This window comes from Sturnira hondurensis, unplaced genomic scaffold, assembly GCF_014824575.4.
Source record: "Sturnira hondurensis isolate 20B ecotype Veracruz unplaced genomic scaffold, ASM1482457v3 Scaffold0014384, whole genome shotgun sequence".
Lineage (NCBI taxonomy): Eukaryota > Metazoa > Chordata > Mammalia > Chiroptera > Phyllostomidae > Sturnira > Sturnira hondurensis.
Window position 1 is genome coordinate 3,868,533 of NW_028087015.1, and position 288,358 is coordinate 4,156,890.

The window sequence follows — 288,358 nt, forward strand, 5'->3', positions numbered from 1 at the left end:
AATCCCATTTCCTTAGTGAATATGGGAAATAAATAACATTTATTGCCAGACTTAAAGTAAGATAGATGAGTTAAAATAAAAACTGGCTTTTCAGTATCATAGTGTATCCAAGACGTTTAAACCCTAACAGAATTGGGGAGGGAATTAGGTTGGGAGAGCGTCTCTCAACTCCAGGCAGCTGGGCAACGAGGCAGCAGGGGCAGGATGGAGGTTTCCACATCAGACCAGGACGCAGTCCTGCCCCTTTGTTCTGGCTCATTCTGCCCCGTCTCTGTTTCTGTGGAAGTTGGAAGGACTTCGACGATGTCTCTGTTCTGGTAGTCTGGCAGGAGGAGAGGGCATCTGACTTCCACCTTGGCAACAAATGCAGCCGCAGTCCTTGATTTTTCAAAACTGCCAGCGCTGGGTCCATCACCAGCTCTGCGGGTTCATTGCATGACCATGGCTACAATGTGGCCACCGCCCTCTTTACAGTGACCCTTCCATCCTGGAAGAGTCATATCAAGTCACCTTTCAGGTTCTTTTTTCTTTTCTGGCAAAAAATAGTTTAGTCCCTTCATCCTTCCCTCAAAAATAGGCATAATCATTTTTGTTATTTCAAGATAATTAAAACTAAACTCTAAAATAAGGTTCCTAATAATAACTTGACTAAAGTCAGAGCAACTTTATTATACTTTCATATTGTACCTACATAATTTGCTGGGGCTCTAACTACTACTTGTAAAATTAAATGACTGCTTTAATAATCTGTGCTGACTCTGTGGACCAAATGACAGATACAAGATAATTCTTACTTTATAAGATGACAATAGTCAGAGAGAGGGGGGACAATAGGCCTTTAGACCATGTCAGAAAGACACATAAAATAGATAAGACATAAATAAAGGTTAATTTATCCAGAAATTTCAAAAGGAAAGGACTTTATTATTACTTGATTATTTTTGCATATGAAAAAGAACTATTAATTTTCTTCTTTTTATAAATCCAATTTTTCTTGGTAGTGTACAGTTATAATTGCAATAAAAAGTTTTGGAAAGCCCTTAGGTAAGTACACGGAGAGCTCCCCACATCCAGAGGAGGTACTTGAATCTGGCACGATCCGGGGGTGTAGTAAGGAATAAGAAACTTACAGTGAGTGGTCGGTGGGTAGTTCTGCACTACAAGACTGAAAGACAATGGAGCATTTCAGGTTTATGCAGTAAACCCACAACAAAACTTTATTGAGTGTCTGATGTTTTCAGAGCACTAGGCCATGCGATAGGAGCCCAAGAAATCAGATGACAACTTTCACTCTCAGAGCCATCCAAACAGATGTCCGTGTGAGACAGCAAATGCTAGATGTCCTGACTCATTCCTGACTGTGAGGCATTCTGGGAAGTCAGTGGTAGGAGCTGACAAGGAAGGAGAGTCTGGGCAAGACTCAAACAGCGAGAACTGCTCCTTGATGGGGAACTAACCGTGCATTTTACCATGCCCAAAGAGGCAGGACAAAAGGGGAGGGTCTCATATTAGCTCAAATATTCATGGAGATCTCATTTAACTAAAGATTTTTTCTGGAGGGGGAGGTTCAAAACAACATGACTGAGACCTACTCTGGGCTAGTCACCGAGGATACAAAGTCGAATAAGGCAAATCCCTTATGGTACTTGCAGTAACATAAAGAGACAAGGGGAGCTATGTAAATGGTGACAGTAATCTCTGTGAGTCAGGTCTGTTCGGAGTGAGTCTCCCAGCAGACAAGAGCTAAGCAAGATTCTGAGGTCATGGAGAAGTGGGTTGAGGTACAGAGCTGGGCTCCACTTTCCAAAAAAAGTGGAGAGCTGAGGAAAAAATGCGAAGCAGAAGTTCAGTGAAAAATGCTAGCACTCTTGGGGGGAGAGAATAGCTGCAATTCAGTGCCCACGCTGGTACACAAGCTTGCCCTCACCAGGCATCTGGCCTTCGGTAACAAGACGGATTTTAGATCTGGAGATTTCTAGTGTGTTACCTGGCTTAGAGAGTGCTGTCCTGGGATCTGGGATTATTGCTGAGCAGGCCTGTGGCACACAGTGGCTCATCTGACCACAGAGGGGAGGGCTCCCATTTTGTTACTAAACAACTAGTAGCGAGGATGCCCGTAGAGGAGGAGCCAGTGCATGGCTGAGGTGGTAAAGAAAGGTTCAGGGAGAAGTGAGATTTGAGGTGGATCACAAAGAAAAGAGGTGGGGCTTCATTTCTCAGAGGTGGGACACTGAGAAAAAAATGAGGAAAGCATTTAAGGGACTCAGTGTAAACAAAGCACAAGAGGAGAGTTCAGATGGACACAGTATTTATGGGGAATTTTAGGACATCGGCTTGTCTGGATGGTGGGGTTTGTATAAGCAAATAATAATCAAATAGATTGGAAAAGTGGGTTGGAGCCAGATTATAATAGATATTAAAATATCAGGCTAAGTATTGGACTGTATCTTATGAATTATAAAGAAAATTGATTTTGTGTTTAATTTTGGAAGTGCAAGTCGAACAATATTTTGAGAAGATTAATCTGATATCAGTGTATAGTTGGATAAGGTAGAAGTTAGAATGAGTGTGGCCATTACTGTAAGAGCCTGGACATCAGAAGCCGCAGCAGGAAAGCAAAGGACATGTTGGGAAGACATTGCAGAAGACACTCGATAGGAGGAGCTGAGAACGTCTCCAGAGTTTTATGTTTAGGAGGCTGGAAAATGATGGAATCATTGCCCAAAATAAAATCCTGAGGAGAAGCTGGTCAGGTGGGAAAATGATTAGCTTGGATTTAGACGTGTTAAACCAAGGTGATAATGCAACTTCTCAGGGAAGTCGTCCAACAGATAGTGATGAGTGCCGGGTCTGACATTCGGTGGAGGGATTAGCGCTCAAGATGTAGGTCTGAGAATCCTCCTGGTGGAAGGGAAGCATTAAGCCCTAAGAACAGTTGCTTCTCCAGGAGACTGTAGATCAGGACTCTCCATCCAGGCCATGTGTTAAAACCACTGTTCAGGGGTGGCTGTGAGTGGCCTCTCTTCTTGACCACTGGATTCTGGTGGCCAGAGAGAGGGACCTACAATGATGGGGTCCCACTTCCCATACCATAAAGGCTGGCCTGCTAGCCCAGTCTGGGCAACCAAAGCTCGCATGCCCTAGATAGAGTGACTGGTCCAAAGTAGGGATGGGACTCAGCATTCTTTTAGTATTTAGTCTGGAGACTGAGGTAAAGAGGGCCTAGCTCTTTCTCTAGAATGGACTCTCTGCAGATGGTGGGAACCAGAAGCTCCCTGTAGCCCTCTTTTCTACCACATAAAGAAACCCTACCTGACAATGAAGCCACCATAGTGGGGAGCAGAGACAGAGTGCTACTGACATCATCTGGACCCCTAGAGCCAAACCTTCCTGAACATAGTCCTAGCACATCTGGGAACATGACCCCTTCCTGTCTAAGCCATCTCGCCGCACTGGGGGGAGCGTGGGAGAGGGCTGACAGAGGCTGCCTGACTTCAGCTGGCTAAGTCATCTCGCACATTTGTCTGTTTAGATCTTTGTGATGATGCAACAGTTCTGTATTTTGATGGCAGTGGTAGTGACACAAAAGTACACATGTGATAAAGTGACACAGAGCTACACATGCATTGGATCAGTGTCAGTCTCCTGGTTTTGCTGGTTTCTCGGGTTACGTAAGATGGAGCTCCTGGGTGAAGCTGGGGGAGGGTCCAGAGAACCTCTCTGTAATGTCTTGTCAACGTCCTGTAAGTCTGTAATTATTTTAAAATTCAAGGCTTAAAAATAGTTATACATAAGAAACACACTTAAATATAAAGATACAAAAAAGTGGAAAGTAAAGGATAAGGAAATAAACTCCATGCAAATGATCAAAATTAACTTAGCTTTATTAGTATCGGGAAAATAGACTTCAAAGTGAGAGACATTAATGTGAGATGAGAGCCACTTCATGGAGGTAAAACCTTTAATTTACTGTGAAGCTATCTGGCAGCATAAACTCAAAATACATAAAATGAAAATTAATGAAAAAAAACAAACTCACAATCATAATGGGAGACTTTAAATACCTTTCTCAATAATTAACAGATCAAACTGTTAAAAATCTAATAATAACGTACATTGGTATAGGATAATAAGTTGCCCAGGATTCTGCAACTATAGGATCTATAAATTTGGGAAATCAACTCCATGCTAGGCCATAAAGCAAGTTTCAACAATTTTCAAAGGGCTAGAAATGTTCTGACTCTATTCCTTGATTACAGTATATGGTTAGAAATCACAGACAACAGGTAATTAGAAAATTCCATGTTTGGAAATTGATAAAAGGCATATTGCTAATTGCTAATGTGTCAAATAACTCATACTGTAAATTTTAAAATATTTATATTGGGTAATATAAAAGCAATTCTGTATCTAAAGTTGTTTGATGAATCTAAAGTATTATCTAGAGGGCAAATTTGAGCTTTAATTATTTACATAAGGACTAAATCAATGAGCTAAGTATCCAAATCAGGATGTTAGAGAAAGAATCACAAATATAAAAACCTCAAAGAAAATGTAGGAAGAAAATAATAAAGATAAGAATAGTGATTAATGAAATGGCAAACAAATTTACAATAGAAAGGACTGAGAAGACTAAAGCTGGATTTTTGGGAGATTAATAAATTTCACAAACCTTTAGCAAACTTTTGGCTATTAGGAACAACTTTATGCCAGTATACTCTACATAGATGACATAAAAAATTCTTAGAAAAACTTATGTTAAGAAACTAAGATAAAATTCTTTCACAGAGAAAAAATACCAACTCCAGATGGCTTTGAGGCAAGTTTTACTGAACATTAAAAAAAACCTCTAATTGTAAGCAAGTTATTCCTGAATATAGATAAGGAGGGGAATATTCCTGATTTAACTTACGACACTAGCATAATTTTGACAAGGATGGTACAAGAAAGAAAAATTGTAGGGCAGTCTCGTTTATTAGCACACCTGCAAAACCCTAGAACATTAGCAATCAAAATTTAATTATGCAGGACTCTCTCCTTGTAGTAACCACATGGGGAAAGGCACAGGAGTGAAGGGCTCGCCACTTTTATTTAAGAAACACAACAGATTTTGTTACTGACCCAAATGACCATTATGGTTGGTATCCAACTGTAAAATAATATTTGAAAAGAATTTATTTGAATTCAAATTAGGAACATTTCCAATAACATTATGGTATCTATCATCTTTTCAAATGAGTCAGTTGCTCTATAGAATATGCAATGAACACAACCTACATGCCTTTCACAAAATCTAACTATGGGGTAAAATGTTGCTATATTATTACCAAGTTGGGTTTGTCACTTCTATGAAAGGTTGAGTTAAGAAAACCAGTCAATGTAATTTTTCATATCATCTGCTTAAGAAAAATTATGTTTTTTTAACAGATAAAACTATAGATACAATTTGACAGCTATTTAATATAAACAGTGTATAAGCAATTTAGGGAATAAAGGGAAAATTACTGAAGCCCTGAAAACAGATCCTTTAAGATCAGAAAAACTACAAAAGTGCCTGCCATCACTGTTTGCATTCAACATTGAATTAGAGATCCTAGCCAACATGATAATACAAGAAGAAATGAAAAGAATAAGGCTTGGAAAGGAATTATTTCATCTACAGAGAAAACCTAAAATAATCCACAATTAAATTGTTATAATTAAAAGAAGTTAAACATGCTCATACTAAAAAAATAGATGATATAAAAGAAAAAGAAAATTATTATCTATAATCTTAATGCCCAGAAAAAACCAGAGGCAGCATTTTGGTGTATTTTCCTTCAATCTTTTATCTATGCCATTAAAATATTTTATTTTTTACACACTTAACATTGTAGTACATTTATAGAGTTTTGTAGTTTTGCTTTTCATTTTAGCCTTGCATTTTTCCTTGGCTTTAAAATTTATGTAAAAATCATTTTATTGACTTATAATATGCTGTTATATGGATCATGATTACTTAATCTTTTCCCCAAATGTTTAGGGAATTTCCAAATGTTTCATTGTAAGTAACTTTGTGGTAAAGATCTTTGTCTTCATTTCACAATGTGTCCTTATGAAACATTCTCAGAAATGTAGCCTACTTTGATTACCACAATATACTAACGGCATTTGTCCATTGTAGTCCTTTAAGACCACACATGTACTAATGACCCTTCATAAATATTACCAAATTGCTTTCCAAACAGTGTCAGTCTAATTAAACCGACACCAGGTGTGTTTTCAACTTATGAAACCGAACAATCATTTAATATTATCATTTGTATTTAACTTGAATATCATGTATCTTTGACAATAGAGATTTGTTAAGGGACGTTATTGTTAAAAGCAGTTTTAGATATAGAGCAAAATTGAGAGGAAGACAGATTTCAGATGTGCCCCCAGCCCCCACACATGCACAGCCTCCCCATTACCAAATATTTATCACCAGAGAGCTACATTTGTTACAACTAATGAACCTACATGACAGAAATTTATGTCTTCTTTTATTTGGTATTACCTTGCTTACTTGTGAGGTTGAATATTTTTCATGTTTCTGATCCACTTGTATTTTTCAGCATTTTATATTTTCTTTTTCCAATTTATATATGGTACATTCAAGTACCCAATATATATATGGTAGTTAAAGCATCTTTAAATTATAGTAAGAATATCATTTTTCTGTACTTGTAAATTGTTTTCCAGTTTTAATTTTTACTTTCTACCCACAAATAATTTTTATTTTCTTTCTGATTATGTAAGATGTATGGTAAGGAAAGTTGATTATTATTGTATTTAGTCTGCATTTCTGTGAAGGAAATTCCTATTTATAACATTTTTATGGTTGCTCCTTCAGTTTTCTGTCACTATTCCTTCTTATTAGGATCGTTATCTGAAACTTGTGAAATGATCAAAACCAATATGATAACCAAGTAAGCTAGGGCTTCCTTAAACACTGGCCAAGGATTCACCTCCATTTCCATTTCCTATCTCAACTTATGATCAGTAGTATTTTCTAACTAATACAACAAGGATATCACCAGGTAACCATGCAGTGCCAAGAACAAAACTAGTAATAGAAATTTCCTGAAATTTAAAAATTAAAAATAGGAATTCCTCTTCTATTATCAGATTCCCTTCGGGAAACTTAAGCTCCCCTCCAACTAAATTTCCCCTTCTAGTTCTTATTCTGACAATTACATTTTAGTAGCTTCTAATTAGTACCACCTTAAACCAATCCCAAATCTCTCTCTCTGTATATAGCTTGAGAAAACTTATTGCATTCCAGATAAAGATAAACTGCAAGAGTCCTATACCAACACATGCTTGCAAGATATTTCAAATATTAGGATAACGTTTTTTGCCAGAACAAAGGTCAGAAAATAGGATGATTACAAAGTAACAAAAATCAGGCTGACCTGATTTTTTATTTTTGCAGCATTAAATACCAGAGGATAATCAGGAAGTTCTGTAAAGTCATAAATGAGAAAGAATTTTAGCTTCCAAATTTTATACTGAACTAAGCTATATAATTTTTGTAGAAGAGTAAAAGGAAAACATTTTTAGATGTAACAACATAGTTTTCCTGACACTATTTTTGATAGATGAAGCAGAGTTAAAAGCTAGAGTGGGAAAGTTTAATCAACAATTGAATCTAAAAAACAACTAAGCAAACAAGCAGAACAGAAACGGAATCACAGATTTGGAGATCATTTGGAGAGTTATCAGTGGGGAGGGGGAAGGGGAAGAATGGGAACAAAGGTGCAGAGACTGAGAAGCATGACTTGGTAGGTACAGAGTAGACAGGGGGAGGTTAAGAACAGTATAGGAAATGGAGAAGCCAAAGAACTTGTCTGCATGGACCATGGACGAGACTAAGGGGGGAGATTGCCAGAGGGAGTGGGATGGGGACCAGATAGAGAGGGGCAAAGGGGGAAAAACTGGGACAACTGTAATAGCATAATCAATGAAATTTATTTTTTAAACGGGAAAGTATAGAAAATAAAGCGATGGGATTGTCACGATTGATATGGTTATGCAACTAACTTCTTTTAATTCCATAGTTGTAGGAGTTTCACTCAGCTGGATTTCAGGCAGTTCTGAATGATGGCTGTTCCGTAGTTTAGGTGTAATTTTGATGTTTGTGGGAGGAGGAGAGGGCCATGCTTACATATGCCACCATCTTGACTGGAAGTCCAACTAAGCCTGAAAGAGGCAATTTCCTTCCTTCCTTCCTTCCTTCCTTCCTTCCTTCCTTCCTTCCTTCCTCCCTCCTTCTCTCCCTCCCTTCCTTCCCTCCCCCTCCCTCCCTCCCTCCCTTCCTTCCCTCCCCCTCCCTCTCTCCCTCTCTTCCTTCCTTCCCTCCTACTTCCCTCCCTCCCTCCCTTTTAAAAACAGTTTGCCAGTACCTCTGATAACCTGTTAACCAGTAGTGGTGATAGAGGTCAGTCTCATTTTATTTCTAATTTTGTAGGGAACATATTTAAAGTTAGTTTACTATGTGAAATTATGCTGTTGGTTCGCCAAACTGTGTAAGGTCCCTTTATTTCTTAAACTTTTATGAATTTTAAATAAATACTACTTACCTTTTTCAAAAACTTTTCTGCATCATTTACCACAATTATCTCAGTTTTATATACCAATGTATTAATAGGGTAGATTTATATATCAACGAATTAAACGGATAGATTTTTTTGATGCTAAACCATACTTACATTCTTGGGATAAACTCTATAAAGTGTAATTTTGAAATGTACTATTGAATTTAGGTATTTTTAAAGGTTTTATACCCAAATTCATAAGTAAAATGAGTATATACTTTTTTCTTTTTCTACTGTTATTATCTGATTTTTAAAAAGATTTATTTATTTTTAGAGAGAGGGGAAGGGAGGGAAAAAGAGAGGGAGAGAAACATCAATGTGTGAGAGACACATCAATCGGTTGCTTCTCTCACATTTCCAACCAGGGACCTGGCCCTCAACCACGGCAGGCACTCAGTCCACTGAGCCACACCAGCCAGGGCTAGCGCGTGGTTTTGGAATCATGATTACTCTAGCCACATGCAATATGCTGCTGATCAGCTTTGCACAGCTCATCTGTTAAACATTCTCGGCCTATAGCTTTTTGGAAGGAGAAATCTTTGGCCACCATTTCAGTTTCTTTAATGTTCACTTATTTGTTTGAGTTTTGTTTTTCTTATTTTATCAAATTGTTATTTTGTACTCTCTTAAATGAATCTATTTAATCCAGGATGAATCGAGCAAATTACCAAGTGGATGCATTCCAAGAGGTTGCAGTACTATGGGATACCTTAGTGATTAACTGGTATTCCATCATTCACAGGAACTAGTGTAAAATGTAACTGTATATCAGCATTAGTTTCTCCCTTACTCTGTCCTCACAAGCAATATCAGAGGCCATACCACGCAGAATTTAGCACTTCAGCATGTTGAACTGAAAAATAAAAGTTTGTTATTTCACCAACAAAAATGGGTTTATTCCAGAACAGTAAAGAATTGCAGGTTGGAAGAAATAAGCTATGGAAAGTAGTAGGCAAGGCAAGCAAAGGAGAGAAAGTTATTTTATGGAGAAAAAGGAGGAAGTTGGCAGGGGTTGTTTAGAGCGAAACTCCATTGGAATTAGGTGAGTTTGGGAAGATGATGGTTTCTCACTGGCTGAGTTGCTGCGGTAGTTGACTTTTTTAGGGTCTGTGTCTGTTGGGGGCCGTAATGAATGATTCTTCTTTCCTCTTGACAACTCTTATTGGGGTTTGCAAGTGACAGTGTTTCCTGTCCTTGACAGGGAGTGGTACTGTCTGAGAGCTCCCCCTTCTGGCCTCCCCAGTCCATTTTAATGAGGTTTCCGTTTATTTTCACTAGTTTCATAATGTTATATATGACAGAGAACTACAACTGAAGAATCATGTGGTAAATCAGAAAAAAATGTAAAGTGCCTAGATTCTAAGTAAAAGTAAAAGGAAAGGCACACTTAGAATTACAGCGGAGGCAGAAAAAAGACTCCAGGATTGAGGTGAAGACCAGAAAGCCCGGGACCAGGATGAAGCAAAGGCATCGGTGGTCTCCCTCAGGGCCAAGGCTGTGTTATCCTGCTCTTTCTATCCCCAGGTCCAGGCTCAAGTGGCTGGGGCTGGGGCAGAGGTCGGAGGGGGGATGTTAACTTTGAGTTAATGGATAAATTGAAGGATCCTTCAGAGAGGGAGAGAGGAGCTGAAACAACAAAAGTGGGCACAGAGTAAGTTTTGTGTGAACAATTCTTCATTAATGAATATCCCATTTTTCTATAAAGAGGACAAATCTTAGAGAGGCATGAGGTTCATTGACTAAAGTGTTTGCCCAGCAAGATTTAAAAGCAATGAGCTTTGACTACACTCCCTGAACCATGAGCTCTGCTGGTCTGAGGTCTGCTTCTTGCTCCCTAAGAAGTTTAGACCTTAGGGGCACCAGGGTTAACATCAGATCCTTGAGGACCTGCAGCCTGGGCCTGATCTGGGGCACCTGGAGGGGGCCTGACCGCAGGCCAGCTGGAAGCAACTCCCACGGCAGGTCCCAGGAGCTACATGCCATGCCCGTCCCCGAGGCTTTCCTGGGGAATAGCCCCAGGAACTTTCCGGAGGTGGCGGGGGCGGCCTCAACCCTCAGAGCTGAAGACTGAGCCCTCTCTGAGGACCTGTGGGGACAGGTCAGGAGACATTGGGCTCTATGACTTGATCATCTTTCTTTCAAAGATGTTTATGATGTGGACCCAAGGCCGGAGGGGCTGGCAGGAGGTGCCTCTAGGTGTGGGCTGCCAGCTTTCAGTCCCTGAGCAGATACAGGGGTGAGGACTCTAAGAGCTTCTCCCACCTAGCCCCTGGGCCTCTGCTGCCGCCCCCTGCAGGTCCTAGTTACTAAGAGCAATGGTTTTGGAGTCCAGGCATTAGAGGCAGGGCTTACTGAGGGGAAAACCTTGAACTGGTGTGGCAATGTCAGCATATATGTTTCCTGCTACCGACACGACTCCCACCCCACTTTAAATTTTTCTTTATCTTCGATGTTCAACAGGTTGATTGTGGTGTGCCAGGTTTGTGTGTGTGTGTGTGTGTGTGTGTGTGTGTATTTATTCTTCATGTGGTTTATGGATCCTTGATATGTGAGTGGATATCTTTAATCATCTTTGGGAAATTATTGATCATATCTGTTTAAATCTTATTTCTGATCCATTTTCTTTCTCCTTTTTTGGGGATTCCAATTACTTGCATGTTAGACTTTTTCTTAATTTTTTTCTATCATGCTCATGGTTGAAGGAATGAGCTATATAGATGAGTGGTCGACAGGTGCTCAGGGAGGACGTATAAGAAATACGAGGTCGAGATGGATATACAACTGGAGAATTCTACTTATTTCATTTTTTCCATAGGGAAGGTCATTTGAGAATGACAAGGGCAGAGATCATGGTATTTGGAGAGTATAGTAAATTTATTGATCCATAAAACCTTTATTGATAGCCAGTTACTATTCTAAAAAGTGGGATACACAAATGAGTAAGAAAGTTACTTCAAGGGGTTCACAGAGGGATGAGAGGGAGGGTATTTGATACAACATGTGATTATAAATATGGAAGGTGACAGATATGACTTTGATGTTATGTGAGCATGGCAGAGAAACCTCAAATCTGGAATCAAATCATTGCCTGGAGTGATGGTAGAATTACTGCTTTAAAAGAAGTAAACCTTTAGCTAAATTTTAGTAGAAGAGTAGGAGTTGGGGAAGAAGTATAAATGGAATTCTTAGCAGATGGCCTCTGTAAGAGTAAACATTTGGAAGCCTGAGACAACAGAATGCTGAGAGAAATACTAAGGCACAGAATGAAAGATGGGGTTAGAGAAACAAGTGCCCAGGAAGACAGCGCCAGCTGAACTGAACAGAGGAGGTGAACAATCCTGTTTTACCAGCTTGTAGGCACTGAGAGAGCATTTGGGAGCTGACACTCAGGATTGTTCAAGGAAACTGGAAAATTTTGATCAGACCTACATTTGGATACGTGTGGTAAGACTTTTATTGGTGCCCGAAATGAGAAGCATTTTCAGAGGTGGTTAAGATCTCGGACTTTGAGTTAGCTGGACTTGAATCTGAGTCCTGGTTCCACAGTCCCCCGGTTAAGTGCTTGAAAAACAGCACTAATCTGTTAAAGCTTCAGTTTTATCAGAGTTAAAATAAGGAAAATAATGGTACCTACTTCACAAGATATTTGTAAGGACTGAACAAGATAAATACATAAAATGAAACATATACTAGTAAGCATTCAATTACATTTTGGCTGTTTTTATTAAGATGAATAGCTAGCAGGCAAAGAAGAAAAGGGTATGTGAACTATGTGTAAAATGTGTAGGATTTCCGTGAGAAGATAAGGGTCTGGCATTATTTGCCCGTACTGAAATCATCACGGAATTTAGGTAGAGGATGACATTGATGGAGATCTGTATCTGTCCATCCATCCCACCTTAGGACCTATGCAGGGCTGGGCAAAGTAAGTTTACCATTGTGAGTATGCAAAACAGAGTTCATTCCTATATTGTTATTTATTAATTATTGTATTTTCCATATGAACATATATGATATATATTACATATAGGAGTTAATAGTGATTATAGGTGGATGGTACAGAAGGTTTTTACTTTTTTCTGTGAACCTTTCTAAATTTTATGCAATAAACTACTGGAATCATTGAGTTTCATTGTTTTGTGATTGCTTCCCACAGGTTCATCATACTATATTTTCACTAAAAAAAAAACTCTACATTTTGAGCATTTTTCCATGTTATGAAATAATCTTTTTTTATTGTAAAATATACATAACATAAAGTTTATAATTTTAATTATCTACAAATATACAGTTCAGTGGTATTAAGTATACTCACACTCTAGTGCATGAAACACTTTTAATGGTTGCATAGTATTCCATTCAATGAATGATGTCTTATTATTTAACAAATCTATTCTTAGATATTTACATTGTTTCTGATTTTTTTTTGTTATTTCAGTAAAGCTGGACAATGAAAGGGGCTTGAAGAGGCTGATCTGGGGAACAAACGGAATTTGAAATATTTTAGCCAAGTATGATGGAATGTCTATTGTAAGAGTAGGCAAGATGGCAAAGCCAAATAGTTAAAGAAGGGAATGATTACATATAATGCTACCATCTGTTCCATCCTCCTTCCCAACTCCAAATGATGACAGAGAAGATAATGAATGAAAGGAAAGAGGCAACAATTAGTTACAGGATTTAACTGCCTCTTTCCATCTTTACCTACTTGCTGCATTCTTTGTTTTGTCTGCCACAAAGCTCTGAACACATTACCATTAGAATTTAGAATCTAGAGATGTTCCACATTTAAATCCAGCATATATTCGGTTTCTATTTTTAATCAAACATTGAGTGGGGCCACATGTGCTGATTTTGTTCTACTCACCTGTATTCTGGAGGAAGGGTGCCGCGACCACCGCGCACTCCAGGTGCCAGCAGCCCAGTCCGAGCTCTTTCCCCTTTGACTCCCCTTTGTGAGGAATGTATAGATTTGCGCTAGGTGGTGTTAGTGTCAGTTTGTTTGACATTCTAGTTATATCATCAATCTATATTTGATTGATTCAATTTTCTTTTTAGAGGCCTTTTGGGGGTGGGTTCTGTCATGTTTTCAAGTGTCATCTTGAATTGTAGCATGTATCAGTACTTTATTTCCTTTTATTGCTGATTAATATTCCATTGTATGGATAACACTAATACATATATTAATTTGCAAGTTGATGGACATTTGGGTTATTTTCACTTTTGGGCTATTATAAATACTGCTGATATGAAAATGCATATACTGGTGTTCGTGTGGGCATATGTTTTCATTCTTCTTGGGTTTAAATTTAGGCATAAGGTTGCTGGATTAGATGATTATTCTACTTAAAGTTTTTGAGAAACTTAAGTGACTCATATCACTATATTCCCATGTGGAGTGTTTGAGGGTTTTGATTCCACTTCTTGCAACACTTACTGATTTTTTATTAATAGCCATCCTAGTGCACATGAAGTGATGTTTTATTGTGGTTTCTATTTGCATTTCCTGAATGATTAATCGTGCCGAGCATCTTAGCATGTATTCATTCACCATTTCTATTTCTCCTTTGGAGAAATGTCTAATTATATCCTCTGTCCTTTGAAAAACTGGGTTATATGTCTTTTGGGGGGGTATTTGATTTTAATATATATTTTTAATTTTATAATTTTTTAAAATTTAATTCTCATTCAAGTACACCTTTGTCTTATATTCCCAACCCTGCCCGCCCCCCGCCCTGTGCTCCCCACCTCCCTCCCATTTCCACCCCCCACCCTTAGTTATTGTCCATGCGTCCTTTATACTTGTTCATGTGAGTCCATTCCCTTTTCCCCTATGATTCTCTCCCCTCTCCCCTCTGGACCCTGTCAGCCTGTTCCATATTTGAGTGTCATTGGTCATATTTTGCTTGCTTGTTTGTTTTGTTGTTTAGATTCCTGTTAACGGTGATATGATATGGTATTTGTCTTTCACAGCCTGGCTTATTTCGCTCAGCATAATGCTTTCCAGTTCCATCCATGATGTTGCAAAGGGTAGTAGTGCCTTCTTCCTTTCTGCAGCATAGAATTCCATTGTGTAAATGTACCATAGCTTTTTGATCCAGTCATTTACCGATGGGCATCTAGGTTGCTTCCAACTCTTGGCTATTGTAAATTGTGCTGCTATGAACATCGGGGTGCATAGGTTCTTTTGGATTGGTGTTTCAGGGTTCTTAGGATATACTCCCAAGAGTGGAATTGCTGGGTCAAAAGGTACGTTCATTTTTAGTTTTCTTAGAAAATTCCATACTGTTTTCCATAGTGGTTGTACCAGTCTGCAATCCCACCAACAGTGAACTAGAGTCCCCTTTTCCCCACAACCTCTCCAGCACTTGTTGTTTGTTTCTTTGTTTATGATAGCCAATCTGACTGGTGTTAAGTGGTATCTCATTGCGGTTTTAATTTGCATCTCTCTGATAGCTAGTGATATCGAGCATCTTTTCATGTGTCTCTGGATTCTCTGTATGTCCTCCTTGGAGAAATGTCTGTTCAAGTCCTCTGCCCATTTTTTGATTGGGTTGCTTGTCTTCTTTGAGTGGAGCCGAATGAGTTCTTTGTATATTTTGGAGATTAAACCCTTATCTGAGGTATCATTGGCAAATATGTTTTCCCAAGCTGTTGCTTCTCTTTGTATCTTGATACTGTTTTCCTTAGCCATGCAGAAGCTTTTAATTTTGATGAGATCCCATTTGTTTATTCTTTCCTTTATGTTCCTTGCTCTAGGGGACGTATCAGTAAAAATATTGCTGCGTGGAATATCTGAGATTTTCTTGCCAAGGCTCTCCTCTAGGGTTTTAATGGTTTCACGGCTTATATTTAAGTCTTTTATCCACCTTGAATTTATTTTGGTGTATGGTGTAAGTTGGTGCTCAAGTTTCATTTTTTTGCATGTAGCTGTCCAGTTCTCCCAACACCATTTGTTGAAAAGGCTGTCTTTACTCCATTTTATGTTATTGCCCCCTTTGTCGAATATTAATTGACTGTAGAGAGTTGGGTTTATTTCTGGGCTCTCTGTTCTATTCCATTGGTCTATGTGCCTGTTTTTGTGCCAGTACCAGGCTGTTTTGATTACAGTGGCCTTGTAATACAGTTTGATATCAGGTATTGTGATCCCTCCTACTTTGTTCTTCTTTCTCAAAATTGCAGCAGCTATTCGGGGTCTTTTCTGGTTCCATATAAATTTTTGAAGTGTTTGTTCTATGTCTGTGAAATACGCCATTGGTACTTTAATAGGTATTGCATTGAATCTGTAAATTGCTTTGGGTAGTATGGACATTTTGATGATGTTAATTCTTCCAATCCATGAACACGGTATATGTTTCCATTTATTTGTGTCTTCCTTGATTTCTTTCTTCAGTGTTGTGTAGTTTTCTGCATACAGGTCTTTTACCTCCTTGGTTAGGTTTATTCCCAGATATTTTATTTTTCTTTTTGCTATATCGAATGGGATTTTTTTCCTGATTTCTGCTTCTGCTGCTTCATTGTTGGTATACAAAAATGCCTTTGATTTCTGGATATTAACTTTGTATCCCGCTGTTATGCCAAATTCATTTATTAGTTCCAGCAGTTTTTTGGTAGAGGCTATAGGGTTTTCCATGTACACTATCATGTCATCTGCAAACAATGCCAGTTTTGTTTCCTCCTTTCCGATTTGGATGCCTTTTATTTCCTTTTCTTGTCTGATCGCTGCAGCTAGAACTTCTAATACTATATTGAATAGAAGTGGTGAAAGTGGGCAACCTTGTCTTGTACCTGATCTTAGTGGAAAAGCTTTTAGTTTTTGCCCATTGAGTATGATGTTGGCTGTAGGTCTTTCATATATGGCCTTTATTATATTGAGGAATGTTCCCTCTATTCCCACCTTGCTGAGTACCTTTATCATAAATGGGTGTTGTACCTTATCAAAAGCTTTTTCCGCATCTATTGATATGACCATGTGGTTTTTGTCTTTGCTTTTGTTTATTTCGTGTATTACATTTATTGATTTGCGTATATTGAACCATCCTTGCATCCCCGGGATGAATCCCACTTGGTCATGGTGTATGATCTTTTTGATGTATTGTTGGATGCGATTTGCCAATATTTTGTTGAGGATTTTAGCATCTATGTTCATCAGTGATATTGGTCTGTAATTTTCTTTCTTTGTTGTGTCTCTATCTGGCTTTGGGATTAGGGTGATGCTGGCTTCATAGAAAGAGTTGGGGAGTTTTCCCTCCTTTTGGATTTTTTGGAATAGTCTGTGAAGAATAGGGGTTAGCTCTTCCTTAAAAGCTTTGTAGAATTCTCCTGTGAAACCATCTGGCCCAGGGCTTTTGTGTGATGGGAGTTTTTTGATTACTTCTTCAATTTCATTTGCTGTTATTGGCCTGTTCAGGTTTTCTGCTTCTTTTTCATTGAGTTTTGGAAGATTATATTTTTCTAGAAATTTGTCCATTTCACCCAGGTTTTCAAATTTCTTGGCATACAGTTCCGCATAGTAATTTCTTACAATCCTTTCTATTTCTGTGGTATCAGTTGTAATCTCTCCTCTTTCATTTCTGATTGTGTTTATTTGTGTCCTCTCTCTTCTTTTCTTAATGAGCCTACTTAAAGGTTTGTCTATTTTGTTTATCTTTTCAAAAAACCAACTCCTGGATTCATTGATCTTTAGAATTGTGCTTTTAGTCTCTATGTCATTTAATTCTGCTTTGATCTTGGTTATTTCCTTCCTTCTACTTGCTCTGGGCTGTCTTTGTTGTTGTTCCTCGAGTTCTTGCAGGCGTTGGGTTAGGTTGTTTGTTTGAAATGTTTCTATCCTCTTTAGGTGAGCCTGTATCGCTATGAACTTCCCTCTCAGGACTGCCTTCACTGTGTCCCATAAATTTTGGGTTGTGGTGAGTTCATTTTCATTTGTTTCAAGGAGCTTTTTGATTTCTTCCCTAATTTCAATCTTGACCCATTCATTGTTTAATAGCCTACCATTCAGTCTCCATGATTTTGGGTGTTTTGGGTTTTTTCCTGTGGGGTTGGTTTCCAATTTCAGTCCCTTGTGATCAGAGAAGATGCTTGGTATGATTTCTATTTTCCTGAAGTTGTTGAGACTGGTTTTGTGTCCTATCATGTGATCTATCTTTGAAAATGTTCCATGTGCGTTTGAAAAGAAAGTGTATTTAGTTTCTTTGGGATGGATGGCTCTATATATATCAATTAGGTCCATTTCTTCTAGAGTGTCGTTTAATGCTGCTATATCTTTGTTGATATTTTGTTTGGAAGATCTGTCCATTTTTGACAGTGGGGTGTTAAAATCCCCTACTATAATTGTGTTGCTGTCAATATCTTTCTTGAGGTCCTCTAGGATTTTCTTTATATATTTGGGTGCTCCTGTGTTGGGTGCATATATATTTATGATGTTAATGTCTTCTTGGTGGATTCTTCCCTTGAGTATTATGAAGTGACCTTCTGGGTCTCTCTTTATGGCCCTTTTTTTGAAGTCTATTTTGTCTGATATTAGAATTGCTACCCCGGCTTTTTTTTCTTGTCCATTTGCTTGGAAAATTTGTTTCCATCCTTTCACTTTTAGTCTGTGGTGGTCTTTTGACCTGAGGTGGGTCTCTTGTAGGCAGCATATGTGTGGGTCATGCTTTCTTATCCATTCAGCTATTCTATGTCTTTTAATTGGTGCATTTAATCCATTTACGTTTAAGGTTATTATTGAAAGGTACTTATTCATTGCCATTTATGTACCTGTGTTCCTCTCTGTCTCTCTCTTTTCCTTCCTTTCCTTAAAGCAGCCCTTTTAGTAATTCTTGTAGAGCTGGTTTGGTGGAGGCGTATTCTTTTAGACTTCTTTTGTCTTGGAAGCTCTTTATTTGGCCTTCTATCTTGATTGAGAGCCTTGCTGGGTACAGTAGCCTTGGTTGTAGGCCTCTGTTTCTCATTACTTGGAATATTTCTTGCCATTCTCTTCTTGCTTGGAATGTTTCCATTGAGAAGTCAGTAGCCAACCTTATTGGGACCCCCTTGTATGTTACTTCCTTTTTCTCCCTTGCTGCCTTTAGGATTTTCTCTTTGTCTTGGAGTTTTGCCATTTTAATGATGATGTGTCTTGCAGTAGGCCTCTTTGGGTTCCACCTGATTGGGACTCTCTGTGATTCCTGGATCCGTGTGACTTTATCTCTCCTCAACTTAGAAAAATTTTCTGTTATTAGACTTTCAAGTAGGTTTTCTATCCCTTGTTCTTCTTCCTCTCCTTCTGGTATTCCTAATATTCAGATATTATTACGTTTCTTGTTGTCTTGCATTTCTCTTAAATTCTCCTCATTTTTTCTGATTCTCTTTTCCATTACTTGGTCCGTCTGGGAGATTCTTTCTATCCTGTCTTCTATCTCACTTATGCAATGTTCTGCCATATCGATTCTATTCTTCATACCTTCTACTGTGTTCTTCAGTTCAGAAATTGTATTCTTCGTTTCCTCTTGGCCTTTACTAATGGTTTCTGTTTCCTTTCTCATGTTGGTATAGTTTGCAGAGAGTTAATTGTAGCTCCCCTGTAGTTTCTGGTAGCTCGTTGTAAGCTCTTTGAATTTCCTGATAACCAGTGTTTTGAATTCAATATCTGATAGTTGGCTTGCCTCTATTACATTTAACCTTCTTTCTGAGACTTCCTCCTTTTCTTTCATTTGGGGATTGTTTCTTTGTCTTCCCATTGTTTGCATTGCTCTTCTTGTTGGCCTCAGCTTCTTAAAGTGATCTGTTCTGGTTCCCTGGATTTATGGTGTGAACTTCTGTAGTAGGATGCCTGTGAAATTCAGTGGTGCAGTCTCCTGCAGGTATCTTGGTGTTCTCCACTTCCACCTACTCCTCTTGTTGGTTTCCAGCTGGTCAAACCTTTTCTTCTGGTCTCTCTAGCTGCAGCAGCCTGAGGGGCTATAAGTGTGGCCTTTCTCTCGTCTTGGTGAACTTAGCTGGTCTCGCCAGTGCCCTCCCAAGATCCAGACTGGCGCCGCTCTCCAGCACCCCACTGAGAGCAGGTTTTTCTGCAGGCTTCCCAACCCTGGCCTAGTGAGAGGGCACACGCTCCCAGCCAGGCTTTCCTGGTCTTGCAGGCTTGGGCATGGACCTTTCCCAGTGCTGTGGCTGCACACACAGGGAGACTCACAATTTTTCCAAGCTGGTAGCCACAGCCTGACTCCTGGTGCTTCTCAGTCTGTGCCTGGCTGGGTAGGGAGGGAGCTGGTGACTGGTGCTCTTCCAGGGCCCCTGCCAGTATCCCGAAGCTCCCTGAGACTGTGGGAGTGCCGGCTCAGGCTACTGGGAAAGCAGGGGCGGCTCAGTTCCCCAAGCCAGCAACCACGGCCTGACTCTATGGGTTATCAGAGCTCTCTGGTTTGCTTCCCAATGCCCACTCCTCTCTCTGCCACTACAGGCAAACCGACCTCTCCTGGTGTTTTCCAATCTGTGCCCTGCTGGTTAGAGAGGGTGCCGGTGACTAGTTCTTTCCCCGGGTTGTTGTTGCCTGCCCTCGGCTCTCAGAGACCAGGGCGACTCGGCCAGGGCCCTGGCACGGCCCGGTGGAGGGTCTGCAGTCTCTGCGCTGTTCCCTTGTTGATCTGCGGTCATCTCCTCTCCTCAGCCTCTGGTCATTCAGTGTTCACTACACTTTCTGGGGTCCTGCCTTCCTATATGCTGGGTCCCTGTTGAGTGTTCGCTGTGCTCCTCTGCAGATCAGCCCGGTTTTTCTCCGGCGCGTTGAGGGAAGTGAAATCCTTTGTCCTACTCTGCTGCCATCTTCCCCCTTCTTTGGTTATATGACTTTTTATTATTGAGTTATTTGCTTCTTTTAGATTGAAGTCTTTTTATCAGATATGTGATTGGCATGTTTTCTTGCATTTTGTAACTTGCCCCTTTGCTTTCTTTATGGTGTTGTTTGAAACACAAAAGTTCTTCATTTTTAAGAAGTCCAGCTTTTTAATATGGTTTTGTTTTTGTTGTTATTGTTATATCTAAGAAGTCAGTATAATGCAGAATTACAAAGAGTTGTGTTTATGCTTCTTCCAAGAGCCTTTTCAGCAGATGTAGCTCCTACCGTTGGGCCTTTGATCCACATCGAGTTATTTTTTGCATATGTATGGTGTAACATAGGGGTCTAACTTTATTCTCTTGTCATGGACATCGGTTATTCTAGAACCATTGTTGAAAAGACAATTTTCCCCCATTAAATTGCCCTGTCACCATTGTCTGATATCAATTTATCATAAGTCTAAAGGCTTATTTCTAGATTCTCAGTTGTGCTTCCTCGATTTGGAAGTCTGCCCTTCCTGGCAATACCACACTGTCTTGATTACTGTGGTTTTGTAGTAACCTTCAAACTCAAGAAATGTGATTTTTCCAACTTAGTCCTTATCTTTCCATTTTTTTTTGTTATTCTGGGTCCTCTGTATTTCTATATGAATTTTAGAATTGGCTTGTCAATTTTTAAATAAGCAGCCGGGATTTTGGTATGGATTTTGTTGACAGTTCCAGTCCTGTTGGATATGCAGGATCATGTGGCCCAATGACAGTGCAGTTTTCATGTGAGCCTGTTAAAGAACCTTTTCTCGTTCTGGTGCCACTTGATACTGACAGCTTTTGGGGTCACTTTGTGAGTGGGTCAGAGCAGCACACCCAAATAATGCAGTGTTGTCACCTCCAACATTTGAAGAGGACCCATGAGATTGTGCCTCTTTCTCAGCGGTAGGTGGCTCAGATACAACATCTTATTCTTCACCTTGGAAGAGATGTCTACGTCCTGACTTGCTGCAGACCACTGGACCCCTAGAAGTTTTCTGAGGAGGAATGTTCCTGAATTTCTGTTTAATTCTGTTTGTGTTAGAGAAGTCCCTAAATTAGAAACTAGACTTCTTAGAAGGTTCAGTAGAAGGAATACAGCCTTGAGAACTAGACGTATCTGGGTGTGACTCCCGGCTGTAACACTCGGTTAGGAAAGTTACCTAACCTCCATGAACTCAAATTTTCTTGCCTATAAAATGGGTGTGGTAGTAGAAGTCTTTTAGGGTTGTTGTGAAAAGAAGATACTCAGTTGCAAAGCATCTTGTCTCTGTCATATACAGGGTGGGGCAAAGTATATTTACAGTTGTCTATATAGAAAACAGTACAATAATTAATAAATCATACAAGAATAAACTGGGTTTCCCATACTCACGACTGTAAACCTACTTTTGCCCTACCCTGTACTTAGCATTGAACGTGGTAAGTTCCTCCTTCATCTATTTAGACTCACCCCCACAAATGTATGGGTAGAAGGTGATTTTCTGTCTGCAGCTGCCTGCTGCTGCCTAATGCTCAGAGCAGGTCGACTGTGGTGCTTTTACACTATGTCAGCTTGGCTAAACTGGAACTAGGTTCTCAGAACCCTTTTCTTTTTCTTTATTTTTTAAATTTATTATTATTATTTTATTTAATTATTGTTCAAGTACAGTTTTCTGTCTTTTACACCCATCCCAGCCCTGCCCCCCCCGTCCCACCTCAGAACCCTTTTCTTATGTGGCCCCATCGTAGTGGTTTTGTACCGTGCCCATTTTGCTAAGGTGGAAATATTTTCCCAGAATTTCCTTTCCTGTATGGTGTCACACAGAGTTGGGCAAAAGGTAAGTCTGCATGAGATTTGAAGGGCAGAAGTGAACAATTGCCATTACACTCTCAAAGTCTGCGTGGTTAGAGGCAGGAAGCAGCTGACCGAGAGCGGCCAGCAGGCGCCCCTGTGTTCTTGTTCTTGCCTGATCCGCATTCAGCTCTTCTTCTTGACTGCGGGTCCTCTGACCTAGAACATCTGCTGGCCCCCACCCACCCTTTGGCTGTGGGTTCACAGAAACAGCTGCATGGAATCATTACAGAACCCAGCTCTTCTTTGTGACCCCATGTTAATGGCTGGATGTGCTCTGCTCCCACACTTCCCTGAAGCTTCCCTGTTCTAATATTTTAGGAGGATTTCTCTCTAGGACCTTTAATTCCCCAGCTCTTCCCAGACTCGTGTAATGTCTCATTCCTACAGTGAATTCCTTACTCCACAATGCAGCACTCACGGCATTTTCTGTCTCTGCTTGAACGCTGACCGATAGATACACTGACAGAAGGCTTTGCTCTCCCCGACAGCGGCCAGTGCTTAGCTGCCTGTGCCTACCCAGCACTCAAAACAGGGCTTGTGTACATTGAGATATGCTGTGTGGAACAAATACAAGATTTTCAGGACAATACAAAATAGATTGTAAATATCTCATTAATTCTAAAATAATTCTATGTTGATTATATGTTAAATGATAACATTTAAAATGTATTGGGTTAAAAGCATTATTAAAATTAATGTTTCTTTTAATATTTATTTATTTTAGTAGAATCTCTTTTATTCAGAAAATAAAACAAAACAAGAAATAAAAATGTTTCCAAGCACGGGGAGGTGTCCGTCCACCTGCCTTGGCCTCCTGCTTTTAAAATTTTGGCAGCAATAGGGGTGTATGGCCCCCCAAATACAAATGGTGTATGTGTGTATGGGAAGGAGAGGGGTGCAGAAGCAGCAGGGAGTGGTGGAGGAAGGGACAGACATGGTAAGTACTGGCACGCAGTAGGTGGGAGATCATTTCGTAACATTTCCCTGTGGTCCTGCCATGGTGGACACCTTCCATGCCCATCAGCGGTACTAGCGTCCTGGTAGTCATGGTGACAGTGATGTTGAAGGTGGAAGCTCCCCTGCGATGCTGTTGGTACGATGGTCCACGGTAAATTCCCATCCTGAAACAGTGACTCGAGGACAAGAGATCATTTCCCGCCCCCAAGGGGTAGCCTGTTCGTGAACCAATTTTGCCAGCCAGGACACCAACCTCAGCTGGCATGATGTTGACTAAGGTTTTCCTAGGATGCAGCCCAGACAGAAAGCGAGCCCTTACAGCCCACAAGGGCCATGTCCTGGCAGGTCCCATGTGCCATGAGTTTGTCGATGTCAGTGGGCCACCAGGCTATGGCGCTGTTATGGGGCTGCGGTGTCTGCCTCGGGCAGGCAGGAGATGGAGCTGGAGGGCTCCTGCTGTGGCAGGACCACAGCTCTGCTAGCTGTTTCTTTTTACTTCAGATGCGGCTATTAGAATATTTAAAATTACATATGTGGCCCACACTACACATGTCTTTGACAGTGCTAATCTAACCTTTCTGTTTTGCCATGTATAATGTGCACCCATGTTGTTGGCTCAGACTTCCAGGAAAAAAAATCTTTCATTTTAGTTTTTCAATTCAATTTATTTATTAGAAACAAAACTGATTATCATATTCCATGGCATTATTTTGCATACAGATATTGTTATTGTTTCTAGAGCTACACTTTCATCACATCAGCATAAATAGAACAATTAAAAACATGTATATAGATACTAGCCATGTATAATGTGTGTCCTCATTTTTCCTTCAAAAACTTAGGCTTTATGCACATCATAGACGGAAAAATATTTAAATGTGATTTTGATGTGCTGGTGGCTATAAGGAGGGTCTTCCTCTCTTCATCCACCACCTTATTGCATCTGAGGTAGGTGCTGCTGCTGAATGAGACAGATGGACCCCAGGTCCCCAGAGCTCCGAGGAAAACTCATTCCAGGTAGTCGTTAGGTGAGGTTGCGAAGCTGCGTTAGTGCTATGCTTACCCATGTGTTTATATGGAGTTTGGTGGACTATTCTAGAATCCAAATAATTCTTCTTTTTTTCTGTGAGAAAATATATTCAAATGTAGAAGAAAAATAAACTTGGAAGATTTTGTAAAAACAACTTGTTCTTAGTTGAAGACTTACTATATTAGGGAATAAAAAGCTCTTTAGAATTTGCTGTAAAATGCTTGAGTGCTGGTAAAATGTAAGCACTCATGTATTTTGACATGACTTCAAAAAATTTAAAAAAGTAAAAGAAATTATTATTTTATTCAATTATAGTTGAAAATTTTACCATTAATTGTTAAGACCCTCACTGTCTTACATACAAGTTAGACATTTTTTGAAATACATCTAGTGTGAGCCGTTTGATAAGCTAATTTTGGCATGATAATCTGAGGATCAGGACCAGAGAGAGCGCTCAGCAATGCGCTCTGAGTAAACGCTGTGCCCCGCTGACCAGATCACTGCCTTTGCCGCGCTGTGGTGCAAAGCCGAGACTGCAATTCAGTGCTGCACCGAAAAGCGCAAGTGCAAACAGTTACTTAGAGTGTTATTTTATGATTGGATTTGTGGTAATAAAGTACTTTTGTAAAACACTGCAAAAAATAACACTGTGACTCAAATTTTGTAAGTAGGTATCATCAACATAATTTTAAATGTTGAGAAAATAAGTACCAAAATTGGTAACAAATATTTATTTCATGGAACAAAAACTTCTGAATAACATCAAAATTAGGTTATCATACTCCTGAGCCTTCTGAGTGAATTTTGTAAATTTAGTATAATGTATATGTCTTAATTTCTCAGTAGAATGCCTTTTTTTTTTTTTTGGCATGGCCATGTGCCACAAGGCTACTAAATCTATGTAAAATGAAGTAAGACCCTTGAAAGAGCCTTGAAGAATCAGAAGCCTTTCACTCTATTGGCTAGATAACTTGACTTATAATCCAATTTTGGCTAATGGCCCAGTTAATGACTCGATCCTTTGCTACATTATTGCTGTCGGCTGAAGGAAATATAAGCTTTAGTTGGTAGTAATCAATTCTTATTGTACACAGATAATAATTGGGTATTTGTACCTTATTAACATATTTTGAAAAAATAAGATTTTTTTCTATAGCTCTTTCAAAAGTAAGTTTTCAAATAAAGAGAAGGAAAAGAGTAACACAATTATTGTTTATTTTTATTAGCATTATCTTTTAATTCACAATACTGCTTTTATTTTACCTTTTAATAAATGAAGAAACCCAACATTAGAGGGGTTAAATAATTTGTCCATTGTCAAATAATGGAATTTGTAAATATTGTATCATCTTTGCACAAACTGTTTCTTAAATTTTAAGTGTTCTGTAATGTTCTTTGTGAACTGAGTTGCACCCCAGCAGTATCCTATGAAGGTCTGTTTCATAATGCATAATTTTCCAGGTGAGGAAAATGACCTGCTTGATAGCCTGGTGGAGCCCAGGATCTACTGCAGGACTCTGTCAGCCAGTGAGGTCACTGGGTCTCTGCCTGAAGGAGAGGAATCCTGAAGCCCCTTAATGCTTTTCCACTGAAAGGTCTGAGGGAGGACTAATTGGGGAACTAACTCCCACCACCCCTTGGGGTTTAGCTGATACTCTCATCGCTGAGCCCCTTTTTCCTTTCTGTGGACCGTGGCCTTTGTTGGGGGATAGATTTGTGCAGAACTAGGTCAGCCTGTAGTGGGACTAACGGTAAGGCAGCCCTTTTCACAGCAGTATTGGCTAGGTTATTTCTTTTAATAATATCTGTGTTTCCCTTTTGGTGTCCTTTATAGTGAATTATAGCTACCTCTACACGACCTATTACTGCTTGGAGAAGGGTGAGAAGTTCCTGGTGATGTTTGGATAGGAGAGTTCTTTGCTGTTGAGGGTTCCCACTCTTTGCACAGTGCATGTAAAAAGAGCAAGGCATATTTAGGATCCGTGCAAATATGAACTCTTCATCCCTTCCCTAACTGAAGGGCTCTAGCAAGGGCAGTGAGCTCAGGCTTCTGGGCCGAGGTGAGGAGGCAATGCCCAGGCTTCAATGACCAGATTAAGGCCTACTACTGCACATCTGGATTTCTTTAGTTCCTTTCTTTACAAGACTATTAACATTGGTGAGCCACATTTTATCTGGATTGTCTGGTTTGCTGGTCTTTTAGATCAAGACTACTTGAATAATGTGAAATTCCTTCTCTTTCCTCCTCAGACAGGAGGGTGGGTAAGAATTTGGCATACTTTGAGAGACTAGGATTAAGGCCCCATATCTAGTGATGTGCACCCCCTTAACCATTGAGGACCCTTGATTTCTAAGACCCTCTGAACCTGGTGTGGGGTCAGGACCTCAAATGACTGTCCNTAACTGAAGGGCTCTAGCAAGGGCAGTGAGCTCAGGCTTCTGGGCCAAGGTGAGGAGGCAATGCCCAGGCTTCAATGACCAGATTAAGGCCTACTACTGCACATCTGGATTTCTTTAGATCCTTTCTTTACAAGACTATTAACATTGGTGAGCCACATTTTATCTGGATTGTCTGGTTTGCTTGTCTTTTAGATCAAGACTACTTGAATAATGTGACTATTGATAATGTGACTAATAATAATAACTATTATTATTATTGAATAATAATAACTTCTCTTTCCTCCTCAGACAGGAGGGTGGGTAAGAATTTGGCATACTTTGAGAGACTAGGATTAAGGCCCCATATCTAGTGATGTGCACCCCCTTAACCATTGAGGACCCTTGATTTCTAAGACCCTCTGAACCTGGTGTGGGGTCAGGACCTCAAATGACTGTCCCCGTGTTAATATTGTGGAGAACTCTTGGCCTCCTCCACTGAGAGGCTGCAACCTGGCCGTCCTGTTGCCACTGAGTCTAATTGTTTGGAAAAGGAACCCGCTGGTTGTGCTACTGGCCCCAACTTCTGGGTGAGAACTCCTAGGGCTATTCCTTGTTTCCTGGCCACATACGTGGTCAATGATTTCTCGTGATTTGGGCTCTCAAGTCCTGGGGCTATGTCCTGAAAGAGATTCAAATTGGTTGCGTGAATTTAGATTGGCCTGGGATGCCCCTGTCCCAAACCTGGGAGTCTACTGGGTTCCATATCTCAGGGGGCACTGCGTGAGGTTGAGGTTCTTCAGGGGGATGTAGACCAACCAGACATAAGCCATGGACTTCTGTTGGCTTAAAGTAGTTCCTGATACAGTTTAAAAATCTCTTCCCAGTAATGGGTGAGGATGTTCAGGCATAGTTAAAATTCATGAGTTACTAGAGAGTCTCCGCAAACTCAGGGAGAGGCGCGTAAAGTGTTCGGTGTTTGGATGGGACCTTTCCATCTCCTTCCCCACCCCCTGCACAGTGACACAGGTTTCAGAAGATGAAGGACCAGAATAGGAATTTGAGAGGGTAAGCAGTTCCTGTGTCCATCAGAAATGGAACAGGCTTATCTGCCACGTCAAGGAATACCCATGTTTCTCCCTGTGACCTGAATGTGTCTTTTGGGAGCCCCTGAGTACCCCAGGCCTCTTCGGTCCTCTAACACTATTTGCAGAGAGGGGTTTCCCCCCTCCCCTTTGGAGCAGGGGGCAGTCACAGTTCCAGTGCCCCCTTTTCTTACAGAGGAGCAAGGTGTCTTAAGTGGTTATGGGCCATCATGTTGGTGGCCCCTCCTAGGGCACTTTTGGCCCCAACAGTCTGGGATCCCACAGAAGTAACAAGCTCCCTCCCCTGACAGTCTCTGGGGAGGGCGACTGGTGGGCCACCCCTGAAGAGGATCTGTCCCTTGTAAGGCGGCTGCCAAAAGTTCGGTGTGCCTTTTTCCCTTGTTCTCGTCAACCTGACCTTGATTGTAAAAGACAGAGAAAGCCACACCTGCTAATTCGTGTAGTGGGGTCTGAGGGCCTAGTGCTAGCCTTCGTAGTTTCCTCCAAATGCTGGGGACAGATTGATCAACAAAGTGGCTACTACTATTTCTCCTCCGGGCTTGGCTGGGTCTACATGGGACTATTTGCAAATGGCTTTTGTCAAATGAGAGTGGAATCGAGATGGGTTCTCATCTGGGCACTGGATAAGCTCTTACTTTGGCATAATTGACAGCCTCGAGGCTACTTCTTTGCATGCCTTCTAAGAGGCAGAAGACCATGCCGTCCCTGTAAGCAAGCTCACCTTGCCCCAGTTGGTTAAAAAAAATTAGGCTCAGTCTTGGGAACAGCTGTCATCGGTAGGGGTATCTGTTTGTCTGGGCTGCCTGAAAAAAATCTGCCTCTTGCTAGGCTGCTTCCCAAATTCAGAGCTTTTCTCTGGGTTGGCAGCATTGGGAGAAAAGGACATTTAAGTCTTTCCAGGTTAAATTGTAGGTTTGGGTTAAAGCTTGCAGTTCCTCTGTGAATCTTGTAGGGTCTGTGAGAATCCACCCAACTGTGCGTTGTGGTCTCCTGAGTTTGACACTGAGAAGGACACATGAACTCCGGTGACCCCAGAGCCTTCCTGCACCTCTTGTAGGGGGCAGAGCAGGTCTAGTTCCAGAGACTTGCCAGGTACTGAGGGACAGAGGGGTCCATAAGCAGGTAAGGATGTTGGTATCAGGGTTGCTGGGTCTGAATTTTCAAGAATGGAGTCAAGAATGAAGGTGGTATTGCCCATTGTCTTCGGAGACAGAAATTTCCTTCCCTGGAAAAGAGGAAGTAATTGGGCAGCTGAGGGCAACAGGGGCTTCCCCACTGTTCTCTAGTTCCATCAGGTGACCAGAACCTAGGATGGTGCATGACTCCCTTGCCAGCTTTTGTGTCCCAAGGCCTGTGCCCTGCCCCTACTCTGACGGGGGCACGGATCCTTCCAAACACTACAGTGTAGTTTACGTTTGGGTGTGGAGTGTCACCCCGTCATCTGAGGGCAGTTGAGGTGGTGATCAGGATGGATTTTACTCCACTGGGTCAGGTGGCCTGCACTCCACACGGATGATACTTATGGCCCATTCCAAGTGAGCTGTCCCAGCTAGATGGCCTCTGGCCTTAGCTAGTGTTACTGCAGCCTCCACCCCATCCCCCAACCCCACCGCCCACCCTGTGTCTCGTACAAGGGGTTCCCGGAAACTCTGGCACCCCAGGGGAGAAACTCATCCTATAATTCTGGTTTTGAGCAGTCAGGCTAGTGACCTGTCGGGTCCTTAGTAGTTTGGCCTTTCCTGTTCCCAGCAGCCCTGGTCCTTTAAGAGGCCTGGTGGGCAGAAGGGATAGGGGGGTCCCTGTTAAGCCATCCCTGAGACTCTCATGAAAAAGGTGTTTAAAAAGACAGGGAGTCTGGGAGGGACCAGAGACCCCCAGCAACCGATGTATATTAGCCTGCCGGCCAGCCAGCCAGAGAGAGCGCCCTGGGCCCTGGGGGCAAATCCTGTCAGCTTTCTCTAGGAAGGTCATAAATTGCTGAGTACCCCTGGGTATGAGAATTGTGGGAAAAATTAACAATCAATCGGTCATTCTTAAGATTAGTTTCCTCTTGTGGTGGTTCTTTTAAAAGTATTTTCACAATTGGTTCAATATAAATCTTCCCATTTCTGTAAGTATTTGCAAGTAAAGGCTATTTATCATGTACCTTCTAGAGTATTGATGGGGGCTGGGGCCTGAGAGTTTTCAGCCTTGGAGGTACAATTTTCCACATGAATTTTAATTTCATTTTGAGATCTGCAGGAGGAGGCTGGAGGAAGGGAGGAGGAAGGTATCAGCTTGGGCGACTTCAGCCACTCAGGTTGAAAAGTGGCACTTTTTCCTTCAATTACCTCAGCCTCATTTACATTCCTAATTACCCAGCAGGAAGACCTGTTGAGACTCTCAGTGAAAGCTTTAAAGGCCATGAATAAGTGGTGGAGACAGAGTGTCTCAGCTCCAAGTCAAAGAATTATGTAGAACGTATCAGTATCCCATGTGTTACAGGATGGCCAGGTTAAACTGTGCTCCCTCCGTTCCCTCCGGGGCAGGCGACCAAGACCTCATGAAAGGTCTGGTTGGAAGGCCTCACTAGTGTTTCAACCTTGCCAGATTACCAGATTGGGTGAGGAAAAGGACAGACGCGGGCAGGCAGACAGGGAAAGGCTTAGAAGAGTGAGGCATGCGGGACACTGGGACACGGGAGCTTCTCAGAGGCTGCCAGAGTGGAGGTAGCAGCGCATCTGGGAAGTGCAGTCCAAGTGTGGTCCTGTGGGGGGGGGCGCAGCTAAGGAGTAGGAGCAGAGAGAAGCCTCTGGGGGAAGGCGGAGCTGAAGGGAGTGTAGGATCTGGAGCTGGAAAGGGCAGGCAATGGGGAGGGGGCAGCAGTGGAGTGGCGGGGGGGTGAGCTGGAGAGCATACACAGGTGGCAGCAGAGGCTAAGTGAGGAGTACGAGAGGCCATTCAAGGGCAGTTACAGCCCTCAGTGTGTCTGATTAATCCTATTAGGCAACTGCCCCGGGGTACGGATACCTGTTTCACCAGGTAGTGAGTATGCCTCCGTGGACTTCACGTGTGCTGGGCAGCCTATCGCATCTGGCCCAGGTCATCACCGGGTTATCCTATCTTGGGAGACTGGTTTACTTTAGTGGCAGGTGCCCTAGAGGCTCTTTAATGCCAGACCCAAGCCTACCATTAAGTGTTGCTGGAACACCAGACAGAAGGCAGAATAGGAGAAAAAAGAGAAGAGACAAGGGGACCTACTGGCTTAAAGGCAGGGAGGGTTCTGGTTTCTTACTACCAGCTACTCCTACTGGTGGTTTTGTGGTTGCCAAAAACTGTTGCTGGAGGAAACAGGTTCTTCTGCAGTGTTGCAGGAAAAGAATTTCAGGGACATTCACGTGGAAGGAGTTTTAAGTGACAGTGGCAAGGTTTAGTAAAGGGAAGTGACAGTACATTCTTGGAGAAGAAGAGAGACAAAAGGCAAGAGGGCAGCGGCTGCCCCAAGGTCTTTGTTAAACTTCCTTGTATTTCCTTGGGTTTGGGAAAAAGCAGGCTTTCTTTCTAACTAGCTAGTTTCTTTCTGGGGTTTTCTGGGGCTCGTGCCCTTCCCCTTTTGTGGTTGCCATTTTGGCTTCTGTGCACAAGTTTAGTAAAAAAATTCCCTTGCCATTTCCTGTTGGCTGAGTGGACTCCTTGGGGTGACCGACGGGCTGTCCTTCCTGCCTAGTGGATGTTGTGCTTGGTTTGGCAGGACGATTTCAGTTATTCCCTGGGGTAGCTGTAAAGCTGGGTTTTCCCTAGTTAATCAGATGTCTGGTTCCATTTGCTGCTACCTCTCTTGTTAATGTCTAAGTAACTTCCTACTCCAACATTCTGAGCAATAGAGATGATATATATCCATTCTTATTTGTTACAACATTAGTTACATGTCCCTAGACTGCAAGTATAATTTATATATTTTATTATGCTATGTGAGCAAAAATTGAACTGTCTCTGCATTTTACTTAGTTTGTTGCTTTGTGAATTTTATAAGGTCTACTACACACAACTGTCTTCCTTCACACATATCATTTGAAACACAGTAAGAGCAGTCTTAGAATAAAAATCCTTACTAACCTTCCACATTTCTTAGACCATAACATACCATCACTTAAGTGCTTTTATTCAAACGCAGTCAATAGTAATTAGGCCAAATTTGGACTTTTCATAGAATGAAGTACTGAGGCCGGATCCATCCCAATTTGTTTGGATGATGGCAGTATTTTTAGCCCATTGACAGATTCATGTACCTTCTGTGCATATTGTATTACCAGATATACGATATTATAGTATAGAAATGTTGAATTAACAATTTTTAAAAGCATATTTTATTGATTACGCTATTTCAGTTGTCCCATTTTTTCCTTCCCTTTATTCCCCTCCACCCTGCACTGCCCTCCCACCAGCATTTCCCCTCCACCTTAGTTCATGTCCGTAAGTTGTACATACAAGTTCTTGGGCTTCTCCATTTCCTATACTATTCTTAACCTCCCCCTGTCTATTTTGTACCTACCAGTTATGCTTCTTATTCTCTGTACCTTTTCCCCCATTCTCCCCACTCCTCCTCCCCACTGATAAACCTCCATGTGATCTCCATTTCTGTGATTCTGTTCCTGTTCTAGTTGTTTGCTTAGATTGTTTTTGTTTTTATTTCTTAATAAAAACTTTTGTCCTAGGTTACACAAAGACCACCTGAGTAACTGAGATAAATAAGCTTACTTCTCTTTGCTTTAATTTCCACACTTTTAAAATTGGAATACCTGCCCAAATTGCTTACCACACTGGGATAATCTAGATCTCCTATTGATTTTTTTAGTAAGGAAAAAACTAATTCCAAGGGTTACTATAACAATAAATTAAAATAAATGTCATATTTTCTTTCTATAAATCCATGTATATTTCCAAAACTTCCAGACATTAATTATTCCAGACATTAAATCACATACCAAAAATAAAAATTTAAAAGCACTCTTTATTGCACATTTACAATATATTTGACAACCTTATGGTTTAATGAATCACTAAATTAATTACATTTTGGACATGCATTGCTATTTTAGACTATTCAAATTCAGTCAATAAATTTTTTATTTCTTCAGGTGAATAAATCCTGCAATTCAAAAAGTGTTAATATTTAGCTTCTTTTTTAAATATTTACTATTCTCTTGTAATAATGAAAACTGTTGCACTAAAGCTACTGTTAGGTCTGTAAAAAAGGGGCAGTCAGCTTTCTTGGTAATAGAAAGAGACATTTTGGGGGATGGCTAGAAACCCAAACTGAATATACCCTGTTAGATTAGTTCCAGAGAATATGGTTTATCTTTAATGCATACATTTGCCTGAGAATAAGTGGTGACTAAATATTTTCTGGTATCTACCCATATTATTTCAGTGTGTCTCTTTACTATTTTTAAGTGGAGGAAAACCTCCGTCTTTATAATGAAGGTAAGTGTAAAAGAGACATTGTAAAATTAGAGCCCACAAATCCTACATGAAGAACTGTGAAAGTAATGGTCCACTGTTGCTAAGAACTAGACAGATATATAAAGTTTAGTTTGTTACATGAAAAACATCAATAAGTTACTTATATTCAGACTTTCTATGAGCACCCACATTTTATATAACACAATATTATAAAAATTTCAAAGCACACTTAAAAATGTTTAAGTAATTATTATCTACATCATTTGTGATTGTTCAACTGTAGTAAGGAGTGAAAATTCCTAAAACGGAAAGAAAAAGTAGCAGAGGAAGCAGAAAACAACGAACCCGATGACCCAGTTCACTGAATAAATATAGATGATCACCATATCCATGTCAAACCACCAGCCACGGCTGTCGTCCTCAAAGTGCAGGTAGTCCATCCTGTGCGCGCCATGCGGGAACTGCCTCCTCGTCACCGGAGCTGTGTGTCTGTGGAAACCTGGAAGACGTGTGGACGTGTTACTTTAGTCCATCGTATCCGGTACATGTGCCCAGAAAGGACAGTGCATTAGGCACACAGGTGCCATGAACTGGCCATACCTTTATTCTCACGACATGGTTTGTTGTATTCCTAATGGTTCTTTTCAATGGCAAGCAATGGTCAGATGTCTCGTTTAGTCAAGGGTTTCAATGGTAGGGATGGTAAAATTGGCAAAGCTAAGTTAGCTAATTAAAATTAGCAAAACTAAAGTAAAATTAGCTTTCATTTTTATCAATTTCAAACTATATGTCTACTTAAATGATTGGCTGGTACATAAAGAGTCAATCTCAAAAGTAAATATAATAGTCTAAATCATACGACTGAATGACATTTCTGAGAAATAGTGCATCTCCCTGTAAAATACCGTCTTTTTTTCTTTGCGACATTTACATGTGAATTATTCAGAGCTTGAGTGTACACTTGCTCAATGGCAACCTGGTTTTGCTGGGTGACTGCTATGTAATTTCAAAAGTCTCTAAAAAATAAAATTCAATTTTCTAAAGACTGATAATCTGATTATTAATCTTTGCTTTTTACTACCTACTGCCTACTTTATTTCTGTACTTAAATGTGTTAGTAAGTGAAGACAATACAATAAACTGAAAAGATTAATTTTAGAATTTAATAGTAACTCTAGTGATAAAGGCTCTGTGATGCTCAAGCTGAAAGCAGACTCTAGCTCATCCATTGTAACAACTGAGCAATATTAAATGTATACGCTGCTTCTTCTGATCACGAGGCTTCATTCGCCTGGGTATTAGTATGGTTATTTAAAGTCAAACTTCTTTGATCAATAATGGTCCTAAATTACTGTTTATATATGTTTTACTTCTCAAACAAAAATCATATATATTTAGGGTACAAAACATGATTTGACATAATTGTATGGTGAAATGGCTACTATAGCCAAGCTAATTAACACATCTGTTTCTTGAAATAATTATTTTTTTGTGGTTGTGAGAGCACCTAAAGTCTATCGTGTCAGCAAATTTTCAGTGTCTCATATATATGTAGTTTGAAATATTTTCTCCCAATCCGTAGGCCATCTTTTTTATTGTCTCCTTTGCCATGCAGAAGTGTTTCAGTTTGATGTGGTCTCACTTGTTTACTTTTGCTTCTGTTGTCAGATCCAAAAAAATCATCGTCAAGAAGCTTACTCTCTATGTTTTCTTGCAGGGTTTTACAGTTTCAGGCCTTACATTGGGGTCTTCAATATATTTTGAGCTACTTTTTGTATATGGTGCAGGCTAGGGTTCAATTTCATTCTTTTGCATGTGGCAGTCAAGTCTTCCCAGCACCATTTATTGAAAAATCTGTTTTGTTGAAGAGATTATCCTTTCCCCATTTTGTACTCTTGGCACCCCCACTCAAATTAGTTGAACTTACATGAGTGGGTTATTTCTGGGCTTTCTGTTGTGTTCCATTGGTCTAAGTATCTGTTTTTATGCCAGTACCATACTATTTTGATTAGAGCTTTGCAATATAATTTGAAATCAGGAAGCATGATACCTTGCATTCTGTTCTCAAAATTGGTCTGGCTGTTCAGAGTCTTTTGTGGTTTCATACAAATTTTATGATTGTTCTTTCTATTTCTGTGAAGTACACCACTGGTATTTTGATAGGGATTGGACTAACTCTTATACTGCTTTGAGTAGTGTGGACGTTGTAACAGTATGAATTCTTCCAATCAATGAACATGAAATAGCTTTCCATTGAATTGTATCTTCTTTAATTTCTTTCATCAATGACTGAATTAGGTTGGTGTGTCAGCTCCTCTGTTTTTTGTTGGCCTTATTAGTATTATCTTTAATCTGATTTCTTTATAGGATTCTGTTTCATTAAGTCTCTTGGCCACTTTGTGCTGGCAGTAGAGCTAAAACTAGATAATATAATAAAAAATCCATTTACCTGGGCACATGTAAACTTCAATATATTGCAACTCACAAAAAGACAAACTAATGGAATGAGTACTTCTGGCCAAGATGAAGGCATAGGTAGATATACTTTGCTTCCTCACACAACCAAAACAAAAGACAACCAGAACTGCCAGAAAATCAAACTGTATGGGAAGTTCGACAACCAAGGATTTAAAGAAGAAACATTCATCCAGAGGGGTGGAGGGGTGGAGACAGGCAGCCAAGGAACTCCTACAAAGGAGTTCCCATCAGACTATCAGCTGATTTCTCAAAAGAAACCTTGCAGTCAAGAACGGGCTGGAAAGAAGTATTCCAAGTCACGAAAGGCAAGGACTTACATCCAAGGACTGGCAGCAAGGCAGTAGACTGGGCAGGTGAGGCAGCAGCTGGCAGACTGGGCAGTCCCACATTTGTGTGCAGATAAGCCAGGAGGAACAACTGGGAAGAGAGACCACACAACCCAAGGTTCCCACCCAGGAAACTAAAGCCTTAAAACCTCTGGCTGTAAAATTCTGTGGGTGTTGCAGCAGTGGGAGGAACTCCCAGCCTCATGGTAAAGTTCATTGGAGAGACCCACAGGGTCTTAGAATGTACACAAACCCACCCACCCACCCAGGAATGAGCACCAGAAGGGCCCAATTTGCTTGTGGGTAGCAGGGGAAGTGGCTGAAAGCGGGTGAGAACCAAACAAGCGACACTGTTCCCTCCTTGACTCCTCCCCTGCATATACAGTGCCACAACACAGTGACTGGGTTGCTCCACCCTGGTAAATACCTAAGGCACCACCCCTTAGAATGTAATAGGTGTGCCATGACCAAGAACTATGGCCCAAATTAAAGAACAGATCAAAACTCCAGAAAAAGATCTAAGTGACAAGGAGATAGCTAACCCATCAGATGCAAAGTTCAAAACACTGTAATCCAGATGCTCACAGAAATGACTGTGTACATATGTGAAATAGAGGAAGAAGCAAAGGCAATGCAAAGTGATATAAAGGAAAATATACAAGGGAACTGACAGTGAAGGGAAGGAAACTGGGACTCAAACCAACAATTTGGAACAGAAGGAAAAAATAAACATTCAACCAGAACAGAATGGAGAAAGCAGAATTTTTAAAAATGAGGAGAGGCTTAGGAACCTCAGGGTCAACATGAAACATTCCAACATCCAAATCATAAGGCTGCCAGAAGGAGAAGAGGAAGAGTAAGAAACGGAAAACTTATTTGAACAAACAATGAAGGAAAACTTCCTTATTCTGTCAAAGGAAACAGACTTCCAGGAAGCTCAGAGAGTCCCAAAGAAACTGGCACACCAACGCACATCATAGTTAAGTTACCCAAGATTAAAGATAATAAGAGAATCTTAAAAGCAGCAAAAGGAAAGGAGAGAGTTACTTACAAGGGAGTGCCCATAAAACTATCAACTGATTTCTCAGTAGAAATCTTACAGGCAAGAAGGGGCTGGAAAGAAGTATTTGAAGTCATGAAAGGCAAGGACCTATACTCAATATTACTCTATCCAACAAAGCTATCATTTAGAGTGGAAGGCCAGATAAAATGCTTCCCAGATAAGGTCAAGTTAAATGAGTTTATCACCATCAAGCCCTTATTATATGAAATGTTAAAGGGACTTATCTAAGAAAAAGAAGATCAAAACTATGAACAGTAAAATGGCAACAAACTCATAAGTATCAACAACTTAACCTAAAACAAAAACCAACTAAACAAACAACTAAAACAGGAACAGGATCACAGAAATGGAGATCACATGGAGGGTTATCAGCAGGGAGGAGGGGGGGGAGAGTGGGAGAAAAGGTACAGGGAACAAGTAGCATAAATGGTAGGTACAAAATAGATGGGGAGATTAAGAACAGGATAGGAAATGGAGGAGCCAAAGAACGTATATGTGTGACCCATGGACATGAACTACAAGGGGAAGAATGCTGGTGGGAGGGAGGGTGCAGGGCGGAGAGGGATAAAGGAGAGAAAAAAATGGGAGAACAAAAAAGAAAATGAGAAAAATGAACGAATGAAGTCAGCCTTTCTGTGTTGTCACAGTTCCCGTTTTCCTCAGCTAACATGACACACCATCATAACATGTAAGTGAATATGGCAGGGTAAGTCCTGACAAAACATTAGCAAAGATTCTTTTTTCTGTGTAGATAAACATAATATAAACTTGAATGTTACCTTCCTACATTCCAATGAACTGCCTTGCACCCAACCTCTGGGTATTCTGTTTTGGTGATATATACAAGCTATTTCAATCCTGACAGCTTTTTAAAGCTATCTAACTACTGTTCTCTAAACTATAGTCACTATTTGAAGAGGAAAAGGGCCTTTCTGTTTGTGTAAGAGAGAGGGCAAGTAGGAATAGTTTTTCTCCCATTCAAATATTATCCCAACACATAAACACAAACATTCCTAAAGTAGTTTATACACCTAAAAACCTCTTCACAAATTTAGGCTGGAAAGTGGGTAACACTGTCATTGGAAATTATTACTGTTATTTTTATGTAAAAATATGTGATTTAGCTACCCCTGAAGTCTATTTAGAACCCTTAGATTCTTCGGGTGCAAAAGGCCCAGTTGCTTGTGTAAAGGGGTCACGGCATTGACCGCAGAGTTGCAGAGAGCAGCAGAGCTGAGAACAGATGTGGCACAAAAGATGGGGCAGCATGAGGAGGGGGACCACCCGTGCTGGTTCTTCCCAGGACAGTCTCAGTCTGGTCGTGTTGTCCCGGGATAATTATTAAGAGTGCCCCTCACTCTAAAAGTGTCCTCATGAATGCTAATTTCCTTTCTGGTGGAAGGCGGGAGAAAGAAAGTGTAGGAAGTGTAGGAAGACACTAGGCTACGACATTTCCAGCTCTGAACGCGGAGAGGCGGTGGCAGCTCAGGTCAGGATGGCTCAGGCAATGAGCTTTCTTCAGCAGGCTGGGTAATGATCACTAAGCTGGATAATGACTGTTGCTTGCTTATTGTTAACTTCTTCAAAAGTTTTTTTAAAGTAAAGGGGCAGTGGGTGTTTTCAATAATTTTGGAATTTCTAAAGCTGTAAATTAGAAGGGATGAATGCAATTTCTAAGTCAAAATCAGACTACAAGAAAATATCCTCACAGACATTGTTGCTGGATAAGTATTAGATTGACTGACATTAGAAATCAGAACTGACTAGTTGTGGGAATACTAATCACCGTGATTAATTGCAGATTCCACTGTAAGGTGAGAAGAGTGAAAATGTCTAGTTCATCGAGCTGTTTAGAGGATTAGATGAATTAGTACATGTAAAGCATAGGACTGGCCCACAGCAAAGGTCCAATGTTAGATTCTTACACTATTGCTGCTGCTGCTGCAACTACTTTCTTGTTTTCATTTTTTCTACTACTTTTAATATGAGGAAGAAGCTGCCTTTTTTGCCAGTACTTGCTCTTCATATTATGTCTACCTTTTCTGAATAAACCAGTAAACTTCTCATTGTTTGTTCAAGCAAATGGCTGAGGCACAGTGTTTTTTAAGTATGAATTGAGTTCTCTAAGGCATTTCCTTATTTTAAATAGACTTTCAGAATATCAGATACTGAAAATATGGAGTTAGTTAAACATTTATGGAGACTATAAGTGCTACATGTTAATGGCTAATGATTTAAAGATATTTTAAGACACGGTTCCTGTCTTAAGAAACTATTGGTCTGGAACAGTGTTTCTCAATCTTTTTTTTATCACCCATGTTAAGAGAAAAAATAAGTTAAATTTATAGTTATTTTAAATTAAGTATTCTAATCAATAAATTAAATGTAATTTCTTCCTAATGAAAGCAATTAAAAAGTAAGGAGTAAGATTTTGTCAGGTAGAGCTGAGCCTCTGAGGGCCTTAAACGACCGTGCTAACTATGCTTTCCTGTTCCCCAGGACCAAGTTTTTGCCAATCTTGGGGCCATACCACCCCCATTTAAAATGAAAGTCTAGGTGATAATACACTAAAAACCATTATGATAACAGTTAACACATATATTTTAATATATCATTCCAAAAATAAATCTGTTTTGAAGTTAATGGGGTAAGATACTTCTGAACTAGGAATTCACTTTTATACAAACTGAACCACAACCTACTATTGGTGATAAAACTGATAATAATTAGTTTGGTATTAAGTCATGGTTAATGAATATCCAGTATTAGTAGTACATTTTAACTATTTAAAGTAAAGAACATAGTAAAGGCATGTACTTCATACTTATTTTCCTACATGAAGGAAAAAGAAGCTCTTGGAGAAATTCACTGTGTGACATCAAAGAGAAAGAAAGAACCGCAGAGGAAAATCTTGAAGTCACTATGGGTGTAGAATGAATATAAACAAGAATCAGCATTCCAGAAGCTCAAACAGGTACTTCTGCCTCTTCATAAATTCTATTTTGTGAAAACAATTTGTCTCACAATTTCTCTCATTTCCAAGAAAAATCAAAGCTATGACTTATTGTCCCCACAGAATATGGTCCAAATTAGTATTTGCCATCAAAAACCATAAAGCAAACTCCACTGTTTTGAAGATTGTTTTTCAGAGACAGAAAGACCGTTAGTTATCTTGAGATACTTATTTTTGCAATTGTAGCTCTTGCCAAGTGCTCATAGTGGGTCTTGAATAGACATTTGTTGAGTGGGTAAGCGAGTGCCTGTATATGAAAGGATATACTTAAGACTATAGAATGAATAATTAGTGTATTATCTGAGACTATCCTAAATCAAGTCTCTCAAATGCATTTTCAGTAGGATTTAATGTTATTATCAAGAAATACATTCTTTAGAGGTTAATTCAGAGCCCTAAAATCAGTATTAAAAAGGAAATATGTCCTACCCTTCCTGTGATGGGACAAAGGTTGAAACACACTATTTCACAGCTCTGTATTCTTCATATTACATAAGAATTTTGTTTTGTCAAAAGTTGATTGATATAAGTAGGTCTTAGCAGAGGTGGATTGATATTTTTATAGTCACAAGTAAGTATAGAGTTCCTCAGTTAATATACTCAAAAACTTAATGCAAAATGGATTTTAAATTTTCTTATCTATAGCTTTAGCATAGTCAAGTGTATTAATCCTGCAAAATTAAATTTTAATATTAAGTTAAAATATGTTGCAAATTATTTATAATTTTATTGCACTTGCTTAATTTTGAGTACAGTTTACAAGTTATCAGATGAAATTGTATCAACTTTTTTCTTATCCTCAACCAAGGACATGCTTATTGATCTTAGAGAGAGGGGCAGGCGGGGAAAGAGAGAAGGAGAGAAACACTGATGTGAAAGAGAAACACCAATTGGCTGCCTCTTGCATGCACCCCAACTGAGGAATGAACCCATAACCCAGGCATGTTCAAATGGGAACATCAAATGGGAATCAAGCCAGCGCTAAATCCACTGAGTCACAGCAGCCAGGCCTAAAGGTTGTGGACAACTTGATCTCTCCTTTTTTTTTTTTTAAGATTTTATTTGTTTATTTTTAGAGAGAGGGAAAGGGAGGGAGAAGGAGTGGGAGAGAAATACCAATGTGTGGTTGCCTCTCACCTGCCTCCTACTGGAGACCTGGCCTGCAACCCAGGCATGTGCCCTGATTGGGGATCAAACCAGTGACCCTTCGGTTCTCCGGCCAGCACTCAATCCACTGAGCCACACCAGCTGGGGCTCTTTTTTTTGTAATTGGAGAATTTAATTCATTTGTTTAAATTAGTTATTGGCAGTTTAAGATATACTGTTAACATTTTGTTGTTTCTGGGTGTTTTATAGATCCATTGTTCCTTGTTTCTTATCCTGCTCTCTTTTTTCATGTTCTGATGGCCTTTGTATCAGTTTGCTTTGACTTCTTTATTATGTACTTTTGTACAATTGCTAAGGGTTTTTTTCCTTGTGGTTACCAGGAGGCTTACATAAAATACCTTAAAATTCTAACATGTTATTTTTACATTGATAACAACTTAACTTCAATAGAATTCCTAAACTTTTACTTCTACTTCCTCTCACATTTTAGGTTATTGTTTTACAATTTACATATTTTTATACTGAGTTACAAATAATAGATTATTTTAGTTATGGTTATTTTTACATTAATTTTTAACTTTTAAGCTGGAGTTGTAAGTAAATTATGTACCACAATTAGCATATTATAGAATCTAACTTTGACTATATATTTACCAGTGAGTTTTGCACTGCCTTTTTATGTTTACATGCTATTAATTAGTGTCCTTTTATTTCCACTCAAAGAACTCCCTTTAATATTTCTTATAAGCAGATCTGGTCAGTGAACTCACTCAGCTTTTGTTTGTATGGGGAAGTCTTTATCTCTTTTCTATTTCTGAAGGACAGCTTCACTGGGTATTGAATTTTAAGCGGGCAGTTTTTTTCCTTCAATATTTTTCATTTGTCATTCCATTCTCTCCTGGTCTGAAGTTTCTGCTGAGAAACCCGCTGATAGTTTTAGGGGGGTTCTCTTGTAAGAAACCTCTCTTTACTCTCACTGCTTTGAAAAATCTCTTTTGTCTTTGATTTTTGACAGATTCATTATAATGTATCTCAGTGTAGACCCATTTGGGATATTTTGGGTCTCACAGATTTAGATGTTCATTTCTCACCCCAGGTTTGGAAAATTTTTAGCTATTATTGCTTTAAACATACTTTGTGGTCCTCCCTCTTTCTCTCCTGCTGGAATTTCCGTAAACACAAATATTTTTCTTTTCATTTTATCCCACTGATCCTGGAGACTTTCTTCACTATCTAGCCATCTATTTAGTTACTTGTTTAGTTAGTTAGTTTCTCCAACTGGACAATTTGAAATGTCCTCTCCCCTGTGTCTCTGATTCCTTCTTCTGCATGGTTGAGTCTGCTTTAGGGACTATTGCGCTCTTCAGATCAATGACATTGTTCAATTCTACAATTTCTGTTTTTTTTTATGGTTTCTATTTCTTTGTCAAAATTCTTGTTTTGTTCAAGCGCTATTTTCCTAATTTTGTTTCGCTAGCTGTGTGTTCATGTAGTTAGCTAGATTTCCCTAAGAGATTTATTTTGAGTTCCTGACATAGATCTCCAATTCTTCAGGGTCAGTTATTAGAACTTTACTAGTTTCCTTTGGTGGTGCCATATTTACCTTATTTTGCATTATCCTCGATTCCTTACATTGGTATCTGCACACTGAGCAACTGGGCTTTTCTTACACATTTCATAGGTTTCCTTAGGCAGACAGACCTTTACCAGTCCACTCATTTTGGGTTTCTGGGTGTGTCTACCGGTAATAACCTTAGGGAGGAGGGGCCTGCCATTATGGTCTGTTTTGGGGTGAGGCAACCGACCTAGCTCTGAGATTGGGGGTTGAGGGTGGTGTGCCACTGACTGAGAAGTTGGATAGGGCTCCTGGCTTTGATCCCTGTCCAAGTAAAGCTGTAGGATAGGGAACTGTTACACAGGATGGTGTAAAAGTAGGTTTCTAGTTGTGAGTATTGTTGTATTATTATTTATTTATTGTTGTATTTTCCGTACAAACAACCGTAAACTGACTTTTGATCCCAACCTGTAGTACATGGGACTCTGAATTAGCTTCCCTGGACTGGCTGTGTAGCAGTGTGGTATTTAGCGCTGTGCGGCTCACTGTTTGCGGACCCCACTCAAGCAAGTGTGTGCACTTAACTCTCTGGTCAGGTGAGGCCTCCAGTTTTGCTCTGCCCACAGGGAAAGCCATGAGCTGTGCTTCTGTTCAAGTGTTACCTCAGCAGGGTGCTGGGTGGGCTCTGTAGCTTCCTGTGTGCTCTGTTTAGGTTCCCTGGTTGGGCCGGAACCCCCATAAGATTATAGCCAGATTTTCAGCAGAAACCTCCAGGCAGAAAGTAGTAAGATGATATATTCAAAGTATTACAATAGGAAAACAAAATAGCCAACCAAACATACTCTGCCTGGTGGTAAGCTTGTCCCTCAGAATTAAAGGAGAAAGAAAGACTTTCCCAGACAGACAAAAGCTGAAGTAGCTCATTACTAATAAGCCAACTTTTCAGAACTGTTAAAAGATATTTTTCAAGTTAAAAGAAAAAGGCACTAATTAGTAACAGGACATCATAAAGAATTAAAAATAAGCATAATAATAAGTTATTAATGGATACACAATATAAAAAGATGTAAATTGTGACATCAGAAACATAACATGCAGGTGAAAGAAACTTTACTATGCATCTGAAGATAAGTTACTATCAGCTTAAAAATACACCTGCAAATACAAGATGTTTCATGTAAGCCTCACAGCAGATCCACAAAACACAAAGACAAGGGGGTGAAAGCACACCGCTACAGAAGGCATCAAATTACAGAGGGAGGAAGCAAGAGAATAATAAAGGAACGAGGGAAAAGAAACACAAAACCATTACCAAGTAGCAATAAGTGCACACCTACTGATATTTCTTTAAATATAGATGAACTGAAGCCCTGGCTGGTGTAGCTCAGTGGATTGAGCACAGGCCTGCGAACCACACGATCGCGGTTTGATTCCCAGTCAGGGCACATGCCTGGGTTGCAGGCCAGTTTCCCCGAAGGCCAACTCCCAGCAGGGGACGCACAAAAGGCAACCATACATTGATGTTTCTCTCCCCCTCTCCTTCCCCTCTAAAGGTAAATAAATAAATAAAATCTTAAAAAAATAAATAAAAATAAATAAATGGTCATTTAAATATAGATGGACTGAGTTCTCTAATCAACAACAAAGTGTGGCTGAATAGATTAAAAAAAACAAGATCCAGCCCTGACCAGTGTGGCTCAGTTGGTTGGCTGTCCGACAAAGCAAAACGTCACTGCTTTGATTCCCAGTAAGGGAACATGCCTAGGTTACGGGTTCCTTCGAGGTAATCGATCAATGTGATCGATCAATGTGTCACCCACACATTGATGTTTCCCTCCTTCTATATCTTCCTTTTTCCTTGCTCTAATAAATTAATAAATAACAAAGAACAAGATCCAACTACATGGTATCTACAAGGAACTCACTTCAGCTTTAACCCGTAGGGAGAAAGGGAAGGAATGGAGAAAGATATTCCATGCAAATAAAAAAAAATGAAAGAAAGCAGGGGTAGCTATACTAAGAATGTATCAAGAGACAAAGAAGGTCATTATATAATGATAAGGGGCTCAGCTCATCAAAAGGATATAACATTAATATATATTTATGCACTAACACAGGGACACCTAAATATATAAAGCAAATATTTAACAGATCTGAAGGGAGAAACAGACAGCAATGCAAAAGTAGTAGAGAACTTCAATATTCCACTTTCAAAAAATAATACTTGCAGCAGAAAATTAATAAGGAAACATTAGACTTAAACTATACATTGGATCATATGATCAAAGATACACAGAGAGAACACTCCATCCAAAATCAGCAACATACATACTCTCAAATGCACTGAAATAATTTTCAGGACAGATCATATATTAGGTCACAAAAAATCTCAGTGAATTAAAAAAGACTGAAATCATATTACATATCTTTTCCAACTACAATGGTATGAATGCAGAAATTAATTATGAGAAGAAAACTGAAAAATTCACAAATACATGGAGACCAACAACATGGTCCTCAACAACCAATGGTTCATAGAAAAAAAATGGAAGAGAAATCAGAAGTTATCCTGACAGAAACTGAAATGGACACACAACATGTTAAAACTTACTGGGGTGCAGCAAAGGCAGCTCTAAGAGGGAAGTTCATAGTGATAAACACTCACACTAAGAAAAAAAGAGATCTCAAAGAACAGACTAAGCCAAAGTTAGTAGAAGGAAGGACAAAAATAGCAGAGTGGAAAATAAAGACTAAAACCACAACAGAAAAGATAATGAAACTAAGCAGATTTTAAAACAGGAGACATGAAACAGACAAACCTTTAGCTAGCCTTATGAAGAAGAAAGAGAGAAATCAAAAAGTGAAACTATGAATGAAAGAGGAGACATTACAACTGATACCAGACACATACAAATGATTATAAAAGACTACTATGATCAGTTATATACCAACAAATTGAACAAATTATATAAAATGTATAAATTCTTAGACACATACCAAGACTGAATCATGAGAGAACAGAAAGTGTGTGTGAGTGAATTACTATTAAGAAGACTGAATCAGCAATCAAAAACCTCTCATCACTTACTGTTTGTTGATTTATTGATGTAATTATTCTGGCAGGTGTGAGGTGATATCTAACTGTCATTTTAATTTGCATTTCTCTGATAATTAGTGACATTGAACATCCTTTGATATGTCTAATGGCCCTCTGTATGTCTTCTTTGGAGAAGTGTCTATTCAGGTCCTCTGCCCATTTTTTGAATTGAATTTTTTTGGTGATGAGTTTTATAAATTCTTTATGAATTTTGGATATTAAACTTTAATCAGATATATTGACAATATGTTCTCCCATTCAGTAGGTTGTCTTTTCATTTGATCGATGGTTTCCTTTGCTGTGCAAAAACTCTTTAGTTTGATGTAGTCCCATTTGTTTATTTTTTCTTTTCCTTGCTCAAAGTGATATCAGAAAACTATTACTAAGAGCAATGTCTGAGATTTTACTGCCTATGCTGGCAAGGCTATGGAAAAATGGGAACCCTTCTGCACGGTTGGTGGGAATGCAGACTGGTGCAGCCACTGTGGAAAGCAGGATGGAGATACCTCAAAAAACTAAAAATGGAAATGCCTTATGATCCAGCAACTCCACTTTTGAGAGTTTATCTGAAAAAACCCGAAACACTAATTTAAAAGAACACATGCTCCCCTATGTTCATTGCAGTGTTATTTACAATGGCCAAGATTTGGAAGCAGCCCAGGTGTCCATCAGTAGATGAGTGGATAAAACAGCTATAGTACATTTACAAATAGTATACTACTTGGCAGTAAAAAGAAAATTTTAGTCTATGCTATAGCATGATGGACCTGGAGAACATTATGCTAGATAAAATAAGCCAGTTAGAGAAAGACAAATACTATATGATTTTACTCATATGTGGGACCTAATGAACAAACTGAACTAACATGCAAAACAGAGACAGACTCATAGAGAGCAGGCTGACATAGAACAAAAAATCTGAAAAAATGTATGGAACCACAGAAGACCCCAGATAGCTACAGCAATCTTGAGAAAGAACAAAGATTGAGGCATCACACTCCCTACTGCAGATACACTACAAAGCTACAGTAATCACCCTGGTCTTGGCAACGATTTTTTTAGGGTTGACACCAAAAGCACAGACAACAATAGCAGAAAGAAACAACCATGACTACAACATACTAAAAAGCTGTTGCTCATCAAAGAAAACCACCAATGAAATAAAAAGGCAATCTATGAATTGGGAGAAAACCCTGGCAAACCATGTATCTAATAAAGGCATTAATATCCAAAATATACAAAAAACTCATACAACTCCACAGAATAGAAACAAATAACTAGCCTGACCACTATGGTTCAGTTGCTTGAGTGTTGCCCTGCAAAGCAAAAGGTCACTGGTTCTATTCCTGGTCAGGGCACATGCCTAGGTTGTGGGTTCTGTCCCAGGCTGGGGCGTGTACAAGAGTCAGTTGATTCATGTTTCTCTCTCACACTGATGTTTCTCTCCCTCTCTTTCACCCTCCCTCCCTTCCCCTCGCTCTAAAATAAATAAATAATACCTCACAAAATGGGCAGAGGACCAAAATAGAAATTTTTCCAAAGAGTATGTACAAATGGCTCACAGATACATGAAAAATTGCTCAACATCACTAAGTATTGGGAAAATGCATTCAAAATCACAATACAATATCACCTCACACCTGTTTAGAATGGCTACCATTGAAAAAATGAATACACACTTCTCCAGGAGGACATACAGAGGGCCCACAGACATATGAAAAAATGTTCAACATCACTTCCTATAAGAGAGATGCAAATTAAAACCATAATATCACCTCACATCTGTTAGAATGTTGACCATTAATAAATCAACAAATGAATTCTGACAAGGATATGGAGAAAGTGAACTCTAGTGCACTTTTGGTGAAAATGCAGACTGGTTCAGCTACTGTGGCAGACAGTATGGAATTTCCTCAAAATTAAAAATGGACTGTCTTAGGATTCTGCTGCTGGGAATATATCCTAAGAATCCTGAGTCACCAATTCAAAAGAAGTTATGCAACCCTATGTTCATAGCAGCACCATTTACAATAGCCAAGTGTTAGAAACAGCCCACGTGCACATCAGTAAATGAGTGGATTAAAAAACTCTGGTACATTTACACAATGAAATACCACACAGCAGAAAGAAAGGAGTCCTACCTTTTGCGACAGCATGGATGGAACTGGAGAGATTATTATGCTAAGTGAAACAAGCCAGTTGGCGAAAGATAAATACCTTGCAACCTCACTTCTGACTGGAGTTTAATGAACAAAATAAACAAGAAAAACAGAACCAGAGACATGGAAACATGGAACAGACTGATAGCTGTAGGAGGGGAGGAGGGCGGGGGGTGGGGGAATGGTGGAAGGAAGGGGAAGGGATGCATCGAAAAATATGCATGAATGACACATGGACATGGACAAAGGAGAGGGGACCGACTGTGGGCTAGAGAGGTGGGCTGGGTGGAGGAGGGTGGAAGGGAAAAAAATTGGGACTGCTGTAATAAAGAATTTTAAAAAATTCAGAGAAAAAAAAGAAGTGTTGCCTGAATTGAAATGAAGGGGAAAAAAAGGCACATTACCTTGTGGAGATTAAAGCAATTGTATGGGTCAAAAAAATACAGAAATAACAAATGCTGGTGAGGATGTGGAGAAAAGAAAACCTGTATATACTTCTGGTGGGAATGTAAACTGGTACAACCACCATGGACAGTGGTATGCAGGTTCCTCAAGAAATTAGCAGTAGAACTACCATATGATTGACCAAGCCTACTTCTGAGTATACAAAGGAAACAAAATCATTATCTTGAAGAGTTATCTGTCATTTCCATGTTCATGCAACATTATTTACAATAACCAAAGAATGGAAACACCTAAGTGTTCATTGATGGATAAATAGATACCGAAAAGGTGGTGTCTGTGTGTGTGTGTACAGCCTGTTCAGAAAGTATCCAGTCATGTAATGTGAAAAATCGAGACATTCATTGAAGAAGATACAAAATACAAGAAATGTACATAGGGCAATGACGCCCCAGTCCCCTTCAAAGTAGGTACCTGGGAACCTCACACAGTTCTCCTAGTCACCACCAGGTGCCCTGTCATATTTTCCTGAATCTCCTCGATGGTCTGAAATCCCTTCTCTTTCAAAGGTTATTTTAGTTTTGAGAAAAGCTAGAAGTTGCAAGGCACCAAATCACCCTGCATGGGACGTGATGCGTGAGTGGATGTGCTGTCCTGATGAAGCTGCCAATCACCAGCTGCTCATAGCTGCGGCCTTCTGAATCATCTGAATAGTTTCTATGGAGCAATGTTCAAGCTTAGCGCAAACTCTAATGCAGATTTTTTCCTCTACTTGCTCATTTTGAATGCAATGGCAAGCTCACTCAACGAGGTGTCTACCACCCCCAGTGACTAGTACAGTGAAGCTGTCATTGTTCATGTGTGGGAATCCAGTCCACTCTCCTTGGCTGCCAGGCTATACTGATGTCACACAAACCATTCTCATCGTATTAACAATGGCTGGACTTTTTCCAGACAGACCTTGTATATCTTCAGATTATACTACAAAATCTGGAATTTATATATAACCTTGCATTAATTGTAAACTACCTATAAAGTATTTCAGAAATGAAGTAGTGATTTTCAGTGATAATGCAATATAGTAGGCACCTCTATTGGAGTACCAATATAACAGAATTCTTCACAAAACAGTAGCATCTAAAATCTCAACAAAACCTGAATTACTACAATACAATTTTAAAGAAGTGAAACATCTATGTAGAGTAGGATTTTGTTAATAAAAACCATTTCATTGCTAGCATGGTTGAAAAGTTTGTTCTAAATATATTAAACAGCTTTGATAATTATAACACAAGCCTGATACTGCTGTTGTAGGTCAAGATCAGGAATTTCCACATGTCCAACTGTTTGCAAATTTTCAATAGCAAATTATAAATCTAGAAACATTAAGACATTCTCAGCCCTGGCTGGTGTAGCTCAGTGGATTGAGGGCGGGCCTGCCAACCAAAGGACTGTGTTTCGATTCCCAGTCGGGGCACATGCCTGGGTTGCAGGCCAGATTCCAGCAGGGGACACATGAGAGTCAACCTTATATTGATATTCCTCTCCCTCTCTCCTTCCTTTCCTCTCTAAAGATAAATAAATTTAAAAATCTTTATAACAAAAAACCCCACAAAAACATTTTTATACTATCATATTAATTTTAGTGACCCAATACTCTAATAAAGGTTGAAGTATGTGGTCATACATCTGATTTAATATTCACCTGTTTTAAGCAATAATAAATAAGCCCGCCTCATGTACACTAACGATGGAAGACGTGCAAACCACAGCCGCAGCACCAGCTGGCCAAAAGGCCTGGACTCCCAAGCACATCTTCGTATCACGAGTGTACTCCTCAGGCCCCCAAAGGAAAGAAGCAGGAACCAACTCTTCCTTCTTCACCAGAGACTTGCCTTTTTTTTGGAACTTCTTTTCCTCTCTCGAGACTACTTGATAACCATTTTAACCCACTTTCCTCATTTATCAGACGTTTATCAGGGTGATTTTTTTTAAACAAATGATGAAACAATCGAACAGAGTTAGTGCTTTAGATAGAATATTGAAGTACTGAATACTGTGGTCTCCCAAATCTCACGACATTTCCCTTGGGGAGGTGTTGTTTTCATCCTACTGACTAAACTCTGATTTGTGCAATTACATGTAGATTTCTTAAATCTGCATTATAGTTTCCATTAAATCTGTATTTGCTATCCAAACCAAATGGGTAATTGCCATGCACTATTAAACCATCACTGTACTGCCGGAGTTAATGTCATTCCAGCGTAATACAACCACTCATGTCCTTTGTTTATAACCCTGTACTCCATCTGATTAACCCATTCTTCATAATCATTTAGATCTGTCACTGCCTGGAGTCATAGGATAAATAAAAGACCTTTTCAAGGCACCTTGACATTGTGACTCCACAATTCTATTTTGTTACTTAGCCATAAATCCTGCCCACTTCTCATCTCAATATCGGCACTTTGGCTGCACACTTGAACCTCCTGAGGGGCTTTAAATACTGCTGATATTTGAGACCCATCTCCCAGATCCCCAATGAACTGAGTCGGGCATGACAAGGGCACCGGGATTCACTCAAGGTCCTAAGTGTGAAAAAACAGAAACTAACAGAATGTTTTAGCTTAAAAAATAAAAACAGAAAAAACCCCAAACCTTTAGCTCTTCTCTCTCGTGAAAAATAGATTTTTTGGGGTCAAAGTTAGTTGAGGACTGTAGAATTTTCCAAGATGAGATTTAAAATTCTGTTTCATAATAATGGTCTTATTTGGTAGTTGCTCTATTTTAGGAAGCCCACCTCCTAGAAATTCTAGTTTAAGATTATGAATGTTGATGGTTATCTCTTATGCAATTTTTTAATTTGTTTATTAATATCATCAAACTAAATGCTCACTTGACTGAAATGAAATTGAGTAGCTTACATTTTACTTTCCTTAAGGAATAAACGATGCAAACTGCAATTCCCTAGAAGCTGCTTATTTTGTTATTTTGAAAAATATTTTAAACATGACTATACCTATAATCATATTCTATAAACAAAGTAAACATTCCTTCCATAACTTAAGGATGTTTTGAGTAAAATAAAATTTGTAAGATTTATGTAAACTTTAAATAATGACTTCTGGACAATGGAGGGCTTCTGGTCCAGTATGAGTGATGTTGGGTAATTATCCAGTCTTTTGTACCAGGGAAAGCAAATTGTTTAGAATTTGTTCCTTTTTGCACCAGTCATAACAGGTGTTATAAGTGTTTTTATAGTTGGAAGCAACCCAGGCTTTATAGAGATGTTCCAGTTTTCAGTCATTTATGTCTGAATGTTTAGGGACATTTCATTAAGAAACTGCAGAGACTACTGACTGCATCTCTTCATCCATCTGCAAATAACACATTTTAAACTCACTTTATTTAATGAGCACTTCCTTGTTACTTTATTTTTCTTTTGTATAAATGTTGGGCTTATTATGGTGCCCTCTGATTAAATTATGCATATGCTTCCTTCATTTCCTTTCTAGTCTTTCTTAATCAAAGGTTTAAAAAATCCAGTGTCCAGTAGCAGAGTCGTCTTATTACAGATTTTAGTAAAACTTCTTATCCTAGTATGTGTGTGTGTACAGATACATTTAAATTTTGTGTCATATATTCTGCAGTGTAGTTAGAAAAAGTATTACTATTTGGAAAAGCACACTATTAAAACTGGGCTCAGGGACCGGTCAGGTGCAGCCACCCTCTCCCACCATAAGGATTTGTTTCTCATGCTGACTTCAGAGGTCCTCTGGTCAGTAGGTGGGCTTTAACTGAATGTGCACATGTATGCATCTACCTTACAAGTGCGAGTGTTTTTAATGGACTGGAAGGATCAATATTGTCAAAATGTCCAAACTATCAAAAGCAATCTACAGATTTAATGCAACCCCGACCAAAATGTCAATGGCATGTTTTACAGCACTAGAACAAATATTCCAAAAATTTACATGAAACCACAAAAGACCCTGAACTGCCAAAGCTATCTTGAGAAAGAACAAAGTTGGAGGTACACACTCCCTGATTTCAAACTCTATTACAAAGCTATCATAATCAAAACAGCATGTTATTGGCACAAAAACAGACACACAGATTAATAATGAACAGATTAGAGAGTCCAAAAATAAACTGACCCTTATATAGGCAATTAGTTAACTAATCTATGCCATGGGAGAAAAGAATGTACAAGGGAGAAATGACAGTCTCTTCAATAAATGGCGTTGGAAAATTAAATACATGGAAAAAAATGAATCTGAATCACTTTCTTATACCATATGCAAAACAAAACAAAAAGTGGATAAAAGACTTGAATGTAAGACCGGAAACCATAAAACTCCTAAAAGAAACATAGGCAGTAAACTCTTTGGCATTACGCTTATAATATATATATTTTTGGATATGTCTCCTTGGGCAAAGGAACCAAAAGAAAAAACAAACAAATGGCACCACATCAAACTAAAAAGCTTTTTGCCCAGTGAAGCAAACCGACAACAAAATGAAAAGACAGCCTACTGATTGGGAGAAGATACTTGCAAATGACATATTCAATAAGGGGCTAATTATCCAAAATATATAAAGAACTCACACATCTCTACATCGAAAAACAAACAAACAATCCAATTAAAAATGAGCAGAGGTCCTGAACAGACATTTCTTGAAAGAGGAAATAGGGCCAACAGACACATGAAGAGTTGCTCAACATCATTAATCATCGGGAAATGCCAGTTACAACGACCATGAGAGGTCACCTCACACCAGCAAGGCAGGGTATTACCAAATTCAATAAATAAGTGTTGGTGAGAGTGTGGAGAAACGCAAGCCCCCATGCACCGCTGCTGGGACTGGAAGTCAGTACAGCCACCACGGAAAACACTATGGAGGTTCCTCAAAAACTTAAAAATACAATTACCATACAGCCAGCCTAGCAATTCCGCTTCTGGGCATTTGTCTGAAGAAAATGAAAACACTAATTTGAAAAGATATATGCCCCTATATTCTTTGCAGCATTGTTTACAAAAGCCAGTTTTAGAAGTAACCTAAGTATCCATTGATAAATGATTGGATAAGGAAGATGTGGTATAAATATATAATGGAATATTATTCAACATTAAAAAGAATGAAATCTTGCCATTTGCATCATGAATAGACCTAGATGATATTAGGTGAATTAAGTCAGACAGAGAAAGACAAATGTTTTATGATTTCACTTACATGTGGAATCTAACAAACAAAGTAAGTGATAAAACAAAGCAAACAGATTCACAGATACAGAAAACAAACTGAAGGCTGCCATAAAAGAGGAGGGCGAAGGGATGGGTAAAAAGGTCAAGGAGAATAAGAGGTAAAAACTTCCAGTTGTAAAACAAGTAAGCCCTGGGGGCACAATGGACAGCACAGGCAATACGGTCAAGAACAACTTGGTGCAGTGACTAGACTTCCTGTGGTGATCACATTGCAAAGTACATAAATGTAGAATCACTATGTCATACACCTGAAACTAGTGTTGTATGTCAATTATACTTTAATAAAACTATTTTCATTAGTATTTCCTACCAACATCCAACTTTCTATGAAATTAAAAAGCAACCTCTAATATGAGAAACAATGAAAGGGATGCATTTGGTTTTTGTGTGTATGTGTGAGAGTGTGTGAGAGAGAAAGGGGGAGGGGGAAGGTGAAAGAAAGAGAAGGAGAGAACAAAACTGTTAGTAATTTTTAAAATAACAGTTATGAAATGGTGATATTTGGATAAAATACATAATTTGTCTAATTTACTTGGATCATGAACTGAATATAGAAGTAAAAATGTTAATGTTTTAATTTGTGTCCATGGCTCAGTTGAACTATTTAGCCTTAGAAAACAACCATGGATGCAGTGACCCAGCACTAGAATAACATTTGAGAAGAAAGGGAACGGCCTAGGCTCTTTAGAATCCCTGAAGCAGGCAACCAGGACCTAGGCAGAAACCGCATTCCAGAACAGTCGAAGGAAAGTGGATTACTGTGTGTGTGGAATAAAGATTTGCAGAGAACATCAAATGTGTCCATATAGTCAAAGAACAGTCACAGGGAGGAAGATTAAAACAGACCTGAACCAATAAAAGGAAACTGTGAGAAGATAGCTATTCAACATAAAATTTTGTCTGATGGAGCTGTAAAGATGGACAAGTTCCCTGTCATTTGCATTTTACATGTTGGGAAAATTGCATGTATCTCTTGTTTTTAAAGCAGTTTATGATAAGGCTTGTTACTGGGTTGGCTTCTCAAATAAATTTTAAACTCATAAGTAAAACCTAGAGCAAAAACAGGGCCTGATTCTGCCACTGGAAAATAAATAGAAAGGAAAAGATACTTTGAAACTCGCAGGCCCTTTCAAAAAATTATCTGTGAACAAAATTGTTCCAGTTTCAGAGGAGACAGATGTAGAGGTTAATGCCCTTTCTGCTAAATGCAGCACACCAAGTCTAGGGCACATTTTAAAACCTCTCTGGCTTACCTCTAACTTTTGGGAAGGCATGTTTCTAGGTTATATTCAAACTCCTGCTGTCTGAGCATTCACTGTTTCGTCTTCTTTTCCATGTGGATATTCCTTCATTTATACTGAGCATGTTTAAAGTTGCAGAATCAAGCTAAAACCTTCAGGAAAACTAACGATTAAATAAAACAATTCTCCAGTCTTTTACAAAAAATGCATGGGTTTGTCATAAACATATCTCAGATACTGGCATTTCAGCTGTATGTTTCTGAAAGCCAGAAAAACGAGGGCATGGAATATTAAATGACTTTTTAAATTTCTTTGACTTGAGTATATTTAGGAAAAAAAAGTCAACAATGTGGAACTTTTTTTTGGCAAAAAGATATTAGTAAGATATGTTAGCTTGTATGCTTTTTATATATTGTTTTAATATTATAGGTATACTTACTTATGTAATTTTTTTTTAGGGAACCAGCTAATATGGCTGGAAATGCATCAACTCAATACTGACAACTGAGATGCTATGTCTGGAAACAGTAGGTACTTCAGAGGAAAGAACTTAGATCGCTTAACAGAGCCATTGGCACAACCAGCACCTGATATGAGATGTAAAGTGCTAGCTCACATTTACCTAGAATATTTCCATTCCTTTTCACATTACCCACTTATGCATAAGTACGTGTGTATTTTTAAGAAGAAAAAATAAAATGTGTCTGTTTACTCAACAATATCTGTAAGATACTATTTGGAAGGTTGAAAAGGAATGGGTCTAATTTAGGGTAAGTATGAGCTACTTCAATGGCTGAATGAATTCCAAAAGAGTTTATAGGAGCTTCATTGGCTAGAAAATCTAAAACTATGTTAAAATTTTTTGGTTTTTTGTGGAAAGAACACTAATTTTGTGGAGCAAAAGGCATCTATGGGGACGTCTGTTCCTTCCTGTATGATAAGCCCAACCACTTGACTTCCTTTCAGCAACCTTAACAACAAGGCTGAAAATAAGCAAGCTTTTCTTAGGGAAGCAATGAACATGGAATGAATGGTAAGATATGTTGAGTAAATGCGGATTAACTATGCAAATCATGGTGCCAGTTTTCAAATATGTTCTTAACTTTGTACCATTTTATTTTTAATCAAGATGATTCAATCAGCCCTGGCTGGTGTAGCTCAGTGGATTGAGCGCGGGCCTGTGACTCAGACGATCTCGGTTCGATTCTCAGTCAGGGCACATGCCTGGATTGCAGACCAGTTCCCTGCAGGCCAACTCCCAGCAGGGGACGCATGAAAGGCAACCGTACATTGATGTTTCTCTCCCTCTCTCCTTCCCTTCCCCTCTAAAGATAAATAAATAAAACCTTAAAAAAAAAAAGATGATTCAATCAATGTCTAATTACCTGAGGTTTATTTCTTTAAAAAAATAATTAGAAATGAAGAGTAACAAAAATACTACATGTAATGTATAAGATTACTGAGGGGAAAATACATAGCTTTAGATAATAATTTTTAAAAAGGAAAAGGAAAAAACAATAACCTTGAAAGCCACCTTAATATGGTATTAAAAAGGACAGAATTGACAGAGAATAGCAGTAAGGATTTAATGAAGAGCAGAAATTAATGAAACAGAAGATAAAGATATTATAGAGTTAATTTAAAAAACTGACTATTTAAAATAATAAAATTGATGAATATCTAGCAAGAGCTGGGACAAAAAAGAGCATGAGCAAATAATATTAAGAATACAAAGAGAATATAACTATAGATACAGGAGACATTAAAAGAGACAAAAAAACTTTTATCAACAAACTTTAAACAAAAAATGAACAAATTCCTAGCAAAAAGATAAATTACATACACTGATCCAAGGAGACGTTAACAAAATAGACTGTGAAAAAGAGAGCATAGATGCAATCTTACTAATGAATACAGATGTAAAAATCTCAAAACAAACTACTAGCAAACCAAATCTAGCAGTTATAAGAATGATCAAGTTAAGTTTATTCCAGAAATATAACACTGTAACATTCGGAAAATGATTACAATCTATTAATGTCATTCAGTCCATTAACGGATTGATAATGGAAAGTCACTGTGATCATGTCAAGAAAGGCTGAAAAATTTTCACAAAATTAAAAAGTCATTCAAGAAAAACTATTAGCAAATTGGGAACAAACGGAGCCCACTTAAAGTCTGTTACAGGGTATCTACCAAACAGAGAGTAACAGTTCTACTGAATGATATAATATTAAAAGCCGTCCTTTTAAAATAAGAGCTGCTGCTCCCACTGTTTCTATTGAAAATCGGAGAGAAGTCTGAGACAGGGCTCCCCTCTTTGCACAAGCACATCAAAATTACAACAGAATTATATAATAACCATCACTCAGAACCACTAGAAATCAAGTCCAATGGAAAGCTAACAACTACAGAATTAAAGAAACCACATCCATCCAGACTGGTAGGAGGGGTGCAGACATAGAATGGGCTGGTCCCACACCCACACGTGGCAGATAAAAATTTGGGAGAGGCGAGTCGTCGCAGCCCCACACTGAGCCCCCCAACTCAGAGTTCCAGTACCAGTAAGTAAAGTCCCCAGAACTCTGACTGCAAAAACCAGTGGGGACTGAGTCGGTGGATGACACTGCTGAAGCCCCAAGCAGTTCCTCTTAAAGAACCCACACTAAGACTTACTCAGACTCACTCCCTCTGACCTCCAGCATCAGGGTAGCAGCTTGAAAGTCACCAGCGGCACACAGGGAGAAACTGCAGTGTCTGGCATCAAGGCGAGCAAAGGCCACTGTCCCTTTTCTAAACTTCCCCCCTACAAAGCCACAGAGCTGGCAAGCTGGTGCCATATCTGAGACTCCATCAACCTGGCTAACGCTGTTTGACCTGCCTTGGAGATTCCCTGAGACTCCACCCTACCCAAATTACAGGCCCATTCAAGCTACTTTTCCAAATGAATGGCTCCTGCTTCACAATTTCCTAAATTCTCTCAAATAAGAAACAGCTGGTCTCAGTGAGCCCCAGGCCCAGCAATAGCAGCAGCCAGCATATATTCACAGGTTGTCTTTGCCTGGGAATCTCCAAGCCCGGCATGGAGTAGTAGCCAGGTCAGATTGCTTAATAGCTCAGGCAGGGTGCCCCAGGCTAAACACACGTGGGGGGTCACCTTGGCCTGCACTGCCCAGGAAACCCTAGGGCCAGCGCACCCAGTGGACAGCTACAGACAACATAGGAGCAGCACCACACTGTCCCTGCACAGCTGATCCTCCACAGTGGGTGGAGGTTGGTGGTCAGTGGTCACAGCCAATCCTTGCAGCTGACTGGCCTGGGTAAATCCCTCCCATTGATCTGCCAACAGCAACCAAGGCTCAGCTACAAGAGGAGGGTGTACTCACCTCACACGAAGGGTGCACCTCAAGCAAACAGCTTGGGTGATAGGGCAGGGAGTGCCACTGGACCCTATAGGACACCTACTACATTAGGCCACACTACCAAGATAGGGAGTCACAGCAGCTCAACCTAATCATAGAAACAAACACAGGAAAGGGGCCAAAATGAAGAGACAAAGAAACATGGCCCAAATGAAACAACAGATCAAAACTTCAGAAAAAGAACTAAACGAAATGGAGATATGCAATCTATATGATGATGCAGAGTTCAAAACACTGGCTATAAGGATACTCAAGGAACTTAGTGAGGACCTCGGCAGCACAAAAAGATCTAGTCAGAAACAAAGGATATACTAAATTGAAATAAAGAACAATTTACAGGGAAACAACAGTTAAGTGGATAAAGCTGAGAATCAAATCAATGATCTGGAACATAAGGAAGCAAAAAACAACCAATCAGAACAACAAAAAGAATCCAAAAAATGAGGGACAATTTCAAGAGGTCCAACATTCTTCTCATAGGGGTGCCAGAAGGAGAGAAAGAGGAAGAAATTGGAAATCTATTTGCGAACAAAATTTCTCTAATTTCTCGACATGCAAGTTCAGGAAACACAGAGGGTCCCAAACAAGATGGATGCAAAGAGGCCCACTCCAAGACACATGGTAATTAAAATGCCAAAGGTTAAAGATAGAGAATCTTAAAAGAAGCAGGAGAAAGAAGTTAGTAACCTACAGGGGAGTACTCATAAGACTGTCCACTGATTTCTCAAAAGAAACTTTGTAGGCTAGAAGGGATTTGGCAAGAAACATTTAAAGTTTTGAAAAGCAGGGACCTATAGCCAAAATTGCTCTACCCAGCAAAGCTATTATTTAGAATTGAAGGAAAGATAAAGAGTTTCCTAGAGAAGAAAAAACTAGAGGAGTTCATCATCACCAAACCATTATTATATAAAATGTTAAAGGGACTTATTTAAGAAAAAAGATCAAAACTATGAACAATAAAATGGCAAAAATTCATATGTATCAATAATTGAATCTAAAATACCAACTAAGCAAATAGGAACAGAGACAGAGTCATGGATACGGAGAAGATTTTGATGGCTGCCAGATGGAAGAGGGGTGTGGAGGAATTGGTGAGAAGGTGAGGGTATTAAGAAGTACAAATAGGTAGTTACAGAATAGCTGTGGGGATGTAAAGCACAGTGTAGGAAATGGAGTAGCCAAAGTAATCATAGGGGAAAAGGGGATGGACTCACATGAACAAGTATAAAGGACACATGGACAATAACTAAGGTGAGGAGCACTGGGGGGGGGGGGAAGGGCTGGGAATATAAGACAGAAAACTGTACCTGAACAAGAATTGAATTAAAATTAAAATTAAAAAAAAAGAACTTATAAGCATGACTCATGGACATGAACAATGGTTGGGGGGGGGTTGCCTGAGGTAGTTGGGGTGCTGGGTGGAGGGAAGCAAAGGGGGGGAAATCAGGACAACTGTAATAGCATAATCAATAAAATATAATTAAAAATAGAGAATTCCTAGTTCAGAAAATACAGCAAGAAAAGAAAATGTATATGTATTAGATTGAAAGGTATAAAACTGTCTTTATTTATAGGTAAGATAGATGGCTGTCTTTGTTGAAAGTACCCCAAACTCTATAAATAGACAACATCACTAATAGCGAGGGAATGCAAATCAAAACCACAATGACACACCAGCTCACACTAGTCAGAATGGCTATTACAAAAAAATAGACAAATAACATGAGCTGGAGAGGAGGTGAGGACATGGGACCCCTTGCACACTGCCAGTGAACTATTAACCAGCATGACTCCTATGGAGAACAGTATGGAGAGTCCTCAAAACACTGGAAATAGATATTTGACAGGACCCAGCAGTTCCACATCTAGGTACTTATCAAAAGGAAATGAGAACACTAATTTGAAAAGACAAACACCATATGATTTCACTCATATGTGGAATCTAATGAGCCAACTGAACTAACAAGCAAAACAGAGTTAGACTCATAGATGGAGAGCAGATGACAGCTATTCAGCAGGGAGGTTAGGGGAGGGAGGGACTGAGCAAAAAGTTATGGGTACAATTTCTAGTCAGGGCCCATACCTAGGCTGCGGATTTGAACACCTGTTGGGTCACATGTACAGGAGGCAACCAATCGATGTTCCTCTGACATAGATGTTTCTCTCCCTTCTTCTCTCTCTAAACTCAAGAAACATATCCTCGGGTGAACTTTAAAAAAAAAAGACAGACATGAGCCCTCTGCAGCACAACACAAGTGGTGAAGTCTGGATACAGACTGAAATGAAAATGGTAAAACTGAAAAATTAATATAAAGAAATCTAATGGGGGAAAACTTCTTGAGCAAAACTTCAAAGTTAAGGATTTATTTCAATGAAAAACACCACAGGCAAATTTAATATACAAATTGTAAATTAGGATAAAAATCTGTAATGTGTAAAGCTGACAAGGGATTAATATGTAGACTATACAAGAAATTCTGGACAATTGATGAAGGCAGAAACCCCCAGAAAAAATGAGGAAAGCAGTTACAGAAGAGGCATCCAAAACGCTAACACGCATTCGAAGGATTCTGAAACTATTAGAGATAAATTCCAAAGACTTTTAAGTCCGTTTGAAAAATACACAGGAAAATACCTCTATGACCCTGGGCAGATAAGGAAGAATTTCTTGAGGCAGATAATGCTCACCAGAGAGATGACGGAGCAAATGAGGACTATAATTCATTAAAAGACACCATAAAGTGACAAGACCACAGCAACGATTCATGTAATTAACAGAAAAAGGAGTCACCAAAAATATTCTTAAAACTCTCAAAAATCAACAAGAAAAATACAATCAATAGAAAAATGGACAAAATTAATAAATGAATGTCACAGTTGAAGAAAGTCACCCAGCACATGTATAAAGCTACGTTAAATTCCCATTAGTAATTAGAGAAATTGAAATAAAAACCCTGATATTACTTTATACTTTTCAGGCTGGCAAAATCTAAAGTTGCAAATCCCATATTTGTAGATAAAGCTGAGGGTAAATCAATACAGTCATTTAGGAAAATGGCTTGGTTTAGGTAATCAAGTAAAGACGTGCTTTTCTTCTGAACCAGCAGTTTTCTAATGGAATTCACTCTAGAGGAACTCATGCTCCAGGAGACACGAAAAATGTTTATAACAGCATTTTTTATAATAACCCAAGCCTGGACAACTCAGGTGCTTGTCACCAGGAGCGTGGACAGACTGTGCCATGGCAGACGACGGCACAGCAGTGAAGAGAAATGAGGGTAGCTGCACCACTGAGTGCCGTGACCCAGGAGACGTAATGCTGAGTGATAAAGCGCACAGAGACGAGTATATACGTTGTTACCACTGCAAATGTTCAAAGACAACCAGACTTGAATAATGTTGATTATGTATATGTATATAAAGAAATACTAAATACAAAATTCAGGGGACAGAAACCAAACAACAGTACAGAAGGTACTTCAGTAATGCTGGTAATTGAGGAGTCCAGTTCATGAATGGAGACTGATATCGCCACTATGGAAAACAGTACGCGGTTCCTCAGAAAGTTAAACACAGAGCTACCATATGATCCAGCAATCCCTCTCCTGGGTATCTACCCCCAAGACTTGAAAACATGTACTTGCAAAGATCTATGCACCCCTATGTTCACTGCAGCATTACTCACAGTAGCTAAGGGATGGAGACAACCCAAGTGTCCTTCAATAGAGAACTGGATACAGAACCCGTGGTACAAATGTACGACGGAATACTACTCAGCCATAAGAAAAGATGAAATACTGCCATTTGTGACAACATGGATGGACCTCGAGAATATTATGCTAAATGAAATAAGTCAGAAAAAGCTAAAAACTATCATGATTTCACTCATATGTGGCATACAAAACTGAAACCCTCAGACACAGACAGCAGTGTGGTGACTGCTCAAGGAAAGGGGTGAGGGAGTGGGGAGGGTCAGAAGGTGACATAAGGGGACTGCAGGTGGTGTGACTGCAGGCGGTGGCACACAGTGCAGTATACAAACCTAGATCGGAAGTGTACACTTAAAACCTGTGTGATCCTATTAACCAGTGTCACCCCAATAAATTTAATAAAGGTAAAATAAAACACATTTTAGAAAACATAGAATTCAGAAAATATAGCTAATGTTTGTGACAATTACAGAGCCTTTAATGAAAACATAGAATTCAGAAAATATAGCTAATGTTTGTGACAATTACAGGCCACCCTCCTGGGTGGCCTTGGGGAGAAAGGTGCCCACACCTGTCTTGGTGTCCAGCCCGTGACTGTCATCTGTGAAGGAGCTGCACTCAAGGTCTCACGCCCCTGGCGAGTGACACTCTTTCACACACTGACATTCCCAGTCCCAGCACTTGCACCCCTACCGTGGTCCTTATCAGAGGCCTCGGGCAGAGGGCTTCTTCAGGCGCCTCTGCTGAGACCTTTTCGAAACCCTGAAGACTCTTTCTGACTCTGAATTAGCTCTTACTTTTCTCCTCCTAGCCCTTCTAATTTGCCCTCCCTCCCCCCACAAACACCTCTCACAAGCCTCAGGGCCCGTGAAACTGCCAGTGCTTTTCGGTCAGAACACCCTCAGCAGTGAGATGACCCTCACCTCCTGCAGACCCAGTGTGTCGTTCCACAGAGGAAAACAGAACGGGTGGGAGGAGTGGGCATGTCCTTCGGCTGTAGATTCTTGCCTATACATTGCACCAAGTGATTAAAGGCTTAACTCTTTCGGTTTCCTTTTGGCTGAGCCTGACAGCTTGGCTCTTGCTCAGCTCAACTAAGCTCCCAACGGTAACATATTATGTTTCTTAAGGTAGGTTGTGTAATAAAGCTACTTTGAATCTCCTCCTTAAAAACTTATAAAAAGTTAAGTTCTGTAGAATTCCTACGTAGAGGACAAATAAGATGAAATTGCAAAGAAGCAACTGTTTAAATTATAGCTTCAGTTCCAGAATGCAAAAAGATGAAGGGAATCACAGGGTTATCAGAAAGGCGCTTTATTCTTTTAAAAATTTGAGTGTATGGGTAGAAGGCAAGACACAATGGAATCTGTTAAAATACAGAACTTATATTACAAATTTTTCTTCTTTGGTATGAAATCCCTTAAGACAGACTGATTTTCTTGTATTTGATTTCATAGTATATTTTGGGCCAAATTTGAAACATTTTAAATGTTTTTTTTAATACCAACTCATTTTAATAGTGAGTTTCTACAGTTACTAACCATTTAAAAACAGTAGTATGTACTTATATAATGTCCTTAAGCTACTGTCTTCATTCAAAGCATGTATAAAGTTATATTTGTCCTTAAACAACTTTCTTCAAACCCTAGGGAGTTTGTAAATCAATTATTTTTTTTACCTCAACCATCAGGCTCTGTTTCTTTCTCCTTTCGGCCGACATCCTTGCTGTGCTGGTATTATTACCCATCTTCCTGCACAGAAGTGCCTCCTGTTCCCCGAGGACCATGGTTCCCCATGTCTCTGATCCAAACCTTTCCATCCAGACCCCATAATATCATAAGGGGCAAATACTAAAAATGCACAGTAGTTCATGCTTTGATATACCATGAGTTTATAAAAGTTAAATTATATTTTATGTCCACATTGTACAGGAACAAATTCTCAAAGGTGAAAGAGGTCTTATAAGTTGTCTTGCCCTTATTTTGACAATTCCTTATATCTATATAGTATAATTAGTTATAATTTAAAATGTACTTCCACATTTGCTGACTGGATTCTTACAACAACTCTGTTAATTAGGTGGAGCAGATATAATTACTCTCATTTTACAGATTAGAAGACAGAAACAAAAGATTTTAAAAAATGAAACTAGATGAGCAGCTTATACCATACACAAAAATAAACTAAAAAATGGTAAAAGACTTAAATATAGGTTGTTAGACCATAAAAATCCTAGAAGAAAAGACAAGGAGTAAAATATCAGATATACAATGTAGAAATATTTTTTGCCAATATATCTCCTAAGGCACCAGAAACAAAGCATAAAATAAACAAATGAGACTACATCAAATTACAAAGCTTCTGTACAGCTAAAGAAACCATCAGCGAGACAAATAGAGAACCGACTGTGTAAGAGAACATTTTTGGCAATGATATATCTGACAAGGATTTAATCTCTAAAATATACAAAGAACTAATACAACTCAACACCAGGAAGTCAAACAACCTAAAAAATGAACAAAAGACCTGAATAGACACTTCTCCAAAGAAGATATACAGAGCTCCTGTACACATGAGAAAATGCTCAACACCATTAATCATTGGAGAGAATAAAATTAAAACCTCAATGAACTATCACCTTATTATACCTGTCAGACTGGCTGTCACCAATAAATCAACAAACAACAAGTGTTGGTAGGGTTTGGAGGAAAATGGAACCCCAGTGTGCTGTTGGTGGGAATGCAGATTAGTACAGCCACTATAGAAAAGAGTATGGAGTATCCTTTAAAAATTAAAACTGGAACTGCCTTTTGACCCAGCGATTCCACTCCTGGGATTGTACCCCAAGGATCCTGAAACACCAATACAAGAGAAAATATATATGCACCCCTATGTTTATAGCAGCACTATTAACAATAGTGTAAAGATTTGGAAACAGCGTGCCCATCAGCAGATGAGTGGATAAAAACAAGCCGTGGTACGTTCACACAATGGAATCCTATATAGCAGTAAAAAAGGAGAAACTCTTATGTTTTGCAACAATATGGATGAGCCTGGAGAAAATTGTGCTAAGTGACTTAAGCCAGTTAGTGAAAGAAAAATAACATGATCTCACTTATATGTGGAATCTAATGAACACAGTAAGGCAAGGAACAAAATAGTAACAGAAGCTTAGATACATGAAACAGACTGACAGTTGCTGGAAAAGGGCGGGAAATGGGGTGAATGAGGGAGAAGGGATTAACCAAAGAACATTTATGTACAACCAACCCAAGGGCAACAGTGTGGAGAGTAGTTTAGGGTGAAGAGATGGTGGGGCTGGGTGGAAGTGGAGAAAGGGAGAGAAAGTAGGAGCAATTGTAGCAGCATAAACAATAAAAATAAAACTAAAAAAAGCACACAGAAAAAAAACAGGTTTTGATGACATCCCTGAAGTCAAATGCTAGTTAGACCTGCCTGAACACAGATAGCAGTATTCTCAGTCCACTGTGTGTCTCTGAGACACTCTCTAAACCAGGCTCAGCCACTGTCTTCTTGTCCTAATCTTGTGGGATGACTGTAAAACATTAAAACTAAACAGACAGCTTATGATGATCAATTATTCAGAACCTTTATAAAGAATACCAGTGCTTTTGTCAAATGTAGCATTCCACGAGTCTGTTACTTTTGAGATGAATTCCGTTATCCACACATTAAACATTAATGACAAAAAGGCAAAGTCAATTTTGCTTTTACTGCATAGTCTCTGTTTTCTTCACATGCACACCTGTAGTGTTCAGCAACATCCTTACTAACAACTGATCAATTCACAAATATGTTTCTACTAATATTTCTAAGGCAGGAAGAAAACAGCTTTAAAAAGAGAGCTTGGACAAAGTTGGCAGACTTTTTTTTGTCGAGGAGAGGGGTTAGTTTCCTTACCTCCAAAAAGACGGAATGCTCTTTTCCTGCAGCTTGGTAGAGGCCATTTTGCAGAGCTGGATTTCTGAAAGCTTTGTTTTATTTTCAAATATTCTTTAGTGAAGAATGTTTTTGTGGCATTGTTCAATTCTAGAATAAAGTGAAAGAAAATAGCATTTGTAATATAACAATTCTACTCAACCCATTTTACTCAAATGGTGAGAATATAAAAAAGTAATTGTTATATTATTTTGATAATATATTCAGATCTCTTTAAGATGGTGAAGACAAAAGTGCAGTCAATTTTCTTTTTAAGTCAAGCAAACATAATTCATATCTGAGGCCACTCTGATGTGCCTACACACAGAATATGCTTCTACTGTGTCGCCCCTATGTCAGATACACGCCAGATGGGGAGGACGCAGTGACGAATCATAAGGCACGGTTCCTGCCCTCAAGAAAACTGATGATATGAGGGGAGGGTTGAGGGTGGGAGGTGCGGGTGGATAGGGCAGGGGAAGGTGGTGGTAGGAAAATGGAGACAACTGTATTCCAATATTAATAAAAGTGATAAAAAAGAAGACTGCAAGTCCTGGCTGGTTGTAGCTGAGTGGATTGAGCACAGGCCTGCGAACCACACGATCGCAGTTTGATTCCCAGTCAGGGCACATGCCTGGGTTGCAGGCCAGTTCCCAGCAGGGGACTCACAAGAGGCAACTATACATTGATATTTCTCTCCTTCCTTTCCCCTCTAAAGATAAATAAAATCTTAAAAAAAAGAAGACTGCAGATAAAAGATGGAAATAATAGGCACACAGCAAAGGGGAGTGATGTGTTCGGGGTGTAGTAATAGAATAGCTATGGTCCAATATGTGAGGCTCAGGAATGATAAGAGAAAGGAAATATCCTTTTAAAACTTTCCACTTCATCGTCTATTTCATTCTACACCTGATGGGTTGAATATTTACTGAGTCTAATGCTGCTGATTAAAGGAAGTTGGGAAAAATGAAAAAATTCTCAACCTTTCAGAAGCTTGCTAAGGAGCTAGAAAAAGAAAATATTCATTTCAGGTAAACACAGACCACAGGACACGCATGATGTACTCACTTCAAGGAGTGGAAAGTCTTTATACTGAGCCATGGAGAGCAAGGTACGCTCTGAATAGCACAGCTTAATGGCAAAGTTCTTCTTGGAGAGGCCAGTACACAGTTGGTCACTAACTATATTAACTACAGCCTTTCCATCAATGGTGCCTCTTACTTTCATCTCACAATTATTATCTACAGCATTTCCTTAGTTTCCATCCTGTTCATGCTTGTGAGCTTTTCTGCTCATACCAATTCCATTAATTTTTCTCTATTATTTCCTAATTATGCTCTTGGATTGATTCTTACCTAATTCACAGAAAAAAATGGATCCACAATTTATACTTAATACCAAAAGAAACAATTTAAAAAACAGATGACTCTGGGCAAGTGAGGGTACATATTAAAACCACTACACTCATTAACTTCCCTTCCCCATTCCACACCCAAGGCCTAGTAATTCAACCACACAAGTTAGAGAAAAAGTATCTCCACAATTTGTATACTCATTAGGTATGCTAGGGGTTGTTATGGCTAGTAAGTTTACCTTTTATGTGCTTAATAGTTCAATCATCTCAAGGTGGATATGCTCACAGTGTTTTCTGCAGCAGTGCACTGCTGTTGGGTTAAACTTCACCTTGCCCACTGCCTGTGAACAGCCACTTTAGTTATAAGAATATATGATACCATTTTGTGGCTCAGTTCAAAGCACTCATCAATGTCATTCATACTGATGAGGGAATGGGAGAAGTTATGAAATGACTTACCTCATTTTGCTGTGTATAATGTGCATGTTTGCTCAAAATTTTGAGGGAAAAATAAGAATATGCATTATATGTGGGTAGTACACCCGAAATACTTTGTATCTCTTGTGTTTCGTAAGTATTTGTTACATAAAATTTCTTGTACCATAATGTGTTCAAAAAATAAATGCTAAAATCCCTTCATAATACAAAACAAGGATCTAAATATAAATAAATAAATAAATAAATAAATAAATAAATAAATAAAAATGAAAGATGCTTTTCCTGAAAGTCTGGGCCAAAAATGTGGGTGCGCAGTACACACAGGAGTACATTATACACGGCAAGATATGGTATAACATACTCACTTACGGTAACAACTATCTTCTTGCAGGACTTCTCCTTCCATAGCAATGAACTGTAACTCATGGTATTTTCTGACAAAGTAAAAATCCCTTGAGATAAGTGGTATTATGAACTCTTGGGCAAACTGCCTTACAACTTTTTAAATGCCCTTAAATGAGACAAGTGTGATGGGTGATTAAAGATTTCATGTGGGAGATAATATAAACCAAGTTGAAGAGTTTGCAACTCAAAAATTTTTTATTGTTTTTCAAGTACACTTGTCTCCATTTTCTCCATACTACTCTCCCCAGCCCCACCCACCCCTACCTCCCACCCTTAATCCTACTCCCCTTTGGCTTTGTCCGTGGGTGCTTTATACATGTTCCTTGATGACCCTTCCCAAGATTCTTATTCCCTCCATTTCATTCTCCTCTTCCTCACCCCCTCCTCCTTCTAGAGAACTTGTAGCCATGTTCTAAAATGCTGATGCAACAACCAGAGGATGCCACTGCACTCCCTTTGTTTATACTGAAGACTGATTTGGAAGTTAGCTGAATTCTATCTACTACACCTGATCAAAAGGCCATTCCTTTCAGAGTCATCCAGTAACTGTGGTTATGATAACTTTCCACAAACCAAACTTTTTCTAGAGGGTAGATGAGAGAAGTAAAGTAATAATGATGTCTGTGATATTTCTGTTCCCTGGTTTCAAGAAACTAATTACACAACGCATTTTTAACCAAAATTTAACAAACCCATATGATTAGTGTACCAAACCAGGAAACGGCTCATTCATATATATAATACCTAACAAAATTATTGTCAGAGAAATTGCTACAACGTACAAAGTGAGATGGCAGTTGCACCTACATTTTGTTGAACTTATACACCTGTGTCCATAACACACACTTATGAGACCAGCGATTTTGGAAGCTTTTACTATATTTAATCTGAAGAACCTTTGCAGAAAAAGAGGATCCAGAAGCCCTCTGCCCACCATTGCTGTGCCAAATAAGAACTGGGTTCTAATGCCTCTTAACTGCAGAATCTTCACAAGTTGTAGAATTTCTCTTTGTATTTGCTTTTGGCCCAATCTTCTGCAAACATTTATTTTGTACCTGTTATGTGCTTGGCACTTTGCTGGCCCAGCTAGGAATATAAAAATGAACTAAATGTAATTCTTGTCTGCAAGGCATTATACTAGACCAGTGATTCCAAAATGCCTGTCTGCAGCCTGGCTATGGATCAAATCATAAAAACACAAATTCTGGGCCCTTGCCCAGATATACTGAAGTAGAATTTCTATAGATGTGACTTAGGAGTCTCTGCTTTCTACAATACAAGCTCCTTGGGTCATTCTGATGCAGTGTCAGATTTGACAACCACTGGATAAAATGATTTCAGATTCTTTACTGTTGTAAAATTATTTTAATTTATTTAAATATGTTAAACTTTCTCTCACTTTGGTATAAACTCCATAGACCTTACCCAAGGATGCTGTTCTTGCTATAGAACTGTGTTGTTCTAATCTAGAGGCATTTTTAACTTAAAAATGAAGGATTTGGCTCCAAAAAATATTCAATACTATATTTCTCAGAATTATTTGGAAGAAGCACTAAAAAAAATTTAAAGACAGACCAAGAAATAGGGCTTGAAATAAAAGGTGACAATCACATTTATCCCCACCTTCACCAATCCTACTCATTAGGATGTAGGTGCTTTTTATTATAATATATATTATAATGTATTGGATAGAATCAATAATTCATATTGTTGAGTATTAGAAAAAGGCAAAAACCTGAATGTCCTAAAAAGATTCTAAAGTCCACCTGAATCATACGTTTAGTTAAATGTGGTAGCAGTACCAGGGGAAACAGCAGCATCTTTGTGTGACACTGTCATAAAAATAGTATATGGTTGTTAAAATAAAAGAATTCACATCTTCTGGATTTGGTGGAATATAGGCGTCAATGACCAGCTACATCAGAACATAACTCTCATTATTATAGGTGGTCCTACCATGAGTTTCACTGTATTACATCACAAACAATAAAATTAGACAATCACATACCTGGGATAATTTTGGACTACAGGCACTGCCAATGGGGTGGCAAACGCTGATTTCAGCTTCACGAGTAAATGTTGGTAGTTTTATATTTCAGCTCATTATAATTAAGCAAGTATCTGTTAACAAAAGTTTATGGCAGCCTGCTCAGTGCAGGAGTTAAAATTGTGAAAGAGGTAAAGTACCTGCATTACATCCTACCTAATAAAAAGGTAATCATAGAGTTATTTTTATAAATAAAAATAAAATGAGGTAAACTGATATGATAGGATTAATTCAGGCCGTAGAGTTTTATTAGGGAGGGGAAATACGGTAAGAGTGTTATTATAAATATATGGTACAGTCACTTAGGCGAATCCAGTAGTGGTACACTCCAATTGAAAATGCTAGGGTGTGTGTTTTCAGCCATCGCATTCAGATCATTGAAGGCCTTGTTTGCCCATTTAAAGTCACTTCTTGTTCTTATGAAAACTTTTCCCCTCACAATTCCCTTCATTCTGTGTTGTTTGATATATAACATTTTATTTCTTAATGATACAATTTGCAAGAATAATCTGACATAGAGGAAATTTGCAGCATGTTATAATAACAATTTAAAAAGACTATTTTCTCCAAGACTTCTGAACTACAGTTGACCCTTGAACTATATGGGGGTCATGGCCCCTTGTGTAGTCAAAAATCTGCATGGAACTTTTGACTTCCCCCAAATGTATCTACAGTTTTCTCTGGGTATCTACGGGGGATTGTTTTTAGGACCCCCTACAGGTACCAAAATCTGTGGATACTCAAGTAGCTTTATATAAAACTACACGGAATGATGCATGCAAGTGGCCTTTTGCATCTGTGATTCCCAGCTAAGGGTCAACAACACTGTTTTTGATCCATGGTTGGTTGAATCTGTGGATGTGAAAGCTGGGGATACAGAGGGCTGACTGTATATTTATTTTTAAAAGATACATGTATAAGTGGGCCTGCTCAGTTCCAACCTGTGCTGCTCAAGGGTCAAATGTACACACACAGTGTGGGCCTGGACTTGGAGTGGAGATCCAGCTCTCCCTCATTTTAGCAGGTGCTGTGCATGCTTGTTCACAGGCATTATTTGGTTCTAGGAGATTAATTTACAATAACGTACATTTGCAAGGAATAGACAAGATCGGGAATCAGTCTTGGTCAGTGGGCACTTGGATAAAAAAGGACACTTCTAAGAAAATAATCTTTATCAGCTAATGCTAAACCCTCATTTCTTAACATAGAAGGTTTCTGTTTAGTAATCTCTTGTGGGATGATCTTAAAAACTTTTAGATTGTCTCACCTCACTCTTATCCTTGAATATGTTGATTTTACTATTTTTTTTATATTAAACAGCTTTCTTCGTAGTCTTGGGCAGCAGCAAGAGTAAAGTTGAATTAGGATGCTGTGTCAAGGACATATGAGATATTTCCGTCACACAGGAATGGAGAAGGGTTAATATATTTGGCATTTGAGCTCACTTTACCATTATCAGTGAAAATCCACAAACTACCTACAAGGCTTCAAGGACAATGCTTACTTTGCAAGCCTGTCAGAGGAGCAGGAAAGTCCTACTTGCAAAGAATCCCAATCTCCTAGTGAAATTCCTTTTCTTTTTTAACCCATGTGAGGACCCAGAAATTCACCTATAAGGGAACATCACAAGTTAGATGGAAACTTGAGTCTGCTTTTACAGCTTGCATTCAACAGAGCGTGACTGGTTTGACTCAAAGTAATACAGATAATATAAGTGTAGACCTAGCTCTTCACCTGTGGCAGGTTCGTGCCCTGGAGTGGTTGCAAGGTCTCCCACCACTGCTAACTGCACGCCCCTTGGGATTTGGGGCCTAAGGGAGGTCTGCATGCCGGGAAAAGAGAGGACAACCGGGACAACCTCACTGTAGCCTCTGAAAATAACAATGAACCTAATTTTCATACCATTTCCTAGTAAATTGTTCCAAGTTAAAATTCAATTTAGAAGTCCTATCATCCAGCTAAATATGTACAGACTGATGAAAAAGGCATATAACACAGAGACTAAACAAACCAAAACAAATATTTAGTTCATCAAAATCAAGTTATAGGTTTCAAAATATTTGACTTATTATGGAATGTAATTTATACTTAACCGATGTTAATATTTAGGAGTTTCTGTTTTATTAGCTAGATAAGTTATTCATAAATCTTATCCATTTTAATATGTAATACTTAATATAATAATTTTATTCAGAATTTGATATTTATGTTGAGAGAGTTGAATACCTGAATAAAACTCATGTTTATGTTAGGAAGAAAAAAAAGATGTAATATATAGTATTTAGCAACTAATATCACTTACTACATTTTTTTGGTTTCTCTATTAACTTTCAACAGTATATCTTGACCTCCATTAAGAAATAAATATTAATGCCTTGTACCATTTCTTCTACATAACCTTTTCCACTTCAACTTCTCAACTTTAAGTGGTAAGTATTTTATAAAGATTGCGTTCAACAGCCCTAAGTAATTTAAACAAGATCACATAACTAATGAATGTTCTAGTTCAGGTTTAAAACCCTTATTTTGCTAAAGCACATGCTATGGAAAAAATTACAACTAATCCCTTATTCATTGGCCAACTATCTTGAGATCCTTTAGCAAATGACAAGCTTTCCCCGTTTCTCACTGTGACCATCACTGCTCCCTGGTTTGCACACAAATGAATGCTGACTCCATGCACGTGAGCTGATCGGTTCATTTACTTAGTAACTCCCAGGGGTCCGTAAGGATAACAGAATCGTCTACGATTTAAAAATAACTTTCTCAAAGTAGCAATCAAACATCTGAATCCAGAAGAATACAACTAAAGAATACAACAACAAAAGAATAAAGCTAATAAAAATTGTGCTTAAGGAGGAAATTACAGACATTTGTTGAGAGGCTATTATACCACAGTAACAATTACTCAATATTATAACAGTGTCAACTAGAAATGTGAATTATCCTCAGATAACTTATAAGTTTAATTTACTTGTGAGTTATTAAAACATGCAAGCTAGAATAATTATAAGAATGAAGTAATGTTATAAAACAAGACAGAAATATGACTGGAACAGAATGACTTTCAAAAATGCACATACATTTTTGAACTATTATAATTACTTTGTAAAGAAAAGCAATTCAATCAGCATAGGAAAAATGTATTGTTGAGAAAACATTATTGGGATGATGTCTTAGGAAATGGAAGAAAGGTACTCTATTCCTAACCAATCCATGCATCATAATAACTGGACTGGAGTTAAATGTGGGGAAATGAGAACAAAATGAAAGCATAAAATAAACATAAGCAAAGAGAATGTTTATATAATTCTGTGGTGGAAAAGGCCTTTTCATACCTAACTTTGAAATTAAAAATAATAAAGAAAATGTTGCTATATGAGACTATATAAAAATAGTTCTAAACATTCATAAAATACAATAAGCCCAATTAAAATATAAAACAGGGACAAGATTTGCACATAGGACAAAAGCTGACACTGCTTACAAAAATTCTCTTGCTAATAAACAAGAAAAAGATGAAGAGACCAAAAGAAAAATCAGCAAAGAGCATGGTAAGAGATTTAAAATGGAAAAGAGATAGCTCAGAGTACAGAAAAAAATAAGGCCTGTATACAGCTGCTTGCAATAATTTTGGAGCATAATTTTGCAACATATACACAGCCTTCAAATACGCATAGACTTTAACTGCCAATTCTACTTCTGGGAATACATCTCAAGGAAATACTCAGAGATGTGTGCAAATATTCATTCACATATATCAGCAAATAAATAAACGATAAACAAGTAAATGTGCCATGACTGTAGATAACTTAAGCAGAAAATGACATGATCACAAAAATTTGAAGTAAATCAAAGAGGGTTAAACACCTTATACACAGTATAATCTTTTTGGTAAAAAATGATTAAGTATGTATAAAATACACTAAATTGATACTACTAAATGCGGTCTTTAAATAGTGGGACTATGGAGGATTTTGAGCTGTTAATTTTATCTGTATGTTCTGATTTCATTATAATGAATTATATCACTTACACCCTTTTAAGAGTTATTCTATAAGAAAACAAGACCACATTTTGCTTTTCCTAGTTTGTATATTCTGATGTTCCCTCGGATGTTATCGACACCATGAAACACAATGCTAGGAAACCTGATGATGCAGTTGAGGATTTTTTGAGGGCACTGCCTACTCCACTTTCCAATATACCCTACAGGAGAAATCACGTGAAAAATTCCTTTTAAAGTGCCAGAAAAATCTTTGCTTACTCTTAGAAAATGCTGTTTCTTTTCACAAATCATTTAATTGTACACTTTTATTTTTCCTTAGGCAGCCAGAATATTTAAAACCAAGTACTTCATCTAGTTATAGTTACAATGTGGGGCCACATGGCTTATTTATCAGCCCATCCACCCTCACCTGGTCTTTATATTCCATTTCAATGAATAAACTCCCTTGTCCTGCTTTTTCATTGACTTTATCTTTTAAAACACCTCAAAATCCTTTTGAGGTAGGGTACAAATAACTCGGTAGATATTCCCATTATTATTGTCAGCCCCTAGATTACATTACACAATGAAATACTTATTCCAGTGGAATATGTACTCCCAATATGATTTACTTTAGAATAAAGATAAAGGAAAGTATGGCATTATGGTTTTGATAAACAAATCAAGAGACACTTGAATCATTATTGTTCTGAGACGTTAGGGAAAGAAATTGTAAAATAACTATCACTTATTAAGTTAGGTCATGTGAGGCAGGGACATTTGTCTAAATCGCTATGTTCACAGTCCAGATGCTTCCTATTAAAATAGGCTCTTAGTAAACACTCTCTTGCATAGATAGAGATAACTATCTATTGAAAAAGAGGTGTCATGGGTGCCTCTACTTTTTTTCACTCCAGAGAACGCAGCAAGGGATCTGGTATTAGAAAAGAACCCCCTTTCCCCTCTATATGCCAGAAATGAGGAACCTCCTGTAAGCTCATGGCCTCTCATGGGACTGCTTCCTTCCCTCTCTCCATCCCTTAGTTGTTCTTCACAGCGGAAGGAAGAGTAATCTGCCTGGTGAGATTGATGTCAGCTTGACGTCCCTGACCACATTTCTTTACTGGGTAGAGTCACTATGCTTGACATGTCCTTTTGTTTCCAGGTCTAAGGTCAATTCAGTGATTTTGTGCTCCAGGCTGCATGTATTAGGCAGAACAAAGAGGCATATCTTTACTTTCTCTTCATTATTTGATTTTGAGCCTTTCTCTTCATTATTTGATCTTGAGCCTAAATTTGCAAGTCTTCATGCAGCTGTTGGGGTTAGGATACTCGCAGCTTATCTTTGAAATTCTATTCTCCCTTTAAGGTGGGTCCTTGGATTTTCTTTTAGGCAAGATAAATGTGCCATGTGTTTTCTTTAGTTTACTACATTTTAAAAAAATTTTATACCTCTTATACCCTCTTCCACCTCCATCCTCCCTTCCCCCTGCAATCAACCATACCTGTTGTCCATGTCCATGAGTCCTTTTTCTTTTTTGCTCAATCCCTTCACCCTCCACAGCCCAATATGCCCAGAGCTGTCAGCCTGCTCTCTATCCATGAGTCTGTCTTTATTTTGCTGGTTACTTCAGTTTGTTCACTAGATTCTAAATATGAGTGAAATTACATACTATTTGTCTTTCTCTGACTGGCTTATTTCACTTAGCATAATGTTCTCTAGATCCACTCATGCTGTTGCAAAGAGTAAAAATTTCTTCTTTCTTACAGCCATTTCACATTCCATTGTGTAAACGTACTTTAGTTGTTTCATCCACTCATCTACTGATGGACATTTGGGCTGCTTCCAAATCTTGGCCATTGTAAAGAATGCTGCAATGAACATAGGGGTGCTTATATTCTTGTGAATTAGTGTTTGGGGTTCCTTTGGATATATTCCCACAAACTCTGGTGCCCGTTAGATTTTCTGTGGTTGAGGCGACAGTGTGGAGACAGAAGTTTTCCCCCTTAAGATGCAGCACACTGCAGTCTACTCAACAAATACTAGCTCTGTTCACCTCTATCATCTTCCTTTTTTCTTAGCAGTTCTTTATGTTCCACATTCATTAACTTTTCTTCTCTTCATGAATATGTTTTAAATACTGTGTTATAGTCCATCTTTGCATGATAATTAGATAAACAAATCCTTGCTCCAGTTTTACTTCCTTCTCACTCAAGAAGAAAGACCTTAAGGACAATAGGAAGGTTGAGAAGACTAGGAGTGTGGGGGAGGCATAATAGTTTCCCTCCGATATTTACAGATGTATTCTCTGAGACTCCAGAAAAAATAACAAGGGTCAAAGAATGAACAGTAGAAGGCAGATATGAGGAATAAACAATCAACAGGGCAGCTTTAAATTTTAAGGGAATATTCTTGATACTGGAGAAGTACAAGTAAAGACTGAACAACTACTTACGATGTTTTTAGAAAACACCTTAGCAAAGAGTGAGAGATATGAGAAGCTTTTCTTACCTATGGTTTTATGATCTTAATACATTTCTGAGCTGGGCAAGCATTGTTTTATAAACTAGAGAGTAACAAATTATGTGGTATATGATTTTCAATAACTTTCCCATAATAATTTATGAAATAACTTTAGACCTGTAACAAAGAGGTAGTCAGAATAATCAGGCAATCATGTTAACAAAAGGCAACAGTTACCTGTCTGGAAAAAGACTCTGGAAATAATTGTCCGACACAACGGGCAGGGAGTGCTTGCAGGATTGTCTTTGGCAAGAGTCCGTAAGCAGGGCTCACAGAAGATGTGGTGGCAAGGGTAGCACATGTATGGGTTGAAGTAGACATCCAGACACACTGCACAGATATAGCTCTCCTTTTCTTCTACATATTCATTTTCATCATCTGTACTCATATCATTGGTCAAAGTCTGCAACACATAAGCAAAACCAATTGTTCTTAGTTCAGTATGAGATTAGTTTCCTTGATAAAGAGAGACTGACTTTATAATTTTGTTTAAATGAATGAAAATATTTATGAAAATCACAGAATATTCTACATGACATATTCTAACTTATAGAAATACTACCTTACAAAATGAGGAGAAACTGATAACATACATGGAAAAACTCAGAAATCTTAATTACTCTTTATATATAATGCTAAATGCTAAAATATACCTAACACATTAAGCATACCTGTATCTCTATTTCACCAGTACTTGTTAATGGTAGGTATACCAGTCCCAGGATGACAGATTCCCCATCCATCCCCTTCCCACCACAGCAAAATAAACTGTCACGAGGTTACGAAGCCTTAAATGGGCATCCACACTTGGTGAAGAGTGAAGACAAGAGGCTATCATACTTCACCTTTATATTGTGCACGGAGCATTCTCTGTTTTGTCCTTTGCACCTTCCTGGATCTCAAAGGCAAGAAAAGACCAAAGCCTAAAGGATGTCAGTAAGTAGACAAGGCAAAGAAACTTGCAGTAATTCTGGGATCAGCCATGCATCTGGGAAATCTGTTTATGCCTCACCCCTTGCCCCCATGGGATAGTTAGAGAGAGGCAATTAAGAGGCAGTTATGAAAGAAGTAGCTCAGAGGTTAAGAGCACAAGGTCTGGTAGCAGAATTCCTGTTAATTAATCTCACAATTTCCTCATCTGTAAATAAGTTGTGAGGCAATGTACTGAAAGTGTTTAGCACAGTACCTGGCACATAGTAAATATTCAATAAACATCAGGCTCCTCTTTCCTCTCCCACCCCCCTTGCCCTCTCCATCTTTACGGGCCCTGTAGTTTTCAGTAGAAACTTGAGAAACATCTCCCCTAACCAATCCTGGATACAATCTCCTGAGGCATAGGAATCGACACTTTGATGTTTGGGACAAATGGAGATCAATTATTGACACCTGAGTGGGCCTTGGGTTTAATGAATATTTGTTAAGTTTCACAAAATATAAAAGTTATGAAAATGAGGCCACTAGAGCCTTGAAAATACAGAAAAATCTTTCTACTGGATACACTATTATTTGATTTACCCAGATGGCTTTGCTTCCTCTTGGCCAATCTCTTTCTGCCACTTGATAATTTCTTTCAATAAAGAACATAGTCAAAGTTTTAGCCCATTTATTCTTAATCAGGTTGTCTAATTTTTGTCATAGACTTGTAGACTTAGACTTATTTTTACCATAGTTATTTTTTTATGGGTTAGATATGTTAAAAATACTTTTTCCTTTTTTTCGGGTTTGCGTTTTAACTCATTTCATGGGGTCTCTTGATGAAATAATGTTCTTAGTTTTGAAGAACATTTTCCCTTATGGTTAGCTCTTTCTGTGGCTTATTTAAGAACTCTTACCCTTTCCCAAGGTCATTAAAATAGCATTATTTTGCACTTCATAATATTTCATAACCCTGTATTCTACCAGCAATTGATTTTCATCACGTATGCTGTGCTTTAGGGGAAATTTCCTTTTGATACTTTATGTAACTGGTACAGCCCAATTACTGCAATGACTTTCTTTTCTTCCCTTGCTCCGAAGTGCCATGTTACTAATGAAAAGGCCAAACATGCAGGGGTCAGCTTGTAAGGCTTTATTTTATTCTATTGGCTTACTGTCTATTCCTATGCCATAATAAGAATCTCTTACTGAGCTTAATAATAAGCCTCAATATCTGATAAAGTTCCTTCTTTCATATTATTGTTATTCTTTGAGGGTGTCTTTGCTATTCTTGGCCTTTTCCATGACCATATAAAATTTAGAGTTACCTTATCAAGTTCTTTTTTTAAAAGTCAGAATTTTTATTGAAACTACATTGAATTTGTAGATAAATGTAGGAAGAGTTAGAAATCTTTAAAAATAGACCTGAAGTAACCAAAGCAACCTTGAAAATTAAGAACAAAGTTGGAGAACTCATACATTCTGATTTTAAACATACGCCAAAGTTTTATAATAAAAAAGACTACATGCTACGGGCCCGAGGACCGACATACACACGTCAAAGAAATGGAACTGAGAGTCCGGAAAGAAATCCTTGTATTTATGTTCCACTGACTTCCCTTGAGGATGCCAAGACCATTCAAATAGGCAAAGGAATCTTTTTAGAGTTAATGCAAACATTCTAAAATTGTGAGGATGGCTGAATAACTCTATAACATTACTAAAAATCACTGAATTGTACACTTCAAATGTTGGTGAATATTTTGTGTTTTTTTTTTTAAGATTTTATTTATTTATTTATTTTTAGAGGGGAAGGAGAGAGGGAGAGAAACATCAATGTATGGTTGCCTTTTTGTGCATCCCCTGCTGGTAGTTACCCTGCAAGGAACCAGTTTGCAACCCAGGCATGTGCCCTGACTGGGAATCGAACCGCAATCATCTGGTTCGCAGGCCCGCGCTCAATCCACTGATCTATGCCAGCCAGGGCCAAATGTTGGTGAATATTTTGGTATGCACATTTTCCTCAATAGATATGTTTAATAATCAACTGAATAACTTAAAAAATACTTAAAAATATAGTTTTAAAATACATGACCTTAGCTTCTCTCTCCATTTATTAAAAAAATTTCAAAAATTATCTTGGTAGAATTCTGTTTATATTTGAATGAATATTTTGTCCCAACCTTATTAATTCCTATTAATATACATGACATACTCTAATATCTTTCTCATCAAAACAGAAACAAAAACAAAAATCCCTCAAACCTCTTCAGTTCACACTATATCCCTCAATTCTCTTTCATGACAAAACTTCACAAGAGACCTGATCACAGCCCATGTGATTTCTGCTTTCTCACCTCCTATCTACTTACTCTAATCGGGCTTCTGCTCTCAACATTCCGCTGAAACTGGTCTTGCACAAGTCACTAACAATCGCTGCACAGCCAAGTCCAGGACGCTCTTCTGACCCACCTTCCCCAACCTTCGGTAGCGTTTCCTAAGTAGGCCAGGACCTCTTTCTTGCTACATACTCAGTGCCTTTGTCTTATGTTTGGAACACATAAATTAAATTTATTTATTTTAATTTATTTGGTATCCTGTGACTTCTAGCTTATCCCATAACTAAAATCACCTTTCATAGGGAAGAGATTTCAGACACTGGATGACATTCAGGAAAATATGATGGGGCAGCTGATGGAGATTTGGGAGAACTGTTTGAGGTCTCAAGGTGTCTGCTTTGAAGGGGACTGAGGGGTCATTGTCCTGTGCACAATGTTTGTTGTATTTTATATCTTCATCAATAAATTTTTCTATTTTTCATATCATATGGCTGGATACCTTCTGGACAGACCTCATATATTCGGTTGTAATTTTAACACTCCTGAAATTGGTACATAATTTTAACCAAATACGTGTCTTTCATTTGAGAATCTTTCCATCTCTTTCCAAAGGCTTTACTGATTAAACTGACTGTCAATCCATGGTGTCTTAAAAATTCAGGAAATATGGCAAATTTTCCTGTAAGTTAAAAGAATGAATGGCTAGGAATATGCAACAACATTTATTTAGTACTTTCTTTGTGCTAGGCATAGTGCTAAAAGCTTTTTTTATAGAATGTCAAATTTCATTCTTATAACTACTATTATATTCCATGTTTGTGCCCCCCTCAAAAAATGGTATGTTGAAGCCCTAAACCTTGATGTGATGGTATTCAGAGGTGGAGGTCTTTGGGAGGTTGTTAAGTTTAGATGAGTCATGACTGTGGGACCACCATGAAGGGATGTGTACCCTCAGGAAGACTGAGATATGTTCTCTCTCTCGGCACAACTGAGGAAATGCCACATGAGCACGCAGCAAGAAGGGGCTGTGTACAAGCAAGGAAGTGAAACATCACCAGGAACCAAATCTGCTGGCACCTTGATCTTGGACCTCCTAGCTGCCAGAATTGTGGGAAATATATGTCTGACATGTCTGTTGTTTAAGCCACCCACTCTATGTACAGGATTTTTTTATAGCAGCCCACACAGACTAAGACAATCATACACATTTGGAAATTGAGGATCAGAGTGATTGAGTAAGGCTAAGGTCACAATAACTTTCTTAAGCCACAGCTCTGTTTGATTTCAAAGCCAAATTCTGAACCACTTCTCTACTGTATCCATGAAATTTAATACTGTGCTTTCAATCACAAATTTATCAGCTCTTTCTATATTTTTTACATCATACACATGCATCCTTCTGGTCAAAGGCACACTCTTCTGCCTAGATTCCTGCCACAGCCTCCTAACAGGTCTCTTGCATATACATTCTCTTTTTCTCCCTCTCATCTGTCTTTCGCTCAGAAACTAATGAGATCATTTTACAATACAACATGTCCTAAGACTTCTAAAATCTACATGGCTCACAAAACCACCTGGAGTAAAAACTGTAGTTTACAATGGCCTACAGGTCCTGCGTAATCCTTCCCAGCCAAGCTCACTTCTCTGACTTCACCTCCTATGACTAACTCTTTCTTATCTGCTCCAGACACACTGCTCTTCCTGCTGGACCCACTCTCCCCTCAGGTCCACACTCTTGTTTTGTGACTTTCACGTATACTGTGTTCTTTGTCTGTAATGCGTTTTGCAGATAGATTTCTCACTTCCTTTAAGTTTGATCAATTCCTAGTTCTCAGTAAGATCTACCTTAAGTATTCCTATTTTAATACCTCAATCTACTTCCCCCATGTTCTGACACTTCTACTTTGCTCTACTTTTTCCACGACACCTATCAACTTTTAATATATACATAATTTTACTTACTTATTATGTTTATTGTTTGACCTTTCTGCTAGTGTTTAATCCATGAAGGCCAGAATCTTTGCCTGCTTTACTTAATGGATGTAACCTCAAGTGCCAAGGACAGTGCCTAACATGTAGTAGGCAAATAAATATTAGTTGACTAAATGAACTTTAGAAAATAGATTACTTGTCACTGGAAGACAGAGAATATTTTAGGTCAGCTATTGGGAACAGAGGGATCCAGCCAACTCCTCATCAACTCACCAAAAGAATACAGACAGATCTAAACAGTCTCAAATATATTCAAGGTAAATATTTTAAATATAATAAAATACAAAGTAAAAATGAAAGTCATCCATTAGCCAGAATCACTAATGCCATTTATATATACAAGAGGTAGAGACCCCCCCAAAACCAGAATTATCTTGTGTAGGTGGGCCCCTTGTTGTACAGACTTCCCCTGATAGATCAGTGATCTAGGAACCTGTCTGTGTCAGTGGGCCAGCTGGTGTTGTTGTGAGAGGCTGCTTTTGGCTTCAGTAAACTTTTCTTTAAGACTCTTTCAATGTATTTACCCATTTTACGGTGGGAGATTCATGAGCACACCTGCCCACACCACGCTGAGTGTCCAGCAGCTTCTGACCAAGAATGGCGTGATCCCCATGCCTGACCCTCCCTCTTCACCTGACCTCACCCTGAGTGACTTCTGTTTGCCCAGATGAAACAAGTCTTCAAAGAGAAACATTTTGCTGAGGTGGAAGAGGTGAAACTAAAAAGGCAGAAGCACCAAAACGCATCAAAATCGATGAGTTCAAAAACTGTTTTGGGCAGTAGAAAAAATGTCTTGATAGGTGTACTGTAGCAAATGGAGAGTACTTTGAAGGTGACTGAAGTTTAAACATATAAGAATAAATACACAATTTTTATAAATAAATTCTGTTTTGGGGGGGTCCCCTCTTTGTGTATACAAATGTGTGTGTATTTTTAGTGTTTTTCCTAGTGTTTGTCCTGTGTATAAACTATCTTTAACTTTTTTAACAAACAAAATTAATAGACCAAACTAAAAAGTTTCTGCACAACAAAAGAAATCAATAAAATGAAAAGACAACGTAATAAAGGGGAGAAAATATTTGCAAGTCATATATGTGATAAAAGGCATGTATCTTTTAAAAATATTTTATTGATTGTGCTATTAAAAGTCGTCCAAAGTTGTCCCTTTTGTCTCCCTCCACCCAGCACCCCTGACTCCCTCAGGAAAGCCCCCTAGCTCTGTTCACGTCCATGGGTCATGCGTACCAGTTCTTTAGCTACTCCATTTCCTATACTGTGCTTCACATCCCCATGGCTATTCTGTAACTACCTGTTTGTCCTTTTTAATCTCCTCACCTCTTCATCCATTCTCTCACGCTCCCCTGCCATCTGGCAGTCATCTCTGTACCTTTGATTCTGTCTCTGTTCTTCTCATTTGTTTAGTTTGTTTTTTTATATTTAATTGTTGATAGGTATGTCTTTATTGCCATTTTATTATTCACAGTTTTGATCTTCTTCTTTTTCTTAAATAAGTCCCTTTAACATTTAGTTTAACAAAACAATGGTTTGGTGATGATGAACTCCTTTTATTTTTCTTATATGGGAAGCTCTTTATCTTCCCTTCAATTCTAAATGATAGCTTTGCTGGGTAGAGCAATCTTGGCTGTAGGTCCCTGCTTTTCATGACTTTGAATATTTCTTGCCAATCTCTTCTAGTCTGCAAAGTTTCTTTTGAGAAATCAGCTGACAGCCTTATGGGAACTCCCGTATAGGTAATTTATTGCTCTTTCTTGCTGCCTTTAAGATTCTCTTTTTCTCTTTAACCTTCAGCATTTTGAGGTTAAGGTTAAGGATCCAGTGGAGGATCAGCTGTGCTGGGTGGGGCAGGGTGGTGGTGCTCTGACGAGGGTGTAGCTATTCACTCGGTGCATAGGCTCTGGGGTTTCCCAGGTACTGCGGGTCAGGGTCAGCCACCACCTGCGTTCTGCCTGAGGCCACCCAGCGTGAGCTACAAAGTGCTCCGCAGAAGGCTGCTATTTGTGCTGGGCTTGGAGGTTCCCAGGCAAAACAAAACTGTGATCCGAATCTGGCCGCTGCTAGTGTCAGGCCTTGGGCCGCTTAGCCAGAGGTACGGGGATGGGTGCGGGTCACCAGTTGGGTCAGATGGAACCTCAGTTAAACACCAGGGCAGGGCAAAGTGTGTAAGCCAGGTTGATGGAGTCTCAGATAGGCTCCTGCCTGCCGCCTGCCGGTTCTGTTGGCCTGTGGGAAAGGCTCAAAAAAGACATGATGGCTTCTGCCTGCCTTTCTGTTTGGGCAACAGTGGTCCCCCAGCTCTGCCCTGATGCCAGACACTTCAGTTCCTCCCTGTATGTGACTGGTGCCTTTCAAGCTGCTACCCCAGTGGTGTTACAGCTCAGAGAGAGTGCATCTGAGCGAGTTTGGCTCTGGTCTTTGAAGAGGAGCTGCTAAGGTGTCCAGCAGTTTTGTTCACCAGCTCCAATCCAGCCGGTTTTTATAGCTGGAAGTTACGGGGTCCTCTCTTTCCGGCCCCTCTGGGCTGGCGGGCCTGCTATGGGGCTGGGAGCCCCCCACTCCAGAAATATCCCTCCCGAATTTTTATGCACCACGCATCAGTGTGGGACCAGCCTGTTCTGCATGTCTCTGCCTCTCCTACCAGTCTGGATGGATGTGGTTTCTTTAGTTCCGTAGTTGTTGGATTTCCATTCAACTCAATTTCTGATGGTTCTGAGTGATGGTGGTTCTGCAGTTTGATTGTAATTTTGATGATGTTGTGCAAAGAGGCCAGCTGTGTTTACCTATGTCTCTCTCTATCTTGACTGGAAGCCCTACTGAAAGAGTTTGTATCTTTAGAAAATACGAAGAACTCATACAAACCAAGAGCAAAAGCCAAAACCAATAAATCCGATTTTAAAATGGGCAGATGATCTAAACAGACATTTTTGAAAGAAGATATACAGATAGCTAGCAGGTGCATGAAAAGATGCTCAACATCACTAATCATCGGCGAAATGCAAATCCAAAAGATACCACTATAAGATATTACATCATACCTGTTAGAATAGCTACTACCAAAAATAGATTAAAAAAACAACAAATGTTAGTGAGGATATAAAGAAATGAGAACCCTCATGCACTTTTGGTGGGATTATATATTGGCACAGCCACTATGGAAGACAGCATGGAGTTTCCTCAAAAAATTAGAAATTATCTCAACATATGCACAAATATCAAATCACTACATTGTATACCTGAAACTAATATAATCATATATGTCAATTATACCTCAATATAAGAAAATACAAAATTAAGATTAGCCTCTCTCTTGGCATATATACAGATGTCTTTTATTAATAACAACAGAAAAACTTCTCCTTGGATACTACAGTTCCATTATAAGTTCTTTCCTCTTCAGAATTGAGTTCTTGGAAGAAAAAAAGAATATCATTTCTGTATATTCTTTCCTACTACCCATTTTAAATAAAACTGCCATTGCCTGAAGTCATCTGTGACCTATATGCCTGATCCAACAGACTATTTTTACCTCTTGCTATATTCAACAATGCTACAGCATTTAATATTGTTGGCTAATTTCTTTTCTTAAAATTGTCCTTTTCAAGAATGCCACTTGAATAGAGTTTCCTTTTCATTTCTAACCCTGTTTCTTTTTCTGGCTTCTTTTCCTTTGGCTGCCCACTAAATGCTGGAGTTCTGTAGTGCCCAGGCGTGGCTGGGCCTTTGCCCTTCTAACAGCTCCTGTTCTCCTTCAGCAGACTCACCTTGAACTCCTCTGTAGTTGTAGGCACTATCTGTTATACTGATGAATGGGCAGTCTCCAGCACTAGCCCACAGCACTCTCCCGAATCCCAAATCCATCAGTCTCGGGGTAGCCACTGATCCGTTAGAGCTCCCCCTCTCTGTAGATTTGCTGCCCGGGGATATGGAAACGCAGTATGTTCAAAGGTAAGTTAACTTTTCCCTTAAACCTGCTTCTCGTCAAAGACCTTAGTCATTGTTACCACAACCTAATCGTTATTCCCCCGAAGAGGAAATTTATCAGTCATTTGAGAGTTTTCCTTTATCTTCACTTTCTACATCTCATCCCGATCAGTGATACAGATTCCACTTGCTGTAAAGCTCTGCATTCCCCTCCCCTTTGTTCTCCCATTGTTTCTGCCTCAGTTCAGCCCCATCTTCTGCTGTGTGAACTTAAGAGCCCCCTCCTCTTTAACTATCCCTACAGTTCACACTCTGTACCGCCGCCAGACGGATCTTTCTAAAGGGAATTTGGAATACATCACCATATGTGTGTCTCTTACAGGAAGAGGAAAATTTTACCCTTTTTCTTTCAGTCCAGAGAACCTCCATCCAGGCTCAGGTGAAGGATTTACAATTTAGATAGACCAGTTCGCAGGTCACTGACCAAACGTTACTAACCAGTAGATGAGGTCATGATGTTAAAAACGCGGCCCTGCCACCATCTTTTCCTCTCCTTTTTCCAGACTATAATGCTCAGAAATCTGACACTTTCAGGCTGAGAGGACAGCTGGTTGGCAAGTAACAAGTATGAATTTGGAGCTCTATTTTTTAACTAAAAAAGCAACACATGCTTATGGTAACAAATGAAACAATACAATATAATAACACACAGGCAAAGCAAATTGTGGCAGACACTATTGGCTGGATAACCCAATATTTTTCTCGACCTCATTTTCTTTATGAGAACTATTACCTGTTATGTAACCCAGAAAACCTAAATGGTTATTTACCTAGGCTTCCTTATAGCTAGAGTCAACCCATTTTTGGCCAATGAGACATAAAGAAAGTATGCTGACAGTTCCTGGAAAGCTCTGAATTCCACTACCACCCCCCCCCCCCAAAGAAAAAGTTTACATTATCCCTTTTCTTTCTTTGAATACAATGATCCTGATATTTGGATCTGTGTCAGCCATCTTGCAGCATGAGGCAATGGGCATGAGAACAGAAGGAAAGTGGAGACAGAGTTAGAGTCTGCCTCCTTGATTGCAGAAATTATCTCTAGTCTTACTGCACGAGAAAAATAAATGCTGCTCCTGCCAGTCAAGTTTCTTTTATTTACAGCTAAAATTGCAATAACCATCTCCACTCCACCTGCCAACTTCCTCCCTTCCACAAGCAACCATCCCTGGGCCAACATTGGTGAATTTTTTCATACTTTCTGTAGGCTCACCCAAAATATAAAAGTACATGTGCTCATAAACACACTGTTGCTACTTTTTTCACTTACCAATGCATCATGAATATCTATGTAAGTTAGTATATGATCTATCTTTTCCTCTTATTTTTAAGCCTATATACACACATATTTTGCATGAATAAAATGATCTCATATCTTTTTATATTTCTGCTTTTCTTTTTTGCTTGCCTTTGTGGACTTACTCCTCCTCCCAGTCTCCTGTCTCATTCCTTGCACTGTTCCATCTTGCACCTTATCCCTTCTTCTCTGAAGCCTGATCACTCTCCTTTTGTTATTCTCCCCTCTGTAAAAATGTTTCACCCCTCTTTTATGTCCCTACTAGTCTTTCTATACTTCCACAATGCCTATGTTAATTGTCTACACATGTTCTCCTCTATGACAGTTACATGACCCTTGTGGGCATGGACTATGCTTTATGTATTTTTTCTTAACTCCTGAACCTGGAGGTGAAAACAGAAATTGGAATCAAGGGTAGAAGTGCAAAGGAAATTTCAGGTAAGGGGGCAGCATGGGGAAACCATGGAGTGTGTGGATGAGGCACTTGTTAGTGCAACAAGAGCTTTTTTCAGTAAGAGATAGGAAACATTCCTTGGAGATAAAAGCTGTTGATCAGGAATGGGCCATCTATAGACTACGGGCCAAATACAACCTGCTGCTCGTTTCTGTAAACCTCACTGGGACACAGACATGCTCATTTGCTTCTGCACAGTGGACGGCTGCTTCTGTGCTACCATGGCAGAACTAGTGCTAGGGACGGAGACTGTGCGATCAGCAAAGCAAAGCCCAAGAAGTTTCATTATGTTCCTGAATGTAGCAGTGCTTATTTCCACCACAGTCAACAAATATTTACTGAGTGAGGTAATGAGCATTATTTCAGGCCTTCTTAGTCTGCTTGGGCTGCAATAACAAAGTACCATAGACTGGGTAGCTTGAACAACAGACATTTATTTTTGTCTTGAAGCTGGGAATCCAAGATCAGGGTGCCATATATGGTTGTGTTCCGATGACGAATCTCTTCCTGGCTTGCAGACGGCCACCTTCTCTCTGTGTGCTCATGTGGCTTTTCCTCCGTGCATGCGGAAAGAGGTATTTCTCTCTTCCTTTTCTTACAAGGCCAGCAATCCTATGTGATCACCCCTCCCCTGCACCTATATGACCTCATTTAACCTTAATTACCTCCTAATAACACTATCTCCAAATACAGTCATGGAGGCAGGAGCTTAAACATAGGGACACGATTCACTCCCCAGCAGGGATAAACGAGGCCCTAGGAACACTGCAGTGAACATACCAAGCAAGTGGGGCCTATTAACTAGTTCTTTAAAAAGGAAGAAAAATGTGAAGGTGTTTACAAGAATGTGAGTGTTAAGCAGCAGAAAGAGGCAGTTACTAAGAAATGGGGTACCATGGGTCTGAGCCAGAGTGGTTGCCTTGGGAATTTAAAACATTTTGCAACCAAAATCAGCAGGAGCTAATTTTCATTTGGGTGGAGGAGGACACATTGACTTTATAATGAATAATTTTGAATTTTTTTCTTCATAAGTCTTAAAATAATCATATCTATTGAGTTCACATTTTCATTTTAATTTTCATTCCTCTACTACTTTTGACCTTGTTTTTGACCTCCAGGCAGGTGAGAGCAGTCCCACAGGGCTACCATGGAGAGCGAACACAGGACTGTAACAGAAGTCATTTTTCTGTGTCAAGTGCCAATCCTTACAGCTGTTGGTCAGCTCCAGATCCACGACATTCAGCTACTCAAAACCACAGCCTGTCACTCAGAGAGCAGAGTTCATTTAGTGTTCTCTCTTTCTTCCTGAACCACTCGGGCCTCTTTTCCTGCCTTATTCCTTACTTCTTTATTTTCTTTGGAGGAAAAAACCGTTTATATATTAACCAATACATTTTTTGTTCAAGATTCTTGTTATCTATGACCTTCCTTCTTCAGTTGGGGGAAACAGGTACTGTTTTACTGCATCAGGGAACGGATGGCATGGCAGTATGTAAATAACAAAGAAATTATTAAAGTTTCAGCATTTGATTTTCAAATGACTAGGATTCTGAGTATAAATGATAGATTTGAAGGGCCTTTTTCCTGTTCCTCCTAGCCCCACTCCCTCATGCTCAACATATGTTAGATAAAGAGTCTATGGAGCTGGGCAGGAACCCGGTGGATTGCCGAGAAAGCAGTCTGCAACATGTTCATCTCACCTTAAACCAGTGGGAGGACGATGGACAGAACGGGAAATTCCATCGGATTTGGCTTTTACTGGTAGGGCCACGGCCTCCAATCTCTAGCATATAGTCTAAGAAGGAAGCAAAGTCTCGGAATTCACGCTTAGCACAGTAAGGGAGCAGCAAAAGATGGCACTGATGTAGCACCGAGGGGACAGTTCTTTAACTGTCAATCAATCAGTAAATATAGGGAAGAAAGTAAAGTGACCATGCAGACAGCTCAGTGGGTGTCAACCAGGCCAAAGAGTCATTCTACTTGACAACATGCTGACACTTGGAAGGCCCTAGAAACCGAAGAGACATACCTGGGGGAAAGGAGAGGAGAAAGTCCTGTATTGATTAAATGATTAAGACTTAGTTTCTAGCCTCCAATAGAAAGAGGGCTCAAAATAAAAATTAAATTCACTCAATGATGCATTCATTCATTCAGCAAATGTCCATTACATATTTATTACGTACAAATAACTTTTAATTACAAATAATAAAAATTACATTTCCCAAATACCTGACTTTGTGGAGGATGATTAATTCTTAGAACAAATTCTTCCCCCTGCTGTCTTTTCATTGTATCTTTTAACCTTTTCACATAAACTGGAAGTTTGGCTACATTTCTCTGTATCTTGTTTTATTGCATTTTTCCTATGTTTTACACAAAGTCCACACTAGTAATGGAAAAAGTTTAGATATTAAGGTTATAAGAAAATTGCAGTGATTAAGAAGCAGTATATTTGAAATTACTGTAATTACTGTTGCAGAATTATTTTGATTGTTAAAAATGCAAATTTTTATAAATGTCATTGTGTTATAAAAATCTGTATTTCTAGTCTCAAAATATGACTTAAATTTGCATAAATGCATATTCTAAATTCAACAGTTTGGGATTTCTAACATATGCTAGCTTCCAAATCAGTCATTAAAAACATATTTTAGGAAACAATTGGAAGAGTTTTTTGCAAAAAGCCACTTTTGGTCATTACTGGAAAATAAACCAATGTAGTGAGCCTTCCTCAAGTGCTAATTAAGCAAAGGTGCTACATAAAGTGTTCAAAACCCTACTATATATATTGAAGGCATAGGTTTGAAGTTATGACTCTCTATATAGCAGCGAACTAGAAAGGCTATTTGGCCTGAGGAATGTGGTACAGAAGCCAGCTACCCTGGACAGAGCCAGCAGAAGAATACCAGCTTTCCAAACCTGCAGCCACTTGTTGGGGTGAGGTCTGAGCCCACACTTCCCTAGAGTCTGGGAAACCCCGCATAGAAAGAATAACATTAAAATAATTCCTATACTAACAAAAGCCATAGAACCACAGTACAGTCAAACACAAAACTGGTCCCAATTCCCCCAAACTCAGTTCCCCTGAGAGTTACACAAAAGCAATTTTCACTGAAGATAAGCACACAGTGAAAACTTTTAAAGTATCCCAGAAACCAGACTGGCAATGGAGACTATGAGTAGATGTGCGAATGGAAAAACTCACTTTTGAAAAACTACAGATAACTAACAATATACTAAAAATTCAAGTAAGTGTGTCAAGAGAATTTAAAAGAGGAATACAGTCAGTAAGGCAAGAAGAGGATATAATAAAAATATAATAAAAAGCAAAAAGTGAATTTGAAAAAGAACCCTAATGGAGACTGTAAATATAAAAAAGGCAGTTAAAGAAGACAGATTCAGTGAAGTGGAGAACATTGCTAATGGAAATAATCTTTAAGATTCTCAGCTTATTTTAGAGAGACATGGTAGAGACTTCCTTGAGACATTCTAAGCATAGATTAAGGGTACAAGGAATTTTTAAAAATCATCTACTTAAGCACTAAACCCAAGGCTTCTCTGAAAATCTCTTTTATTGGCCTGGCTGGTGTGGCTCAGTGGACTGAATACCAGACTGTGAACCAAAAGGTCACTGGTTCTATTCCCAGCCAGGGCACATGCCTGCGTTGTAGGCTAGTCCCCAGCAAGGGGAATGGGAGAGGCAACTACTCATTGATGTTTCTCTCCCTCTCTCCCTCCCTTCCCCTCTCTCTAAAAATCAATAAATAAAATCTTAATTTTTTATTTTAAAATTTTATTTATTGATCTTTAAAAAAATCTTTTATTTAGATTTTTGTATTTATTGGTTTTTAGAGCGAACGTAGAATGTGGCAGGAGAGAAAGAAACATCAGTTTGTTGTTCCACTTATTTATGTATTCATTGGTTCATTCTTGTTTGTGCCTTGACTGAGGGTCAAACCTGCAACTTTGGTTTATTGGGATGATGCTCTAATCAACTGAGTTACCTGGCCAGGGCCTTAAAATCCCCTCTCAATCATACTCTATATGTCTCTCTAATAATCAAATTGCATTATACTCTTCTAGGTAGGCAGTGCCCAACTCCAGTGTCACATGTGTGAGAACAATTCTGTTTTTTTCCTAAGTCACTGGCCCTCTGATGTGACTGTACTAAAATCTTCACCATTCACCATTCCTTCCAAATTCTTCCTTGGATCTGCACCTCTGTTCCTCCAATGGCTTGTCACATTAAAAAACAAAACAAAACACCACCAACAAAACAAAAACACAAAAGCACAGAATTCTCTTAGTCTGGGAGTTTGTTTTAGCTACCTCTCTACCTCTTTTCTTCCTATCATAGCCAAACTTCTGAAATAAAAACTACTTGTTTTCTAAATTTTATCACTTTTACAAATATTCTTCAATCTACTTCCAGCTATTACTAGATAAAATAGATATTTTAAGTTTTCTTCTTTCTTGATTTCTTGGTTGCATTTGACACTGTTGAAAAATGTTCTTAAACATTTTTAAGTATCTTTAAATATTTGTCACTTCTCTTGATTTTTATGATACTATATCCTTTTTTCTTATCTTCCTGCTTGTTGCTCCAGTGTATCTTTTACCTCCTATTAAAGTTGGAGTTCCTTAATGACTTCTAAAATGCCTTCTCATTTTTCCTTCCTAATCTATATAATTTCCCTAGGCAATGCACCCACAGCTTGTTCTAATACCTATGTACAGATGACTTTCAGATCTATAACTCCACCCCTGGCCTCTCTTTTGAGCTCCAAATTTATGTACCTAAGTCTCTATTTGATATTTCTGTTGTGATGTCTGAAAGCACCTCAATTCAATATGCTTCAAAATGAACTCACAATCTTTTCTCCGTAACCGAGCCACTTCTAATTTTCTTCAACCTACTCACTCCATCCAGCTCCTCATGCCTGTACTCTAGGTATTATCCTTGATATCTCTCCTCAATGTATCAGTAAATCCTGTTTATTACAGTCCTAGAATTTCTCTAGAACCAACTCCTACCTTTCTGTCTTTACCACTATCACTCTCTCTCTTCACCTGGTCTACTTCAATAAACTATTTATATCCTTTCTTGCCTAATAATTTTTGTACACTTTGCTAAAATAACTCTTGCAAACTGCCATTCTTATCTGGTCACTCTATGGCTTAAGAACCCCCCTTGCCTCTCAATCGCTCTCAGGCTAGAGAACCAACATACCACGGTCCCTCCAGCCCCAGTCCAACCTCACCAACGTCATCACCACCTACGCTATTGCCCTCTGAGCTCTAGCACGTCCTTTCCCTTCCTTAATGTACTAGCCTTTTTCAGGGTACAGAACCTGGCACACGTTGATCTATTTATCCAGAATGTTAGGCCCTCTTACCTCTTTATCTAGTTAACTCCTCCTCATTTATTAAAAGTTGGCTAAGAGTCACTATTTCAGGAAAACCTCCTCTGACTCCTTAATCTGAAACAGGTCCCCCAGTTATACGCTCTCACAGCAACGTGCACTTCTCCGTTACAGCATCTATCATAGTTTGAATTTTACACATTTGTGTATGACAGCTTGATTACTGTGGCACTCCTATTAGGCCACAGGCTCTGTGCCTAATACATGGGCAGCATGTAGTACACACATCAGTTGAATGAGATATAATAATATGTTTAATAAATTAACAATGTTTGCAAATAATTTAGCTTTTAAATTCCTTATTTCTAATCAGTTTCATTTTATTACCCTTATACTCTGAATCTATTTGCATTCTGATGTTATTTCCTGACTAGGGGAAAGGGAAAGGGTTACAGATGCGGGCTGGGACGTATATGTAAACCTGGAGATGTTCCTAAGATGTCTACATAGTTCTCTTTCATTTGTGTCATAGTGAGGGAAAGAAAAAAGCTGAGATTGCCAACTAGTAGCTTCTTACTTTTAAATAAAGCAAAGTTGCAAGAAAATGATATTTTACTTATTTTCTATGATATAGAAATTACCTTGAGACACATTAGGCCTCTGTAGGCTAGTCAGCAACATGTGACTAAAGGAACTCATATTTTATTTACTCTATTGTATCCATTGTGCAGTGTCCTAGATTCAACCTCCCCTCTGGAAATAAGCAAGCTTTTTAAAAACTAAGTAACCTAATAGGCAAAAAGTAGAACAATCTAGTTCTCCAAAACAGTGTTTCAAGTGTGTAACCGTCCATACACTGACGGTTACACAAAGAATGGACGGCGCAGGCTTTATTCTAGTTCCACGGACACCAGTAAAAATTTGGTTCACGTGTGTAATATTTACTTAAGCCTTTCAAGCATAATGCTGTGTATAATACTTTAAGTTAAGTTTATAAATGTTGCCCTGTCTGTGGAAAGCATTGCATGTTATGGACTGAATGTTTGTGTCCCCCCATATTCATATGTTGAAACCCTTCTCCCAATGGGATGGTATTTGCAGATGGGGCCTTTGGGAGGCGCTTAAGCCGTGAGGGTTAACTCATAAATAGGAACAGCACCCCTATAAAGGGGGCCCAGAGCACTCCCTTGCCCCCTCCAACATGGGAGGACACAGTGAGGAGATGGTCGTCTGTGCACCAGGAAGCAAGGTCTCAACAGGCAGTGACCTGCCAGTGCCTTGATCTTGGACTTCCCAGCCTCCAGAACAGTGAGAAATAAATGTTTGTTTATTAATCCACCTATGTTATTTTTGTTATAGCAGCCAGAGCAGACTAAGGCATTGTATTTTCCACTTAAGTGACTGAATATGATATAGAATGTATTATTGTTCTGATTAAAAAAACTAACAAATACAAGAAAAATGCAAAGGAATTAAGACCCCAAATTACACTTCACCTTGATAACCAACATAGACAATTAATATATGATGTTATTGAAATATTGTTTTTGATGTGTGTACATGATTTTTTACAAAAATTAGATTATGGCATATATATTTTCCCACTGTGAACATTTTGCAAACCTGTATTCTCTTCTGTCCTTGATAAGATGCAAAACATGCTAGAGCAGTGACTCCTAACTGGGGTGACTTTGCCCAGGGGAACACTGGGCTACGTCCGGAAACATTTTTCATCGCCATGACAGAGTGACTGGGCATGTGTGAGTGCCACTAGTTCCTGTGCATCTGGTGTATGGGGGCCAGGAACCCTGCAACATCTTACAACGCACAGGCAGCAACTCCCAACAAAATTACCCAGTCCAAAATGTCAAAAGTGGCAAGGTTGAGAAAATACTATCATTTGTGACAACATGGATGGATCTTGAGAATACCATGCTAAGTGAAATAAGTCAGACAGAAAAAGACTAATGCTGTATGATTTCACTCACATGTGGGATATAACACTGAAAGCAACAAATGAGCAAATAAGAAAGCAAACAGAAGTGCATAAACACAGACAACAGTATGGTGGTTACCAGAGGGAAAAGGGGTGGGGGCCTATAAAGGGTGAAGGGGGCCAAATATATGGTGACAAAGGATCTGACTGGGTGGTGGGTACACAGTGCACTGTACAGATGGTATATCACAGAACTGTGCACTTGAAATTACATAATGTTATCAACCAATGTCACTCCAATAAATTTAATAAAAAATAATATGGCAGGGAAAAATACTGTGAATAAACAAATAATTTTTTAAATGAAACCCTGGTAGGAGGGGATAATGGCAGGGAGAGGGGAAGGGTTTTCAGGAACAACTATGAAGGACACATGGACAAAACCGAGGGGGGCTGGCAGCAAGGGTTAGGTGGGGATGGCTGGGTTGGTAGGGAGTGGTGGGGGATAAATGCAGACAACTGTACTTGAACAATAAAATAATTTTAAAAGTAGAAATAAAAAAGAAACCCTGTTTCAGTGCATAATGTATTTTTTAAATTTAACCTTTTTTATTTTTTTCCTTTATCTTTTAGTCTCCTTACACCCCCCGCCTCCCAGCAATCACCACACTGTTGTCCATGTCCATGAGTCCTGCTGCAATCAATCAGTGAAGGGGGAAACCAAATCTTACACTGCCTAGTCACTGATTGCGGAAGACATATTACTAAATCTCCACTGTACTTCTTCTATGGGGATGCATAAATTTTTTAAGGTTCTTTTTTTTTAGATTTTGTTTATTTATTCTTAGAGGGGAAGGAAAGGAAAGAGGGAGAGAAATATCAATGTATGGTTGCCTCTCATGCGCCTCTTGCTGGGAAATGGCCTGCAACCCAGGAATGTGCCCTGTCTGGGAATCAAACCGTGATTGTGGGATGCATAAATTTTAATATTCCTAAACTTCCTGTGATATATTCTCATCAGGTGGTTTTTGTAAAGCAAAGAAAAATCCTGGCATCCAGTCCCTTAAACACTTAATGCTCTTCTTCATGTAGGATGTAGTTTGATTTTAAAAGTTAAAAATTCACTTAGAGGGTAGTATCAGAAATGTCAATGTTGAAATGCCAGCAGAACGTACACAGATAGGTTTTTGTTGCTTCCATGCAAATTCTTTCAACCTAAGACGTTTGGAAATTTTTAATAGAAAAGGGAAAAAAGTGGTGAATAGTGGAATGTCATGTACACTAAAAAAAGAAGCAAAAACAAATACAAATATTTCATTGTTTCATAACTTATAATATGCTAGAATAGGATAAATTTTAAAAACTAGGACTACAATTGGAATTCAACAGTCAAATGCCCTGTCTACTGTGTAATAATGCTAAAAATAAGGTAGGGACCATTTAAAAGAATGCTACATGAAAATAAAGGCATGATTTGAGCTCGAGTCTTACCACCTTAGAACCTAAAAGAATCAACATCAAAAACCAATAAGGAAGAAAATAAATTTATGGTGAGCAGTACTTGTTTCTGAAACTGTGATCCACAGGTAGAATTGGGGTTGGGGACATGTATGAATTTTCTTTAACCTCTATTTGAAATTAATCATTTCCTTCCATGATGAATGTAGGAGACAAACTACAGCAACATTGGCAGTACCTGTGACTTTGTCACTAACAGAAATCAAAGACATTTTCCTATGACATTACAATTATTACAGAAGCCCCCAAACATCATTGACACTCCTTACTGTGCTGACTTTACAGTAACCATCAGACTGACTGCCAGATCCTGCTATTTTATGCCTTAATACAGAGGCACACACACAAGGCAGGGAGAAAGTAGGTTTACATTGTGAGTACATGAAGCAGAGTTTATTCTTGAGTTATTTTAAAATTAATTATTGTATTTTTTCATATGAGCTGTAAACCTACTTTAGTCCTATCTGTATTACTATATTGCAAATTTTTATTGTTTTGATTAACTTTTCAGAATAATTACTTTGTTGACCATGTATTTTGTTTTATGCATTTAAAACATTTTTAATGTTTGCCAAAGAGGTCTGTGCCACACACACAAAAGTTAAGAACCCATGGTCTAAGTAGAAAATAAATAGAATTTGTTTACCTCACTCAGCTCACAACCTGTTTATAGAATCCTTAAGGTCAGATGTTTCAGAATGCAGAATTTTCAAGTTTCAGTTGGTGGAGAAGCCACCTGACATGTAATGCCCCAGCACAGTCTGGGCAGCATCCTGGAATCAAACATACTAATATTTCTTCAGCAGAACATATGAAAACACACACCGAGTGGAACAAATAAAAGCAACAAATAGTTTCCCATTGCTTAACTCTGGTTTTACTGCCAAATGCACTTAGATCAGCACAGGTTTTGTGATCAAATAAATTCTGAAAACAAAAATAAAAACTTTGTCTTTCAGGGGTTTTTGAATTTTGGAATTGTGATAAGGGACTGGGGTCCTATTTTTGTATAGATAAATGAAATATTCATCTGCTCTGTTCTTTTCCCAAGTTACACCCACTTGCCTCCCATAATTTTGAATTAATAGCTTTTTTACTCTGTATTATTTAAATTTTCATAGTAGCAAGATTTTCTTACAAGTTTGGGTACAGCGGTCAAACTTGTAGCAGAAGCCACAGAGGACAGGCAGCCTGTATATGACCAGGTAACATCCCTTGGACCAATTTGGGTTGAAATGTGAACCTCAATTCTCAGCTCAACCATTAACAGAGCTTCTTTGGTAACCATTGCAGAATCCTCTAGCACATTTTTTTCCTTGTGTGGCACTGACAAACATTAAGATGTTCCATTGCCTTATGACCCATTTGGGGGAAACACACTCATTTGCCAAAGAACACAAATACTGGAAAGAAAAAGCAAGAGAAAAGGGAAGATAGATATTTTATAATCCATCAAATTGTGAAAAAAGGCACATAAACTAAATAAGCAAACACAACATGCTTGCTCTGCTGGGAAATTAGACAAGTGTCTCAAGATGAACCAAAACTGAGCCATTGCAAATACAGGGTAACATGTATACTATAGAAATGAATAAACTACATTTGAAAGAAACTTGAAACCTATGTAATCTTAACCACTGTCATCCCAATAAATTTAATAAAAAATATAAAAATATATGAATGTTAGTGATGAAAGTTTCAGTCAAAACACTAAGAACAGTAAGCCCTTATATAAAATACAAAAATAAGCTAAATATATATTGATCACATGATGAGAGTGTAAGGGGGAGGGGGGGAAAGAGAGAGAACTCAAACAAATCAAGATTATATGTAACAGGATATTCTGGTTCTTGGTCTGGACAGAGGGCTTGTGAGAATTCATCAAATCACTAAAAAAAAACCCCAAATCACAGATACAGAAAATCAAATGAAATAAGTAAATGCTGTGCATAAATCAATGATGATATTTTGTCAAGAACTTTGGGTCATGTAAAATCCCATTTTGGGCAACTGAGGAAATAAGAAATGTTTTACAAATAAAAAAAAAGTAAGTTAACAGGTCTTCATGAAGCCATTCTGTCAACAGATTTTTCACTCATAGCTGCTAACCATAGTATGAGAGAAGATAAATTAGGAAGTATGCATAGTTAAAAGGCTCTTACTTAGTCAACTTCCAAGTGCATTTTATTGAGGTGATGTGCTAGGACCAGCTTCAAGGGCCAAACGCCTGCATCTCTTCCCGACTCTTCACTCAGGGGTCACACCGGTTGCTTGAAATCAGCCATGGAGACAGTGTTTATGCCCCAGAAACTGCCAAGTGCTAAAAGTCAGATTTTTTTTCTCCTGGAGAAATATTGATCAGTATAGCACAACTTTATTGAAGAATAACTTACACTGACAAAATTCACAAATGCATGATGAATTCTCAAAAACTGAAAACACCTATGTAACCACTGTCTGGCAGAACAGATAAAACCTCACTAACGTCTTGAGGACCCTCTCGTGCTGCCTCCCAGGAAACTGACTCTCAGCCAGGTCACTTACTCCAAGTCACAGAGACAGCAAGTTTCAGAGGCAGGACTTCCCTCTAGCGCTCTCACACAATGCCATATTCATTACCATTGTATTTATTTCCCAGTTTTATATCCTGTTGGGATTCCCATAGCACGGGGTACTTGAACTGGCAGCTTCTACATGGGTGCTTATTTTGCAGTGGGAACGTTTGGTTGGGCAGAGACACTGCTGTCGGTGCACCACAGACCTATCTGTGGAGATCCTAGAGAAAGCTGGAGGGGGGGAGTACCTGCTGCTCACAAAAATGTTGGTGGATCCCCCTGAAAAGCTTTAATGCTCAAAGTAAATCACTCAAGGCTAAAGTGAACTTCCCATATGGCAGGTATAAAAGAAACAAGAATCCTCCACTACTCACTGAAAGCTTTCTTAAATGAGTGCATGTTTCTCATTCATCAATGCCACTATATATCTGTAAATTAATGCTGCCTAAATATTTCCCTAGTTAATAAATATGAAGCAATTAACTGAGACTTTGTCAGCATCCAGCACAGTGCTCAGCACACAGGTGACACTCAGTAAATGCTGGAGCAGACTGACAGCTGTCAGAGGCGAGGGGGCTAAGGGGCTGGATGAAAGGGTGAAGGGATTAAGCAAAAAAAGAAAAATATATATAATCTCACATACACACATGGTAGTGATAGCCAGAGGGGAAAGGGATGGTGAGGGTAGGGGGAAATTTGGGATGGAAAAAGACTTTGCTTTGGGCAATGGACACATGATGCAGTGTGCAGATGTTTTGTTAAGTTATACACTTGAAACCTGTGTCACTTTGTGAACCATGTCACCCCAATACATTCAGTCAAAGAAGAAATAAAGCCTAACTGGAAATATCCCTGAACCACAGTGCCAAAAAAGAAAAGAAAAAAGCAGGAACGATGTGTAGAATGGAAGTCTATAGCTCCATAAATGTTTAAAGTCTAACAAGTTGGATTTCAAAATCACCAAATTCTAATCTGCAAAAATGTAATGGTTTTGCAGCAAGTGAATCTAACTTGTCTGTTGGGTTATTTGGTGTGTGTGTAGCCTTGGACAACAATCTTCAGAGGAAACTGTCCACTTCCAGTTTAAAGCTCAAGTTTCTTTGTGGTAAACAGGGTTCCTCCCCCCACCACCTGTGTACATTCTCCTTCCTGTCTCCCATCCTTGATCCCTCGTCAGAGGGCGTGGGTGGGCACAGAGCCTCTATGGGTGCCTGAGGTGAGAGGGAAGGGGATGAATGGCCCATGGATGCCCGCTGTCAGTACTGGCTCTTCATTCATTCTTACTGGATTCCTATGTGTATGGCACTAAACAAAACCTAAAAAGACCGTTTTCTTGTGGAGCTTATAGTCCAGTGGGGATAGAAAAAACAATAAAGTAAACATATACTAGGGAGCAATAAGTACCAGGCAGGAAAATAAACTGTAAGGAAATAGAGTAAGTGTGTACAGGTAGGGAGGCAGGTCACCAAGACAAGGCAGTGAAATGCAGTCTCTAAAGAAATGCCATTTGCTTCAGAGATGTAAATGAAGTGAGAGGCTCAGGTGGCTATCTGAGGGTCGATCCTTCTGGGTAGAAAGAACAGTAAGTGCTTGGTGTGCTCAAGAGACAGGGAGGAGACTACTGAGGCTACAGCAGGTGGAGTGAGGGGACAGGTGATCGGTGGGCCAGGAGAAGGCGACAGCAAATCACTGAGTAATCACTGGTGAAAAGTTCTAAAGCGGCCCTGCCACCAAGCTTCCACTGGGAAGGTAAAAACCAAGGACTCTGTATCAGGTCCTCCGACACATGTTAGCATATGTAACTCTCAAGTCCAGTTTAAAAGTGTGGGATCTGAGCTCATGCTGGTTAAGGCTTTCCTAGTCTACAACCACAGTTTGTTTTCATCATTCTGGTATATAATCTGCTGGTCTCGTCATATAGTTGTGCTAGAAATGCTGGAATAAGAAATATTTAACTGAATCTTTCACAAAGGATTCATTCACAGCCTTTATTATATAGATACGTATTTTGAATGTACAAAAAGACACTCATCCTTGGTAGCTTTACAGAGTATTTCCATATTTAATATACTACGCAAATGCAGGTTAACACTTTGTGGAAAGCTGTGGCCTGCGGCTACGTGGGTGTTTACTGTGCTGGTGGTTCAGGTGGAAGAAGAACACGAGCACCACCCGCTAGTCCGATCTGTTTCACTCCTGAGTTCAGAGAGCGAGGAGCAAGAACACACAGAGAAGATGTGTATCTCCAAACGTGTTCAAATCTAGTTGCTTCCTCTGTGTTCTGATGGATGAGCTGCACTTTCATAGTTTCACCAAAAACTTCAAAAGGTTAACATGAAAAAGTATATTTTGTTATATTCAGCAAACAACCAGAATCTCAAGTAAAACTTTTATCATGTTTCTCATTTTAAATGCAATTTACTTTTTTGGAACCATGAATTTGCAAAGTAAGCATTTTCAGATGATTATAATGCTTGTTTTTACAAGGATAGGTAATATTTATATCTATCATTAAAAATTCATTAGCATAGCATATCTCTAAGGGAAGGCTAACTGCTTCATGAGAGAGAGCAGTATGTTTCAGAAGAGCTCTGATTTTAAAATGTTTCTATCTCCAAAATGAAGTGAAATTAATAATTCAGCTGGCACCAAAATGCCACAATCAATACAACAGCTTCTAACTCTACTACAGAACAACACTTTAAAAGACAATCACTTTATAAATAGACTCCATTCTTGTTTTGAGCTAGACACATAAAACACAGCAAGCTTTTTCAAAGAAAGGACAGTGTTTACTAGCAGACAGGAAAATGCAACGTACAGCAAAAGCAATGACCCCCAGGGGCAAAGTGAGCTGTCCATAAATGACAAATAAGAGCTCAGAATAAAATGGCCTGCAGCAATGATTCTCAAACATTAGAGAGCACACGCATCACCTGGGGAACTTATTAAAATGCAGATTCTGATTCAGCAGGTAGAGTGGGGCCTAGGAGGGTGTATTTGTAACAACTTCTCTGGTGAAGTGGTGAGCCCTTACGTGTACTGTTTATAAAGTTCCTACCCCTGGGAGCTGTTGGGAGACCTAAACTACACCAGTAAAAATAATATTTGAATCCTTTCTTTACAAAATATTATGCTTTACCAGTAGGAGAAGCAGTAGTAAGTTCTCAAAACCAAAACCAAACAAACAAAAACCACCAGAAAGCACTAATTACCATTCTGACCCTTCAAATCATAATAATTTCAACTGTTATTTGAATTTGGGGAAAAAAGGAGACTAATTTGCATATTTAAACTTGGAGATCTCTTACTGAGGAAATGTCAGTCCTGCTGGCTAAAAACTGGGGAAGCCTAACTAAAAGATCTGTAGATCTTCGAGGGGTAACGACAGGGTAGTGACTGGACAGGAGCAAGGATGTAAAGTTACACAACACATACCTACCAATTCATCCTGAGGAAATGATGAGACTTGAATGTGTATGTACAAAGGAGTTACATCAGCCAAAAACTGTGTGTGTTACCAAAGTGGCCAAAGAAGGGGATTAGTTAAACAAACTATGGTATGTCTACAACTACACTAATTCATTTTCTTTCATCCATAAAAGGAAATACTAGGTGACCAATAACACTGTAATACAGATCTGCAATTAATGACATGGTAAATTATTTACAGAACATTATAAGAAAAAAAGGCTAGAGGATAATATGAACAAGATTATTCTATTTAAATATATGCAAACATAGAAATGGTAGGTTGTAAGTAATTTGGGAGGTTTTTTAACCTAAAATAAATATTTAGCTTAATGTAAGCAAATAAAGTAATACATGTTTCCTGAACACAAATACATTTAGAGTTATATCCACGAAATTCAGAGCTTGAGTAAAATACTTAACTTCTTTGTAAATCAGTTTCCTCATCTAAAGTAGGCATTACAATATGACCTTTACAAGAGCTGTGGCAAAGATTAATATGCTCTAATAAATGTAAAGTGCTTAAAACAGAGCCTATGAAGTCTGTCTAGAAGGTATCCCACCATGTAATATGAAACATAGAGACATTTATTGAAGAAGATACAAGAAATATTGTATATAGGACAATGATGCCTCAGTTCCGTTCAAAGTAGGCCATTTGCCATCATCTTCCCTGTCATATTTTCCTGAATCTTATCAATGGTCTGAAATCTCTTTCCTTTCAAAGGTGATTTAGATTTCTGGAAAAGCCAGAAGTTGCAGGGCACCAAATCTGGGCTGTAGTGGGGCTGAGTCACCTGGGTGATTTGATGTTTTGCCAAAAAACTCTGCATGAGACGTGATGTATGAGTGGGCACACTGTCATGATGAAGCTGACAATCACCAGTTGCCCATAGCTGCAGCCTTCTGAATCATCCAAATAGTTTCTGTGGAGGAATGTTCAAGCTTAACACAAAATTTGATACAGATTTGCTGCTCTGCTCATTCAGTCATTTTGAATGTGACACCCACACAGCACACATGCTCACTCAATGGTGTCTACCACCCCCACTGACTAGTACAATGAAGTCATCACTGTTCATCCATGCACATTCCAGTCCACTCTCCTTGGCTGCCAGGTTATATTGATGTCACGCAAGCTGTTCTCATCATATTTACAATGGCTGGACTTTTCCGACAGACCTTGTATAGTAAGCATGACATAAGAGTTAGCTATTTGTTTGTTTTTTTAAATGATTAAACTGGTTTCTTGTTGACACTTGTCTGAAATGATATAATAATTCTGCTTTGGCACCTGAGTCTACATATTAGCTCTAGGAACTCTGGAAATAACCAGAGTTCCCAGCTGAAAATGGGAATAGGACCTGAACTGACTTTTCTCCAATGAAGACACACAGAAGATCAATAGACATAGGAAGAGATGCTGGACATCACTAAAGATCAGGGAAATGCAAATTAAACCACACGAGATTATCACCTCATACCTGTCAGAATGGCACCTACCAATAAATCAACAAACAAGTGTTACCAAGCATATGGAGAAAAGAAAACCCTCATGTACTGTTGGTAAATTGTAAATTGGTGCAACCACTGTAAAAACAGTATGAGGGCACCTTCAAAAATTTAAAATTGGACAACTATATAACTCAGTAGTTACTATCACTGTTACTATATAACAGTAATTTCACTTTTGACTATTTATCCAAGGAAATCCAAAACATTACACTGAAGAGTTATATGTACTCCCATGTTCTTCCTTGCAGCATTACTAGTAATTTCCAAGATATGGAAGCAACATACATGCCCATCAATAAACAAATGGATAAAGAAGATGTGTATATATATATATATACACACACACATACACACAGAGAAATATTAGCATTAAAAGAATGAAATATTGCCGCTCATGACAACAGGGATGGACCTGGAGGTTAATATGCCATGTGAAATAAGTCAAAGATGAATACCATATGATTTTGCTTATACGTAGAATCTAAAAAATATATGCAAAACAGAAACAACTTCACAGATAACAGAGAAGATATTAATGGTTGCTGGATGGCAGGGTGGTTGGCAGAATGGGTGAAAAGTTCAAGGGATTACAGACGTACAAACAGCCAGTTGTAACAACAGCCGTGGGAGGTAAAAAGCACAGCCCAGGGAACACTGTAATAGTTATGCATGGTGTCAGACGGTGCTGTATTTATCAAGGGATCACTTTGTAAGCCTTATAAATATCTAATCACTATGTTGTATATCTGAACCTAATATAATAAGTCAACTGTGATTAAAATTTTTTTAAAAAAGGATATAAAGTTTAATTCATTTATTTGGCCCTTTATTCAGATTCTATGCAGCATCTATAAATATATATCCAAAAATCAAGTTGTTAGGTTTCCTTACAGTAATGAATGTTGTATTATTTCCTATCCCTTAAAAGTAAAAGCAAAGTAGTTTCGTTTTTTCAAAAGCAGCCTATTAATGCCTTTCAAGTACTTTTCTATTTCACCAGATCTGCGTCATAAAAATCTAGTTCCTAATAGAGAAGAGATAAATAAATGAATGAAAAACAGTCACTGCCCTCCAGTGAAGTGAAAGCTGCCCTCTAGTGAGAGCTGCCACCAAATAAAAAGTGACCTCTTCCTGTGAAGGCTTGGAGGGGTGGTTTCCACATGGACAAGGAAGAAAGTGCTAAGTGACACTTGTGTTCATTTTTGTAGAACAAAAACAAACCTTTATGTACATTCTACAGTGATGCTAAGCTTACTTTCTACATTTTAACTTCAAAACATGTAGAGCAAATATATTTTAAGTAATTTAAATTTAAAGAGTAGACTTTGTTACCTTTAATAAATAACTCCCCTACATCATGCTTTTTTCTTCCATTTGGAGGGGAAGGAGTGTATTTAGGTGCATATTTATAAGTATATTTATATATCCTCTTTCTCGGTTAGAATCCTTTAGAAGTACTATAACACTGTTAAAGAAAGGAGTTAAGGGCGGATTTCTTATTCATGCTTTCTCTCAGATATTCAAAAAGCAAACATTTCCTTAAAAAGTAAAAAGCCTTACAGAAAACATATTGAGATCTAATTTTCATTAAGGATTAATATTGGTTTTCTATTATTATTATACAGGGTGGGGCAAAAGTAGGCTTAAACTGTGAGTATATAAAACAGAGTTTATTCTTATATCACTGTTTATTAATTATTATATTATTTTCCACACAAACAACTGTAAATCTACTTTTGCCCAACTCTGCATTCTGTTGATTTTATTATCTTGGCTACCTGATGTTATTATAGCAAACTTTTAGTTAGTAAGTATTTTATACTTATTTATTTATTTATTTATTTATTTAAATAAATGATTATTTTTAGAGAGAGGAGAAGGAAGGGAGAAAGAGAGGGAGAGAAACATGGATATGAGGGAGAGACACTGGTTGGCTCTCACAGGTGCCCAACTGGGACTGAACCCACAACCTAAGCATGTGCCCCGACCTGAGGAGAACCAGTGACCTTTTCATTGGGGTATGATGTCCAACCAACTGAGCATAAGTACTTAATATTTATTAGCTTATTAAATCCGCACAGTCCATAGTATTGTTAGCCCCACTGCAGTAAAGAAACTCAAGTGCAGAGATTTTAAATGTACTAAGGCTTAATTGAATAACAGATGATAGGCTATATAAGGGGTGACCCCCCAAACTGAAATTTATTTTTAAAAAATTGCATACTTATTTTTACATGTTTAAATTTTAGTCACCTCCAAAGTACGCTCCATTTGATGCAACAGGCCTATCGAGACTTGTTCCCACTGCTCAAAAAGTTTTTGAACTCATGGATTTTGATGCCTTTCAGTGCTTCTTCCGTTTTTTGTTTCATCTCTTGCAAATCAGCAAAATGTTTCCCTTTGAGGACTTCTTTCCATTGGGGAAATAAACCAAAAAGTCACTAAGGGCAAGATCAGGTGAGTAGGGAGGGTGGAGCATGGGAGTCATACCATTTTTGGTCAAAAACTGCTGAACACTCAGCGTGGGGTGGGCAGGTACCCTGGTAAATCACCCATCATGAAATGGGCAAACATGCTGAAAGAGTCTTCCAAAAAAAATTCACTAAAGCTGAATGCAGCCTCTTGCAACAAGGCCAGCTGGTACCCTGATAGATGGGTTCCTAGAACACTCACCTAGCAGGAGAAGCCTGTACAACAAGGGGCCCGCCCTCCAGAAGATAATTTTGTTTTTTTTCTGGGTACCCACCTCACAATCTAAAGACTCACAATCTGAGTCCAGAATCCATGCTTATCACCATTGCCTTATTCTGAGTCCCACAAATTAGAACTAAACATCTCCCTTTAAATCTGAAAAACATAAATTGAAGCCTATGTGCATTAAAGTGCTGCGAAGCTAACCTATGGAACCGTGAAGAGCTAAAAACATAAACTTGACATGTTAAGGTAAATGATAGATAAACTATGATGTAGCAAACATTGTACAGACTCACTCTGCTAAGAATGAACTAGAGAGAACCATCAAGTCCTGTTCCTGGGGCCAAACACTGAGTTTTCAGGAGCAAACAGCTGCCTGTGCATTGGAGTTTCCATAGTGTCTATTACCAATACAAGAGCTAATCTGACTCAAAGACAGATCTACTTAAATGACTTAGTGCCTTCAAAGAACTCAGAGCAGGACCTAGCAGAGGTGCTCAGTAGACGTCGACAATCATCATCGTCGTCATTATTGCCTTTTAAATACACTAACAATATTTTGGTGCATACAAGGAGTGCTTTTGTTTATTCAGGGATGCTTCCATTTACTTTTAGTGATATTTTTGTGCAAGTCAATTGAAAGAGATGTGTGAAATTTTTCCCTTTGCGTCTAGTCAATCAGTGTATTTTCAAAGTCTTCAAAGTCACCGGAGATGATAACATTCAGAATCAGTGTGTCCGGATGTAAAGTTTGGAATAACAACATATGCTATTCAGTGTTACTTAGGTGATGCTAAGGGTAAGAAATGACAGAAAATGAACCTCATCTCAACCTTGTTTTCTAGTACTCTGCACCCTTCTTGACTCTCCAGGGCTTACTGAATTTCTTATTTCACTTTCCTGTCAACAGCACCTGCAACTATTGAAAGGCTCTAATGCATGAGGCATGTGACATTTAATCACTTAAACAGCACTGTGAGGAAGTCACCCTGTCCTTTTCTCTGTAGTCTTTTCACTGACCTTGAATTGGATAGATCTGGTCTGAAATCACAGCTTTGCCATCTAGCAACAGTGAGACATTGGACAAGTTTTTAATCTCTTTATATCCCATTTGTTTTATATGTTAATAGGGAGTAAGTATGGAATACTATAAAATTAAAAATACTTATATACTAGGCACTAAATAAGCCTATAACACTATATTTGTTTTTATACTTCCAAGGATTCTACTGATTTCTGCAATGCCATTTTAATAATTGTTAATTATTTCATCCTATTTAGCTTTACTTTCTAATATTATCTTAATATGGCATTGCTTAACTAAGTAGGAAGACTTAAAATGTTTTAATAATTCATGGTATATAAAGATACTTTGTGTAGTTATACAGCATACAACAATTTTTTCACAAGGCAATTTAGCAATAAGTATCGACAGCCTTAAAATTACTGCATATCCTTTGATGCATCATTTCACTGCTAGAATTTATTCCAAGGAAATAATCCTGGATACACACAGTAGCCTTAAGTTAGTAGCCTTAGTAGCCTAAGGTTGACACACATCAACCTTAGGTATAATGACGCTATTTAAACATGCTCAACAACTCTCCAGCAATTAAATATATTTTAATATGCTTTGATAACTCATTTTAATACCATTTAGTAACTTAAAATGCTGCAGGAGTATATGCACTAACATGAGAAGATATCATGGTAGATTTACCAAGAGAAAAGCAGTTTTAATATACAATTTGGCTTCATTTTATAAAAAGAAGTAATAGAAAATATAAAAAGTATAAATAAGAAATTTATAAAGATGTTAATAGCAGTTGTTATTGGTGGGATCAGAATTGATTTTCTATTTGTCTTTTTGTTTTCTGTATTTTTTTACAAAATTTTCATGAATGAAGACTACTTATAAGTTGACAGCTTATCAACAGAAATCTAGTTATAAAGAGACGTATAAATGACCAAATAGTATACATAGAAAGAGTCCAAGAGAGCAAAGAGACTCGTGGACTCTTGAGGCACGTGGTGGGAGATGCAAACACACATTGCGATGGGAAGAGGGAGGAGGAGGTGTGGCCAGGAGAAAAGCGGGAACTGTGAATCAATGTGGACAGTGTGGCGGGGTCTGCACTGTGTAAGTAACCATTTGTGATGCCTTGCGTGACTGCTCCCAGTTTGTTTTCATCTGTGTATGCCTGCCTGTATGTCCTTTAACAGATGGCTTTAGAGTAAACGGAAAACGAAGCACACCATTCTTACATAAAGATAGCCTCGGTTTTCACCTCTTAGCACTCCTGAAAACATTAGCTTTCAAAGCAACTAGTTTTTAATTCATGAATTGTGTATCAAAGTCACTTCCCTTACTGTACTGGCTGTGTAAATTTTATGTACTAACTTTACATATAGCTTCACCTTATTTTAGCTATTCTTGTTTATCCTCTAGATTTCCTTCCTTAAAAATATGATCATATATGTATCTGCATTCCTCAAATCTTTCTAGGAACAAAGCAGGAGACATAAACACATTATTAATTAATAATGTCAAACTCATCCACAAGGACAAGATTGTGGTTGAGACATTCTCCTAGTGATATGGAACTTGAATGGACAGATAAAGATGATTCATTTTTAGTTTTTACTATATTCAATTAGTGTAATTTTGGAAAATTCAGGTTTGAAGTATTTCAGTAAGAAATATCCTCCAGTAGGATATTCCTTAAATTGCATATTGGTTTAGTCCTTTCATTACCACATATACTGTCTTATTTAAAGTCTTCACTGTCTTACTTGATATCATACTTTCTGATCTCCAGGTTTCCAGACACCCATCTCAGTCCCCCAAATATGCCCAGAAAAGTAATCTCTGCAAAATGTAAAACTGTTGTCAGGACCTCTCTGTTGCCAAAAGGTCTCCTCAGCACAGACTGCAAGTCCGCCCTTGAGTTCTCCCCCACAAGGTCACCAGTCTTTCATCTAGTCACAATGAATTACGTGAGATTCAAAGAAAGGACCAGGATGATTCATGCCTCTCCACCTTTCTCCACATTGCTCTCCCTGCCTGGATTGCTCTTCAATACCTCGTCTAACCAGCAGAGACCTTTCACCTTCCAAGATAACTCAGCTCAAGCACCATGACCCTTGCAAAATGTTTCCTTTTTTTTACTGTTGTTGTTTACCATTTTTATTATTTTACAATATAGTTGTGATTAAGGTCATTATATTCTTTATGCTTATGACCTATAAACATCATTTTCCCATTACAGTTTATACTCAGTTTTGTTCTGCATTAGTTTCAGATGTACAGCACAGTGGCCAATTATGTGCTAGCCCACAGAGTGGTCTCGCTGGTGTTTCAAGTCCCGCCTGGTCTGTTACGGTACTACCGACCATCCTCTCTCTGATGTAATTTACACCTCTGTGACTATTCCGCAACCTCCAACTTGCACTTCTCAATCCCTGTGAAACAGTCTCAGTCTTTCTGTAGTCAGGTAGAACTGATTACTTCCTCTTTTGTACCCCCACTGCACCTCGTAAGATGGTCATCATTATAATTTATTTCTATTTTTCTCCCTTTAGTATTCTGGGTTCCCCAAGAAAAAGGTCATGCTTAATTCGTACCTGTATCTAAGTGCCTAGCAGAGTGCTTCACCATTACCCTTAATAACTATTTTCTCCTTTTCTTTCTGGACATTGTTCACACTGACCACAGGCCAGCTTGGCCTACGTCTGGCCTTCACCAGATGCACCTGCTGCAGAGACTGTCTAGAGAGCCTGGCACTCATGGCTATTATTTAGAAACTTTTGATGGCTTATTTGTAGATCGTCACAGCACTAGCAATCCCTTTAATGTCACAGTTGAAATATTATTCAATTACAATGTTAAGTTATACATTTGTTTTTGTGGTTATCTTACAACATTAACAAAAGTGTCCTGGCCAACTCCACCACTCACTTGCTAAAAGACTTGGGTTAGGCTCTGGCTGGTGTAGCTCAGTGGATTGAGCGTGGGCCTGCAAACCACACGATCGCAGTTTGATTCTCAGTCAAGGGCACATGCCTGGGTTGCAGGCCAGTTCCCAGCTCCCGGCAGGGGACGCACGAGAGGCAACCATACATTGATATTTCTCTCCCTCTCTCCTTCCCTTCCCCTCTAAAGATAAATAAATAAAATCTTTTAAAAAAAGAGAATTTGCAAAAAAAAAGACTTCGGTTAGAATAATTTACCTCTTCAAGCCTCAGCTTCTTTATCTATGAAATAAGCATACCTATGTGATAGGCTTATTGTGCAAATTAGAAATAAAATATGTAAAGTACCTAGCTCTCTCCTCTTTTTAATCACACAGCTAATAAACAGTAGTTTCAGAATTAGGGTCTTGAAAGAAGTAAAAACAAAATTATTATCATTATTACAAGTGCCATTCTCAGTCTTAGCACTGGCTTTGAAATAAAGAACTTTAGGAATTTTCTCTGTAATAGAACTCAGTAAATATTCCCTTTGAGAAGGCTCTCCCTCCCAATTCAACATGCACACACTCAACTATACTTTCTCTCAGCTGTTATTTTATTTTTCATGATTTCAGCACTGAGGATTTGTGAGTGATCTTTAACAAACTATTCCAATTCAGTCATGAAAAAAAATGGAGGAGGAAATTCAAAATCACTTTATATCACACTCAACAATTATTAACTGGCTGTTTCCTCACTGGTCTTGGGAAGCATTTAGATGAAAGATGCACGGCCCCACCCTGCAGAGGCCCAGAGTCTAGCCAGGCCCACCCATAGTCTTAGGATGTGTTACCTGTTACACTCGGTGCCTGGGAAGAGCCTCAGAGACATGGAAGCAACTAAACTTGCCTGGGCAAGGTGACTAAAGAGTAATATTTGAATTGAGTCTTGATGGGTGAGTATCTTCTTAAATGGAGAATGCAGAGGAGAGAAATCAAAATAGAGGGACCAGTTATGGATGTATGAAAGCACCTATCATTTTGGAGGAAATGAAAAGAACCTATACCAAAAAAAGGTGACAGGTAGGTTTGAGGGAGATGAAATTGAAGAAGATGAAAGTGGAAATTTAGGGTGTAAACTGTGAATAAGTTTGGACATTATACTTCATAAATGTGGATTCACAGATTTCCAGGTAAGAGACTATTCTGACCAGGTATACTTCAGCTATAATTCAATAAGGAGGTAACAAGGACTTGAACTAGAGCCCTGACCCATGGGAATAGAAAAAAAAAAGAAATAGTTTAAGGGTAGAATAAATCAAACTTAATAACCAATTATATAAGAGTATGATAACCAATAATATGTGGACAATGAAGAAAACGGAATCATGAAAGACTCCCATGTATCTAGCTTTGGGAATTGGTTAAATGATGCTATAAATTTAGATAGAAAACTCAAGAAAATTCAACACTGGGTTGGCTATCCTATAAAGCTTTGGAATTTTATGTGGATTCAGTGTCATGTGAAAATAGCTATCTTTGACAAAATGAGTGCATAAACCAACCTCAAAGTGTGGCTACCTTTGGCAAATGTAAATATTGGCCTTAAAGGGAAAAATATGTTTTTATTTTGTGTTACAGAAGCAATCCATGCTTATTTTAACTACTTGGAAGAAAAGAAAGATCTTTATAAATCTTTGAAAAATTCTGATATTTTCCTTCTATTTTTCATGGTTATGAAAATTATCTATAAACACATTTACATAGCCTGTTTGTTTTTCACTTAACATTTTAACATAACATTTTAAAGGAATATCTTTAACATATGTCCTCTTAGAATTAAGGTAAAATGAGAAAGGGTAACTGTCACCTAGAACGTCCACCTACATGAGGCCAGAAGTTAGAAAGCCTAAGCTCATGGTATTGTCACTGACCACACTATCTCTTTATTTAAAAGGAAGCAATCCTTACAAATTGAAAGGATGAGACACATCACTATCATCTATCCACCTAATTTCATCTAATTTTTACTTTTTATGGACGAGGCACTAAACACGAAGGAAAAAATCAAGGCTCAGATGAATTAAGTAACTTGCAAAAGACCACACAGCTAAATCATCAAACTGAAATTCAAATCTCAATTTGTTGGGACTTCTGGTTTTCCTTCCAGTATGTTAAGCTGCTTCCCTTCAATTACAAGCCATGCAGAATGATAGATTTTTTGAAACAGTCCAGGGCATTGGCTTAGAATGCAAGGAGATTATTGAGGGCAGTGGGTGTCGATTCTAGCGGTGGGGAAAGAACCAGGCAGAGTGGTAGACTAAGTAATTCCCATGGGCCTTTTCAGCTCTAACGTTCTGTGACTCTGCACCCTTCAGTGGGGTTGCTACACTCTTGTCTTCTTTCTACTCCTTGTACAATCAGTTTTCCTTTACAGTGTCGGTACTTATTACCCAATACACACTGGTCTAAAGCCTCTCTCCTCAGAGGCTTGCACACAATTCCCATATCAATTAGCGAAGACTATGCAAGAACCCACAGGCAAAACTTGTCCCACTGTGTCATTTACAACTAATATGCTTCTCAGTGGTAATTATTAATTTCCCATAGCATTAATTTTTTGTTTCCTTTCTGTATGTTTAAAAATTATTCATGATGGCCATTTTATTTCCTGTTTTTAGTACTTTAGGTTACTATAGAGGCATAATTTGAAAATCAATAAGGCAACAAACTGCTGTTTGTCAAATGCTTCACCTAATTTCTTGTCTACCATAGAGAATTTCTTGTCTACTTTTTCAAAATCAGATAATGAGCAGTGTAAAGAGAACACTGTCTAGGGCAGTAGTCCAAAATTCTTGCTGTACATTATTAGAATAATACAGAAAGCTTTTAAAAAATGCTAATAACTAGGCCCGCTACAGATGAATAGAATAAGACTCTCAGGAAGGCTAAATGATTTAAAAATCTCCCCTGAAAATCTATTTAAGTCAAAGGGCAGTATAATCATCAAAGAGTAAAATAATTTGGATGCAACCAGTTTTCTATGGCATTTTCTAGGAAACAAAAGACAACTGAGGAAACAAAAGAAACTGAGGATTAACCTTTAAATTCTGAAGTTCACAATAATTGTGATATACAGGGTTAGGCAAAGTAGGTTTACAGTAGTGCATAAAAAATACAATTAATTAATACATAATAACACAAGAATAAACTCTGTTTTATATAATCAAAAATGCAAGCCTACTTTTGCTTCACATTGTTTGTTTACAAAAATGGCCCTAATAACTCCGCCTATGCCTGTATGTCTGTATTCCATCCCAATGTGACTTTGTTGCTACTCTCAGCAAGAGGAAGACTTTAATTCTCCACCCATAAATCTGGTCTAACCTCATAATCTCCTTTGACCAATAGTATGTAGAAATGATGTTTTGTAACTTCCAGTCTAGGCTTAGTGTCCCCTCTTGCTATCTTAGAAGGCAATGCCACCAAGTCTTAAAGATCATTCAAGATAAAAGACTACAGGGGAAGAGAACACCAAGATGGTAGAAAAGTAAGTGGAAGCTACCTACCTCTACTGAGGATCAATCAGGAATTACAACTAAATTATAGAGAAATCATCTTGAATGACCAATTGCACACCAGCTGGAGAGAAGCCTTATAACCAAGGACAGACAGAAGAAATCACTTCACTACAAGTAGGCTGGTAGGGAGTGTGGAAGAGGCATGAGAGGGCTGGCTGGGATCCCATGGTGGGCAGCTGAAGTGCCAGAGGGATATTTTAGTGGCCAGGAGTTTCCCCCTGAGAAGTATGGGGTCTAAACTCCAAGCTGGGCTCCATAGCCAACAGCGCCAGGGCCAGATAACATCCAGTTGTGAAAAGCAGCAGACTTTCTATCTGCCAAAGAGAGGCGGCTGGAGACACAGAGAGCCTCTTAAAGGGCCAATGCATGACATTTTGTTTGCAGCCACTTACTCTGGACTCTGGCAGAGGCAAGGCAGAGTGGACTGGAGATGCTTGAGGAGACTCTGGGGTTGGTGGCTCTGGGGCAAGAACTGAAGCAACAGACGCCAGAATCCCTATGCTGAGTCATCTCCCACACTGCAGAAGCCATCTTTCTCAGGCAGAGTATTCTCCTCCAAGTGGCTTCAGCCTAGGGAAAGCAAGGCCCCACCTGAAGGAATTACTCTGCCCCACCCTATGGTGCTTAAGCTGGCTGCTGATTACAGATTCTGGCTATATCACTGATTAGTTTAATGACTAAGGCAAAAAATACAAAGCAGCAGCCAAAATGGGAAGACAAAGAAATAGACCTTAAACGAAAGAAAAACAGAATCAGAAGTAGTACTAGATAAAATGGAGGCAAGCAATTTATTAGAAAGTTTAGAGATTATAAGGATACTCAGCAGCATGAAAAACGACATAGAAAGTTTAAAGATTTATAATTTATTAGAAAGTTTAAAGATTATAAGGATACTCAGCAGCATGAAAAACGACATAGAAACCATAAAAATGGACTAGTCAGAAAAAAGAATACAATATCTGAAATAAATACTACACTGGAAGGAATGAATAGTAGGTCAGATGAAGCACAGGATCGAATCAGTGATCTGGAAGACAAGGTAGAAAAAACACACCCAGGCAGAACTCCCCCCCCCCCANGAATAGTGGGGGAGATATAGAATCTAAAGAACTTGAGACACGTGGTTATAAACCAAAGGGGGGAGAATGGTGGGGGAGGGAGTGTGCGGGTGGAGGGGAATGAAGGGGGGGAATAGAACAACTGTAATGGTATAATCAATAAAATATATTTTTAAAAAAAGAATCTATCTGAAGAAATAATGACTAAAAACTTCCCTAATCTGGTAAAGAAAAAAGACACACAAGTCTAGAAATCTAAGAAAGTCTCAAACAAGTTGGACCCAAAGAGGCCTACACAGAGACACATCATTATTAAAATGACAAGGCTTAAAGACAAGGAGAAAATCCTAAAAGCCACAAGAGGAAAGCAGGTAGTTACCTACAATGGTGCACCAATTAGACTGACATCTGATTACTCAACAGAAACATTTCAGGCCAGAAGGGAGTGGAATGAAATACTGAAGGTGATGAAAAGGAACCAAGGCTACTTTACCCAGCAAAACTATCATTAAAATCTAAGGAGAAATAAAGAGCTTCCCAAACAAGAAAAAGCTAAAGGAGTTTGTTAACACCAAACCACTATGGCAAAAAAATGTTAAAGGGCTTTCTTTAAGAAGAAGAAAAGAGAATTTAAAAAAAGACACAGAGGAAAACAGTCTAACAATAAAATGGTACTAAATACATATCTATCGATAATCATCTTAAACATAAATGGCTTAAATGATCCAACCAAAAGGCACAGGGCAGCGGAATGAATAAGATAACAAGATCCATACGTATGCTGCCTCCAAAAGAGCCATCTCAGATCAAAAGACGCACACAGACTAAAGGTAAAGGGATGGAAAACTATATTTTATGCAAATGGGAAAAAAAGCTGGAGTAGCAGTACTTATATCCAACAAAATACTTTAAAACAAAGGCTATAGTCAGAGACAAAAAAAGGACACTACATAATGATAAAGGGAACAATCCAACAAGAGGATATAAACCTAGGAGACATTTACATTCCCAAAGATTTAGGTGCAGAAGCACCTAAATATGTGAAGCATATCTTGATGGACATAAGGGAGAGATCGAGGCAAATACAGTCATATTTGCGGGTTTTAACACCCCATTGACTTCAATGGACAGACCTTCCAGACAGAAAATGAAGAAGGAGACAGTGGCCTTAAATAACACTATATCAAGTGGATTTAATTGATATCTTCAGAGCATGTCATCCCAAAGCAGCAGAATACATGTTTTTTAAGTGCACATGGAATATTTTCTAGAATCAACCACATTTCAGGATCTAAAACAAGTCTCAATGCCCTGGCTGGTGTAGCTCAGTGGATTGAGCATGGGCCTGCGAACCACACGATTGCGGTTTGATTCCCAGTCAGGGCACATGCCTGGGTTGCAGGCCAGTTCCCAGCATGGGACACATGAGAGGCAACCATACATTGATATTTCTCTCCCTCTCCTTCCCTTCCCCTCTAAAGATAAATAAATAAAAATCTTAAAAAAATAAATAAATAAAACAAGTCTCAATAAAATTAAGAAGACTGAAATTATATCAAGCATCTTCTCTGACTACAATGCTATGAAACTAGAGATCAATCACAAGAAGAACACTGAAAAACACACAGACATAGAAGCAAAATAACATATTATTAAACAATGAATGGGACAACAATGAGATCAAGGAAGAAATCAAAAGATACCTTGAAACAAATGAAAATGAGGTCACAACAATCCAAAAATCTGGGGGCCACTGGGAAAGCAATGACAACAGGGAAATTCAGAGCATTACAGAACTATCTCGAAAAACAAGAAAAAGCTCAAATAAACAATCTAACTTCACACTTAAAGGAACTTGATAAAGAACCACAAGCAAACCCCAAGGTGAGTAGAAGGAAGGAAATGATAAAGATCAGAGCAAGAATAAAAGCAATAGAGAAGTAAAAAACGATACAAAAGATCAATGAATCCAAGAGCTGGTTCTATGAAAAGATAGAAAAGACCAACACCTCTTTAACCAGACTCATCAAGAAGGAACAGAAAAGACTCCAATAAACAAAATCAGGAGGAGAAATAACTGACACCAAAGATAAATACAGGATTGTATGAAAATATTATGAATAACTACATGCCAACAATTCCTAGAAACATAGAATCTTCCAAAACTAAATCAAGAAGAATCAGAGAATCTGGATGGACAGCAAGCACCTAGTGAAATTGAAGAAGTAATCACAAAACTTCCAACAAACAAAAGCCCTGGACCTTTAAAGCTGAAATTTACCAAATATTTTGAGAAGAACTAACACCTCTCCTTCTCAAACTATTTCATAAAATTCAAAAGGAGGGAAGCCTCTCAAACTCATTTTATGAGGTCAGCATTATCCTAATTCTGAAACTAGCTAAGACACTACAAAGAAAGAAAATTATAGGCGATGAACATAAATGCTAAAATCCTCAAAAAAATATTAGCAAACTGAATACAGCAGTTCATCAAAAAGATCATACACCAAGTGGGATTTATTCCGGGAATGCAAAGTTGGCACAATATTTGCAAATCAATAAATGTGGTTTACTACATAAACAAAATGAAGGAGAAAAACCACATAAACTTAACAATAGATGCAGATAAAGCAGTTGATAAAATCCTGCACCCACTCATGATAAAAACCCTCAGCCAAATGGGATTAGAGGGAACATACTTAAACATAGTAAAGGTCATATGTGACAAACCCACTTCTGGCATCATATTCAATGACTAAAAACTACAGTGTTCCACTTAAGATCAGGAACAAAACAGGGATGTCCACTTCCACCACTCTGATTCAACTTCTAATGCAAAGTCCGAATGAGAAGAATCTTGCCTACCTCTGTAATACACAATAATTCTGTAAAAAGAGAAAGAAGTAGAATTAGAAAGTTACATGGGCAGAAGCAAAGGGAAATCATAAGGACAGTAAGTCTTTCCATAGGACAGTGATGATGCTGTATATAACTCCTCAGATGCACCTGTAAGATGTCAAAGGGTGGCAGCCTCCCCCGCCCCTCCTTACTGCTCAGGATCATTTCATGGAAGGGAAATGATGCATGCAGTATATCACCCCAAAGGCTGCAGTCCTCAGATATGTCCTCTTCTCCTCTATGCTTTGGGGCCCCTGTGAAGGGGAAGCCATAGTATTCTCAATATTTATTACTGCCTAATAGAAACGAAACTTGGCACTCAATATGGCAAGTCGCCAGCTATGTGCCAGTCAAGCAATGTGTACAAAGATTTTTTGACTTCTCAAGTATGTAACCTTACATCATTTTCCTCTCCTCTGCCAGCAGTACCTCACTCCACTCTGTGGCATAAGATTTGCCATTGATTTTATCCTGAATTTAGGGGCTATGCCTATTTCCAGAAAACTGCACGTGCCACCCGAAGGTGAAAACCAGAATAGGTGGAGTATCTATATAAATAGCTCCTTCAGAATAATTATTTTGAAGCATTATCCCAGACAGCTGTTTCATTCCAACAAATATAATAAACACCCCTGAAAGGCACCTTAGCTCAGCAAAAGCTCTGGCAGAGTGTTTAGCTGATGGCAGCAAGAGAAAGCCTTACTATGATTTGTAAACTCTTTTCCACAAAGCACAACTCACTTTTAAAAAAATCTCCCAAGAGACTAAAAATATGCCATTCCTTATTCCACCCCAGTACACGAAATACTTTGATGGAGAGAAATGATTTTGACGGCTTTGCTACGAGAGAAAATGTGGTGCCCTCTGGTGTTAGAAAACATGATGACCCACGTCACCCTCATGCACCAGCACTCCCCAGAGTTTCTTTAAAAGCATAGAATTTTACAGCTGAATAGCACACCCCAGTGCAGCACAAATATGTATTTTCTTACTGGAAAGTTTTGCTCACGGATGATTAAATATTCAATTTTATTTTGATGGAGTATTAGAAAAGCACTGTAAAAAAATGGAGCCTCTTGGGTTACAGAATACTTGCCTATGTTATACATTGATGTCTACAGCTTTATACGCAGGAGAACAAAGGTGAATGGTCGAAGATTTTGTAGCAAAAATACTGAAAAGGGAATGACATTATAGCATAGTACAATTTATAGCTGATTTCTAATGTATGATAAAATATTGGAAAATACAAAAATGGAGTAAAACAGAAGATGGCAGCTGTGATAACACTACCCACCGCAGAAACTAAAGCACAACCCACAGAGCTGGAGTGCCCTGTGCAGCAAGTACCTCAGATCATATTCCCCCCCCCCCCAGGTTTCTTACTCAGCCAACCTGTAAATGTATTTTCTTTCAGCTTTCTACACTTTCTCTAACACTGTCGTATTGCTTCTAAAATTAAACAGCCATAAACTATTACTTTGTAAAAGAAAGCCCAAGTGACAGCAATTATAATTGGTCATACAGAGCCAGGGAGGGGATTCCGGCTGTTCCCGCCCCAGTTTGGGGGCACCTGGAAGCTGATACTGTAGGTTCCCAGGTGTGAGATGAATATGCAAGAACAACATCTCAGCATCAGACAAGTTTTCAGGAGGCTTGAACAGGACATGGAGGCACTGCCAACAAGTGCCCGTGCTTTTTAAAATATCTAAGGGCAGAAATGGGGCAGTGAGGAAGACAACAGGTGGGCAGTGAACATCTTGGTTGATGTGCTAGATGAAGCCAAATGTGTAGGTTTAGAATGTAAATCAGGCACAGTCTTCCTGACACAGCCTAGTTCTGACTGACAAACAGAGCAAGCACTAAGTTCAGTCCTATGTGATAAGTAAGCTCCAAATTTCTGTGTGGCGCTGGAGCTGACTACCTTACTGATAACTGTTTTTCCCATCGAAAAACAGTTGACACGAAATTGACACGAAATTTTGGAAAACACAGTATGCATCTTGGTGTTCTCCTACTTCCCAGTGCCTTCCTCCCTCCTCACTGCCGCCCCCCCCCACGCCTTCCTGTTCTATCTTAGCTGCCCGAACCCCCTTGCCATCAGAGCTTCCTCATGCTGCAGTGCACTGACAGCTCGGGAAAATCAGGGAACACCGCGTGCTGTACCTGCAACCCAGCAAAGCCCAACAACTGTTAACGGCTGCTATCATCACCCTCACTACCACAACCTCTCCATTCTGTCCCTACCCTTCTCTCCTTGCTCCCAAACTTTCATTTTCTTAATACCAGGCCAAGAAAAGCTGCCTAAATACATTTGGACATAAGTATGGATACTGTCTTTTACTACAAGCAAGGGGCTATATTAGGTTGTAAGAAAATGTAAGATCAAAATATCATGTCTTCTCCACCTAGTTCCTTTTTAGCCTGGCTCCTGTTCCGTCCACCAGAATTCTCTTTGCTCATGGTGATAAATCATTGTCAAGGACTCCATCAGGTCAGCTCTAAAGCACTCAATTCCTTTTTCTTGATCTCTCTTCCTTCCAACAATTCTCAACCCTGACTACACATTGCAATAACTTGAAAATATATATTTAATATATAAGAGTGAACATCGTGATGCCCTGTCCAAACCAACCAACACATAGTGTCCAAGCAGAGCGGTTTTAAGAGCTCCCGAGAGGACTTCAACTTGCAGCCAGGCAGGGTTAAGGACCACTGTTAGCCGCTACCCTTAGATCCTTTACCACGCCTGAAACACTGCGTACATCGTTTCTTTGTTCAATTTATCCACTCAGCAACCATTTACTGAGCTCTTACTGAAGGCCCAGCCTGAGCTGCACAGAGCTCTCTGCAGCTACATAGTATACTCAGAATCAAAATAAGTTTCTGACCACCACATCATAACTCTTCCTCGACTGACCATTTCTCTTCTCTTTTCTGTGATCAGTCTTCCAACTTCTGCACAATCTCCCTACCCTCCATCTCCCAATCAAACTTGCTTCTTTTTGACTGCTCTGGGATTTTTAGTTGCATCTCAAGGTGGTTGTCAAACCAATCCTCAATTATGTAAACTGTTGGCCAGATCCACTATGATAGGGCATTTCTGCAGTACAAGAAAGGATTACTGAGGTTCATATGTGTCTTCCCCATTCACTCCAAGATCCCTGAGGGGAGGGACCAAATTCTATTCATGATTGTATCCTCCACACTTAGCACAGTTGCTGGAGAACAGTGAACTATCTGATGGGCACCAGTTAAATGAAGAAAGGATGAATAATAAAGGTATATGATACTAAAATGTTATCTGAATCACCAAAGAACAATAAAATCTGTGAAGGGAAAATAACAAACTCCTTTTTTGAGAAGCTGCAGCATAATAATGGTTAAAACATGAACTCTGGGCCCTGGCCAGGCAGCTCAGTTGTGTGGAGCGTCGTTCTGATACACCAAGGTTGCGGGTTCAGGAGCAACCAGGGAATGGTAAGTGGAACAGTACACTGATGCCCCTGCCTCCCTTCCTCTCTTTCTCTAAAAATCAATCTTAAAAAAGCCCCATAGACTTTGGGAACTAGAGCTGCCACGTACTAGATTTGTGGGGAGTTATTTAACCTCTCAGATTCTCGGTTTCTCCATTCGTAAATGGTGATAATAATAGAAATTATCTCATAAAATACTATGGAATTAAATGAAGTAGACAACTCAGAGAAATCCACAGCATATAGTAAGATGTGGTAGGCAGAAAAATGGCTTCCCAAAGATGTCCATGTCCTCACTTCTGGAACTTATGAATATGTTACCTTACATGGCAAAATAGATGTTGCAGCTGTGATTAAGTTAATAACCTTAAAATGGAAAGATTATCTGGGATTATCTGGGTAGGCTTAATATAATCACAAGGGCCCTTAAATAGGTCAAAGAGAAGATCTAACAAAGAAAGCAGAGGTTGGAGTGATTTCATTGCTAAAAGGAGGCCACAAGCTAAAGAGTAAGATCAGACCCTAGAATCCAGAGAAATCAAGGAACAGATTCTACCCTAGACTTCAAAAAGGAATGCAGCCATGCTAACACCTTGATTTTGGCTCCAGAACACTCATTTTATGACTGTGACCTCCAGAACTATACAATGATAACACTGTATTGTTTAAACTACTATGTTTGTGGAAATGTGTCAGAGTAGCAATAGGAAACTAAAACACAAGGGATATATAAATGTGGTAAGTATTATTATCTTTACCTTTGCTGTTTCAAAACACCCCTCAGTTAACATCAATAGTGGTAAGTCATGTCAATAGTATATATCCTTGATATGGTTTGTAATGTGATGGAAATGGCATTTTACCTCTGTGATCTTCCCCAAAACATATAAAGAAAAGAGTTAATATAGTTGGCTTGTCAAAGGAAAACTAAGTAAAACAATTCTATTTACAACTGCATCAAAAACAATAAAATACCTAGGAATAAACTTACCCCAGGGGGTAAAAGATCTGTACTTGGAAAACTGTAAGACACTAAAGAAAAATATTGAATACGAATACAAATAAATGGAAGCATATACTGTATTCATGGATAGAAAGAATAAATGTCATTAAAATGTCTATACTACCCAAAGCAATTTATAGATTTAATGAAATTCCTATTAAAATACCAATAGAGTTTTTTTACAGAACTAGAATAGTCCAAAGCTTATATGGAACCACAGAAAGAGCCCTAATAGCCATAGCAATTTTGAGAAGGACAAGCAGAGCTGGAGTTATCATACTACCTGATACCAAACTATACTACAAGGATGTACTAGTGAGAGAGCATGATACTGGCATAGGAACAGATACAGGTCAATGGAACAGAACAGAAAGGCAAAAATCAACCCACGCCTGTCTGGTCATGTAATATATGACAAAGAGAGCAAGAATATATAATGGGGTAAATACATACTATTCAATAAACAGTGTTAGGAAAATTGGACAGACACAAGCAAAAAAGTAACACTAGACCACCTTCTTACACCAGATATAAAACTAAGCTCAAAATGAATTAAAGACTTAAATGTGAGACTCAAAACCATAAAACACCTAGAAGAAAACAGGCAGTAAAATCTCTGACACTTTTCTTAGTTAATATATTTTCTGATATATCTCCTCAGGCAAGAGAAACAAAATAAAAAACAAAAATTAAAAACAAATGGGATTACATCAAACTAAAAAGTTTCTGCATAGCAAAAGAAATATCAACAAAAGGACAATCTAGTAAATGGGAGAACATTTTGCTACTGAGATACCCAATAAAGGGAAAATATCCAAAATTTACAAAGAACTCATAAAACTCAACACCAAAAATAATCCAATTTAAAAATGAGCAGAAGATACAAATAAGTGGAAGCATATACCACGTTCATGAAGAGAAAGAATTAACATCATTAAAATGTCCATACTACCAAAAGCAATCTATATATTGAAAACAGTTCTCACTAAAATACCAGTGGCATATCTCACATAATTAGAACACTAGAACAAATATTCTAAAAACTTATATGGAACCACAAAAGACTCCTAAAATCTTGAGAAAAAAGAACAAGGGTGAGATAGCATGCTACCTGATATCAAACTATACTACAAGGCCTTAGTAATCAAAATAGCATGTAGCATTTTTTACTGGCATAAAAACAGACACATAGGTCAATGGAACAGAATAGAGAGTTTAGAAATAAATCCATGTCTTTTGGTCAACTAATATTTGACAAAGAAGGCAAGAAAATACAATGAGTTGAAGACAGTCTCTCCAGTAAATAGTGTGGGAAAACTGGACAGATTCATACAAAAAAAACTGAAGCTAGACTACCTGTATATACCATACACAAAAAATAAACTCAAAATTGACTAAAGTCTTTAATGTAAGTCATTTTATTCATGATTGTATCCTTAATACTTAGCACAGTTGCTGGAGACCATAAGAATCCTAGAAGAAAACAGATGTTTCTAAAATGTTCTAAAATCTCAGATGTTTCTCATAGCAATATTTTTTTCTGAGGAGCTATTCCTTAGGCAAAGGAAATAAACCAGCAAAAAATAAACAAATGAGACCACATCAAACTAAAAAGCTTTTGTACAACAAAGGAAATCATCAGCAAAATGAAAAGATAACCCACAGAATGGGAGAACATATTTGCCACTGATACATCTGATAAGAGGTTGATTTCCAAAATACATACAGAACTTCTACAACTCAACACCAAAACCCCCAAACAACCCCATTAAAAAATGGGCAAAGCACCTGATTAAATAAACACTTCTCCAAAGAGGACATAAGATGGCCAACAGATGTATGGATGTGGAGAAAAGAGAACTCTACTGCACTATTGGTGGAAACGCAGATTGGTGCAGCCATTGTGGAAAACAGTTTGGAGTTCCCTCAAAAAATTAATAATTGAACTGTTTTATGACATAGTAATTCTACTTCTGGGAATATAGATGAAGGAAACCAAAACACAAATTTGAAAGAATACATGCACCCTAATGTTCATTGCGGCATTATTTACAATAGTTAAGATTTAGAAGCAACCCAAGTGCCCATCAGTAGATGAATAGATAAAAATGTTGTGGTACACTTACACAATGGAATACTACTTGGCCATAAAGGGGAATCTTATCTTTTGTGGCAGCATGGATGAACCTAGAGGGTATTTTGCTAAGTGCAATAAGCAAGTCAGAGAATGACAAATACCATTAGATTCCTAACAAAAGAAATATAATGCACAATACAAACGAATGAACAAAATAGAAACAGACTTATAGATACATGGAACAGATTGACGGCTGTCAGAGGGGAGGGGGCCTGGAGGGCTGGGTTAAAAAGATAAAGGGATTAATACAAACAATCCTCACAGGCACAGACAAGTGTATGGTGACTGCCAGAGGGAAACGTGGGTAAAGGAGGTGGAAGACGGCAACTCGGGGAAAATGGGGGCAGAAAAGGACGTGACAGTGGGTGGCGAGTGCATGCGGCAGGGTGCAGATGGTGTGTTACACAGCAGTACACTTGAAACCTGTGTGGTCTTATTAATCACTGTCACCCCCATACATTAAAGTTTTTAAAAATGGACAGAGTACCTGAATACGCATTTCTCCAAAGAGAACATACAGATGGCCATCAGGCACATGAAAAGACTCTGAATGCAACAAATCATCAGATAAATGCAAATTAAAGCCACAATAAGACACATTACACCTGTCAGAATGGCTATCATCAATAAATCGACAAACAAGTGTTGCTGAGGATAAGGAAAAAAGGAATGATTGGTAGGAATGAAGACCGGTGCAACCGGTGTAACAAATATTATGTAGATTTCTCAGAATATTAAAATTGGAACTGTCCTACGACCCAGCATTTTCACTTCTGGGCATATATCTGAAGAAACCTCAAACACAAATTCAAAACAATATGTACACCTCTATGTTCACTGCAGCATTATTTACAACAGCCGAGATCTGGAAGCAGCTCAAATGCCCATTAGACCAGTGGATAAAAAAGTTGTGGTAAATATACACAATGGAATACTCCTTGGCCATAAAAAGAGTGAAATTTTACCATTTGTGACAGCAAAGATGACCTATAAGGTACTATGCTAAGTGACATAAGACAGAGGAAGACAAGTACTATATGATTTCATTTATGTGTAAAATCTAAAGAGCAAAATAAATGACAAACAAAATAGAAACAGACTCATAGATATAGAGAATAGACTGCTGGTTGTCAGAGGGGAGGGAGTTTGGGTGGCTGAGTGAAAAGGTGAAGGCACTGAGAAGTACAGACTAGAATTTACAAAACAGTCCCAGGGATGTAAAGTACAGTGAGGAAATATGATCAATAATATCGTATTAATTTGTGCTATACAAAATGGGCACTTGAAATATCAGGGGGATCACTTTATAAAGCGTATGACTGTCTTACCACTACGCTACACACCTGAAATTAATACAAACAATATGGGCTATAAATTATAATTGAAAATTATGATAAAATAAAATACATAGTAGGCCCGTCTGCACCTACCAGTTTGGCCCTAAGCTGGCATCTTACAACTTGAACTTCTACAGGGTTTCCATCATCCTAATAATAGTGGCTCAGTGTGCCTAAAATGTTTGCACAATGTGGTTTATGTTCAATGTCCGCTTTTCTTCTGGAGTTTGGAAACTTGGTATGTACCAGGCAGAAGCATCTAATGATCGGCCCCCAATAAAAACCCTGGGCACTGAGTCTAGGATGAGCCCCCCTGGCATACAGCACTGCCCGTGTGTTATCACAACTACTGCTGGAGGAATTTAGTTCATTCTATGTAACTCAGTGGGAGGGGGACTCTGGGAAGCTTGCACTTCTTCCAGACTTTGCCCCATCCACTTTTTCCCTATGCAGATGTTGGCTTTTATACCTAAACTGCAATAAAGCAGAGCTGTGAGCACAACTATAGGCTGAGTCCTGTGAGACCTCTCAGTGAATTGTCGAATGTGGGGTGGTTGTGGAGACCCATGACACAGCCCCAACCCCAGTCTAATAAAAACCATTAGACAACCTCATCTGAGGGACATTATACAAAATATTTAACCTTAATTCTTCAAAACTGTCAAGGTCATCAAAAAACAGGGAAAGCCTGGCCCTGGCTGGCGTAGCTCAGTGGGTTGAGCGCGGGACTGCGAACCAGACGATCGCGGTTCGATTCCCAGTCAGGGCAGATGCCAGGGTTGCAGGTCGGTTCCCTGCAGGCCAACTCCCAGCAGGGGACGCACAAAAGGCAACCATACATTGATATTTCTCTCCCTCTCTCCTTCCCCTCTAAAGATAAATAAACAAATAAAATATTAAAAAAAAAAAAACCAGGGAAAAAGCCTGAGAAACTGCCAAAGCCAAGAGGATCCTCATGAAAGGTGATAACTAAATGTAAGGTACTATTGCTCCCTAGATGGGAACCTGGAACAGAAAGAACATCAGGTGAAAGCTCAGAAAATATGAACAAAGTATGAGCTTTGTAATGTGTCAATATTAGTTCATTAATTGCAACAAATATACCGTCCTAACGTAATGTAGGGGAATCTGGTTATGGGCTAATGTAACTCTCTGCAATGGCTTTACAACTTTTCTATAAATCTAAAACTATCCTAAAATTAAAAAAAAAACCTTTATTTAAAAAACTTCTGATCATCCACCTATTGTTTACAGAGTAGTCTGCTAATCATTAGAAAATTCATATGCATACAATTGCTTAAGGTAAAGACATTATTAATTCCATGTAAATTAGCTCCACAATTATTTATCTACATTTAAAATCAATTTGAAATGACAAGAAAATAAAGTTAAGACATTTAGTTATGTTTATTTAAATTGGCTGAATATTTATATTTTATTAATGTATTACTGGATGGTAACTTCCTGGAAGGTAAAAGCAAGTTAGAAATATCAACCTTGAATAAATCTTATTCAAGAATGACTTGAATATTTTTGCATTAATAAAGACAGTGACATACTTAATAATTAGGCATAAAGTAGAGTGAGAAACAATGATCTGTCTCTGTATGACTGAAGGTCATAATGTTCTGTCAATCGTCTTTTCTTTTAGTTATATTGTACTGATTATGCTATTACAGTTGTTCTGCTTTTTGCCCCTTTGCCCCTCTCCCCCCAGCAATCCCCACCCCCTCAGGCAATACCCCCACCATTGTTCATGTCCATGGGTTATGCATCTAAATTCTTTGGCTATTCTATTTCTTATTTTGCACTTTACATACTCATGGCTATTCTGTAACTACCTCTTTGTACTTCATAATCCCCTCCCCCTTCCCATCTGGCACCTTCCAGTAACTAACTTCTTTTTTCTTGCTTTTAAGAGTCTCTCTTTAACTTTTGGCCTTTTAATAATGGTATGTCTTGGAGTGGGCCTCTTTGCATTCATCATAATCGGACTCTGAGCTTCCTAGACTTACATGTCTATTTCCTTCACCAAATTAGTAAAGTTTTCTTTCACTATCATTTCAGATAGATTTCCAATTTCTTGCTCTTTTTCTTTTCCTTCTGATTCCCCTATGTGGTGAATGTTGGACCTCTTAAAGTTGTCCCAGAGGCTGTTTATACTATCCTCATTGTTTTGGATTCTTTTTTCTTGTTGTTATTCTGGTTGTTTTTTTGGTTCCTTATGTTCCAAATCACTGATTTGATTCTCAGCTTCACCCATTCTACTATTGTTTCCCTGTAAATTGCTCTTTATTTCAATTAGTGTATCCTTTGTTTCTGACTGGGTCTTTTTTATGCTGTTGAGGTCCTCACTAAGTTCTTTGAGCATTCTTATGACCAGTGTTTTGACCTCTGCATCTGATAGACTGCTTATCTCCATTTCATTTAACTATTTCTGAAGTTTTGATCTTTGAACTATTTTTTCATTTGGGCCATGTTTCTTTGTCTCCTCATTTTGGCAGCCTCCCTGTGCTTGTTTCTATGTATTAGGCAGAGCTGCTTTGACTCTGTGTCTTGGTAGTGTGGCCTAATGTAGCAGGTGTCCTGTAGGGTCCAGTGACATAGCCTCCCCTTCTCACCCATGCTGGGTTCTTGAGGTGTGCCCTTTGTTTGGGCTGAATATACCCACTTCTGGTAGCTGAGTCTTGGTTGCTGTTGTCAGGTCAATGGGAGGGATTTACTCAGGCCAGTCAGCTGCAAGGACTGACTATGACCACTGACCACCAGCCTCCACTCACTGTGGACAATCAGCTATGCAGGGGCAGGGTGGTGATGCTCCCACATGGTCTGTAGCTGTCCACTGGGTGTGCTGTCCCTGGAGCTTCCTGGGTGGTGCAGGTCAAGGTCAGACCCCACATGTGTTTTGCCCGGGTCACCCTGCTTTCACTGTAAAGCAATCTGAGATGGCTGCTCCTTGTGCTGGGCTTGGAGATTCCCAAGTGAAGCCAGGCTGTGACTTTAATCTGTATGCTGCTAGGGCTCACTGAAGCCAGCTGTTGCTTGCTTGATAGGATTTAGGAGCCAAGACCAGCCATTCTTATGGAAAAGCAGCCTTTGAGCAGGGTAGAGCCTTTGGGGATCTCCAATGTGGGTCACACAATGTTAGTCAGGTTGATGGAGTCTCAGATATGGCACCAGCCTACGAGCTCTGTCGGGGGAGGGCTCAGCAAAAGGGAAATGGCCTCTACTCACCCCTGTACCAGACACTTCAGTTTCCCTGTATATCACTGGTGCCCTTCAAGCCGCCACCCCGGTGCTGGAGCTCAGAGGGAGTGAGTTTGAGTAAATGAGGCTGTGTGCAGGTTCCCCAAGAAGAAATACTGAGGGTCCAGCAGCCTCTTTCACCAACTCAATTCCTGCTGGTTTTTGCAGCCAGAAATTGTGGGGACTTATCTTCCTGGCACTGGAATACCAGGCTGGGGGACCTGGTGTAGGTCTGGGACTCCTCACCCCGGAGATATTCCTCCCAAATTTTTATCCATGTGGGTGTGGATAAAATGCCAGCCCTTAGGCATCTGTGCCCCTCCTACCAGTCTGGATAGATGTGGTATCTTCAAATGTGTAGTTGTCAGACTTCCATTCAGCTTGACTTCTGAGGTTCCCAAATGATGACTGTTCTATATTTCAGTTGTAATTTTGACGTGGTTGTGTGAAGAGGCCAGCCACTTCTGCCCGTGTCGACATCTTGACTAGGAGGCCTATTGTCTTATTTTCTAAAAGAACATTTTATAGTTCTGTTTCTGGGTTTAATAAAATCAATAAAAATCTGTATTCTAATTAAACTGGTGTATTTTCATTATGAGGCTTTTCATTTCAATAAATCATTAATTTTATACTTGATGAAGAGAATGAATGGGGGATAATTTCTGAATATGTGGATAACAATTCAGAAGGACAAAACCTTCTTTTCTTTATGATTTAATCTTTATTATATTTTTTTCCATTACCATTTAGTCTCCTTATATCGCCCTCCTCAGCCCAGCAATCACCACACTGCTGTCCATGTCCATGAGCCCTTTTCCTTTACAAAGTCCTCTATTAAAAAGATAACCAAATATATATTTGGAATGTGATTTGTGTGTGATCTGAACATGATGAATCCAGTGATAAAAGATTAAATGGACTATTAAAATTTGTGAAAAATTCAAAATGATCCCTATGTACAAATCCATGAAAATGAAATTTTAGTGCCTTTGTGGAAAAAATATATCTTTTCTAGATAAGCCTGCATAAGTAGGTTTTTGATATAATTTATTGGCCTCTATTCAATGCAGTACCTAAATCATTCCCTTGTAATAATACGAGTAGTCGTACCTCATTTAGTTTACTGAAAACAATGTAATAAAATTGTAGATTGTTTAGTGATTTATTACAAAGCATGATATTTGGTCAATTATTTTATTCCACATCATTCCACAAAACACAAGGTAAACTTTCTCATTTCACAATAGCTTCTTGTGGGCTTTAAAGAGACATTTTCTTTTATTATATTAAATAGACTCAATGTTAAGAAATGCAAACACAGTAGAATAAAATGTTTAAGTAAAATCATTTAAAAATATTATGCACTCTACTAGTGGCAGCTTTAATTTCTTTTAATTCAGAGAAGAAAAATATTTTGTCCCAAGATGAATTTTTATATTAATTTCTTCAAAATACTGATATTTTGGCCTTTTAAAATGATTATACTGACTACCTAGACAAACTATATAGGCTAAAGAAAATCAGAAAACAGTTTAAATTAAAACAAAAATACAATATAAAAGTAAAAGAATGTAGCTACTGTAGTCAGATGCTTAGATGACAAAAAAGAGATTTCTAATTAAAAACCTAAGTTTCTACCCCCCAAAATTCTTATAATAGAAAATAAGTAAAGTCAAAGTAAGCAGAAGAAAGATCAGAGAAGAAACCAATGACTCTAAAAACAGAAAACACTAGGAAAAGTAATTGAAACTCAAAGCTTGTTATATGGAAGAGTCAATAAAATTGATAAACCTATAGCAGTGGTCCCCAACCTTTTTGGCACCAGGTGCCAGTACCATGGAAGACAATTTTTCCATGGCCGGCAGGTGGGAGGAAGGGGGAGGTGCTGAGGAGGGTGGAGCTCAGGCAGTAATGCCAGTGATGGGGAGCAGGATGAGGCTCCTCACCTCCTGCTGTGAGGCCTGTTTCCTAACAGGCCTTGGACTGATACCAATAGTGGCCCATGGCCTGGGGTTGGGGACCCCTGACCTTTTATAGCAGAGTAAAAAGGAGAGATAAGATACTAACTGCCATTATCAGGATTGAAAATGGGATACCACTATAGAACCAATAAACATTAACAATATAATAAAGGAGTATTATAAATAATAGCACACATATAATTTCAAAAACTAATTCATTGAAAACAATAAACCACCAAAACTTACCCACTATAAAATATATCACCTGAACTGTCCTATAACTATTTAATAAATAAAATCTTCAAGTCCAGATAGTCTCACTACCAAATATTAAAAATAACAACATCAATTCTCCATGATATTTTAGTTTTATTGTTGTTCAGGTACAGTTTTCTGTCTTTTACTTTCTTCCCAGCCCATCCCCCACAGTGCTCCCCACCTCCCTCCCATTTCCACCCCCCTAGTCTTTGTCCATGTGACCTTTATACTTATTACTGTAAGCCCTTCCCCTTTTTCCCTGAAATTCCCTCCCCTTTCCCCTCTAGTCACTGTCAGCCTGTTTTCTATTCCAGTGTCTCTGGTTACATAATATTTTCCACAAAATAGAAAAGAATACTTCCTCACTCATTTCATAAGGCCAGCACCCTGATATCAAAACCAAAGGTAGAATAAAAATACAGAAAATTTCAGACCAATATCCTGCATGTACAGAGGGGAGAAAAAAAGAAACTCTCAAAAAATATTATCAAATAGCATTCAGCAATATACAGAAAGAAAAAATACAACATAGTGCAGTGGTATTTATTGTGGGAAAGACTTACTCCATATTTCATAAAAAATATATATTAAAATCGAGAATACATGATGTCAATTGATGCAGAGAAAGCATTTGACAAAATCAACATCCATGCATGGCAAAACTTCCAGCTAGCTAGGACTGTCTAGAAGGAAACTTCCTTAACCTGATAAAAGACATCTACAAAAACTTGCCACTAACAAATTTAATGGTGAAAGACAGAATGCTTCTTCCTAACATCAGGAAAAAGACAAAGATGTCTGTTCTCTCCACTTCTACTCAAAATTGTACAGGATGTTCTAGCTAACTCACTAGCACAAAAAAGAAAGGAAAATTGATATTGGAAAGAAATGAGTAAGGCTATCTTCATTTGTAGACATGATTGTCAAAGTAGAAAATTCAATGGAATCTACTAAAAAAACTAATATTCCTAATAGGTGATATTACAAAGATTGTAGGATATAGGGTCAACAATAAACAATCCACTCTATTTCTATATATTATCAATGAACAACTTGAAATTAAAATTTAATAAAACAATACCATTTGCCAACATTATTTAAGTACAAATACTCAGGTATAAATCTGATAAATTGCACATGGTTTCACAATGCTGAAAACTATAAAATAGTGATAAAAGAAATAAAAGAAGACCTACATAAAAAGTGAGACACAGATTAGAAAGATCAACACAGTAAAGCTTTCAGTTCTCTCCAAGTTGATCTATACATATTTACCATAATTCAATCAAAATCCCAGCAGAAGTTCTCATAAATATAAACAGATTCCACATTTTATATGAAAATGCAAAGGAACTAGAATAACTCAAACAATTTTGAAAAAGAACAATAAAGTTGCAGGAATCACAGTACCCTATTTTATTACTTACTCCAAAGATACAATTTTTTAAAAAGGGCTCCTGGCAAAGGAAGAGATACAAAAATGAATTGAATGGAATAGAGAGTCCAGAAATAGGCCTGCACATATATAGTAAGTTGATTTTTGACAAAGCTGCAAAACCATTTCAATGGAGAAAGAACTGTGATTTCAACAAATGGTGGTGGAACAATCAAGCATCTCAATGTAAAACAATGGATCAGCCTTGATCTAAACCTCATATTTTACTTTTAAAAAATTAACTCAATGTGAGCCACAATTCTCCATGTAAAACTATAAAACTTTCAGAAGAAAATATAGGAGAAAATCTTCATAATCTAGGGCTCAGAGGAGTTCTTAAATGTGACACCAAAAGTATGATCCATTTAAAAAAATTAGAAATTGGACTTCAACACATTAAACCTATTTGCTTTACAGGACAAGAAAATTGTTAAGAGAATATAAAAACACGCTACACACTGGAAGAAAAAAATTTACAAATCACGTATCAAATACAGAACTTATATCCAAAATATATACAGAACTTTTACAAGTCAACATGGAGAACACAACCCAATTCAAAAAGGACCAACAGGCTGACAGCTCTGTGTGGTGGGGCGCGGGTGGGGTTAGGGGTAGAGGCACCTGCCCAAAAAAGACAAAGGGCTCACTGACCCTGACAACAGTGTGGTGAGTGAGGGGGTAAGGGGGTGTGTGGAGGCGTGGGAGGATATAAAGGGGACAAATGTTAATGGAAAAGTATAATAAAAAATAAACTGCTAAAAATAAATAAAAAAGAAAAAATGACCAAAAGATTTGAAGACACTTCATTACAGAATATATACAAATGGCCCTGACTGGTATAGCAAAGTGGATTGAGCATGGGACTATGAACCAAAATATCACAGTTCGATTCCCAGTCAGGGCACATGCCTGGGTTGCAGGCCAGTTCCCAGCAGGGGACACATGAGAGGCAACCATACATTGATATTTCTCTCCCTCTGTCCTTCACTTCCCCTCTAAAGATAAATAAATAAAATCTTTTTTTTAAAAAGAGAATATATACAAATGAAAAAATAAGTACATAAAAATGTTTCAACATCATTAGGGAAATGCAAATTAAAATCATAATGTGATACCACCATAGTATCTATTGATTGACAAAGTATAAAATATTGAGACCACCAGCTGTTTACAAGGATGCACAGCTAATGGAACTCTCATACACTGCTGCTCTGAATGTAAAATGGAAGAGCCATATCGGAAAACAATTTGACAGTTTCTTATAAAGTTAAATATACACTTACCATATGATTCAGCAATCCCACTCCTGAGTATTTACCCTAGAGAAATGAAAACAGGTTTACACAAAAACCTATACATGGATATTTATAACAGCTGTTTTTATAATTCCCCAAACCTGGAACAACCCACCTGTCCTTCAACAGCTGAATGAATAAACTGTGGTTCATTCATCCAATGGATGAGCAATTAAAAAAGAACTATAGACATATTCAACAGTGTGAATGAATTACAGTTTTCTGTCTTTTACTCGCATCCTAGTCAACCCCCTCAGCCTTCCCTACCTCCCTCCCATTTCCACCCATCTAGTTTTTGTCCATGTGTCCTTTAATTAAAAACTAATTAAAAACCTAAGTTTCTACCCCCAAAAATTCTTATAATGGAAAATAAGTAAAGTCAAAGTAAGCAGAAGAAAGATCAGAGAAGAAACCAATGACTCTAAAAACAGAAAACACTAGGAAAAGTAATTGAAACTCAAAGCTTGTTATATGGAAGAGTCAATAAAATTGATAAACCTATAGCAGTGGTCCCCAACCTTTTTGGCACCAGGTGCCAGTACCATGGAAGGCAATTTTTCCATGGCTGGCAAGTGGGAGAAAGGGGGAGGTGCTGAGGAGGGTGGAGCTATAGATATATTCAACAACGTGGATGAATCTCATTGCAATTGTGCTACATGAAAGAAGTCAGTCTCAAAATGTTATATGAATTCCAATGTGTTCCAATTTCATACCATTATATTATTATTTTATAACATTATCAAAAAGGCAAAACTAAAGTAAGGGAGAATAAAACAGTGGTTTCAGGGATGGGACAAGGGTGTGATTATAACGATATAATCAAGGCACAATTATAAAGACACAAGGGAGATTCTGGGGGTGATGGAACTGTATCCCCACCATGGTATCTGTTACAGGAATCTATACATGGGTTTAAATCATAGAGCTGCATGCCAAGAATAAATCAATTTTATTACACAATACTAAAAAAAACACACACAACCAAAAAGACTATGCTAAATTATAAAAAGGCTTGTTGGCTGAACGTAGCTCAGCACTATCTTTCCCCCAAGTAGATGCTTAATGAACAATGGCCGATCAAAATCACTGCAACTGGCTGCATTTTCTGCTTCAATATCAAACTCATTTCTATCCCTAAGCTTCAAAAATGTCAATAGCTTTCTGTAATGTCAGTAACATTTTCTACAATGGTCTCTCCCATGGTAGCACGTCTAGTTTGCAGCCAGTTTTAATGATTTTAAAACTACATCATTAAAAATGTCAAATGAAAGTCAGAAATCTAGATTTCCCACGCAATTATTGTAAACTTAAAAGAATCATTAATAACAAAAACTTTTTAATGTCTTATATGCTTCTTTTCCACATTAAAAAATGAAAATAATCTGTACTGAAATTACATGAAGGTATGGTATACCAAACAAATATTTTTAAAAAATGCATGCAGAAGTAACTAATCTTTATTAGACATGAGCTCAATACCTAAAACATTGATTTATTTCAAATATTAACTCTTTCTAGGGTTTATCTTTTAGTGTGAATTAGCAAACTGACTATTAAAGTTTATTTTTATTCTTTCTGGCTCAAACCATGATGTGCACTCATAACTCATGGCATTTCTACTTTAAATTTCCTTTGCTGAGAGACACTGAGCACTCATCTGCCTGCAGCTCCTATGAGACCAGCCACACCTGTCAGGGTCCCCACCACATCACTCTATACCCTGACTTGTCACAGGTCTAAGACTCATTTATTGTGGCCAATTAGCTGAGTGAATTGGTTAAATTACATGTGTGCAAGGGAATAAAAGTAACCACTGGGGGAACAACCCATTAACTTTGGTCTTACTGTGCTCTAAACTGTGTAAAACAGTGCTCCTATGCTGGAAAATGAGTAATAATATAGGTAAGGTTTTCAGAAGTACACAATCCAAGGATTAAACACATTTTAAAAACTGCAAATACGTCATTGGTGTGTACTTACAGTACGAAGTATAATTTTAATACTTCTCTTAAATTTCTATTTGTTATAGAATTATTTTAGTGCTCTCCATACTGTTTTTAAGGTATTCTTTCTGAATGTTCACTTAACATATGATCATCTCTACTTTATGTAGGTTTAGGTCAAATTTTCAATAAAATTTTTGAATTTTACTGCTTCAATAAAGTAAACTATAAAGTATTTCATAATGGTGCTAAAATATATTCATTTATACATTCTACAATACACGCTTTGGTGCCACATTATACTATCACTTGCAAATAAACAAAACTAAATGTTCTTGTTAGTCAATGATTTAAAAATATAATAAACAATTACCTACTGCTATAATTATGCCACTGAACTAAAAGATGAAAAATACCTAACCTTACTGAAGCACTCAATGTAGTAACTTTATTTTGTTCAGTCTATGACTAGAAGCATAAACAACAATGAGTTTGCTTAACTGTTTTTACAAGAATGAATTAATATATATATATATATGTGTATATATATATATATATATATATAAATAAAGTTGCAGCTTTCTACATATTGGCTCTGAGGACATTGTTACTATTCAACATACTGATTAATTAGGACTATTGTCTATTATGGACAAGAACATAATAATGGCAACTTGTAAAAATAAATCTGTATCAAAATATACTAATCCTCAAACTTCCAATTTTCATGAGCATCTTGTCCACTGGCTTTAAAGACTTTCTTTCTTCAGCACGTAACATTTATTGCTCAGACCCCTCACACACCCCACCCTTGAGGGTATCATCATGGGTATAGGAGTTTAAAACCAATGAGAGGCACGCCCTCTTTTAAAACCCCAGGAAGGGTCAATTACCCTCTAGATTATTTTCACAGTTTAACACAGTTATACACAATTATGTGGGCAGATAATTAAATCAGGCTCTTGGGAAAATATGCATTTAAGTTCAATGTGATGGAAGTGAATGAATATCACTAAGATTACAGTTACTTAGAGAAACTTGTTTGCATTAACCTAAAATAAAATCCTAACTCAAATAAATTTAAAGTGCTTATGACAATTTAGTCTCTGTATCATGGAGATTACTGTTCCTTTAAAATATTAACAGTGTTGGGAAAAACTTTACAAGAGGGTATTTTCTAAACATGTGTGAGCACAGAGACAGACAGCAATTACAATACAGCTGCATGACTATTAAGTTCTCCTGGAGAGAAATGTCATTTCAAAAATTACTTAAACCAAGTTTTTACGTAGTGTAGGTATTCAAAGTTAGCTCCTTTCCCCAAGCCTCAACATTTATCATACAAAACTTTCGGCAAATTTTAACAAAATTACCTGCTTCTGCAGCCATCTTTCATGCCTTCGTTGTCTCCTTCTCAGATTCTTCAACTTGCTCCTTTCTCTTTTACTGAGCCTCTGGTTAATGGCACCCAATGAAAAACTGCCCGAGCGCAAGAAGTCCAGAGCAGAGCGGTGCTCCTCCTGGTCCGAGGCCTCCAGCGTGCTCCTGCCCACCGAGGGCAGGTCCATCAGGAAAGCCAGGCTGTCAGACCCGGCATGGTCAGAGTACACTGCAGAAGCTTCTAGACCGCACTGAAATTCTCCTCTTTGTGTCTGGGTCTCATGGGGAACCACCGAAATTCTTTGCAGCAGCCTATTAGGATCAAAACTTGATGAAATCTGAAAGGAATAGCTATTTTTAGTAGATTCTAAAGGCAAGTCTGAAAGGTCAACAGGCTGTGTTTCATTTAGCCTGGAATGGGCAGTCGTCTTACTATGTATTTCATACAAAGTAGGTAAGAAAGTCAGCTTCTCACTGATGTTCAGATCCAAGCTCTGCGATTTTCTATGAACAGCTCTTCTGGTGCACCTGCCAGGCACAAGCTGGGGAACAAAAAGCTGGTATTTGGGGTTGGTTGCTTTGAAGAGCAGTTTTTCCTTCTTCCTCTGAAAATATGCAGACTGTACCTCCAGGCAGAGTGCTTCTGTTAATCTTCCAGAGCCATTATTATTTTGAGCCATATTTAAAAGCCTGTGACTTCTGTTTTTGAAGGTGCCACCTATCAGCTGAGTTTCCGTGTCACAACCTGAATGAACTCTAGGATGTGACAAGTATTTCAGCGATGGTCTCATTAGTCGGCCGGCCTGTGCTGGCTGACAGTCGGTCCGGCTCTTGGCGAGGTGTACAGCTGTACGCAGGCCACAGGAACATTTTGGAGTACTGACAAAATTAAAGCCCCCTAAACGGGCCCCACAAAAAGGGCAATTCAGTTTTCCAACTGTCCACTGGGCCTACAGGTAATAAAGGAAAATAAAGACAATGCATTCATTGTTAGTCAAAAAGAATGTGAGCTGTTTTTTTAAGCCAATGACACAAAAGTTTTCTATGCCACAGAAAAAGCTAGCTTTCTGTTTTCTGATTAGTAGACAGACCAGTAAACGGAAACAAGCAAATAGAGATAAGCAGCTCCAAAGTTCTAGAATGACAACGTGGTGCTCATCAGGAGCATCTAAACAATACTCCTAAGAATTCTGAAAAAATCTCTTAAACAATAAGTTGAATATGGATACAGTGTGAACTAATGAAAAGAAAAATACACTACAGAACCAGGAAGCACATCAGTCTACAGAGCTTAATTTGCAAGTAAAATCTCACAGAAAAGTGTCTGTTTTGATACACTACTTGCATACCAAGCACTGTGGGAGGGGACTTGACCCGATCATCAGAATAAAGCTCTTCCTGCCTTTCTACATGCAGCCAAAAGATACTGGTTTACATGTCAGACAGTGCATTGACTCTACGCGGACTGGAAATTAATAACGAGCTGGCTTAAAACTATCTTTTCAACAGAGACGGTGGAACATCTGCAGTGTCCGAAACGCTTTGTCAAGTTCAGGACACTGAGAGCACCACACTGGCATTTTCCCAGGAAATCATTACAGTGTGAGAAGGGATGCAAGGAAAATCTATATACGTTATTGTTTAATAACAAAAAAGGTTAAGCTAGTCAGTGAAGAAAGACAACTTTATTTTTCTAAAAATCATATTACTTACAGTTTCCTAAGACTTCAGCATTTTTAATTACGAGAAATAATGTTGCCATACTGTTAACAAGGTGAGTTCTTGCTCTTATAATATTTCATTAAGAATCCTTGAAAGTGTTTTATTTTATTTTTACTGTGCCAATAAGATCCTTAATTATTCAGTTTAGTTGATATGCATGTGCATTCATTAATAATATATACAGAACAATATATCAATAGATATTGTTCTAGATGCTACGGATATAGTAATAAACAAAAGATCAAAACCACTGACTTCATGGACTTTATATTCTAGCAGAGGTACAGGCAATTAACAAGATCAGTAAGCCACATGTGTGTGGGGGTGAGTATATGTATATGTGCGTGTAAATAACTCATGTGTTTATATACGTAACATGTACTTATGCATTTTTCAGTACTTATAATTTGGGTCTGTGTGTGTATGTGTAAATTCTAGGTATGCGTACAAAGCAGAGAAGGAAGGAAGAGTGTGAAGAGTGGTAATGGTGTAGAGGGCAGTTGATAGGCAGGTCAGGCAATGCCTCATTGAGAGTAAAGACCTATGGAGACGAGGGAACAGGTGACTAGCTGTGGGAAGAGCTTTCAGGCAAGGAAAACACCAAGTGCCAAGTTGGAGGTAGGAAAGTGAAGCAGGGATGGATGTGGAGAAAATCACGCTAAGTGAATTTAGCCAGTCAGTGAAAGAAAAATACTACATGGCCTCACTTTTATGTGGGATTTAATGAACACAATAAACCAACAAACTAAATAGTAACAGGAGCTTAAACACATGAAACAGACTGACAGCTGCCAGAAAGGGCGAGGGTGGGGGACAGGATGAAAGATGGTGCAGGGCTTAACTGAGGAGCAGGTATGAATGGCCATGGACGTGGATGGCAACACGGGAATGGGCTTGGGGTGGGGTGGGGTGGGGGTGGGGTGGGACAGGGGGAAAAAGTGAAAATAACTGAAACAGCATAAACAATAAAAATAAAACTGAAAAATAAATAAAATGAAAATTAAAAAAAAAGTAAAAAGTATCTATCTGAAGCACTCCAATAACAATGAAGAAGCCAGAAAGTGTAACTAAGGATTTCATAGCCTTTCACACCTGTTGAAACAATGCATCCAAGGAAAATAACTCTAAAAGAAGGACAAAAATATTCTGAAGGTAGTGTCTTCCTAACTTCACTGGCACGAGGAACTTACTTTTTGTATTAGGCGGCTTATCCATTCTGGGAGGGCTTCTATATTCATGTGCCACACAGGACAGGTATTTTGATCATAGGCTGAACCATGTCCATCCTGTTATAGCAAAATGCATGATATTAGTTTTTACCAGTTCAGAATTTATCTCACAAATTTTATATTTGAATAAAACACAAAAATATAAATTTAATTTTAGCTAGCAAGGAAATATACACTGCTCTCCTCTCCTCACTTTCATCTCCAAAAACAAACCCAAAAGACACAAAGAGAATTATCTTCATAGAATAATACCTGTGAATTTTAAAAAAGCCCTCCATTTGCCTGAGTTCATCAATTAAATTTAAAGCTCAGCATTAGGTTACTTAATGAACAAATCCAGCACCCTGTTCTTTTTCCTGTGTGTGAGAGGAAAACAGTGCCATTCATGACAACTTTTCCTGCCTTCAAGCTCTGATTCCATCTGGATTCTATCAGTGAAAGAATAAAGGAGTTTCTGTATTCTCTATCAAGATGCTCAAAGGAAGTGTAAGAGGATGAGGAAGAAGAACAATCAAGGAGGCAGCCAGAAAAGCCTTGACTAAACAACAAAAATTTCAAAACGACACTTAGGGCTTTCTGAGGTAGCTCTGTAGAAATGAATGTGATTTAGTTGAGACAGTATGGCTTCCCAACATGTTAGAACGATGTGGGGCCGGCCAGGGTGGAGTAATGTGCCCTTTACTACCGGTGTGACCTCAGGCCAAGTGCTTTACTTTTCTGGGTCTTAGATTCTTCACCTGTAAATCACTGGCAGGTAATTACCTATCCCTTCTGAGCCTACAAAATTTCAGTTTTTGAAATGACAGAAAAGTGTTGACTGAGAACAAGAAAAGGGCTCTTCTTTTCCCAGGATCAGGTTTTGTAAGCAGCAGCTTCGCAAGTTGCCAACACACAATTCTTCGTTTGGTTTTCCAAGCAGCTGCACTACTGCTAGCTGCTATAATCAGGTTAGCAAAATAACAAGCAATATGGAAATTCCTACACATACCTTATAAGCTTCTACTCACAGTGACATGAGTGAAAAAGGACTGAATCTCTTTAGGAACCTTCACTGAGTAACCTCCTTTAGATTGTGACTTGGAGCCAGGATCACCAGAATTCCTAGGTTTAATTTTTCAGGTTGGTCTCTCTGGACCTTACGTCATTGCTCTCTCCTGTTAGTAGATCTTAAAATACTCAATGGTGGCCCAGGGTAGACAAAAAGTTTCAGTATGATTTATTTACATATTGGAAAGATCTAAAAGGGCAAAAGGATTTGAACTATTGATGTAATATGAAATCACATTTCACTATTTTATATACTGTACAAGAGTGTATTTCAGACATTATAAACAATAATAATCAATGCTAAGCCAAACTCAAGATCACAATGGTGAAAGAAAACTTGTTAAAAGGTTTGAAATTCTTCCAATTCTAATGTTTTTAAAATCTACAAAATAGGTTGAAAATATTTCAATGGCAAATAGAAAATCTGAAAAAAGTTGTTACAGTTTTATTCATGATGCCTCAACTCCAATTCTGGTTAACAAAATGTACCTTTTCATGTCAACAGGGAGAGAAAGCCAGGCAATAATGAAGAGGGTGTTGCTGAATGGAAGCAAGGTAAGAAGAGAATAAAAAATGCTAGGAATAACTTCAAGTTCAATCATCCTACTGTTCCCTAATAGATGTCTCCTCACCACAGTGTTGGGAAAGCATACAAAAGTTTATTTTATTATACATTTTCTTAAAATGATATAAGGAAAATTCAGGCAGAGAGGGATTTAATTGTCGGTTTCAAAATGGCCAAGTGAGTACATATCCCAGCCTATTCTCCCTATTAAAATACATGCCCTATAAAAGATATTTTTTTAAAAAAAAGGATCAACAGTTAAACTGGAAAATATAAGTGGGGAGATTCCAATGAACCAGAAATTGAGATGAACTTCTGAAAGATTAATGAGGGAAACAACAGCATACTGTATCGAAGTACATAATAGATGAGAACCACACAAAGAATGGGGCATGCCAAACTGGTTAAAACTGGAAGCAAGAAGAGCTCTGGGAAATGATTAGAAGTGGAGCTGACGTCTGTGTGTCTCTAGCCAAGAGTAGTGTGAGGGGCAGAAGGAAACAGAGCAACACCCCAGGGTGGCTGGGAAGGCCTGGGAAAAATGAAAAACATTTGCAGCAAGTTCAGAAGATGAGCTAGTGAGGCCCAGCTTCTATTCTCAGTGAAAATAGTGCCACGCCATATAAAGAGTGTGATGTAGATGTGTAACTGTAACTGGGTCCAGAACTTGGAGTGTCAGGGAAGCTAGGATATCCCCCATAGGCGTGACTAGAGACACTGAGCAGGGCTATTGAGAGTTATTTTGTATACTGATAACATCAGGCTAGGTTCATACCCATATGAAAAAATTGTTATTTTGCATATCAATAACAGAAGACCAGTCTTCCAGCCTGAGGGGAGGCAGAAAGATATACACGACTTTAACCCATGAGGTAACTGGGAAGCCACTCCCCTTCCCACTTCTGTGCAAGAGCTTAGACATGGTTCGCTCCACACCCTGGGGCCAGCCTGCCTGGACTAACAATGGCAGCAGAGAAAGGCAGAGAATGGGGAAGTGCCAGCAGGTGTAGCTGGTTGCTCTACGAGTTGGAAAGGGGGGATCAGAGGAGGTTCCAGGCTGGGATTTAAACTAAAGGTGGGCTGCCATGTGGGGGGAGTGACAGTGGGGGACAATGCAGGCACAACGTGAGACCTGTCTACTGAAAACTAAAAAACACTGTGCATAGAAATGGAAGAACAGCTAATTTAACCAAGAAACACACCATATTCATGGACTGGAAGGTCTGATGTTCTAACAATGTTAATTCTTCCCATATTAATATATAGATTCAATACAATCCCACTCAAAATCCAAGCAGGTTTATACAGATCTCAAATTTTATGTGAAAATGTAAAATGACCTAAAGCATCCTGAAAAGTTCTGCAAGAGAAGAAAGGTGGAGGGTACACACTACAACATTTCAACAGTGGGACAGAGTCCAAAAAAGAGACCTGTATATATATGGTCAATTGATTTTTGGTAAATATACCAAGGTAATAAAAAAAGATAAGCTTCTCAATAATTGGTGCTGGAACAACTGCATGTATCTGTATGAGGCAAAAACAAAACAAAATAAAGCAAACAAACAAACCAAGAAAACCTTAATGCTTACCACACACCACGCATACAATTAACTCAAAATGAGTCAGAATCCTAAAAGTAAAAGCTGTAACTACAAAGTGTCTAGAAGAAAACACAGGAGAAAACTGTTGAAACTTTTGGAGGGGCAAAGTATTCTCAGGACCCCAAAACACTAACTACAAAGAAAAAATTATAAACTATATTTCATCAAAATTAAATCCATTTACTCTTTGAAAGGCATCACGAAGAAAAAGAAATGTAAGTCGGAGAGCAAAAAATTCTTTTTGCAAAGCCTATATCTGACAAGAACTTTTTAGCCAGAATATAAATAATTCTTACAACAAAAAAGGAAAAAAAACAGATTTGTAAAAATAAGTACAGGATTTTAACAAACACAAAAGACAATATATTTCTGTCCAATAACCACATGAAAGGAGGCATACTGTCATTAATCATCAGAGAAATACAAATTCAAACAGTGGGAGGCCTCTGTACATTTATTATAGTAGCAGGAGGAGCAGGAGGAGGAGATGGAGGGGGAAAGAAGAAGAAGAAGAAGGAGGGAGGGAAGGAGGGAGGGAGGGGAGGAAGGCAGAGAAAGGGGGAGGAAGGAAGGAAGCAAGGAAGGAACTGGAAATATCAGTACTTATGAAAATAAAAAGCTGAAATTCTTGTACATTGATGGAAGGAATAAAAAATGGTATAATCAATTTAGAAAATAATTTGTCAGTTTCTTAAAAACCTATGCCCATACTTATTATAAAACCTAGCAGTTCTTAGTAAGAGCAAAGAGAAATGAAAATATATGTCTACAGCCCTGGCTGGCGTAGCTCAGTGGATTGAGCACGGGCCTGCGAACCAGACGATCGCGGTTCGATTCCCAGTCAGGGCACATGCCTGGGTTGCAGGCCAGTTCCTTGCAGGCTAACTACCAGCAGGGGACGCATGAAAGGCAACCATACATTGATGTTTCTCTCCCTCTCTCCTTTCCCTCCAAAGATAAATAAATAAATAAATCCTTAAAAAATATATATATATATATATGTCTACATAGAGCTTTGTAAACAAACGTTCATAGCAACTTTATTATAGCTTAAAACTGCGAACACCCTAATGTACATCGACAACTACAGCAGCCATTCAATGGAAAGACTATGGGATGAATCCATACAACAGAGTAATACTCAGTAATAAAAAATAATAAACAACAGCATGAATCATCTCAAAAATGTTATGCTAAGCATAAAAAGCCAGACATAAGAAAATAAATACTCTATGCCTATGTTTATAAGAAACTCTAGAAAAGACCAAATGTTGTACATTTAAATAGTAGCAGGTACATGAGTATGTATACATATGTCAAAAATCACTGAAAAGTACATTTTATTACATTTAAAATATATCATAATAAGATCAATTTTAAAAAATAATAAAAATATTCTTAAAGAAAAATGATCAAGAAACACTTGTAAATGATAACATTTTTATCAGAGAGGCCCCATGGGGCATGCTCTGTCTTAGTTCTCTGAACCCTCCAACCATGAGACAGTGCCAAAATATAGCAGGTACTTAATAAATGCCTGGTGAATAAGAACGACTCTTCTCTATGAAACTTTACAGATTTTCCACTGAAATCATTACCCTCTACCTTCCCTACACCACGTAGTTTTTATTTTGTTCAAAGTACTGAAGACTGCCCAAAGTGTGCACATTTTTACTTTCCATATTCTTAGGAAAAAATTCATTTAAAATATGAATTCTCAACAATTTGGTCATATATGAGCCAAGGTCCTTTATGAATTTAAATGGACTATATACATCTATTTTTAAAAAGCCTTGGGAAACTGATTAGCAGTGACTCAATAAAAATAAGGTCTATAGTTTTACCTAAATACTTTGCCTCAGAAACAAAGTGATGTATAAAATTTTTGAAAATGAGAATAGACTATAATAGTCAACACAGTCATTAACACATTAGCCCTTTCCATTAGGGGCTGACAGTTTTACAGATAAATGTAACTCTATAATTAAATTGTAAAATAGTTCTCATAGAGAATACAAAGTGAAATTGATGGATACAATCACCTTTACTTCCCTATTAAATTCAAAGTTTTCTGACCTCTCAAGGTTCTGACTATGTATGAGATAAATAAATAAATAAGTAAATATTTCTACACTGGTAAAAAGAATAATAGAATATTAATGGCAATCTACCTATCAAGTTTGAGTGATTACTAGATACAGTGTTGTCCATACGAAGAGATTTATTTATATGCCAGGAATTCTGATGGGTACCTTACCCATATTATCTCATTTTATGACTTTATTTGTGCACATTTCACATTTAATCTAATCATATAAAGTGATTATGGTATTTAATCACAAAAGATTGACCATAATATTATGAAACCACTATCTACTAGAAATTCAAGAGATGCTTTACGAACACTGCAATGAAGATAAACACTGGAGTCATAGTTCTAGGCTGATGCGGACATCAGCTGGCGCCCACAAACAGGGACCCAGAGGCCATGAGCCATCGTCATTAGGGACGACATACCAACTTGGTGGGAGTACGTGCGCATCAGCCCAGGTAAGGGCCGACGATGACCCTGAGTGCTTTTCGGGAATGTCGTAGGGTGTGTTCCATTTCAGAAGAAAAGGGTTTTCTTCCTAGGTCACTCTTGTGACTGCTTTACAACTGTACCTTCTTTAGGAAGCAGGAACCTTGCTCCCCCAAGCTTTTGCCGGGAGGCAACCCCAAGCTAGGTCTAGGCTTGGGAGAAAGAGCAAAGATTTTCCCTTTAATCAACTTTAAAAACATCAGCTAGTTACAGGACAGTTTACAGGCAACTCAGCAAATTCTTTCTTTTAAGCCGCCTGGCCCCTTTAGTTTTGCCTTTTAGTTTTGCCTTTTCCCTCCGTCCACCTGTATAAGGATTTAGAGGTGCAGGTGGAGAGAAAGCAAAATTGAGACTGGTTTTGTTTGTAATCACTGTGTTTGCAGTGGGAGGAATTTCAGAAAAAGGTTCTTTTATATTTGCTTTAGATAAAATATGTAACTTCAGCCATGTCCTGTTTAATGTTGAAACTTGTAGCTATATAAAATCCCTGATACAAGATAAAAAAAAGAAAAAGGTTCTTTTATTTGTTATGAAAATTTCTTTAAAGGTTTCTGAGAATCTGCAACCATGAGGAATGGGTTCTCTAAAGAACAAGAGCAATGCTTTAGGCTCAGCAGCATTTGGGGACTGCTGAATGTTTCCTACATTAGAGATCTTTAGTTTTGGAAGTATGGAACAGAAGGGACTGGTGCGCACTAGCTAGGCACTTTGCCAGGTTCATGCCAGCTGCCCGCGAGTCTCTCGGCCTGCCCAGCGAGCTTGGCAGCGCCCGGGTGTGCCACACGCTCGCAGCACGACTGAGGCCGCTTGCAGATGCTCACTCGCTGCCAGTCCAGTGGGGGCTGGGTCCCTCTGCTGGGTTGGGCAGCCTCCCAGAGGGCAGACTGGTTTCCCTCACCTCCCTTTCTCCCCAGTGCAGTGCGTGCTGGGAGAGACGGTCCTCATGCCTGGACACGCCTGCACAGTTGTGACCAGCCCGGCCCGGTGGTGCGTGCCTGTAGTCCCAGCTACTCGGCAGGCTGAGGCAGGAGGATGCTTGAGCCCAGGAGTTCCGGGCAGCAGTGCGCTCTGCCAATAGGATGTCTGCACTAAGTTCAGCATCAATATGGTGACTTCCCAAGAGCGAGGAGCCACCAGGTTGCCTAAAGAGGGGTGAACTGGCCCAGGTCGGAAACAGAGCAGGTCAAAACTCCAATTTTAAAAAAGTAAATGTACTTGCCAGTAGAGAAAAAAACTGCTTCTGAGAGTTATGAATGTGTTCATAAATTTGTCAATCTAAAGCATGCTATAACTGGGATGGGGGGTGTGACGTGTTAAAGAAATATTAAGAATCCTCCTTGTTTATGCCAGAGCCGTGACCTTTATTGTAAAAATGAAATACAGGTATACTGTTTCCCGGGGAGAACTAGCCCTTCTCCACGGAAGACAAAGTACCATTTTTTAACAAAGTACCTGTAAACATTGATCGTTTCCTTGGGGAAGAACTGGCTATTCTCCTGAAGGGAACAGTTAGTCAATCAAATCACAAAAGGCCCTTGGTGCATAACCATTTTTGTCTAAAACATATTTTTTCAGAGCAACTCCCCACCATTTTCCCCACTTTTCTTGGAAATTACCAGGTCCTAAGAACAACAGGGCAATTAACTTGCTGCTTAAACTCATCGCAGCTTGCAGAAACAGCAAGGTGCCTGCCTTTCCAAGCCCTTAGCAAGGCACCCCCATTTACAGGAGTTAATCCTCAAAGACTAAGTTCTCAAATAATTGGCAAACAGATGTCACTCATTAAGCTCTTTTTGGAAAATTCAAATATGTTCATATTTCTATTGATACTTATCTGGTGCCCTACACGCATCTGCTTTAACAGGAGAATCTGCTAAAAATATACAAGCCCATTGGCTTGAGGCCTTTAGTCATTGAGGATGGCCTCAGCAAATTAAAACTGATAATTGCCCTGGATACCTTACCCATTCTACTCAGGTTTTTCTTCAGTGTTGGAATATCCAACATAAAGCAGGAATACCTTAAAATCCAACCAGTCAGGCAATTGTAGAACGGGCTCATTATATTTTTAGAAATCTTCTTAAGAAACAGAAAAAGGGGAAGTCGTGAGTTCTTCCCCCCCAAAATTTGATTATGTTAGCCCTGTTTACCTATAATTTTCTAAATTGTGATGAATCACTTTGTACTCCAATTGAGAAACCTTTTCAGAAGAAGGAGCCAAAGTCATCTTATCCTCAGGTTTTATATAGAGATTCACTGGGAGACAGATCTTGGCAAGGCCCTGCAGACTTCTCAACTTGGGGAAGAGGATGTGCTTGTGTTTCCATCCCTACAGGTGCTGTCTGGCTACCAGCCAAAAGAGTAAAGCCTTATCATGAATGAGATAAACACCAAGCTCTACTACCTGGAGCTGAGAACTGATTGACTGACAGACCAGATGGCCCAGCTGACCCTGGACAACCAGAAGGAAAATGGACACTGGCACCGTCACTCATGGGCCTGGGGTCCCCCAACAGAGAAGGATGGGGCCTGCCCCAATGACAGGGGCCGGGGCTCAAGCACCTCCTGCAGAGGGCAACACCCCCTTGGTGCTCCATAATGTTCAACGGTTGAACCCTAAAAACTGTTCCAAGGGACTGAATTTACAACTTTGGGTCCTAGCAGTCCTTGGATGCCTCCTTGTCTTAATCCCTATTTGTACTTGATGATGTACATAAGGAGGCTGTTTTCTTGAGATCGCATTCAGAACAGCAAACAGTAGGTTTCACAGGCTTAACAGCTACAATTGCATTTACAATAGAAAAAAGGGGGAGATTAGATGTTGGGAACCGCCCTGCCTGGTTTCAGAAGCTGTAACCCCCCATGGCTAAGGCTGAGTAAGAGCCCAAGGGACCTGCTTCATCTGGGTCTGTTCTGCCATGAGGACCTGAGCCACTGAGGAGACAAAGCTTATCCTCCCAGCAGGAGCACCACCTCTGCCCACTTTATTTCACCCGGCCTGGCCTCCAATGGTTGGTCAATTAGCCAGTGATGGGTAAGATCCCTTAAGGGAGGGGTGACCTAAGACAGGCATGATCACGTGAAGGCCCTTAGGGAAGGACTTGGAGGGCTTTAGAAAAAGAGGGTAGTGAACCCTCGCCCCTAGGCTCTGACTTAGCCTGAGTCCTCTTTCTGTCTGCAAGAAGTCTCCTAATCTCTTAGCTGCCTTACTTCCTGCTCAAGCTAAGTCTGAATCAATGCCAGAGGTGGGTGTGGCCCTGTGCTGGAAAGGCTAGGCTCCCCAGGGCAATCAGGCCTATGAAAGAAAGCATACAATCCTATGAAACCTACTTTGCTAATATCCTCATTTTAAATAATAAGGATCCAAGCCTGAAATCAGTTTGTTTCCCCCAAATTTTATGGCCCTTTCACTATCTGACCCTGACCCAAAACAGGCCCTCAGAGTTCTCTGAATGTTATCTGTTCGATCATTACTGCCAGACAGGGCTTGATGGGCTTAATCTGAGAATGTGGGTCTTTGGAACCACCAGTTGTTTACGGATTATAATAATGCTGTATGAACTTTGATGTATTTGCCAATTACTTTCCCAGGGACGCATGGGAGACCAGGAAGTAGCAAGCTTTGTGGGATCTACAGCAGTCCTAACTACACACAAGGGGGAAGATGTAGGAGACGGTTCTGCGTGGTGTGGGCCCAGCTCCCACTCGGAGATGCACAGGACCCACACCCATGGGTAGGTTCTCCCATGGGTTATCAGGCCTGCAATGTGCCTAGGCCACTTTGAGTCTTGCTTTTTGCTAAAAACTCCCTCACCCAGATTTGTGGCAAACATTTACTGCAAAATAACTTCCTAAAATCCATGCTAAACCTTCCAAGGAGGAGTGTAACCGGTTCAACCACTTTTGCCCTTTTCAGTTGCAAATGTCCTTCTTCTGTGATGTGATTGCTGATATCTTCTCTTTTATTTTCTGTAAANGTATTTGCCAATTACTTTCCCAGGGACGCGTGGGAGACCAGGAAGTAGCAAGCTTTGTGGGATCTACAGCAGTCCTAACTACACACAAGGGGGAAGATGTAGGAGACGGTTCTGCGTGGTGTGAGCCCAGCTCCCACTCGGAGATGCACAGGACCCACACCCACGGATAGGTTCTCTGGTGGGAAATCAGGCCTGCAATGTGTCTAGGCCACTTTGAGTCTTGCTTTTTGCTAAAAACTCCCTCACCCAGATTTGTGGCAAACATTTATTGCAAAATAACTTCCTAAAATCCATGCTAAACCTTCCAAGGAGGAGTGTAACCGGTTCAACCACTTTTGCCCTTTTCAGTTGCAAATGTCCTTCTTCTGTGATGTGATTGCTGACATCTTCTCTTTTATTTTCTGTAAAAGGTAACCACTTAATGAGAGCCTGTGCATAGTAAATGAGGACCATCATGTAATGTGCCAAGAAACCCAATAAAGGTGGATCATGGCAAGGACCGTGGCTTTTGCTCCCCTTGAGAGAAAAGCCATGCTGTCCCTTTTCCTCCACCGGACTTGGTGGTCCATGTGAATGTCTCATTTCGTCCATAATGATCTGGACAGACACTGCAGCGGGTGTCCACATCACTAGGCAGATGAAAGAAGTTTTACAATGTAATTATTCCTATTTTAGTAGGTAACAAACACTTGTATTGTACCATTATTACTATGACCAGGTACTGTTTAAGGATTTTACTATTTTACATGTAAGAAAAAACAAGGGAAATTAAGTAACTTTTATGTAACTTGTCCAAGGTCACATAGTAAGCAGCACAACAAGGATTTCCACCCAGGCAGTCTGGCTTCAGTGCTTATATCCTCAGTCACTGAGCTTCCTATTCCAAATAAATCATAAAATTTATCGTATTTAGGGCAATCAACTTTCTTACATCGTTAGTCCAAGTAGGTTTTAAGGCATAATGCTACTATTCTTCCCTAAGCTTACAAAATAAAACAAACAAAACACTGGGGCACAATTTATACTTAAATTAACCAAGAATAACATATGAGGTCTGGAAAAAGTCCAGCCATTGTTAACATAACAAGAACAATGTGTGCAATATCAATGTAACGTGGTTGCCAAGGGCAGTGGACTGGAATGTGCATGTGTGAAAAATGATGACTTCACTGTATGAGTCAATGGGGGCAGCAGACACTGTTGAGTGAGCATGTGTACTTTGAGACCACTGCATTCAAAATAAGCAAGTAGAGCAACAAATCTGTATTGAATTTTGCATTAAGCTTGAACATTCTTCTGCAGAAACTATTTCAAAGATTCAGAAGGCTGTAGCTATCGGTAACTGGTGTTTGGCAGCTTTATCACAACAATCCATCTGCTCATGCATCACATCTTATGCAAAGTTTTTTTTGCAAAACATCAAATCACCCAGGTGACTCAGTCCCCCTACAGCCCAGATTTGGTGCCCTGTGACTTCTGGCTTTTCCCCCAAACTAGTATCACCTTTGAAAGAGAAGAGATTTCAGACTGTCAATAAGATTCAAGAAAGTATGACAAGGCAGCTAATGGCAATTGGGAGAAATGCATGAGTTTCCAAGGTCCTACTTTGACAGTAACTGAGGCATCATTGTCTTATGTACAATGTTTCTTGTATCTTCTTCAGTAAATGTTTTTATTTTTCATATTACATGAATACTTTTCTGGACAGAACTCATGCTAAGTTACACAGAAAAATGTTGTTTAGAAAACATTTCACAGTTGATTCTAACATGTGACTCACAACCTGATCTCCTTCATCTGGGAACTATTAATATAAAGCAAGCATACATTTTTCTCTGAATAGTTAAGTGTTAAAGCGTGTTTACATGCCAACAAAAAAAATCAAGTTACAGCAATTACTACAGGTGAGAGCAGCACAAAAGGCTGGGTGAAGAGTGGATAGCATTTTGTTCCCGTTTTTGAAAACAGACATGGCAAGCAAAGACACCAGGGTAAACACAGCAACTTCAAGTAAACGATAAATGAGACTGCCAAACTCCTTCGCCTGCATTTACCAACACAAAGCCCTAGAAAAATATATGTGATAGTCACATTACTTATTTCCAATATAATTTTATAGGTAAAATGAAACACATGAACTATTAAGTTTATAAGTCTACAGTCACTTAATTTTAAAAAACCACACAAACACATGATAAAGCAAGTTCTAATTGAGTATATTTTAAGACAAATGATTAAACTGGAAGCAACCTAATTTGAAGAATTTAAAGCTTTTACAGTACAGGCACAACAGGTTATCTCCTTGGGAAAAATTAAACTGAAATTAAAAAGACTGTATTATTAGGATTTTAAAAATCCTACTAGACAGATTTTTACCTTTCAAATTTATCACACTGGGTGAGGAGGAAGGAAAGAGAATGTAACAATTTCACTTAACATTGTCAGAAAAATGTTGATAAAATATTTTGTAAATGAAGTAACTTGCTCAAACAGCAGGTGGAGCTAATGTACTGTTATTTTATATTTTTTCTTGAAGGGTGGAGAATGTTTTCAGTTGCTCTGTACCAGAACTTCACTTAATTTTAAAACTACAAATCTTGTATATTATATTTCTATCAGTTAATGATATTATAATACAATGTTCTTTTTAATCCTCACCTAAGGATATGCTTATTGATTTGATTTTTTAACCATTTGAACTTTAATTTATTTTTCTTCTTTTAATTTCATTTTTTAAAGTTTTTATTTATTTATTTTTTAAAGAGAGGGAAGGGATGGAGAAAGAGAAGGAGTGAAACATCAATTAGCTGCCTCCCATACCTACCCTGACTGGAAACCCAACCTGCAATCCAGATATGTGCCCTGGCTGGGAATTCAACCAATGACCTTCCCCTTTGTGAGATGACGCCTAACCAACTGAGCCACACCAGTAAGGGCAATATTTGATTTTTTATTGTGTTTTCTTCATTACCATTTATCCCCCTTATACCTTCTCCCACCTCCACCCACCCCTACCCCTCAATCACCACACTGTTATCCAGGTCCACGAGTCCCTTTTCTTTCTTTTTAAGATTTTATTTTTAGACAGAGGAGAAGGAAAGAAGAAAGAGAGAGAGAAATATCAATGTGTGGTTGCCTCTCATGCACCCCCAACTGGGGACCTGGCCTGCAACCTGCAACCCAGGCATGTGCCCTGACTAGGAATCGAACCAGCAACCCTTTGATTCACAGGCTGGCACTCAATCCACTGAGCCACACCAGCTAGGGCTTATGAGTTCCTTTTCTTTTTTGTTCCATCCTGCCACTCTCCAACAACTCCCTTAATCTCGCAGAACTGTCAGCCTGCTCTCTATGTGTCTTTCTCTATTTTTCTTGTTAGTTCAGTTTGTTTTAGATTCACAATGAATGAAATCATATGGTACTTGTTTTTTTTTTTTTCTAACAGGTTTGTTTTGCCCTTTGTAGTAGTGTGGACAGATGGACCTGGAAAACATTATGCTAAGTGAAATGCTTATTGATTTTAGAGAGAGAGGAAAAGAGAAGGAGGAGAGGGAGGAAGACACTGATAAGAAAGAAACATTGTTTCCTACAGTGTCCTGATCAGGAATCAAACTGTCTACCTAGGTATGTACCCTGACTGGGAATTGAACCCACAACCTTTTGGTGTACTGGATGATGCTCCAACCAACTGAGCCACCTGGCCAATGCTATTATATAATGTTTTGAAAGATGTGTAACACAATATTTCCACTGAGCCACACTAGCCAGGACCTATTAAACACAATAGTTCCAATGTTAGCAATAACATCCCCTTTTTCATTAACAGTAACCAACTATATTATTTAACTATATATAGTAGTTATAAATACTACAGAAAATGATCAGGTAACAAAAATTAACATTTAGAAAAACATTACTAATTAAATGTTTAAAGTGTTACAAATGTGAAGCAACCAAATTCTGTCAGACTGCCTGGCTTTTCCATTTGTGCTTTGAGAAGGTATTTCAAAGGTGAAAACTTTTTACTTAAAACGGAATGAATGAAGAAAACTGAAAGCCTCAGGGAAGGCCAGTCTCCCGGCACCCATTCCTGCTACCTTTCTAATTCGGTCTTCACAAAATAGCCAACATGATTATTTTTAGAATTCAGTGATTATGTCACTCCTTTTCAATGACTTCCCAGATCAAAGTCCTTAATTTGGTTTATAACACAACACATGATCTAACCAATACTCACCTTTCTAGCCTTAAATCTTGCCAGACTCCCTCTTAATCACTCAACTCCAGTCACGGAACCCTTCTAGTCCCTTCCAGTCCCGCGGAAACACCACGTTCTCTCCAACACGGGTTTCGAACACACGGATCCCCAGGCGTAGAAAGCCCTCCCTGCTGTGCCCCCCTCGCCACTCACCCCTCATCTCCACGCAGCTCACTTCCTCGGAAGAGCCTCTCCCTCACAACTAGGTCCAATCCTCTGCCTATACCCTAATCTTACCGCCCCCTGTGCTCTTCATGTGTGCCACCTAAACAGCTAAAATTTAATATTTATGACTGACCACTCTCCTGAAAGTGTCACAAGGACAGAGTATCTCTCTTCTGTTCTTCGAATTTCCAGGGCCTGCTGGAGGACCTTAGTCTGCTTGGTCTGCACAAAATGCCGTAGACTGGGTGGCTTAAGCAAGGGGAAAACATTCCTCACAATTCTGAAGGCACGAAGTCTGAGATCACAGTGCCAGCAGGTTCGGGTTCTGGGGAGAGCCTTCTTCCTAGACTGCAGACTGCAATGCCCTCACTTGGGAGGGAGGGAGGGAGGGAGGGAGGGAGTGGGGAGAGATACAGACAGATGGAGACTGAAACAGGTGATAAGGGACCACAGCCTCTTACAAAATGGGGTCCATTCTTACAACTTTGTTTAACCTTAACTACCCCCTAGAGACCTATCTCCACACACAGTCACACTGGCGGTTAAGACTCCAACATGTGCATTCCTGAGGAGGACACAGTTTAGTCCCCAGCAGAGGGTAAGACTAAGTATGGAATAAATATATGCTGACACCCAGAAAAGGGCACATACAGTATTTAAAATGTAATAAGAAATAAAAGTACAAGTTATTTCAATATTACAGCTATTGAAGGAAAGGTACCACCAGTATAATAAAGCTACAGAGAAAATGAGCAAAATATTCACTCAGAAAGGTGAAGGAGGAAATATATAATCCATAACAATTCAATATTCCTGGGTCATGTTTATGGCCACACTGTATTTGTAATGGTGTTATAAAGATGAAACATTTCATAGCCTCACTATGGAAAGACTCATAACCCAAATAATTATAATGCTTTATAGTAAGTGTTGGGCAATCCCCCAGTTTCCGTTTTCCTCAGCTCACTGGAATCCGGTAGCTGCTCCTACAGCTCTCACACTACAGTGAACGTCAAGCAATGATCTATCTCTTTGCTAAAACTTTGGCACACTTTCAGTTCTCGTGCAGGGTGTCCACATATGGCCAGTTAGCATGCCAGCTCTGATCTGGGGCACCTTTCACAGACTGGAACCCTCTAGAACTGTGCAGTGTGTAACATGCAATTGAAGGCAGTGTCTGGTCTTCTACTTCTCTCCAACACAATGAATTCCACTAACCAATACCTCCTTCTGGAAGTCATTTGTCCCTTGATTTTCATAACACTATATTCTACTACTTGGACTTACCTTCCCCCCACATCTAGCGAGCCTCTTTTTTCCTTTATATGTTCCTCAGCCCTCTTCTTTCTCCCATCATTCATTCACACAATGTCTGCTGATCTCACCTACGCTCGCAGCTTCACTCACCACTTCCATGTGGTGACTCCCACGTAATGCAGATCTCTGTGTTGAATTCCTCGCCCAAGGAATCAGCAGCCTCCCAAAAATCTCTAGTTGAATGTTTTGTAAGCCACAGAAACGTGATATGCCCCAAAATACATCAAAACTGACTAAAAAACTAAAATCTGGGACAGCATTCTCCCATGACCCTAGACAGCACGAATGGAGACCATTTCTGTTATTTTATGTTTAAGTTTTTAGGGCTTTTGCTGTCGTTATTTTCTTTTGGGTTTGGGTCTTGCCTACATTTCACATATCTCAGACCTGAAGGTATTATAGGAATCCCCCTTTTTCCCTGTAGACACAGTAGATTGTTTCAAAATTCCATTCCAAATTTGCTGTCATGTGCCTCACTACATGCCAGTGGCTGGAAAACTGAAGCTCAAATGTCCCAGATTTTCTTACAGCTCAAGTTCCACACATGACCTAGCTTCCACCAAGCTGATATGCCTGCTCAACATTATAAAAGCAGAAGCTTTTATAATAGCCTCTTCAACAAATGGTATTGGAAGAACTGGACAGCTACATGCAAAAAAAAATGAAACTTAAGCACCAACTCACACCATACACCAAAATAAATTCAAGGTGGATAAAAGACTTAAATGTAAGCCATGACACCATTAAAATCTTAGAGGAGAACATTGGCAAGAAAATCTCAGGTATTTCACGCAGCAACATTTTTACTGATATGTCCCCCAGAGCAAGGGACATAAAGGAAAGAATAAACAAATGGGATCTCATCAAAATTAAAAGCTTCTGCATGGCTAAAGAAAACAGTATTAAGATAAAAAGACAACCAACTGTTTAGGAAAACATATTTGCCAATGATACCTCAGACAAAGGTTTAATCTCCAAAATATACAAAGAACTTACACGACTCCACTCTAAGAAGACAAGCAACCCAATTAAAAAATGGGCAAAGGACTTGAACAGACACTTCTCCAAGGAGGACACACAGAGGATCCAGAGACACATGAAAAGATGCTCAATATTGCTATCAGAGAGATGCAAATTAAAACCACAATGAGATACCACTTTACACCAGTCAGAATGGCCATCATAAACAAATCAACAAACAACAAATTTTGGAGAGGTTGTGGGGAAAAGGGGACCCTAGTTCACTGTTGGTGGGATTGCAGACTGGTACAACCATTATGGAAAACAGTATGGAATTTTCTCAGAAAACTAAAATTGGACTTGCCTTTTGACCCAGCAATTCCACTGCTGGGATTGTATCCTAAGAACCCTAAAACACCAATCCCAAAGAACCTATGCACCCCAATGTTCATAGCAGCACAATTTACAATAGCCAAGAGTTGGAAGCAACCTAGGTGCCCATCGGTAAATGAATGAATCAAAAAACTATGGTCCATTTACACAATGGAATTTTATGCAGCAGAAAGGAAAGAAGGAGCTCCTACCCTTTGCAACAGCATGGATGGAACTGGAAAGCATTATGCTGAGTGAAATAAGCCAGGCGGTGAAAGACAAATACCATATGATCTCACCATTAACAGGAATCTAAACAACAAAACAAACAAGCAAACAAAATATGACCAATGACACTCAAATACGGAACAGGCTGACAGGGTCCAGAGGGGAGAGGGGAGAGAATCATAGGGGAAAAGGGGATGGACTCACATGAACAAGTATAAAGGACACATGGACAATAACTAAGGTGGGGGGCAGGGATAGAAGTATAAGACAGAAAACTGTAGAAAAAGAAAAAGAAAAAGAAAAAGAAAAAGAAAAAGAAAGCAGAAGCAGTGACTGTATTTATGCTGTTTCTTTTGGTGAACTTGGTTTTGGAGGAACTTGGTAATGCTACAGCAAAAGTTACAGTAATTCCATGTCCAGTTCCTAGTTCTGTGGGGCTGAGAGGCAGAGTGTGCGACTCCCACATCCCAGCATTGGACGGGGACAAAGGAGGGTGGTCCCGGAGCCGACAGCTATGAATGCTCTTCCCCAGCTTCCCAGTCGTCAGTGTTCTGAGAACCGTTTCATGTGGAGTGGAATGCGAGAGAAAAAAGTCCAGAGTCTGCTCAGGTTAGGGAGACCCTAGGGGGGGAACCCCTACATAAAACTGGGCTGCAATCTCAATATAAGGGTAAATGAGAAATAAACCCACTGCTCAGGACAACCCAGCAGAAAACATGCCTATGTCAACTCTGATATTCAGCAGAAGGAAAAGAAAAATATCTTCCCCTCGGGGCATAGAAGACTTTCTCAGACAAAAAGTATAAAACATAAAGGACATGAGTAATAAGTTCTATAGTATATTAGGAACTTCTGTTCACCAAAAAAGACCACAAAGAGTGAAATACAAGTTATATAAATTGGTAAAAGCTCTTTTTAATACAAAACCCAACAAGGGATTAGCATTTAGAATACATACAGGACTTCTAAATGTAAAAACAAAACTACCTAATAGAAAAACAGGCAGGAAAAGAAGACATTTTACAGAAAACACAAATGGCCTCAGAAAACGAGATGTTAGAGTGGAGTGGAAGTGACCCCGGTCAAACGTGGCTGAGACAAAACAAAACAAACAAAACAAACAAAAATTGAGTGTCTTTCAAAGAAGGGGAAGAAACCAGTGATAGGTGATTACAGAACTTCAGAATTCCCTGTAAAATGGACCCATGGATACTGTCTGGCTTGCGCCTCCTTGATACTGCCTCCATACTGCTCTTAGGGAAGTTTAGGGATTTTATTTTTGTTGTTTAAAAAACAGTTATTTTTACCAGGACAACCAGTTTAAAAATTTGAATGTTGTTCAGATGTTCCTACTGACTTTCCAATTACATTTGAACTTTCTCTTTTAGGTCCATATTGAGTACTAAAAAATACAATATAATAGGTTTTCCATTTCTTAAAGAATATTTAATTTAATTGTGTGGTGATGACTAAGGTTCACTCATGGTAGGGATAAAAATATGAACCATTATTACCTGGAACTTGTATCTATGATATTACACCTAAAACTTTAAGGTCATATTAATGGCAGCAGCTGCAGGCAAAATTAATCGTTAAGTGTGGAAGGCGGGATGCTCTCTGAATAGCACTTTGAAACGTTTCCAGTGAGTCAAGTAACACGAGGTAAAAGCTGCATCCAACGTGCAGGGAGGGTGTGCGTGTGTGGGTACGCACATGGATTCCTGTGCTAGGAGACCAAAGACTCGAGTTAGCTGCGTTTACCTTAATCACTTGGTTCTCAAGATATTTCATGAAACAACCAGAAGTTGCTATGCATTTTCTACATTTCCAACACTGAAGAATATTTATTTCTTCTTGATTACAATTTTTAGTTATCACTTCTTTACTTCTTTTCATCTGTGAAAAAATAAATGGTAGAATATTAAATGGTACCACATTAAACTCGTTTTTCTAAACCCTTTGTACAGCATTAGCTACATATGGAGAAGGAAGAGAGTTATTCATTATTTGTTGAGGTACCTACTGGTTACCAGGTCTTAGGTTAGGGGAACTCTATAAACAATGTCTGGGATTGAAAGTTATGATGATGCATTATGTTAGTAACTACCAGCTTATTTTATTTTTGCAGAGTATTTTATGTGTATTTCCAACTGTTACTGAAAGAGGTGAAAGGTCACTGCTGAATAGTCCAGTAAGTTATTACAGTGGCTTTAAAAGAGCCATAATAAGAAAGTATAACTATTCCTGTAAGTAAGATGTTTTAAATAGCCACAGCATTAACTTTTACATACAATAGGATTTATTGAGTTATGGCTTATGTTCTGAAAATTGAAACTTTCTTTAAATTAATGGCAAAAATTCCTTATACTGAATGCAATCATTTCTCTTGCATACATTGGTCAGTGAAACAGTTCANAAGGTCACTGCTGAATAGTCAAGTAAGTTATTACAGTGGCTTTAAAAGAGCCATAATAAGAAAGTATAACTATTCCTGTAAGTAAGGTGTTTTAAATAGCCACAGCATTAACTTTTACATACAATAGGATTTATTGAGTTATGGCTTATGTTCTGAAAATTGAAACTTTCTTTAAATTAATGGCAAAAATTCCTTATACTGAATGCAATCATTTCTCTTGCATACATTGGTCAGTGAAACAGTGCTACATCTGGCAGTATGTGTTCTCAAACAAATAAACTCAGAGAAAAGTCCTCCCAATTTTATAGTCTAATGCTTAAATCAATAATGTGACTTAGAACAATTCATGAAAAGTTTCACACTAATAAGGATAAAATAGATGCAGTGTATTTAGTAACTGGCCTGGTAGTCTTTATTCATTATAGAGAAAGAAAGTGTTCATTTATTCAGCTACCCACCAGTCTACTGCCTTGTTCCTGAGCCACATTTCCTCATTTGTTAGCGCTTTCATTTTTCACTCATTCAACAAACATTTACTGAGAGCTAACGGGATGAGTGAAACTCTGAAGGTGTGGCGCAAAGATGAATAAACCTTATTTTCTGTCACAGAAGTGCTCACTCTGCTATGAGATCAACAGTTTTTTGCTCCAGTTCATTAGAATCACTTAGGAAACTTTTAAAGGTAGTGACTCCTAGAAAACTTGACATTCTGAGATAAGGAGGAAGTTAGGAATGGATACTTTAAGAAAGTTCCCCAGGTAATTCTTAAAGCGACAGCTATGAGGACTATAAGAGCGAGAGGGGAACATCAGTGGACCTTAACCAAACACGAAGGAAGGTTTTAGGGAACTCTGCCAGAGAGAGCAGAGCACGCCCTTGTTGCAGCCCATCTAACTCTGGCACTCAGGTACCTAGGCAGCGGCTGTCTCCGCCAACACCTTCTGAACCCACCTGAGCCCAGCTGTCCAACTACTGAAACTTTGTCCTCAGTGATTATCAATAATACCTTCATTTGCAAAATGTGCTGACCTCCTCTGGATCAGTATTAGAGTGCCTCCTTCATGTAACTTTGTTAGCACTCCTTTCGCCTCTGTATTTCCTTAGCATCTTCTATCCTTACATCCTTTTACCCACCAGTGGTTCTTCTCCAGGAGCAGGTACTACAGGGAGGGGTCTATTAGAACCCTTGATGGAGAGACTCCATTATCTGCTTATAACCTCCCCTTCCCTGATATCCACACACATGCCTGCATTTCTAGCCATCCCAAGACTTTTCCAGGCCCCCTTGGCGTGCAAGCATGTAGTTAGAAAAGGTCTTGTAGATGATTCTAATAGGTCTTCACTACAAATCACTGAAAATTATACTTGGTGTGACAACTATTTTATTTTACTTAAAAAAACACTGAAGTATGTATTTGGTAATGTTCCCTACTCCCACCTCACCACCCCCATTAACTGTCATCCTGCTCACTGAGATTTTGCTTGTTAGTTCAGTTTGTTCATTAGATCCTGCATATGAGTGAAATTATATAATTGTCTTCCTCTGACTGATTCATTTCACTTAGTATAATCTTCTCCAGGTCCATCCAATGCTGTAGCAAAGGATAAAATTTTTCTTATTTTTTTACATTCCACTGTGTCCCATAGTTGTTTTGTCCACTCACCTACTAATGGATACTTGGGCTGATTCCTTATCTCGGAAACTGTAAATAATTTTGCAATGAAAATATGGATGTTTATGTTCTTTCTAATTAGTGTTTTGCGATTCTTCAGATACACAGGAGATCCAAGATGGTGGAGGAGTAGGTGGAAGCTACACTTCCACCCAGGACCAAACTGGAATTACAACTAAATTAAAGAAATACCATCTTAGGCCCTGGCTGGCGTAGCTCAGTGGATTGAGCGCGGGCCTGCGAACCAGACGATCGCGGTTCGATTCCCAGTCAGGGCACATGCCTGGGTGCAGGCTGGTTCCTTGCAGGCTAACTACCAGCAGGGGATGCACAAAAGGCAACCATACACTGATGTTTCTCTCCCTCTCTCCTTCCCCTCTAAAAATAAATAAATAAATAAAATCTTAAAAAAAAAAACTTAAAAAAAAAAAAAGAAATACCATCTTGAAGAACCAACTGAACACTAGCTGGATAGAAGCCTTACAATAAAGGACACACAGAAGAAACCACTTCACCACAATGAGACTGATAGGGAGTGCAGAAGAGGCACGAGAGGGCTGGCTGGACCCCACAGGCAGCAGCTACTGCTGATGTTCTGGAGGGATGTTCAAATGGCCTGGGGGATTCCCCCTGAAAAGTGTATGGTCTAAAATCCAAGCGGGGCTCTCCAGTAAGAGATGCTGGAGATGCAGAGATCCTCTTAAAGTGCTGATGTGTAAAATTTCATTTGTTGCCACTTACCCTGGGATCTGACAGGAGGGGACAAAGTGGACTAGAGATGCATGAGGAGTCTGGTGCTGGTGGCTCTGGGGAGAGAGCTGAAGGAACAGCTGCCAGGATCCCTGTGCTCAGTCATTCCCCGTACCATAGAAGCTGTCTTTTTTGTGCAGAGCACTCCCCCCCAAGTGCCATCACCCTGAGGGAAAGCAACAGTCCTATCCACAGGAATCCCTCTTGCCCTACCCTGTGGAGCTTAAGCCCTATTGCTGAATACAGCTGGAGGCTACATCAGTGATTAAGCCTGACAGCAAATGCGAATCTCTGGGAGCTTTAAGACTTTAACTGACCCTCCTGTGTGCCCAGTGCTGGTAAAAGATGGCTTTGGTGACATTCACTATTTCATGTGAATACCAGAAGGAGAAGAGAGTGCGCAAGGGATGGAGAACCTATCTGAAGAAATAATGACTGAAGACTTCCCTGATCTGGTGAAAGAAAAACACACATAAGTCCAGGAACCACAGAGTTCCAAAAAATTTGGACCCAAAGAGGCCTACTCTGAGACACATCATAATTAAAATGGCAAAACTTACAGACAAGGTGAGAATCTGAAAAGTCGCAAGAGAAAAGCAGTTAGTTAACTACAAGGGAGCTCTAATTAGTGTCATCTGATTTCTCAACAGAAATTTTTTAAGCCAGAATGGACTGGCATGAAATATTCAAGGTGATGAAAAGCAAGGACCTACAACCAAGGTTATTTTATCCAGCAAGACTATTACTTAAAATTGAAGGAGAAATAAGGTGCTTCCCAGACAAGAAAAAGCTATAGGAGTTTTAACACCAAACCACTACTGCAACAAATGTTAATGGGCTTCTTTAAGAAGAAAAGTGGCGGGGGCCGGGGGGAGAGGATGTAGTTAAAAAGAAAATGGCAATAAATATGTATCTATCAATAATCGCCTTAAATGTAAGTGGTTTAATGCTCTAACCAAAAAATGCAGGCTAGCTGAATGGACAAAACAAGATCATCTTAGATCAAAACATACATAGGACTAAAAGTAAAGGGATAGAAAAAGATAGTTCATGGAAATGGAAAGAAAAAAAAAACTGGGGTAGCACTACTTATATCCAACAAAACAGACTTTAAAACCAAGGCTACAGTAAGAGACAAAGTAGCACACTACATAATGGCAAAGGGAACAATCCAACAAGAGGACATAACACTGTAAACGTTTATGTATCCAACACAGGAGCACCTAATTATGTGAAACAAATCTCGATGGACATAAAGGGAGAGATCAATAGAAACAGAGTCATAGTCAGGGATGTTAACACCCCATTGAGTTCAATAGATAGATCTTCCAGACAGAAAATCATCAAGGAGACAGCAGCCTTAACCGACACACTAGATCAAATGGATTTAATTGACATTTTCAGAGCATTTCACCCCATCACAGCAGAATATACATACTTTTCAAGTGCATATGGAACGTTTCCTAGGATAGACCACAAGTTACGACACAAAACAAGTCTCAATAAATTTAAGGAAACTGAAATCATATCAAGGATCTTCTCTGATTGCAATGCTATGAAACTAGAGATCAATTGGTGTGACAGCTATTTTATATAAAGGACTTTTTAAATCTATAAATCTAGTTTTGATCTTATTCTGAAGTTCTAAACCAGGATCTTCGCTTGCAGATGTTAAATGTTCATCTCTATTTGAAACTCCTTTTCAGGGCCTTTGTAATGCCTCTTCACTTTCTCTAGATTTGTGCTACCCTACACGACAGCCACTTGTCAGACATGTTATTGAACACATATTAATTTCACACTGAAATATTTTTAATAAACAGTAGTAAGTAAAATATATTGTAAAAACTAATTTCACATTCTTTTAACTTTTTGACTGTGGCTACTACAATTTCTAAAATCACATGTATGACTTCTACTCTATTCCTTTTGGACAACACCTCTCTAGGCTTCCTTGCTCCAGGTCTTTGTGTGGTTGGTTTCCTTCTCATTATTCAGATGTCGGCTCAAATTCATCTCTTGATAGGTACAGTGTAAGAAGCACCGGAGAGTTTATTGAAATGTAGGTCACAGGGCCACATTCACAGCGATTCTAATTCAAAGTTTCTAGGGTAGGAATCTGCATACTAACAAGCACACCAGGTGATTCTGTTACAGGTGATCCGAAGACTATACTCTGAGAGACACCAATCTACCGAATCTAGTCTGAGCTCCTTACTATGTCAAAAAAATGTCCTTTAAGTAGCACAAGGGACTTTTGTGATGAAACCATTCTCTATCTGATTGTGGTGATGCTCGTGTGGAACTATACATGTGATAAAATTACACAGAACTAAATACACACACAAATGAATGCACTAACTGGTGAAATCTGAATAAAGTTGATGGTATAAAGGGTATACTGGGTGTTTCTAAGAATCCATAATTTATACTTGAATGTACAACCAATCAAAGTAAAAGTTAAAGAAAAACTTTTGTCACACACACTAAAAACTCAAAACCTTAGAATCATATTATTTTTACCAATTGACTGTACTGACCACTTGTATAATCCTCTATACCCTTTCCCTATATTTCTGGCTGCATAATTTTGTTTGCCTCTTGCTATGGCAACTTTGCAGTATTTTCTACAAAAAGAATAAAAAGATTAGTCTTTCCTCTTTTCAAAATAATTGCCCTTTAAAACCTGATTCCAAACTGGTTCAAGTCTTGGTGCCCACTCCGAAAACATACCACACCAACACTATGCAGATCCATGCCCAGTTCCCTAAAAATACCTTTTTCTGCTTTTCCTTTTTCAAATTTGCTGCTCTCTTTTCCTGTATTATCATTATCCTTTCTCTGACTTTATGTTAAGAATTTTTTTCCATCCTCTAAGTATGAGCTCAAGTTTCTTTTACAGATGCTTCCCGGGAAGAGCAATTCCTCCCCATTCTGTGACCCACAGTACTTCAAACACACCTGTGCAGTAGTACTGGTCAGGCTGCTGTATTACACTTATCTGTGTGTATTGATGTCTACTGATTTAATTGTGAGCTCCCAAAGCACCATATTCTATTCAAATCTGTATTCTTAGAATCTAATATGGTATCTGGCTCCAAAAAAAGATACTCAACAAATGTTTGTTGTAATCAAATGAACAAGATCTGGCAGAGAGCTCGGCCTGCAGTCTTTTTCCAATACTGAGTGTTAACTAAGTCTGGTCAACTAGTGGGACAAACCAAATAGAAGTCCTTTTGAAAAGGACCTGAGGCATTCAAGTGAAGAAATAAGCTTTGCTTTTATATAACTGAGCTTGAAAGGAGAACTAGAGGTTAGAGACATAAAGGTGATACATTTACAGTGATACATTTACAGGAGATACAGTGATACATTTACAGGAGAGCTGAGTTGGCTTCTGTTCAGGAACCTATTAAAAGAAGACACCAAACATGGTGAAGATCCCTACTATAAAATGGTAGCCTTTGAGTGGAATACAGCATGGTTGTTGGATGGTAACTCAAGTCCATCCCCAACTCAGCATCCAAAACACTGGCATAGATTTTAGGAAGAGAGAGAATTGTATAAGTATACAACTGAAAAGTCTGTTTTTGGATGTTTTTTGAATTGTTTTGTAAACAATTTTGGGCAGCATACACCACCTGGCCCTAACACTCTGAGGACTCGGGGGCAGCAATTACAGAACTGCTATTACAATTTGTATGACTGAAGTGGAACTTAAAGACTAAAAAAGCCTATGAAATTCAGGTATAATAGTTCTTCACTTTTCTCCCAAATCCTATTCCTCCTCTCTTACTCCAGTTCTAACCAGACCAGATACTTGCATTTTTCTAAGACGGAGTGCTCCCCTTGGACCCCAGTTCTTCCCACTTAAGTCACAGCCTTTGTTACTCATCTCCAGTCCCATGCTTGGTCTCTCAGACCACACTAGCTGCTAATGTCTGCATGATGTACTCCATATTGCCTGCTCATAGATTTCCTCTTGCTAACTTCACTACCTATCCTAATATTCCTGTCATTTTCTGATATTTCCTCAATGCACTGGCCTTTCAAGAAACTAATGTTTTACTGAGTTATGCATATCTCCCAAGTATTGATACACTTCACATTTCATTACAGATTATCAAAAAAGCCACATTTGTTAATATTGCCCCCAACCTCAGTAAAACTTTCTCTAATTATTGGGCAATAATCAAGTTTATAGTGGTAGATACATATTTTCTAAAGTGCTAATTTTTGTTTCAAGCTCAAATTTTATCACTTATAACAAACACTGGCAAAAAGCCACATCTGAAGAACCATAGTTTGTCAATGACTCAAGCACAAATGGTGTGCTGTGGAAGGTAGACAGTTCACTTCACAACTGAAACAACCAAACAAGGGCTTGGCCTCAAGGCTACTGTCTGCCCCGAGTGCACTGCAGAAAATGCTTTATGCTTCCTCCTATTTTTTTCACACAGAATGTTAAAAAGATATTTATTTAAGAGTAAAGATGTAATAAAATCAGTAATAGTTAGTGCTTCAATAGTTTTTTTTAACTGCCTGTGTACAGCAGAGAAGACTCAAATGGCTACTAGTGAGTGCACTTTGTCACCACTGCCTTGACCCCCGCTAAGGGACCAGCAGTTGTACTCACTGTTGCACTTGCATTATTAATGAAAATGTTAACACATTAAAAAGAAGCAAACACCACAGAAAAAAGGCAAATAACATCTCAGTATTACCAAGAAAAAAGTCTGAGCTGACCCTCTGGAGGTCCTAGAGACCTCCGGGGACACAACCCCCATTCTGAGAACTGCCACTTTATGCAGAGCAGCTGTCCGAAAAGTACTATGAAAACCTTATTTTCTAACAAATATTCTTTAAAATATTTAAGAGGAGATGAGTCCACATGGAGAAATATATTTATAACAAATTTGGTTGAATTACAACCTCCATAAAGAACTTTTATTCATCTACTTTTTGCTATGTACCATGGTAAAATATCAGCATTTGATTTTCTGGTAAAATATCAGCATTTGTCACAGATCTAATTCTACACCCCTGGGCCTCCAAATTTGCTTACCTCCTTCTTTGTTATTCATGGATATACATGAGATACAGTGAAGGAAATGATAGATCATTAAAATTAGGCTAAAATTAGAAAACAAGAATAAGCCAAAACAAGTTTAAAAATCGAAAAGAATTGAAATATGTGTTCAATACCCATAAGAAATAGAAAGGGGCTCAGGCAAAAATTATATAATTGGGGAATTTTACCAATCCTTTAAGAAATGAATGGTCTTTGTAACTTATACAGCTGTCATCCAGAAAATATAGCAGAAAGACTAGCTCCACAGATATAACCTTGATTTATCAATTAGACAAGGAGATACATAACTAGGCAAGGAGAGTACAAAAATTATATACCAATATATTCATGAACATAGATGCTAAAATTCTAAAGGAAATATTAGCCAACAGAACCTATCAGTGAATTAAAAGAATAATATATTCTGACCAAATAAAATCATTTCCAGGAATTCAAGGGTGGTTCAAAATGGGGAAAATAACCTAAACCTATTCAATATATTCAGCAAAGTAAAAGATTAAAAGAAAAAACACATGACCATCTTCAAAGATGCAAAACAAAATTGATAAACCTCACCACTCATTCATGAATTTAAAACAAAAATACATCACATCCTAGAAGGAAATCTCCTTAACCTGATCAAGAGGGAGCTACTAAAAACTTCAGCAATTGTAATTCTGGATGGCCAAATGTTAAAAGCATACCATGGAAATCAGGAAAAAAAAAAAGAGGACAGTGACACTCACTATCTTCTGTATTATTCAACTGTGCACCACAACTACTGTCTAACACAGTAGAAGTAAAGAACAGGTATAAGGACTGAAAAGAGTTAATAAGTGAAAAAGAAATCAAGTGCTTGTTATAAGACATGACACCAATTTTCTTTTTTGAGTTGCAGGTGTTTCTATCTTCTTAGAAGTATATAAATCACAATGTTAGCAAATCTGTTTCCTGATACTTGGAAAAAAAACATGTATGGATAAACAAAACTTATATAATCCTACAGACACAGATAAACACATATACCTCTGTGATGTATGTGTATGATATTTATTCCCTTACCACATGGCTTACTCTATTGATTTTCATCTCAGCCACATCACTTTCACTTACTTTGTGTATACAACTTTCATATATTGGTATCTATATTTGTTTTCAGATGTTTAAATTCAACTTTTGGACTTATTTCTGTACTGAAAGCATTACAAATAAGCAAAGATACCCTATCCTCGATATGTACATTTCTCAGTAGTTTACATGGTAAGGATAAAATTATGGAAAATATTTTCTCAAATTGTTACCCTTGTTTTTTTTAAATATGATTTTATTTATTTATTTCCAGACAGAGGAGAAGGGAAGGAGAAAGAGAGGGAGAGAAACATCAGTGTGTGGTTGCCTCTTGCACACCCTGCATTGGGGATCCAACCCACAACCCAGACATGTGCCCCAACTGGAAGTTGAACAGGTGACCATTTGGTTCACAGGCCCTCACTCAATCCACTGAGCTACACCAGCCAGGACTGTTTCCCTATTTGAAGGAGATACTATGTTGCTCAAAGAAATTTGCTAGGATACGATTTTAAATTAAGGAAAGAAGCTAATGAGGTGCTTGGTAAGTTTCTGTGATACTAGTAATATACAGTACTAATTTCTAATGTACTCTTAGTCCCTCAGTCTGAGTACTCATTATATAGGAATGCAAACTTTGTGAGAATTCATCAAGCTGTACACTGGGATCTGTTTTCTCTATTTTTAAGTTACATATTTTTTAAGTTACATATTTTTTAAAAAGATTTCATTTATTTGTAGAGAGAAAGAGAGGGAGAGAAACATCAATGTGTGGTTGCCCCTCCTGCACGCCACACTGGGGACCTGGCCTGAAACCCAGGCATTTGTTCTGACTGGGAAGCAAACCAGCGACCCTTTGCTTTGCTGTTTGGTGCTCAATCCAATGAGCCCCACCAGCCAGGGCTGTATGTGTCTTATTTTGATATAAAAATTACTTTAAAAGCCTGCAGGGTGACTTTGGTCTTTTTGTGTGTTTCTGTGCCCCACTCCCTTCACCAATATAACTACAATCTTGTCTCTGAGAACAGTGGAGAAAGAAGTCTCCATATGAAATAATGTCTACAGTGACAATTTTCATCATCTGGTCCTGGATGTAAGGTCAGTTTGTCATGACAGGTGGCAGTCATGGAATTCCAACGGGACAAGGGGGCAGAGGCGTGTTTTCCTACCTCTGCCTATAAGGGGATTACCTATTATCAAGGAAAATTGGAGAATGGAGATGTAGGAATGTGTCCCTGCTGCTCTCTCACTACAAAAGTGACAAAATCACTTTCACCACCAAATAAATGGTTAAATGTTAATGAAGACTTCTGGAATTTCAAATCTTGAATATTTGGAGTGGGTCAAGATAGAAAAATCTAACATAAAGTAAACCTCTCACATGCAGACTGTAAACAAAAATCTGGAGATACCTTTCCAAAGAATTTTAAGGAGAATGTATTCAGGTAACAATGTGCAAACTGGGAAATGTAGTCCTTGGTATTCCCACTTTGAACTGAGAATACTTCCAAATTGGATGGGATAGGTTAGGGTTTATAAAGGCAAAATTGCAAAGGAGCTGATCAAACAGATTGATCACTAGGAGCAAAAAGACCAGAAACTTACACCATTTATTTTCTAATTGGTGGGGCAACTGGACTTTCAGTAATTGGCTGACCCAGTGAATAAACAAGTGGTGCTGTGAAGTGAGACCAATGTGTTACCAGGTGAGAACAATAGCTACACAACGAATGAATGAAGTTCCATGCTTATCTCAGCAAGTCCTAGTTTCGGCCCAAGCCTGTAGAACAAAAAGGCTGTCTTTGATCACACAGTCACAGTACAGGGAGTATTATTTAACAATTATGCAAGGGCACAATTTATCAAACAGTACAATCAGCACAGGGGAGGCTGCTGCCAGTTCCAGAGCCAAAAAGGCCATAGTTATGCTCTGCAAGCAGCTTCAGAGCTCAAGCTGCAAAAATTCAAATTTTGGGTTATAAGGTACGATATTAAAATGCTGAGAAATGCTCACAACAGCAGATTTGTATTTTTGTATTTCATACACAGAACTCTAAATATTAAATATTCTAATTTTTCTATCAGAATAGTAAAGAAAAACAATTTTAAATTACTGTTTTCTAGCAATTTCATCATCTTTATATATGAACATCTAATTATTTGGGTAGAGAAAGGGGATGCATATGTTGAACGTAGGAGGATTTTAGGGCAGTAAAATCATTGTTTGTCTTCTTCTAACAGCGAATTAATGACATATATTTGCTAAAACTTATAGAACTACACATCACAAAGAGTGAACCATAAACTAAGGACTTTAGTTTAAAATAATAGATCAATACAGAGTAGACCAAAAGCAGATTTAAAGTCCTAAACTAAGGAACTCAGTTTAAAATGATAATCAATACAGGGTGAGCCAAAAGTAGGTTTACAGTTGCGAGTATATGAAACACAGGACTTATTTTATATTATTTATTAATGATTATACTATTTTCCATATGAACAACTGTAAACCTACTTTTTCCTCCCCCTGCACTAATTCATCAGTTGTGGCAGGCGCTCAACACGAACACAGGATGTTAGTAACAGGAGACACTGTGTTAAGGGGAGAGGGAGTATATGGGAGCTTTCTGATCATTTTTTAAAAGCTAAAACTCCAATGAATTCTGTTGATTAAAAATAATTATTTTGATATCTAACACTAACATTATATGCTCAAAGTTATTAATATTTATTAACCTAAAGGGCAAGTTTGCTTTTATCTTGGCTATTCGGAGAATTAAAAATAAATTTTCCTTTGAAATTTGACAACATTGGTTTTCTAAGCATAAGAAAAATTTCTACCTTGTCAGTATGATCCTTGTATTAGTTTACTTGGGCCGCCATAGCAGAATACCAGACTGGGTGGCTTAAACAGCAGAAATGAGAGGCTGGCAATGAGATCAGAGTGCCAAAAATGCTGGGTTCTAGTGAGGGCTCTCTTCCTAGTTTGTAGAAAAGCTGCCTTCTCTCTGGTCTTCACATGGCCTTTCCGCTGTGCATGTACACTTCTGGTCTCTTGCTCTTCCTATAACGAAAATGGTCATATTTGATTAGCACCCCACCCATTAATCACCTTTATTAAGGACCTATCTCTATTATCATATTGGGGATTAGGGCTTCAACACAGACTCTGGGGAGGGGGGACACCTCTCACAGATTCAGTCTATAACACGCTCCCTCTGGGCCACAAAAGCACGTCCTTTTCATGTGTGCAAAATACATTCACCCTATCCTAACAGTCACCAAGTTTGAACCCATTTCTGAATCAACTAAATCAAGTATTGGTGAGACCCCACTGTATCTGTGAACCTGTGAAGCTAGTAAACTTATGTCCTTCCAAATGAAATGGTGGGAAAGGCACAGGACAGACAAAGGGGAAGGAAGGGAAGGGGAGGGGAGGGNGGAGGGGAGGGGAGGGGAGGGTGATAGGTCCCAGGCAAGTCCAAAACCTACCAAGGCAAATTCTATTAGATCCCAAGGCTCAATAACAATTCTCTTTGCCATCTGGGACCCAGAGGTGATGGATTTGCCTTCTGTCCACTAGCATGGATAGCCAAGGACTCTCATCCATGGGAGCTGGACAGCCTAGCCCCTAAAACTGAGGAGGTAGCCCTATACTCTCGAACTCAGGAGGGTACAGCCTTGCCCTCTGGGCCTATGTGCTCTGAGCCCACAGAGGCAGTGGCCATCCTGCTGATCTCTGAATTACCTCAGGGTCATTCTTCCCTTTTCTTGAAAGGCATATTCACAGCCAGCATTCAGACAGCTGTTTTTTTATAGGTGTCCATAAATCAGAAACTCTTTCCTTTGTTCCTTTTAGTGCAAACTGGCTGAATAATCCTATCTCTATTATAGGGTTCTACAAAAAAGAGTGACCAAATCCAAGGGTAATTACCTTATAGAGAGATAAGGAACCCAGTCCCATTGAAGTAGGTCCATACCCTTATGACCTCATTTAACCTAAATTACCTCCTTAAAAGCCCTATCTCTAAACACACTTATGTTGGGGGTTGGGGTTTCAACATACGATTTGGTGGTACTGGGGCAGGGGTGGGGTGGGGTTAATGACATAATTCAGTCTACAACAGTGCCTTAAAAAACCCACACTTCTTAATTGTGACATGATTAGAATGCTGCTTTATTGTTTTCTGCCCTGTTACAAAACGCACTGAATAAAAGCTCTGGCATAAATAAGAAAAACACAGAGTTAGTAATTTCTCAAAAGGTAAAAAGTCATTTGTTAGTGAGTAAGAAAGAAAAATCAAAAAATGAAATGGCCAAAAAATTTGAAGTTCCCTTACTAATTATCTGTACATTTCTTAAAAATTGGAACAAGGTAAACACAAGATAAAAAGCCCAGGGAGGTAAAACTGGTAAAAGGGTGAAAGGAGCAATGCATACTTAACTAAAATGTAAAAAACTAAACTGATTTATCCAGTATAGACCATCTCAGAGCAAATCACGTTTCTAAATTTTGTTGTTTTAAGGGAAAAACTAATGAAACTACACTACAGAGAAGGGTAATAACCTTCGCTCTCAACGCCATCGCACTACACCGAAGTGATGCAGCGTCTGTCGCTCCTACGTCTGCTGAAGATCTGTGGAAAAGCAGGACTGTGGACAAATACGTCAACCAGAGCACACTGAATGCCGATGGGATGAGCATCCTCTTTAATGTACAACCAAACTAGTCATTAGCTCTCATACAGAAATGCTGCTCTGGAGAAAACGCAGACTCTCAGTCTCACTCTGTTGCAATACTGACAGTAATACAAAAAAATCAGAACTACTTAAGGAATTTTGAGTATTTTTTATATATACACCTTTCCTGTATTTATAAGGTTAAAAAAAATCTATTGGTTTCTGGCAGGATTGGTGGGTGAGGGTGTGTACGTGGATAAATACTAAAATCAGAGAAAAAAATGACCTGCAGAAACTGATTGAGAAATGCTTCCAGGGGGGAGAGGGGAGGGAATTTCAGGGGAAATAGGGGAGGGATTTAGAGGAATATATATAAAGGATACATGGACAACAACTGAGAAGGGTGGAAATGGGAGGGGGGGAGCACAGGGGTGGGATGGGATGGGAGTAATAGACAGAAAACTGTACTTGAAAAATAATTAAATTAAAAAATTGAAAAAAAAGAGAGAAATGCTTCCCACACTCTCTGGGGACTTAAAATCTAAAATGTGCATATACTTTTTCTTTTCTTTCTTTCTTTTTTTTTGGGGGGGCATAAATGCACCATTCTGTATTTGTAGCCATTAGACTGAGACAATAATCAATCACCTAAAGGTTGCATGCTGGAAGTGCTTGGTACATTATGTCTCCAGGAAATGAGAAGGAGTGCTTCTTTTGTAATATAAAGAAATAGCATACTGTTTCTGTGAAAGAAATCTCACTGTCATGCAGGACATAGCAATCCCAAAAGTAATCCACAACTGTTTTGCAGAAGTAGGCTTTGGAGCTAGTGATTAGTCACATAAACAGAACATCATTTCTAATAACTCTGTTGGGAATAAGCTGCACAGATACTGATTATTTTGTAAAACTGATACCATGTCAGCGCCCCCTGCTGATGTTGAGTATTTTTGGTTAAGCATGTTATAAACATAGAATTACTGGAGGGAAAAGCCCAAATCAAGCAGATCACAAAAAAGAAGTATTAATAACAGTGCAATCAATAGTTTGTGAAAAATTACAAAAACATAAATGGCTGAGTTTTAAGCAAGTTCGCGTTTGTGAACTATATAAAAACACATGAGGATCCCCCAAATCATCTTATATTAAGCAGAAATTAAAATAGGATCTTAGAAATATTAGTAGATTCCTGTGGAATCTGTATGCCTTATGTAGTTCAATAGATATTTCTAGAACATGTATTATTTAGTGAAAGGTGGCTTGTAATTCAGGATCCCTCTTACATTAGCTTTCAGTCTTTGTCAAGGATATCAGATACTTGACTTCCAGTCACAGTGGCAGTGTAGGTAGACACACTTTGTATCCTCATGAAACCATAAAAAGAATTACTACTAAATCTCAAAACAAGTAACATAGAGAACCATCAGAAAATAGAGTTGTATGGAAGTCCAACAATCAAGGATTTAAAGAAGCCACATTCATCCAGACAGGTCGGAAGGGCAGAGTTGTGAAGACAGGCAAAGAGGCACAGAGAGGTGGTGTGGAGGGGAGAGGTGGAGGCCACAGTGGATTGGACAGTCCCATATTCAGGTGTGGTGGATGAAATTGGGTTACCCTGGGAGCAAGCAATCCCAGCCCCAGGCCAAACCCCACAGCCCAGAATTCCAGCTCCAGGAAGATAAATCCCCCAAATGTCTGGCTGTAAAAATCACGAGAGGTTTGGGCAGCAGAAGAAACTGCTGGATCTTCAGGAGGCTTCATTTAAAGCACCCACATATACTTAGAATGCATGCAAACCCACCCACTCTGAGATTCACCACCAGGGCAACAGCTGGAGGGGCCAGTTGCATACGGGAAGTGGGTAAAGTCACTGGAAATGGGTGAATGTCAGGCAAACTTCCAGAAGCCAGGCAGCAGCACTGTCCCCTCTCTGTCCCCTAGATTACTCTATCCAACAAAGCTATCATTTAGAATGGAAGGGCAGATAAAGTGCTTCCCAGACCAGGTAAAGAAAGATAAAGGAGTTCATCATCACCGAGCCATTATTACATGAAATGTTAAAGGGACTTATTTAAGAAAAAGAAGATCAAAACTATGAACATTAAAATGGCAATGAATTAACAACTATCAACAACTAAATCTAAAGAAACAAATTAAGCAAATAACCAGAACAGGAACAGAATCACAGATATGGAGATTATTTGGAGGGTTATCAGCTGGGAGGGGAAAGGGGATAATGGGGGAAAAGGTGAAGGGACTGAGAAGCAAAATTGGTAGGTACAAAATAGGGGGATGTTAAGGATAGTATAGAAAATGAAGAAGCCAGAGAACTTATATGCATGACCATGGACATGAACTAAGGGTGGGGGATTGCTAGAGGAAAGGGGAATACCAGGAGGAGGGAAGCAGAGGGGGAAAAACTGGAACAATGGTATTAGCACAATAAAAAATATACATTTTTGAAAGGGATATCAGATACCTTATGTGTACAGCCAGAACACTGGATCAGGTGATTTCTAAATGGTCAATTCTATATTCCTAGTTGTGATAGCCACAGTAACTAAAATGGTAATTAAAGCCTACAATTTATTAAGTGTAAAACTACCTAAGTCGTGAGTTATAGAGACCTCAATCTTCTTCAATAACTGTTTATGTCACGCATTTTGGGGTTTGAACATGTTGAAATCAACTTCAACAGCTTTTTACCCGTTTAAGTGACTCTGCACAATGCACTATTATTCATACCCAGACACATTTTTCTTGGAAAGCACCCAACTTTTATTGACAAAAAAGTATTCAATAGTTGAAACTACCTTTTCACCATCTAACTGGCTCTCACCTACTTTCTCTCTATTTCTCTTCTACCTCCCCTGGGCTTGCTGACTTCTTAGATATGACACAATGCATATTTAACCTTAAGGAGAAAATCAGCATGAGTTTGATGCTATTGCAATTACCAGATACGTCCTATCCTACCTTCTCCCACATCTTCTTAAGCTACATATTTGAAGTAGAACACCACCTCTTAATTCTTTAAAATTTGTTTTCTCTTTTTGTTCTCTCACAAACATACTTTAGACACATGGTCTTGAATGCTCACTGTAGTCTTTCAATCCAAGTGACAGCTTTAAGAACCTTTTTTAAAAGTCATCAAAGAAATGCAAACATTTTATAACTCTCTATTTTGATTAATTTTCCCCATTTTATCCACTACCATTTTAGTAAAACCAGAAATAGTTCTAAAGACGAACAACAGTAATGGAGGATCCATTCTTCTCACACACTTCTTGTCATATACTACATTCTTAGGGAGAAAATATATTACATACAAAATTAAAAGTGATGAGCAAAGCTGAAATATACTTTTTAAACAGGTGTGTGTATATTTATATTCATATGTAAATCTTAGAAATCAGTATATAATGGTCCACAGTTTTTGTTCCAAGAGATATGTTTAGTGTTTAGCCATTTTTGGAGATTTTTGAGCAATCTAGTATATATATAAACATATTTTAAATAAAAGTGCCAATAAATTTTTATTAGACCAAGAAGAGACAATAGCAAGAAGAAAGTAAAATCAGGTGGTTTTTAAAAAGATTAATTTTAAGTTGTATTTTGAGGCTAGATATTCTTTCAGTAACATTTGCACAGTATATACTCTTTTGTCAGGAAACACAAAGAAAAATAAATACCTGCATTATGAAAGCATTTGACAGGGTGCTGGGGTATTCTAAGCCAGGTGGATATGAGAGAATAGGCAAAATGGTAAGAGTTTTCAGAGGGAAGCATCTAAGGATTGATCCTGAGGTCAAGGACAAGGGAGGACCCCACACAAAACAAAACAAAACAATACAAACAGGAATTATCTTCTGGAGGGTGGGACCCTTGCAGCATAGGTTTCCTCCACTAGATGAGTATTCTAGGAACCCACCTGTATCAGTGTACTGTCTGGCATTGTTGTGAGAGGCTGCATTTGGCTTCAGTGAAATTTTTTTGAAGACTCAGTGCATTTGCCCATTTCATGGTGGGTGATTTAAAAGTGCACCTGCCCACACCGCACTGAATGTTCAGTAGTTTTTGATCAAATATGGCATGATCCTCATGCTCCACCCTCACTATTCACCCAGTCTTTACCAGAGTGACTTTCTTTTTGTTTTCCCAGATGGCCTCCAATCAGAATGGCCATCATTAATAAATCAACAAACAGCAAGTGCTGGTGAGGTTGTGGAGAAAAGGGAACCCTAGTGGACTGCTGGCGGGGATGCAGACTGGTGCAGCCAGTAGGGAAAACAGCATGGAACTTCCTAAAAAAACTAAAGATGAAACTGCCTTTCAACCTAGTGCTCTCACTGCTGGGACTATACCCTAAGAATCCTGAAACACCAATTCAAAAAAAAATCTATGCATTCTAATGTTCATAGCAGCGTTATCTGCAATGGCCAAGTAGTGGAAATAGCCTAAGTACCCATCAGTAAACAAGTGGATCAAAAAAACTGGGCTACATTTACACAATGGAATACTACATAGCAGAGAGAAAAAAGTAACTCCTACCCTTCACAATAGTATGGATGGAACTGGAGATCAGTACACTAAGTGAAATAAGCCAGCTGGTGAAAGACAAAAACCATATGATCTCACCTATAAGTGGAACCTAATCAATAATAAAAAACAAATGAGCAAAACAGAATCAGAGAGTTGGAAATAAAGAACAAACTGACAGTGACCAGCGGGGAGGAAATGATAATGGTGGAAAAGAAGGGGAAGGGGCAAGCAAAGGAACATGAAAAGAAGACTCATGGGCATGGACGACGGAAGGGACTGGCTGTGGAAGTGGAGGGGTGGTGACAGGGTAGGGGAGAGAAATGGGGGAAAAGGTGGGACAACTGTAACTGAACAATAAAAGAAAAGAAAAAATAGTTCTCAAAGAGAGATGTTTTGCTGATGTGGAAAGAGCAGAAACAAAAAAAAAAAGCAGAAGCACTAAAAGGCATCAAAATCAATGAGCTCAAAAACTGTTTTGACCAGTGGAAAAAAGTCTCAACAGAGACTGACTTCTAGAGATCAAATAGAGGGTGACTGAATTTTAAACATGTAAGAATATATACACAAGTTTTTATAAATAAAATTCATTTTTGGAGGCCCCCCAAAGAGCCTTCTTTCCCCAGATGCTCATCAGGCTGATTTCTTAGAAGAGTTTACATAAGGGCTAAAATCTGTAACTTTATGTGAAATACATTAATATAATATAAAGCATGATATAAACCAAAAGTTAATAATGAGGAGTTTTGTAACTTGCCATACATTTATTGCATAGTTATGTTCTTTTTGCTGGGTCAAGTGTCAAGAATCAAGAAAGGATTCTATGAGACTGTGGCAGAAAAGATAAACATACTAATGTGGCTTCAAGCTCCTTTTGTCTTTTGGGCAAAGGAAGTACTTACACAGGGAAGCTTTTGTTGGATACAGAGGCAGCTGTACTGGATTACTGCACAAGACTGCTAGGTAATGGAGATAAAAAAGAAGTATCTCTTTTTTAGCGGAAAAAGCAATGGACAGCCATACCACCCTGACCAAACGGATCTCATCCAATCTCAGAAGCTAAGAAGGGTTGGGCCTGGTTAGTACTTGGATGGGAGCACTCATCTGGAAGCTAAGACACTCGGGCTTATTTATTTTACTTATTTATCCCATCATCTCCCTAAAAGGGGTTTAAAGCTCCTAGTACTTTTATTGTTTTGTCTTTCCTGAACAAACTTTCCTTTGAATCATAGTTCACCTGTCACCCGTGCCTCTGTTCAGTATTCATGTCACTACGCCACCAGCAGTATACTAATGTGTACATCTGTTTCTTCCTCTAAATTGTAGGCGCCAGAGAATGAGCATGAGCAGTGTTTCAGGCCTTCACAGTCCTTCACAATACCACCAAATACCTTGCATATAACACTGTGTGTGTGTGTGTGTGTGTGTACATATAAATATATAGATGTCGCTGAACTGAATTAGAGGCAACAAGCTGCTGTTCTCTCACTTTGGGCATTGAAAGGGCATTCTAGCAGATCACATATAAAGCACTATCTTAATTAAACTCACTTACAAGCCTAACTTCTCACTAAGTACACCTTACTGCATTAAGTGGGGGGGGGGGGCAATACAGAGACTAAAGTGAGATTTAAATTCTCATATTATTCTGTCTGATTTTAAATACTTGTCCTAGTACACAACTTGCTTCCACAAAATCCTGCCCCCTCCTTCGTAAACTCTTACTCACTCATAACTAACGTTAGAAAAGAACGAGAAAAAACAGCACTTTTCAATGGCTTAGTAGATTTAGTTTTAAAAAAATTCTGAGCATAAAGCAGAAATATGGTCATCAGGTAACTCTTCTACCAGATAAACTCCATTTTAATGAGAAAACATCGCTGCAGGAATCCAGCCAAAAGGTAAGGCTCAGGTCAGGGGGACAGCAGTGGTGGCGGTAAATGACGGTCAAATTCTGGATGTATATTGAAGGTAGAGCAAGCAGGATCTCCAGACTGAACATAGGGTCTAGGGTAAAGAATAGTCAAGGATGGCTCTACAATGCTTGGCAGGAGTTAATGCCAGGATACAATGGCCATCAGCTGCCATGGGGAAGGGGGCGGATGGCACAGGAGGGGCAAGTCAGAAGTCCAGTTTGGATATTAATTCGAGATGTGCACTCAACTCTCAAACAGAATAAGTACACAGCTGGGTTCAAGACTCTGGAGTTCTGAAGAGAGTAAGAACAAGAGATTTAAATGTGGGATTGTTCTCTAAAGTCATGAACATGGAGGATTCTGTAAGGCTGTGAGTATGGCTAGAGAAAAGAATATGATACTATTAAGCCCTGGGTTCACTTAAATTTTCTGAGAGTCTAAATTAGCTCTCAATTATGTCTCTTAATTCTTACCCATTTACTCCTGAGTTTTGTAATCTTGGAATACGAACTCATCTGTACCATGAGACAAGTATGGGGCCCTGTTTGAGGACCTGTCCTTCCAGGAAGCACAGTTTCACACTGTATCTTCCAGGTGCTCACGGGACATCACCAGTACAGGAACACCTTTTAGGTAAGTTTCTCCATTGGAGCGTCCTTGGCTCACCCCACTAGTATAAACTCGAGTCCTAATGTCTGAAGTTAAGAATTCTCAGGTGACTTGGGTGATGTCAGAATCTAAAAATGGATAAATAAAGGAAAAGGATGGAGTCAAGCACCTGCTCTGCCTTTATAGAAACTATTTCATAGTAACCAAATCAGTTGGTGAGAAAATATTCTTCAGCACAGAGGCACCATGCTAATAAAATAGAATGATTAATGTAATCACCATTTTCAACCCCTAATAAAATGATGGATTTAGGGGAGAAAACATCAATAGATACTAAAAAGGTTAAAATAAAACAATGGAGCATTTTATAATGAATGTATAAGGCTGTTACCACCTGCACTCAAAGATCAATCCTAATATCATAACTAAATGATCATAATTAAAAGTAGGCCAACGGTGTTAGTTTGCTAGGGCTACAATAACAAGTACCACAGACTGGGTGGCTTCAACAACAGAAATTTATTTTCTCACAGTTCTGGAGGCTGGAAGTCTAAGATCAAGGGACATCAGGGTTGGCTTCTTCTGAGGTTTCAGACGGCTGCCTTCTAATGTGTCCTCACATGGTCTCTCCTCTCTGGGCACCCATCCTGATGTCTCTTTATGAGTCCAAATTTCTTTTTCTTATAAGGATGGCAGTCAGCTGGATTAGGGCTCACCCAGATAGCCTCGCTGTAACTTAATCAGCTCTCTAAAAGCTCTTTCCCAAACACAGTCACATTCTCAAGTAGTGGGAACCCGCTCTCCAGCAGATAATCACGGGGCAGGGGGTGGGGTGGGAAGGGGAGGGGTGGGAAACAATGTAGCCCATAATGACCAAACATCGTGTGCCCCCTGATATAATGCAGTTGGAAGTGCTCAGCACCATGTGTGTTCTTTAAAAAAATAAATAACCAGATTGACTCAAACATTAAATCTAAGAACCACTGTATGGATACTGGAGGAACTTGTTAAGTGATACCACGAGGATACAACTAGCCAAGCACAGAATGTGGAAAATTCTACAGGAAAAATGACTTGCTTTCTTCATCAATGTTTTCAAAGATAGAAGAGAATCACAGAGATTTAGGACATCAATGAAATGCCACGTGTAGACCTTATCTGGATCTCAATTTAAACAAATCAACTTAAAAAATATTTTTGAGGCAACTAGGGGAACTTACACATGAACTAGGTACTGGATGATAATTGTTAATTTGGTAAATGTGATATATCATGCTGTTATGTTTTTAAAAGGTCCTTAGGTTAGAGATTAATGTTATAATTTGGGGTACTTACAGGCAAAATTATGTAATATAGAAACAAATAAACAACAATTAAAGCTGGCTGATATATACATGAAGATTCACTATTCCATCCTATTTTTCTATATGTTTGAACATTTTTATAAGTTTTTTTTAACTCAATAAACAGACTTTTCCGAGGAGACTTTTCCCCACCTTCTACTCAGACACTAGGCCAATATGGCTTCCTTAGAGTATCTCTGTAAGTGGACCATGTTTTTTCTAACCTACTCTTCCACTAAAAGTGTTGTCTTTCCCAAGTCCTGGCTGGACTTGAAGGTCTCATTTGCCAACTCCCTCCCTCATGTGCACCCAAGGCCTTGGTCTCCTGTGTGACCATGAATATTAAAACCCAAGCCTCTTTTTTTATGGCTGAGTAGTATTCCACCATGTAAATGTCCCACAGTTGTTTTATCCACTCATCTACTGATGGACATGTGGGCTGCTTTCATATCTTGGCTATTGTAAATAATGCTGCAATTAACATAGGGGTGCTCATGTTCTTTCAAAGCAGTGTTTTGGGTTCCTTCAGATATATTCCCAGAAGTGGGAGAGAGAGTGGGATGACAGCTAAGGCAGCAGGGAGGTTAGGGGATGGAGGGATTAAGCAAAAAGAATAAAGGACTCATGGACATGGACACCAGTGTGGTGACTGGGGGGGTGGGGCAGTGACAGGGATATAAGAGGGCTAAATGGTAATGGAAAAAGATACAAAAAACAACCCCAAACCCTCCTCTACACCGGTGAGCCTAGCAACCTCACCCTAACACCAAGGGTAGTTTTTATGTCATGTCTACGTGCAAAGCCCCCACCCTTTCCCAGGCTTTCATTTCCTTTCTTACCTGTTCATCTATCCACCTCTTGTATATAGTATTTAAATACGTTATCAAATATTTCCAGGGAAGTTCTAAGGTATTTGCAGCATAGGTTTTTAGGCTATAACTGGAGGCCTCCCTTTCAACCACTACAAGAAAAACTTCTAATTCCTGTTATTTGGCAATGTCACCAAAGTTCTAGTCACAATTCTTGGGATTTGTTCTGAAAACTTCAAATTTCTGAAGGGACGAGGCGAAGGGAGGGGGTTGAAGGTGGGTTGAGGACAAAAGCTTCCTTTCTAGCTCTTTCAAAAACACAGGCTGGGACAGAAACGGTCTTTAACAGGCTGAAGAAGAAATATGGGGAGAGGAGGATATTTCATCCCATATACTCAAAGGTTCGACCTCAAAAATTCTAGACCAGAAATTATGGTTCTAGTCACCAAGCTTAACTTTATGAAAATACAAGGCATTTTATTCTCTGCTGAAGGTGGAGTTCTTGTGGCCGATGCAGAATGCATCACCTTCCTGCTCCCCTTAGTGGCTTCCTAGTGCTCCGCCAACCAGGCCGCTGCCCATGCTCTGCCCAGTGTGCTCCGCAGGCCGGCCGGACAGCCTTCTTCCAGCAACTCCCATCCACTGATTCCCTGCTTCTCCTCGGGTCCCTGGGTCCCTGGGTCCCTGGGTCCCTGAGTCCTGGGGTCCCTGGAAACCTGGCCTCTAGCCTCTAGGAAGTATTGCCATATCTTCTAAGTCTCAGCTCAAACTTAAGCCCTTTTCTGCGGGGTGTGACCAGGGTCTTTCCTAACCTGTTATTTCCCTCAAAGGGCCTTTCTAGTTTTCCTCAGAATAATTTTCACACTTGCTCCATGTCTGTCTCCCTTCCTGAGCCTCGGACTCCTCGACAGTTTGACCTCTGGTGGTGCCAATGCAGCAGTGGGCCCTGACAGGTTGAATAACAAGCGAGTTGGCAAGCAAGCACAGGCAAAACAAAAAATAAATCATCCTCTCCGACCTCTCCTGACAGTTGGGACAAAATTTATGGGCATAACCAGGGTAAACTTCCCAACCACCACCAAAGAAAGATGGTCTCGGCCTTATAAAGCTATTATTTAGAAAATGACTCTTTAAAGGGTGTTTTAGAACACAGACTGGGCTTTAAGATGTCAGGTGTAGTTTGATAAGTTTATGTTACTGGATGCATTAAAATTACTTGTAACTTCTTTATGAAGCTATCCATCAGAAAACAGTACTTTTTCTTTCATTTTTTGGCAATTTGAATTATATTTTATTGACCTTGCTATTAAAGTTGTCCCAATTTTTCCCCCTCGGCCCCTCTCCACCCAGCACCCCCCACTCCCTCAGACAATTCTCCCATCCTTGTTCACGTCCACGGGTCATATGTACCAGTTCTTTGACTGCTCCATTTCCTATACTGTACTTTACAGCCCCATGACTATTCTGTAACTACCAATTTATACTTCTTAATCCCCTCACCTCTTCACCTGTTCCCACAAACCCCCTCCCATCTGGCAATCATCAAAATGTTCTCTGTATCTATGCTTCTGTTTCTGTTCTGCTTGTTTGCTTACTTTGTTTTTTAGATTCAATTTTTGATATGTAAGTATGTATTGGTACATGGTATATGCTCCACATTTTTAAAACTAAAATCTCTACATATAAACATAGAGTCGGGTTGGCATTATTTTAAATAAGCACCAGCTGCCGTTTCTACCTGTGGCACTTATTAAGTGGCATTGGCTCCTTTGATCATCAGCATGTTCCTGTGAGTTAGGGACCATTAATTTTTTATATCGATGAGGAACTGAGGCCCAGACAAGCTAAGTAACTTTGTAGCCTATTCCCACCATTTTGTGAGGAGAAAGTGCAGATGGGAAGGGATGAAAGCAGTAACCAGCTCCAAGCTCCAAAATCTATATTCGGCCTTGATCAGTGTTCCAGTGACACCAGAAGTATTCTCCTTTAGCCACAGTTAAGATAAAGCAGGGCCTGATCAGGCAAAAAACATCCTCAAATCCCTTCCCACCCTCCTGTCTTACCACAGGAATACGGGTACTTGGGTAGCATTTGTTTGCTACTGTGTACTTCCTTCCTCCTCTGGAATTATGGAATCCACATTATGACACACCCAACTTGTTCTCATTTATCCTGTTCTTGTATGTGGACCACTGTCTGGCAGCAAATGTGTCCGCAGATAGCCCTCCTATACAGTCCTCCTTCAGCATGCACTGCCCTGAAATTTGGTGATGCTCTTAGACGGTATACTAAGGGGAAGATTTTGCCTGCAATCCTAAAACAACCCTGTCTTCCCATTGGGTGGGGCCCTTAGAGACCCCTCGGGTATACAGAGTTCACCCTGCCTTCTTTAAGTGCTTCCAGACACCTGACCCACTCCCCTCTCCTACATCCCCAAATCACTCACAACTCTCGTCATGTGGACGGCATCCACAGTCTCACAGCAAACCCATCCGTGGTGATTATTAGTAAGATCCCCTAATGAAACATATTCAATTTGTAAAATTTCTCTGTAGTTCAATTTTTTGAGAGTAACGTTTAAGAAAGCAGCATTTGCACTTTCCCCTCATACAAATCTTACAGAGAATTCCAAAATATCACCGGCCCAAAGCGGTGAAGTGGTTAGACGTTTCACTCTCTGCAGAGGCCCCAAAGCACAAGTTGAGCACTCTGGATGTGAAACACATGAATGTGGTGTTTCACACCCAGAGCGATATTTACCAAGTCTCTGAAATTAATGCTACGATTCCTTTCAGTAATACATCTTCCTTTGTTCCACAGTATTTCAGAGGCTTCACCTTACTCTGCTTTCTTTCTTTTTCTTCCTATACATTTCAGTTATGGGGGGGATCGGCCCAGACTTGGTGTTAGAGAGAGAGGGAGGGAGGGAAGCACACATGGTCCTGCCCCTGCCCACCTGCTCAGACCTACAGTGGCACAGCTCGCTGATACACAAAGCACCCAGCCCGGTTTCCCCATCTCGAACAGGCCCTCACCACTGCTTCTCCGCCTACTACCCCGTCCTTCAAGGGGGCACCTTGCATTATCTCCTATTGCCAGTTTCCCAGGGAGAAGCACTGCCATGACCCATGAAAACAACTGTAACTGCAATTGCTGCTATTTATTACCACCAGGGTTCTTGCATCCCTGGTCTCCAAATACTCTGTGGTATCCACTGCAAACCCCCTACATTCTGCCTTAGGTCTTCCTAGAATTTGCTGGGAACACAGAAAGCGTTCTGCCCCACAGAGCGGTAACGGGAGGCAGAGAGACTGTCTTCCCAGTTTGCTAGTTGGCAGAGGACCTAAGTGTCTGAGGGATGTACTGAAGGGGCAGAGAGAAGCCTCTTGGCCTGTGTTCATCGTATTTATCAAACAGTCCGTGTCAAGAGGCAAAGGTGGGATGGCGCTACGCAGGTGCTGATGTAAAGAAATCCCTCTCAATAGAATACAATTTGTTTCTTACTTAAGGTCACTTCCTTCTGCTTTTAGGAGGGTTTTTGTTTTGTTTTGGTTTGTTTTTGCTTTTCGGTTTTATGGTGAGATTTCATTTTATTCTACATCTTCATAGGAAAGTAATGAAAAACTAGAAAAAGCTACTCTGGAGGCTGTTATTTAGATGCAATTTTGAACTAGGGAACTTTCACATAAATTTTTAAAGCCTAATAATTTTGTGTATATTTCAGTAATAAACTGTGTGGAATGTTTAGCTGCAAATCTTAGGAAGACTAAGGTTGTAACTCACTTACATGCTAAGCCTTAAAACTGTTGCAAAAAACAGTCAATTATATTGGTAAGTTTAAAATACTTTTATCTTTTTGAACTTCAGTATAAGAAAATACAAATAAAATTAAGAGACAACTCAGAGACAGGAAGAAGAAATCTGTAAATACTATAAGCAAATGGTTAATGTCTATAATTAATTCTACAGCACAAAAACTTAAAAAGACAAATATCCAACAGAAGAATGAACAAAGACTATGAAAGCACAATTCCCAGAAAAGAAAATCAAAATGGCCAACTATCAAAAGAAAAGTGCTCAACTGCACCAAAAATCTGGAAAAGAGAAGTTAAAACAAGATACCATTTCACACCAATCACACTGGGAAAAATGCAAAAAACCCTAACATTACCAAGCAGAAAAAAGATATGGAACAACAAGAATCACATAAACCACTAATGGGAGGTGTAACTAGGCACATTCTGAAAAGCAATTTGGCAAGGCCTGGTAAAGATGAAATGCTTACCCATGGAGTTTCAGCACTACTCTTAGGTTTGTATATGCCTAAGATAATACCATATCATACAGAAATGTTAACTTTAGCAACATTTTATGGTAACAGCAAAAAACTGGAAACAACCCAAGTGTTCATCAATAGGATATTTGACAAAATCTTTTTTGTTCATTGACACAATGTAATACAATGCAGGAATAAAACTAAACCTATATATACACACGCAGGAAAAAATTCCCAAGTATGTGAAATAGGAAAAAGACTGCAGAAATATGCAGAGAATGATACACACCACATAATTAAGTTACGAAAATTTTTAAAGCATGTGCAACAATGTTATATTTGTTTACATGCATATGTAGCAAAAGTATAAAAACATGAATGGGGCACCAAGTTTAGGAAAGTGGTGGCCTCCATAACACTGGGGTCTTAGAGGATAGAGAGGATTTAGACGGCAAGTACAGTGGAGACGAATGAGCATCATGATGAAGGAAAATAATAGAAACCAAAACGCTTAGCTAGTTCAAAGTCAAACAGGTACAGCTACATAAATATTTATTAAATGATGCACACATCATCCAGAAGTAGCCTGTGAAAAGAATAGATTTTACCTTAAAATCAAAACTTTGAGCAGAGTATGACCAAAAAGTATATACCTTAGCTTTAATTTCTTTCGCTATGAAATTTTAAGAAGACAGCCCACTATTTACTTATTATATCACTGGCCCACAGGTTACACTATCCATTGCATGCTGACTAAATTGGTGCCCATAATGCAATTCTGGCCCTTTGGATAAATTTTTTCAAAAGGTTTTAAAATAGGCCTGACAATTCTCATTAATTTTCATGCTTCTCTATAATTTTGTTAAGAACATTTTGAAGCTGCTTTTAAAACCTGTGCTAATGATCGATTGGTTGTTTCTAAAGTTTTCCAGCTACTAAACCAATAGTGAAGGTAAAGAGATTATGGAACTTGAGGATACTTTTAGTATTATTAGAATAATCTCTTCTATTTTTCCTTGCTAAAAAGAAAATTACCAAGATAAAAATGTAGTGATTCCAATTTTCTCAACTAGCTTTTACAAGAGACTTACCATTCAAGTCACTCCCAAAATATTTTCCAAAATCTAACAAAGCAACAGACACCTTAGACTAGACCTCGAGTATGGACTATTAAATTTCCAAATTGAGGAAAAAAGTTTGTATTTTCATAGGTTCCCTGGGCCTCCTTCCTTCGTGAGTCAACTAACTACCTTCTGCTGGGAGAAGGCAATGGAAGACGAAGTAAGGTCAGAGATTAGAGTTTAGACAAAGTGGGGTCAGAGGAAAGGCACAGTTCACGTGTAGGATGGGATGGGCATGGACCATTATCTGGGAGACAAACCATGTGTACAACAAGGAGATAATCTTTACTTTCTCATCTTAGAAAGGGCTATTCTAGAAGAAACGTCTACTTGTCTGCTGAAAATTTACTTGCCACTTCAATAAATAATACGCATCTTGCTTGGGCTGGTGTGGCCCAGTGGACTGAGCACCAGCCTGGTAACATAACAGTCACTGGTCTGATTCCCAGTAAGGACACATGCCTGGGTTGTGGGCCTGACCCCCAGTTGGAGGCATGAGAGAGGCAACTGACTGATGTATCTCTCACATATCAATGTTTCTCTCTTTCTTCCTCCCTTCCCCTCTAAATGTAAATAAATAATTTTTAGAAAAAAATTTAAAAAATAGGCTGTGGTAGGTAGTATAGCTCAATGGATTGAGCGCGGGCCTGCGAACCAAAGCATCGCCAGTTGGATTCCCAGTCAGGACACACGCCTGGGCTGCATGGCCATGTCCCCCCTAGGGGGTGTGCCAGAGGCAACAACATACTGATGTTTCACTCCCCCTCTTTCTCCCTCCCTTCCCTTCCCTCTAAAAAATAAATCTTTTTAAAAAGTAAAAAATAGTCTGCATCTCGAAATCTGTTATTTTTCTCAAAGTTATTCAAGTTATTCACTCTGTTAAACAGAGATCTGGCTGCTAAACAGTGGAACTATTTTCTATTTAAATATCAAAAAGATAGTACCCCTTTCTTTTATATGCTCCTGATTATGCATTTATTATGATGGACTTGTAGTATATTCACAGCCGGAGTATTATCCCTCTTCTCAAGCTACAGACTGCATAGAAAGTTACCTACTTCTAACTGTTCCCTCAGAAAATGATTTTATCTGCTTATCAAAAAACTCCTTAGTGATTTTAAGGATATCCTTAACTGCTACTATAGTTATAACATACTTCTGGTACTTATCACATATGATATACAATATACATAATATTATAAAACTTTCAAACAACCCAGAAATGAAGAAAATGAATGTATCTGATAATTGAGGTCATCAGAAAAATCTGTTCCACACACAACTTACTAATAACTTTGAAAACAGCAATTTTATATGTTGATGAGGCCATTTTGACCCAGCTCTAGTACATTCAAAACCCAACATGGAGGCAAATTTTATAATTCTAAATTATAAAGATATACATTTGCATTTTTGTAAAGTTCCAATTTTTATATTAAATATACCCCCAACTTAATACTGTCCCAGTATCAAATGTGATTTACTCACTGTATTCTACTTAAAACATGCACATGATTGCAAAGTAATTTTCATTAAAATGACTATTCTCCTAAACCTGAATTTCTTTTTTATGAGAAAATAAAACTTGCTACCCATTATTTAAAGATACCTAGAAACTCACCTCCTCCATTCTACTTATTCACTGAATAAACATTTAGGGTCTCTGCTACGATGACCACTAAGTAAGTATCTCTGGGTCCCGGTGGCAAACATTTTACTAAAGATTTCACAGATGAAAGACAAAAGAAATGCAGTCCTCACTACAAATAAGATCGCTGGATCCTATTCAACAACGGACAGGATCCTCTTCCTGCCCCGGCCTGGGGGCTCAGCTGGCGGGAGCTCCCCCTGCACAAAAAGGTTTCTGGCTTGACCCCCATCTGGGTACATACATACCTAGGTGGTGGGTTCAATCCCTCGTCGAGGTGCATACAGAGGCAACCAATCCATGTTTCTCTCTCATATCAGTGTTTCTTTCTTTCTCTTTCTCTCTCTCTCACTCTTCCCTTCCTCTCTCTATAAAAAAAAAATCAATAATATATCCTCAGGTGAGGATTTTAAAAAAATACAAAAATGATTCTTGTCTTTTAAGTATCACTTCTAGGGGAACTATTCCAGGAGTCTAAAAGAATTCAACTTCATCTTTTAAAGAAAGGTTTTGGTAATTAATGAGTAAGTTAAAATACGAGTATCAGGCACTCTGAGCGCTAAACTCTGTTGGAGATTGAGTGGACGGAGGACAACAAATGTCAGCCAAAGAAGTTCCAGTCACAAGTTCCCATAACTGCTGGACGCCTGGTCTTGTTAAGACCATTTTTCCTTGTGGGTGCCTCAGCTGTCTAGTCTATAAAATGGGATAACTTAATAGTAACCTGTCTACACAATGCTCCTTTGAAGTTCACTAATGAATGCTCTCCCGGGTGCACTTAAAACTATTAGATGCTACAAAAATACTGGGTACGATTTCTGGAAGAACACAGCCATCTAAACCTGCTGGTGTTAATTAAAGCACTAATGGCCCAGCCCCGCCGCTCCCGGGGCGCTTACTTGGTACCCGCGCGTCGCAGCCGGGCTGCGCCCTCCGACCCGGGCGGCCACCGCGGACGGAGCTGCAGCGCCGACGCCAGAACGGACCAGACAAAAGAAAGTGGCTCCGCGCCGCGGGAACAGCCGCGGGAGGGGGTGTGTGCCGACCCTCCCACCCGCCGCCGGAGGCTGAAACGGACGCGGCTCCCCAACTCCGACCCGAGGCGCGTCGTTCCCCGCCCGCCCGGCCACGCCCCCGGCGCCGCGCCCGGCTCAAGTCCTCGAGTAATTCCACCCTTTCCCCCGGCGCTCCGGGGCCGCCGCGGAGCCGCAGGTGCGAAAGTTGAGCCGCCGCGGCACCACCTGAGGCCGGGGCGGGCGGCGGGGCCCGCCCAGCCCTGCCCTCGGCGCGTCCTCCGCGGGCGAGCGCGGCCCGGAGCCGGCGCGGCCGGGCAGTGCGGGGCCCAGGCCCCGGGGAGCTCGGGCCGCGCCCCGGCCGCCGCCCCTCACCTGTCTCCACGAACCCGAGCCGAGCCGCCGGCCCCGCGCCCCCTCCGGGCGCCCCGCGCCCGCGGGCAGCTCCGAGCCCGGGCCCNCGCCGCGCGCGCTGGCGGTGCCGCCCCTGACCCCGCGCAGCCCCGCGAGCGGCGCAGCCGCGCGGGCAGGCGGCCCCGGCCCCGGGGAAAGTTGTTCTTTCGCGCGTCTTTCCCAGGGCAGCAGGGGCGGCCCCGGCCCGGCCCCACCTGCAGTCTCCGTCCCGGGGGCGTCCCCACGGTCCGCCGCCAGGCCCGAGACTCTTGCCAGGGCAGCACCACCACCTGGGTTGAGTTTTGGCTTCTAACATCACTCCCTAAATTGCTTACCTTTCTGCGCCTAAGGTTCCACCTGTGTGCGACTGAGATTAACCACTGAAGTATTCCAGAAGGTGACAGAGGGCAGGTGAGGTGACCACAAGGAGGCAAATCGAAGCGCTTATTCAGGTCTGAGAGCGAGGGGCGCCGCTTTGAGTCAGCACTGACTTGTTAGCAGTAGTAAACGCTGCATTCAGAGCAATGAAAATAGATGATCAAAAGACTATAAATAAGGTTTGGAATATAAACAGCAAGTTTTATTAGTTGGCTTCAGGAAGGGGAGGAAGCTAAGGGTGAACCTCACAAAACTCTCCAGCTTTTTCTGCCACACAGAAATTTTCATTTGCCTGAAGTGGCTTATTTGGAATCTTGTCCCAAGACTAGGACTGTGTGAAATAAATCCCCACCTGAAAATCCGATGAAATCGGTAAAAAAAACAAACAAAGACATGTCAGGGAAACATCAGATGAATATACCTTATGAATAGTAACACAAAATCCGCAACAAAAAACTAGCAAAGCAAATCCAGCAACGTAGATAAAAGCGTTTTACAACATGACCAAGAGGGCTTTAGCTAAGGAATGCAAGGTTGGCTTAGCAAACAAAATTTACCAATGTAATTCACTTATAATAAAAGAAAGGATAAAGACCACAGGATCATCTCAATGTACAACCAAAAATACATTTGACAAAATTTAGCATGTTTTGATGAAAAACACTCAACAAACTAGGAATAAAAGGGAAATTCCTCACAACTTGATAAAGGGTACCTATTTTTTTTAACTGAACATCATACTTAATGGTGAAAGAACGAATACTTTCACCTAAGATCAGGAATAAGACAAGGATGCCACTCTCGCTAATTTTATTCAACACTGTGCTGCAGGTTCTAGCTCAGGCAATTACAGGAAGAAAGAAAATTTTTAATAGTAAACATAGCAAATAGAAGAAAGAATTATTCAAGAAAACCAGGACAGTTGTTCTCAGAACCGAAGGACAATAGGACACAAGCTCTCAACTCAGCTCAGTGGACAAATATTAACAAGACCTACGTGCATTCTCGGGAGGTTTCAAACACATGAGTTAGATCTTGGTAGCTTCCAGGGTGAAAAAAATAGGTCACTTGTGAAAATTTAGAAATTGAAATGACATTGGATTTCTTGACAGAAACATAAATAAAATATTCTGTAGGAAAAGAATTTCCAATCTAGAAAGTAGTAAAGTTATGAGGTTAAAAAAATTTCAGATATTCAAAGTTTTAAATATTCTTTTCATGCAGGCTTTCTCAGAAAAACAGCTGGAGGATGACCTCCTCCACTGCAACAAAGGAGCGAGGAAGGAGGCCTGATAGAAGAGGTAAAGGTTACACCCAGGACAAGTGGTAGACCCACGTGGTAGGCAGAGAGGGTCCCCCCAAATTCCCACATCTCAATCTCTGCAACGTGTAACATGAATATGTTACAGTACAGAGCAAAAGGGACTTTGCTGGTGCAATTAGTTATAAACTCAAATGGGGAGAAAATCCTGGATTATCCAGGTAAAGCAACCTAATGACATAATCCTTTAGAAGCAGAATATTTTCTCTAGCTGGAGTCAGAAAGACCAAATAGAAGATGTCAGGATGATATAAAGCCTGAGAGAGACTTACCTTCCACTGCTGGAGGGAACCACAGGGAAAACACGGGAGATAATCCTGGCAGCCCGAGACAGCGAAGACCTAGCTGAATTTACCAGTGCTTTTTATTTTTAAAAAATGGATTTTTTGAGGTATAAGGTTTGTTACAAAGAGGGCTGAAAGAAGACAAGACAAAAGGTCTTAATGTTTTCTAATTAAGAAATATAAATTAGCCTCCTGTTTCCTATGAAGTCACAGAATAAAGTCAAGGAAATGATAGAGTTGACAAATTGGTGAAATAAGAACCTAGGAGACTCAGTTCAAACAGAATTTTGAATAAAATTTTACTATAGAAATACTAAGACACATTTTCTTGTTAGAAATTAAAAGGTAACTGGTCTTCCTCATTTATATAGCAAATTAAAAAGTGAACCCTCAAAACAGTGGTTCTCAACCTTGGCAGCACATGGGAGTCTCCTGAGGGGCTTGTGGAAACACCCATGCCCCGTGTCCCCCGGTATAACTGCATCAGAATTTCTTGGGGCGGAGCCTCAGGCAACTCCACTGTGCTGTCAAGACTGAGAACAAGAGCCAGGAGTTAATCTGCACAAGACTGGTGAACTGAACACAATCTCCCCTATAAGTTTACAGCCTGAAGTGAAGAGACACAGTTTTCTACAGTATAGATCTCATCAAATGTTTGCCTTAATTTTGAGTTACAAGTGAAGAGTATGATTTTCAATATTTCAGGAAAGATTTTCTACTTTTTGGTAAAAAGATAAACACTCAACTTCATGAATATAAGATATCAAATAAGTACTGACTTTACCTACTAGGTAGTTGGTATCTAAATATTTACTAATATTCTCTTTCATCTCACCAGATGTAACTGTTAGCTGAATATATTGTTATTTCAAAGTACCCGTGTCAATAGTATTTGAATTACTCTGCAGTTGAGTTTTATAACCTCTGGCTCTGGCTGTAATTTCCAGCCAAAACTGAAAAAAAAAGGTATGTTTTGGATACTTGAGTCATAAATGGATACTGGCTGTGATTATAACAGCACTTTCCAATCTGCGACTGTTCCCTGGGCTGTTCGCATGTGTTTTACATCTTTGGCCACCCTTCTTGGGCCTCCTTATGACCTTTCTTTGTGGTATATGTGTTCTTCCTGTTTCTTCTGTGTCCTTTCGGTGTGATAAACCTGGAAGATAGAACTGGGTAGTTGAAAGGTGGAAAATGATGAAGAAATAAATTTTTAAGGTACCAAATGCATTAAAAGTTTACTTGCAAATGACTAAGAGAAGAATGCTCTGTACCAATTGTATGTGTTTATGACTCTATGGCAAATCTAGGCACCTCCCGTTAGGGATGTACTGTGTGTCTGCTTTGGTACTTAGTTTGAAGGCACAGAAATAGCCAGCTGCGATATCCCAGGTGTGTGTAGAATGTGGCTCCATTTCCTCCATTGTCCTATATAATGTTCCAAATCTCAGTCCTCATACTCACAGCCAGATTCTAAGGCATCGTATGCCTGTTTATAAAACCAAGACACCAGCAGTCTCTCTTCTTCTTCAGTTAGATCTTTTCTCTTTCCACAAGAAATCCAACCACACCAAGGATATTGTCATCTTTGTAGTTTTGTGGATCTCAGAGAATCACATTGCACCTCACACAACATATCCCTTCCAAATGTCACTTGGCTGTCCCTTCCTGTGTCTCTGCTTCTGGCCACACAATCGCTGGACTCCTCTTTTTGCCCTCCCCACCTCACAGGACTCAGCTCAGCACCCACCCACCCCCACCCTGGTTTTGGTGTGCCTAGCCCCTTCTCCCTCCGGTATTTCAATCTCTCCTATCTCTCTTTTTTCCTTCTGCAGAAAAATTTGGGAGTTTTCTAGTTTATACCTCTCAGAGCTCACCAACAAAGGACCCTCCAGGTACTAGGGCCCATTCTCCTTGGCCACTGGGAGATAATAAATTTATTATGAATGAATTTATAACAAATATTTTTACTATGGGATATTTATGCCATTTTCTCATTCCTTCCACATAGAAAAAATCAGGATATTTATTTTCTAAGCATCTCAATGCCACCACAGAGAATTAAATAGCATTGGGATGAACATAAAATTGGGTTTAACATAGAGGCTATTCCCTAAAACACTCATAGGTGAGGCTGGAGGGGAAAATAAAATAAGAAAACTGGGGTGGGGGTGTGGAAGGAGTGAAGGGATAAATTGGTTTGGAAAGACTGTAGGGAAGGCAGACATTTCCTTCCCTGAAAATGCTTCATGGTAAAATAACCTATGTGTTATTTGAAAAGAATTAAATTAATCAAGGGCAATCCAGCAATAGTAAGGGCAATTAATCTGCAGGTGAAGAAATAGTGTGATAAATAAATGTATTAGTTTTAATGTATACTCTAAGACATTTGGTTAATAATTAAAATGATTAATAAGTAATATGGACTTCTGGTCAAGATGGAGGCTTAATAGACATGCTTTGCTTCCTCGTGCAACCACGAGAAGAATCACAATTAACCTCAGAACAAAAAACACCCAGAACTGCCAGAAAACCGAACTGTATGGAAGTCTGATAACCAAGGATTTAAAGAAACCACATTCATCCAGACCAGTAGGAGGGACGGAGTCATGAAGTCCAGGCAGGGAGGATGCAGAGAGGTGGCAGCAGCAGAACAGGTGGCCCCACATTCACGTGTGGGGCATAAAAATCAGGAGGGATGCGGTGGGAGTGAGCGATCCCAGCCCCAGGCCAGACCACACAACACGGTTCCAGTGCCAGGAGGATGAAGTCTCATAACTTCCAGCTGTAAAACCCAGTAAGGTATGGGGCAGCGGAAGAAACTGCCCGTTTCTCAGGAGGGTGCATTAAGGAGCCCACATGGACTTGAAATGTACACAAACCCACTCACTCTGGCAATCGCCACCAGGACAACAGCTAGAAGGGCACCTGTCACATACAGGAAGTGCGTGAAATGACTGGCAGTGGGGCAAGTGCTGGGCAAACCTCCAGAAGCCAGGCAGTAGCACTGCTCCCTCTCTGACCCTTCTCACCACGCAGTGCCACAAAGTGGTGAAGTAGGTTGTCTGGTGAATACCTGAGGCTCCACTCATACAACCTAACAGGTGCTCTAAGACAGGGAGTCAAAGCAGTTCTACCCAATACACACAAACACAGGGAGACTGCCAAATTGAGGAGATAAAGAAATATGGCCCAAATGAAAGAACTGAACAAAACCCCAGACAAATAAAATAAACAGAGACAGCCAACCTATCAGATGCAGAGTTCAAAATACTGGTGATCACCATCCTCAGAGAACTCACAGAGTGGGGCAACGACATAAAGAAAGAAATGGAGGTTACATTAAGTGAAATAAAGAAAAGTCTATAGGGAACCACTGTGAAGAGAAAGAAGCTGGGATGCAAGTCAATGATTTGGAACATGAGGAAGAAATAAGTATTCAATCAGAACAGCAAGAAGAAAAAAGAATTTAAAAAAATAAGGGTAGTATAAGGACCCTCTGGGATGTCTCCAAATGTACCAACATTTGAATCATAAGGATGACAGAAGGAGCAGAGAAAGAGCAAGAAATTGCAAACTTATTTGAAAAAAATAATGAAAGAAAACTTTCATAATTTTGTGAGGGAAAAAGACATACAAGTCCAGGAAGCACACAGAGTCCCAAACAAGTTGGACTCAAAGAGGACCACACAAAGACACAGCAGAATTTAAATGCCAAAGGTTAAAGATAAACAGACACATCTTAAAGATGTGTTAAAGACAAAGCAAAAGTAGAGTTTCCTACAAAGGAGTCCCCATAAGACTATCAGCTGATTTCTCAAAAGAAACTTTATGGGCAAGAAGGGACTGGCAAAAAAGTATTCAGAGTGATGAAAAGAAGGGACCTACAACCTAGATTACTCTATCCAGCAAAGCTATCATTTATAATGGAAGGGCAGATAAAGTGCTTCTTAGACAAGATAAAGATAAAGTAGTTCATTATCACCAAGCCATTATGACATGAAATTTTAAAGGGACTTATTTAAGAAAAAGAAGATAAAAATTATGGACATTAAAATGGCAATGAATTAACAACTATCAACAACCGAATCTAAAAAAATAAGCAAACAGCCAGAGCAGGAACAAAATCACAGATATAGAGATCATCTGGAGGGTTACCAGTGTGGAGGGGGAACGGGGAGAATGAGGAAAAAGGTGCAGGGAGTAAGAAGCGTAATTGGCAGGTACAAAATAGACAGGGAGATGTTAAGAATAGTATAGGAAATGAAGAAGCCAAAGAACTTATATTTATGACCCATGGACATGAAGTAAGTGGGGAGATTGCTGGAGGGAAGGGAGGTACTGGGTGGAGGGGGGCAATGGGGGAAAATGTGGAAACTCTGTAATTGCATATTCAATAAAGTATATTTTAAAATAATTAATAAAAAATCCATATACCAGAAATATTTAGCTGGTATTTGATAAAACAACCAGAATGTCCATATTTTTCTTTGCTTCATATCAAAAATTTTGATAATTACTATATGAGGATAGGAATTATTCTTCATGTTATTGATGGTGTTCAAAGTATGCAGATTGGCAAAAAGCACACTACAGTTCATCCCACAGCTGCATGAACAGGAAATGAGAATCTAGCCATCCCAGGAGGCTGTGCTGTTGAGAACTTGACTCTAAACCTAAGTACTCCATCCAGTTTCATGGCTAGACATTTTTAGAGGCATTTGTTGTCTGATCTGACCAGAAACATGCAGAATCCTACACTAGAATATTGGCTTATCTGCCTTAAGTGAATCCTTCCTGCAAAATGCTTCAAAGGACAAAGGTCAGGGACATCACTGAATTTACAGAATAGCTTAATCATCTTTTCCTTCTCCCCAGTTTTTTTATTATGGTAATATACATATGAAATGTATCACTTAAGCCATTTTTAAGTGTACAATTTAGTGGCATTAAAAACATCCATAATGTGTCACCGTCACCACCAAGTATCTCCAGAACTCTTTCCATCTTAGAAAACTGAAACTATGTACTCATTAAACAATAACTTTCTAACACCACTCTACTTTCGATTTCTATGATTTTGACTACTTTAAGTACCTCACTTAAGTGTGGTCATGCAGTATTTGTCTTTTTGTGATTCGGTTTATTTCACTCAGCATAACGTCCTCAAGGCTTACCTCTTTGTAGCATGTGTCAGAATTTCTTTCCTTTAAGGCTGAATAATATTCCATTGCCACAATTTATTTTCCTACTTGTTTTCTAGTATTTGTAGCTGTAGCAAACTTTGCTTTCATTGTAATATTCTATCTGGTAGCAAGACTGTGGGGGAGGAGGCCTGTAGTCCTTATATATCTCTGGACCAGGCTACTGCTATTTACCAAAATTAGCTAATAATTAGGAATGATCAAATTGGCTTAATCAGTTCTCAACATTTAGTTTATAATCTTTAACATCTTTAAATGCTTATTTATTAAATGTCAAGGTTATAAACCACTTCTCAGAAAACATGTAGCCATATTTAGTGAACAGTTGTTTCCTGTTAAAGTGGGTTGTCAGCATGTTAAAACTCCTTAAGTTATTTGAGTATTGGTTTTATTCATTTATTTGTAAATGTTTTACCAAATAAGGTAACTCTAAATAATTTCCAGATCTTGAGCTTTGATTTCTAAAGGGAGGCACAGTTTGGATTCAGTCTTTTAGAAAACTGACTGGAAAAGGTGGGTTTTTTTTTTTTTTTGCTTCGAATTAACTTTCAGCAGGTATTCTCATAGCTTAAGGAAGGGGTTACAAAGGAGAAATTCCCTTACAAATGCTGTGGGAGTTCCTAGGCCACAAATCTTTCATTTCTGCATTAATATTGCAGTCACAAAAGAGCCAAAGGAGGAGATAAGAAGAACAAGGAGATGGAACTAAAAGGTAAAAGATGAAAGCTAAAATGACACACACAGAGTGTATTTATGGGGCATTACCATGTGCTCGGCGTTTTCAATAAGCAGTACCTTTGTGTTTAACTCTCTCCTGTTCAGCTCGTTACTAAGGAGGTATGACTCAGTACAGTGCATGCAGGGCCATCATAATGGAGTAGTAGTATGAATGGCAGAAAGATGAAATGGGCACATGTTGGGAAATGAACAATTGCTTAGGTAGGAAAGGATATTTAAAAAGTACTAAGTAACCCTGAGTCCCTCCAGATGGAGCGACAGCTTCCCACGACACCAGAGCCCCCCATGGAGATTTCAGCTGAGGGTGAGGGCACTGGCGCAAAGTAAGGATTCCTCCAGCGGGAAAACCTGTCTTCACTTCTCACTACACTGTGTGTGTCTGGCACCCAGGTAGAAGCAACTGGCGGAAAACAACCCAAGCACATTCCTAAGAACTTGCTGCAAAATGAGCTAATGTGAAGGTCAGTCTCCCAAGAGCATCCGTGAGCAGGACAGGCTGGTGTTCAATCTCATTTCTATAATGCACGAGAGAAAGTAAAGACACTCGGGCATCCTCAGTAGCAAAACTAAAGAAGCCGAGGAGAGGTCTGAGGGATGTAAGGCTACAGAAAATACACAGAGTTGAGTGTGTAATATGCACATAAATACACTGTGTAAGTATCTGTGCATATAATTTTTAGATAAGCAAAGATTGTCATTTTAAATACCAGAACCAGAGCCATTTTTCCTGGATCTCGAATTGCCATTCTGAAACTGCAATCCTGCCCTGGCCCCTTGAATCCAGACTAATTTTTAAGAACAGGTAATTATTTACTTCGAGGTCAAACATCAAACTAGAAATGTTAAAATCCTGAAGGACTCAAACCGTCAGTGAAATTAGCCATATTTTAAAAATACTGTGTGTTTTCTCTGTCTTCCCCTAGTGACTTCCAAAGTAGCAAGCTGACACTCAAACCCATTTTAAAAGGACTAGTCAACAGCCTTTTATTATGAAAAAATATTCTAATACAGAATAAAACCAATTCAAAGAGTTTTTAAAAACCAAAGCCTCCTTGTCTTAGTACCTATATTATAGAGAACACTGCTAATGAGAACATGGAATTTAAAACTTACAAGCATTTTAAAAAATAGTTACCACCTTGAACTTACAAACTTTAATTCATACTGTAGATACTCTTAATGAAGAAGAAAGCAAGAGGCATTAAGGTTTGTGCTTTTTGGAGAAATAAGGCCCTTTTGAGCTCCTTTCTCTTAATCCAAGGGGCATAGCCCATTCTTCTAAGTAGGCCACTATGACTGGTTTAAAGTTGCAAACAGATGTATAAATGCAAAAAATATTTTTAGGAGGATATCTGTGACTTTAACCTATATGCGACTGTACATGATGGGGAATTTTTTAGAAAACTTGGTGCCTTAATATCTCAAGTATGCATAATACTTTGTACTGAACAATTTTTTCATCATAAAGGTTTGGTGTGTAACCTTTAGAGAGCGAGATACGTTGGTTGTCTTGCCATCTCATTCTGCTCTAACCTACAGCATAAATTTTGGGTATCATATACTTCCTGTGGGTCTTAATGAACTCATCTATTAACTGCTTTAACAATATACAAACACCTATATGCACATGTATTTTTCTATGGTGAGAATTCACAACTTTCAAAGGCTTTTCAATAGAGTAAGTCATATAAAAGGGAACAAAAAATTTAAAATCACAGAATTAGCTAATACAATAAATGCCATTGGTGCCTGTCCAGATCCCCTTTACTGATCAGTCTACTCACCTCGGGGCTGTGTCAGCGCCCAGTGTGAGCGCTCTCAGAGGCCTTCTTCTCTAAAGGAAAACGCTCCATGTAACAGGAGCCACCTTGCACCGCCACCCCACCCCAAATCCCCGACCCAGGGAGGGGCACACCTTAACCCCTGACAGACTGGCATGTGACACAAAGCCTGCCCCTTACCTTCAGGTGAGATCAATTCGGTGGTGCACGGCATGAGTTCTAGAACTATCCTATGGGGTTAGGCTGAAGTAAATGTCAGCAGAGTAGGTATCTTTGAGTAGCTTCCCTGCCGCGCCGTCCTGTTTCTCCCCTCCAGAGAGCACTCGTCTCAAACCCCAGAACGGGAATCCGAGACTCAGGCGCTGCTTCCAGGGAAGTGAACTGAGAGAGGCCTCTTTGAGTTCTGACACTGTTTAAGTCTAAAGGTGGTTTTAGACAGACTCTAAAGATGGCTTTCTGTAGTTAGCTCCTTCACTCCGGGTTATTCTGGAGGATGCTGTCGCTGGTGGGAAGTGAAGTCTGAGACTCCCTGGCTCGCTAGGGTCAAATAATCGCTAGGACTCCACTTAGTTCACCACAGCGGACTGGGATGGGGAGTAGGTGAAAAGGGAGCTACTACCTGGTGTCATGGGTTTGGGCAGTGTAGGCAGTAATGACTGACGCTGGGTGGCTCTTGTTAAGTTCCATTAGTTTGTTGAAGAGAGATGACAACACTCACATCTATTAATCAACAATATAAAGCAAAGAGTAAGGATTAGGAGGCCTCCTCGGCAGTATTCAAAGAGACTCTTATCTTCTACAGCCATCAAATCTGTTATGTTGATGGCAAGGTGCAAATCTGTTCTTACATAATTGTAAGAACAGCAGAACCTCAGAGAAGGTTGGATTCTGAACCCAGTTCCCTTTAAGGCTGGCGCACCCTCCAATCCGCCTCTGTGAGTTAGCTGGTGACAGGCCTCAGCTTCTCCCTCCCATAGAAACTTTCAGATAAAAGGGAGCCAACTAATATGGAGACCGTGCACGGACTTCCCCTGGCTTTAGCCAATGACTGACTAGCCTGAAAGTACAAAAAGGACTACCGTTGCTTTAAGATGAGAATGACACTTTAGTGCAATTTGGGCTGCAGACCATCCCTGTAGGATCAGGGTGAAGCTGGCTTCCAGTGGAAACTATATTCTTGTTTAGTGCTCCTCCCACCCCCACTCCATTCTGCTTCTTTCATTCACCTTTTTCTGAGATTACTTCCTGAATAAATCACTTGAACATGAATCCCTGTCTCAGCCTCTGCTCCGAGAGCAATGACCCGATACTAGCCATCATCTGATTCTAGCATTCTGTGCGTGTATGATTGTTACACGTGGGGCAAAGGCAGAGTTAGGAGTAGGATATGGGTAGCTGAAGGGCAGGGTAGGCCAGGAAAGACAGGGCAGCAGCTTCTTTAGAACAGTGCTGTTTGGCAGACGTTTGCTCAGGGTCTAGGACACCCAGCCCTTGGAGTGGAATGATCAGTGTGCAATGGGAAGCTGCAGATTCATTTTTAAATTACACACTGTTGATGGAGCAGCATCCATATGACGGAGATCTGGAGGAAGAGCGGGTGGGTGATGACTGGTGTTTGAAGTCTAGGTCACTGCATCTCAGGCTTTAACAGGTAAAGGAGTTGCTCAGGGATTTTTTTAAAAATGCAGATTCTCATCCTACATTTCTAAGAAGTTGCTAGGAGACGCCTTTGTTGCTGATGCACAGACCACAGTTTGAGTACTAAGGCTCTAGACCAAAATGTGCAACAGAGATGTGAAGAGAGACATATGTATAATTAAAAGGTTTTCTAGCAGCCACATATAATAAGAAAAAATAGATGAAGTTAATTTTATAATGTATTTCAGTAGACACAATGTATCCAAAGTACCATTATTTCAACAACCAATATAAAAATTATTGACATATTTTATATACCTATATACCTTTTTATTAAGTTTTCAAAATCCAGTGTATACTTTATATTTGTAAAATATCTCAATTCAGATGCTAAACTTTTATTGGAAATTTGTACTTCATAGTATGTACAGTTGAAAGTAGATTCATGTACTCAATAATGGAATCAAGTATGCTCTTTTAAATGTAAATTAATTAAAACTGAATTAATTTTAAAGTTCAGTTCCTTAGATGCACTGGCCACATTTCAAGTTCTCAGGAGCCACACACATTGCCAATGGCTAAGGAATTAAACAGAGTAGCTCCAAGTCATGCAAAAAATACAAGAAGAATCTTGAATGAAACATGAGGAAAAAGGAACTAGAAATAAGTTTGAGGAGACTAAAAATAGAAGGTTAAAAGTACTATGATATATATATATATATATATATATATATGAAATGATGATTTCTTAGTGAGTCTGAGTGAATAATGGAAAAGCCCATTTTTTTCAACCATTTGTTACTAGAATTATGTTAACTTATTTTGATAATTTAAAGGCCCTAATATATGGGCTTCTTCTGTAATAACCAGCACCTAAGCACTTGCCATCTTCGTTTATACTTAACAAAGTATTAGATGTCAGAGAAGGGGTACCACCACACTTGTTGGGACCTGCACAAGTCCCCACCTGTCCTCGTAAAAAGTAGGTACATTTTAACTCCATACTCTGGCTCCACACATAAATAGGCATGTATTTGAGAGGGTACCTCCTTGTGGCCACTACCCATGTCTCTCTCCCTTCCTGCCTCTCTCCCTGCTTCCTGGTGAAGACACAGTCCTCACCAGCTCTCCAGCCTCGCCCTCCTCACCTTGGTCTCTGGAGGAGTTTGGTCTGCCTCATCCTCCATCAGTTGTCCCCTCTGAATTGCTGGCTCAGAGTGGTGTCTGGTTGCCCAGCTGGTGAAGCTTTGCTGCCCTCTTCTGGTTTGAACGTTAAACAAATATTTGCTTAATAAATCCTGGAAATGTATTATGTAATTGCACGTCTTTCCAAATGATGGTATCATAAAGGACACATGGGCAAAGTCAAGGGGAGGGGGAGGATTGCGCGTGGAAGGTGGGGATGTTTGGGGTGGGGGAGAGTGGGGGGGGAATGGAGACAACCGTACTTGAACAACAATAAAAAAACAAGAGAGAGAGAGAAAAAAAAAGAACAAACTGACTAACCAGAGCAGAGAGAGGACGGGGATAGTGGAGGAAAGGAAGGGAAGGGTCATCAAATAACATGTCTGAAGGACCCACGGACAAAGCCAAAGGTGGGAAGGATTGAGGATAGGAGGTGGGGGTGGGTGGGGCGGGAGAAAGTGGTGGTGGGAAAATGGAGACAACTTTACTTGAACAACAATAAAAAGTGAGACTAAAAAATTTAAAAAATAAAACAACTGATGGTATGTAATGAAGAGCTACATAGTTTTTTTTTAAATAAATACTGTTTATTGAGCACTTTCTGTGTACCAGAGGTGTTAGGCATTAGAGATAACCAGTGAGTAAGCAGATCAAAATCTGTACCTCTTGGGACCCCGAGGGAGAGACCTACAAGAAATATGCCAACAAGTAAACTATGTGGTAAATCAGACTTATGTAAAAATAAATAGAAGGCGGGGCATTGACAGTTTAGATAAGGCCAGAGAAAGTGCCTCTGAGACCTCAAGGACTCCTTAGCAAAGAGAACAATAAACACTGGGGCACAGGCAAGTCCGTGTGTTTGAAGAACCTCAGGGAGGCCCCCTTAGCTGAAACACTGCAGCCGAGTGACTAACGGGCAGCAGTGGGGGGACAGGTGGGGCCTGGTAGGCAAGTTTATGTGTATACATACATATAGGCACACATACACACACGTGTGGATATTACTTTGAACCAGACTGGGAGCTGCTGGAGAATACTGAATTGGGGGAGGGGGGGCAGAACATGGCATCGTGACATGGCCTATTGAACTACATCACTGAGGATTGTGCCATAAACAAGCTGTAGGGGTGGCAAAGGACAGGCAGGGAGACTAGTTAGGAGGCCAGGAGTAACTAACTTGGACCAGCAAGACAGAATGAGATATGAGAGTGAGACACAGGCAAGATTCGAGCGTATTTTGAAGGGAGAGACTGCTGACCGGTTGAATGAGGGTGTGAAAGAGGGTCACTGGACAACTGAGCAAACAGACGACAGGCGTTGCCACTCACCACGATGGAGAGCCCTGGGGGAAGGGCAGGTGGGAGGGACAGAGCTGGAGAGAACAGGAGTTGTTAGCTGGAAATGCCTCGTTTTCGACGCCTATTGGACGTATAACAGAGTAGAGATCAGAGCGCAGAGCTAGGGTAGTGATAAATTTTTGGGAGCTATAGTGTGCAGATGGTATTTAGAGCCGCAAGACAAGATGTGATAAAATTAAGAACATGAATTCAATGTGTCAGAAGCTGTTGCTAAAACTGAATTATCACTTGCAGTATGAATGTGGTTTGGACTCCAGTGGGGCAGCTTCATTTGAGATGTATTCAACACATGGCCATTTGACTTGTGATATACGATGCCCGTATTCTTTTCTTACTTTTCTGTTGAGCTATTGTGAAACTATAGCTCATTTGGGTTACTCAGCAGTCATCTGGTCTTCACGTGGCATGACTGTGTCCTTTAAGAATTAATTCTGCCTCTGACTTCTTCTCCCCAGTTCATCACAATTAAAATATCCGCTGGCAGTCACAGGATTGTGGGGGCAAGTGCAAACCCTGGCAGTGTTGTGGGCACCTGCCGTGCCTTCCCCAGTCCCACGTTCTCTAGTACAACTGCAAAACGTCTACATATTCTGTAAGACTCAGTTTATATGTCACCCCCTCTGGGAAGCCCTTTTTGGTGTCTCTGGGCAGTGTCTAGCTCTGCATCTTCATGCTTCCTTGGACTTCTCTGAAGCCTTGGTCATGTAATAATCATTAACTTTCGCATCCTTTCTGCTAGGTAATTGTAATTTTCTGGAGGGCATGAACTGTCCTGTACTCATTTTTGTATGCTTGGTGACAGTTACCTATTTACAGTGAGTGCTCAATAAGTAGTAAATGAGTAAAAATACTATCTGTGCAAAAGAAAACGATGGACTTTTCATTGTGCTCACTTTTATTTTGAATGCATTAAAATGGTATCATTTCACAGGCTATATACTATCCAGGTGCCTTCAAGTAAAGAAGGACAAGAGCTCTGTTTTCTTCCCTGGGCTGTTCAAAGAGCTGCCTCAGTTTTTCATTGTTGTTGTTGGACATTCGCTCCATTGGCCAGAGCAGATTCTGTCTGAAGAGCTGTAGGACTTTGTTCTTCACTGCTGTTCTTTCGTAGGTCTCATGCCACAGGGCTATATGGCAGTTCATTTATGCCAAGGCTCCCTGGCTCCTCATACTAGCTGGCAATGAGAACCCATGTGGAAGATTAACTGTGTGGTTCCCTAGTGTTGGCTGAATCTTTCCAACAAGAATTATTGCAGTGGTTTCCTTTAGTTTACCCCACACTGTGTCCAGGAAAACATTGGCCCAGAAGATTTGGTCCTGCATGTGTTTTGTTCTAATGCAGTTAAAGTTTTGTTCCTGTTATCTATTTATTTTACAAGTCTTTATTTGTGAAAAACTTCTACACAAACTTTAAAAACATTGAAGAGAAAGCAATATCCTCAGTCATTCTATAAGGACAGCATTTCCTGACACCAATATCAGACAAAAAATAAATCCACAGACCAATATCTCTCATGAACATAAATAAAAAATTCTAGTCTTGGCTGGTTTGGCTCAGTGAATTAAGTGCCAACCTGGGAACCAAAGGGTTGCCAGTTCAATTCCCAGTCAGGGCACATGCCTGGGTTGTGGGCCAGGTCCCCAGTGGGGGAGTGTGAGAGAAAACTGCACATTGATGTTTTCTCCCTCTCTATCTCCCTCCCTTCCCCTCTCTTTAGGAATTAAAAAAAATTCTAAATGAAATCTCAGCAATTTAAGTTCAACAGTATACAAATCTCAAATGGGGTTTATTCTAGGAATGGAAATTTGATTTAACATTCTTAAGTCAATGTGATTCACCATATTAACAAACTGAAAGAAAAAATGATCTCAATAAACAAAGACATTTGACAGAATTCAATATCCATTCTTGATTAAAACATTCTCAGCAAATTAGGAACAGAAGGGAACTTGCTCAACCTAATAAAGGGCACATGAAAAACACGCTAACCTCCCACTTAATGATGAATCACTGAACACCTTATCCCTAAGGTCGGGAAGGGGAAGCGGGGTGTCCACTCTCCCTGCTTTTATTCAACATCGCACTGGAGATGCCAGCCGGTATAAGGCACGCAAAAGAAATAGAGAAGTAAAACTGCCTTGATTCACAACATAGCCATCGATTTAGAAAATCTGATAGAATCTACAAAAAAGTCTACTAGGATTAATAAGTGAGTTTGCAAGTTTCTGGAGAGAGCAGAAAGTGGAGGAATCCCAAGCTTCAGTAAAGGCATTGACTCTAAGATAAGGTTTGGAAGGCTCCTCTACAGCCACAGTGTCCCAGGTAGGTCTCTAAGTTGGGTAAGCAAAAACTAGGGAGGGGGCACCCATCCAAAAGCTTACATTATCTCAGTCAAGTTCATAGGTCAATCATATACTAAGTCTAAAGAGTTTACAAACCCATTCCGTTGGTTAGCGTCATAGGGACCACTGCAGGGCTTCGAAGTGGTACGCTATCTTATGAAGAAATGCCCGCCACCCAAAACGATAGGGTTAGAAGAACACGGGATTTGATCTTACTGAATTTGCGGTCAGATCTCTTCTCTGCAGTTAAGAACACCTGGACTTCAGTCACCTTCTTCAATTCATTTTATTCAGTTGCATGTCTTTAGTGTTAAATTGAAGAAGACAACTCTTACTGCAGGGTTATTGTAAAAGGTCAGTGTGGTGAAGCCCTGCACAAACGTTAGTTATTTTAGTACAGCACAGTGTCGACGGTCACGGAATATCAGAGCTGAACGTGTCCTTCCCGATCTCCCCTTGAACAGCTAACTCCCTGATGATGGGCATGAGGAAACGGGGGTCAGGGGCCATGGGGTTAGGATGGGAGCCAAGTATCCTGTCCATTACATCCTTTCCATTATTTCATGTTGTTTGGGTAAACTTTGAAGAACTGCTTCATGTGGTTACTTTTGGTTATGTCTTACTAACTTTTTATTTATTTATCTTCTATTACATCTATTTCCAAAACAGGATTTAAAGCAACTTAAACTAAACATGCTTGTTGTCTTTTATTGTGGGTAAGTATAGGTTTTAAGTCAGAGTCTAGTAACTCAGTAGGGACAACATCGGCTATGTCACTGACACCACTCATATTTACGCCACCAAGTAAGAGAGCACTGTGTTTAAATACTCTGAACAACTATGTCTCAGGCCCCATGTATTCTCAAAGCACGGCCAGTTTAACATGGACAGTGAATGTCCTAGCACTTCTTTGAGCCTACTTTTTTAGAAAATTGTCAATAAAATCAAATGTGCCCTCCACTATCCATCCACTGAGAGCAATGGGGAGCAATCATTTCATTAATTTGCCTGACTCATTCTGCAACATTCGTTTCAGATATCACTCCTCATCATCTTTTGTTCCCATCAGTCAATACTCCTTGTTGTGCTTATGAATATTTCATACATCATATCTTTTGTTTCATGTCGAAGTTTAATGATCCTCTTTCTCCTTTACTGTCCTTTTGACATATTATTCTCATTAGAGCAAGAGGGTAAGGGTTGAATAGATTTTTTTGAGCCAAGTTGAAGATTTATAAAACTTAAAAATTGTCTGCTTTATCAGAACTCGATATTTTTAAAAAATCTGTCTAGGAGACATGTCTGGCTAATAAGACATGTTTATCTGAGGTCAATAACATTTTTGGGTAGTATACAAAACATCTTTAAATTTGAAAAATTCTTGGATTCTACATGATATAATTACTGAATTACCTGAAATAAGTATTCTAATTTCAATGTTTTTGGAAGACTGACAAGCAAACAAGACAAGCAATTTCTTATGAAACCAAGTCACTGATTGAAACCTGAGGGAGCTTACAATATTCTCTTTTTTTTTTGTGAGTGTAAGAAACAGAGCTGTCCTCAGCTGTTACTGGATAAACACTTGCCCCTGAACACAAAGGAGATGCTATTGTTGAAGGCTGTGAAGAATTGAGTCAGCTGAATGCTGTGAAATAGGGTCTGGTTATCTGGTAAAACCCATTTTTTCTTCCCAAAGAACGTGACAGCACTTCCTTGCAGTGGTTACATCTGCATCAGCAGGATGTTTCCAGGAAGGAGACGCTGTGGCATCGTTCTTGAGTTCCGTGCCATCCGACTGCTCTATAGATAAGAAGTTGCTATAAAGTAATACTTCTGCCCTGGCTGGTGTAGCTCAGTGGATTGAGTGCGGGCCTGTGAACCAGAGGATTTCGGTTCGATTCCCAGCCAGGGCACATGCCTGGGTTGCAGGCCGGTTCCCTGCAGGCCAAATCCCAGCAGGGGACACACGAAAGGCAACCATACATTGATATTTCTCTCCCTCTCTCCTTCCCCTCTGAAGGTAAATAAATAAATAAAATCTTTAAAATAAATAAATAAAGTAATACTTCTGATTGGTCATAAATCAAGCACCTTCTGGGTGGGGTCTTATAAAGAAGCCAGACATGAGGCAGTCTGGCTTCTTTATAAAAATGACTCAGAAGTGAACGAGTTGGAGAAGATTTAACTCTGTTTCCATTTGACAGATAAACAAATTAGCTTCCATAATTAGTTGATGAAACTAAAGCGAACTGTTGGTAGAACACATGCCAGGACACATATTACAGTCAATGTCTGAGGTCTGATTTGGGTATCTTCTCTGTCTTCAGTATCAGATGAAACCGTCCACAGTCAACAATTGTTTCTGTTTCCACAGAGCTGCAGGTAGCCCATTCAAACATGTAACAATATGTGCTCTCTGAATCTATCCTATTGTGCTCTAAAGCATTCTGAATTCTGTCCTGTAGAAAAGGACCAGCTGGTCATCATTTTCTTCTTATTTATGTTAAAAATCTTAATTGCCATCTCCATTCTCAGCTGAACAATCCAAACTTATGAAACTGTTTCATACAGATTGATTTGCTCTCTTATATGAGAAGTGTCCTTTAAGGTCCTCCACCTATTATGGAATTAAATTAAAGCAAGATGACTTTAGAATATAGAGCATTATAATGGATTCTAAAATCTACTGAGGGAATCTTAGAATATAAAAATGTTCTTCCCCAGAACATCCGCTCTTCCTCCACAACATGTTATGTCAAGCTAATTTTGATATGATGCTCAAGGTGATATAACCTCAATGCTTAAAAACAATCCTGAAATGTCTCATTTGTGAACTCTCATTCTTTGAGATAAAAGTAAACCTGTTTACTTTTTTATTCTACCACATATAATACAAAGTTGCAAATATTCTACTGACCCTTTGAAGTTGAGGTCATAGGCCACATTCTATATTGTCTCATGTGACTAACTCAAATGGAAGTAACTTCTACCTTTTCTTCAATTACTACAGTGGTGTGCTGGAGACAGTTCAGATTGGCTCGTAAGAGCTCAACGTGAGCATGCATCTCTTCCCAGTTTCACATTCAGTGAAATCATATTGGTAGGCTGAAATCAGGTATTGTGGGGACACTTACACCATCGAAAGTGGCAGACACTGCAAATCGGGAATTTTTTTTTCTAGAGGGCCAGTTAAGCATTTATCAGCACACAAATGTGTGTGTGTCTTTGCAGATGGATAGATAGATAGATGGTAACTAGCTAGATATCTAGATGGCTAAATAGATAATAGCTGTTCATCTACTTATGTCTTACTTCAGTTTGTAGTTTCTTGAGTAATGATGCAGAGGGCAGGTGCTATTTTTACTCCTGGATACCCATTCCTTCCTTTAACTTGGGGAGCCATTGGTCCCCTATTGAACTCAGGATCATTTGGGTAAGACTTAATCCTCTCTTAATTCAAGTGGTGGGTGTGAAATTGGCAAATCAGTATATTGGTTCTCTCTGGCCACGGTGATTGCTTGCTGATAGCCACATGACATAACTGAGTTAATCAAAGCCAATGAATGGTCGCCCTGAGACTTTAATGGAAACTATTGGAAAAGTACTCTCTGTTTACTGAGATCCTAAGTTGATAGATATTACATTTGGAACTTCTGGTGGCCATCTAGCCAATGCAATGGTAGACTAGCCTAAAGACAGAGAAATGAAGAACCAACAGAAGAAAAGAGAAGATTCCTGGTAATAATAAGCTGGATCTATACTGAAGTTACATGCTCTTTCAGGTTTGTGAGCTGAGAGTTTTAAAATATTAACTAGTTTGAATTAGGTTTTTGTCACTGGCAATCAAAACAGCCCTGACTAATATAGTAAGTAAAATATAATATCTTAATTATTATAGCCTCACTTCAGCTTAATGCCCTGCATCTTGAGAGGCTCAATAATTATTCATTGAAGAGGCGATCTGAGTCAAATACAAATGCAAATCTTCTGTCGATGTGGGATATCTTTATTTCCTCCTGAAAGCCTTATTAAATACTTCAGTGGCCGGCTCATATCAGATTGCATTCATTTCAAAAGAGGAAGAAATTGTGTCTTATTACTTGACCTTTATTTCATCTTTGCTGTTTGACTTTTACTTATTTATTATTTGAAGAAATAATTTCTTCAGATAAATGAGCCAGAGTAAGTATTTCTATCTTCAGCCATTCAATATAAAGGTTTTATTCTTCAAGATATTCAGTGAAATATAAAATTCCACATCATTCAGTAAATGAATTATTTTGAAGTATTTTTTAGGTATGAAAGAGAGTACTAATCTAGAATAATAAACTGCAAGAAAGTAAATTTTTAAAGATATGGCTAATACTATATACGCCACAAACTAAAGAAAAAATAATATTTATTATTAATTAACTTCCTAAAATCTCTGTAATGCTTTTTTTCTATTTGCATAGTTTGATTGCCTCATCATATGACATCACTTTTGTGATATCACTTTCTACAGAGAGAACAGAATGATTATTTAGTCTTTCCTCTTGCATAATTCTCCTTTTGGAGGTCACCCTCCATAGAGCATTCTTTCATCATACCAAACACAACACATGCCAGTGAGGGCCCTCGGGTAGACAAGAGGAAGACAGTGTTGATGCTCCTGCTTCTGTTCTCTTCCTTCCTGGGAATGTTGGCACACAGAGGAAGTCACAGTGGCAACTGTCTGGAGATGTGTCATAGAAGGCGTAGAGGTTTACTGGAAGAATGGGTTTTAATGCATGGTTACTGCTTCTGTGTGCGAAAGAGATTATTAATGAGATGAACTTCAAAGGCAAAAAATGAAGAAACCTGGCCTTCCAACTTTTTGTAAGCTACCAGCTGCCTCTTGACCCGGCTTCTGATTCTAGTTCCATTGTTTATCTTACATTTTCCTCTCAAACCATCATCTAAGTAGAGACACTTTTAGTGACCACTGTATTTGGCTGTTTTGTCAAACACTCTGTGGGAGATATGTCTTCTAGAACATAAAACATGATTCCAACTTTCAAGTAATCTAGAGCCAAGACTTTTCTCAGTGACAGAGAGTGGTATCAGATGTGACGTACCAACAGAATGTCTGTCATAAAATGTTAAGAACCATATGATTTCACTCATGTGTGGGCTATAAAACTGAAAGCGACTGAGGAACAAGCAAAACCCCCCTAACAAACACAAAGTCATAGACACAGAAAACAGTATGGTGGTTACCGGAGGGAAAGGGGGTGGGGGAGTAGCAAAGGTTAGAGATGATCAAGTATACGGTGATAGAGGAAGATTTGACTTTGGATGGTGGGCATACATTGCATTATAAAGATGATGTATAATAGAGCTCTACACTTGAAGCCTATATAATTTTACTAACCAATGTCATCCCAATAAATTTAATTAAAAAGTGCTATTGCAGTGCAGTGGGAGGGAGTGCATTCACCTCAGGATCAAGGTATTGAAAAAAGGTAGAATTTTTCATAGCAATGTTAAATGTTAAATTAGGCTTTTACTGTTGTCTTTGAATTTCAGCTAAAGTCTCCTCTCCCAACCTGAAGTAAAAAGTAGACACAAAATACCTAAACAGAGTTCTAAGGAGCTACTAGGCTCCATCTAGGGATTACCAAGGGTTGGCCAAGCTAGAGCTGAGACTTCATCAACTCTCTGGACCGAGTGACGAGGAAGTCTGGGGAATTTGCCCTTTCCTCACTGTGAGTAAGGGAAAACAGTGTTATAAACGAATTGTGTTCTTCTGAAATTCATATATTGAAGCCATAGCCCCCTACTGTGACTGTATTTGGGGATAAGGCTTTTAAGAATATAATTAAGGTTAAATGAGTCTATAAGGGTGGGCCCTAATCCAAAAGGAATAATGTTCTTATAAGAGGAAAACTAGACACTAGGGATGTGTAAGCACAGAGGAAATGCCGTGTGAGGACACGGTGATGAAACAGCGGTCTGTGAGCCAAAGAGAAAGGCCTTAGGAGAAGCCAACTTTTGCCAGCACCTTGATTTTGGACTTCTGGCCTATAGAGGTTTGAGAAAATAAATTTCTGTTATTTAAGGCAAGTGGTCTGTGGTATGCTGTTACAGCAATCCTGGAAAACTAATACGGAGAGTTTTTTAGTTAAGGGGGATACTAAGAAAACTTCTTGTAGAAATTAGAAATGATTATAAGAAGGTGAGACTGACATCTCATTCCCTCGTATTTGTTGGTGTACATACAACTAGAGACAGAGTATGAAATTGGCTTTGATTTTGACGGATGCTTTTAACACCTGAAGTCGAACTGTCCTCACTAAAATGAGGACATACCTGAGCTGTCATTAGGGAGCATGGAAAGCAGAGCTCATAGGACATTTATGAAAGAAGAAACTGGTGAAAAGTAAAACTGTTTCTTGTTCAGATTGTTCAAAAACAGGTTACACATGCACAACTGGGACTCTGCATCACAAATACCCGCATGTGTCACTAATCTCATCGAATATGCTCCGACACAGTGCTGGGTTTATTTGATGGCATTAGTATTTTTTAAAAACTTCTTAGCTTTTCACTCAGAAAATAATCCCCCATAGTCATATTTATGGACTAGAAAAGGAACATACTATAATAAATATTGTTTATACTTCCGCTTGGCTGTTCCTCTCTAAGACTAGAAAAGGGCAGGATATTTTTATTCTGGCATATTTTATTTTCCAGTTAGATGTTTATTTTGTGTTTGGCAGATCAGATCATAGCCATTGTCTGTCTCTCTCTCCCTCTCTGTATATGCATTTGTGTATGAAAGAGGGAGAAAGTGTTTAAATATTATAATTCTATATGTGTATGAGAGAGGGAGAGAGGAATGGAGGGAGGTGGGAGAGTGAGAGAGAGAGAGAGAGATGGAGAGGACCTGATAATTCTCTGTACTTCGAAATCAACATTTTTTTGACTAATGAAAGTATTTAATGGATTATATGGATGGCTCAGGAAGAGGGAGTAAATTATCTGTTTGTCTTATTGGCTTAGACATTGCACAATTTCAATTAATGGTGATTGAATTTATGAGTTGTAAACATTGTAATAACACAACTGCCAACATTAACTGACTTGGTATTTCAGTGTGCTTGCCAGCAGACATCGTACCACCTACCAATTCTATTGGCATATTCAGTTGGCATCTCACTTAACTAGTTCTTATGATTCTTAGTGTAAGACTATGACCTATGAGTTTTCTTATGAGTTCTTCTCTTTTAGTGACTGTAGGTGAGTAAGAAACTTAGATTGTTTAAAGCACCAGGATAGCACTAAAATATTCAGAGAAAGAGAATCAGAATCCAAATAAAGGAAATATGAAATAAATTTATAATAATTATATGAGGGCAATGATCAAAAGTCAGAGAATGGCTAAATACCAACTAGTATGTGGTCAATGAAGGCAACTCACTTTGGGAATTCTGAAGTATATAACAAAAAGTCATCCTTTTTTTGTTTGACAGCCTTTATCTTGTTAGTATCCATATAATCCTTAATTGAGCTTGATTTCAATACATTTACAAATACTCATTCAGTCTATGTTTATCTCACACTAATATATGTAGCCAGTGATCATAACAACTGAACAGAAGGCAAATATAGACAGTATCCCACACTTGGACATCAATCTTATGGAAAGAATTCACACTGCAGGATAAATTACCATCTGTTTTTGAAGTGCTAGGCAGTGAACTGATTCACTTGCTTGATAATCATAAACTTTATTTATCCATCCACTAACCTTAGGGTGGTAGGGAACCCCTTTCACGGAGTCCTTCCCATACTAATTGTGGTAGTCCAGAAAATGACCCTCCCTGAAATATTAATGTCAAATTCTGGGAACCTGAGAATGTCACATTATTTGAAAAAGGGTCTTTGCAGATATATTCAAGTTAAGAATCTTGAGGTGAGGACATAATCTTAAATATTCCAGGTAGAAAGAAACAGACAGGCATACAGAGACGACCCACATACTGAGGTAACATGAAGACAGGAACAGAGACAGGAGTGATGTGGCCACAAGCCAAGGAAGCCAAGGAATGTCAGGTACCAGCAGAAGCTGGAAGAGATGTGGAATGATTCTCCTGGTCCAAAAATATTAAATGGAAAATTCTAGAAACAAACAGCTCATTTAAGTTTTAAATGGCAAAATAGAAGACATTTTTGAGGGAGACTGTCCCTATTGACAGGCACCTTAATTTCAGACTTATGGCCTCCGGAACAGTGAGAGAGTAAATTCCTATTGTTTTAAGCCACCAGGTTTGTGTGTATTTGTGATGGCTGCTGTAGGGAACTGATATTCCGACCAATACACACACACGCGTGCACACACACACACATACGTTTACACTCTGTTTGGACCAATACTGTTAGTATTAGTTCAGTTTACTCTTAACCTCAAAGATATTTGGACCTACTGTATGTTTTCCAGAAGCTACCATTGAAAAGCTCAAGATCAGCTTGAAGAGAGAAATATAAATGATGATTTACATGATCTGGTTCCATTTAAAATAGTGTTCTGGTTATCTCTTACTGTTTAACAAATCACCCCAAACATTAGCAGCTTAAAATAAAAGTTTTGTTTTCTCTCTTGGTTCTGTGGATGGACTGAGCTCAACTGGGAGGGTCCTACTTTGGGGCTTTCATACTGACAGAAATCACATGCCTCCCGGGGCATGGGTGATCTGAAAGTTGTATTTGGCTGGCTCTTTCAGATGACACACTCTCACAGTGACGGTTGTTGCCCTGGGGGCACCTCCACGTGGCCTCTCTTTGTAGCTTGGGCCTCTCATAGGATGACAACTAGGCTCCCTGAGTGAGCACTCCAGAGGAAAAGTAGGAGTGCCATGTAAGACTATGCCTTCACAGTGTCACTCTGCAATACTTTCTCGGTCAGAAGGTATAAGTCAGACCCAGATTCAGGTGTTAGGGAAATCAACTCTACTTTTTGATGAGGGAATATCAAGGGCACATTGCCGAAGAGCACATGAGATGTGAGATATTTTTGGAGCCATTTTTTTTGAAAATACAGTCTGCTATGCATAGTAATCAGGTTCATGAATAATACAAGTTTAGCAAAATGATTTGTGCTTGAGTAAAAAGGATTAAAATTCAAAGGCACTTTGAGAGATAAGCTCCTACCAGAATGACTTCTCATTTATTACAGCATTTGCCTGGCAGCCTCAATTGTAACATTTCTCCATCTCTCCCAACTTTACACTTAAAAAGAAGGTAGCCCTGGCTAGTGTGGCTCCATGGATTGAGTTCCAGCCTGTGAATCAAAGGGTCACCAGTTCCACTCTGTCAGGGCACACGCCTGGTTTGCAGGCCAGGTCCCTGGTTGGGGCATGTGAGAGGCAACCAGTCGATGTTCCTCTTACACATCAATGTTTCTCTCCCTCTCTTTTTCCCTTCCTTCCCCTCTCTCCAAAAATAAATACATAAAAACTTAAAAATAAGATAAAAAAGGGTAAACTCACACCACCTCCAAAAACAGACCAATGAGCAATATGATATTAAGAGTTCTGTTTCTTTTCATGGCATATCTGGGCTCTGATTCATGACATAGCACACATCTTGAAGAGTAACCCTTTTTACCATTACTATCATCTGTTCCTAGACCCAGAACCCCAGGGTCTGAATCAGCCTGCCTCCTTGTCCCACCCTCAACTTTCAAATATTATTCCTCCCTACCAAGTTACTGCTACCATATAAGACTTCCACCAGAAAACAACTGGGCCAGAATTGAGGAGTGGCAGTAGTTCAGAATTACCATGGCGCGGCGCAGCCTCTGGGCAGTATGATACTAAAAAGGAAAGCACTGTGGGAGAGAGTTGTGGCAGGAGGGCTCATTTTGGAATTGAGGTTCAGAGTAACACACTTCCAGGCAGTGTGGGTAGGCAATGGTGCTGCTTCAGGAGAGCAGAGGTGAAGCTCTGCGCGTTATTCTGCCCTCCAGCTACACAGCTGAGAAGGGAAATGAAACATCACCTGAGTAGTCAGAGAGCAGATCACATCAAAGGTCTATGAACAAGCATTACTTCTATCAGAGCTTGTCTTGCTCAAACAGAGCGACAGAGGCCTAAGAATCACCACTAAACTCATCTATGACAAAGTAGAGAAAGACCTTTCAAGGAGCTGTGTGATGTTCCCATCAGAGTGCCAACATATACAACTGCTGTGATGTGGGACTAGGAAGTGATTCAAGGAGAAATAGACAAGATTTAAAATATGGTAAAAAAACTATTTTCTTGTTTTATCCCTCTTAAAATTTCTAGGCTACATGAAAAAGTTAAGTATACATTCCTCTGGGACAAACCAATGTTTAAAATTTAAGAAAAAACAAAAACAATTAGAATACTAAGACACTAGATAAAATTAATTGCTGGGACTAATAATGATATAAAAGGATCAATGGCCTTGGATAATTTTAAGTAGTTTAAGTAGGGGAGAGGATGAAAAAGGTAAAAAAAGAAGAAGTACAAATCGCCAGGTAGAAAAATAGTCACAGGGCTCTAAAGTACAGCATAGGGAATGTGCCCACCAGATTTTTACAAGGAACTATGGCCCATCAAGAACACTTACTGATCCCTATGACACGATTAGCTTTAGAAATGTATACCCTGAGCCTATGCTAACTCTAATACTCCTGTAAAACACACGAGAAAAAATATAAATAACCAAAGCTAACTGTTGCCATGATGTCAGGGAGAAATGCATGGATTATTGAATGAAGTTCCACACACTCCCAGCTGTCACAGAAAGTCACAGTGCTCTTCCCTTTCAGACTCTGATGACAGTAGGGGCCACTTCAATACTTTCCAGTTGAAAGTGCATTTGTGAGCTAAGTCAATAAGGCATAACAGAAAAGTATGTACGTTTTCATTACATGCATTAATAACAGTAATGTAGGATATATAGCCCTGATCTAACATTTTTCTACAGATTATACATTCTAGAGGTTTCAGAAAAACAGGCTGATACACTACAACTAAAGGAAAAATTATCTACAATACCAGACATCAGAAAACATAAAAACGATTTATAGATCCTGAAAATTTTTATATTTCTGGCACCAGTGCCTATTCACTGTTCTTTAATCTTCATTCCACTTGTCTAGGTGAGCATTTGTATTTGAAATCCTGCCATGCCTTGTGATTGTATATCCCATCCTGATTTTTCTTCACCAAATGGTGTGTCAACCAGAAGGCTCTCTGGCATTGTTTGTTCCACGCTATCACTCCTCATTCGCAGCAATTGTTACTTAAGAACTCTCTAATCACTAACCAATCCCTTTTGCTAGGTTCCTTTTTCTCGTTACCATAACAACAGAAGTGCTGGTCAAAAATTCATCATCTGGTCTTTCTATAAGCCAGACAGCAGCCTTTCAGAAACACCAGTACAGTTTAAATGAGTTTTTAAAGAAACAACAGCAGATAATTTTCAGCTAGAATGTTTATAGAATATGTCACAGACTTAGAGTTGGAAAGAGCCTTGGATTTTACTTACTTCTTCCTACCTAATTCAGGAAATCCCTTGGATCCCTCCATTTGCAGGCGGCCATCTAATCTAAACCTGGAAACTTTCTGGGATAGGAAACCCTCTGTTTTTGGGTACAGTCTGTTCAGTGTTGACAGCTTTAATGATTATGAAATTCTTTCTTGAGTTGATTATAAATATGCTTTCCAGTAACTTCTATACATTAAATCTTATGTCAAGTGAGAGTTCACAAAATAAACTGGATCTACTTTTAATTTGTCGGACATTTAAATATGTGAAGACAGGTATCATTGAGGTGGCCGTTTCTACTTCTGCTTGCCCAGGATCTGCTTCTGTTTTTTCTCATGGAAATCAAATTTCCAGTGGGAAGTTATCTTCATCCTGGGCTCCAGTGATGTGGTTTACCATGGGATGAAATCTTTCTTTCCCCGCCCCCTAGGATGTGCATATAAATATCATTCAGCATATTCCATCCACCTGGCCACAGCGGTTATTTCAGTCCTAGGCTAATGATCCAAACTAGTTCAGTGCATTCTGTACCAGGACTTCTGTGGGGAATACTAGAAAAGAGCAGCTCTCCATCTTCTGGAGTTGCATTGGTGCTAGAAGATGAGCTTAGAGCATGAGGGGAGAGCCCACCTGAAAATGAGTTTAACCTAAAAAAGAGCAGGGCCCTCAGGGAGAATAAAACAGAGATCTGACCACGTTGTTAGATCACCAGGAGCCAGCCATTAGCTATCTTACTGGTATTTCTTTTACTTACTCTTAGACACATGAACCGAAAAATTATGCTTAAGCCAGTGCAAGTTGACTGTCTGTTAATTGCCCCTAAAGAGTCTTGAATAATATTATACAAACATGTTTTTGTGAGTCTTTTCTTTTCTTGGCTATAAAATTCTATGGCTTGATTCTCAGGCCTTTTCATCTCTGTCATAGTATGTTACACATGCTCTAAATTGCCAATGTCTCCATGAAAACTGATGTACACAGATATGAACATGGTACTCTAGGTGAGAATACAATTCACTAGTGTGGAATACAGTCAAACATTTCCCTTTCTTGTTTATGCTTCCCTGTCTTAAACTTTCACTGATAGAGGCCCAGATTGCTTTAAACCTCTCCCCTCCCTTTTCCTTAGCTTGCCATACCTTTGGATTACGCAACAGCTGAACTTCTTAGGCATTTCACCCAGTTTTACTAGGCAATGCTTCACCTTTTCATCTCTTCACTTTTACTCCCAGCCCTTCCCCAAGCTACAAAGACATACATCCACATGTCTGGTCTGGGCAATAGTTTTGAATTTTGAGCTTGAGGAAGTAACTGAGTTCTCAGAGCTTCAGTTTGCTTTGCTGTAAAATTGTGTGGTATTGCTTAGGATGCTTTTGATTGCAGATATGAGAACTATAATCAATAAGAATATAGTATTCATCACAAGAGATCTAGAGATAAGACCATTTTAGTTTGGTAAATATGATGGCTAAATGTCATTGAGTCTTTTTCTATCTTCCCGTTCTGCTGCATTCAATGTGTTCTCCTCAGGCTAATTCCCTTCACACCTTCAAGAAGGCTGCCACAGTCCCATGCAACACAGTTGGGCATGAAAACATCCACTGACAAAAGAGGGACTCTTCTACCTAAAAGGTTATTTTTAAGAAAAAATAAAAAGTTTCCTAAAGCCCCTCAGATTTCCCCTCACATCCCATTGACCAGGCTTCTGTTATAAGACTATATTTAAATCAGTCCTTGGCAACAGGTATAGGATGATCAGATTGGCTCAGCTTGGTGATCTCAAGCTAGCTATGTGTCAGAATTACCTAGAAAGCTCATTAAAACACAGATTGCTGGCCTGCACCCCTAGAGTTTCTGATTCAGTATGTCTGATGTGGGGCCCAGCAATGTCCTTCTCTAACACATTTCCAGGTTATGCTGACTTTGTTGATAGAAACCACATTGATAGCCCTAGCTTAGACAAACCGGATGTCCCCCAGGACAGGAGTTGAGATTGGAGGTTGGGGCCCACATGGGGCAGGTAGCTTCCCTCAGGGCTTTGTTACTGAGGAAGGAAAGGTAGGTAATCACAAATGTCCTGCTATGGGAGCTACTACTAACAAACTTGAAGGGTCATCCTGTGAGTTACAGACAATGCATATAAATTGCCCACCACAGTCCATTCAATAGGTGTAACTCTTAATATTATTGTTATTATTGATTCTGTCATACATAACTATTTATGGATTCTTTCAATTTTACTTGAAATTTGGTAAGTATATATGCTTTTCCAACTTTATTCCAGTCATGACAATATATTGAACAAGCTAGGTACAGATAAAGAAAATTTGGTAAGTATATATGCTTTTCCAACCTTAGCCAGGTTATTGATAATATATTGAATAGGTTAGAAACAGATAGAGAATCCTGAAAACAATGCTGGAGATTTCCATGGTCACTGACACCAATCCACTAGTCCAAATGCTACGACTTGGTTCTTCAGTGATTTCACTTCATTGAACTGGCAGTTGGCCTTATTTTTCCACATTATCCAAAGGCTGTCTCAAGAGACCATAAAATAATCGGTTTCAAATTGGTCTATACATCTCTCTAGAAAAAATATGGAGTAAATTATATGTCCAGGCATTTAATTAATAATGTTATCTAATAGTTTTATAGAGTGCTTTACTCTGCCTCAGACACTGTTCAAACTGTTTTACATGGGTGGGCACTATTATTATCTGTATTTCACATAAGAGGAAACTGAGGCACAAAGTAGTTACATGGCTTGTTCAGAGCCTTGCACCTGGTAGGTGGAGGTAATGAGATTTTGATTTTCTCTAATGTAATCTCTGCTAATAAGCACCATTACACATGAATAGTACAGTCACAAGAAATAGTACAGTCACAAGAAATGATCCTGATGGTAATCCAGCAGTACAGCCAGTACCTAAATGCTCTCTCTCTCTCTCTCTCTCACACACACACACACACCAGTTTTCTTCATTACAGTTTTTAAATGCTGCACATTTTAGTATGTTTCAGCTCTTTGAAAATTGTTTAACAAGCCAAGATGCATAGCAAGCTTTATTTATCATTGTTTAGTGAACCACTGTACCAAATAGGGTCATCGCAGATAAGAAAGCTGTTCTGTATGGAAAGTATGTTTTAATATTGCATTGTCTAGCTATTTTACTAAACATTTAGAGTAGAAATACCTGCGAATGTTTGCAACGACTTTTGCAGAGTCTCAAAATAGATTGTAATTGGAGCAAAATAGCAATGATAGCAACTGTGAGAATAGGAATTGGCATTGAACTAATTAAATTGAATACCTAAACAGTCATGATTTTGTCCTATTTGTTATAAACAAGTGGGTTCTAATGATTAATCTTTAAGTGACTAAAAATACTGAATACATAAAAAGCTAATTATTTGATGTTAGGAAGAGTCTTCAATGTATTTTGGGTCCCGTGCCTCTTTTTGGATGACTTTTCTGTGTTTGGCTGCTAATTGAACTTATTTCATGTCTTGATCACTGGTTTGTTCTTTGAAACTTGGCTGAGAGCCTTGCATCCTCAGGGAGGAAACTAATCAGCACTCTGTGAATTCCTCAAATGTACCTGGCCATGAATTTTAGCAAATCTAGGGCAGCTTGGCAGTGGGGTCAGGCTTGGCTGTCGTTTCTGTTTCTCTGCGACAATGTGTTAGGTCTGTTGCACCAGCAGGTGTCATACTGGGCTGCACTTTCCCACAGACACCCATCAGGTGAAAATTCAGAACCATTTTCTGTTCTATAAACTCTGTTCTGAAAATAGAACTCTAGCCTCCAGCATTCTACCTTACAGAAGCAGCAAGCCGTACTGTCTTAATTATGAAGACATCAAATACGAAGACCCTTCACTCCTCCCAGGTCTCTCATGGAAAGTACATGCAGTATTAGGGCTGTTCATGTAGGCAGCTAGTCTGACTTTTTTAAAGGGGTCCAAGGGCATAGTATTTAATTCCTTCCTTTTCTGTGCTGGGCAGATGGTGCCTTCTCAAAGGGAGTGTGCGTTTGACTCAGTGGTCAGTTTTGAGCAAACCTCAGAATCACAGGAAGGGCTGGGTATGCCAGGCTTGCTGGTCCCCACCCCAGAATTGCTGAATTTGCATTTCTGGCACATTTCCAGTTAATTATGGGAACAGGTTCCATTAGCCACTGCTTTAACAAGATTTTGTTTTCACCTGGCAGACTTACCCAGTTGGATGTATTAGGTTTGCCCTGTTTCCTCCATCTCCATCTTCAACTGCTTAGTACGTGCAGCTTTGGGGAGTAGCTCACATTAAGAAGCCGTCTTCAAATAAGTACATGGGGATAGTCACTAAACGGACTGACATGGAGGTAGCAAAGTCCCCTTCACTCAAGGTGGGGCAGCACTGTTGTGTTGTTTACAGCCAAAAGCTACACTGTCCAATATAGGTCTAGGCACATGTGGCTACTGAGCCCTTGAAACATGGCTAGTTGGAATTGAGATGTGCTGAAAGTATAAAATACACTCTGATTTTGAAGATTTATTGAGAATGTAAAATGTCTCATTATTTTTAAAATACTGATCACATGTTGAAATGACAGTAGTGTATCTATTTTGGGTTAGATAAGATACATTCATATGATTTCTTCTGTTTCAATTTACACCTGTGGCTTACATTATATTTCTATTGATCCACACTGGTGTAAAGCCTTCACCACTGCATGGGTCAGGCCAAGGTTAGATGCTACTTGAGATCAGACATATCTCCAGAAGAAATCAAGGTTGGATGGTTGAGTAGAAGGCTGAGGCCACCAACCAATGAAAAGTCATGATCCCTTAGCCAGTCTCTGTCTCTGAATCAGTTCTTATACCCAGGATCCATCAACTAAAGAGGAGGCTGGGTCCCCATGAGGAAGGATTCTACAACAATAAGGCAAGAGTATACAGCAATGTATAAATATTTGTTTCTCCCAGTCTTTGCCCCAAATACTTTTGTAGCCCACAGCTTTTAAAGGCTGGTGGGTACAGGATCTAAGTTGACACTGACACCAGGGAATTCAAAGCACCATCACTGAGCTCTATTAGAACAGGGGCATATCAGGATCCAATAAAAAACAGAGCTGTAACCCACATCCATCTCACAGTGAGTCTGTTAAGTGTATGGACCCACCTGTGGTCATGTCTCCAGTTCCTAATATATATTCATAACAGAACCCTCACATTTGTTCTTTGACACATTGAATCCCAACTATTGTAGCAGAAAAGGCCAAAGAGAAGCCCTTGAGATGTTTTTTCCCTTGTGCTGATAATATAGTAAGTCAAATAATAATTCAGCCTAGGAAAAATTACAGAGATTAGCACCACACTCAGTGACTTAAAAGATATAAGGTTGGTGATCTCAGTCATATTTCCATTTAATTTATAGGCATTACACTTGCAAAAACTGGACGGATATGTCAATGGGTTACCACACACCTAGCCAAGTAATAGTCCCAACTGAAGTCTCTGGTGCATAGCTATCGATCTTGCGAATTCATTCTTTCCATACCCATCAGGAAGAATAAGAAGTGATTCATCTTTACATTAAAGAGTGTCCTCACAGTCTGTCTTCAGGTCAATATTAACTTCTTCACATGCTGTACAATATAATCAGAAGAAAACAGGGCAGTGTGGACACTACTTTTACCCAATATGTTGCTGGCAGTATTTTAAACAGATCCAATAAGCAAGGTGCTCAGAGTATCTTGGTAAAACACATGTACACCAGAGGTTGGTAGATAAGTCCCACAGAAATTTAGGGTTCTGCCACATTAGTGAAGATGTTATGTGTCAAGTGAGCTTAAGTATGCCAATATTCTTTCCAAGTAAAGGACAAGATGTTTTATCCTGTACTTCCTACTATTAAGAAAGAGGCAAAAATGGTTGGTTATCCTCGTGGCAATAATGCTATGGCCATTTATTGGGTGAGGTGAATGTCTGCTAGTTTTGAGTGGGGTCCAGAACAAGAAAAGGCTCTCGCAGGCTCAGGATGCAGTACCAGCAGCTCTGCCGCTTGAGTCATAAGGACTACGTTATTAGAGGTATCCATGGTGGAAAAAGAGGCCACTAGAAAGCCCCAGTAGATGATTTAAAAGCAAACCCAAGAATTCTGAAACAACTCTATCCAATTCCTGCAAAGAACTGTACACTGTTCATCACATAGCCCTTGTTCATCACATAGCCCTTAAAATGCCCTTGGGACTTGGGAGAGACTGAGCATCTGAGCACAGGGCATCATGTGAGCATATATCCAAAGCTGCCCTTCACGAGCTAACAAATCCTTCCATTCATAAGATTAGTAAGATTGTAAGACCCACTCTAAGGTCAGCAACACACTGTAAGTAAGATGGCCAGACCCACTGTAAGATGGAAGTAGTCCTTCGAAGAGTCTTGAGCAAGTCTACAGTCATAATGAAGCTGTATGAATTGGTGGTGCACAACCCTTGTGACCCACCATTGTTGCTTAGGCACTTATTCCTTAGCTCACACCTATGAATTCAAGGTAGGCAGTGCCTAAGGCTACTGGTCAGGAGAGAGAAAAAACAACCACAGAGTTTTGTTCATGAATTGGTTGACTTGCTATGGTCATACAGCACAAAATAGACAGATTTGACTATAGACTATACCATGGATTCATCAGAAACATTGTGCTGAGGAAGAAATGCCCCCAAAGAGCAGAGCTTCAGTTAGTGCATGCTACTGTCTTTGTGTGGAGATAAAAGAGGCCCAAGGTAGGATAATCATACCATGGCCAATGGCTTGGCAGGTAGGCCAGGGGCCTAGCATGAGTAAGACTGAAAGATTAGGGTCAAGAAAATAAAAAGAAAAGCCATATGGATAGACATATGGGAGTGAGCACAATATGTGAAAAAAAAAATATTTTATTTATTTATTTTTTAGAGAGGAGAAGGAAGAAAGAAAGAGAGGGAGAGAAACATCAGTGTGTGGTTTCCTCTCATGCACTCCCTACTGGGAACCTGGCCTATAACCCAGGCATGTGCCCTGACTAAGAATCAAACCAACAACCCTTTGGTTCACAGGCTGGTGCTCAACCACTGAGCCACACCAGCCAGGGTAGTATGTGAAAATTTTTATATGCATACCAGGGAGTATCCATTCCAGAGGAGTCACTAAAAATACTTACATACATGGTAATGCAGAAAAGATAGGTTTTTCTTTGAAAACTGAAGGGACTACACAGGCAATGCCTCAACTATTTTGATAGTTCTTCTGATTTAAGGAGTACAGTGGGGGGAAAACAGAAATACTTGGTGCAGTGGTAAGGATGTAGAGACAAAAAACCAGATTTTTCTGTTTTTTATTATTTTTGTGTATTTTATTATTTTAGGTACAAAATTGTGATGAGACTAAAAAATTTCTAATACGTTTTTCATCTTTAAGACAGAAGACCTTAAGAGGTATATACGATAAGTTTTCTGGCTTCCAAATTCTTAAGGTACTTTAAAAATTTGGTGATATTTTTCAAAGTTTTGTTTTTTTTGTTTTTTGAACCATGTTGGAAAGGGGATTTAAAAATCTTTTATCATAATTCTTTCTAACCCTTATATTTTTTGATCCTGGGAAAGAAGCCCAGAGACCTGAATTAGTCTTCATCGAATGTAGTAGGCAGAAAATGGCCCATCCAAAAATGTCCATGCCCTAACCCCAGACCCTGTGTGTGTGTTATCTTACATGGCAAAAGGGGCTTTGAAATGTGATTAAGATTAAAGATCTTAAACTGGGAAAACTAAGCTGGATAATCCAGATGGGCCCACTCCAATGAAAAGGACATGAAAAGCAGAGGATGGTTCCCAACTGTGGTCAGAGAGACAGCAGAATAAGGAGGGGGCGTTAGTGGTGTGATATGGCAAACTCTTCATTGCTGGCTTTGAAGATGGAGGAGAGGACCATAAGCCAAGGACTGCAGGTGGCCTCTAGAAGCCAGGAATGGTCTTCAGCTGACAGCAAGAACATGGGGATCTCAGGGTCACAAGGAACTGGATTCTACCAATAACCTGCATGAGTAAGAAACCAGATATTGCTTTTGACTGCCTAGCAGGGAATGCCATTCTGGCAACACCTTGATTTGGCCAGTGAGACTGTTGGACTTGTGACCTACAGAAATGTGAAATAATAAATTTGAATTGTTTAGACCATGAAAGTTGTGGTCATTTGTTTCTGTACTTCATGGGTAACTACTACATTGGACTTCCCTGGCCTTTATCACCTCATCTGCAAAGTAGCGATGATAACACATTCCTTTCCTACCAAGGACAAAATGAGACCTACCTGGGAGAGGGTTTAAAAAATTCTCTAAAATTCTATGCAAAAATACGTACTATTAAATTTAGAACCAGTTAATATGATAGTCTCAGGGGAGGTATTGTTGCAAATATGCAGTTGCATTGATTGTTTTTAATGCTTGCAAATGCAATGCTATGAAGTAAAGGAAATAAATTACTTCAAATTCTGTTTTGGTACATTAGCATTCGATGACATCTAAGCCTAATGAGGTCATGAGAGTCAGCATAGAAAGCCCTATTAGTGAAGATTATATACATGTCATGACAGGAATAGGAGAGAGAAGTACAAAACCATTGCTATTTGAATATAACTCTTCTTCTGACAGAATGAAAAGTTAATTAGCATATGCTACCTAAAAACCAAACACTGGAGATTCCATCTTCAGTTTTGTTTATTAAGTTTGATTTGATTTTACTGAGTCTCAAGTTCTGATAGCTACTTTGGTATTATTAGTCTCTTGTCCCTGATTTCTTAGTGAGATAAGTAATAAAACATACCTACTCACTTACTTTGGAAGGACCACAGAACTTACCTAGGTAGGTCGATGGGTCACTTCTTTCCTTTTTGGGATAATCACTTCCAGAGAAACTTTGAAAATTTAGGCCAATTTGTTCTAATTTATTTTTTAAAGGACAATCAGACCTAGGTGGCTGAGCAGCTTAGTCATGGAATATCATTGCAAGGAAGCTATTCAAACTAGTTTCAGTGAAGGGAGATTAATTCCAAGGATTCCACAGGCAGCCTCAAGGGTATAAACACTGAAATACGGGTAGACTTGTGAAAACAGGAATCAGAAAACTAGGAACCATAGCTTCTTCACCCACCTTTTACAGAGAGTTTGGTCTTTTGCTTCTGCTTGTGTCTAAGTCTGCTCCACTTTCCTGTAGATATCTTTTCTCTGCTTAGTTATCAGCATGCATATATCTAAAAACTACTATCTCTGCACATGTCTAAAACTGACTATCTCAAAAGGGAACCCTTGTGTCCTGTTGGTGGGATGCAGACTGGTGCAGCCACTGTGGAAAACAGTACACAGGGTCGTCAAAAAAATGAGGTCCCACTTCTAGGTATATATCTGGAGAAATAAAAACACCAATTTAAAAGAATATATGCACCTCTATGTTTATGGAAGCATTATTTACAATAGCCAGGGTATGAAAGCAATCCAAATGCCCATCAATAGATAAGTGGATTAAAAAGTTGTGGTACATATATACAATGCAATATTACTCAGTCATAAAAAGAATGAAATCTTACCATTTGCAACAGTATGGATGGACCTAGAGGGTATTACGCTAAGTGAAATTAGGCAGAGAAAGACAAATACCATATTTGGAATCTAAAGAACAAACAAAATTGAAACAGACTCATAGACACAGAGAACAGAATAATGGTTGCCAGAGAAGGGGTGGGGGTTGCGGTATTGGGTGAAAAAGGTAAGGGGATAAGAAGTACAAACTGGTACTTACAATATAGTCACACGATGTAAAGTACAGCCTAGGAAATACAGCCAATATTATTGTAATAACTCTGTATGGTGCCAGGTGGTTACTGGAAATATCAGGGAGAACACTTTGTAAAGTACATGATTGTCTAACAACTCTGCTGCACACCTGAACCTAATTCAAAATAATATTGAATGTAAATGTAATCTTAAAATATTTGGTGTGGGGTTAAAAAATGACTATCTCCAGCCAGTCTCTATGTACACCAAATTCAATTGCACATATCACTTTCCAAGCCCCATAGGACCTCTTAGTTTAAATGAAATTAGAATAGAGAATATGATTGATCACAAGCTGGTTAAGGGATTTGTTACTTTAAGTCTTATGCATACTTCTAGTTTAGTGAGCTGTTGTGTTGAAGTTCTAAAGTCCAAATTTGGCTGCAGTGATCTACAGCTTCTAATAGGCAGTTCCCAGGTAAGAGACTATGGGGAGGAGCGTATCTTGACACATGCCTCTTATATTTAGTTACACATAAAGCTTTAGTTCCTTGTACCTGAAGAATTAGTTAATTTCCTATTAGGGTTTATGTCCTTGACAAAGGTTTTTCACTACAGACATACCTCCTTTTGTTGCACTTTGTTTTATTGCACTTCACGTTTTTTACGTATTGAAGGTAAGACCTCTATCAGCAAAAATATTACAACATTGTGGTGGTCTGGAAATGAAACCACAGTATCTCTGAGGTATGCCCATGTTTAATTTCAGCATTACATACTGACTCTTCTTATTTAGCACTAATGAATAAAGTGAGCAAAACATCGTATCTCCAATAATTCTGTCATAAATATTGTTGAAAGTAATAAATTTTTTACCCTTTGAGAGGTTATAATCATAATTTTTCTAGTTATTTTCATTAAGCTAGAAATATGTGTTTATAGTTGGGATTATACCAAGATTGTATATAATGTTTTCCTTAAAAAAAGACTGTGAAAATATTTTCCTGCTTTCTGAGGGAGGATTCTGGAACATATAAAATCTCCTTCAAATACATATTGATTTATAACTAGTAAATCAAGGGAAAGATTTGTGATTTAGTAATAAAAATATGAGTTCGCAGAGCCTACCAACATAATGCCAAAGCAAAAATCTCAATTGCCCTCTATAGGGGAAACTTCATCCTATTTCACCTTCAGTGTTTCATTAAAAGGACCATCTAAGTGTTATTGTGAGCAGAATGACTAGAAATTTTTATTAAGCCTGGTGATAATGTAGGATATATCTGTAAAGGTGTTTCAGTTCCAGAATTCTAATTAACTTGTAGTTTGTGCACAAATTGATTACAAGAGGACTTGGCAATGTAATTTTGAGCTGGATGTATTAGATAAGATTCTCAAGGACTGATTTGGGAGAACAGATTGAGAAAATATCAACACTGGCTTGAGAGAAGTCGCTTTTCGAGAAGCTTTTTTTTTTGGATGAGAATGGATCAAAAAACTATGGTACATATACACAATGGAATTTTATGCTGCAGAAAGAAAGAAGGAGCTCCTACCTTTTGCAACATCATGGATGGAGCTGGAAAGCATTATGCTGAGTGAAATAAGCCAGGTGTTGAAGGACAAATACCATATGATCCCACCTTTAACAGGAAGCTAAACAACAAAACAAACAAACAAGCAAAATATAACCAAAGACACTGAAATAGAGAAAAGGCTGACAGGAACCAGAGGGGAGAGGGGAGGGAATTTCAGGGGAAATAGGGGAGGGATTTAGAGGAACATATATAAAGGATACATGGACAACAACTAAGAAGGGTGGAAATGGGAGGGAGGGTGGAGCACAGGGGTAGGATGGGATGGGAGTAATAGACAGAAAACTGTACTTGAAAAATAATTAAATTTAAAAATTGGGAAATAAATAAATAAATAATCTTAAAAAATAAAAAAGAAGTCGCTTTCACTGTGGTTTATTTCTGGACCATTGGTCTCTGAGTGCCACTTACAAGGACCACAGTTTGGAAGATGCCCCCAAATAGAAGGTTGGGGTGAACTTCTCCATGTGTTTTCCTTCACTCAAGGACCACAGCAGTCACAGTATTATAGTATTTTAGTATTTTATTGTGAGGGGATCTGTATAATACCTTTATTAGGTCATATTTAAAATTAGAAGTCCTTCTTTTTAATTTTAAAGATGAAGAAACTGAGGAAGAGAGGTTAATTTGCCACAATTCCTACAGTTTGGCAGAGCCAGAATCTGAATTCATTCTACCTGGCTCCAGCGTGTGTAGTCTAATGGAACTTGGCGATAATGTTTTGAGATATTTTTTATTATTTTTATTTCATGACCTGAATTCACTGAAGATAAAATGAAAAAAAATGTGTGTAATGTAATAGGCCATGGGTAGGTGTACTGTATACCTAGTCACAAAGAAATAGAACATGATGCTATATAACCATGGTGATAGTAAGCGATAACTTATTAGAGTACCTTTCCTAGCCAAAAAAAGGGAGGGGAATAATACATAGTTTCTTTGCTCTTCTGACCCTGTGGAATTCTCCGTGTAGTCTAGTGCGTATCAACATCAGAGTCCTCGCTATAAAAAACTAGAGGGGCTGAGAGAAGCTGCGTTGACTTAATCATTTGCATCCTTGCCATAAGCATGATGTAGATAGGGCAACTTGTCAAAAAAATTGAAACTATAAAGTAAACTGGATGAACATTATTGAAAGGAAAAATGCAATCATCTGAGATGAAAACTGTCCTGAATGTACCTTTGATGGTATATTAGATACTACAGAAGAAAGGATGAGGAAACTTGCAGACAGGTTGATAGGAACTATTACTATGGAAGCACCGAATAAAACCAAAAAACTTGAGTGATTCAGTGACCTGTGGGAGAGTACCTGAAGTCTGAGTCCCAGAAAGAGAGGAGAGAAAGAGACACTGAGGCTGAAAGGAATATTTGAAAAAAATAATGACCAAACTTCTCCAAATTTTATACAAATTATCAATTCACTTAACAAATCCCAAGCAGTTTAAATGTAAGGAAAACCACACCTAGGCACATCATAGTCAAAATTGCTGAAAATCAAAGATAGCAGATAAGTTCTTAAAGAAGCTGGGAAAAAAGCCCACATTACATACAGGAGACCAAAAATAAAAATGATCTCTATTTCTTACCAGAAATAATACAAACCAGAAAAACAATGAAACTACATCATTAAAGTTCTGAAAGAAAATTAAGTGTCAGTGTAGGATACAGATAGAATTATAGATCAATGAAACAAGATAGAAAATCTTGAAATGTCCCATATTATAGTTATGTTATCTGTTAGTTTTTGATAAAGTCATGAAAGCAATTCCATGGAGGAAAGAAAAGCCTTTTTCTTTCTTGTTCTGCTAAATGATGCTAGAACAACTAAATCATTATTTGGAATCTTTTTATCTTCCCTGTGAATAGTAATGTAGAGCATACTTTCATTTGTCTACCGACCATTTGTATTCTTCCATTGTGAAGGATCTGTTGTTAAAGTCCTTTGCCTATGTTTACTTGAGGCTGTTTGTATTATTATTATTATTATTATTATTATTATTATTATTATTATATTTGACACTGTACTTAAAAAGAAAAAAAGAAAGGAGATGAATCATAAACCAAAACATAAAAGTTAAAACTATAAGTTTCTAGAATAAAAAAATGTAGGATATTCTCATTGCCTTGGTGTAGGGAACATCTTATATAGAAGACCACAAACATTCACCCTAAAAGCAAAAAAATAACAAACTGGATCTCATCAAACTTTAAAACAGGTAGTCATTAAAAAACTCCATTAAGATAATGAGTAGTTAGTACTCACTCAGGAAGAAAATATTCACGTGACATATTCTGAATACATGGTCAGAAATCAAGTAAAAGTTTGCTCAACATCACTATTTGTAGAAAAATATACATTAAAAAACCAAATGAGATACCACTTCACCATAAACGTGAACACATTTTAAAATGTGAGAGAGAAAATGCCAGAGAAAATGTTTCATCAATCGCCTCTTGCTTACCACTCATTGGAAAGAGTTAACGATGAGTACTGAGGTACCACTATATATATATAATGCTTACAATAATGCCTGGTAAAACATAAGTAATATATTTATAAGTTACTATTACAATTCACATTGTCATTTCTAATATTTCATTTGTTTAAGGTACTATGAGTCATTCTGCACAAATATTTCTGACATTCTGGAATATATTTCAGAATGTTGGCAATAATACCTCACATGCATAGAGAAGGAGTCTTTTCATGTATTCTTTAGCCCTGCTGTTAAAAAGCCTTTGCAGCTGTTTCTACTCAGGAAACCCCTGGATGCTCCGCAAATTCCCCATCTGTGGTTTCCCTGCCAGCTGACTTCTAAATGGTCGGAAATTTTCCTTTCCATTCAATTATCTCAAATTTTAAATACAGCTAATTAATCCCTTGATCACATGGTATAGAATTAGACTGCTTTCATCGTCCCCCTCCCTCAAGAGATCTTAAGCTTCCACAGAATATAACATTTAAAGCACATTTAAATAGAACAAAAGGTGGTTTCAAAAGTGGTTTTGTGGTACTACCCCCAAAACCCATAGCCCAAAGCACTCATCTCATGAAATCAAACAAGAATAATCGTTCACCTGAATTCTTTAGGGACCTGCTTCACCTACATGGTACAGCCACAGTTTCAGCTAAATAGCAGGGTGCAAATACCCAAGAATTACCTTCTTCAAGTGACAAATAGAAACCAAACACTCCACTAGTAATGATATTGAATACAAAGGCTAATTTATTTTCTTAAAGAAATTTTGTTTTTTACCTTATTTGGCTTAGAAGAATACATTCACTGATGCAGACAGATGCTGGTGAGTGAAATGCAAATGGTCAAATTGCAGAGTTGAAGGTGACTCTTTCAACCTATCATTGCAGGGGAAGTCAGCTGAACATCATCTCCTGGCTCTTATCTGTTTTTATAGAGATTTCAAAGTGGAAAACATTCTATATTCTGGATGGTGCAGGTCTCATTTCTAAGACAGTGCTTATAAAGTCGACAGTAGCTTAGAATAAAGACCACAGGAGACTGGAAGACCAAATTCTTTTATTAAATTAGCAAAAAATGAAGCTACATTCTAATTCTAACTTACTTTGGTACAATAATTCTGCTTTTTTAAAAAATTAGAAATAATGAAGTGTCCACCAGTTGGCTGGCAGTAGTCTCATTACCCCAATTCCATGTAATTACTATGATCAAGCAAAGCTGAACAACAGCTGACCCAGATGTTATTAGTCTGTGTTCCCATTTTAGATAGTATGCAGGGTGCACAACCATTTTTTTTTTTGCTCTCCACTGCCAGGAACATGGGCACTCTATACTCAATTTATGGTCAGAAAACTTTTGAAGTTAGATACCACATCAGATAAAGCATCCGCTATGAAAGTCTTTATCAAGAGACAGGGTTAGCAAGAGTTTCCATAGTTATACCTTTTGGCACTTGGAATTGCTCTTCTTAAACAAGAAATTTCCTTTAACATGCCTTTTGACCTGGCAATTCCACTGTTAGGAGTATATCCTAAGAACCCTGAAACACCAATCCAAAAGAACCTATGCACACCAATGTTCATAGCAGCACAATTTACAATAGCCAAGAGTTGGAAGCAACCTGGATGCCCATCAGTAAATGAATGGATCAAAAAACTATGATACATTTACACAATGGAATTCTATGCAGCAGAAAGAAAGAAGGAGCTCCTACCCTTTGCAACAGCATGGATGGAACTGGAAAGCATTATATTGAGTGAAATAAGCCAGGCAGTGAAAGACAAATACCATATGATCTCACCTTTATCAGGAACCTAAACAACAAAACAAACAAGCAAGCAAAATATGACCAAAGACACTAAAATACAGAACAGGCTGACAAGGACCAGATGGAAGAGGGGAGAGAATCACAGGGGAAAAGGGGAAGGATACACAGGAACAAGTATAGGACACATGGACAATAACTAAGGTGGGGGGTGGAAATGGGAGGGAGGTGGGGAGCACTGGGGGATGGGAAGGGCTGGGAATATAAGACAGAAAACTGTACTTGAACAATAATTAAATAAATCTAAACAAACAAACAAAAAGAAATTTCATTTTAAAAAGCCTTTTTTTCAATTATATTTGAATGGTTTCCCTGGAACTACATTTCATGGTAAAACTCCTAACAAGAAAGCCTGAGGTCTATACAATTATAAAGATACAATCCTTAGGAAGACCAGACAGAAATATTAAACATGTTTATTGCACCCCCCCCCCCCAGTTAAGGAGTATACTGGAAAATTAATACATAAGAGTAATTTTATCTTAAAAACATTATATTTATTTAAATTCACTAAAAATGTCTACGTTTTTGTTTGGTATGGAATGCTCTGGTATGCAAATTGCTCTTTCACACGTAACATCATTTCAGGCAATAATTTACCAGACTTTATCACTCAATTAGAGAATTGCTAGAAGTTCTTCCCTCAAAATGTTACACAAAACAGGCACATTTAAAGTATTCCTATAAACTCAGAGACTGATTTCAGGAAAAATAAACCCACCAGACCCCAAATACCCATCCCACTGTCCACCTACCCAACCAACCACACTTTGTTTATAATCATCAGCCTTTCAAACTTCATCAGCCAATCATGCCCAGCACTAGATTGTATAAGAATGATTTAGGCAAAGCAACAAACAGATATTATAAAACTAAACAGACAATAAAGTCCCTCTTAAATAAATGCCCTGAAGGATAAAGTGCCTGACACTTCAGCTTTTGATTGTCAAGGCACCCATCTCAGTAAATGTATTATGGCTGTATTATGGCTGTATGGCACAGCTCCTGGTAAAACAACCAGATAAGAAACCAGGCCACCCTCACCCATGAAGTTCCCCTTTAAAAAGCCCTGGGAAACCTAGATAACTGACCTCTTGAGTAACTCCACTTTCTGTGTCCTAACTCCCCCTTATGTTTTAAATTCACCAACAAAAAGTGAACCCGCAAAACCCTAGGCACCCCAACCTTGTACCCAGTGAAGGCAGAGATCAGTTCTCCACACTTCCTCCACCTCTCTAACCTGGATCTCACCGTGACACCCTTGAGGATGCTGTGTATCATCCAGTATCTGTGAGTAATGCATTTTTAAAAAAGTTTCTGATGGCTATTGCTGAGGTGCATGTTGTAGTCATAATAAGTCACAACACTGGCTCTGGTAGGGGTGGGGAGCTGCCTCAAACACAGTACAGCCCAGGTGAGTGCCTCCGGCATTCCTAGCCCAAAGCACCACTTTCCGTAGGCTGAGACTGAGAAGAAACACATCCCTAAAGAAATTTGCTTCTACTGTTTTTTCCCAAAAATCAAATGAAAAAAGAAAGGTTTTTTGATGTATAACTTTTTAAAATTTTTTTTTGCAAAAAATCCAACACAAAACAAAACTGTGTTGAGTAGGGAAATGTGTCTTCAGCAATTGTCATAAAAACATTTTTATTTTTTGTCAAATATGAGTTAAGTATCTAACAAATCTATAAATGTCATACATCTCTAAAGACATCTTACTAGCACAGATTAGAAACACCAACTTTAAAATGTGTTAATGTTCAGTTATTACTTAAAAATATAGTTTGTTGGCTGAGGGGTGCCTCATCGCATTTCCCCCCTTTTTAAACTTGTATATTTATTATTAAATATACAAACAGTGTAACCATATTTAAAAAATTTGGGATGAGGAGAAAAAAACAAAAACATGATTACTTAGTTTGACACAATCGCTTCCTTAAGAATCTCATAATTCTTTAAGGAAGAAAGAAAAAGAAAAAGAGAAAACAAGGAAGCCTGTTTTGGTGGGAAAGGAAGGAGCGTCAGCTTTTCTCTGGAGTGCACTTGCTAGTACCTCAGAGCCCACCTTGCCTGTGCCACTCCTGTGTGTTAATGGTAATGATGAGCTACTATTCCGATGGGCACTTCTTTTGTAATGTTATTCCCACCTGCTGGCCCTTTGAGATATTTCCCCACAAAGCTTCTGAAGGCAGGAAGCACCCTGTTGCGTTTTACATCTATTATTTTAAATTGTTGTAGACTATTTCTACTTCATTCCAGGTAACACATTCACACCAGACATTATTGACACCCAGAGATCTTCAGTCTTTTCATTTTCTGTATTGTTTTGTATTTTACAATCCTCCCTGTGTGAAGTTTGTAGATGTGTTTCTGTCACTGTGAACAGTCAACATTTCATCTTCTCTCCTTTCTTAGAATTGAAGTTCCTTGAAACGAAAGTATGCGTAGTTTATACTTAGTAAATAATATTGACCAAATTCCATTGTTCAAATATTTGAAACACCATAAAGGGAACATCAATATTTCAATGCAAACTAATAACTACTGTGCTTCTGAATATTCCTCTCTGCGACTTGGTTTCCTCACACACATATATAACGAAGGAGCCATCAGCCAGATTCTTACAATCAGCACCTGACTTTTTCTTATTATTTTTTTCATTTAATCTTTTTAAAATTATGTTTTATTGATTATGCTATTACAGTTGTCCCAATTTTTCCCTTTCCCCCCTCCACCGAGCACTCCCCACTCCCTGAGGCAATCCCCATCGTTCATGTCTATGGGTCATACATCTAATTTCTTCGGCTACTCCATTTTTTGTACTGTACTTCACATCCCCATGGCTACTCTGTGACTACCTATTGGTACTTCTTAATCCCCTTACCTCTTCACCCATTCTCCCACACCCCTTCTCATCTGGCAAACATCAAAATGCTCTCTGTATCCATGATTCTGTCTCTGTTCTTCTTCTTTGCTTAGTTTGTTTTTTATTTATTTTTTATTTATTTTATTTTTTAAAAGATTTTATTTATTTGTTTATATTTAGAGGGGAAGGAGAGAGGGAGAGAAACATCAATATATGGTTGCCTTTCGTGCATCCCCTGCTGGTAGTTGGCCTGCAAGGAACTGGCCTGCAACCCAGGCATGTGCCCTGACTGGGAATCGAACCGCGATCCTCTGGTTCGCAGGCCTGCGCTCAATCCACTGAGCTACACCAGCCAGGGCGCTTAATTTGTTTTTTAGATTCAATATTGACAGATATATATTTATTGACATTTTATTGTTCATAGTTTGATCTTCTTTATCTTAAATAAGTCCTTCTAGCATTCCTTATAATAATGTTTTGGTGATGATGAACTATTTAGTTTTTTCTTCTCTGGGAAGCTCTTTATCTGCCCTTTGATTCTAAATGATAGCTTTGTTGGGTAGAGCAATCTTGGCTGTAGGTCCCTGGTTTTCAGAATTTTGATTATTTCTTGCCAATCCCTTCTAGCCTACAAAGTTTCTTTTGTGAAATCAGCTGACAGGCTTATGGGAATTCCCCTGTAGGTAACTACTGCTTTTCCCTTGTTGCTTTTAAGATTCTCTCTTTATCTTTAATCTTTGGCATTTTAGTTATGATGTGTGCTGGAGTGGGCCTCTTTGCTTTCATCTTGTTTGGGACTGTCTGTACTTCCTGGGCTTGCAGGTCTATTTCCTTCACCAAATTACAAACGTTTTTTTCATTATTTTTAAAAATACATTTCCAATTTCTTCCTCTTTCTCTTCTCTTTCTGGTACCCCTGTGATGTTGGAACATCTGAAATTATTCCAGAGGCTGCTTATACTATCCTCACTTTTTTTGGCTTCTTTTTTTTTCTTATTGTTCTGATTGGTTGGGTTTTTTGCTTCCTTATGTTCCAAATAATTGATTTGATTCTAGACTTCATCCAGTGTGCTGTTGTTTCCCTGTAAATTGTTCTTTATTTCAATTAGTGTATTCTTCATTTCTGACTGGATCTTTTTTATACTGTTGAGGTCCTCGCTAAGGTCTTTGAGCATAAAGACTCCTTATAAGCAGTGTCTTTAGTTCTATATCTGATAGATTGCTTATCTCCATTTTTGTTTAGTTCTTTTTTACATCTGTTCTTTTATTTGGCCCATGTTTCTTTGTCTCCTTATTTTGGCAAACTCCCTGTGTTTGTTTCTATATATTAGGTAGAACTACTATGGCTCTGTGTCTTTGTAGGGTGACCTAATGTAGTAGGTGTTCTGTAGGTTCCAGTGGCACAGCCTCCCCTATCACCCAAGCTGGGTACTCAAGTTGCACCCATCATGTGGGCTGAGTACACCTTTGTCTTATAGTTAGTTGAGCCTTGATTGCTGTTGGCACGTCAATGGGAGAGATTTACCCAGGCCAGTCAGCTGCAAGGACTGGCTTTGGACCACTGGGCACCAACCTCCACCCTTTGTGGTGGATCAGCTGTGCAGGGACAGGGTGATGGTGATCTATATGGTCTGTAGCTGTCCACTGGGGACACAGGCTATGAGGTTTCCTGGGTGGTACAGGCTAAGGTTAGGCCCCACATGTACTCTGCCTTGGGCCACGCTGCATGAGGTAATAAGCAATCTGAGTTGGGTGCTAGTTTTGCTGGGTTTGGAGATTCCTAGGCAAAACCAAGCTGTGAATCTAGGCTGGCTGCTACTAGTACCAGGCCTTGGAACAAACACTTGAGCAAGAGGCTTAAAGAAAGATTAACGAGGCTGGCTGTTGCTTGTTTGATAAGATTTAGGAAGCTGTAAAGCAGGAACCAAAACCCACCATTCACATGGAAAAGTCACAGTTAACAGTTTGGTTGGGCCCTTTAATTGGATGGGAGGAATCTCAGGGGATATCCAGGATGGTGCAAACAGTGTTAGCCAGGTTGATGGAGTCTCTGATATGGCACCACAGACTGGTTCTGTGGCTCTTTGGGTGCAGGGTTTGGAAAAGGGACAATGGCCTCTGCCCACATTTCTGTATGGAAGAATTTATCCCCCAGACCCTGCCTTGATGTGAAATACTTCAGTTACTCCTTCTATGTTACTGGTGCCTTTCAAGTTGCTAACCCACTGCTGGAGTTCAGAGGGAGTGAGTCTGAATAGTCTGCATGTGGGTTTCTTAAGGGGGACTGCTTGAGACTCCCGTAGTTTCTTCCACCAACTCAATCCCTGCTGGGTTTTGCAGCCAGAAGTTATGTGAACTTATCTTCCTCATACTGGAACCATGAACTGGGGGGCCTGGTGTGGTGCTGGGACTCCTCGCTCCTAAGATATCCCTCCTAAATTTTTATCCACCACACATGGATGTGGGACCAGCCCATTCCTCCTCTCCTACCAGTCTGGATGGATGTGGTTTCTTTAATTCCATCATTGTCTGACTTTCATTCAACTCGATTTCTAATGGTTCTGAGTGATGATTGCTGTATATTTTAGTTGTAATTTTGATGTGCTTGTATGCAGAGATGAGCATATTTACCTATGCTGCCATCTTGACTGGAAGTTTCTGCTTCCCTTGTTAAAACAGAACCTGCTTGTTGGTTTCCCCTCTCGTTCAGTCTTTATCTAATAGTAATCTGATTTTATCCCCACTATTCCACTAAACCTGCTCTTGCTAGGTGACTAGCCAATGCCTTCTTGCTAATTTCAACAAGCACTATTCAATCCTATTTTAATGTGACCTCTTAGAAACATTCTGTACTGTAGATTATTTCTTCATTCCTGAAACACTTCCTTTCTGGTTTTCAGGGTACAGTGTTCCCTGTTTTATTTTCATTTTTTAATTTACTGATATTAGAGGGAGGGGGAAAGGGAAAGCTTGAGAGAGAGAAAAAGAAACATCAATTTTATGTTCCAATTGTTTATACATTCATTGGTTGATTCTTGTATGTGCCCTGACCAGGGATCAATCCTGCCACCTTTGCATGTTGGGATGATGCTCTAGCCAACAGAGCTGGTGGCCAAGGTTCCTCTGTTTTTTATGACCTCCCTGGCACTCTCTTCCTTGTGTCTTCTAAGTCTCCTTCCCTGCCAGATGTTCCATAAGATTATTTCCTAAGATTTGTGACCTCACCCACCAATCCCAACACTTTAGTCATTTTTTCCTGGGAAATATCATTTACTACCAGACTTTTGTATCATGATGATTTCCAACTCTGAATTTTCAGCACAGTTTTTTTGGAATTATAGACATTTTCATTTATATATCTCAAAAGCAAATCAAACTCCCCACACCCACATGGAATATATTTTCTTTTCCCCAAACTCTTCTGTATTGCCTATCTCAGTGAATGGTTTTCATTGTCCATGTTCAAGCTAGAAAGTTGAACTTTATCTATCCCTTTGCCGTACTCTGCTATTCAATCCGTTATCAAGTCAATTCTCTCTTCTAAACTTATTTCCCGCTCATCCAGTATTTTCTTCCTAGTTCCAGCAGCATCCTCTTTTGCCTGGGTTACTGCTCGCTATCTTGTTCTCTCTAATCCATTGTTGACAGGTTCATTTTCTAAAGAAAAATATAACTGTGGCACTGCCATGTTGAAGGCCCTTTGGAGTTTTATACTGTTCTCAGGATCAAGTCTAAAATCTTTACTAACAGTCTACAAAGCCCTGACGACTTTCCAGCCTTAACTCGCCTTTTCATCCCTGTGCTCCCACCATACTTGGAATGGGTGTTCCTGTTAATGGTTATGTGCATGTGCTGATTCCGGTCCCCCAAACACACTTGCCCTTGATGTGTCCCCATCTGCTTGCTTATCTACTCTTTAATTTTGAATTTCAGGCTGGATGTTACTTTCTGCAAGCGAGACCTTCCTTAAAAACACCACCTCCTCTCCCTAACATGACTATTCTCTACCTCTTACTCTTTTATCTCTGCCAAAGCCCTGCCTGTATTCTCCACTGGACTATAAACTCATAGGGCAAGGACTGGGTCTAGTTTACTGCTATATCCTAAGCCCCAAACACAGTGCCTGACATAAAAGGGGTACATATTAAATAGTTATATCCAGCTGAGCTAAACCATAAAGTAACCATTAAGATAATTTTTTAAAATTTTTTACTTAAAAAATTTTAATGTTATCGCTTCTCGGCCTTTTGGCTAAGATCAAGTGTAGTATCTGTTCTTATCAGTTTAAAAAATTTTAATGTTGTTCAAGTACAATTGTCTCCATTTTTAATAATAACATTCCATGATGTTGAATAATAGAAGCCCATGTTTTGGGAATAATTTTCTTAAAGATTTTTTATTTTTCTTATCTAAACTTAAAAATAAAGATTTACAAAGACACATCTCGTGTAGAGTTTCTAGTAAGATCCTTCAATGCATGACACCAAGAATTTTTGTTTCTGGAAACAACTTACTTTTTTAATACAAATGATAGAAACAATTGATCACACCTTTCAGATGTATTCAAATATGTGCTAATCACCATTGTATTAGTTTCTCAGGGCTGCCAATAACAAAGTAGCACAAGTTAGGTGGCTTAAAACAACAGAATATTCTGCTCTCACAGTTCTGGAGGCTGGACGTTTGAAACCATGGTGTCAGCAGGGTTAGCTCCTTCTGAGGGCTCTGAGAGGGGATCTATTCCATGCCTGTCTCCTCACTTCTGATAACGGCTGGAAGTCCTTGGTGTTCCCTGGCTGGTACTTGCATCATTCCAATCTCAGTCACCATCTTTAGATGCCAGTCACTGTGTGTCTCTGTCTTCACACAGCGTCTTCTCATAATAAAACCAGTCATATTAGATCAGGGGCCTACCCTACTCCAATATGACCTCGTGTTAACTCAATTACATCTGTTGTGACCCCATTTCCAAGAAGGTCACATACTGAGGTACTGGGAATCAGGACTTTGACATATCATTTTGGGAGACAATTCAATCCATAAAACCCATTTTAGGGTACAAACACATGATGGAGAAATCTATTTAACTCTTCTTTAGGAGAAATTAAAATGATCTGACAAAGACTCATCACATGGGTAACTTGGGCAGTCATATCAGAATTAAATTTTTAATCTCAAAAATAATTTATAATCATTGAAGGAAGTAAAATTAATTTAAAGATGTTTAAATAAAAAGTCAAATTTAATGCCTATATCCCTTCTGTAGCTATACCTCTTTGAAGTCTTTGCTATAAGCATCATGATTTGTGTCCCAAATATATATACAACATATGGGGTGATTTTTCTTCCTTCTTTATAAAATACAACGAGATTAGTCTACATATGTTACTCTGGAATCCAACACTATTTTCTAATAAAATTCACATTTTAGCTGTTGCTTAGTATTGTATAATATGAAGGTCCTAAAAACTTTTTCCTACCTTGTTTCCCAAAATACAAACAGTCCTAATCAGTAAAAGTCCTTGTTTAATTTATCCATGTACCAATGGAAACATTGCAATTTTAATTTTTAGAAAATCTTTGTGTTTTACATTATTTTCTAGAGTGTTCTAATTTTTTTTAATGAAAACTCTTCTATGTCTTTCTATCAATTCCTCAGTGAGCTTCGCCTCTTCTAGATGTTTAGCTTGGTTTTTGTCTTGGTCTGTTGGTATAACAAAATACCTCAGACTAGGTAGGTGGCTTATAAACAACAAATTTTTCTCACAGTCTGAAGCCTGGAAGTCTGAGGTCAAGACACCAGCATGGCTGAATCCTGCTGAGAGTCTTCTTCCTGGTTCAAAGCCAGCACCTTCTCACCATGTCTGTGAGGGGGTGGGTGAGGGAGCTCTGTGAGGTCTCTTTTATGAGAACACTGATCCCATCCATGCATAATCCACTCTCACAACCTAAGCACCTCCCAAAACCTCACTTCCTAACACTATCACTTTTGGGGATCAGTATTCAACACAGGAATTTGGTGGGGGACACAAACATTCAAACCACAGCAGTTTTCTTTAATTAGATTTTGTTGCCTTCAGTGAGTTTTAATTTTCATTCCTTGTCCATGGTTTTCTGAAAGTAGCTTAGGCTAATAGCATCTCTAGAGCCAGGAATATGGCATGCAAGTGAGGACTATGTGTGGAGGGAAGGTGGCCTTCAGCCCTCTTCTAAAACTTGAGCCTAAGAGCATCTCCACCCACATTTGCAGGTATCTTTCATGTCCCCTGGGCTTAGCATTTCAGAGCAAGTCACAAGCAGCCACAGGCAGACATGCAGTTTCTATTAGTTGGGATTCATAGGCTTCTACCACCTGAGTGTCCGAAAAGAGTCACAAAATCCTTTTGTTCTCTTTCACCTCTTTCCTCTTCCACTCCTCCTTCTCTCTCACCAAGTCCCATACCTGCTCTCCTCTAGAGACTGTGACTGACTACCTTTGGAGGCAGGTGACCTTTAGGCCCCACCAGCTTTACTATCTGGTTTTCACTCTGCCATAGAGGGGTGTTGGGGAGAAGAGAGTCAGGGGTGTGCTCAAAAGACTCCATCTTCCCTGAATGCCCCATACCTGCATTCTCATTTCTTAACCCCCAACTGAAAACCTTTATATATCCTGTGAATTCCATTGGCACTGATTTAAAATTAACCACCTTGGTTTATTCCATTTGTCAAGAATTATCTTGCCTCAGTCACTTTCTTGATTTGTGTCAGTGCCCTCTTGAGGAATAATAAAGTGTTAATCCTTAAAAGTTTATACTCCAATTCTCTGAATACATCATTTAAAACATAAATAGGAACATGCTCATTTTCATTTTAATATTCATGAGTTTCTTGAATTGTTTTGCTTCTTATAATGCATTAGGACAACTTAAAATGACACAAGTGTCTGAAAAATTATTTCCTGAAATATCAGATCCGTTCCTGTAAATCTGACAGTTTTCTATTCAAAACAAGAGTGACTACAGAACAACTGGTAATTTTTTTTCTCTGATAGGTGATGGGGAGCAAAATTCTTACTTTGTGGAAGAGACATTGAGCCAGGGAAGGACAAATAACTTGTTTGATTGTACCACAACGCAGCTCTCCACCACCACAATGGACCAGTGAAATGATGTAGGGACAGTCAGAGTTGATGGTCTCAGATAACTGAGGAAGGAACAGAAAGACAGGTGAGAGAATAGGGGAGCCACTTTCCATTTTAGTAAGTATCTTTGATGACTCAATCCTTCACTCTGCTGATGGGTGAATTCTTATATGTGGCCATCTTGTTTGTACATCTTTTTAGGAAATGGAATCTTAAGAACTAGCATAAAGTATACATAGCTGAAATATGTCTGAAAATGCCAATTTATCATTTCAGATGCAGCCTACTCACCACACAGAAACACTTAGACCAAGGAACAATCTTACATATTAAGAATAAGTGAAATTAATTAAGTTTATCTTTAGCCTCCCATATCTTTTCTTAGTGTTTAAAATAACATTTCCTTAAATTTGTACTTGTGCATTATATCTGTACCAGAAGGAATGTCAGACAGTATTTAGCGGTAATGAATTAAATTAACATACACTAAAATATATAATATGTCAAAATAGAGCAAGGAGGAACAAAAAAGAAAACAAGGACAGCTATTTCATAGAATCATCCTCAAAAACATCCACACCAAAATCCCTGGAACCCATAAATATGGGAAAAGAACCTTACATGGCAAAAGAACTTTGCAAATATGATTAAGGGCCTTGAAATTGGGAGTTTATCCTGAACTATTTGGGTGGACCAAACACAGTCTTATGTGTCCCCAAAAATGTGACAAGAAAGCAGACTCCAAAGTCAGAGTGACGCTATGTGAAAAGGACCCCACTCACCATCGCTGGCTTTGAAGATGGAGGAAGGGGGCCATGAGCCAAGGAAGGCAGACTCGAGAACCCGGGAAAGGCAAGGAAACACAATTTTTCCTTACCCCAACAGCCTCCAGAATGGAACACAGCGCCAAAAACCTTTGCTTTGGCACAGTGACTTTGCATCAGACTTGTAACCTACAAAACTGTCAGATAAATAAATTTATGTTGTTTAAAGCTTAAAAAATTGTACTTATGCATTATAAAGTACTCTTGCATTCGTTACATTATTTAGTTTTCCTCCTGTCTCTTATCTTTTTTAATCAGTTCTCTTCTACCAGTAGCCAATATCACCCACTTGGAATGTTCACAGTGAGCGATTTTATTTCTAACTTCTTTTGGCAACAACCCGTATTCTTATTTTTCTAACAACAACAACAGCACCATCAATCAACAACAACACAACAGGACATTAAAAGAGAGTGAAAATAAGAAGAGAGAATGAACTCTTTAAAATCTTTACTATCAAAACATGTTCTAAGAAAAGGATTTGATATCAGACATTCCTCTGAATTCGAGTTAAGGTGTTACCCATCTCAGGATACTTGCTGAGAAACTTCGCACTTAATTGTGGAAGAAAGGATTGGTCTGTGTTATTGTAATTTATGCTCAATAATTGTCTTTAGAAGCCAATAAGTTGAGTAGTTATTTTGGGGAACACCTACTATATTGATTATATTCTGCTCTACATATACAAAGCCAGAGGAAAGGTAATTGATGGCTGGAAATACTGCATGTGTACTTATCTTAACTGTAGGATGCTTATAACCTCATGCTATCATTCTTAAACTAGTCATGGGAGAAGCCACAGCTTTCAATGGAAATAAATATTGAATGACATCACCCTTTTACTAGATATATGAATCAATTCTAAAGTCATATATATTTATGTTTTCCATTGATGTGTTTGCTCTAACCAGAGTAAGTCAAATATTTCTGAGAATGTCTGTCATTCTTGAGAAAAGACTGTGCTCATGATAACTGCACAGTCTTATTTCCCTGGGAGATGCCATAACTACTTTTGCTGGTGGTTGTGCTTTATGGCCAATTTAATGCTTCATTGTAAACATATTTTTTCTACCCCAAATTGCTCATCAAGAACGCCAACCCTGGTGTCTGGAGCTAACTGGGATCTTATGAGAACTGAACTAGTTGGGTCATTTTTATTCATGTCAACCATAATTCAAGGGCTGTATGGTAGAGTTTCCTTTTGAACTGGTTGGGCAAATATTCATGCTTTCATACAGGTATTCTTCCTAAAAATGGCTTTGTTGCTGGAAGTTGAACATAGACATAGTGATGTCCCAGGTTAGTTTCAGATAAAAAATTTACCTCTTGATATGCCTAAAAAGTGGTGGAGAAGCCAGAGGTCATTTTTCAAGGAGGTGCTCAGAGTTCCTGAAACCATTATGTTCAGGTGGTTTCACACTGAGCTGGGAGTTCTCCCACTGTGGCTTCTCCAGCTGTCACTGGCTGTGGTATTTTAGTAAATCAATATTTACTGAGTGCATGCCATGTGCCAAAGTCTATTCTGGCTCCTGAGGATACAGCAGAAAACTAAGCAGGCAGAGTCCCTGCCTTTTTGGAGCTTATTTTTAGCAGGGAGATAGATTATAAAAGCATAAATAGCATGTTAGTTACTGATCAAATGCAAAGGAGAAAAATGAAGCTGGGAAATGTTGTTAAAGGAATTGCAATTTATAGTGGGACCAGGGAAGCCTCATTGAGAAGAAGAGTTTTACATGAAGACCTGATACAGGTGAGAAATACACCACCTGGGCTTATTTACCTGGCAGAGGAAACATTAAGTGAAAAAGACCTGAGACAGTGCCATGAACTGGGGTATGTGGGGAATAGTGAGAATGAGGCCAGGGGTGCTGAAATGAGGTAAGCAGGGGAGCAAGAGTAGGAGGTGTGGTAATGACAGGGCTAAGGGAACACATTAGGCAGGACCTTACAGGCAGTAGTTCTGCCTCTGTTTTCAAGTCAAGAGAAACACCATCTAGAGCAAGTATGGAGTTCAGTTTCTACTTTTAAAAGATCCGACTGATGCTAGGAATATTTTCTGGGTGTCAGGAGCCAATACATCTTCCAATTAGCACTATGGAATGCCTTGCTTTTTTTATGGAAACAAAGATTAATGTGTGCTTAAATTTCCAAATGAAGATTAATTCTGGAGTAGTTATAATTTACTTGCTTTTTTTGCTGCTTCTTTAATGTCCACAAAACAGAAAGCCTTTCCCTCTGCCTCCTTGGAATTACCATACAAGAAGTCATCACTACTATTCCTATATTATGTTACCTCTGCTCACATGGTATTAAAATGTCAAATTACTGCTTGAGATTCAAGAAGTATGGCTTTGACTAGCTTCATCGCAGATCCGTATTTGAGATTACTCACAGAGGGACCGCTCAATAAATTAGGTGACATTGACGGGAATTGATTCAATTCCGAGCAGATGACCTGATTCTCCTCAAGCTAATCCTTCATTAAACTTGGAGAACAAATAGATGGCGGCTTTTCAAGCGGTCCACGTAATATCCGAACGCTGGAGGAGGATGTTTGTGAAATGAGAAGCTGGAGGTGGGAGAAGTAGATTCTACTCGCCAAAGCCCTTCCTCCTACTGCTTCCGATTCTGGCCCACTATCATTTAATTGGGGTATTTCCTAGGGATGCGGCTTTTCTACCAAAACACAAGTGCCACAAATACAGGAATCGTGACTGTCTTGCAATCCTTTTCTCCCTAATGCTTAATGTTGTGCCAGGCCCATTTTAGGCACTCAAAATATTCATTGAATGAATTTAAATATAATGTACTCCCTTTGTATTCTTCTGACCTCCTTCCAAAATTTTCACCCTGGGAATCCAATTCAGGATGTTGTGCTTCTTAAGGAAATTAGGTACTTACTTAAACGGCGTAAGTAAAAAATTATCAAGCAATAATGCCTTCAAACTACAAACAAATTACCAAGCAGTAAGGCCTTCAACATATGAACTTTGGGTGTAGTTTCATGAGGAATTATGTGGAGGGAGTTGAGTCAGACACCTGACCCAGGCTAACCTCCTGCCATGTGGCTTGGGAAAGAAGCAAAAGCCAGAAGTCAACAGTAACAATTAAAAAGCTAGTAAGGACCTTGTAACTGAAAATATTAATGTATTTTTATGCCTCAGTCTCTCTTTCCAACTATTATTCTCACATCAGAGGTCCTATTTGGCCACTTCCTCCCTCACTACTTAGTGCGGACCGATGTGATAGAAGCATGAGAAACTAGTGTCTAGTGGACCCGGATAGGAATTCCTTATGGACCAACTGAGTCACAGTTTATTCACCTATAGAAGTGAGATCAACAGTCCCTAACTCATAGGCTTGTTAAGAGTAAGTGAAATAAAATACGTCAAGTGCCAGCTTAGAGCTGGTATGTAGAAGCCCCTTGAAAATGCTACTTCCCTGTCCCTTTAGATGATGACCCAAGGTTATTAGGGGCCTTTCTTTCTTTTTCCTACTTTGTGTAGCTATTGGATGTTTAGGGTTGCAAGGCTCAGAGTCATATGTAGAAGTAAGGTGGGACATGGGGTGGGGAGGAAATAAAGAAAGAGAGATTGGCAGAGTCCAGAAGAAAGAGCAAAAAGACAGAATTCATAGGTAAGCCATGTCTCAGGTATAAGATGGTTTAAATAACTTCCTAAAGTGAATTCTTGTTTCAAATATCTTATTTTTAGTTCAGTCTTCACACTGCAAGCTGATTTTATTTTCTTCGTTGACTCATATCATTTTCTAAGCCCTCATCACTATCCCAAGTCACATTTACATCCCTCTTGCAAGCCCCGTGCTCTCTAACTTTACTGCATTGCTTACTACTCCCTAAAAATGTCATAAACTTTTTGCCTTTATTGATCTGAGAATGCCCTTGCCTTGTTCAACTCCCACTCATTCTGTCCGTCTTAACTCAAGATACAGGTTTCTTCATGGAGGAAGCTCAGTTCTTCCAGGCAAAATATACTGATCTTTCTTGCTAACTCCTATAGAACTTATTGTATACTGAGATTGTTAATTTTTTCTGCCTTACATTAATAATGGAAAGCATGATTATTAATCATCTTAATCTCTGAAGTTTTGAGTCTATATGAGGAAACAAAAATGACAAAACATGAAAATAACACTAATTAGCTGACAGTTTGTAATATCAATGCCAACTTTTCTAACACTTACCATAGGTAATATCTATCCATCAGCATAATATCATTCTCTTTTTTCTGTTTGGTCAATGCTGCAAACATCCCATAAACAATACAAATGCAATGTAAGCAGATTGCTGTAAAATTTTAAGAACTACAGGAAATTGTGATGTCCAGGTTAATGTTAAAACCAGTCATGAATCTATTGAGAAGATAAAAAAAACAGAACTTTGTTAAGAATGACGATAAGAGCAACAAAGAAGAACTATTTGCATATCCAAGCTTTAGGAAAATTCATGAAGCTGGCTAACATTTTCCAGTATAATCTTTCCAGGGAGGTATTATCTTTATTTTATACATGAGAAAACCAAAGTACAGAGAAGTTATTAACTTCTCTAAGGTCACGCAGCTTGTAAGTAAGTGGTAGAGCTGGAAATTCAACCCAGGCTGTCTGGTTCCAGAACCCACGCTCCTAGCCAATACACGCCATCGTCTGTACTGTTTTAGGCTGATTCCAGATGTTTGTCAGATAAATTAAGATTTTAATAGTCTCTGTAAGTATGATCATGAGGAAGGGGGAGACAGTCAAGGAAGCTTGTGGTATTTCTGGTTTTGATAAAGGCTCGAAGAAAAATGCAAACATAAAACACAAACAAAACTCCCAAAACTCCCCACTGAAATTAAAACCATCTGGCCTCTTTCAATATATTTTTATTTTGCTTATATATTCATCATTTTTATCATAAAATATAATGTGCAGGGTGTAAATTACATAAATATCTTGTGCACATTTCAGCGTGTTTTTTCTACCCTGAAGATACGTTTTGCATTATTGTCTGAACTGCTCTGCTCTGCATATCCACTATTGACAGTGCTGCTTGGTTGCACAATGGGAAAGCCTGGAGGCTAAGGATCAAGACTTTATCTAACTTTCTTTGCATAACACTGGGCTTGGGGACCAGCACTGGGGACAGGCTGGAGTCTTTTTTCCATTCTTGCACCCCACCTAAGGTCCACTTGAGGTTTTCAGCTTCCTCAGTCTCCCCCAGCAGACCCGGCCTTGTCTCACGTTATAATAACCCATTCTTGGACTTTTGTCCAGTCTCTACTTCTGTGCCTCAGTATCTTGGGATCCTGCTTTCTGCTGGGAGGCAAAGGCCTAATTTGATGGCCTGACCTGGACTTCTAGGTTTGCTGAGTTGTCTCAGCTGAAGGAGTGTGGTTTAGGGGTGGGACTGGGCTCCTGGGCCTTCCATGTCTCTCTCGAGGAGACTACCTCACCATTTATCCTTCCATATGTACTATGATGAAAATTATATTCTCAATACATGACAGAGAAAAGTATAAAGGAGCTGCCTGTGTTGGGAGACACTTTGATACACCCCACAGAGAGAGAAAGTTAGAAATGGCAGGAACCCAAAAGCAAAAAAGTAGATAGTTAAACTGCTTTGCATGAGAAAGTATGAACAATTTTAGTTCATTAGTCTTTTGTTGCAAGAAGGAGTGGGGTGGTGAGGGAGAGAGAAGAGAAAAAGGAGGGGATAAAGAAAGAAGCCAGCAAGAGGATCTGATTAGAAGAAACTCTTGGTGTGAAGAGCCAGGGGGACATTCCTCTGTGGAAGGACAGCAGAAAGAACGTTCTACCAGGGGGAGTTTTAACATACATGCCTTTATGCTTCCCTAATAATTAGAAAATTATTTAACACCAAGTGATTTGTGTGAATGTGGTAAATGTTGAAAATCTTCATGAGGATGTTTTCGCATCAGCTCAGCACAGAATAGGAGCAGTGAATATGGAAGACAAACCTAGCGAAGCAGACTGTGCTGGACCTAGTCCCCAGGAAGTCACAGTTGTCTGCCCTGGGGCTTTGCACTGCCACAGCGTGGGGGAGTGAGGCGTTCACACCAAACTTATGTTTTTCACAAAGACATTGGAAAGGCTTCTTGTTTCTAGGTTACTAAATTTATATTTTGTTTGAAAGAAGAGGGCTGTGTGAAACAGGGGTGTGTGTATGTGTGTGTGAAAAACCACAGAGCACGGTAAAGAGACCTTGTGATGAGGAACTTGCCAAATAGTGTGAGCTTCTAGTGGAGAGAGGCTGGGCCCCGGTACTGAGCATATGCTTGGCAAATAGCAGAGGTGTCCAATTAACAAACATTGAATAGAATCCAGCACTTAAGACAGTACCCGATGATACCACAGACACACCTGGGTCCTTTGCCAGCTGATGAGGTCTTATCCCTCATCTTATATATGCCTCATATGTTACTTTTCTACTCTTTGTAGAAATCTTCTGGTATAGACCAAGTCAGCCTGTAATACCAATCTCAGTGGAAAATGAAATATGCGCTGCTGATCTTCTCCCAGCAGCGAGGTTCACGAGGAAACCTCCTTCCTGCTGATTTTAATGGTGTTTATGTATGCAACTTTCACACCACGGTAATTAGTGCTATACATAGAACTCTTTAGGAAACATTTTGCTTTTTCAGCTCCCAGGTAACAGGATCTACCCCGATAAGCTTTGCTAGAGTTTTTATCTATTTATGTCCAGTGTTTTGTGTCCTGAGGGACTTTGCCTCCTACATCCTTCTGGGCACATACTTGGGAATGAAAAGAAGGCAAAGACCCTTCTTTTCTTCCCCAGTTGCCACCACTGTCCACAAATCACTCAAAATATTTAGTAACTGTTGGAATAAAGAGCAAAAGGATGAAGGGCAGAGAATGAATATGATGCTTCACCAACATCTCAGGTTTTACCAGGTTCCCTGCCCTCACTTTTCTCCTCTCCCTACAAATTTTCCCCACATTCCTACTTAAGAAAAGCTCAGCAAATCTTATTCATTACCAAAGGGAGCAGATCCTTGACCTCTCTTTCCAGTGATGATGCACTGCACTGCTTACTGTGTCCTGCCATTCTGAGGTTTCTTAAGCTGAGGGGAAGGGATATGTGTGGCTCTTAAACCCCATGCAGCTTTTAGTCAACACCCAGCTTGTTAAAACCCTACCAGAGAGTCTGGATATACAACTCTGGGATCTGGCAAGAAGTCAGGTTAGCAGGTTCCCTGAGAGCCTTGGCTTTGTTCGTATATATAAACAGGGCTTTGGCAAGACACCAGGGTTGGCGTTCTTGATGAGCAATTTGGGGTAGAAAAATATGTTTACAATGAAGCATTAAATTGGCCATAAAGCACAACCACCAGCAAAAGTCGTTATGGCAGCTCCCAGGGAAATAAGACTGTGCAGTTATCATGAGCACAGTCTTTCCTCAAGAATGACAGCCATTCTCAGAAACACTTGATTTACTCTGGTTAGAGCAAACATATCAATGGAAAACAAATATATATGACTTTAGAATTGACTCATATATCTAGTAAAAGGGTTATGTCATTCAATATACATATATCCTCCTTATCAAGAGGTTACCACCACGCATGTGAAGTACTTAACATAGCCTGTCATACAGAAGAGCTCAGTCATAGCAGTGATCATGGTGGTAGATTTCAGCAACAGCACACCCTATGTCATAAGGTCATACTTATAATAAAATTAAAGCTTTGGCATCCCTTAACTATATTTTCACTTCACATCTGCATCAGTTGTTTCTATAAGGCTTTTCATAAATTATTAGAACTCTTAATTTATTTGCTTTCTCCAAATAATTGAATGATTGAGATCTCCAACGTCTCATACTGAAGATGCAGTTGAGTAATATTATACCTCATTGATGCTAAGACATCTGGTAAAAATGTTTAAAATCTCGCCCTGGCTGGTATAGCTCAGTGGATTGAGCGCGGGCCTGCGAACCACACGATTGCGGTTTGATTCCCAGTAAAGGGCATATGCCTGGGTTGCAGGCCAGTTCCCGGTTCCCGGCAGGGGACGCACGAGAGGCAACCACACATTGATATTTCTCTCCCTCTCTCCTTCCCTTTCCCTCTAAAGTTAAATAAATAAAACCTTTTTTAAAAAATGGTTAAAATCCTTTTTTGACATGTTAATAAAAATTAATAAAATGCAAGAAAAAATTAAACCCCCCTCCTTATTTCTTAATAAATGTCCTTTAATGGTACTTACATGATTGTGAATGAAATTTATTTGATTTGATTCTATAGTTAACTTGCAAGATTTTATTTAAAAAGAATGAAGCAAAAAGCTATATTTCCCCATACCATTCTGAGAAGAAAGCTATGAATATTGAAAAGTCCCATCAGCTAGAGGTAGAAATTCCGCAGCTTTCATTTTTTGCTTCTCTGAGGTGGATATGCTACTTGGTCCTTGCCTTCCTTGATGTGAGTCTTCATTTATTTAAACAGAATGCATTTTTTTCTGCATCTAGAGTTAATTACAAAGTTACTAGAAGGCAAGTCTGATGTTAGTTTTTCTGTGAGACCAGCTACTAACATTAAAAGTCAAGTTCATTATGGAAGTCTCTCGTGGGAATCCACTGATGCCCACAAAGCTTAATCCCTCATTTTGCTCAGGTCTCTGCCCCAAAGTTAACCTCATTTGAGGGAACTTCCTTGAGAACATAATCTTAAATAGCATCTCTCATCATTCTCTATCCTCTAACTGTGATCCATTTTTCACAGCTCTTATCTTTCCCTAAGGTATCACAAATTAATTTTTAATTATTGCCTTCCTTCCACCTCTTACCATCGAAATGGTCACAAGATATAAGAGGACAGGGATTTTGCCCATCTTTACCAGTTTTGTAACAGTGTTTACAAAGATCCCTGGCATGACTTGATGTTCAGTAAGTATTAAATAAATAAATTAGCAAATAAACCAAGAAGCAGAGTGGCATAGGAAAAAAATTCTGGACTTGAAATTAAGGTACAGTTTTGACTCCTGGCTACGTTTGTACCAAAGCTATATGTTTATGGGTAAAAAAACTAAATAGTTCATTTCCTCAAGTACAGAATGAGAAATAACAAAATCTATCTTGCAATGGAGTTACAACATTTATTTGGGATGGTATTTATAAAAATGTTTTTGTATTCCTTATAAACAATGTCAGTGTAAAGGGATTTGTTTTTATTAATTACAGACTGATAATTATTGTTGAACTGTTCTGTTTTATGTTCAGATGATGTGACAACACCTTCTATGTCTGGCAGTCAGCTGGTTTAACCATGTCACATGTCACTTAAGTTTTGTTTTTCTCTTTCCCCAGAAAACACAGGAAAACTACACTGAAATATAATTTTGACCATTTGGATGTTACTCTGATTTTTAACCCAAGTATTAATGGAGGCCAACTATTACCCCCAAACCCTGCCCATACAAGAAAGATATTTCTACAGGTTTCTCAGTGAGAACATTTCAAATAGATACCCAGTGCTGGTGTCATTAAGACAATTTTACCTGAATGCTCAGAAAATAAATAAGTATTGGTAGGCTTTATTTGGAAGGGGATGGTAGATTGTAGTTTGAATTTTTGTAATCATTTATTAAAAGTATAAGTTCTTATTTAGAAATAAATTATCACCTATAAACTAAAAGCTGTGCAAAATAATTTTTGATACCTAGAATATTTTATTTTCAACTTTTAATTCTGGCAATAAAATGAATATAAACCCTGGAAGATTTTGAGGAGTTATTGATATGAATATTAATTGAAGATGCATTCATTAATAAATTATCTAATTTGAAATTTGGCACTATATATCCAAAACTTTGTATGTATAATCATTGATGTAGTAATTTCACCTCTAGAGATGCATCCCAAAGGAATAAGCATGGTTGTAAGCAAAGCTTTATATGGGAAGTTACTTATTACAGCACTGATTATAATAGCAAACTTAGGCAAAATGATCTAAATGTCTAATAACAGGGAATCAGTTGAAAATTATTGTATATTTATTTAAAAGAAATATTATAAAGCCAGGCAAAAGATGTAGAAGAATATTTAAGTTCATGAGAAATATTCATGATATAGCATCAAATAAAAAACAGTTCATATAATTTAAAAAAACAGTCTACATAGCAGTCCACATAACAGTCTAAACCCTCCCCTCCTTCCCCTAGCATTCCAGGCGTGATTCGGTCTTCCCGTTCCCCCTTTTCTGTAATATTAAAAGCCTAGCACTGGTTTGCCTATGTCAAGAGCTTCTGTAGAGTGTAGTGTGTGAGCGAAGCTGTGAGGAGGCGGAGCCAGAAAACTAAACATCCTCTGGAAGGCTGAGAACATTCCCAAATCAATGAATTTTGATTTCCAGTACACAGTCAGATCCTGTAGATCCAGAGGCCATTCTTTCTCAAAGGCAACTATTTGTTAGTATTAAAGCTGAACCCTCAAAAGGCAATGTTGTTTTCTTATTTGCAAATCGTAGGGGTTATGATGGGATAAAGGTGAGGTCAGGGGTGAAAGAGTTGGTAGAGTCTCACTGTGAACCAAGTACCACTTCAAGCTCCGATGAGGCCAAAGGCATAAATGCCATTTCTGCTATGTTACTTTATTTTGTCCTATTCCTTCCCCAAATTAAAAATATGTGCTGTTGGTCACAGACAGCCTGTGAACCCATCACTGTCACTGGGTGAACTGGCCTCAAGTGAAAGCCCTACTAATGCTGGCTCAGCAGCAATATGTTTGGAGATGAAAGAAAACACATCCATTACCATATTTTTACACCTATTTTTAGTCTTAAAAGTACTCAAGGCAATTTGCATTCATCTTAGGATTGAACCATCGTACTTGGTATGCACATCAGTGAACGGGAGTGTACGTACCTTGCTCTTCCCCTGTGCCTGGTGCCGCACCGTTGCCTGCAAGGCGAGGGAACACTCATTTCATAAACACTCGCCTGTCCTGCTGAGCACTTTGGTGCACCTCCATACTTATGTACATCTGGCCAAATCTCAGATACAGAACCAACGGCCATGTCCACATTGCTGGAAGACTGATCTCTGTGTAACTGAAGCCATGATTTTGAGAGGCCTTTTGCCATTTGAAATTCAATTTTAAGATATGAACATTTTGAATGCATCATTTTTTCTCTTGGAAAGAAAAACATGGTAATGTCAGCCACTTAGGTCACATTCTGCACACCAGTTCTGAATGCATTTTTAGTAGTCTGGGTTCATGTATCAATCATTTGTTGTTATATATGGATGCCTTCAGCCTGAGATTTCCTTTAACTCTTTGCAATGACCCCAAATTGCTAGATGCAGCTCTTCCGAATGGCCTACTGTTCAAATCTATTCATGTGTCTGATTTCTATTGATGTGGTGCTTTTTTTCTTATTGATTTTGTCTCTTATTGATCTCTTTAGTATTGATTTATTCCTGACATTCTCAGATAGGGTGCAAGGTATCAGAATCATCTATACCCAGTCTTCCCTACATGCTTTCCTCTCTCTCAGAGATTCTGATACGTGTCAACCCCTTGCTTCAGCACAATCGATTTTGATGTTTCTGTTCATGCTTTTCATTATGGCAGGAAGTACTTTTGGAGAGTGGCGGAACCCCAGCTGGCAAGTGTGTTGGGAAAAAGAATTTGGTAGCTGACCGATATAAGGTGAAAGTCCTCTGAAGAAAAATAACTTGCCAAGGAGATGGTGTCTGGTCTCCCCAAGACTAAGCTTTGGGTTGTCTGAACCTGTCCCATGGGTCATCTTCCTGTCCCATGAAGAGGTAGTGTCATCCAATTGGTTTGAAAAGGCTCCTACTACCCATCCACTTGTCTAGTCCTACCTGTGCATCAGGATCCTCCTGAGGTCCCATCTCGTCCTTGAAATCTTACAGGTAGCCAAATTTATGCTCTACTAATTTCTGTCTATTGTAAACACCTTGGTGTTCTATTTCTCGCTTTTGCGCATATGCTGCTTATATTCTTTCACTGTTTCTTGGGTGTAAATCTCATCATTCTAACATGATAACAAATTCCTCAAAAGCTGTACCTTTTATTACTTTTTAAATTTTCCAGGAGAGAACTTTGAACAGAATAGAAGAAAAGGAACTTATTTAGCACTACTACATGCCAAGTACCAAGGGCAGTTCTTGATATCTTACTTCCATTTATTTCCGCGTGACATTACTTCTCTGGCACTGAACAAAAATGAGATTTAGGACTTTAAGTAACTGGCTGAGAAACCCATGAACTGTAGCTGAGACTGTAGAGATTTGCTGGGTTTACAGATTTCCAATCTCATCTGTTACCATAGTATTTAAACATTAGCTTCATTATACCTTAACAGTATGCTCAGTGTTTACTTTATCTGGGATCTTACTGTCTTCTCTTTTTAGTATGTAGATAGAACATTTTCCTACCTTAAGGTATTTTTTCAATGCTAGCATTCAGTGCTATTATAGTTTATCTTGTTTCAAATTACGTAAGTGTACAATGTTATAATTAGTTTCCAAAAAGTCTTGATACAAATTCTTTGGGACTATCATATTTATAATTACATTCATAATGTTGCCTTCAAAATCATCTTTTTTCACCTATTACAAGGATGTGTCTAGTATTGGAAATCAAAATAATTTACCTTAAGAATGATATTTATATTAACATTGATTTTTATTTATTACAGAAAATAACTTTCACATAAATAGAATAAAAATCATTGAGCTGCAAATATATTTTTGCTATCTAATATTTCACAAAATTTCAATCTCTTTCTCTGAGTATCAAGATTGTTAATCTTGACTTCCGGCCAAGATGGAGACATAGGTGGAAACACTGTGTCTCCTCGCACAACCAAGTTTAAAGACAAAAAAGTTTTAGTAACAAAAACACAACCAAAACACAGAAAAATGAACTGTATGGAAGTCCAACAACAATGAACCATTCAGCCAGACGAGTAAGAGGGATAGAGTCAGCAGCTGGCAGAGACGGGTTGCGAAGGAAAAAGCGGCCAGACCAACCCAGGTGCACAGGCGGCAGTTGGTGGATCTCAGGTGTGGGGTGGCAACGGGTAGACCCAGTGGGGGCACAGGGTGGCAGGCTGACTGCGGTCACACATTTGCACTTAGATAAGCCAGGTGAAGGAGCGAGCAGTGAGACAGACAGCACAAGCTAGGGCCCCAGCAATGGGAATTAAAGCCTAAAAGCACCAACTGGAAAAACTTTCAGGGTTGAGGTGCCTGGAGAAGCCCCCAGGTTCACAGAGAATTTGTTGGAGAGACCCACAGGGTCCTGGAGGGTGCACAGGCCCACACACCTGGGAGCCAGCACCAAGGGAGCCCGGTTTGCTTGCCAGAAGCAGCAGAGGGGACAGAAATCTGAGAGAGAGCAGAACAAACGCCACTGCCCCTCTCTGACCACACTCCCACATACAGCTTCACAACCCAGTGACTGGGTTGCCCCACCCTGGTGAACACCTAAGGCTCCGCTCCTCATACATAACAGGCATGAACAGACCAAAACATTATGGCTCAAGAAGAACAGCTCAAAGCCCCGGAGCCAATACTTTTAAGTGACCAAGAGGTAGCCAACCTATCAGATGCACAGTTCAAAATACTGGTGATCAGGATGCTCACAGAACTGGTTGATTTTAGTCCCAAATTAGAGGAACAAATGAAGGCTAAACTAATTGAAATGAAGGGAAATGTACAGGAAACCAATAGTGATGGAAAGGAAACTGGGACTCAAATCAAGAGAGTGGACCAGAAGGAAGAAAAAAAAAAGATCAAACAGAAAAGAATGAAGAAACAAGAATTCAAAAAAAAATGAAGAGAGGCTTAGGACATCTAAAGACATCTCTAAGTACATCTAAGGATTCCAGGGCATCTTTAAACATTCCAACATCCGAATTATAGGGGGTACCAGAAGAGGAAGAGGAACTGCAACAAGTGGAAAACTTATCTGAACAAATAATAAATGAGAACTTCCCCAATCTGGCAAAGAAAATACACTTCCAGGAAATCCAGGAAACTCAGAGAATCCCAAAGAAGTTGGACCCAAGAGGGAACACACCAAGGCACATCATAATTACATTAGCCAAGATTAAAATGAAAGAGAGAATCCTAGAAACAGCAAGAGATAAGGGGACAGTCACCTACAAATGAGTTCTCATTAGACTGTCAGCTGATTTCTCAAAAGAGACCTTACAGGCAAGAAGGGGCTGGAAAGAAGTATTCCAAGTCAAGAAATCCAAAGACCTACATCCAAGATTGCTCTATCCAGCAAAGCTTTCATTTAGAATGGAAGGGCAGATAAAGTGCTTCTCAGATAAAGTCAAATTCAAGGAGTTCATCATCACCAAGCCCTTATTAGTCCCAGAGAATATATGAAATGTTAAAGAGACTTATCTAAGAAAAAGATAAAAAGTATGAACAGTGATAGGACAGCAAACTCATGGTTATTAACAACCACACCTGAAACAAAAGCAAACCAAGAGGACAGCTAGATCGGGAGCTGAACCATAGAAATGAAGATCACATGGTGGGTTAGCAACAGGAGAGTTGGAGGAGGAGAAGGGGGGAAAGGTACAGAGAATAAGTAGCATAGACGGTAGGTAGAAAATAGATGGGGGGAGGGCAAGAATAGTATGGGAAATAGAGAATCTAAAGAATTTGTGACACATGGACATAAACTAAAGGGGGGGAATGGTGGGGGAGGGGGTGTGCAGGGTGGAGGGGAGTGAAGGGGGGATGGGACAACTGTAATGGCATAATCAATAAAATATATAAAAAGAAACAAAGATTGTTAATCTTACTTTTCTTTTATAGATGCTTTGAAAGAATCAGTAAACATCACCACCAACTCTATATTATAGTGCTGGTCAGAAAATTTCATGAATTCTGACAGTTTCCAATATGCCAGCTATTCTTTATCAGTTTTACTTTCATTATTGAATTGTTAACAGATTTTGCAATCATACCATTTTTCAGGCACTTTTGTTATTTTTGTTACTATTTGACTGCAAAATTACTGTTATTTCATTTTTCTCAGTAACGATTTAATTTTTGAAAACTGTGTTTAATAGTTTTAGACTTTTTAAATTACCATTGTATATATTTTTGCTAGATGCCATTTTTTATTTTTCTTAAATTCATCTCCATGGAGTGTGTTTAAAATTTCCATCTTATTTGTCTAGCATTGATCTCTTTGGTTTCAGAAACACTTAAATAACTTTTATAAACATCAGGTTTTACCTGATTTATATGTGCAGCTTGCCACCCAGCTTTCTCCTGCATTTCATAGCATGTTAAATATTATTAGTTAAATATTATTATTGTTATTTGTACCAGGTACTGGATCTCAAGAGAAGAAACAATTATGAAGCCATCTCATCATTTGCTTGACACTTTTTATACACATGGCAGAACAGGTGTGAAACTCTGCCTCTATCTCTGTTAATTAGGGAAATCTATAGAGACAGTCATGTGTAGAGAGATTGATAGCATATTCAAGAACCAGACAGCCATGGATTTGAAACCTGGACCTGCTATTTACTAGTAGTAACTTTGGGCAAATTATTTACCCTTATTGTGCTTTAATTTCCTCATCAATAAAATGGGGGTAATAGTCATCAATACATTATATAGTTGTTGGGAGAATTAAATGCATTAATAGATTCAAAATGCTTAAAATAATGCATATACCTGCACCTGTGTGTGTGCCTATAGGGAACACTCTAACCAGGTTATGTTTTAAATGAAGCTCTCAGTTTCACTGCTGTACATGTAGAGATAGTCCATGGCACCCTGTCTTTCTCACCTGTAATATAATGTAGTACATTTTTATATTCTACAGGGGCACTCCTGTGAACCAGGAAAAAACAAGTTGGCTTCTTTTGTTTGTTTTTCCTTTTGAGTAGCATATACTGATCTTTAAATAAAATGCTAATGACTCCTTTCCTCCCTCCTCCCCCTTTTCTCAAGTCTGTCTGCCAAGAGATATTGGCAGCTCTGGGCCCCGCTTGTGACTGTCTGGAGAGAAAAATCAATGCAATAATTAACTGATATAAAGATGTCTAAGGCCATGCTTATTTCTTCTCTCTTTTTTAAAAAAATATTAAGACTTTCACAAATGGCCTTGGTAAGTTTTGCAAAAGTTCCATGAATAAATCTATAACGATATTCACAAATAAAAATAGTTACATGAATTCAAATTTCCAAGAAAAGTCCAGGAACTGAGTAATAAGAGAATATATTACTTTGTTATATGTACTCACTTATGGATGGCATATGCTGAATAAACATTTTATCCTGATTCCATTTCAGTCAAAATCCCAGGTTTTTAAAAAAATTCTTCAACTAACTGTCTTTTCCCTTAGGAAATCCTTGGAAGTCTTTATTAGTATTAAATGATCTGCCCTCTTTATTTTCCTAATTTTGGTTACAACTCTTTTATGACACTTCTTATATTATATGATAGACTTATTGAGGTCAGAAACTCTGTCATTTTATATCTTCTCTTTAGTCTTATATCCCACCCACCCCTTCTCCTCTCATCTCCTGTCTAGTAGCTCAGGTGGGTGGGTTCTCAACAAATGGTTGCTGAATCAATAGATTTGCAAATGGCTAGAACTAGTATGGGACTTAGAAACGATTTAGTTTAATTCATCATTTTAGCCATGAGAAAAGTGAGGCTTTGAGGGGTATCTAATTTTTCCTGTGATCATATAGCAAGCACACAAAAAAGTACAAAAAAGATGACCTCCCTTTTGTTGGTGTATATTTTCAGTTATAATGATTGAAATCTTAGAAGTACAGGTATTTGAGAATTATAAATCTCTAGACTATCTGAGACATTGCTTTGGAAGTAGTTGTGACAAATTGGGTATTTATCTCTAAATACTGTAAATGAGATTCCTATTTAGGCAAACTTGCAACTTGATACACAGCTTGAGAGAGAAACTGATAAATTCTGTAATGCATTACATTCATTGGTGATCTTGTACTATTTTTGACTTGTAAATTGATTTAGCTAATAAACCACTCACAATTGTCAGTTTACTTGGGAAAATGGGGGCCTCTGCCAATGAGACAGAGCTGGGAACCATGGTTCCTCCTCTAGCATGCTGCCACCACATGAACTGTTCAGATGAAAATCAGTTTCTCTAACCAAACACTTTTTTTTAGCCAGCAGGCACAATACATTGAAACACCTTTTTAAAAAAATAAACATAGTGATGGCCTTGTTGTCCTTGTAGAAATTCTGACAAGAATCTCATGTGAATCATTCATTTTTGTGGAAAATATAGTATTCTGTTAGGAGCAACAGCTAGCCCAGTTGGATCAGGAAATGAAATCCAGCATTAAATGGATGGACACAGGATGAAACAGAATTTAAGACCCTAGGGGTTACTTTGAAGGTGGTAGCTGGGTGTGCTCACCAGAATCCTAGACTTTGTTTACTCAAGGGCAGGGGTGTCGGCATTATTTTCCTAGCTGAACATGTATCTTGAACAGCACTAATTTTAGCAAGGGATTGAGAACCTATGTGAAGGGATAATGACTGAAAACATCCCTAATCTGGTGAAGGAAGAACACACACAAGTCCAGGAAGCTCAGAGAGTCCCCAAGCAAGTTGGACCCCACAAAGGCCTACAACAAGACACATCATAATTAAAATGACAAGACTTAAAAACAAGGAGAAAATCCTAAAAATTCCAAGAGAAAAACAGGTAGTTACATATATAGGAGCACCAATTAGACTATTATCTGATTTCACAAAAGAAACATTTTAGGCCAGAAGGGAGTGGTATGCAATATTCAAGGTGATGAACTTCAAGGACCTACAACCAAGGCTACTTTACCCACCAAGACTATCATTTAAAATTGAAGGAGAAATAAAAACCTTCCCAGACAAGAAAAAGCTAAAGGAGTTTGTTAACACCCATCTAATAGTGCAATAAATGTCAAAGGGCTTGTTTTAAGAAGAAAAAAATAGAAAAGAAAAGAACACCAGAGGAAAGTAGTCAAACAATAAAATGGTACTAAATACATATCTATCAATAATCACCCGAAATGTAAATGGTTTAAATATTCCAACCAAAACACATAGGGTGGATGAATTGGATAAGGAAAAGGTATCCATATATATGCTGCCTCCAAGAGACCCACCTCAGATCAAAAGATACACACAGGCTAAAAGTAAAGGGATGGAAAAAGATATTACATGCAAATTTGAGGGAAAAAAAGCTGGGGAAGTGATACTTTATCCAAGAAAATAGACTTTAAAACCAAGGCTATAGTGAGAGACAAAGAAGGACACTACATAATGATCAAGAGAACAATACAAAAGAGGATATAACGCTAGTAAACATTTCTACATCCAACATAGGAACACCTAAATATGTGAAGCAAAGTTTGATGGACATAAAAGGAGATAGAAATATATATCAACAGAAATACAATATATCAACAGAAATACAGTCATAATCAGGGATTATTATAATACTCCATTAATTTCAATGGATAGATCTTCCAGGCAGAAAATCAACAGAGACAGTGCCATTAAATGACACACAAGATCATGTGGATTTAACTGATATCTTCAGAACATTTCACATCACAGCAGCAGAATATACGTATTTTTCAAATGCACATGGAATGTTTGTTAGTGTATACCACATGACAGGACACAAAACAAGTCTCAATAAATTTAAAAAGATTGAAATTATATTAAGCATTTTCTCTGGCCACAATGCCATGAAACTAGAACTCAATCACAAGAAGAACACTGAAAAACATGCAAATACATGGAAGCTAAAGGAAATGGTACACAATGAAAGGGTCAACAACAAGTCAAGGAAGAAACCCAGTTACCTTGAAACAAATGAAAACGAGGACACAAAATCTGTGGGACATTGGGGAAGAAAGCCTAGTAGGAAAATTCATACCATTACAGGACTATGTAAAAAAAACAATAAAAAAGCTCAAATAAACAATGTAACTTTACATTTAAAGGAACTTGAAAAAGAACAACAAACAAAGCCCAGGATGAGTAGAAGGAAGGAAATAATGACAATCAGAGCAGAAAGAAGCAAAACAGTGTAAAAATGCTGTACAAAAGATTAATGAATCCAAGAGCTGGCTCTTTGAAAAGATAAACAAGATTGACAAACATTTAACTAGACTCATCAAGAAAAAAAGAGAGGACCCAAATAAATAAAATCAGAAATAAAAGAGGAGAAATAGAAACTGACACCAAAGAAATACAAAAGATTGTAAGAAAATATTGTGAACAATTATATGCCAACAAACTGGACAACCTGGATGAAATGGATAAATTCCTAGAAACATACAACCTTCCAAAACTAAATCAGGAGAATCAGAGAATCTGAACAGACAGATCACACCCAGTGAAATTGAAGCAGTAATAATAAAAACTCTCAACAAACAAAAGCCCTAGACCAGATGGCTTCACAGGTGAATTTTATCAGACATTCTCAGAAGAACTAATACCTCTCTTTCTCAAATTATTTCATAAAATTCAAGAGAAGGGAAGGCTCCCAAACTCATTTTCATGAGTCCAGCATTATCCTAATTCTGAAACCAGATAAAGACACAACAAACTGAAAATTATAGGCCAATATCCCTTGACCATAAACATTAAAATCCTTTAAAAAACTTAGCAAACTGAGTTCAAGAATGATCAAAAATATTATACACCATGATTAAATGAGATTTATTCCAGGAATGCAAGGTTAGTACAACATTGACAAATCAATAAATGTGATTCACCACATAAACAAAGTGAAGGTTAAAAACCACCTGATCATATCAATAAATTCAGAAAAAGCATTTGATAAAATCCAGCACCCATTTATGATAAAAACTGTCAGTAAAGTGGGATTAGAGGGAACAAACCTAAACATAATAAAGGCCATATATGACAAACCCACTGCCACCATCATACTCATGGGCAAAAAACTGTGAGCTTTCCCCTTAATACTGGGTACAGGGAGACAGATGTCCACTTTCACTTCTCTTATTTAATATAGTATTGGAAGTCCTAGCCATAGCAGTCAGACAGAAGAAGAAATAAAGGATATCCAAATTGGAAAAACAGTCTGTATTTGCAGCTGACATGATAGTGTACATAAAGAACCCCAAATATTCCACCAAGAAACTACTAGAACTCATCAGCAAATTTGCTAAAGTACCAGGATACAAAATTAACATCCAGAAATCAGTTGCATTTTTATATGCCAATAGAGAACTAACAGAAAGGGAAATTAAGAAAACGCCCACTCACAACTGCTACAAAAAGAATCAAACAGGTAGAAATAAATGTAACCAAGAATGTAAAAGATCTATGCTCAAAAAGTTATAAGACACTGAAGAAAGAAACTGAAGAATATACAAAGAAGTGGAAGCACTCACCATATTCATGGATAGGAAGAATTAACATCATTAAAATGTTTGTACTACCCAAAGTAATCTGTAGATTCAACACAATTCCTATGAAGATTTCTATGATGTATTTCATAGAACTAGAACAAATATTTGAAAAATTTATATGGAGACACAGAAGGCCCTGCATAGCAACAGTGATCCTGAGAAAGAAGAACAGAGTTGGAGGGATCTCTGTACCTAATATAAAACTATACAACAAGGCCATAGTAATCAAACATCATGGGACTGGCATAGAAACAGACACATAGATCAATGGAACAGAATAGAGAGCCCAGACATAAACCCACACCTTTATAGTCTATTAATATTTGACAGAAGAAACAAGTACATACAATGGGCTAAAGACAGTTTATTCAATAAATGTTGGGAAAATTGGACATATATGTGCATATAAATGAAACTATACCACTTTCCTACACCACACAAAAATAAAATTAAAAATGGATAAAATATTGAAATGTTAGACAGAAACAATAAAAACTATAGAAGAAAACATAGGCAGCAAAATCTCAGACATTGCTTGTAAAAATATTTTATTGGATATATCTCCCCAGGCAAGGGAAACAACAGAAAAAAATAAACAAGTGGGACTTCATCAAACTAAAATCTATTTGTACAGCCAAGAAAATGGTCAACAAAGTAAAAGGACAACACCCAGAATGCAAGAACATTTTCACTGACACATCTGATGAGGGATTAATATCCAAAATTTATGAAGAACTTACAAAACTCAACACCAAAAAATTCCCAAACAACCCAATTAAAAAATGGGCAAAGGACCTAAATACACAGTTCTCCAAAGAGGACATACAAATGGCCCATAAGCATATGCAAAGATGCTCAATGTCAATAATCATCAGAGAAATGCAAAGTAAAACCACAATCAGATATCATCTCACACCTGTCAGAATGACTATCATTAATAAATCAATAAACAATAAGTGCTGATGAGGATGTGGAGAAATGGGAACCCTTTGCAGTGTTGGTGGGAATTCAGATTGGTACAGCCATTGTGGAAAGCAGTATGGAGATACCTAAAAAAATGGATCTGCCTTTTGACCCAGTGATCCCACTTCAGGGAATATAGCTGAAGGAACCCAAAACACTAATTTGAAAGAACATAAGCACCCCTACATTCATTGCAGCATTATTTACAATCATCAAGATATGGAAGCATGCCCTGGCTGGTGTGGCTCAGTGGATTGAGCGCGGGCCTGTGAACCAGAGTATCGAGGTTCGATTCCCAGTCAGGGCACATGCCTGGGTTGCAGGGCAGTTCCCGGCAGGGGACACACCAGAGGCAACCATACATTGATATTTCTCTCCCTCTCCCCTTCCCTTCCCCTCTAAAGATAAATAAATAAAATATTTAAAAAAAAAGATATGGAAGCAGCCTAGGTATCCATCAGTAGATAAGTGGATAAAAAAACTATGAGATATTTACACAATGGAATACTATTTGGCTGTATAAAAGAAGAAAATGTTACCATTTGCAACAGTATGGATGGATCTGGAGAACATTATGCTAAGTGAGATAAGCCAGTTAAAGAAAGACAAATACCATATGATTTCATTCATATGTGGAATCTAATGAACAAAGTGAATTTACAAGTAAAATGGAGAAAGACTCATAGATGGAGAGCAGGATGACAGCTGTGGGTAGGGAGGTAAAGTGAAGGGATTCAGCAAAAGAGAAAAAGCACTTGTAGATGTGGCAACAGTCTGCTGTTGGCTGGTGGGAGGAGGGCATATAGGGACTAAATGGCAATGAAAATATAATAAAGATTAAATAAAAAAGAGCTAAACACATTATTGTGCTATTTAAGAATCTACAGTGCTGATAACTTTGTCTATTATCATATCAAATGTCCAGAAGTAAGAGTGGAATAAAATAAAAACTCATGTAGTTAGTAAGAGTGTAGATGGTCATGACCTTTATGGAAGAATATTTGGTGATGCATTACAGAGTCTTCTTTTTTAAATATTTTTGTTTTATATATAGAGATAGGGTAAGGGAAAGAAAGGGAGAGAAACATCAATGTGTGATTGCCTCTCACTTGCCCTCTACTGAGGACATGGCCCATAGCACAGGCATGTGCCCTGACTGGGAATCAAAGCAGTGACTTTTTGGTTTGCAGGCTGGCACTCAATCCACTGAGACATGCCAGCCAGGGCCTTTGCAGGGTCTTAAAATATTGAAATTCTTAATTCTACTACTAGAAATAAATCTTAAAGAAATGAGTAGAGATATGAATAAGTATCTGTGCATTAAGTGTGTTGAATTAGCCTTCTAGCACAAACTTAGCATCTCAAAACAATACCTGGTAATTATGTCACAGTTCTGTAGGGCAGAAATCCGGCACAATGTAGATGGATGGATTTTCTGCCCAGGGTATCTAATGGCTGAAATCTTGTGTCATCCATGCTAAGTACTGGTCTGGAGGCATTGGGGAAGAATCCACTGCCAAGCTCCTTCCATTTGTTGGCAAAATTTAGTTCCTTCTAGCTGTAGGACTGAGGTCCTTGTTCCCTTGATGGCTGTCTCAGGGCCCAGAGACCACTCACATTCTTTGCCATTTGGCCTCTCCAACAGAACACTTGTCAAGTATCAAATCCCTTGTGTGTTGGATAATCTCAGATTTCTTCTATCTCTAACCTTTGGTCCCAGATTGAAAATGCTCACATCATTAGGCCAGGCCTTAGGATAATACCCCCATCCTTAGATTAACTGATTTGGCACCAAAATGACACCTGTAAAATTCCCACACTGCGCTATCTAGATTAGTGCTTGACTGAAAAACTGGGACAAAGTTTGTGTACACCAGGGACTGGGGCTCCTGGAGGCCGCCTTAGAATTCTCCCTCCCATGCTTTATCCCAGAATGATGGTTAGCCTTGAAAATTTCAAATAGCCCAAATCTCCAATAATAAAATACTAACCAAGTAAATTATAGTACATCCATATAATAAAACATGATAGTGCTATTGAAAACCCTCTATTTTAAGGAAGATACAATACCATAGTAAAATACTGATTAAAACTAAAAATGAAGACATTAAACTATATATACAAAGACTGGAAAGAAGCACATGTAAATATTGATAATGGATGATGGCATAATAGGTCATTATAATTTTCTTTATATTTGTTATTTTTCTAGATTTTTAATAATAAACATGTACTCATTTTCTAATTAGAGAAAGGATTATTTGTAAAGCATTTTAGCACTTTTGTGGGTTGCACAGTGGTTTCTATTTTGACCTCCTGATTCCCAAACCATCACCCTAGCTGCCGTAAAAACTACCTTGGCAATTTTTTCATCTTGTCATCTTCAGTCTCCTTAACTCACAGTCTAGGGATCTTTCCCCACCTTGTACCCTTGGCTCAAGCACAGCTTTAATAACACTGAGAGTTCTTGTTACTATTCCCTCCCTCCTGCACCTTTGGCAGATGATATTAACTGATCAAGGCACTCTCCCTCTGAACCCTGCACTGTCCTCTAGGTTATTCCAGTCGCTATGCCTGATCAGGTGGAATTAGCATGAATGATGAAATCAGCAAAGCCTGAACTAATCTTCGGATTAAGAGAGTCTGGTCATGCTTGGAAAGCCCCTGAGGCAGGCCAGACGGGTTTCTACTTACACAAAGGTTACAGTAAAGAGCTATTTTTTGGAACGCTCTTCCAAAAGTAAGAGGGGTCTGTGTACAAAAGCTCGATTGAAGGAAAAGGGGTTGTTGTTAAAGGAGAAAACTGCCATTTGAAAGCAGATGGCATTTGCTTGTCAGATTTCTCTTTGCCACAGCCCCATGGCTGAATCCCAGGGAACATGAGATAACTTTCCTTTATAAAAAACTTGCGGTAATGGAAATGGCTAGTGATCTTCCCATTGAAAATAATAGCATTATCCTAATACACCCCATTCAGGAAAAAAAATAGACAGTACATGTAATCATTACCCTGGAACTTTCCAAACATATTAAGAATAATTTGAATGGCACTGTAGTTTCTGAAACTCTGTAGATGGAATCATAGACAGAACTTAGTTCTGCTACCATTTTAGGTTTCTCATTGTAGCCTCAAATTTGTGAGATCCATGAATACATGGGTTACTTTCCTAAGTTATGTGATATAGCAAGGGGAGTTTGTACAGTCTTTGTTTTACAGGTTAGTAAAAGCATGGAGAGGTTAATCCTATTCACACAATGATGTGTTAGGGAAGGGCTAGGACCCAGCTGTGACTGCGTTCTTTCCCTCTAGAACACATCATGACTAATCCATAGACGGTTACCAAGCAAACCCTCTGGGTAGAGCCCTGTATCCGATGCTGGGAGCTGCCACAGGTATAATTAGAAGTGCAGACTCGATTCAGCCCACTCAAATCTACTGATGCGATTTGATTTGTAAAGTTCAATTGAGTCCATGCAGAATTCTAAGAATCATTATGTGGTGGCTTGTACTTTTCAAAGATAAAGAATCTCACAGGTTCTTTGTCCAATGTGATATTGACATTCCCTTCCTGAAGGACTGGGCAGTTAGTTCCTTTGTTTGCCTTGACAGACAGAATGTGGAGGAAGGTTTGTCAAATGACTTCTGAGGTTTGCTTATAGATGTAATCTGCACGCCTTTGGGTTCCCTGAGCTGCCGTGCAGGAATCCTGGCTGCCTTGAAGCCGCCATCCTGAAGAGACCATGAGAAGGGCCCACAGAGAGGCACAGAGAGATGCCTAAGAAGCCTTATTTTTTCCGGACACTGCTCAGTTCTTCCTAGCCCAGACTCCAGACCCGTGAATGAAGAAATCTTCACAGACTCCAGTCTCTGCCACCGCCGTGCAGCAACCTCATGAGATTCCCCCCGGGCCAGAACCATTCAGTCAAGCTGCTCCCAAATTCCTGACTCGCAGAAAGTATGAAGACATTAATAGTGTTGTTGTATGTGCCTAAGATTGGAGTGACTTTTTAGGCAGGAATAATTAACAAATGCACATAGGGGAAAGATGTGTCCCCAAACTTTCCCAGCTGCTATCCTTGCTTTATGGAGCTGAGTAACCAACAGTGCTTAATTCAAGATAATCCTTTAAAAACATAAAACTGGTGAATCCAGCCATTTCTAACTTATTGCACACACATTTATCTTTAGTTTGAGTGCTGCTTTCATTTCTGTTATAGTTTCACATATTCTTTTAATGAGAAGCCATTTTTATAGTTCTGTTAAAGATTGCTATAAAGCTCTCGATTTATTGAATGATGACACTGCCAAATTGCTCCTTTAGGATGACATGAGAAAGACAGAGAGCTGAAGCTCCTTGGCATTTGCTCTTTACTTGCTCCAGTTTCTGACTCCCTGGGGCCGGCATCTTCCAGGCAGCTCCTGGCTCCAACCTTGGTCAAGCTGGCTGACTGTCTGAGAGCAACAATGAAAGCTGAATCTGCAAAGTCTTAGTGAAGTTGATTCAAATGAATTTACTAGGAGCGCTCAGAAAAAAAAAGCAATTTTAGGTGCTTCACATTCTTTCTCACACTTTGGCAGGGAGCTATGTTGAAAGAGTTGGCAAACAGCGTATGACATCAAAGAGTTTGCCCCCAAAGCCCTTTCTCTGCTGTTTCTCCACCTGCTCCTTCTCTTCTTCCTCCTCTTTCTGCTTAACTGAAACCTCTCTACTCTGTATTTAACAATGTAATCATTTGGACTTGTAACTTAATCTCTCTAAATCTTTTTACTTGGCTATAAAATGGAGATGAGTCAGTACCAGTTTTATTTGCTTAATTAGTTTCTTTATTGGATCAGTACATAATCGTCTCTCTCTGTATCATTAACTAATGCAACACCCTCTTGTGTTATAACTTTTGGATTTAAACAGGAGCCTGTTGAGCTGGTGCGGGGATGGCTACTCTTGCAGACAGGTTTGAAAAAGCCTGAGATCCAAACCTGTAATCCTTTGAGAATGCCAAGTTCCCCAAATGAGGGTTGCAGAAAGCCAGTGGAGTGGCCTTTGTCCTAACCTTAGCACTCTCCCTGGCATTCAGAAGGACACTTGTTTTTGTTATGCTTAGTGGGAAGGAGAGAAGCAGACTCATTATTTTCAGAAACTCCAGAGAGACCTCGCCTTCCAATGAAGAGCGGAGTGGTGTGGGGTCACATGAGGCCAACATTTGTTTTCTTTTTTCTTTGTGGGAATTTGATAATGTAGTCCTAGGGGAAAATGGGGTGGAGTAATATTTTTCAAAGGAAAAGAACAAGGAGGTACAGGAGGGGGTTCATACTATTAAAACACACTATGTTGTTCAGGACAGTATAGCTCCTTTACAGAATCTCCCCATGGCAGTGAATTTAAACTGTTTCTCTCTGCCTATTATGCAGAAAATAATTGGCAAAAAGAGTGGGTAAGATGATTGAATGGAATTCGTGGGTTAAAAACACATAGGGAATTTACAAGACACAACATTATATAATATTTGCTGAAGAGACATGGTTGGAGGTACTTTGGAGGAGAGTGTTGCCTTTCTTCTAGCCCAAAGCAGCTTTCTTCCATCAAATCCTGTAGCCATTGCCTTTGATTCATCCCACCGGCCATGAGGCTCCTGGGGAGGAGCCCGTCTCATCTCCAGATTTTGGGCATCTCTGGTGTGCGTCCCAGAGGATCAGAACTGCAGCGCAGGGCTGGGCAAAGGGCTTGTGCTTTGGAATCTTAAGGCCTGGATGGCACCTTGGCTTCACCTGTTACCAGTGGAGTGACGATGGAAAAGCCATTGTTTCAGAGCCTTGGGTCCCTAATTTTTAAAAACTCTAGGAATAATATTTACCTTACAGGTATCCAGTGAGGATCACAGGCAATAAAATATGAAAATGCTTCATATAATTTAATATTTAAACAAATGTTAGTTAGCATGCCTACACTGTTTCATAACTATTTGCCTTTCCTCTCATATCTGACTGAAAGATTCTCAAGATAAAGATTTTGAGTTTCTCCTAGTTTCTGTCATAATAATTGGCATAAGTTGGTGTTCAAAAAGTTTTTGAGGGAATGTGTGAATGAGTGAATAATGAGGCCATTTTCTACTATAAAACCCTCGTGCCTGAGTTACAGGAGAATTCTGAGGATTATGAATTAATCTTTGTGCCTCTTTAGGGGTAAAAATGTACCCTGAGCTTTACTGATGTGCGGGTGCAGTTTATAGATTTTGTAAGATTTAGTATGTGACACAAATGATTGGGACAGTGAGGAGTATGCTCATTTCCTTTTCACACTTCCCTGCAAACTGTGGCCCAGGAAATCCATCCTTTCCTTTGAGAACAGTGGTCCCCAGAGGGTGGTCTCTGGGCCAACAGCACCAGCTTCTCCTGGGAGCTTTTTAGAGAGTCAGACTATGGGGCCCCACCTCATATCCACCACACCAGGAACCATGGGCGGGGGCCTGGGGATCTGTTCTAACAGACCCTATGGGCGATTCTGAGGTGCTCTGAAGTCTGAGGACACAACTTCAATTAAGAAGAGAAAACCATGGTAGGGAAGAAAACAGCAATAATTTATTAGCTTTTTAATGGTATTTGGTTTTAAAGTACGTTGCCAAATCTATTACTTGAAAAGGAACCCTCTTTTCCAGATAGGGAAACTGAGTCACGGGCATGGTAAATAACATACTCCAGACTAGGCCAGTCTGGTAGAGCTGTGTTCCCTTACATCGGGCATCTCCTGGGTGACTGGCTTTCTCATTCGGTGAACTCATTAATGCTAATCTGAGAGGTGCAGCTTGTCAACTCTCAGGTAGTATGCTAGAGGGACAGAGTAGCTGACTGAAATGGGTCACCCCAATGGTGGGAATCTGAGGTGCTGCCGAGGACTGGTGGGGAAGCGGATTTGGTTTCCTAGGGTTCTTTAAATCACACCGTAGATAAGAGTTATCCATTTCTATACATAAAGGACAGTGTGACCCTGTCCTCAGTGAAGTCAGACAACTTTGGATCAGTTATAAAATCTGTGAAAATTGAGCTGGTCCCAGGATTATGAGATTTAGCAAAACTCAATCAGAAACCAATATACTACTATGAATGCTAAGCAGAAAGTTGCGGTAAGCACAAACTTGGTTCATAGCAAGGCCACAAAGGGGATAAAGAGCAGAAATAATAAAAAAAAGAGAGAGGCTTTCTGGCTATTTCTGCTACAAATGTCTCAAACAGGACTGTTAACTTGATGAGAAATTGTGTCACTGGTGCCAAATACTGTCATGCTATCATTGATAAAAAATGAGAGCATTTTACTGTCTTTGTTCACGCTTGGATTCATCCTGCTTCAATAAAAAATCAGGTTCATAATGCTGTTTGGCTATACTGAACAATAATTGCTCTTGTCTGTTTTCCCTATAATTGTTTTATTGCCTGCCTTTTCTTTCCTTTACTCGTAATATGTCATTGTTTGTGTTTTGAAAGGATATTAAATGTTAAAAGCCTAAAGTAATGTATTTGATTTTTCTGTGGAAACTGACAATACTAATGAAGCCTGGGAGCCTGGTCCTACCTGTAGTCTACCTGCATTATTTGTTATACTTTGAGGCAACCGTTTCTGTCCTCCTGCCTTTGTTGACCTTCTTCCAACAGCCAACAAATGAACAGCCAAACAGCCAATCTTGTTACATTTAATCTTATACGTCTACTCTCTCCCGCTCTCTCTCTCTTTGAAAAAGGTTTTATTTATTTATGTTTAGAGAGAGGAGAAGGGAGGGAGAAAGAGAAGGGGAGAAACATTGATATGTGAGAGAAACATGGATAGATCGTTTCTCGCATGCCCCCAACTGAGGACCTGGCCCACAAACTAGGCCTGTGTCCTGATTGGGAATTGAGCCGGTGACCTTTCAGTTTGCAGAATGATACCCAACCCACTGAGCTACATCAGTCTGAGGCCCTTACACCTCTACCCTCTTGTTGAAACGAAAGCCTGAAATATGCTGGCCTCACAAGCTTTCTCAAGCTTAGGATCACAAATGACTTGCAGGGCTGCCTTCATTTTATCTGAACAGCCTTGGAATCACTGCCACCTGATAGGAAGAGGAGAAAGCTTGAAAACTGAATCAAAGGAAATCAAGGGACTATATAACCCTAGAGAATGTGTGGACTTTTGAGGAAACTATCTTAGAAATGATACTAAGTTGTTTGGAGTTACAGGGTAAAGCAGTGATTGATGAGAGTATTTCTCAACTGAGGTGATCATCTCAGGTAAGCAGCCTGGCACAGAGAACATGACAGAACTTAACTGTCATTTAACTCTCGAAATATGTGTCTTCTATGACTGCGAATATCTAGAAGATGAGGTTGGCTCTTAGGAAGCCAGAAGAACCTGAGTCTTCAAGGGTCATGGACCCCTCCAAACAGAGAGCTATAAGGGGTGGTCACACTTGCCAATGATGCCTTCTCAACTCCTCCATTTCCCGTGGCCCTGTCTCCCTCCTGGGGCCTGCTCAGGATACCTGGGCCTTTGTAATACCTCCTGAGGGCACAAAGCTCCCCAGTGAGGCTCCTCTTTAGGGCAGGGTTGCAAGGCTACCAAACCTTCCATCTTATCCTTATTCCCCTCATCATTCTCTTTCTCCATTTTTTTTATGAGAGGAACAACAGTTTGGTAGTGGGCAGGGATGGAATATTATTTTAGGTATTGAGTTTTGCATAGAAAGTAGATAGTCATGAGTAACGACATGAAGGTTCTAATAGAGTAGAACAGGCCAACATAGAAAACCAAGAAGAGCAGGGCTTTGCCTTTTTGACTTGGTAATTGCTCACTATTCTGCATTAGCATTTAGGTAGCAGGCTTCTGAATAAGCAAGGAAGACAATTAGTCTTCTTTGCCCAAGTGTATGGCTCCCATGAGTCTGTCACAGTACCTGAAATTCCACCATTCAAACTGCCTTCCTTTGCATTATAGCACTGTATTTCATGTATTGTTTTCTTTTCTTCTTCTTCTTTTTAAACTGCAGTCCTGATGGAAAAGGACAAGCCAAACAGGCAAAACAAACATATTCAGAGGAACAGCTTCAAGGAAAGCACAAGAGTTTAAATCCATCTCTGTGTTTGCATACGTTCCCAGTTCAGTCTCAGTTGCCAGTAATCTTTCAAAGTCTTAAGGGACCATGTCTCTAGCCATCGGTAGTGGTCTCAGGAGCCAACTGTCTGACTGTGACAGGAAGCAAAAGGGAGAGACAGGTGTGGATAAACAGAATGGAAGTGTCCCATTCTCATGAATTAAACGGCTCTTTTACTAAAAGTGGACAGAATTGGGTTGCTGACTCTTACTTCAGCAACCCAGACCACACCGAACAAGTATACCACTCCATCTCATTGCAAATGAACCTCTGGTTCTCTTGCTAGAACTATTCTGACTTCTATTTGAAGGTATCTGGCTTGTATTGAGGGTTTACTTTCTCTTAGAGTCATATATTTATATCATACCTTCTTAAATTTAATTTATTTATTGCTTCTGGACTTTTCCTTTCTGGAAGTTCTCTCATTATGCTTTTTTTTTTCAATTTAGTGACTTTAAATTTACCTTATCTTCTACAAGTTTTATAACCTTAATTTTTATTCTTGCTTATGGCTGTCTAATGAAGTTGTTAAATAAGATTGCAGTGGTAACACATTAAACCCTCTCTGTAACTCATTGTATTTCCATTTCCTCGCTGCTTCAGGCTATGTTTGCTATTAAGGATACTGTTCACATCTGCACCAATTTGAATTAATCTGATTATTCAGTTACCATGAGCTTCATGATATACAACAGCCTCATTCCTTCATCCCATAAAGTGAGAGTCCTACTGAGGCTTTGAGGAAGTGTTATACAAGTGGTTGGAACTGCCTCAGGAGCTTAGGTGCCACAAAGCTGCTTCCACTTGAAAGGAAACAGCTAAGTCAGATTGTTCCAGTAATCCATTGGTCCAACCAAATCACCGAATGTTTGAGCACATTTGTGGCTCTGGCCTTCGAGTTGGTAGGCATCAAAGTTCTAGCCCTGCTTGTGGGATTCATCTACATTCTCCCTACCTGTGCCCCCCGTCATAATATGGGTGACGTTTTCCATTTTTTGTATATGAACTTTAGAGGACTCATAAAATTATAAAGGAACTTGCTTTTTGGATTAAAGTTTAATAGTATGTGTTATCTGTTACTCATTAATATACTTCTTCATATTGTTTTTCTTTAATATTCTCATTCAGAAAGCTTGTTGATAGAGAAACCCACTGTATTTTTCCATTCACCTCTTTCCTAGCCACCTTGTTAAACAGGTCCAGAGGGTGGCGCCCTTCTGTGGACAGTAATAATTCCCATGCAGCTAAGCAACATACTGCCCTGTTCTAAGTGGCCAGAGTTGCTTACAGTCTTTTTTCTCTCGAATCATGTTTACCCTTATTGCTAGAGATGGTATGACTGCCTTGGAAAATGATTCTATGGTCTGAACATTCATTTATTTTGGAAGAGATCATACGACAGTTGCTTTTTTTGAGTTGGCTATCCTTGTCCACTTTTACCGCTTCCTTTATAAATTTATTTATATATTATAATTTTCCCATGTATTCTATACTATTAGTGACTTTTAATTTTCATAGAGCTTTTAAATTGTATTTTTATTTTTACCAAAAGTAGTATGAAGCACAGATTGGTCTTGTCTTCTCTTCATTTCTTCCCTGTTGATCAATAAAAATTGGCCAGTAGTGTTAATGCCATTATTCTCTTTCCAACAAGAAAGAGCCAGGCTGGTATAATCACTGTTTTGGTCATCATCCCATTGACAATATGCACAAGTCACCACACCCTAGACTCACCCTCTCTACCTCTTCGTCACGTGGGTGTGGCACCTTCCTACTATGTGCATTGTTGATGGTACGTACAGTGTTAATTTGTTGGATGAAGCCACTTGCTGTCTCCTTAGTCGTGGGTTTCTTCTGCAGGTCTGTCTGTGGATAAGAGCTAGAATAAAGAAAACACAAACAATATAAAGTAGACCTTATCCTTTGCTTTTCCATCTCCTCTAAGCTCTTTGGGCCTGATACAGTAAAAACTCTCTTCCATGAGTTGAAGGGAAAGGCAGAAGGAAAGGCAAAACAGATCCCAATTAATTATACTAAACATCAGTTGGCTCCCCATACACATATGAATAATGAGAAGAAAAGAAAAGGATTCAAGCCAAGTTAGTTCCCTCTTTCCAAAAATGGCTATAAAATATGGTAGTTCTGATCAGACTCCTGGCGAGATGGTGACACAGGAGGAGGAATATATCATGCACTGCCTCCCAGAATCAGACAGGAAATGAAATTAAAGAGGAGAACAATCCCCTGAGTTAAACTGAAGTGAGTTAACCTGAAAAAGAGACTTTTAACCAAAGATGGCCAAAACACCACTCCTAGATTGGTAGGAAGGGCAGAGGCATCTTAAAGGGGCTGGCCCTACACACACAAGCTGAGTTAAGTGGGCAGCATGGCTGTGGAAGCTTTCTTTTGAGAGGAGTGAAGGCAGGACCACAGACTGGGCTCCTAAGCACAGAGAGCCAGTGCCAAGATTGGTCCACCACATAGCATCCAGTGGGGAAAGGCCGTGGGGGCTCTGTCTGCAAGGGAGAGACTAAAACTACTGGAGACAAATCCACATTTTTTTTCTTAAAGGGGCAAAGCACAGGTTTTGTGTTTCTGGGTACTTACCTTGGGCCCAAGTGATGGAAATGCAGTGCATACTAGAGTCCAGTGAGGAGAGGGTAGAGTGGGAGGCACTGGGGAGAGATTAGGGGAACTGACTGTGGGATTTTCAGGTCAGGATATACCTGGACTACACAGCAGCCATCTTTTTTGAAAAGAGCTAGCCCCTCCCAGGGGAAAATCAATTTTCTGATTGATTTTCTGACCCTGGATATCTGACCCTGTAGGATACTACTTCCCACACCCTCTGGAATTCCACTCACCATACTCTCTAAAATCCTGTTTGCTCCACCCTGCACCCTTTTTGTTCTTGTTTCAGTTTGATCTGTCTTGGTGTTTTGTTTTTCTTTCATTTCTCCCAGCCTGCATCTTAACCCTTGCAAAGGGAGACAGCAGCATAAAGACTCAGGTGTTGTCAGAGACTGGCTGTAGGGTACAGCCAATCCATATACTTTTCTGGGAAACGGACAGATGCTTCCCCCTCATGGGCGAGCCACAGAAACACCTCCTGGCACCAGGCAGACCCAAAATCTGAGTTCTGGAGCCCTACTAGGAGCCCTTCCCTGCCAAGAACAGGGAAATAATCCCAGATAGACTCAGATGAGTGGCTCAGGGGAGGCAGAACACATCCACCATTTTCCCTGAAGTCTGAAAGGCACTTGCACAGGAGATCCAGGAATCACAGCTGCCTATTTCCACCAGAAGCCCTCTCAGAAATAGTAAACTTAAAATAGTTGGTGTGACTAGTTTAAGATTTACAACAGGCCAGGAGGCAGAAAGACGCAGAGGTGGATCCTGAGGTGACTTGGGGTGCTTGCCGACAGACCCCTGGACCTAGTGCTGATAAAAGTCAGCTTCGCAGAGCAGCTTGGCCCACCCTGCGAGCAGCCAAGCTCAGAGGAATAAGCCACAAACTGTGGATTGCTTGTCGCATTGGAAAGGCTGCCGAGGGCCAGATGTAGACGGCACCTGACACTGGCATACACTAAACTCAGACATTAGAGTGGTATCCAAAGAGAGAAGCCAGCAGACAATCACTAAACCCTGCTGAGGTGAATTTACTAATCTACTAGATTCTTTTTCATTGTTTTCACTATCTTTTTCTTTTCAATAGTCTTTTTATTATTTTTTCATCTACTTTTTCTTTTTCTTTTATTTTTCGCGCTTTACTTGTTCTTTCATTTCTTCTTTTCTACTCTTATCTTTGATTACTCCATTGTTCCCCTCTCCTCTTTTATTTTTTATTGCTTTTTTGTGTTCCTTTTCCCTGTTTTCCTCTTTCAATTCATTACTAGTATTAGCACTCTTCACCTTTCTCCTCTCATAATCACTTTTCTTTCCTTTGGCCTTTTCATATTCTTTTTTCTTTTCCCTGTTATCTTTCTTTTCCCTATTTATTGCTCTTCTGTCATTGACACTGCTATTGTGGTTGGGAGGTTGCTAGTTTGGTGTTGTTTTTGTGTTGTTTTTCTTTGTTCTGCCAGCACTTACACAGAGAATACAAGACTCAACCTCCAACCAAAAGCCAGCCAGAGGGGAGTTCCAACAAACAAACAGGCCATTAACAATCAGGACCCAAATACAACAGGAGAGTCCACAAAACCTACACAAAAGACGTTCCTAGCGCACCCAGAACAGGAGATCAAGGAGTCTGCACCACTGGGTCCCACAGGACTCCTAACACATAAGGCCATCCCACAAGACAAAGAGTCAAAGCAGATCAATATAATATGCAGAAGCAAACAAAGAGTCACCTAAAATGGGGAAACAAAGAAACAATCTCCAACCAAAAGGGAAGGAGGACTCCCAATGAACAGTGCTAAATGAAATTGAGGCAAGTAATTTATCAGACATAGAGTTCAAAGTAGTGGTTATAAAGATGTTCTAGGAACTTAGTGAGACCTACAAGGAACTTAGGGGGAACTACATCAGCATGAAAAAAGACATATAAGAACCATTTGGAAATAAAGAATGCAATATCTGAAATGAAGAACATATTAAAAGGAATTAAAAGCAGGCCAGATGAACCAGAGGATTAAATCAGCAAGTTGAAAGACAAGGTAGAGAAAAAACACCCAGTCAGAGCAACAAATTGGAAAAAAAACTCAAGAAAAATGAAGATGGTTTAAGGGAGCTTTGGGACTGCATGAAATGTAACAATATTTGTATCATAGGGATACCAGAAAGAAAAGAAAGGGAACAATGGATAGAAAATCTGTTTGAAGAAAAAAATGATGGAAAACTTCCCTGATTTGATGAGGAAGAATCATGCATGTCCAGGAAGCACAGAGTCCCAATCAAGATGAACCCAAAGAAGCCCAACACATCACATCTAAAATGGCAAAATTTGAAGACAAAAGGAGAATATTAAATACAGCAGGAAAGAAACAGCTAGTTACCTACAAAGGGGCTTTGATAAGGCTATAAGCTGATTTTTCAACAGAAACACTATAGCCCAGAAGGGAATGGAACAACATACTCCAAGTAATGAAAAGCAAGGACCTGCAACCAAGACTATTCTCTCCATCAAGGCTCTTATTTAAAATGGGAGGCAAAATAAAGAGCTTCCAATATTTAAAAAAGGCTAAAGGAATACATTACCACAACACCAGCATTGGAACAGATGCTAAAGGAACTGCTTTAAGAAGAAGAAACAGAGAAAGAAAAACACAGGTACAAAGGGAAAAATGCCAATGAATAAGAACCTATCAATAAAAACCTTAATGTAAATGGATTAAATGCTCCACTCAAAAGACATAAGATAGCTGACTGGATAAGAAAATACAACCCCCAAATATGCTATCTATAAGACACCCACATCAGAACAAAAGATTTACGAAGGCTGAAAGTGAAGGGATGTAAAAAATACTCTGTACAAATTGACACAAAAAAAACTTGGGAAGCATACTTATATCAGACTAAATAGACTTTAAAACTAAGGCCATAACAAGAGACAAAGAAGATCACTACATAATACTTAAGGGATCAATCCAACAAAAGCATATAAGCCCTGTAAACATATGTGAACCCAATATAGGAGCACCTAAATATATAAAGAAAACCTTGGAGAACTTTAAGAAAGATAGACAGCAAGAGTCCTTGTAGGAGATTTTAACACCCCACTGTCAACTATGGGCAGATGATCCAGGCAAAAAATAAATAAGAATATAGTGGCATTAGCCCTGGCTGGTGTAGCTCAGTGGATTGATCACAGACCTGTGAAGCAAGGGGTCGCTGGTTCGATTCCCAGTCAGGGCACATGCCTGGGTTGCAGGCCAGGTCCCTGGTAGGGGACATACGAAAGGCAACCACACACTGATGTTTCTCTCTCACTCTTTCTCCTTCCCTTCCCCTCTCTCTAAAAATAAAAAATAAATAAATAAATAAATAAATAAATAAAAGCTGAAAATTCCAGGTTTTATATATACATATATAAAAAGAACATAGTGGCATTAAATGACAGACTAGATCTAAAAGACTTAATAGATATTTACAGAATATTTCACTCCAAGGAAGCAAAATATGAGTATACAGTCTTCTCAAATGCACATGAATTGTTGTCACAAATAGACCACATGGTAGGACATAGAGTAAGCCTTAACAAATTCAACAAAACTGAAGTCATATGAAGCATCTTCTCAGATCACAATGGCTGGAAAACAGAAATCAACCTCAAGGGAAAAACTCAAAAACATTCATATATATGGAGGCTGAATAACATGTTATTAAATAATAAATGGGTTAACAATGACATCAAGGAAGAATTCATAAATTACCTGGAAGAAAATGAAAATGAACACACAACTCCAAAACCTATGGGATGTAGAAAAAATATTCCTGGGAGGGAAGTTCATAGCATTAAAGGCCTACCTAAAGAAGATAGAAAAATCTCAAATAATCAACCTTACCCTACATCTCAAAGGACTAGAGGAACAACAACATGTTGTTTGCAAACAAAGCCCAGAGTGAGAAGAAGGAAGGAAATGATCAAGTTCAGAGCAAAATTAAATGACATGGATATTAAAAAAAATTCAAAGGATCAATGAATCCAGGAGCTGTTTTTTTCAAAAGATAAGCTAAATTGATAAACCATTAAACAGACTCATTAAGAAAAAAAGAGAAAGGACTCAAGTAAATAAAACCAGAAATAAAAAATGAGATGTAACAACTCATGCCACAGAAATACAAAGGATTGTAAGAAATTACTATGAACAACTATATGCCAAGAAATTGGACATCCTGGGTGAAATGGATAAATTTCTAGAAACATACAATCTTTCAAAACTGAATCAGAAAAAGGCAGAAAACCTGAATAGACTTAAAACAACTAGTGAAATCTAAGCAGCAATAAAAAAGCTCCCAGCACAAAAAGCACTGGAAAAGATGGCTTCACAGGAATTTTACCAAGTATTTAAAGATGAACTAACTCCTATCCTCAAAATATTCCAAAAAATTCAAGAGAGGGAAGACTCCCAAACTATTTTTACAAGGCCAGTATTATCTTAATCCCCAAACCAGGTAAAGACTCAACAAAGAAAGAAAAGTATAGGCCAATGTCGCTGATGAACACACATGTTAAAATCTTCAACAAAATATTAGCCAACAGGATCCAACAAAACATTAAAAATGTCACACACCATGATCAAGTGGAATTTATTCCAGGGATGCAAGAATGATACAGTATTTGAAAATCAATAAATGTGTTACATCACATAAGTAAAATGAAAGACAAAAATCACATGATTACATCAATAGATGCTGAAAAAGAATTTGATAAAATCTAGCACCCATTTATAATAAAAACATTTAGCAAAGTGGGAATACAGGAGCATATCTCAATATAATAAAGGCCATATACAGAAAACCTACTGCCAACATCATACTCAATCGGCAAAAACTATAAGCTTTCCCACTAAGATCAGGGATAAGAATAGGGTGTCTGCTTTCCCTACTCTTATTCTACATAGTACTGCAAGTCCTTGCCACACAGATCAGACAAGAAGAAAAAAAGGCATCCAAATTGGAAAGGAGGAGGTAAAACTGTCATTATTTGAGGCAACATGCTAGTGTACATAGAAAACCCTATAGACTCCACCAAAAAACTACTAAACCTAGTAAGTGAATTTGGCAAAGCAGTGGGATACAAAGTCATAATAAAAAACTGATGGTATTTCTGTATACCAACAATGAGCTATTAGAAAGAGAAACCAAGAGAAAAACACATTTACTATAGCAACAAGAACCACAACAAAAAAAAATGTACTGAGGGATAAATTAATCATGAAGGTGAAAGACCTGTACTTGAAAAACTGTAGAACTGAAAAAAGAAATTGAGCAAAATACAAATAAATGGAAGCATATACCCTGTTCATGTACTGGAAGAATTAACATAATTAAAATGTCCATACTACCTAAGGCAATCTACAGATTCAATGCAATTGCTATTAAAATGCTGATGGTGTATTTCACAGATCTAGAGCAAATATTTCAAAAACTTATATGGAACCAGAAAGATCCTAAATAACCTCAGAAATTTGAGAAGGAAGAATGAAGTCGGAGGGATCACAATACCTGATATCAAAGGTCACTGTAAACAAAAGCCTGGTACTGGCGTAAGAACAGACACATAGATCAATTGAACAGATTAAAGAGACCAGAAACAAACTCATGTCTCTATGGTCAATTAATACTTGGCAAAGGGGGCAAGAGCATAGAATGGAGTAAAAATAGTCTCTTCAACAAATGTGTTGGGAGATCTGGACAGGTATATGCAAAAAAATGCAGCTGGACCACCAACTTACACCATATCCTAGAATAAACTCAAAATTGATAAAAGACTTAAATATGAATAGGGATATCATAAAACTCCTAGTGGAAAACATCAGCAGTAAAATTTCAGATATCTCATGTAGCAACATTTTTGCCAATATATCTCCTAGAGCAAAGTAAATAAAGGAAAAAATAAACAAGTGGAGCTACATCAAATTAGAAAGCTTCTGCACAGCTAAAGAAATTACCATCAAAATGAAAAGGGAACTGACTGTATGGGAGAATGTATTTGCCAATGATATATTGGATGACAAGGGTTTAATTTCCAAAATATATAAAGAAATCATAGGAATCAAAACCAGGAAGACAGATAATCCAATTAAAAGCTGTGAAAAGGACCTGAATAGATACTTCTCCAAAGGACATAGAGATGGCATATGGAAAGATGTTCAACATCACTAGCCATCAGAGAGATGCAAATTAAAGCTACAATGGGACTATCACTTCACACCTGCCAAAATGGCTGTAACCTGCCAAAGTTGCTTGTCAGCAAGCAACAAGTGCTGGCAAGGACGTGGAGAAAAGGGAACCCTAGTGCACTGTCAGTGGGAATGCGGAGTGCTGCTGCCATCTTGGCAAACGGTAGGGAGTTTCTCCCCCAAATTAAAAATGCAACTGCCTTTTGACCCAGCAATTCTACTGCTGGGAATATACCCTAAGAATCCTGAAACTCCAATTCCAAAGAATTTATACACCTCTATGTTCATAGCAGCACTATTTACAATAGTCAAGATTTGGAAAGAGCCTAAATGCCCATTAGTAGCTGAGTGGATCAAAAGCCCATGGTACATTTACACAATGGAATATTATGCAGTAAAAAGAAGGAATTCCTACCTTTTGTGATGGCATGGATGGAACTGGGGAATATTACACTAAGTGAAATAAGTCAGCTAATGAAAGACAATTATCATATGACCTCACCTATAGGAGGAATATAATGAGCAAAATAAACCAATGAGCAAAATAGAATTCTCCTTCTTTTCACATTGCTACTTTATTCACACTGAGTGGTACTTTAAATGCATGTGAGTAGATACTACAGCTGTCTAGGAAATACATTCCTGTGTTTTTTCTTTACTCTCATGCTACTACACTTTACTTCATTTCTAACACCAGATGTGTGGACTCCTACATACGAAGTGATTCTCTAACACCAGCTGGATGTCTTCCAATTTAGTTCAATTCTGAGACTCTGTGCTTGGAAATAGCATCAGATCCCACAGAGTAAGGCTTGGTCCCATAAGACTACACCACTTCCCACTTCAGATGCTAATCCCAAGTCCCACATTGTCACCCATACTTCTGATGGATTGGGGTATCCATAATCCCCTCTTTGGATTCAATAATCTGCTAGACTGGCTTACAGAACTCAGGAAAATACTTCTGTATGTTTATTATATCATAAAAGCTATGGTAAAGTATACAGATGAACAATTAGATAAAGAGATACACATGGCAAAGACTAAAAGGGTCCCAAGTTCAGGAGCTTTTGTCCTGTGATTAGGGATGGGCCACCATTTTGGCACACACATGTGTTTAACAACCTGGAAACTCTGAGCTCTTTATTATTAAAAATTTTTATGGAGGCTTCATCAAATAGGCATGATCAATTATTAATTCCACTTCCAGCCCCTCTTCCATCTCTGGAGAATAGTGAGTGGGACTGAAATTTCCAGACTTCTAATTGTGGCTTGGTATTTATGGTGACCAGGCCCCCATCCAGGATTCCACTAAAAGTCACCTCATTAGAATAACAGATGTTCTTATTACCCAGGAAATTTCAAGAAATTTAGGAGCTCAGTGTGAAATGCTCCTATTTCTGAGGAAATTACAAAGGTCTGAGGAGCTGTATGCCAGGAATTGGGGCCAAGGTTAAATACTAGAATAAAAGATTCTCTTAGCATGTCTATTTACAAGGGTTTATGAGCTCTGTGTTGGGTACCAGAGGCAGAAACAAATATATATGTATATTTTTTATTAACTTACATCAGTCCTCATCCAAGCTCTGGATATATCTCTACTCAATAAACTAATTACTGGATTTATATAACAGCAGCATGGTCAGTCTGTGGGTGCATAGGCTCTGGAAATGAGGTATGGCATTTTGGCTGGGAATCCTGATGTCCTTGGTATCTGGAAAGTGTATCTAGAGGGCAAAGACTCCTCAACTGATGGAGAGGGCCAGAACGGGAGCCCACTAAAGCACAGTGGTCCCCCTTATATACAGGGTATACACTTCCAATACCTGAAACCACGAATAGTACTGAACCCTATATAAATACTATTTTTCCCCCCTGTACATGTAGTATGGATCACCTGGACAAAGAAATGACTCGGGTACCAGGCAGAACAAGATTTTGTCACGTTCTGAAGGGCTATTCAGAAAGGCGCACAATTTAAAAACCATCAATTGTTTATTTCTGAAATTTTCCATTTTATATTTTCAGAGTGTGGTTGAGTGCAGGCAACTGAAACCATGAAAGACAAAACTGCAGATAAGAGGGGACTACTGTACTTAGGTGTATGGGTGGCACCATTTGATTTGTGAGACCCCAGTAACAAAGGGCTCAGGGTTACCACATGCACTGTGTGTAAACTGAAACCCCGGGCTGAAGGGCAGAGGTTACTTTTCCTAACTTCCTTGGTGGCTGCAGAATCGGTTGGGAGATCCTGTAAGCCAGAGGTTTAGGGAGGAGCATACAGTTGAAGAGCAATGACAGCATTGAGACTTGTTTCTGTATCCAGTGTGGTTTGATGGCTCTACCTAGAGTCCTCTGGATTCAAAACTAGAAGAGACCAAAAATGGGAGAAACTAGGTAAGGGGCACTCATTCAGAATGGGTAGTTGGAAACTATGGATATAAATAGTTGTCAATTTTACCAATAGTGAATTTCACAGGGACATATTAAGATGCTACATTCTCTCATGATGGATAGCATTGTCACTAGTCACTACTCAGAAAATACCGCATTCTTCAGTCTGTTCAATGGCTTATAGAATAAAAACACACATTCTGAGTAAATACAGGAGAGAGAATTCCCCACTAGGTGTTTCTGAAGGGGTATTTTCAAGTGTGCATCTGTGTTATTGGGGGCCTGTGTTATTAGTTTAACCAGAAACCCGAAGAGGTCTCCCTTTTGGGGGTTTATACAACCATCATCTGAAAGGCTGAGTACAATGTGGTCTTTGATATTGGTGAGGATTTTCAGCCAGAGGCCACAGTCGGCATTTCATAGGGGAGCTTGATGTTAATTGAAGATGACAAAGTAAGACAAGCCTGAGGGACTAACATTTAACTGGCTAGGAAATGAGCAGGGCAATTTGTGTAGGTGTGAGTGTATCATAAATAGCTGCATATCTGCTATTCAGCTGAATTAATCTGCATTTAAATTTCCTAGAAGTGGTCAAAATTGCCTCCGGGAAAACTGAATGTCAGTGNAACCAGAAACCCAAAGAGGTCTCCCTTTTGGGGGGTTATACAACCATCATCTGAAAGGCTGAGTACAATGTGGTCTTTGATATTGGTGAGGATTTTCAGCCAGAGGCCACAGTTGGCATTTCATAGGGGAGCTTGATGTTAATTGAAGATGACAAAGTAAGACAAGCCTGAGGGACTAACATTTAACTGGCTAGGAAATGAGCAGGGCAATTTGTGTAGGTGTGAGTGTATCATAAATAGCTGCATATCTGCTATTCAGCTGAATTAATCTGCATTTAAATTTCCTAGAAGTGGTCAAAATTGCCTCCGGGAAAACTGAATGTCAGTGTCAAAACTTGTCGTGTGTTCTGTACTTTGGAAAGTAAGATGCCCTCAAGCATAAAGTTCATTGAAGAAAACAGGTCTGGTTACAACTTACCTCAGAGAGAGTCCGTACAGTGAATATGTGTTTTCTTTTTTGTGCTTATTAGTCCACAATATGTATATACATCAGGAAAAAAGTCTATCCTGCTCCAACCATTTCTTCCTTTACACCAACCCCTATTCCTCACTTTTTAGTCTGGTGTGGAATGGCAGATGAC

At 39.0% G+C, this 288,358-nt stretch overlaps 1 protein-coding gene and 2 pseudogenes across 2 annotated transcripts; 1 reads left to right on the plus strand and 2 right to left on the minus strand.

Moving 5' to 3' along the window:
* Positions 1-22,258: 22,258 nt before the first annotated feature.
* On the minus strand, positions 22,259-28,463 carry LOC118998838 (profilin-1-like; annotated as a pseudogene).
* Positions 28,464-32,735: 4,272 nt separating this feature from the next.
* RNF180 (ring finger protein 180) lies at positions 32,736-189,982 on the minus strand. Of its 2 annotated transcripts, XM_037062874.1 has the most exons (9): positions 189,941-189,982; positions 171,593-171,815; positions 159,535-159,669; positions 140,661-140,756; positions 137,742-138,698; positions 134,414-134,449; positions 76,920-77,145; positions 65,969-66,097; positions 32,736-33,706 (listed from the first exon to the last, which is right to left on the minus strand). In XM_037062874.1, exons 3-9 carry the CDS (start codon positions 159,667-159,669, stop codon positions 33,507-33,509), a joined length of 1,779 nt encoding a protein of 592 aa, XP_036918769.1. In that variant the 5' UTR covers positions 171,593-171,815; positions 189,941-189,982; the 3' UTR covers positions 32,736-33,506. The 2 variants fall into 2 exon arrangements, with proteins under 2 accessions (XP_036918769.1, XP_036918770.1); XM_037062875.1 differs by lacking the exon at positions 140,661-140,756.
* Positions 189,983-241,646: 51,664 nt separating this feature from the next.
* On the plus strand, positions 241,647-241,759 carry LOC118998898 (uncharacterized; annotated as a pseudogene).
* Positions 241,760-288,358: the final 46,599 nt, after the last annotated feature.

Coding starts and splice junctions, on each gene's coding strand:
- RNF180 (XM_037062874.1), bottom strand. CDS start 159,669: ATGAAAAGAAGTAAAGAAGTGATAACTAAAAATTGTAATCAAGAAGAA. Junction 134,450..137,741: donor AAAGATGGCTGCAGAAGCAG/GTAATTTTGTTA, acceptor TCATTTCTCTAG/GGTAAATACTCAGGAGTGGG. Junction 33,707..65,968: donor AGCATTCCGTCTTTTTGGAG/GTAAGGAAACTA, acceptor CACGTCTTCCAG/GTTTCCACAGACACACAGCT.